Below are 288,358 nucleotides of genomic sequence, written 5' to 3'. Positions count from 1 at the left end.
GCATTCTGAGGATGCAGCCAAAAACAGTAAGGAAAAAAATAACAGGATGTAACATGCCAAAAGTCTAAGGGCTAAAATGTATGTAATTTACTCAGGAAATGTTCTTAAACTTGCCTTCAATATACATTTATTCTTACTGTATTTACAATGCTAACTTGCTTGGTTATCTGAACCTCAAGTTTATAAAACAGAAACAACAAGGAAGGTGAGATGAGGAGCTTGCATAGAAGGTAATTGATGGAGGCATGAGAGCTGACAGCTTGAAAGTCCACAGGAAAAGTAATATAAATAATAGATTTAAATGTTTGGACTCAAGACCTAAGAGCCTTTAATATACAGTAAAGGAGCCCTGATGATCACAAAATGATAGCATTTTATTAAAGCTGATGTGTAATGAAGCTCTTACTTTATCAAGAAAATGCCTATTTATGCTTAACATGTTTATCAATAAGAGATATACCTATGCTCAACATGTTTTACATAATGAGAGAAAAGGAGTTATCCTAAAACATTGGTGTTTAAAGCAGTAAGGTCTACAGTATATCAACACTTTGGAAGTAGTAATAATACCTTAGTTTGTATTGGTACTTGCTGGGACTTTAAGTTGTTTTCACACTAAGGATGCTTTATCTCAAAAACTAAAGAAACCAAGGTGCAAACATTTGACTCACTGTCCAAAATGATTCCCTAAAGGTTCTGAATGATAACAGTTTTATTATACTTTCATTATTTTGACAGATGAATTGTATAAATTAAAAAACAAGAACCCAAACAACTCAGCCATTAATTTGGGATTTACAACTTTTCATTTAGAATGCATCCTGGCAACTGGTTGGAAGATGGTGGTGGAGTAGAAGGATTCTAGGCTCTATTCCTACCTTAAACCTACCAGTGAACTAGGATTGTGATAGTAAGGAATGATAAGATGAAGAAAGTTTGACCAAGTTTGTTTTTTGTTGTTCTGAATTTGCAATGTAATTTCTAATCCCTTTTAAGACTGTTGATGTATGGATGTGAAGATGCTAGAGATACAAGATGCTCTGATATTCATTATAAGTGTTCCTCCACCTGTATATTGTAGAATTTCAAATTGGTCACTGATCATATTTCTGTGGTAAGAATGTGTTAAAATTACAACAATCTTTTAAAAAGACGATGCAGTTCTATATTTATTGTGCTATGTCTGGTCCTAGGTGGAGCCAGTTAAACAAGTTTCATATGTATTTTTCCAGTGTTAAATCTCACACATTGTACCATTTGGAAATTTCCTTCCATCCTGAAGAACGAATAGAGGAGGCCATATATATTGCCTCCTTATCCTTGAGATTTTACTATCTTTATGTTAAAAGTTGTGTATAATTGTTAAAATCTATGAAAGAATAAAAAGTGGATTTAAGTTTAAAAAAAAAAAAAAGAAGGATCCTAGGCTTGCCCTGTCTCACAAATACAATTGGATAACTATAAAATTATCTGAAATACCTCCAGAAATGGCCCTGAAGACAGGTAGAACAAACCCCACAACTAAAGGTAGAGAAGAGGCCACACTGAAGAAGGTAGGAAGTGTGGACATGGGCTTGGGAGAGAAACAAATCATAGCCACTGCTGGAGGTGGGGATCGTGGTCATGGAGAAGGGTGAAAGTGGGAGCACACAGTAGGAGTAGTGAAGAGTACACAGGGTGAAGAGCACACAGGGAGCACACAAGGAGAAGGAATTCCCATAGCAATTGGCTTGGAAAGCAAGAGGGGTCAAATTTAATGAGTTCTTGCAAACAGTGGGGGTTAAAGCTTGGAATTTTAAACATGCTTGGCTCAGGGAAACCATGGGGGCATTGAGGCTACTATTGGAGGAAAGGCCAGCAAACAGCCCAGAAACATACAGCATGGGAATAGTGATCTGAAGAGCACTTATGGCACGCAGTGGGGAGGTTATTCAGTCATCTCAGAATGCATCCCAGAGAGGCATCATTCACAGAGATCCTTCTGGGAACAAAGAAATTGGCAGGTGCCATGTCCCTCCTCCACCCCTCAGCATAAACACAGAGCCACCTGCGGGAACCAGCACAGCATCAACACTCACTACCTAACTTGCTTACCACCAATCCCCACCTTCCTGCACTCCACTGGAACTGTTCCTCCAAGTTGTGCTTGCCTCAGTCCCAGGACAGCAGATCTCCTCCCCGAGAAGACTGGCCCAAAGCCCTATTCAAACCATCTCTTGACTTAGGAGTTTTGCAGAGCCTCAGTTCTGGTGGTAGTGGTGGTGACAGGGCTCATTTGACAAACAGACCAGAGCACACCTGGCTAAAATATACCACCTTCAGGCCAGGGACCAAACACTGCCTGTAAGAGGCAAGAAGAGCTGCTGCAGATGACTGGCCTAAAGAATAAAATGGCCAGGACAAAATAGAAGAGCAAAAGCAGCACACATTAGAGACACTCCTGGAAGCACCAGGCCCCACGAAGCAGGGGGCACTACATGGCAGGGCACTACAGGATCTTTCCTCATAAGGCCATTACCCTCAAGAATAGGGGAGGTAGTTGACTTTCCTAACAGACATGGAGACTTAGACAAAATAAGAAGACAGAGGAATGTGTCCCAAATGAAAGAACAGGACAAGGCCATCGCCAGAGATCTAAGTGAAACGGTAAAAGTAACATGCCTGATAGAGAATCTAAACTAATAATTATATGGATACTCACTGGACTTCAGAAAAAAGTGGAAGACATGAGTGAGACCCTTAACACAGAGATAAGGGATACTACAGCAGAGATAAAGGACACAATAAGCAAAATGAGAAACACACCTGATAGAATGAACAGCAGGCTGGAAGAAGCAGAGAAATGGAGAAAACATCTATCATGCAAATGGATGTCAAAAGAAGGCAGGAGTAGCAAAACTTATATTGCACAAAGTAGACTTTAAAACAAAGACTGTAACAAGAGACAAAGGACACCATATTATAATAAAGAGAACAATCCAACAAGAAGATATGTCAATTATAAATAGTTATGTACCTAACATGGGAGTACCCAAATATATAAGCCAGTTAATAACAAACATAAAGGAACTAATCAATAATAATACAAGAAGAGTAGGGAACTTTAACACCCCACTCACATTAATGGACAGATCATCTAAATAGGAAATCAACAAGCAAATGGTGGCTTTGAATGACACACTGGAACAGATGGGCTTAACTGATATATTCAGAACGTTCCATCCTAAAACAGCAGAATACACATTCTTTTCAAATGCACATGGAACATTCTCCAGAATAGATCACATATCATCAGCCCACAAAACAAGTCTCAACAAATTCAGAATATTGAAGTCATTCCATATATATTTTCTGGCCAAAAGACTATGAAACTAGAAGTCATCCACAAAAAAAAAAAAATCTGGAAAGATCACAAATAGGTGGAAGATAAATAACATGCTACTAAACAATGAATGAATCAACCAGGAAATAAAAGAAGAAATAAAAAAGTACATGGAAACAAATGAAAATGAAAACACAATGGTCAAAAACCTCTGGGATGCAGAACAACCAGCTCTAAGAAGGAAGTTTATAGCAAGACAGGCCTACCTCAAAAAGCAAGAAAACTCTCAAATAAACAAGCTTACACCTAAACGAGGTAGAAGAAGAATACAAACAAAACCTAAAACAAGCAGACGGAAAGCAATAATAACCATTAGAGCAGAAATAAATGATATAAAAACCAAAACAAAAAAACAAACAAACAAAAAAACAATAGAGCAGATCAATGAAATTAGGAGCTGGTTCTTTTAAAAAATCAATAAAATTGATAAACCTCTAGCCAGACTTACCAAGAAAAAAAAAGAGACAGGACTCAAATACATAAAAATCACAAGTGAGAGAGGAGAAATAATAGCCAATGCCTCAGAAATACAATTGAAAGAGAATCTTATGAAAAACTGTACACCAACAAATTGCGCAACTTAGAAGAAATGGATAAAATTCCTAGAAATATGTAAACTACCAAAACATAAACAAGAAGAAATAGAATGAAATTGAAACAGTAATCCAAAAACTCTCAACAAACAAAAGTCCAGGACCAGATGACTTTACAGGTAAATTCTACCAAACATTCAAAGAAGAGTTAATATCTATTTTTCTCAAACTACTCCAGAAATCAGAAAAAAGAGGAAAACTTCCAAATTCATTCTATGAGGTCAGCATTATTTTGATAGCAAACCAAATAAAGATACTACTAAAAAAGAAAACTACAGGCCAATCTCTCTAATGAATATAGATGCAAAAATTTTCAATGAAATACTAGCAAACTGAATCCAAAAGTACATTAAAAAAAATAATTCACCATGCTTATGTGGGACTTATTCCTGGGTTGTAAGGGTGGTTCAATATTTGCAAATCGACCAATGAGACACATCATATCAATAAGAGATGCATAAGAACCATATGATCAGTTCAATAGATGCCAAAAGAGCATTTGACAAAGTACAACATCCATTCACAATAAAAGCCCTCAATAAGTAGGTTTAGAGGGAACACACCTCAACATAATAAAGTCCATATATGAAAAACCCACAAATATCATCCTTAATGGGAAAGAACTGTGAGCCTCTCCCCTAAGGTCACAACAAGAGAAGGCTGTCCCTTATCACCACTTTTATTCAACGTAGTACTGCAAGTCCTAGCCACAGTAACAAAACAAGAACAACAACAAAAAAACCCAAATGCATCCAAATTGATAAGAAGTAAAACTTTCACTATTTGCAGATGACAGGATACTATGTATAGAAAACCTTAAAGATTCCACCAAAAACCTGCTAAAACTGATAAATGAAGTCAGTTAAGTTGCAAGATTCAAAAGCAATGAACAGAGATCGGTTGCATTTCTATACACTAATAATGAAGTAGCAGAAAGAGAAATTAAGAAAATAGTCTCATTTACAATTGCATCAAAAATAAGAAGATACTTAAGAACAAACCTAACCAAAGATGTAAAAAATCTGTACTTTTAAAACTATTAATTCCTGATGAAAGAAATTGAAGATGACATGAAGAAACAGAAGACATTCCACGCTCAGGGATTGGAAGAACAAATATTGTTAAAATGTCTATACTACCCAAAGCAATCTACACATTTAATGCAGCCTCTATCAAAATAACCAACAGTGTTTCTCCCAGAGCTAGGACAAACCACACAATCCAGCAACTGCACTACTGGGGATTTACCCAAAGAATACAAAAGCATTCACTCCAATGTTTATTGAAGCATTATTTATAATGGCCAAACTACTGAAGCAGTCCAACTGTCCATCAACTGATGAAAGGATAAAGAAGATACGGTATATATGTATATATATAATGGAATATTATTCAGTCATAAAAAGAATGAAATCTTGCCATCTGCAATGGCTTCAGTGGAGCGAGAGAATATAATGCTAAACAAAATAAGTCAGAGAAAGAAAATTCTATATGATTTCTCTCACACGTGGAATTTAGGAAACAAAACAAATGAACACAGGGAATAAAGAGAGACAAACCAAGAAATAGACTCTAAATAGACTATAAAGAACAAATTGATGGTTACCAGAGGAGAGGTGGGGGGGATGGGTGAAATAGGTGATGGGGATTAAGGAGGGCATTTGTGATGAGCACCGAATGTTGTATGGAAGTCTTAAATCACTATATTGTACACCTGAAACTAACATAACACTGTATGTTAACTAACTGGAATTAAAATTAAAGCTTAAAAAAAAAAGGAATGCACCCTGTAGGTTTAATTGTTGAGTGTGGCACATCTTAATTTTCTTCTGTCCCATCAGACACTGAATCATGTCAGAAGGGCCAAATATTCACTGTAGAGGGAAAAAAATAAATGAACACCAGCTAGGAAATTTTTCTGTTTTGCAATTTAGATGCATCCTTAAAGTCTCTGTTTCAGATATGTCCATGATTAACATCATACTAAATGTCTGTCTTGGGCAGCCCGGGTGGCTCAGGGGTTTAGCGCCGCCTTCAGCCCAGGGCCTGATCCTGGAGACCAGGGATCAAGTCCCATGTCGGGCTCCCTGTGTCGAGCCTGCTTCTCACTCTGCCTGTGTCTCTGCCTCTCTTTCTCTCTGTGTCTCTCATGAATAAATAAATAAACAAATCTTTTAAAAAAATAAATAAATGCCACATATTTTCCTATGGAGTTATGCTGTTGCTTGCGTATGGCTACTAGCTACAAAAGTCCTATCAAGTTCTAAGTGGGAAAGTACTCTCTGCTTCAGGAATGTCTAAATTTGGAAAGCTCAGGTCGAAACAATGCATACAGCTAGAGTTTCTCATTTAAAGACTCAAAAAAAGAAGGAAAAAGTAAAACAAAGCAAAACATAACAACATGTTGCCTCTCACAGCTACTTAAAATGACTCGGTATCTTCCTTTTCTCCCCAGATTACTTTTTAAGGATTTATTATTTAGTGCTTTTAACACAATTATCACACAATAATAATTGATTTACATGAAAAGGACATGAGCTGGAAATTAAGGCCAATATGTGGAACTTGTTTTAAAAGAATACAGTGGGGATGTCTGGGTGGCTCATTGGTTGGGCATCTGCCTTTGGCTCAGGGTGTGATCCCAGGGTCCTGGGACTCCGCAGGAGTCCTTCCGCAGGAGTCCTTCCGCAGGAAGCCTGCTTCTCCCTCTGCCTATGTCTCTGCCTCTCTCTGTGTGTCTCTCATGTAGAAATAAATAAAATCTTCTTAAAAAATAAAAGAATACAGTGTAGTCAGCCTTCATTAGATGCTAGAAAAGAGGGTGGAATGCCCATTTTATATGTAGTAGGCAACATGTTAGTCAAACAAAATCACAATCAGGCATTGTGCCCAATGAGACCATGAGAGTTAGGAAATAAAAATATTCAGTTTGGAAAAAATGAAAATCAAACATCTCAGATGAAAATGCTCTTTTCTAAAATAATTTCTTAAAGGAGGATATTTCTGGTAGAAATGTGGAACCATAAGAAAGGGAGCTATCTCTTCATGGTGACTTGGTGATTAAAGAATGCAAAGTACGCTTTTTCTTTAATCTGACCAGTAAGCCAGTGTTACCACCTGGTTTGGGATTTAACATGGTCCCAATTTATGAGGTATTAGATTCATTGAAAGTCTTGAAGGAAAAGGGATTATCTGGTTCAAAGATAATGTTACGTTATGAGCTACTATGGTCTCATGTCATCTCTTTAGTTATCATTGAAATTCTAAAAGAAAAAGGTAGTAAATTTTTAAAAATTGTATAATCTATACCCTGAAAACTTCAGAAATGCTTGATGTTAGGAGGAAAAAAACCATTCACATTTCAGAATATAATTTCACTATAGTTGGGAACATTCTGAGTATTGTTTTCTGAGGTCATTTCACCCATTAAAAAAAAATAGGTCTTCTAATCCTTCAGGGTACCCACTGTCAATTAAAGGAAAATTTTATACAGAATAAAGAAAAATATGTATTTGTATAAATCTGTGAAAGGGGTCACACTGAATAATTATCTAATATAAGTTATCCTCCTCACCATTAAATCTTTACCAAAATTTCTAAGTATCTCCTTGAAGAGATGTGCTTCAACTCCTTTTTATGCTGATTTCTGGCCTAACCAAAGTCTAAGGAGTTGAAAAGAAATGCAAGAAAAGATAAGCAAAAGGACCAGCTAATGCATAAACTGAATAATCCAAAGGCCCAAATAGTCTACACTTACTGTATTAGGTTGTGTGATTTATAACAACGTCTTAGCTATAAGAATAAGATTGAATTAGAACACCTTGTGAAGTTTTACTTTACAAAGTTACAACAACACATTTCAAAACTATTTTTAGAACTTTAACAATAGGAAGCTCTGACAATCACCTTGGAAAATCACTTTGGTTCAACTTTAATATCCCTTAGAGTATAATTTATAACTTAACCAGGAATACAAGAAAATGTTTATGTTTTATGATGATTTTATTTAAATAATTGGAAGATATTCGTTGTTCAAAATGAAAATAAATCTGAAAATTTGCTTGCAATCTCATATTTGAAAAGAAGTAAAAATTCTGTGCCAACACATGAAAGGAAAATTTTACCGTTTTCATTAAAAACATTTCATGGAGAAAGAATGGTAAAGCTTGAGAAACACTGATGTCTCTTGAGTTATTTTTTAAAAATAAAATATTTTAATTCAAAGATTTTAAAATAGAAAAAATAAGCCAACTCATTCCAAAGAAATCAGGTTCTAAGTTAATACATTTTTTGGTCAATTTATAAAAATTCGTTCCATGAAATTAACAGCATGGACCACACCGATGGTAGGTTAGGTACCTACAATGTATCATAACAGCAATTTTAATATTCTAATCATTTTTATAAGATTGAGCTAAATATTCTGTCCAGATAAAAGGAATTACCTTATATAAACAGACAAGTGTGGTTATCTGCTTTCACCTAATTTCTTCTGGGGCTGCAGAGAAAAAAAAATCTGTCTGTATTGACTACTGAAGATAACAGAGTAATACTATGTTCCAGTTTCTAATGAGTTCCCTAGTGATTCTCCCAGTCGCTCTTACTTGAAAATCTGCAGTGGGACTGCTTGAAGGAAGAAACAAAAGCACAACTACATATTTGTCTCCAGGACCCTGGGTTGGTGATTAGTTGAAGAGATTGTGGCACCAAAGTCTGTATTTTCCCTCTACTTTTTGAAATGAAATATTACCGTCTATCAATACAGTTTATACTTTTTGACCTTTTAATTCCAGTTGTCACTGAATCAGCTTCATTTGGTGTGGTGGATCTGGGGCCCTTTGTTGCAATAAGGGTTAGCTGATAGGAGAGACTGTGGCTTCTCAACCCCCAAAGCAATGGGCTGTGCCTCATAGGAGGTGACAGAAAAGCTCTGCTCCATTGACTGAGAGCCGGTGCCTCTATTACTGGATGGTGGAGTGCAGCAGCCTTGCTCTGTGTCCTTATATAACTGGTGTTCATTTCTCCATGAGGTCCGTTTTACTGACCCTATACAAAAGTAATAAGAAACTTTAGGGTTCACATCATTCACAATGCCCAGCAAGAGAGGCCCTAATGATAGTGATTAGAGAGTAGGCCTGAAAGATGAGACACAAAATGAATCCATTCTCAGACTGTCTGGACCCGATTTCTAAAAAATTAGTCTTGGTTGGATGAGATGATTCAAAGGCCATGCTTGACATTCTTCTGACATTCTCTGTGCATTTCTCTCCCTTTCTGGGAGACTTGAGAACAGAGCTGAGGTGCACTTGCATGCCTAGCATGGTACTTTGCCCATAGCATGGTGCTAACTCAACCTGCACCAATTGATGTTGGTTGAGGTCAATGAATATGGTTCCTTGGATCCACCACTAGTACAACCTGTGTTTTTATGGGTTTTCCGGGAGCAGAGAAGGAATTGGCTCAGAGCCAATCTCAATCTTTTATCTCATTCTCCATTCTACTTCCCTACCTTGGATCTCTTTGTGCACTTTTATCTCGTGCATTTATGAGACAGCTGGCCGTGATCAGAGGGTGTGATCACTCAGATTGGGAGACAGTTTTATGAATGGCCCACAGAGAGTAAGTCAAACCACAGTAGAATAAGCAAAAAGGCTATTCTAATCTTTTCCTGTGCACTTAGCTAACCAGATCCTGAGTTTTTTTCTGAGTTTAACCATACCTTGGCCAAATCATTGTGCTACTGATTAACTGGAAAAATTATATATACCTCCACAGTGAATTACTTTTGTAACAAAGAATAATGTGATTTTAGCTCCTCAAGAAAAAGCAATATGTAATGATAGGATATTCCATTACTTTCTCATAACATTGGTAATAACAACAAAACCCAAGCAACTTTTGAAAATGCCCAACGTTTTCATTAAGTGGGGAACAAACCTGGTAACAGTTTATATATAAAATATTATTGTTGTAGTTTTAATATTCAATTCTAAAGTGTACCTTAATATCCAAAGCCTTCACCAAAGAAAAAAAAACGTTCTACTGAATTTGGGTTACATGGCAATACATGTATGAGACAGATGCAGAGTGAGTTTTGTAAAACAAGAATCCTATGTTCTCTCTTTAGGGAAATTTGAAGAGGAGAGTAACAAGCATATTCACAAAGGGCAGACATCAGAAAATATAAGCAAAGCTGAAACCCCCCCTCAGCACAGAAACTGGTTTTGTTGGCTCAAAGTTTCTCTGAAACTTTCTAACAGCTTATGATTCAAACATGTTCAACCTTGTCCTCTGAGTTATGAAATAAAATTGATATCTGAGCCCCATGCTCAAGATGTTTATCATAATGCAACTCTTGGCAAAAGTATTATAAGGTATCTAATTCCATTTCCACCTGAAGCAGATTGAATTCCAGAGTAGTCTGAGAACCTGGGTTGTTTTTATGGACCCTCTCCCAGTAGCCCGAATGGACTTCACAGATGGCCAGGCATTTGGCTGAGGGCTGGCCCTTGATAAGATGTAAACACTCCCAAATCCCCAGGAAGACCCCCCAGAACAACTTAAATTCACAGGAACCTTCCTACTAGAACATGGAACACGTTTTCTTGGAGTCATTTACAATTTCACCAGAACTATACCTATGGCTACCAGTACAGATCCCTAACCCCAAGAATGATCTAAAAAAATGCAGCTGAATTCAAAATAGTCACTCATTGTGTGTTTGCTCGAAGTGATCTAGCAGACTGGTATGTGACCAGAATTTTGAGTGAACATGGTAATCTCGTGCAAGATAAGAATCTAATCCAAATACATTTCTCTAAAGGTCTATGGCATTTCACTACAGCTCAGCTGCTCACATAGCTTATACAGTTGAAGTATTGTATCTGCGCATCTGTGAGAATTTCACATTCAGGAAAACACTCAGGATCCAGGTAAAGATAGCCACTCACCTGGCTCCGGAGAGGAAAACCGGCTAACATCTGCTGCCTCACCATCCTTGAGGGCCATAGGTTGACTTCCATTCCTGAGATTTTGATGTTCCTTTATAACCACAAACTGCAGAGTATACAGGGGAGGAAGGGAGGGAGAGGACATAGCTATAACTCATCAATGATTTCAACACACATTAAGTCAAAGTCTATGGCTTCATTGTGATCATCATATGGAAGGTGGAAGCTGAAAGAAAGGCCCTGTCAAATTTATCTCTCTTGCTAATAAAAGATTCAGTTTTCAACTGGGAGCCTTATGTTGATTAAGGCAAATAGGCACTACCAATGCCTTTACTGAAGATCTATTCTAATTCTGGAATCCTAACTTTTGGGTCATGGATCCCAAGGGTCCCACTGTTTTATTTAAAGCAATCCAAGAATCCCTAAGTGTTCTAAACATTGCCCAAAGACCAGACAAATAAGAGCTCATATAAGTATGTACTCCAATTTTTCAAATACATGTATTTGTTTAGTTAATAAAATTCATTTAAACATGCTACCAAGTTCTGAGGAGGTTGGGGTCATTAGCAGGTAACAACAACTAATAGCATAGCTACTGTTTTGCAGGAATCCCCCAAATGCCTTTTCATAGTTGAACACTTTAGCAACAAGAATTCTAAAAGGCAGGCCCAGAAAGATTCAGCATTTCTCTTTGGTCAAAAAAATTATTATTTTTGTCCTTATTGTATTACCCACAATTGATTGGGCACTTGGAGTGTAGGCTGACCAGAGTCCACTGGCTCACATTCACACTAGATGGATTAGGTATTAAAATAGATCGATGAAAGAAAATAGGTCAATGCTAAAATGAAAGAAAATAAGTTATCTCATGCCTTAGGACAAATAATGCAATTTGCAAAAGTCCTTCCTCACCCATCAGTAAGGGGGACTGCCCCCAAGATTTTAGCTGATCATGCTCTCTGTTGGTTCAGAAATGGACCCTCCACAGGAAGAGTCCATAACTCAGAAATAAAATAAGGAAAAGGGAATCGAAAAAAACCAACAAAACCCTCCCTGCTCATATTTCTCTTTGAGAAAAGTGTAGGAAGCACAACGACTGGAGTCAATTAGGGAGAGAAATGTTGGCGAATCCCATGAACACGTGTTTCCATTTTCTTATTTTCCACAATGCTAATTATCCTTCATTGCTTTCTCTTCATTAATGGTCTCTGCAGTGACATATTGCAAAATTGTTACACGATCCATTGTTTAAGGGCATACGCCATTATTTCTGACTAAAATCTATAGCCAGCCCCTCTGCACTGCAAATTTTCCAGCCACATGTTTGTCTGCCCAGAAGAACATAGGTCCTCAGATTCTGGGATGAGATGAGAAAAGCAGCTGATGGAACCAAATTCCGTTTTGCTGCTTCTCCTGCCATCTCAGAGGCTCAGCTCTCTCCTGCTCCCACTGAGATCTGTAGCAGCAGCTGGTGTCAATGACAATTAGAGTGGACAGTTATGATGGGTTGGGGGGCTGAGCTCAGCAGCCCGAGGCCTCCTCCCACAGCTTGGAGCCAACAAGCTGCTAATGACAGTGGCAAGTGTTTTTGATTTTTTTAAAAACTAGATACAGATGGTTTCTCCTTCTTTTCCAATGATTTAACATGAATTAAAGTTGCTACTCAAAACCTGAATGAAACGCCATAGAGCCCAACAGGTGCAATACAGGTCAGTCAGAAGTCCACACAGCTCAAAGAACTCACAGCACTCAAAGAACTGAGGATGTTCTAGAGGTAAGCCCACCAAGAAGCACACACTTAGGGATCTGAAGATACAGAAGGAATCTCAGAGGTCATCTAATCCACACCCCTCAGTGTCCTGAAGAGGAAACAGGGGATAAGTAACCTACTGAAGATTCAGACAACCAATTAGTAGGAGTGTAAGGCTAGACTTCACATTTCTTGTTTTATTTTTGTATTTTAAGTTGTAGCCAGAAAACAAGTATACACTGAATGCCTATAAGAGGCAGGATCATGATGACCTGTTGAGCAAAAGCATGGCCACAGGAAAGCTATTCTCTGGGAAAGAGTATGGTGGGGGCAGGGGAGTGGGGGAGGTGTGGGAAGGAGACAAATGTTGCCTCTGCCCCTCCAAAACATCCCCTAATAACCTTTTCCCTATTTGCCCACAGGTTTCAATCCCCCAATGGATCTGCCACGTATTAGACCAGCCTCTTCTGCAATATATGCCCCCAATAATACCAGCAGTACACACTGAACCACTCAAGTTGTCTCTGACAGGTGTCTGGAAATGGAAATTCCAACAGTTTCAAGGAAGCTTAGCCTATCTAAGCTTGCCCTATACGGTTTCAAGATCAGTTACTGAAGTGGATGATTTATGAAGCATTTTGAACTTCCCAATCACTATGCTTTTTGGAAAATGTATACGTTTGCCAGATAAAATATAAGACACCCAATTAAATTTGAATTTTAATTTGAACATTCACTGTAAGTATGAACTTATCTAGGGTCCTGTATTTTTATTTGCTATACCTGGCAACTATTTTGCTGCTGAAATTTAGAGATTTAAAATGTATGTGAAGAAAAAAAATATTAAGAAAATTAGAGCATCAGCTGTGTTTCAAAGAAATGAATAAACAAACGAACAAACAAACAGCTACAATGCGAAACCAGAAGATAAAAGAAAGAAAAGTAGAGCATAGTCTTGGGCTTTTAAGAAAACAATTTGAAAGAGATTACCTAAAAATTGGGAAAGACTTTTTACATAATTCACAAAAATACAAGTTAGAAGAAGAAGTTACAGGATAGAAGAAAATTATGAGAAAAAATTAACTGGGATCTACATGAAGCCAATTTCTTGCTTCATGTACTTTGGTCACATTACCCAAGGTTGGGGATAAGAGGCCATCCTGGCCTCGCTGTCTGAAGGCCTGCTACTGCTACTCTCTCTGCTTGGCTCTTCATAAGGATTCTTTAAATTTTTTGATGACAACTTCTTAGTCCTGCAATAAAACCAAAATGTGAGACAATTTCAAAACAAAACACAACCAGTAGCCCACTCAGTGATGGTCAGGGACAACCACTTTTGCTATTGAAATATAGGTACCTAAAATGTCTGAAAGAAGAAATATTAAGAAAACTAGGAGCATAACTTTGGGTTCGCTCTGTATTCTTTTCTGCAGAACTTTCCAGATGATATTTCATTTTTTTCAAGGTTCTGTGAGATGGCTGGGTTCCTCCCACTAGTCTGGTTGCTGAAAGGCATCAGACACAAGAACACAGAGTGGAGGACCCAAGAGAATACTATCTCATAATTGCCAACCTAGGAAATAGGATAGGTCTCTTGCCTCCAAATCTAGCTTCATAAATACTTGTTTGACAGACATGAAGCACAACGTCTATAGAAGGCATGGTGTCATGCCCGAGAGGAAGGGGAGTAAAGTGGGGGAGATCTAACATTAGGCTGGGATACCTGTCCCCAGAGCTGTAGCTTCTAGAGGGAGAGAGACCGGTACATAATGTATGGAGCAGCCATTGAAAGGAAGGCAATGAAGGAAATGTGGTGGTAAAGACCACTAGCCAGGGACGCCTGGGTGGCTCAGTGGTTGAGTGTCTGCCTTAGGCTCAGGGCATGATCCCGGAGTCTCAGGTTTAAATCCCACATCAGGCTCCCTGTGGGGAGCCTGCTTCCCCCTCTGCCTGTGTCTCTGTCTCTCTCTGTGTGTGTCTCTCATGAATAAACAAATAAAATCTTTTTTAAAAAAATATTAAAAAACCACCAGCCAGCCCAAGATTCCAAAAATAGTGCTGCTATCTTGGGCAGGTGGCAGCTAAGTCCCTCTAGGAGACAAAGAGTATCAATGCTCAATCGAGACAAGAGAGGCAAAGTGATACAAAAGGAGGAAATAACTGATTCTAACTCTTTAAGGAAAATCATTCAATATGCCTCACTTAAAAACTCAAGGGTAGAGCTGTATTTATCGGTATACTTTGGTGACATGACAATATTTAGACTAGAAGTCTTAATTTGATCGTCTCAGAATCAATACACCAAAGTACTGATGCAGTAAAAAACATAGTCGAAAATTTGCAGGGGGGTAAGCTGCTCCACTGATCAGAGCCATTAGGTAAATACCCATACATCTGCTCAGAAAGAACTTTACAAGTTTGGATGCCTTTCAGTAAAAAGAAAAAGAGAAAAGGTTCTGATGAGTTTTCTTTTCGAAAAAATAATTCTTATCACTTTTGATTTAGATATATGGGGGTCAGAAGCTAAAAATGTTCTTATTTGTACATAAAGTCTACTCTAACCAGCTGAGCTGGTCCTTGAATTCTAAGTCCAAAGAGCCAGCAATCTGACATTAGCTTTTAATCCAGAGTTCTGAAGAACATCAGCAGAAAATAAAATTTATTTATTATGTCATAACCCACAGAATAAGAAAAAAATACTTAATAATTATGGCACACATGAACTTGAGTTTCCTGCTTCAATTTTTTCTACACTATTTGTCAAGCATCTACTTTTCTTTTGGCATTCTGTCCAATGGGACAAATCTTGATTATTTGATACTCTTTCTACAAGTCCAATACCAAGCTAAAAAGTGAAATAAATGGTTACTGTTGAACCTCTGAACTAAAAATTTCAAGAGAACCTTGTCTCTCAAGGTGTAAAAGAGGTTCAGAACATGTTACTCTTGGTGGGAAGATTATAGCTCATAGCAAATCCCCATGATAATAACATAGTGTTTATTAAGTCCTCTATGCCAGTTCTAAACTCTTAACTCAATTATTTTTATAATAACTCTTGACATTATTACTGTTCTTTGTTCCCATTTTATAGCAAAGGAAATTAATGAATACAGAGGTTAGATAACACACCTGTTATGACTTCAGCATGACTGGGACTTGTACCTGCGTAGTCTGATCCTAAAACCCATGCTCTTAACCAGAATGCTAAGATACAGCAGGATCTCAGACGAGCACATCCTGGATGATGTGCTGAAATTCTCCATAATACATGACACTTGCCATCTGAGTGGCTGCATAGCACTGGTAAATGTGGTTGAATTTTATTCTGCAGGTGGTCATGTAAGTACGTACTCCCTACATTTTCAGAGAATTGGGACCATTAGGTAAGTTGACCTTAGGTTCTTCAGCCATAAAATGATGAAATTGAGTTAGATAATTCTACAAAGTTCCCTTCAGCCCAAAAGTGTTATGACTCAATAATTTTGTACAGCACAAGCTCTAACAGTACATAAATGCTTGTCAACATTGATGATAGTAGAGGATGGAGCCCTTTTCAAGAAAAAGGAAAATGATCCCTTCACCTTAATGTAGTATTTTTTTGAGATTAAATGTTTAAATATTTTTGCTCCAGAGTTTTCAACTTTTACTTTGAAATTACTGAAAACGCAAAACCCAAGGACCTTCCAAGTGAGGGAAAACACTGATTCTCTTGAACAGAAGTTAATGCTTTGTGGGAAATCCACTGAGGGGAAGGCAGCCAGGAAAAACTAATTATGCCGCCCACATGCGAGCGGGGGTGGGATGGGGGAAGCAGGTGACGCCTAAGAGAAGAAAAGTGGACTATGAAAGTGCATTATGCTCAATAAAAACCCCATAAATGGTGCAGATAGGAGCACCCGGGTGGTTCAGCAGTTGAGCATCTGCCTTTGGCTCAGGTCATGATCCCGGGGTCCCAGGATGAGTCCCGCATGGGGCTCCCCGCAGGGAGCCTGCTTCTCTCTCTCTCTCTGTGGCTCTCATGAATAAATAAATAAAATCTTTTTCAAAAATGCAGATATACCGACAAAGACTGGAATGCAACAAGGACAAGTAAAACCATCGATGTTTTAGAGCAGCCACATCCTCAGCCATTTCTTGTTTTCTTTTATGGTCATTCCCCCTTTCAAATCAATGTAGCAAGTGTGCAGAGAAAGTTCACCTGGCGGAGGCAGGCACGCCCTCGGGCGGGCGGCGCTAGAGCCAGGTGCAAGGTGCACGGGGAGGGAAAGGTCACCTGTAGCAGTGCGCGCCCCCCAGCCCGAGCAGCAGCAGCAGGACGAGCACGGCCACGCCCACGGCCACCGCGGCGACCTGCCGCTGCCGGCCCTGGCCCGCGTGGCGCAGTTCCCATTTCAGGTCTCGGTGCTGACATCGCTCCCCGACGTAGCCAAAAACACAGCTGTAACAACACCAAACACAGGTCAGCCGCAAGCCCTGGCCAAAAACGCAGATATTTTTCAGATTCCATATCCTGCTTTCAACCCCTGCATTCCCCAAACTCGGCTCTCTAGAAGCATATGGAAAATCCATCAGGGGTCAGTTGAAAGCACTGTGATGGACAAGTTCATGCAGCATGGACCCCCACCCCCACCCCCACCCCTTGGTCTGTTTGCACCCGGACTGATGAGGGATTATTTGCATGCCGCCTCTATAAGGCATTGCAGAACATTGATTAAAGATCAGCTTCTGTTAGGCTGAGAAGCTACCTTTAAGACCAGCGCAAAGCAACTCTGCCCTGGGAGCCCAGAGAGTTTTTGAACAAATGTTTGGCCAGATTGCAGAGAGTATAGGTCAAAGGAAGGAAGAATTTGAAGACAGAGTCCCTCACTGGAGACCAGGCTTATACAACAACGTGTAGTCTCTGAGCAGGAAGGGCAGCCTAGTCGGCCAAGGAAACAGTTCTTTTCTTTAAAAAAAAAAAAAAAAAAAAAAATCACCACTGGCCCAAGAGAAAGGTCTCAGTGATGCCACACGGACATTTGCGTCCTTTCTTCAAGGGAGAGAAAAATAAATGGAGGAAAAGGAGCTCTCAGTGTTTCATTAGCGAAATGGTAACTAGTGTTACCAGCCACCCACAGGAGCCACGAACGTGTAGATAAAAGTAAATGAAACAATGCTGCCATCTACTGGGAATGTATACTTCCAGAAATTATGGGATCGTGGGTACAATCCTATTCTATTACTCTTCACAGAAGCATAAAGGTCAAAAATATTCCTTTGAGCATTTTGAGCTACTCACTTGTTAGGAATTCCCCCCGCCCCAGCCCTGGGTCAGTTATCTATCTGCGCCTCATTCCAAAAGGACCTGAAGGAATGAATGCCCAGGGAATTGATACTGGTTCTCACCGGGGGAAGAGAGCTTGGAAAAAGCATGAGATGAAACTGCAAAAGATCTAGATCCGGGGATCCCTGGGTGGCTCAGCAGTTTAGCACCTGCCTTCGGCCCAGGATGTGATCCTGGAATACCCGCACCGAGTCCCACATCGGGCTCCCTGCATGGAGCCTGCTTCTCCTTCTGCCTGTGTCTGTCTCTACCGCGCCCCCCCCCACCCCGTCTCTGTCTCTCATGAACCAATAAAATCTTTAAGAAAAAAAAAATCTAGATCCTAGTCCCAGTCTAGCTTGAGTTGGTCATAAGAGCGTTGGAAAGTCACTTTCAGAGAGAAGAGGAATAAACTAGCATTTGTTAGGCAGCCTGTGTATCTGACACCGAGCTAGGCACTTTTACTCACTTTACTTTCAATAGCAAATTCCCATTTTACAGATGAGAAAGTGAGGGTCAAAAGAGTTAAGTAATTTGTATCAGGTCTGGTGAATGGTAGGGCTTTGGTTGGTTGGTTGGTTGGTTCAGCATAGCTGACACTATGTTACATTAGTTTCAGGTACAACATAAGGATTTGACAAGAGTACACAGTATGCTCTGCTCATCACAGATGTAGCTGCCATCTGTCCCCACGTATCCCTGTTACGATGTCACTGACTATACCCCCTTATGCTGTGCCTTTTATTCCCATGACTTATTCATTCCATAACGGGAAGGCTGTATCTCACTCTCCCCTTCACTCATTTTACCCATCCCCCTACCCATCTCTTCTCTGGCAACCATCAGTTTGTTCTCTGTATTTACAGGTCCCATTCTGCTTTTTGTTTGTTTATTCATTTTTTTTTTTAGATTCCTCATAGAAGTGAAGTTAAATGGTATCTGTCTTTCTTGTTTGACTTATTTCACTTAGCGTAATATACTCTGGGTCCCTCCGTGTTGTTTCAAATGGCATATCTCATCCTTTCTGTTGCTGCATAATATTCCATCACAAACACATACACACACACACACACACACACACACACACACACACCATCTTCCTTATCCATTCATGTATCAATGGACACTTAGATTGGTTCTATATCTAGACTATTGTAAATAATGCTGTGATAGATATCTTTTTGAATTAGTGTTTTCCTTTTCTCTGGGTAAATACCCAAGAGCAGAATTATTAGATTATATGGTATTTCTATTTTTAATTTTTTGAGGAAATTCCATACAGTTTTCCACAGTGGCTGTATCAGTTTATATTTCCATCAGCAGTGTATGAGGGCTCCTTTTTCTCCACATCCTTGCCAATAGTAGTTACTTTTTATCTTTTTTGCTTTTAATCAGTGAATGGCAGGTTTGATCCAAATGGTTTTCTGATTTCAAAGCCTGTGTTCTTTTTGCTATATTAGGCTACTTCCTTTTTTTCTTGTTTTTTAAATTTTTAAAATTATTTTTATATATATTTTTAAATGAAGTTCGATTTGCCAACACATGGTATAACATCCAGTGCTCATTCCATCAAGCGCCCCCCTCAGTGCCCATCCCCCATCCCCCCACTCGCCTTCCCTTCCACTACCCCTTGTTCATTCCCAGAGTTAGGAGTCTCTCATGTTTTGTCACCCTTTCTAATTTTTCTACATTGGGCTACTCCCGAAAAGGGTTTTAAGCTCTGTGCACCTCAAGTTATTCTTCTAGAACGGATCATGAGAGAGATAACAGGATCTAAGTGTAGGAAGAATAACAGACTGTCAAGTTATTTCAGGCTTTCCTGGATACTGTTTTAATTCTAGCTATCTTTGGTTATAGTAATTTACTACCAATGCCTAGCAGCCACTTTTAAGCTGTTGGATGTTAATCTTAGAGATTTTAGGGTCTCAGGAAATATGCCAATTACATGGGCAAGAGTCCTGGGCAGCCAAGCCAAGCAGTAATATCAGGGCCTCTCTGGGCCATATAAGGCCCAAAGCAGTAAGCCAGCATTTCACATGGATGGGCCATCCACTACTAGTTCTTGGCATTATTAATTAGTTCTGTTTAACCAAGCAAAAGATTCTTGGGTTTATTTAATCGGATAAATTATTCAAATCTGAGTTTATTTTGGTCAAATAATTTCAAGAAATTCTAGATTGAAGAAAGGTCAACAAAACTTTTTCACGTTGTGGTGTATGTACTATGATCAAGAACTGAGGGCTAGAGTATGCAGCATTTCTCAGACTGATTTGACCACACAACTCCTTTTCCATGAAACATTTCACAACACTGGTGTTGGGGCAGCTTGATCTCAAGAAGACCTGGCCAACCTGTGGGTTGGTTCAAAGCCAAATCAGAATGAATGAGGACCTCCTTTTAGCTCAGGGGGCTTGGTCTTCTGAGAATCTCGAGACCAGGGAAACTTTGAGAAAGATATGGGGTGTGGAGACTTCAGTTCTCACATCCTCTGCACCCCAGGCAGCCAGGGGATCTCTGTATCTGAGGGGAGCTTCCACTGTCTTCAAGCAAGGAAAGAAGAGGTGCCCTTTATAAACCTTCTCATGGTATTCAGAACCCTGCAGAATGATGTCCAGGAGGTGTTTCTAATAAAACTTGGAGTGGTGAGCACTCCTAGAGATGTGTTATCATAGAATTTAAAAAATACAAGGTGAGGTCATTGAGGCAAAAGGAAGAAAGGCTTGAATGTCTGATTAAACCACATTTTTATTAAATGTAGAATTCAAAAACAAAGTTATGATCTAGATTAATGGGACCTCTGGTGATATTTTAAATATTGCTTTTGATTAAAGGTCCTTAAATATGAGTGTTATCTCTAGTTTAATTGTCATTTTGTAGCAATTCATGTTTAAAACCTTATCAGGGAATAAGATATTTTCATCAGGATTTAATGACAGAAAAGCAGTGTACTAAAGAGTTCATAAATCATTTAATGAATCGATGCCATCGGGTCAAATGAAAATAATGTACTAAATGCAATTCGTAATTGTGAAGTATCCCTCACATTATTGTAATATCTCTCATAATCTAAAGTATCATAGAGATAAACAAATCATGATCTAATAAAGTAGGACATTTATCTTCATGATTTCATTATTTTGGATAATAAGGAACCATGAATAAGTAAAAAATAATTTATTCTTATTATCAAAATCAAGGATAACTACTGTGAATATTGGATTTATCTTAGGTTAGAAAAATTACAGCGTCTGAATATGAAGGTAGAATTCTATGAGCATTGAGTCATTTTCACTAATATTCACGAGTATTTTTCATTATTTTTGTCTGGCTGATACGATTTATAATGCAAGGCTATTCCCTTTGTCGCAGAATGTAACTTGTTCTCCTAACAATTTAGACTATGTTTCTGCTGATTATTATTCATAAAATAATAAAAGCCTTTAAGCTTATAGCATCTATTCATGAGGACCAGAATATTTTATCACTTCTTCCTCAGGCACTGGGAAAATCATCAATGAGTCAGGACTCTAGCCACAGGAGACCTATTTATTTTTATGGACCTATCAGCTCCCTCTGATTGACTTCAAAATCCGAAATCCATTAAAAGTAAAATTTGATGCAGAATTAGATACTGCCAAGAAGGGAAATGTTTTCTGAGTAAGTATGGTAGGAAGACTCATAGTCACCCTTAAATCTACTTTTCAGTTGACTGTGCCCACTATTGAAACCTTCACAGGGATGAGGAAGGAGCAAATACAGCAGGCCCCATTTCCGGCACTTGTTACTAAGCAACCAAAATGTAAACACCAATATTAGAAACTGAAGAAAAATATTTTTTTTTCCAGTTTTGACAATTGAAGGTAAGAAGTCCAGTGTGTATATATTACACTTTTGTAAATTCAGAAACATATTGTGGATGTTCTCCACATATGCAGCGGGAAACAATTCAAAGTTTTCAGGGATTGTTTCACAAACTCAAGTTTTCAGCTAGAACGAGAGGTTTAAGCCCCAGACTGTATCAGTAGTAACATCAAGTTAAGTAAAAGGGAAAATCACCAATTCTTTAAATGTATATTTACTATTGGCAGCTAGGGAGTTGGGGGTGGGGTTTGCAGAGAGGGTGCAATACATGTACACACACACGCACTTTATATATATATGTGTTTATATATTTTTCCCTAGCAAAAACCTAATTATAGAAGAACTTCCTTGATACAAATTTTATGAATTAGCAAAAGGTTACAGACTGCAACATCATACCTCTCTGCCATCACAAAGACTTGACTTACTTGCATGCGTATCTGTCGACTGCTTCAATGTACATACACACACCATTATAGAGGCAGTACCCATCATAGGATGAGGGGCATTCCCGATAACCATTTCTCACAGAATAGTGACTGTCCTCCATGGGATGAGAAGGCGGAGTAGAGTCTACAAAAATCAAAGACATTAATTTTACTTTCTGAAGTGATTAGGTCTTTCAGGTATCAATATCAGGAACTAGTCTCTGTGAACAATTTGTGATATAGTGTCTTTTAGTGACAAGAACTCAGAAGCAACTCTAGTTTCACTTTCCTAACCAGACTTCACATCATTCACCATGGAGCCAGCCATTCTTTCTTTAGGTTCAGTATTATCTGACATAAAGCATATTGGAGGCAAGCAAGGGAATGGTCAATTCTAAATTATTGCAAGGATCCCGAGTCACTGGTCTCATTATAAAAGTCATCTGTCATCCACAAACACACACTCATGGTGTGAAATGACAGCCAGCTTTAAGAGGGTCTCACTGAACAAAAGTACCTCTTTATGGCTTATAAACTACCAACCAATATACAATCCATTACCCCCAGTATCAAAAATTTCTCCCACACAATGCTTCTAAAAATGATTTAACTTTCAAGAGGGACCTTCAAAGACAAGACCAGCAAATTCAACAGAAAAGAAATGCTACCGTGACAGAGGAAATGTCAAGGTGGTAAGGTCCCTTTTACTGAGTGGTTGGTTCTCCGCTCATTAAAAGGAAAACATTAGGGTGTATAGTTGACTATATAAATATTAGCAGTCTTTCAATGCCTTTAAGAAAAGCAAATTATGTGAGAAAAATAATATATTTTTTTAAAAAGACCCAAGTAAGTACAGAAATTTCCCTTCTTAAGATGTTTCCTGCTTGCAGAGCTGAGACAGATAAATTGCTGGCAGTGGTGGCAACAGAGTCCCTGATCCTGGTTTCCAGGGTCAGGATGAAGCCAGCTTCCCCCTTCTTGGGTGCAGATGCTGAGAAGATACTGCCCTTTGGGGAAAGCCTTGAGGAAGCACAAGTAGACCATTAACATTTAAAAAGAAAGAAACAAGAGGTGCCTGGTTGGCTCAGTCAGCCGAGCATCTGGCTTAGGCTCAGGTCATGATCCCAGGGTCCTGGGATCAAGCAAACAACCCCCCCCCACACACACACACACACATTGGGCTCCCTGCTCAGCGGGAAGCCTGCTTCTCTTTCTCCCTCTGCTCCTCCCCCTGCTTGTGCTCTTTCTCTCTGTCTCAAATAAATAAAAATCTGGAAAAAAGAAAGGAAAAAGAGCTGAAGTTCCAATTCAGATCAAGAAATACTAGTTTTTTAAGGTAATATTTTAAAAGCTTTAAAAGTGATTCAAAATGTTAAGGGTCCAGATATCCTTCCTGATCTGTCTTGACCTGCAAAATTTTTCCAGCTGCCCCAGAAATCAACATTACAAATTAAGACATTAGTCGCATAGTTAAAGAGAACCACCTGTATTCCCACCGTTATTGAATTGTGAGCAATAAAAAAAGAATTTATTCCAGATGCTATTAAATTAAGAAAACTTGACTATTTTACATTCCCAAGCTTAGCATCAACCTAATCAGGAATATAAACTCACCAGCTCAGTTGAATTGAATATTTCTAGAATCTCTAGAGCAAATACATTGGGGTATAGAATTTTCCGAAATTAAGTTCCTTCCTTGGACTGAGACCACCCACCAACCTACCAGCACATATCTGTCCAGGTTCAGACAGGCTGCCAGCACACATGCAGGTATAGTTTCCCTCCATATTTGTACAGGTGGCATTTTCCCCACAGGTGTGCATGCCCAATTGGCACTCATTAATATCTGCCAGAAACAAGGGAGTAGGGAAGAGAAAAGTGAGGTACAGAGTAAAACCCTAATGACGGGCAGTCAGCTTCTAGTCTTCTACATATGTAATCCAACCCACCTGTTATGAACTGAATTGCATCTCCCCCCAAATCCCCATGTTGAAGCTCTAACCCCCAGTGTGATAATATTTAGAGATAGAGCCTTCAAGGAAGTAAAGTTAAATTAAGCTATAAGAGTGAGGCCCTAATCCAACAGGATGGAATTTCTTATAAAAAAAAAAAAGGAAGAGGGACACCTGGGTGGCTCAGTGGTTGAGCATCTGCCCTCGGCTCAGGTCGTGATCCCGGGGTCCTGGGATCGAGTCCCACAACGGGCTCCCCACAGGGAGCCTGCTTCTCCCTCTGCCCATGTCTCTGCCTTTCTAAGTGTGTCTCTCATGAATAAATGAATAAATAAATCTTAAAAAAAATAAAAGAAAAGAAAAAGAAGAGACACCAGATCCCCCACCCCTGAACTATAGCAGAAAGACCATCTGAGTACACAACAAGAAGGTGGTGGTCTGCAAGCCTCGAAGAGCTGCCATCAGGAACTGAATCAGCCAGCACTAGATCTGGGACTTCTCACCTCCAGAACTGTGAGAAAATAAATTTCTGTCATCTAAGCTAGCCAGTCTATGCTGGCTTCTGTCATGGCAGCCTAAGCAGACTAAGACATTTCCCTACCAGCTTCGGTTTCTGTTTCCCTCACATCCTCACATGAGCATTAGTGCTCATTTAGGCTCTTCTCTACCCCCAAATAGACCTGTCATATGTTCATGCCTGGAATGCTTTCCATTCCTTCCCATTTCTGCCTAATAAAAATTTACTCATGCTCAAAGGTCCATCCACAGTGATACTTCCTTCATGAGGTCTTTCCTAATACCTCAGACAGATATTCTTCCTGTTGGGAACTTTCATTGTAGTTTTGACTTCTCTCATAATACATACTTTCTTCACCACTTATCATGGCTCCCTGTCTGATCCCACTCTTCTCACAAGCAAGCACTACCTCCATCATTCTGGTATTCCTCACACTTCTGATTACTGTCTCTTTGCACTTAATAGGGCCAAATAACTATTTGTCACATTGAACTACTATCCTGAATGGCTCAATTTTAGTCTTTTTTTTCTCTTTTTTTTTCTTTTTTTTTTACTTCCATCCTGTTAAATTTCTATGGACTGTTACCTTGAGAGTCAGAGAGAGCTTTTCCAAGAAGCAAAGACAAAACAAAACAAAACAAAAAAAAATGCTCTTGGCCAAGAAATACAATCACTCTTAAGAATAACAACAACACTTTTATATAGCACTTATTATGTACAGGCATGGTTTAAAGCACTATATCCACATATATATGGAAGAGGAGAAAGGAAGGAAGGGAGAAGGAAGGAAGAGAGGAACAGAAATAGTGGGAGAAGGAGTGGGGAAGGGAGAAAGTGAGGGAGAAAGACACACAGAGAGGGAACAGGAATAAGCCCATTCTTCCATGTGGCCTGAGGACTCCATGCCAATGAGGCGGGCTGGGCCATGACACCCTGTTGCATGTACACTACTGGAAAGAGGTAGGTTAGTGACAGAGAATCCAGAGATTAATGAGTTTATACATCCAAAATGTATACCTCCCTTTCTCTTCAAAGTAAATTAAATATAAAGCCTGTTTGTCTAAATCATCTATGAGTCAGTTTAATCAGAGCAGTGACATTTTCCTGACTGACAGCCAAATATGTGCTTAAAAGAATATTTACAAATGACTGTGGACTCCACAAAACTAATCTGATAAAGGTCTGATTTAAACCAACCAGATCCAAAAAAAACTTGGTAGTCATGACTGATATTTCATCTTTCACCTTAACATGTGGGAGAAAGCAGTATCATTTTAGTTTCTTATCGGGTCATCTGCCCTTCACCGTGAAAAGATTTGCATGTTTTCAGAAGGAAAAGAAAATACTGAAAGAGACATGTTAAAGCCCTGTTAAACTCCAGGGAAGCACTTCACTGGGCCACGATGGTTCAGGCAGGTCCCCACTTGTGCGGCGTTACTGTACTACTGACACCTGGAATGGTAGGAGATGTGCACGAAGTGAGCTCCCACCCCAGAGGCCACACCCAGACCTTGGCAGAGGACGGTGATTATGAAAGAGGTCTTAATCATTCTCTGCTTGTATCTAAATGTCAGCGGCTTGACTCTCCCATCTACTGAAACTTAGCATCAATAACTGCTCAATGAGCCTTCCACAGAACCACACCCTCTTTCCACGAGGCATGCAGCAGTGACTTCCAACAAGCCTGCAGTTCCCTACCGCTCAACTGCAACATTCAGTGACAACGCAGGGCACCTGGGTGGCTCAGTGGTTGAGCGAGTACCTTCAGCTCAGGTCTCAATCTTGGGGTGCTGGGATCCAGTCCTGCATCAGGCTCCTTGCAGGGAGCCTGCTTCTCCCTCTGCCTATGTCTCTGCCTCTCTCTGTGGGTCTCTCATGAATAAATAAAATCTTAAAAAAAAAAAAAAACCCAAACCATTCAGTGACAATGAAAATGCTGGATGACGCCCCCATGACTGCTGGAGGTGTGGAGTATTGATGAGGCATTTGGCATCACTCAAACCCCAGAGAAAGACTTAGAAAGGAGAGGGGCACAAAACCTCTGCAGGGTCTTGCAGGTGACTAGTGCAATCATATAGCATAGGGGCTCAAACCTGACTGTTCATCAAGAATGGAGAACAGGTCACTCTACTTCTCTTTTAGTCTTAATGTATGTGGTATCTAAATTATATCCTTCTCAATGCATCACACCCACGGTGTTTTCTGATCCACGGAGGCCTGCCTCCACCCTCCTCCCTTGGCACACATGCTCTCTTACCCAGACAGTGGATCCCATCGCCTCGGTAGCCTTCTGAGCACTGACAAACATAGCCACCTTCAGTATTGACGCACTTTGAGGAGGTAGGAGGGCAAATCGTGATGCCCATCTCACATTCATCTATGTCTGTGGGCAAAATGATGAACTAGTGAAATATGTAGACAATCCCAGTATAAGTGAGAATCATAGGAAAAAGGAGTATATAAGCTTACAAACAATCATTCAGCCACTTACAGATACTATTTGGAAATGTAATGCAAACTCTGCATCTTGGTCATAAAGTTCACTTCCGAATCAATTTTTACAGATTGCTTAGGTGTCTGATCAGCTAAGTATGGGTAAATAAATCACATTGCGCCAGAGTTTCAGACTGTAAGAACTGAGATTTTTACAGTAATCACTAACGAAAATTTCAAGGCTATCAATATAAAATGGAAAACTATCCAGCACAATCTACTTATTAAACTGAAACTTATGACCTAAGATTTTAGAGGGAAAAGTTGTTTTTATTGGAATTGTTGAATTTGTGAATTGACTCAAACTCAGATTCATGCTTTTGAAGCTAATTATAAATTTTCCTCCTTACTGTCAACTGCATACATTATGTAATTTTAATATAAACTCACTGTAATATAACAACATATTATCTATTTCATATACACTATATGCCATCCATTATCTTTTTAGCTAATATCAAATAATTTTTTTCAATCCTGCTGATTACATAAATCCCCTGGACCTTTTGAATCAGTATTATCTGAAAGAATGTTTCTGGTTCACTATTTTCCAGATATTATGTGTATTGGCCTTTGCTCTTACCAAAACATAGTTTTCCATCCCCAGTAAATCCTTTCAAACACTGACATGTGGCATTTTCTCCCTCTGAAACACACTCAGCCCATGTACTGCATCCCACAGGAGCACAGTCGTCAGCATCTGCAAACAGCGAGAACCCCATTAGATCATTTGCAGACCTCCAAGGGAAAATGGACTTGAAAGTTTTCCAGCACTTCTTTCTGAGTTCTGGGACAGGTTAACCTCCAAATAGAAATAATTAGTTGACCTGTAAGCTATATCTATATTAAAGGACCTACAAGGTGCACCTGGGTGGCTCAGTGGTTGAGCGTCCGCCTTTGGCTCAGGCCATGGGTCCTGAGATCGAGTCTCGCACCAGGCTCCCTAGAGGGAGCCTCCTTCTCTCTTTGCCTATGTCTCTGCCTCTCCCTCTGTGTCTCTTGTTAATAAATGAATAAAATCTTAATAAAAATAAATAAAGGATCCATAAGCCATGTGTTCCCATTTATATGCTCTCAGTAAATCTGTAGTCATAAAGAACTATTTGGTATTCAAAGAGCCCTGTGTGAACTTGTTTATAATTTTTTAAAAACATTTGCAAATTTGAACTATAAAATCTCCAGGAGTAAAGGGGCTCAAATATTAACAGTTTTGTTTATTTGAGAATTCCCAACCACCATGACATACAATAGGGGTCAAGTATTCTTATCCCCCAAAGAGACATAGACTAATATATAACAAGTAGATCTGTGTACCAACATGACAGAGGTACAATAAATAAGAGTTTATTACAGTCAAGCAAGATACAATAAAAAGACATATTGTCAATTTACTAAAATTATGTTTCATATATTACAGAATATGTATGTCACAATGTATGTTTATTTGTCAAGATTTATGCAGTGACTTGCAAACCTCAAGGCACTTTTATAAAGTCTTGAACCATATAAACTAAATGCTGTAAATGGACCATTTTATTTCATACTCCATTGAAATGCAAATGCCCCAGGGGACAGAGCTGCATGTTGAGCCATAAACATGAGTAAGTTGGTTTTTTTTCCCCTTTACTACTTCTGTATATAATCATTCTCCAAACGCCACAGTTGGAGTTGGGGGGATCTAACATACCACAGCAGGATATAACCTATCATCTCACTATTCATTGGTAAGTTTGCTCATCTGAGTATAGAAGAGGTAAGAGAAGTCCTCTAAACTTGCCCATAAATTAAAGAAAGTAAGATGAGTAGGATTCAGATTCTATGTGAATGCAGTTACATTGGGTAACTGCATTTGATTTGCTTAGCTCTTTGAGTAAGATTTCTCTTGTGGGAACACATGTCCTTCATTCTTGCTTGGTCATCTCTCACTCATGACTTTTCAAGATGGACAAGTTCAGACTAAATCAATTATCCATTTTATTTGGCATTTATTTGGAAGACTAGCTCTCAAGTCACAAGGCTGTTCAGCATATGGTGGACAGTATCCAATTGCCCAAGACATTTTAAATCACTTGCAGAATTGCCTTAAATTAGAATATGATTCAGGATTTATTTGGTAAGTTGCAAATCCCAAGGCAGTTTTTGCATAATGAAAAGCAATAAATATACAGCTGTAGGGGGAGATGGGCTATAGCCAAAGTGCTCCCTGTCACAAACTAGCTCTGGAAGAGACAAGTGCCTGGGCTTCACATTCCTGTTCTCCAAATTACATACGGGTGACACTTTTTGTCCAGTCTACTTCACGTGATTATTGTAAGGACTTGGAAAAAATGATTAAAATAAAAGACCTGACAATAATAAATTTTATATGTATGTAAATAAGGATGATAAAGAACAAGAGTATTGTGACAGTCTGAATCAGAATTAGACTTACCTGATTCAGATAAGACTCAGAAAAGACTCTTGGGCCTATTAGTTAAACTAATAAAATGAATTCATTTAAAAGTACCTTCTACATGCCAGATCCTAGTGAGAACAAACAATACAGAGATGGAGAATATAGACAGGGGTTCTGCTTCTTTGTGTAGTTATTGAAGTACAGGTGTGATAAGCATGCTAAAAAAAAAAACAATACCAGGTTCTAAGACACTTGAAATAACTCATCTCACCTGCTTAGGAGAATAGGAAAAGCTTTCAGAGCGAAAGCATATTATGCTGAGACCTGAAGGATACACAGGACTTGGAAGGGTGTAGAAAGAGCACTGTGGACTGAGAACACAACATCTGTCTGTTACAGGCAAGGCCAGTGTAACTGAAGCCAGCCAGAGAAAGTCAAGGACAGATAGGCACACACTGAGGCTGGTGAGGTGTGTAAGGACTAGTTCACCAAAGCCCAACAGGCTGTGTTAAGAATTTTAAGTTTTATTCATGAATTTAGAACTCATTATTTTAGTAAACTCGACAACAAAACCTTTTTATGACTGAATTTCTTTGCCTTGTTGGATACAGATCTACTTGCTATATACCAGTCTGTGTGTCTCTGGGGACTAAGAATATATTGATCCTAACCTAAAATATATTATAGATTTTTCAAATTCTTTTTAGCATAGACACTTTGTTTAAGTGAAATCTCACTACAAAACATAAATATGACCCCTTAGCATATCACAAGTAGAACAAAAACCTCATAGACTAAGACAAAATAGAACACAATTCAGATATGGAAAAATGAGGTAGTTTTCACAAAGACAATCACTTCCATCTATTCTGCACAAGGTAGAGTATAGTTTCAGGTATGAAACAAAACACAGCCTATTATACAATATACATATTCCAAATCTTTGGCCATCTCATCACTCCCCGATCCCACCCATGTGTCTAATTTACTGTCATTCATCTTGGTCTTTGAATCTCCCAAACATTAGTCCTTCAAAATATGCTCTATGAACCTTTAGGGATCCCTAGCAACTTTGAAATTGTTCTCAATACTATTATTTATATTGTTTATAATAATTTATTTATATTGTTTTAGTCTATCCTTTATTTGTCTCTACTCATATGGTGAACTTCGAGAATAGGGCTATATTAGCTCATCATCATATCCATAGTGCTTAGCATAGTGTATAGCAAATAAATAATCACTAAATGAGTAATATTCCTAATGTGCTAATGCTTTCCAGACTTTTTCTTGACATGAGTTAATTATTTGGTCATGATTTTCAAAAATCGTTGGTAAAGTCAGTACCTTAATATATCTTAGCCTCAGTTTTCAAATCTATAAAGTGATGGGTTGTGATAAGAATCAAATTAGAGGGGCACCTGGGTGGCTCAGTTGGTTAGGCTTCTGACTCTTGATTTTGGCTCAGGTCATGATATCGGGTTTGTGAGATCAAGCCCCATATCTGGTTCTGTGCTCAGCAGGTAGTCTGCTTGAGGTTCTCTCTCCTCTCCCTCTCCCTCTGCCTCCCCCTGCCCAACTCCCTCTTTCAAATGAATAAATAAATCTTAAAAAGAATCCAATTAGAGGGTATAATACCTGGTAACTCTAAAGCTCCATAAAAATGATTATTACCAAAAATATCCACCTCTGTGCTGATATTTTATAAAAAATCATACCAATAAGTTCTTTTTTTTTTTTTTTTAAGAGAGAGAGGGAGAGGGAAGAGGCAAAGGAAGGGAGAGAGAGTAAGCAGGCTCCACTAGGTGAGGAGCCTGATGCAGGGCTCTATCTCACAACCTTGATATCATGACCCAGGCCAAAATCAAGAGTGGAATGCTTAAGCAACTGAGCTACCCAGGCATCCCTGTACTAATAAGTTCTTACAGGGAGAGGTGAGAAGTCTCCAAGGTCTTGTACACAGACAAAACAGTCTGCAGACCACAAAAGTTGGATGAGCATTTTAAATGTATCTAAGGTCTTAAAGGGGAGCTTTCAAACTTATTTTTAGACACAGACACTTTGTTAAAATAAAATCTTAGTCAGAAATATAAGTAAATAAAATGTGTCAATGTAGAGCAGCACTGATTACAAGGGTAGAGAGCAGAATGAAGGGGTGAGGTTTGCAGAAGTTCCAGGGCTGAGTGAAGCCCACTTTGAAAACCACTGACCTCATGAGTGAATATAGAGTATACAAGAATTAGGCTACCTCAAGTTGTTATATACTGAACAAATTATTTAGCATTTTGGTGATAAATGTGCAATATAGAAGAGAATAATTCTAACATTTGCTGTTTGTAAACTTGGAGAAGCTGAGGCAACCAACCTATATTGCTTCCCAGTTACTATCTACTTTTCACACTAATGCAAGTATAGCTAAATGGGCTATATATCAAAATTACTAGGTATGGATGGGGATGGACTCAGTCAAATCTGTCCGGTCTAATTTTTTCACCTTTGTTTCCAAGTTAGATTTCTTCAAAGAAGTTTCCATTCAAAGATTCTGAATGAGTAAAGTTCATGTCCAGTCTCATATGGGGCCATCTTTCTTGGGCACGTGATTCAGAAAAGAAGAAGGACCAAAGTTTGAGTCCAAAGTTTGGCATCAGTAGTTTTGTGTAGATTTTGCCAAAGTTAGAGAGCTAAGTCAAAATTCTGATTGGTAAGATGGAAATTGTTGGAACCAAACCTATATTGGAGAATTCCTTATTCATACCTGACACCATGATTTCGGCCACTAGCATATGCTGAGATTCTGTAATGTTATCTTCAAATCCTTTACTCCTGGGTAAGACATCCCCTGGCGTTACGTGATTACTTAGATCTGCTTCACTACCTACTGAAGGTCAAAAGATACAGAAGATACAGTTAATTTACTTTATATGATTCAAGAAGTTTTGATTTAATTTACATTATAGCTGTTTGTTGGCTGTAAGTTCAGACTTACTCTTACAGTAAGAACATTCAGAGAAACTAGCAGTGTCTTGGTGACTTAGAAAACCTTGCCTGCTCTCCCACACCCTCCCAGCTTCACTCAGTGCACTTGGTTGAGGGTTGGGGGAGCCAGTGGGCAAAAGAACAGGACTCTTTTAGGTATTGGCAAAACCAGTTAAGAGTAGAATAACAAAATTCTTATGCACATAATCAGCTCACAGTCAACAGCCACAATTACTAAGGACAAATTAGTAAAATAATCTCCCCAACTTGCCTTCCATTTATACTCCTTCTTCCTTAGGCTGCTTTTGATACTTATTTTAACTTAATTTTACCTGTATTTAGAAATATGGAAAGGTGTAAACAAGCCATAATTTAACATAGGTATGGGACCTATGAAAATCCCCAGTACGTGGGAAAATTGGATCCTCTAAAACATTAAGTGTGTTCTGAAAGTGTGGTCAATGGACCCCCGGGTTCCCATTACAGAGTTCATAAGGTCAAAATTATTTTCACAAAATGTAAGTACATGTGAAATTAGACATTAGGTAAAACTGTTGGTGCCTTAGCATGAATTAAGGCAATGGCACCAAACTCAACTAATAATCACATTCTTCAATGTACACATTCACACACACACACACACACACTCTAGTTTCACTTAAGAAGAACCATGATGAAGTAGTAAGAATTATTAATTTTTTAAAGTTCTCAACCATGGCATACTTGGCTTTTTAATATTCTATGCAATGAAGTGGGAAGTATATCTGTGCACATTCTGAAGTTACGATGGCCGTCTGGTTGTCGGGGGGAAAAACACGTGTGTACTCCGAGCTGCAAACTGAAACTAGCCTCTTTTCTCATTAGACATAATTTTTACTTGAAAGACTAAGTATGTCATAAACACTTGGAAATTTGGCAAGCGTTTTTTTCGAAAATAAAGTGAGTCTGTTGTTCAAGAAAAACAATTGGCAGTACTTATTGCCAATGATAAAATTTCAACTTTCAAGTAAAAATAAAATTCTGAAAAATTTTTGCCACCACCATGACCTTGATGAAAATCCCCAAACTCAAAGACTTGTCTAATGAATTGACGGTAATAATTAATAAATGTGATTTGTATGCGTGTCACACTTGGAAGATATGCGCAACTCAGCCAATCTGTATGTTCAAATGACCAACATGATGCCACAAAATTATGCACTAGTAAAAGAGCCACTCAAAGTACAAAATAGACTACTGGATTATAATGTAGTCGGTGACAAAAGTTTATTGATGTGGCTTCAGATTCTGCACTGCAGCTACGGCTTAAGAAACTATGACCCGTCCAGTTCTGGCATAGTGTCATCTAAAAAGGCTATTAAATTATCAATCCTCCCTTTTCCAAATCCATGTCTGTGTGAGGTCAGATTTTCTTCATATCCTTCAAGCAAAACAACACAGCAACAGATTTAACATAGAAGCAGACATGAGAATCCAGCTGCCCTATATTAAGCCAGATATTAAAGTTATACCATAAAACAGTGCCATTATTCTCACTACATGTTTTTGTTTTAGAAAATAGTTATTTATTTCCCTAAAAATATGTTATGCTTATACATATGGAATATTATTATGATTTTAATATATACATGCTTAAAAGTTTTAGCTTTAATTTCTAATATTATTGATAGATATGACCCACTTTAACAGTTCTTTGGGGTTTTCGATCATGTTTAAGAATGAAAAGGGGTCCTCGGGGCACCTACATGGCTCAGTTGGTTAAGTGTCCAACTCTTGAACCAGGTTCAGGTTATGACCCCAGGGTTGTGGGGTCAAGCCCTGTGTCAGGCTCTGTGCTCAGTGGGAAGCCCACTTGCGGATTCTCCCTCTGCTCCTCCCCCTCTCACGTCCTCTCTCTCTCTCTCTCTCTCTCTCTCTCTCTCTCCCTCTGCTCCTCCCCCTCTCACGTCCTCTCTCTCTCTTTCTCTCTCTCTCTCTCTCTCACACACACACTCTCGAAGATAAATAAATCTTAAAAAAAAAAAAAGAGTGTAAATGGGTCCTCAAACCCAAAATATTGAGAACTGTTGTCTAAAGCTACAATTGATAGAAAATTCTGAAAATCCAAAATAACCAATTCTGGTCCATAGATAATCAATCCATTTGTTTGCTATTAATCTACCACCTAATTTATACCATGCCTACTAGATAAATGAATTTAAAAAACATTTTTAATACAATTTAAATTCTCTTTGGTATGAATTTATCAAGGGATGAATTCAAAGACTCCCCAATTGCTTGCATGCACATTCAAGGTAAGCAAATCAGCACTACTGGTTACACATCACATTTGATTTCCTTTTCCATCCTCTTCCTCAAAGTCATATTTAGTTCTTTAAACATGGACCACAAGCCTTCTCAGGCTACATTCCCTACACTTATTTACTATCCTAAAGTTATTTACTACAAAGGACTTTGCTTTTCACATTAAAACCAGTTATGAAAAAAAAAAACAGTTATGTGATAGGAGGATCCTATGTGATCACCTCTAAAATTGAGGCCATAAAACATTTAAACAAAATGTCTCTGATCTTACCTGAGGTGGTAAAATGCTGGCATTTATTTTTCCAAGTTTGGGCCACTCCATTGTAAGTGGGGGGCCAAAGGACTGGAACCTAACATGTTGAATATTATCATTTGTTCATTTTACTAGAGGAGGTCAATTGAATTTAGTCTTTAAAAAGGAGACCAAATTCATCAGAGAAAACAAACAAAACAAAAAGACTTGGCATCCCTAAAAGCAGGGAAGCTGGGTTTTTTTTTGGAGGGGAGGAGGTGCAGAGGCAGAGGAAAAGATGGAATCTTTAAGCAGGCTCCATGTCCACAGCAGAGCCCAGGGTAGGGCTCGATCTCACAACCCTGAGATCATGACCTGAGTTGAAATCAAGAGTCAGATGCAGAACTAACTAAGCCACCCAGGCGCTCTGAAGTAGGAAATCTTTTAATAATACAAAATACTGAAAATCAGCAATAGCACAAGGATTGATGGAGAACTATATTCCTGAGCCAAAGTAAGATAATTTAGCCATATAATTTATCATCTTACCTGCAGGTATCTGATGGCCATTCAGAGAAAGACACATTTTCCCATCTGGGGCTTTCACAAAACCTTCACGACACGAACATTGAGCAGTTCCAAACCTCTCTTTGCAAATATGTTCACAGCCTCCATTTTGATATAAGCAGGGCTGTGCTCCTTGTGGGGGAAAAGAGGTACATTCACAGATGGGCTTGGAGATTGAAAAAGTGCCATTGGTACAAACCACAGCATTATAGCTTTTGGGGAGAGAAACTTGGTGTATCTAAATGGAGCCTATATCAAGAACTATTTCAGGAGAGTTCCAAACAGAGCCAGTTCTTGGGTAAGTTCAGAATATTATTACCTTATGAGTATTTATTGAATATAGCCAGTACTTTTGTTCAAGAAGTTTTTTAGGCAGATATAATCCCTATTTCCTGACTCATAATCTAGTCAAACCAACAAAGAGCAATTCAGAAGGAGGTTATTAGAGGACACTGGAGGATGCTCACTCCCTGGCAGTCTCAAGGGCTAGGAAAAGGCCCCAGAATAGATAGGAGCTTTCGCTTCAGGTGTCTAAACTGTGCCCCGCCCCATCCCCACGCTCAGTGCCTTTAACCCAGGAGTCTGTGAAAAGGAACAATTAAGTAGAAGCTGGTCAGGAGAAGTAAACATGAGAATGGGGAGAGAAAGCCCAAATTCACTACCAGATTGTCTTAGTTTAGACCCAACCCAATCTCAGGAAATCTTAACATCTACCCAAATTAATGAGAATTGCAATACCCCCCTCCGCCTCTCACATCAAACAATTAAAATGGTTATAGATGCCAGCCTAAGAAAGACTGTGTGACATGGCCAGTGTACCTGGTTTTGCCAATGGATGAACTACAACCAGTGATGAAGGCTTCAGCATGCTGCCTCGGAGACGTACCCTGTTTTTGCCAGTCCTCTTGTCCACCCTTATTATTGATGGCATAGTCCAATCAGAGAACCACACGTGATCCTCAAACACGGCCATAGCAAATGGGTGACCTGGAAGCAGTTTCAATCCATTACACACATCTTGTCTTTGCCATGAATATTTTTTAAAAGAACAAGGCTTGCAACATGCTCCCACGATTCCTACACTGCAGCATTCCTTTCACATAGCTGCTAAGCAAAATACTTGCCGCTACCTCCACCTGCATCACGGAGAACCCACAGGTTGAGGGAACCTCGTCTTAGAATGGGAGCCTGGTGGTAGGAGGTCCCAGCGTTGACACACAGCATCCGCAGAGTGGGGGAATGTGGGCTATTGACAGAATGTCAAGGAGGGGGAGGCCAGGGTGACAATGTTTCCATGTTTGGTGACTTGGTCACTATAGGCTAAGCTTCAGTAAGTTATTTTATCTCTCTTTGCATTAGGATTCTTGCCTTTTGAGCAGCAACAATAAGTGATAGACTAAGTTCACTGGTTGTTGCAAGGATCTTTAACAATTTGAAAGAATTGAGTAATAGTGTCTCCTTAAATTCCCATCTGCAGCAACACATCTCCCTGCATTGGATCCCTGCACTGGATCCCCGCCTCCTTTCCCATCTCTCCCGTTATCTGGTATTAGTCCATTGGCCTGTCTTCCTGGGCTCATTCTTCCTGTCTCCTCTCACACCTGGTTCTGTCCATTACCCTTCTCTTTTACACCTTCATTCTCTTCATTCTGCTAGCTTCCTTCCCTTAGCTCATTAATATCCTCATCTTCTTGGCTCCTCTAGCTTCTTTTTGTCTTTTTCCTTCCTTCTTAGCCAAGCTGTTTAAAAGTATCTATTATCTCTTGCCTCCATTTTCATGGCTTTTATCAACCCCTAAGTGGCTCTTCCGACCCCACCGCAACTAACCACTTCTCCATGCCCCTGGAACTGCCCTGATAAGATATTCAGGTATTTATAGTAAGCAGGGAAATGCTGTAATACACTATCTCAAGTGGTTAGAGGCTAAAGCTGCAGAGTCCCAAATTTGGAAGCTTTAATCATGTCCAGTCACATTTCCCAAGCCAGTTTTTTTTTGTTGCTGTTGTGTTTTTTGTTGTTGTTGTTTTTTGTTTGTTTGTTTGTTTGTTTGTTTGTTTAGCAAATGAGCAATGGATTTAGTAGATTAGAATGAATGTCTCCCTCTTTTGGCAGCAAACTCAAAATTACTTATCCTGGGGACAATGAGTCTCCAATCATCATTATTGACCAGGGCCATTAAGATGCGTTTTAGTCTCTAGCCTTTTGTCCCTAACTCAAGCAATAAATGCAGCAAGGAAAATTTTTTTATACAGCTGTGAGGTGTTTGTTTTTTGTTTTTTGTTTTGCTAAGGCAAAAAAGATTTAACATAAAATGTATCATCTTAACCCCAGTGTGCATTTCAGTATTGTTAAGTATCTTCACTTTGTTGTGTAGCCCATTTCCAGAACTTTTTTATCTTGCAAAACTGAAACCGTATATCCATTAAACCACAACTTCCATTTCTCACTCCTTTTAGTAACTGGCAAATATCACTGTATTTTTTCTTCCTATGACTGTGACTAATCTAGATACTTCCGGTAGATAGAATCATATGTATTTGTCTTTTATGATTGGCTTATTTCACTCACCATAATGTCCCTAGGGTTCACACATGTTGTAGCCATGTTGTAGCATGTGTCAGAATTAGCTATGGTTTTTAAAAACCTTTAAAAAATTTTTTGTTTTTCTCATTTTTAATTTTGAAGTATACTTGATGAGAATTAGTGAGAGTTTTTCAACAAATCCTCACACTAGACATAATTTTCTTTATGTTTTTAAATAGTAGAGCCACAGTTGAATGTTAAATGAAAAATGAGTTTCTTCAGGGGCACCCGGGTGGCTTAATCAGTCAAGCATCCATCCCTTGATTTTGGCTCAGGCTTGATCTCAGGGTCATGAGATTGAGCCCTGCATCAGACTCCACAATGGGCATGAAGCCTGCTTAAGATTCTCTCTCTCCCTCTGCCCTCTGCCTCTCCTCATCACCCCCACGCACACTCTCTCTCTCAAAAAAAATGAATGAATGAATCCAATTTTTTCTCTTTAAATTTTTATTCTGTGAGTTTATGTCTTTATTTCACCTCCCTTGCAAAATTAAATTTTAATGTAATATATTATTTAATTTTATTTCAATTCAATTCATTAACATATAATGTATTATTGGTTTCAGAGGTAGAGGTCAGTGATTCATAAGTCTTATATAACACCCACGGCTCATTACATCATGTGCCCTCTTTAAAGTTCATCATCCAGTTACCCCGTCCCCCCATCCTGTCCCCTCCAGTGACCCTCAATTTCTTTCCTATGATTAAGAGTCTCTTATGGTTTGTCTCCCTCTCTGATTTTGTCTTGTTTTATTTTTCCCTCTCTTTCGCTATGATCCTCTGTTTTGTTTCTTAGATTCCACATATGAGTGAGACCATATGAAAACTGTCTTGGTAGCTCAGTCCAATAAGCATCTGCCTTCAGCTCAGGTCATGATCTCAGGGTCCTGGGATTGAGCCCCACATTGGGCTCCCTGCCCAGTGGGAAGTCGGCTTCACCCTCTTCCCTCTGACCCCCCATGCTCTGTCTCTCAAATAAATAAATAAAAATCTTTAAAATAAATAAGTAAATAAAAAATGTTAGTTTAATCCTTAAATCTTTACATTAAAAATTCTGAGTTAGCAGCTGAGAAGCCACCACATTTATGCCAGTAGATGGCACTGTAATGATGGAAATGGTCACTTAGATATTTTCATATCAAATATTTGATAACTGCTTTTAATAGGAAGTTGTATTAGTCACATATTATAGCACCATAGAAATTATTCACTAAGCATTTGCTATGCTTTTTGGTTTAGCATATGGTATCTTTACATTCTGATTTGGATCATTCAAATCCCTTTATACCTCCATATAGCGAAGCTATAATTTCCCATTTATTTGGGTGATGTATTTTTTTAATAATATATGTCCCCACATCCCAGGCTCCAGGACTTCACAGGAACCGTTTTATTTTACTCTCTACTGTATCGCTACTTCCTAAAATGATTCAATAAATATCTGTTAAGTGCATGGGTGAATAAAGTCTATGATCTTAGATGGGCTTATGATTTATTGTAAAGTATACTTTTAATTTTCAAGGAAACTTGGAAGTATGCAAAATTTTCAGTTTTACTTATCATGACCTATTTAATGTATAATACAAATCTAGAAATTCATATCTTCTAAGCCAAAAAGAATGACAAAAATAAATATCTTATGCAGATTATTAGCTTCTTCATAAAAGAGATAGACTATATTTTTGTATCTTCTCAACCAACCAGTTTCTGAATCTCAGAAGCATCTTCAACATCTTTCTGGCTCTCCTGCTGATATTTAATCTATGACCAAATCCTCTAAATTTTTCGTTCATAGTAATTCTTTTTAATACTCTAATCCTCCATTCCACTTTGAAATGGCAATGTTCTATCTCAGGCTTTCATCAACTGTTGACTGGACAACTGTTGGAGTCTCTTGACTAATTTCCTTCTCTCCAGATTTCAATCCAACCCTTATACTGTTACTAAGGGTTACAGTGAGGTGCCAGTCTTATCATACACATTTCCTGCTCAAGAACATGCAACGGCTTCTGGTACATTCAGTATTTCACTCTCTGTCTTTTTAAAGGATTTATTTATTTATGAAAGTGAGAGCATGCGTGCGTGCACACGGGGAAGGAATGAGGGGAGGGGCAGAAGGGAAGCTGACTTCTCGCTGAGCAGGGAGCCCCACAGGGAGCTCACTTCCTGACCCACAGATGATGACCTGAGCTGAACCAATAGTTGTACACTTAACTGACTGAGGCACCCAGGCACCCCCAGTATTTCTCTCTCTCTCTCTCTTTTTAAAGATTTTATTTATTTATTCATGAGAGACATAGAGAGAGAGAAGCAGAGGGAGAGGCAGGCTCCATGCAGGGAGCCGGATGTGGGATTCAATCTCAGATCTCCAGGATCACGCCCTGGGCCCAAGGCAGGCGTTAAACCGCTGAGCCACCTAGGGATCCCCCAGTATTTCTCTGTTAACACTTAGCATAGACTATAGCATTTTAAATATATTTATGAACATACATGAAATCCCATGAAAAATCTGAAAATATAATAGGAAAGAAAACTATATTTATTAATCTTTGCCTAAAACATAAGAAATGACAACAACTGAACCAAGTTCTTATTCCTAGAGAAGTCGTAAATTTTTAATATTTTCATTCTGATTTTGGGAAATCTTGGCAAAAAGAAATGATTATTCATCACAATGTTTTATCCAGTATTCCAATGTGAAGGTAATCTTTGTAGCTCAGACATTCCCAAAGAAGTCTGTCTCCATATCTCTCTCACAGGTGAGTGTATGTGTGTGCGTGTGTGTGTGTGTGTGTGTGTGTGTGTGTGTATAAACACACTTTTTATTTAACATGCATCAACACTCAGGTCAAGATGAAGAAATCACCCATCCCAAAGTCTCACCTACATCGTTCTGGGCAAGTCTTTGGCGTTTTGAACCATCCAGATTGGCCATCTCAATCACAGACAGCTTGGTATCACACCAGTACAATTTGTCAGTTACGTAATCAATCGTTATTCCACTGGGCCAGACCAGACCAGAACTAGCTATAACCAGTCGGCCAATGCCTTGAAGGGAAGAACTTTCAATTCGTGGATTAATCCCCATATCAGTCCAGAATAATCTCCTTTAATCAAGAAAGCATACAACAAATAAAATTGCATGCAAAAATTCTTCCATTCTTTCAACACTGAAAACATCAATGTAAAATCATTTTAGAATAAACTGAAGTAGTACACCAAGGAATATAGAAAGTATAACAGTGTACATCAGACAAATAATTCTCAATAGCAAAAATTATCTTTTTATGTAGAGCATCTTGGACAGGTAATGCTGAATTAAAGCTCAGATCATTGGATAAAGAAGAAATTATTAGTTTGAAAAATTGTACTATATTACCAAGTGAAAGTGTGTTCAAGAGCATATTCTTAAATTAGTGTTTCATGCTGCAGAAGGCAATAAAATCTTATTAGCCTGTTCCTTTGCTGTGCATATGTAAAACTTACTATATATGTAAAATTACAGCATAAAGGAAATAGCATATTTATCTGTTATCTAGTTTCATACAATGTACTCAGTTAATTTGGTCGATTTTAAGTTCCATAAATCAGATGCTGAGGCACATTTTTTGAGCTCAATATGGTTCGTTATCTTTTATCTTAGTTTGTTTAGAGATGGTTACATTCTCACTTTTTTAATCACGTGGCTGGCTCCAAATCAATTACCAATTACTACCAATATATTATATCCCATCACCCTCATAAAATTCCCATTATAAATTAAATAGGGTTAGTTTTTAACCCTTGTTTTTTAACAACTAGGAAGGAATTCATTATTCTACTTAATTCTCTAAACCTGAACGAACATTTGTCAACAATTATGTTACTAATTCACAATTAACAACACAGTCCTCTAATCTTTCGTGATTTCTTTTTCCAGTTGTCTAAATCTAGGAATGACCTATCATTAGAACTCATCGTATGATTTTTCTAAATAGAATTCATAAACCATACAATCTAAATACCATACTTTGCTCAGGAAAGCAATAATATAGATTTTTAAAGGAAGTAGTTTCATGGGTTTGCATCTATAGCCCACTTTTTTTAAAAAAAATTAAATTTGCTTAAAAGGAAGGTTATCTGAATAACAAAATGTTTATGTAAGAATAGAAAGTCAAAAGACATAAAGGGATGGGGAAGTCATGCTAGTTATATCATTTCTGAAAGTTTGAGCTAATCTCATGGATTCTCTTGATTTCTGATTCCACTGAACACCTGAGATCTTAAGAAAAATTTTGAACACTAGTAATATCAAACATGAACTGTCTCATGACCTCTATCGGCAAGTGCCTTATTTTCACAAAACTTACTTGGCCATTGGATGAACAGCAATTCCTCGTGGCTGAGAGATGTCCTCCTTGATGATTATCTCACGATGTTTTCCATTTAAATCACTCCCTTCAATAAGAGATTTTCTAAAATGCATGCAATATAAAGGAGCTTGTTATATCAACTTTAAATATCAACTTTTTAAACAAAAATACTCCTTTTTCCCTGTTACTTAGTGAAATGCACAAAGAGGCACTCTAAACCCACCTCCACCACATGTGTGCACACACATATACTCTCAACACAAGTCAGGACCATCACATGTGTACACACACACACACACACACACACACACACACATCAGGACATACATTCACAAATTCTATTTTTTTTAACACAGTCTTTCAATCAGCATCCCAATATTTATCCCACACAACTAAAATACACAGTGAAAGGATAAGGTAAGAGGGGACTGTGTCAGGGGTCTGGCAGGGACAAAGTCAGGAGCGTAAATACCACCAACCCTTTTTCTGCACAACATCCCAGCTCCTGCTGAACCCAGTGAAAGCCAGAGGGGGAGCTGTACTTCCTGGTCACAGATCAGAGGAAAGAGAGAGAGAGTAGGCCTCAAAGAGCCAAGAGACAGCCAGCATGAGGACAGCAGAAGGGAGATTTATGTTGACTTAATTTTCTTCCACATAATTCTAAGACAAATGGGAGTACTAAAATTATTATTTGCTCATCTTTACATTAAAAAAATAATAACCCTTTGGGTTCTGGCAGAGGAGAAAATCCTTGTTTTCTGGTTTTTCTATTTATTTGTTAGACTGACCTTCATTATCAAATAAATATTAACTGAGCACCTACTGTGTGTCGGAGATTGGCCTCAGCATTGGAGACGATAGTAAACAAAACCCTGTCTTTGTCCTTATAGAGCTTAGAGTTTGGCAGGAGGAGAGGGAATTCTAGTATAGAGAATGTTAACAACGTAAGTGGCAGACCCAGGGCAGATGCTTTAGTCCAGCACACTCTCACCCTGTATACTAACCTGGGATTCCAAGCAGCATCCAGAAGCAGGTAGGACCACAGGCTGAGGGGAGAAGAAGAACCTCCCCTCCCTACCATGTGGTGTCCGCTCAGCCTGCTTCCCTAGCAAACTAGAAAGTATGGTTATTTTTAATTCATTCAACAAACATCTGGAAGGGCCTAGCCCTTGTTCTTGTGGGCCTTCCCAGAAACACAGGGCAGTACTATTCCCCTTTCCCTATTCTACTAAGCACTAAGGAAGTCTCTGGGTGATTTATCCAACTGTGGTTTCAAGCACCTGGTGGGGAAGAGGCTTCATAGATTCCTCCTCATAGTTTTTATGAAGGAGAGAAAGCAAAGGTAAAATTGGCTCAGGGCTTATGCTGGCCAAGGACACTTTACAAACCACCAACTCAGGGCAGTGGATAATTTGAAGCCATTTGTACTCCTGTGCCACTTTTAAAGGATAATTCTATTCCAGATGAAGTGATCATCGGGAAGGTACTGCCGGGTGGAAGATATTTTTGAATTCGATGTGTCAAATTCACTCAATCACAACTGTCATTGAGCCTGTCCCTTGGTGGGAAGGAAGGAATTCTGAGGCCACTTGCTTGTGACCAGGGGAGATAAAACTGTCAATTCTGGTTTCACTGTTACATCATCTCTGAATTCTTACTGTTTTGAGCAGGAGTGAAATGATGAGAATCAAGAGTGACATAAGCTCCTGAATCTGGAGCTGTCTTAGGTAGGATTGCTGGAATTTACTTTCAAAGCTCCCCAAGGGGTTCACCCAATAATACACGTCTATTTGATTCAGCAGAAAACAAATCCCTAACTCCAGTGTCGGTAATGAGAAAGCAAAGACGAGCACAGATATTTGGGGGCATAGGAGTTCAAGCATGACCCTTGATCTAGTGGAGCATCTTTCTCTTTTTATCCATGATCTAATTGGCCTGGATGCCACTGGCATGCTCCAAAACCCACCCTGTTTCCAGCATAGCAGTTGTCCATCTGGAACCCTAAAAGAGTGATTTATTCCACCTGGTAGGTATCAATCATGAGCAAACATATGTTTTTACCCTCCTGATTCACTTTTACTGGGCTTTTGACTTTAAGAATCAGGATTCCTCAATGCTAAATAATAGTATTGTCAGTGGAATTATCAATTAGCTTCCTTCCTATTGTTAGATGTTAATTTGAATCTGTCTTTTCCTCAGCCAATATAAACTGTAAGCATCCACTCTGGCTCTTTTAACTGGTTAAAAGTTACCATATAATCTAAAATCATGAACTTGGAATCTCAGTTATTTAAATCCAATTTCTAGCTAATATCAAGGTTTTCAAGCTATAAACCTCTCATTTCCAGACAAATTAAAGGTTTTCTTTTTAACAGCTGCTGTTAGAGGGAAGAGGACTTAGAAGGGCTTGTTATTACTGAAGCCAATGAACTAGGGAATTTGAGGTCTGACTCTCTGGGACACGGAGGTGTGTGACTAGCTTCTGAAGGCATTGCCTTGCAGGAGGTACCATGAGGCCATAATCAAATGTTGTTAAAATTAAAGGTGCTGTGCAAATGTGGGAAATATGAGGAGACCTGGCTCCTCAGAGAGACCAAGAGCGGCTCACATCTGCTGTCCTGATCAACGTTTACCCTTCGGAGAACAACCATGGACAAGCTCTGTTATTATGCACAGCTGACATTTTAAAATGTCCTTTTAAGTAGGTTCAACACAGAAGAGGTTGCTATTATGATTTTTATCATTACTACAACTGAAATTCCAGATCTACCTTTTGCTGGCTGCTTGCCATTGGGAAAGGTACCTTCCTCTTTAATTCCCAATTTTTTAATCTTTAAATTGGGGATAAGAAAACTTACCTTTTTTGGGATTCATAGTGTTATGGATATAAAGCTATTAGCACAATGTCTAGTGCATTTCAGTTATTCAATAAATGGATATCCAAAGAATAAAGGAATAAAAGTATGTTTATGTAAACCAAAATGAATGAATGAATGAAAATATACTTACCCTGGACATAAAAGTACCATGTTATTGATAACTGCACACCACTGTACAGTTGGCTCATTTTTAAAACACCATTTGTTTCCCATGTTTCTAGGACATAGAAAACCTACCCCCAAGCATATAAACCTGTTCCCTGGGACCTCTCCTTCTGAATTGGGACCGCTAATTTCATAGAGATGAACTCCTAGGTGAACTCCTAATTCTATCATCTTCTTTTACTTTAACTCAGTTGCATAAGTTGGCTACCATTACACTCTATGGCTTTAAGTTATTCTGAGAAAACATGCTAGAGCACAGAGAATTTAAACACTATCTTGTGACAGCTGCCTATACTCTGTGGTTAGCTATCTCCCTTGGAAGCAAGGAGAGGGCTCCCATTAGCACACATAGGAGCACCCACTTCCTTCCTTCACCCTCCTCCTACCACCACCACTCCTGGGGCTCACACAGGCCATACATACACCAAATGCAACTGCCCCTCCTACAGCCCTAAAAGCATTACCCCCAGGGTGGCAGACACATCAGAGTTGTTGTTCTGTTCTGTTCTTTCCCACATAAGGGAAAGTAGACCATCTCTCCAATCTTGTGAGGACTTTGCTCACAACTCCCATGTGAAGTCTTGCTCCCTCCTTCATGCTCATTCACAGGGAGAGAGAAGGTGAATTCCGGTCTCTAAAATGAGGGGGGTTGGGCTACTTGATTCCTGGAACCTCTTCCAAAGCTCCCTCTGGGTGTGGACACACTTCATTTGGAAATTATTTATGCCCAGCCTTATTTATATATCTCTTGTACTGATATGTAGAACAAGCATTTGTACTGTTTTTTTTTTTTTTTTGGGTCCACGTGCCTTAGCTCCCTGGCTAAACTATGAGCTTACTGCAAAGATGGACACTCCTCAGGCTTCTTTGCATCTCCATTACCCAGGATAGGGCCTTATCCATATCAAAAAATTGATTGTATTCAGACAGTCTTTGCATTTCTCCGATTACCACAGCCTACAGTGCAAAAACACATGTTGCTTTCTTGGTCCTCACCATTCTCCCTTGGATATAGATCCAGTCTTGATGAGAAGAGGAACATCCTGCTTGGTAGTGTGGAGAAAGTGGAGGGAAAATGGACAGTGTTAGGGGCATCTTTCCTCCAGTCCCACCCAAGTGCCCAGCAATATTTTCTTGGGTTCAAAGTAGAGGATGAGGCCAGCGGTATTACCTATGTCATCACTCCCATCCCACATGGCTTAAAACTAAAGGAGGAAGCATACCCTCTGTCTGTCCAGTAGAATTTACGGTCAATCCAATCTATGGCAAGACCTTCTGGCACATCCACTGCTTCCTCAATAAGCCTTTCTCGCTGGGAACCGTCCATGTTAGCTCTCTCTATCCACTTCAGGGCTGTATGGGCAAAGTATATCTACAAAAAAAGAACATAGGCATTTCTGTCAGATTTGTTCTTAAAAATTCATGTGGAATATATATAAACACGGTTATTGGGGATCCCTGGGTGGCGCAGCGGTTTGGCGCCTGCCTTTGGCCCAGGGCGCGATCCTGGAGACCCGGGATCGAATCCCACATCAGGCTCCCGGTGCATGGAGCCTGCTTCTCCCTCCGCCTGTGTCTCTGCCTCTCTCTCTCTCTCTCTCTCTCTCTCTCTCTGTGACTATCATAAATAAATAAAAAAAATTTTAAAAAAACCACGGTTATTAAATCTTCAGATCATATAGTGTAATCATTAAGAGCTTGGCTTTGGAGATAGACACAGTTGCAAATTGGATTCCACCTTCTACCTCTGCTGCTTCCCAGATGTGTGTAAACATAAGCAAGTTCCTCCATGTCTCAGACCTTCAGTGTCCTCATTGGTTAAGTGCGGATAATATTAAACTAAAAAGGAGTTATATATACACGTGTGTGTGTGTGTGTGTGTGTGTGTGTGTGTGTGGTCCTGTAGCCCTGTGCCTAGCACACATTTCTATTGCTACTGGGTAATTTATTAATCTTTGATAATTGGTCAATAACAAAGCCACTGTACTTAAACTAATGGGTTCTACAGCCTGAAAGGGAGCTATGATGAGCAGTTTAGTGGGGGCTACAAGCCAGGCTGTATCTTCTGCTGTTCAATCTGCGGACTACACTTCACTGCAAGCCTGGACCTACAGGTCCCTCTCCTGGTTTGGGCCCTTCTTTGTTTAATTGCGTTGGCCAAGTCATTAACCTAAATTTTTCTTTACTGTAAAAATGACAAAGTCTAGATATTTGCTAAAGTTTCTTTGATCTCTGGCCATATTGAATTTCATTTTAATTAATCCACCTTGGTCAACAGAACCTAACTTGCAGGTGCAAAGCTCTTTTTTTAAGTCTCCTATGCAGACTAGCAAACAGATACAAGAATTTTGTGAGAGTTTTAAAAACAGCTGTGGGTCAGCTGACAACTTAATGATGGCATTGGTGGAATTTTAACTGAGTATGTATATGTACATAAACCTATAATAAATGATGAGAATGTTCACACAATGGAAATTTATTAACTAGTGGATTATCATCTTTGTAGATAAAACAGAAAAGGTTTTATTCCATAATACAAAAATGGGTACTTCTCCTATTAAAAAACACTAAGCTAGAGCTCTTCTCAAACTCAAATGTGCATGCGAATCATCTGGAAATCTTGTTAAAATGGAGATTCTGCTTCAGGGGTCAGAGGTAGAGCCTGGGAGTCTGCAATTCTAACAAGTTCCAGGTGATGTTGATGCTGCCAGTCCAAGGACCACAGTTCGATGAGCAAGAGCAAGAGAACTTAACCAGGGAAATGAAAAACAGCCACATGACTGTAAGTTCATTCTGGGTCTAATGCTGACTGTGTTGAGGGGAAAAAAAAAAAATTAGTTTGGTAATAAATGAATCTTGAACTGACTTTTTTCTATTAATTGTTTCTTTCTACAAATATAATTCTTCCATGGAGTCCAATAGATTCAGTTCAAGGAAAAGAAAGAAGGATTTTTCTTTGCTAGTGTTTGAGTATGAAACTTCTATTTGCAAAAATAGTTATATTTGGCTATCAATCCATAGCAATTACACACAGAATCAATCTGCTTCACTCTGTCTCTTTTGACCATTTACCAGACTGCTTCAAAGCAGGAAGATAGAAAAATACAAAGTTTAAAATCCTAGAAATTAATGCACTATCTAGTAATAACTAATTAACTAATAACTATGTATATTTATAATTACCATGTGATTAACCTCCAGAAGACACCATAACATCTTGTTTTAAGTACATGCTAACTGAGGACAAATATAACCCAACCAACCTCTCACTCCTTCTGCTATCCGCAAATACCTAAAAAACTATTTATGGCAGTCCTCCTGAGTGTACAGCACTGTGCTAGCCTTCCAGACTCATCTCCAAAGAGAAGCTAAATTTAAGATCCTGCTCAGGGGATCCCTGGGTGGCGCAGCGGTTTGGCGCCTGCCTTTGGCCCAGGGCACGATCCTGGAGACCCGGGATCGAATCCCACATCGGGCTCCCGGGGCATGGAGCCTGCTTCTCCCTCTGCCTATGTCTGCCTCTCTCTCTGTCTCTCTGTGACTATCATAAATAAATAAAAATTAAAAAAAAAAAAAGATCCTGCTCAACCAGGGATCCCTGGGTGGCTCAGCAGTTCAGCACCTGCCTTTGGCCCAGGGTGTGATCCTGGAGTCCCAGGATCGAGTCCCACGTCAGGCTCCCTGCATGGAGCCTGCTTCTCCCTCTGCCTGTGTCTCTGCCTCTCATTCTCCCTCTCTCTCTCTCTTTCTCTCTCTCTCTATCATGAATAAATAAATAAAATCTTTAAAAAATAAAGATCCTGCTCAAACATTCTCAATAAAATGACTGAATCACTGTAAGGACTAGGATAAGGTTATGAGAATAAGAGTGTCCTTGAAATTTCCCAAATTACGCTCCAGTGTCTGTATGTACATTTTTCTATGCCTATTCATTATGAGCTTAGCACAGGATTTTCAAGTAGCTCAGGTCATCTGTTAGGATAAAATCCTCTACTCTGCCCTTAAAGCATAGCCACATCTGTTCAAGTGACAAAACCATACCTTATTTTCCACAGGGTCGTGATCAAGGGCAAAAACCATTCCCATTTGCTGGCTGAGCAGGGTTCCATAATCTGTTCCATCAAAATGCATGTGTCGAATATCTTGAGAATTGGCAAACAGCAAAAATGGTTGTGGTCCTGTTAACCAAATTCAAGTATGACTGTATTTAAAATATGCCTTGGAACCCGATAAGCACTTCTGACTTTTCCTTTTCACTGTATCCTCTTTCTACAGTTTTTGCCTTCTTAATTTCCCATCAAATGTGGTATAGGTTAAGACAGTCAAGAAGATTTCTTCTATGAGGCGATATTTTACCAGAATTCCATTTTACTGGATTCCCCTCTGCCTGCTTTTAAAATGCAAATTACTTATAAAAAAAGCCAGCATTAAATAGCTAACCCCACAGCTAGATGATGCAAGTCTTAGTCCCATAATCTCCTTGCTTCACACATATAGAAACATCTTAATATTAGCAGATTATACAAATTCATGTCCAAATAAATACCATTCTCTGACCTGGGTACTTCTGAAAGGGAGGCATGATTATTCGGGTTAATAACAAGACCTCTGATAATTTTCAGAGCTCAGATTATGCTATATTCACTAACGCCCTAGGAAGTTAAGAGTCTTGGGCTCTAAATTAAACTCTTCAGGCTCATCATTATGTCATCTCAGATTACAAGCATAATCAACCTAGGAGAGATAACATCAATTTGGTATAAATCTAGGAATCCAAGGCTGCTGAAAGACTAAGAGATGTAATATCAGAAGATGAAAAAATTATTCAAGCATTCAGCAACATATTAAATTTTGACATAAAAAGGACAGATTTTGTCAAAGTATTATGATAGTTACATTCACTGGAGAGATGAAAATCAAATCAATCAACAAATATTTATTAAACACTTCTAAACTATAAAGTGTTTTAAGACTATTCTGGTCGTGATTTTCGCATATACTGGAATGCCATACTAAATGTCATGACAAATCTTTGCTGAGTCAGACATTCTACTCAGAAGCCAAAAGCAACGTAACTCTCCATTTTTCTAAATAAAATGTTTCACATAATCTTTTTGCAGTGACACACTTTCAAAGTCCACAGCACTAACCTGATGCTGCACAGCTTTGTTTGTCCAGTTGTAGGTCATACCCAGGAAAGCAACCACATTCCCAGGATACTGGGCTGAGAGGGAGGCAGAGCTGGCTACATCCACCATTATCAGGTGATGAACAGCCTACAAAAACAAGCACTTGTTAATGATGCATTCAAAAATAAAACAATTTTTCATCAAAATAGTGAGTGAACTAAGTATATGTTGATTTTTAAAATCATTTCCAGAATCTTGTATACTGCTGCAATCAAATTTATTTTTCAGAGACTAGGAGCAAAATGTCATCATATTCCATTTTCCTATAACCCCATGTCTTGAATGTTAACCCTTCACAACCCAGCAACCCTTGGCCTCTGTACTATCACTGAGTTTGAAAAACAAGTGTACTGACAGTAGAATAAAAAATTTATTTTGATGAGTTTGACAGCTGGTCTAATTCTTGCAAGTGAGTAATGTATTTTTTTCTCACATATATTTCTGGCCCTGTGATTTTTTTTTTCTTTCTTTATTTAAAAAAAAAAGCCACACATAACTTTATGCTAATTTTAAGTTATATCCAGCCCTCTATATGCTTAAATCTCTATGAAGATAAAAGTAGAAAGGCATTAATTCGCTACAAGGAATAAACTAAAGACTCTACACCCATCATCTTGTTCAATGCTGGCCACAAATCCAGGAGGCAGGTCTACTAACTTCTACAGATGAAAAAAAAATGAAACTAAGGGAGGGCAAATAACACTGCTTGTAACAGGTAATGAATGCTACCTCAGAGCTGTCTAACTCCAAAGCCCTTGCTCATAACCACCAAGCTATGCTGTCTAAAAGCAAAAAACACACAAATAAAAACCTGACAAAAATCTACATACTATTCTGCTGCACCAATATCTTTTCAAGTATAATGTTGGAAAGTCTCTTCTCCATTATAACAAAGATCAATCTTTAGGTGTCACTCAGAAAGTTTGTTTTCAAACAAACAAAAAGTAAATAAACTTACCACTACATGTTTTTCCATCTGCCTCAAGCACTGAGCCTTCAGGACAGAAACATATGGGACCATCTGATGTCAGAACACAGTCATGGCTACATTTAGATGTATTGCTCGGACAGGCAATTAATTCTAATCATTGAAGCATAAGGTCAAGATTAGTGTTAAGTCAGATTTGTGGAAATTTAGCAAAATCAACTGCTAAAAAATGCTACACTAAAAAGAGTAAGTTAATGACATTTCATAAAGACATTTATGAAATGCTGTGGTAAGGGTGATGTAAAAATACAGAAAATTCTCAAATCTAAAAAATTAAAGAAAGACTTCTCTTTTTGGCAAATGATTCTAGCTTCCTCTAAGTTTCTTCTATGTCAAATAATATTTTCAAAGTTATTAATCATCAAAATTCCAAAATATTTTAAATGTAACTTAGCCAAATGATTTGCAAGTTCATCTGGAAAACTAATTGTATACGTAAAAAAACTAAGAACATGGTATGAGTGTGGTTAGGTGTAGGAAGAGAGTGAGGCTCTTAACAAATATCAAAATGTATCATAAAGGAGCATTAACTAAATAAGTGCAGGTATAGACAGAAAAGATAATAGAACCAGAGAGAAAGCTCATTTTAGAAAAAGACTCAGGTATGTATAAGAATGTAGTATATGATAAATGTATTTTTTAAAGATTTGTTTATTTATTTGAGAGAGAGAGCTTGCATGCATGTGCACACACAAGTTGCAGGAGAGGCAGAGGAGGAGAAATCTTCAACTAGACTCTCCATTGAGTGTGGAGCCTGATGTAAACCCATAAGCCATGAGATCATATGACCTGCGCCAAAACCAAGAGTCAGATGCTTAACCAACTGAGCTACCCAGATGCCCCTGTGGTAAAGGTATTTTAAATCATTGATCATAGGAATGATCATCGAACATGGCACAGAAATAACTGAGAAATGATTTGAAAAGTTACATCCCTACCTTACACCATACATCAAAATAAATTACAAGAAAATCAAAGATTAAAATATAAAATACATGTACTATAGAGGTCTTAGAAGTTTTGACAATCAAATGAGATTATGCATGTCACATAGTGTATTCCATAACACATTAACATCATGCACTTAAGTATATTTTCAAACTGGTAAATTACATGGTATTAGAAGGGAAAGATCCAGAGACAGGAACAAATGTAGTGGGTAATTTCATTACCATTACCCATGGTAAATTCATTACCATCCATCTATTTTTAAATACCTTAAATGTCATAAGCACTTACCACACTCAGACTGATCTATTCATCATCATCTCTGGAACAGGGCTAGACAATGCATATGGTCTTAAATATTAATTTCTATTTAGCTATGTTAGTAGATTCAATAAGAAACCTATAAGAAGGTACTAGAGTATGTAATCTTAAACTGAAAGTGGGCGTGTCCATATAAATTTATACTTTACTTCTCTCTTTAAAAAGTGTTTTTCTGGCTCTGATGGCCTGAAAGGCTAGACACACTGACTAACCTAGTAGTAGCAGATTATGTTCTCTAAATATAATTTTCTCATTAAAAAGAAGTATCATTCTTTAAGAAATTGCTAATGCCAGGTCTAGAACATAGAATATATAAGATAAGCCTGGAAAATATATCCTACGAGATAACAAGGAAACTATTGAAGACTACTGGGGTCTTTGAAGAAGCTCCCACTGGCCAACAAGAAATAACTTGCTCATTGGTAAGGATAATAACTACAATAGGTTGAGCCATATTAAAAAATGTTAAAAATCCATGACTTCATAGTAATATTTAATTTTTGAAAACACTCTTCTTTGGAAAGTGTTAAGGAATAATATAGTTTACTTATATAAATAAAAAAGAAGAAAAATCCAACATTTATTCTGCCTTTAATGTAAGAATTATATCTTGAGGTAACCAAAAAGTTAATGAGCAAAGTGCTCTTTATGAAGTACAACTAAAACTAAATAATACAACTAGATATCACCATTTGAAACCCTTGGTGAAGTAATGAATCTAGGATATTATTGTTAATGCTGCTACAACCATTCATTGAAAGACTGTTGGACTCTTTCTCAATTTCAACTACCTTAGTGGCTGTTCTTGTTTGGAAACTGTCCTATACCTAAGGCAGGAAGATGGTGGCTTCACAGCACATGAAAAAGTTGCTGGAGTAGATCAACTCTAGGCTCAAACTCATTATGAAGAGTGGAAAGTACAGACTGCAATACACGAAAACTCTGAAATGATTAGACAAGACAAACAAAACTGGTCATCCTCACTAGCCACTGTTGCCCAGCCTTGCAGAAATCTACAGTAGAGTACTGTACCATGTTGGCCCAAACTAGTGTCCATCACTAGAGTGGTAATAACATTAAATTAGGCACAGCATGTGGAAAATATCAGAGAGTATACACACTAGCTGTTACTCATCCAGTTGATTTTGATGTCATTAAAAATATGCCCAAATAGGGGATCCCTGGGTGGCGCAGCGGTTTGGCGCCTGCCTTTGGCCCGGGGCGCGATCCTGGAGACCCGGGATCGAATCCCACGTCGGGCTCCCGGTGCATGGAGCCTGTTTCTCCCTCTGCCTGTGTCTCTGCCTCTCTCTCTCTCTCTCTCTCTCTCTGTGTGTGTGTGTGTGACTATAATAAATAAATAAATAAATAAATACCCAAACAACTTCCATGGAGGGTGTCAGAGTAGGAAGATACTAAGCTCACCTCATCCCATGGATAAATCTAGATAACACCCACATCAGTGTAAATAACCCAGAAAACAACCTGGAGACTGGCAGAAAAAAACTGTCCACAGCTCGTTGTAGGGACATGGCTAGGACCCAAAGTGACATGGCAAGACATACCTTGGGAGGAAGTGCCAATCCACGCACAAAGAATGGAGAAGAGCAGACCCTCACCCCAGGCTCCCCATCCCAGGCATGGGGGGAGCCACACTGGGAAGATGAAGTACCATAACATTTAGTTATGAAAACCAGAGAGGCTTGGCTCAAACAGCAGGACCTTTAAATACCAGTGAGCTCAGCTGAAGCTGAATCCCCACCCTTGAGGAGACAGCACAACAAAGAGCAAACTGAGATACAGCATAGAAGCAGCAGTTAGAAAAACACCTGGAGTATAAAAAAAGGAGATTTATTTACTAATCTCAAAATGTTCACTAGAGGGGAAAGGATCTTTAGGAGACTTCCCCAGGAACAAAAGAGCTGGCTCATGCTATTTCTCTCCCCCACCCCTGGCCCAGATACACAGACACCTATGGGAATCAGTAGTGCCAACACTCTCCACCTAGCTCACTAACAATACATCCTGCCCCCACGCTCTCCTGTAGACCCCTACTGCATCTAACCTGTCCTAGGCAAGAGTTCTCCAAAGTGGCTCCACAAGATTGGCATAATGCAAAGAGCCTCATCAGAGGCCAGCACCACTCAAAAGTGACTCCTGTGCTGGGGAGAAGGGAAGATAACCACACACATGTTTGACTGCAACTCGGGATAGACATCAAGTCTGACTGCGAGCCCCAGCCACCACTGAAAGCCTCTCAGGAGACAAACATAGGGAGAGTACCCTGCAGTTTGGTGCAGTCACAGCCCTGGCAAACATCTGTTATGACTCAACTCAAGGCCAAAGTGGTCCCAGACTGACCCATTAATAACACAGGGGCCAAGGATGTCCACTCACGATTTTTATTCAACATAATACTGGAAATCCTAGCCATAGCAACTAGGCAACACAAAGAAATAAAAAGTATCCAAATTGGTAAGGAAGATGACTCTCACTATTTGTAGATGACATGATACTACAGAGGAAAACCCTAAAGACTCCACCAAAAAACTATTAGAACTGATAAGTGAATTCAGTAAAGTCACAGAACACAAAATCGATCTACAGAAATATCCTACATTCCTATACACTAATAATGAAGCCACAGAAAGTGAAATTAAAAAAAATCACATATACAATACCACCAAAACAATAAGATATTAAGGAATAAATTTAACCAAAGAAGTGAGAAGCCTGTACCCTAAACACTATAAAACACTGATAAAACAAATTCAAGATGACACAAATAAATGGAAAGATATTCCATGCTTATGGATTGGAAGAACCGATATTGCTAAAATGTCTATACTACTCACCCAAAGCAATCTACTGATTTAATGTAACCCTTATCAAAATATCAATAGCATTTTTCATAGAACTAAACTAAAACAAATAATCCTAACATTTGTAGGGAAACACTAAATACTGAATAGCCAAAGAAACCTTGAAAAAGAAAAGCAAAACTGGAGGTATCACAATCCCAGGTTTCAAGATGTATTACAAAACTGTAGTAATCAAAACAATGTGGTACCGGCACAAATATAGACACATAGATTAACAGAACAGAATAGAGAGCCCAGAAATAAGCTCACAATTATATTGTCAGCAATCTTCAACAAAGGAGTCAAGAATATGCAATGGGAAAAAGACAGTCTCTTTAACAAATGGTGTTAGGAAAACTGGATAGTTACTTGTAAAGGAATGAAACTAGACCACTCTCTTTCGCCATCCACAAAAATAAACTCAAGATAGATTAAAGAACTAAACATAAGACCTGAAGCCATAAAAATCCTTAAAGAGAACATTGGCAGTAATTTTTCTGAAATTGGCCATAGCAATGTCTAAATATGTCTCCTAAGGCAAGGAAAACAAAAGCAAAAATAACTTCTTGGTACTACATCAAATGAAAAAGTCTCTGAACAGCAAGGGAGGCAATCAATGAAACAAAAAGACAGGGATCCCTGGGTGGCGCAGCGGTTTAGCGCCTGCCTTTGGCCCAGGGCGCGATCCTGGAGACCCGGGATCGAATCCCACGTCGGGCTCCCGGTGCATGGAGCCTGCTTCTCCCTCTGCCTGTGTCTCTCTCTGCCTCTCTCTCTCTCTCTCTCTCTCTCTCTCTCTGTGTGTATGACTATCATAAAAAAAAAAAAAAAAGACAACCACTGGATGGGAAAGATATTTGTAAATGACATATCTGACAAGGAGTTAGTATGTAAAATATATAAAGAACTGATACAACTCAACACCCAAAAAACAAAAAGAATCCAATTTTAAAATAGGCAGAAGACATAAGCAGATACTTCTCCAAAGAAGACCTACAGGTAACCAACAGACACATGAAAAGACGCTCAACATCACTCATCATTAGAGAAATACAAATCAAAACTATAATGAGATATCACTTCACTCCTGTCAGAATAACACTACTGGATATTTACCCAAAAAATATGAAAACACTAATCAAAAGGATACATGCACCCCTATGTTTATTGCAGCATTTTGACAATAGCCAAATTATGGAAGCAGCCTAAGTGTCCATCAACAGATAAATGAATAAAGGAGAATTGGATGTAATTGGATGTGTGTGTGTGTGTGTGTGTGTGTGTGTGTGTGTGTGTAATGGACTATTATTCATAAAAATGAAATATTGACATTTGCAAAAACTTGGATGGATCTAGATGGCATAACGCTAAGTGAAACAAGTCACTCAGAGAAAGACAAAAAGAAGTGAGGGAATCTGTAGAATAAAAGTGAAGTATTAAGCTAATAGAATACATAGTTCTTGTCTGGATGGTTAGTCAAACGAATCAACTGTTTAAAAAAACCTTTTAAGGTAATTTGAACACCTAGACAACATTTGATGTTATTAGGGAATTATTGCTGATTTTTTTCAGGTGACAATGGTATTGTGATTATACCTAAAAACTAACTAGATAATAGATGATAACAGGGAACCACAGCTAGTGTTTTAGATATAATAAAGTATCATGATTGAGTTTTTACATGCTTATCTTTCAGAGTTACACAGTAAAATATGGATAAAGAAACAAGAAATATATATATAGAGAGATAGATTTATATACGTTTCCCAACCTTAGAGGTTTTAATTTAATAAATCTGGGGTCTAGTCATTCATGTACATTATAAAATATCAAGATAATTCTGATGCATACTGCTGATCAAGGACCACCAACCCAGATCATAGCTACCTTAGAAACATCACTGAAAATGAAAGAAAATAATGCGATAAATACTTACGATGACACCGTTTCCCATCAGGAAGCAGAATAAATCCTACAGGGCATGTGCAATAATAAGATCCAGGGATGTTTTCACACCCAAGAGTACAGCCATGATTCCAAAAGGCACATTCATTGACATCTATACAATGACAACAGTAAAACATAAATGGTTATTTTTTAAATAAATTGTAATATTACTAATAAGCACAAAGTATAATATCTCACACTTGTATTTGCTATAACTGAGAATGGAAAGTCTGGTTTTTTAAAAGATTTTATTTATTTATTCATTAGAGACACAGAGAGAGAGGCAGAGACACAGGCAGAGGGAGAAGCAGGCTCCACGCAGGGAGCCCGACGTGGGACTCGGTCCCGGGTCTCCAGGATCACGCCCTGGGCTGAAGGCAGGTGCTAAACCACTGAGCCACCTGGGCTGCCCTAAGACAGTTTTTGCTACCCTGGCAAATAATGAAAAAAGTCAGTTCATTGTCACGAAAGTCATTTTTATTGTCACAGTTTATGCTTTCAAATAAATCTGTATTTTCATACTAAAATTGCCTTCAGGAAAAAGTAGTACAATTTCCCATGAAAAATGTAGCCATTGAAGTCAGGGACTCTTGAAAGTCCTTGATCAGGATATGACATCCCCTGCTCTGCTCTTCAGCACTCTCAGGGCTGACAGGAGCCCTTCACTTGAATATAGGAACATTCCCCAGCAGATACACTCCGGCAGAAACCCAGATTTCAGGCCTATGTTCTATGCAATGGCTCTCCCCCACTAGTCCCAGGTGAGCAGAAGCCATATACTTAACTTATACTTAAATGTCAGCTTTACCCGACATCTCACCCCAACTAATTCTACTGAATGAGTGCTACAGTCATTGGATGCTCTTAATTAGTAACTCACTGGACTTCCCAGGAGAAAGGATACAGTATTTTTCCTGGGTTCACTGAACCGGACCTGAAGCTTCAAAATAGGAGGAACCCCAGATAAACAGTCTCAGTGCACAGTTTCCCAAAATTCCTACCAGAACGTTATGGGATGTGGTATGGAAGTCCCTCTTTGAGGATCTAATGATAGTCATGGAACCGTACTACCTTAAACAATTTGAAAATACTGACATTTTTGCACACTGTCAAACCCACAGAGGTCCACGGAGTCCACTCGGAGAATCCCTGCCTTATATTAAGTTCTGAGTAGCCTCTGTGAGTATTTGATCTAGGAACATGATGCATAAAGATCTGAAAGTTGTTACAAAAACTTTAATGGAAGAAAAAATAAAATCATTTTTCTGGAGAAAAAGGGGGAAAACCTCAAATTGGTTTTGCTTTGAGGCTCTAGATGACCCACCGAAGACCAGCCACTGGCTCAGGCGGGCTGTCCTTGCTTTTAGGTAGCTACCCTGCACATTACCTTCACAGTATTTTCCATCTTGGCTTAAAGTATATCCCTCTGCACACCTGCATGAATAGGGCTTTGAATCTTGACCACACGTGCTGCCTCTGCAGTTACCTTGCTTCCATTTGCAGAGTTTCTGATCTAAAAGAGAAGATGGGAAAAAAAAAAAATAAATGAAAGAGAAGATGGTTTATTTGGAGTGGGGATGCATTTTGACAGGGACACTCCTTGATCCTTTGTGGTGTTTAGAAGTCTAATTTCCCTGTGACAAGAGCAGGGGTGTTGTCTTTCACAGTGGTGGCACTGCTCAGGAGCCAAACGGTATTAGCCTGGATTCTGAGGCATTCAGAGAGGCAGCCCACTTATTTCTCTAATTGTGTTATTCCTACCAAAGTACTTGGGATTGGACATCCTAATTAGCTGGAGATTTCATTCCTTGGATTACAAACACTAAACACATCTTACTAGCTTTTTCATTCTGCTTCACTTTTTTTTTTTTTTTAAGATTTCTTTATTTATTTGAGAGAGAGAGACCGTGAGAACACAGGGGAGGGGGAAAGGGAGAGAGAGTCTTAAGCAGTTTGGCACTGAGCCTGAACCCCTTGCCCAACTGAGTCTCATGACCCTGAGATCATGACCTGAGCCTACCACCTGAGCAGAAACCAAGAGACAGTGCTTAACCAGCTGCACCATCCAGACACCCCTCTGCTTTACTTTTTAATATATGTTTATATTTATATATATATAATTTTATACATTTCTCAGTGTTCATCAAGGTAAGTGTACTCTTGGGGCACCTGAGCGTCTGCCTTTGGTTCAGGTCGTGATCTTGGGGTCCTGGGATCGAGTCCTACATAGGGCTCCCCATGGGGAGCCTGCTTCTCCTTCTGCCTGTCTCTGCCTCTCTTTCTGTGTCTCTCATGAACAAATAAATTCATAAATAAATAAAATCTTTTTTTAGAGAAAGATAACTGTACTCTTAATCCCCTTTATTTCACTCATTCTGGTTTACTTTTATAAAAAGAATATAATAAAGCATATAAACAAAAATTCTGAAAATGAAATATCTGTTTAAGAAAAAAAGCTTTAATCCTAAGAACATCTTTTTTAAGTATAATAGTTATAAGTTTGAGATATATATATATATATATATATGTTTTTAGGCTTTTTTTAGGATCTTTATTTAAAGAACAACATCTTTCAGACTTAAAATATGCCACTGCCATATGCCTTATCCCCAAATTTCTGAGTTTATTGCTGCCAGTATTCCATGTTTTACAAAATAACCCATGGTAAATAGTAAAATCTGCTTAGTGGGGTATGTGCTTGGGCTGAATTAGCCAAATATATGGAACAACAAATGGCCAACTTTGTACCTTTGATTTTCAGAGCCAAGATCAAGAGACAAACTAGTAACAGATATACCCCTGTTCAAATTTTGCTCCATCTTACTTTTTGCCAGTTTTAACAATGACAGGACCTTTGTAAAAATATTCTGGGAAATACAAAGTTAAACTTGAGTCTAAGGGAAGATTTCAGGATCCAAGTAGATATGGAGGCCAGAACTCTGGCAAGAGGTGATAGCAAAGGAAGAAGACCAGGGTCATGATCTGGAGCCCTGGCAGAGATGTGATCACTGACAGCCTGTGAATAATGAGAAGTGTCAAGGACCCAAAGGAAGGACTGCTAAAAACAGTCTTGCTGTGAATGACACAGGGACCAAATCAGCGAGAGCCTGAGCTCACCAGTGCAAGAAATTGAGACCATTCTCCAAGTAAGGCTGTTCCTCTGGTCTCTGCTTATATACTTAATAAAGATGTCTCCTCACTCTAACTCTACCAATTTCCTTCTAGTTCAAGTCACTAAACACTCTTCTTGACCAGGAACACCATGACACAGTAAAAACATATTCTTGCCCTCTTGAAAATGTCCCCAGTGTGCATTGAGACTACCTGGCATTTTACCCTTTAGAGATCCTGATTTGGTGAATCAAGAAAAAGGCTCAGGAATCTGCATTTTCAACTAAATCTGAGTGATTCTGTTGTCAAGAGTCTTCATAGCACACTTTGAGAAACACCTGCCTAATGTATTGATGAAACATGCCAACCTCCCTACAGTTATGAACACCTCCCTTTAGCAAGTCTGTTATGAACTTAGTTCTTTTAAACTTGTTTATTCAGATGTCGTGACAGAATTAAATACAAAAGCAATCTTGCCAATTATTCAATACTGTTGCATAATTATGTACTGAATCAGTTCAGATCTACACTAAGTTTCTTGGATATTGATTCCAAACATTTTGTTTCTTGTCTGTGGTTTTTACACCAATCACACATGTATAGCTACATTGCTTTCAGATTCCTACATGCTTCAGATGTTAAAATTTTAACTAAGTAAAACAAAAAAATAAAATGATCCAAATTTTAAAAGTAAATGACTAAAAATAGGAGACAAAATGCACCCGCTTTGAATTGCTAAAAAAAAAAAAAAGGACATGCATCCTTTTGAACTTTAATTTTTATAAAGTTTGAAAGGGAATAACAACAATAAAAATACAGAAATGTCTGACTTGGCCTTTCTTTTTTAATTTGAAGATCTAACTGGCTTTATTAAATGATTTGTGAATGCAGCAGCACCCTACTAGGTGAAGAGCCAATCCTCTGATTCGGCCTTTTAAAGGCGCCAAAGTGTTACCGCTTTCCTAAGGTAATAAAAAATTGAGGAATTAGGCTTCTTAAAAATATCCCTTAAAAAAATCTTGCCAAACCCAGTATGATAGGTGAGTACTGGATTAAGGACTAGGAAAACCAAGTTTTCTGGTTCTGCCTTTACATTGATCATTATCTCTTTCACCTTGGTTTCCTAATCAATGAAATAAAAGTGTTAGAATAAATATTCTGAGTTCCCTTACTTAAAAACATTTTTATGGTTCTATACAGAATCAGATGTTTGTGGTAAATTCCTCTAAGGAGTCTCAAACCTTAATTACTGCTTATAATGTGTTAATAGGGATTCAAACTGCTTAGTGAAGAAAAACAACTGTGTCCAGGATACAGGAAATACTCTGTTCTTATCTAGATCCACTATTATTTATCCCTCTTTTGTACTTTTCTCCTTCCTCTCTCCTATGCTTACCTGTGCTCTTATCATCATTATCATCATCATCATCATCATCATCATCATCATCACCATCTCATGTATCTCATTCACATTTTATAGCCCAGAAAGCACACAGCATGGTGCCCTTTCACAACTCAGGTGTGCTACAAACATAAAATTAATGCACAAAAAAAAACTGTGATCATGTCACTTGCAAGGAGGAACCTTTAGTTCCTCCTTGAATTTCCAGTCAACCTGAGGGTTAGAACTCAGATAGACTATGCTAGCCCAGTACCCCTTCCATGCTACCATGCTGCTGATGGTTTGACTGGTACTCATTAGCAATATATCTCACTCTTTAACGATGAAGATGGGCAACAAAACAATCACCATTCTCCTCTAAATGGTTAGGCTAAGAATGCGACCTGAGTTCAGGCACTAAACACTTTAAAAGGTCATTTTAGGAAGTGGCAAAACATAGAGGATTGAAGGCTATATTTTTGTTTAATCTCTTTAATCTCTGCTGTTCTTTAGCTTCAAATTAGGCCAAAGCTAGCACTCAAACCGCTGCTGCTGACCTCAGATAACACCCCTTCCCAGAGCTCAGCAGTGCGGCTTAATTACCTCTGAGATCAAATTAAAGCTCCTAATCATGGAGTTAATGTCCACCACCAACTGCACCTTCAATAACTGCCTGCCTAACACACAGGCTTTCATGAGCTTTTCTGCACCAAGAAAATCTATAGACTTTACCCTGGCCCACTTCTGAAACAATGCAGATGGGATTCCCCATCTACTGATCATCTTCCCTCAAATTCAGTATAAGACTCGCTCATCAACACAGCCTTTCTAGTCTCTTCCATTTAAACCTATTTACTTTAACCAGTCTTATACAGCAATATTAGCACCTTCAGTATTTAATATATACAATAAAAATTCAAATAACATTTTATAAAGCATTTACATGATCTCATTTAATTTTCATGACAAGCCCTTGAGCTATGCAGAGCACATATTATCTTTCATTTTATTAAGAAACCGTATCTTAAGTAATAAGGGGTAAACCTGAAAGTCAAGCTCAAATCTTCTGGTTATAGATCCCATCTCTAGATACATAGAAAGATAGACAGACACTTGTGTGTGCATTATATATGTATACTTGTATGTATGTACATATATGCAACTATAAATTTTTAAAGAAAAATAAATATTACATATACAATATTATATCTGTTTTCTTTTTTTAAGGTTTTATTTATTTATTCACGAGAGACACACACACAGAGAGAGAGAGAGAGAGGCAGAGACACAGGCAGAGGGAGAAGCAGGCTCCATGCAGGGAACCTGACTTCGGACTCAATCCTGGGTCTCCAGAATCATGCCCTGGGCTGAAGGTGGCACTAAACCACTGAGCTACCCAGGCTGCCCTTATATCTGTTTTCTATAAGAAACTAGTTATATTTTTGTTTCATTTATTTATTGTCTTCCTCATCAATGAGTTCCCTGAATAAATGACTTCTTCAATTTCCTCAAAAAACTTCCCAGACTGTATAATGTAGGTTTATTCTTCTTTGTTCATAGAAAATAACAAGGAAAACAATACAAGAATAGTCTCTTGGAATTCCTAAGTGCAATGAAAACAAACCCCACTTAGCCAGAATTCAGGTACTTTGGATCCTTATCCATCTAAACCCCTCTAAGAATCAGAAAGTAAACAAATCAACAGCCTCTGAGCAGTTAAAAAAATACATGCTTTTTACTCTCAGATGAGCCCCGTGTGCCCACTCAGTCTTTTCTTATTTTGTACCCACTTCTTACAAGTGTGATTATGACCAGCCCATAGCATAAAGATGGAGATGTGAGGTGTTCATGCCACTCTCATTGTCACCACCCATCTCCATTGCATTCCCCATTGGTACAAGTGACTACATGATCCCAGTGAGCCCAGAGGTAGCCTCAGCCCAGCTTTCCAGACTGCCAGAGACAGCTACTGGGAGAGGGCAGCTGAGATCCCTATTGGTCTTCTCTCCCACAAAGACTAGAAGCCTCAATTCAGGGCTCCTCCTGGAGAAAAATGGTACAATTGAGAGTCAAATGATAATAACTGTAGTGAATGAAACATGTCAAATATTTTTTTTAAATCTATGAGTTTATCAGGCTGCTTAAAAAGATACCCTTTATCTGAAAACAGATAAGGGAAAGAATCAAACATTTAATTTACTTTTCCTATAAAAGATCCTCCCCAGGGAAATCATAGCTGAAGTAGAAAACTCCTTCAGCTAACAAATGCATAAGCAGTGATAGAATTAGAGTGTCACCTCTTTGAAACTCTAATGAAAAAATGGCTCTAGGCAATGATAATCAATAGCTTCTAAAACTATTATGTGGAAGGCTGATGGGAAACTTTACAATGGATGGACCACTTTGGCAACACCTAAACTGCTGACAAATCTTGAACATCACAGTAAGAACTAGAATTAGCCACTGCATGCTCCCTGGTGTGATTAATAGAAAGCATACAGTACCACCTTTAAGTGATCTTACAAAAAAATCTGAATCTGATCAGCCTTCTAGGCCAAAACTATCTGTTTATAGGAAATATGGAATCATGTTAAATGACACCATGGGGTTATAATCTGCAAAGTCCAAAGTGCGGAAAATTATACAGGACAAATATTCTTGTTTCTTCAACAAATAAATGGCAAAGAAATGCTTCAGATTAGAAAATAAACAGAGTCCATGGTTAGGCTTGTGGAACTCAGCAAAAAATGAGAACCAATAGCAAGAAAGAAAACAGAATAATAATAGAGAACTATTCCATGTACTTAAAAGACATTTATTTCAAGGGGCAAAAATTTGGTATCAGGGCAAACCTGCATTTAAAACCCAGCTGTGGGAACACCTGGATGGTTCAGTTAGTTATGCGTCTGCCTTGGCTCAGGTCATGATCTCAAGGTCCTGGGATGGAGCCCTGCATCAAGCTCTGGGCTCAGTGGGGAGTCTGCTTCTCCCTCTCCCTCTGCTCCTTCCTCTGGTAATGCTCTCTCTCTCTCCCCCCTCTCTCCCCCCTTCTCTCTCTTTCTCTCTCCCTCTCTCAAATAAATAAATAAAATCTTAAAAAAAAAACACCCAGCTTTGCCTCAAACCAGTCTGATGATTGTCCCACTGACATTTATCTTTGTGTGACCCTAGTTATTAACAAAATGTCAATAACCATCTATAAATAATGTTAGGAAGATATAGTCATCCACATTTTACTAAGATTTCTATGAAAAATAACAGATTTGGATGTTTGAACTGATCATTCAAAATTACATGAAAACAGAAAATAAGTGTTGGTGGAAATATAATATGGTATAGCCACTGCATGGAATATAGTATGGTGGTTCCTCAAAAAATCAGGCTGCTTAAAATGGAAATATCATATGATCCAGCAATCTACTTCTGCATATATATATCCGAAAGAATCAAAAGGAGAGTCTTGACGAGATATTCGTACGCCCATGTTCATTGCAGCATTATTCATAATAGCTGAAACATGGAAGTAACCCACATACCCATGGACAGATGAATGCATAAACAAAATGTATACCACATAAAATTAGAATCTACATTTAAAGAATACAGAAGGACACCTGGGTTGCTCAGTGGCTGAGTGTCTGCCTTTTGCTCAGGGCATGATCCCAGGATCTGGGGGTCTGGAGATGGAGTCCCACATTGGGCTCCCTGTGAGGAGCCTGCTTCTCCCTCTGCCCATGTCTCTGCCTCTCTCCGTGTGTCTCTCACGAATAAATAAATGAAGTCTTTAAAAGGAAGGAAGGAAGGAAGGAAGGAAGGAAGGAAGGAAGGAAGGAAGGAAGGAAGGAAGGGAGGGAGGAAGAATACAAAAGAAAGCAAAAATATTTGGCACTTTTACAAAATAAAATCTATGAACAGTAAAACTAGTTGCAAAAATCCCCAGAAGTTGAGTCTGAAATAAGGTCATTAACATTGCATACAAAGGAGTTCCCACACTGGCTCTGAGATTCAATATGTGTAGGTGTTGGGCCAGCCAGGAAAGTACTATTGCCTAATAAGTTTAATCATGCCAACAAAAATGGGAGATCAATTCTGTGACAGTCAGAGGAGAGGTGTGTGTGTGTGTGTGAGAGAGAGAGAGAGAGAGAGAGAGAGAGCAAGAAAGAGAGAGAAATAGCTTCTGACCCCATGACCTATGCATACCAAAGCATTTAACCACCAGAAGGCCATGGATAGATAAGAATACGTCAAATTACAGGTTTTCTCCAAACAAATAAGGCAAAATCTAAGATACAAAATGAGAGAGAGAATAGTAATTATTATTGCTATTATGTAAAATATTGCTGAATTTCTTTCATGTGATTGGGGAAGCAGCTTGGTGTCACTCTGCCTAGGTTCAAATCCCAATTCCCCCACAGGGTGCCCTTGAACAAAGATATTATGACATTTCAGCAACTCAGCTTTTTAATCTATAAAATGGGAGTAATAATCATACCTAGTTTATAGGATTGTTGTGAAAATTAAATGGAGTGATATAGGGAAAGCCAGGGCAGATAATTCTTTACACACTCTATAATTATGACAATATCTGTTATTTCTAAGGATGATCCAAAGAAAAAAGAAAAATACACTGAGGCATAGTGAGAGTTAAGTGAGAAAACTGATTTAGTCATATCAAGGGGAGCAGACTGTGTCAGATCAAGGGAAGGGGGGTGCTTACAACACTTAAGGAAGACAACATGTACTTAGAATAATAACCTTTTAAAAACTTGTTTGTTAGGATATTATTTAGGGGAGAGAGTGATAAAGGGTGATTATTCTTTTATTTTCGATTGTGGAAGAGGCTATACAAAACACTTTGAGCATATCTCTGGGCTTCTTGCAATTTCTTTCTTTTTTTTTCCCAACTATTATTTATAAAATGTCCTCTAGGCACTGAGAGTACAAGGGAGAGGTGTCCTCCTGTCCTCATAGGAGTAAGGAAGTTTAGGAAGACGAACAGTAAGTGCCAAGTCAGGGAAATGTGTTATTCTGAGAAAAGCTAACCGAGGTTCACCATGAGTGGGGCAGGGAAGTCGCTTCTAAAAGAGGTAACGCTGGAGCTACTTCTCAGAGGACCAGGAGAGTGAGCCAGGGCAGAGAAAGCACGTTTTGGAACATGCTGAGAAGCCTGGGGGGTGGGGGGGTGCGGGAGAGCAAGCACATCTTGTGGGAGGAACTGAAATCTCTGAGCATGGCTGCAGCACAGAATGTAATGCAGACAATGGTGAGAGGTGTGAGAGGTTCAGCTGAGAACGTTCTGTGAACAACTGTGAACAGGGTAAATAGACCGGATTTTCATTACGGGCAACAGAATTGTTGATTGGTTTTAACCAAGGACTAGCATGATTGGGCTCTCATTTCTGAAGGGTTATGCTGCAGCCTGGAGAAAGTAGGCAGGGATACTGATTAAGCAGACATTAGGGATGGATTGCTGCCAAATAGGGCACTAGTGGTTAGATGGCAGGCTGGGGAATTGTTGGGGGCTGGAGGTAATTTCATGAGGTGGGAGTGGGGAAAGAGAGAGGAAAGGGTCACACCCAAATTTCTGCCTTGGGAGATGGACATGAGAGGCCACTCACTGAGATAGGGATATTGGCAGGGGGGAGGTGAAAGTTGGCAGGTCAATTATTTCCTTTGTACCTGAAGCACTTGCAAGAAATCCAAGTAGAAATGCTCCAAAGGCATGGAAATCTATGGGCTTGATAAGGAAATTTTCCATGTGCCCACTGCAGGACCCTGAGCCTGGAGGGTGCAGACAGCAAGCAGGTGTGGCCCAGTTGAGGGACCTGAGTGACCACTCAGGAAACTGGTCAGAAGTATCAGAAAACCAGCCTTGATGGTGAAACTGTGGCTCTCCTGCATGGACATGGGGCTCAGCCCCTGGTGGCAGCCAGCTCCTCTGTAACCAGCCAATCCGCATCAACAAAGCAAGGATTATTTTAAAGTGAGAAATTGCTGGAGTCTTCTTTGTGAAGTTCTGTGGCTTTGCTTTTGTAAATCCCACCCTTGCCCTAGCGTTCACTGGGGCTGCTCACATTCATAGGAAATGAATAAATCAATTGTCTCTGCTGCTTAACTCTCACTGTGCCTCAGTCTCTCTCTTTGTTAATTGGTCTAGATCTCAAGAAAGAGGTCTGGGTTAGAAATAATAGATTCAGGAGTCAAGTGGGCTGCTGCATAGAAAATGAATTAGGAAAATGCTATAGGTTGTATGAGCTTTAGAGACTAACAATGCACTTAACCATATGAGTGGTTCTGAGAAGTCACTTGGGAAAAAGACCCCTTGTTTAATTTTATTTAACCCAGCCTTTCTAAATTATTTGATCCTGAAATTTTTTTGCTCCCCGCCAATAATGCCATTAAATCCCATAGAACTAGTGTTTTGTAGAACATGCTTTGATAAATGATACTTAAGGTATTTTGCATGAAGTAAGTTTATTGATACCATTATGCGTACAAACACTTAAATTTTATGTAAAAAATAATACCAACTAGGTTATATGATTTTTCTCAGTCATCTCCCCATTGAAGTAATTTCACTACTAAATGCCTTGCAAACCAAAATACTACCACCATCCTCTCCAGAGGAGCTGAAGTTGTAAGCTCACTATCCAGGAGGAACTAGCTAGCCTCTAGAAGTAGTAGGTCCTTAAATATGAAGGCACTTGGAGAACCTGGTGACAGCTCTATACCACCTTCCTAAGGAGGGACAACTGCATATTTTCGTCTAACCCATCCAATCAAGAGATTCACAGTCCCTAAATCCCACCTAAAGAATTCCTGCTCTACCAAGCACTAAAATAATTTAAACCTATTTAATGATGGCTAAAGTAACAGTGCTTTTGAAATCAAAAGTCCTTTGCACTTAAAGTATATGTGAAGCACGTTCTTTGGTCACTAACTGGAGCCATAACTCCAATACCAACTGCCTTCCACATTTCAGGTCTGCCTGTAGCTCTCCAGCTGGCAGTGATTTCCCAACCCAATTCTGTGATTTTCCAGGTTGTTTAAAACTGTTCTTTAATGAATCACTATAGATTTTCTTCTAGAATTCATGCTTTCAATGTTTGTATTTGACCTCTCTATCAAAAAACCTGAGCAATTGTGGAAGATTCTGAAGAACTAAAGTATTTATGATAGAAAGAACAATAAACTGACCAACTTCTCACAGGGATTTTTTTCTCCCAAAACCCATCATTAGTAATCTGTGTAATCTTGGAAAACTCACTCAACTTCTTCTCTAGGCTTCAGATTTCTCAATTATGAAATGAGTACGGTAATTTCTCACCTTTCTGTTTCATAAGGTTACCAGGACAAACCAATAGGATAATGCTTACAAAAAGAATTTGGGAAGCATGAGGTTATACACAAATGTAAGAGATAGTGATGGACATGTCTATAATAATTACTAATGAGACTCAATGATTACTTATTCACAGTAGTGGTTGGTTCTAATTTTGTGGTGAGTCATCACCACTTGGACAATGAGTCACATGTGAAGACAGCTTGAGCCAAAATTCCCCATGGGAGGAATTTGGCAGAATTTGCCGCCTTCCTGCATGGAATACGGTCAACCATCTCAGCCACAACATTGCCACCAGGTTTTTACTTACTGTTCTGCTCCAGTCCACAGTCAAATTATTTCCCACAACTTCTGTTTTATAAATTCAAGTAAATCAGTTCTCAAAGAATAAACACCTTGTTTATCTGAATAAACACTCATCTCGTGGATTTATTTTATCCTTGGAAGTTCCTCATCACTCAAAAGTAATTACACAAATTAAATTATGGTTTCTACCAAAGTCTTTAAAGAAATCAGTTAAAAAGCACTCACGCTATTAGTTACCTCCTTGACCATATAAGAAATACTGATGTCAGTTCCCCTAGATTCTCACCTCCCTTCAGCAACCTCCTGCCCATCCTCCTGATCAGCTCTCATCAGTAATTCTGTCTAGGGCAGAAATGAATACATTCATCTACCAACTGTGGCAGGGACTCACAGTCCCCACCATTTCCCACACTACTACCAAATCCTAGTGGCATCCAACAGATAGAAAGAAAACAAGAATTCTGGTTCAGAACCTCTTCTGGCTAATTGGGGATTAGATTGAATGTATGTCAAATCCTGCTTGAAGCTAGCCTTTTTTACATACAGCAAATCTTAGTGTAACATCATTTGTGTGGTTTGTAAACCATACGGAAGAGCCTACCTAGAAAAAAGTAGATGCTAAACAATTCAAACAAACACTACATTTGAAAGTAGAAATTTGGGGCTATGACTGGATTCAGTCAAACCATTCATTTTACTAATGTTATCTAAAATTCTTCGTTTATAAATAAATCAGTAACCACTGAATATAGGGAGCTTTAAACAAACAAACAAACAATCAAACAGGCATGGTTCCTGCCTGCATGGCATTTATAATAAAGTGGGAGAGAACATAAAAAAGAAAGCAAAATAATATGTAATTACACCTTGGGATGAGTTCAATGAAGGGTGTACAGAAAAAAATTGGAGGTGAGAGGTAAGCCTCCTTACCTCCTCTTGATTGGATGACCAGAGAAGGCTTCCAATCATAATAGAAGGACATAATACTTAATTAAGCTCAGAGGACATAATACTTTATTAAGCTCAGAACTTCAGAAGAGAAATCTAGGCAGAGAAAGCAATGACTACAAAAGCCTAAAGGCACAAAGGGGAAGGCATGTTTGATCAATTATGGGAAGACTTGAGTCAGATTCTGGCCCGGGGAGAGGGTGGAATGTTAGATTAGTTTCATCAAATAATCTTAGGCCCAGTAAAATGTTACATTTTAATCTAAATGCAAAGGAAAGCTTTTGAAGGATTTTAAACCAGGGAGTTAATGGATCAGATTAACTATTTAAAGGCAAGAGGAAAAAAAACCCCGGAAAGATTAGTTGAGTGGCTACTACGACAGGCCAGGCAAGAAATGCTGGTTGTTGAACTACAGTAGTGGCAATAGAGGAGAGATGTATTTAGGAGATAGAATGGAAAGGATTTGGTAGGAGATTGAAAATTGGGGCTGAGGCAGTGGGAGAAATCAAGGATGGTTCATGAGTTCGTGGTTTGAGCAGGTGGACCAGTGGGGATGAAGTGCTAGACCCTGTTCAAGGTCAAAGATGACTCACCAGGTGCCCAAGTGCCACTCTCTGCCTTGGGCTGTAAGAGTGGATGCACTACTTTGATTCCACCAGGTGGTACAAATGATGAATCTAGGTTAATTCTAACCATATCCTTCCCACTGTGTTTGTTAGCTATCCAAATTGTCTTCTTTTTCCATGTTGAATAGAAGATCTGATTCCCAAAAAGGGACATTGCAAAAAAATTATGCCTGAAAAACAACAGAAAAAAACATAAAGAATAGCAGAACATTTCCTCCCAGGCTTATTAACATTTCACTCCATTTCAATTAATTGAATGAATTTTAATTCAGGTTTAGAAGCAGATGTTAAGTTTAAAATTTTACTTATGTATTCATAATCTGAATTAATGGGATATAATTTTTGGCTTCAGGTTCATTGTCTCATTCTTTCCTAATCAACATTTAAGTGTAATGAAAATAAAATAGGGAAGAAAATAGGAATACTCTGAGTGGATTCTGCTTGAATCCATTTCACACTTGACTAATTTCTGCCTCTTACCACAAGCTGGAGAGTCAGTTACAGGCAAGATAGCAAATCAGATGAACTTTGATTTACACATATAGGACATAGTAATTCCAAAAAGATAACTAAAACCTATAACCAACATGTGAGAACTTCCAGATGCCAAAACTGTTAATTATTTTTATTTGCATTTCTTAATTAATTTTACTTAAGTTTCACAATAACCCCAAGAAGTAGCTACTATTATTATCCCCACATTAAAGGAAACTGAGGTGGCTCAGTCTGTTAAATATCTGCCTTAGGCTTGGGTCATGATCTCAGGGTCCTGGGATCAATACCTGCATCAGGCTCCCTGCTTAGTGGGGAGTCTGCTCCCACTCCCTCTGTCCTTTCCCCCTCCCACTTGTGCTCTCTCTCTCTAATAAACAAATAAAATCTTTTTTTAAAAAAATTGGAAACTAAGTAGAAGTCATGTAACCATCCCCAAATCACTTGTCCAATAAATGGTAAATCTAGGCCTTGTACTCAAGTCTTTTGGACTTCCCAGTCTGTGCTAAACCACTCCACCAGTTTAGCCAGACAAACCTCAAATGGAGATTGCTTTATTTTACACCAAAACCAAAACTTACTGTGTAAGATGTTTGCTAAGATGGACAGAACCTCCATCATAATTACAGGAATAAATATGAGAATTGCTTCCATCTCTGCTGTACTGAATCCAAAAAAGCTGTTTATCAAGCACATCCAATGACACAGCTGTTATCCTTTCTGATGTCTGTAAAAGAATCTTCTCTTCCACACCATTGAGATCTGCTCTGTGAAGGCTGCCAGCCACTGCCACCTCTGAAGACCAAAATATAAACCTGAGAGCAAACACATTACACAGACATATAATTGAAGGCAAAGTCACTGAAATGGCCAACTCTTGGTGTTTCAGCAGTCCTTGGATGTCTGCACAGGATGAGTTTGACTATTTTGAATGAAATTCCAATTCAACAAATATTTATTGCCCTGCTATGGGAATTCTGTGTGATTTCAAATTAAAAAGGAACTATGCTTCTCTGGCAAGAAATCATGGTAATCGGAGCACCATTTGCAGAGGGACACCTGCCTTGGTTCAAGCCCAGGCAACCTTCTCAGTGAGAAGGTCCTTCTGAGTTCAAAATGTTATAATTCTGTGAATTATCATCAGATTTTGATATATATTTCAATGTCTGAAAACAGCAGTTACCTTTCTATCGGATCAATTGCTACATTTGCAGGATAGTTTAAGGCGCTTAAGAGAACTCGCGAATTGTTTCCTTTCATATCTGTTACTGTGATGATTCCTTCCTGTTGATTTGACCAAATAAGCTCTTCATTTATCCAATCTATTGCCATTCCTGAAACATTTTTCTCTATATTGCATACTCTCTGCAAAATCAAATTTCAAAATATTAATACTTTCTCATTCATATAAACATTGTTCTTATCTTTATACATAAAAGTCTATTCTTTTAAGTACTTGTCATGTTTGTGCATTCATAAAACTATTTAAGTCATAAAACAGTCACAGATATGGTGCCATTGTTTTGATAGAGCAATGTTAACCCTCCCACACGAATATTTCTGGGCACAGTATTTATATATTGACTTTAAGGTGGAAAATTATCCTATGCATATTGAAATTAAGCAATCAGCCATAATGTATTAATAATTTCAACTGTAATAACAGTGAAATTTCCATGTTATCTTAAAGACAGTTTGTCCATTTGCTAATGGAATGGTCCATATTCCCACCTGAACCCAAGCCTAAGCTTTGCCAAAATCTGGCAAGAAGCCCTTGACATTTGTGCATAGAGCTCTAAAATAAATGAATTTCTCATTAGAGCCCCACTTTCCTGGCTGCTCTCCTCTTCTATCAGGCCCCACCTTTTCTACAGGTCCTCAATGCCCTCCACTATAACCCTATGGCTCAAAGATCAGGGCTTCTTTTTATGCTTCTTGGGTAGTGTTCCCTGCTCCCTTAAGATAATATGACCAAACAAAAACCTTGTTTTTTTTTATCTCCTAATTCCAGTGTGTGCAGGTAAACTGGTCAGTCTTCTTGGGTGGTGGAGGGTGGGAGATGGAGAGACAACCTAATCTGTGTGGTTGCAGATTTTCTTGGTTTATAAAATATTCCTGCCCTCCCTTATTGTAAATATTCCCACCATAGCTGATTTCTAGCTACCAACGTGACATCATGGAACTCAGATTGGGCAGAGGTCAGTCTCACCAGCTGGCACTATTCCTATACCTCATACAAAGTAATATAGCCAATCCATTTAACCAATTTCTAATATATTAACTAAACCAGGCAAATGGTATTTTAGCAGGTGTCCTTTGTAAACAATGTTTTAACCCAAAGGAGGGGATACAATGATGGATTTTAGGCATTAGGTCAGTCCTTTTCTAATGACTTGACACAAGTTCACAAGTGTTTAACTTTTTTTCCTATTCCATGATAGAAAACCCTCCAGACTTTGAGACTCAAGATTTTTGAAACAATTCTGTGGATGGCTGGAAAATGAGTAGCCATCCTTGTTAAAGGTGACATTAATGAGTATCAGAAATGTGACTAAAGAGATTAGCACTTAATTGAAGCTTTTAAAAATAACTGGAGGGAGAAAGGTTTGGTTTGAAGAAAAACAAAACAGTGGGCAATTTGTGTGGGGATAAATGCTTAAGGTTTCTCCAGTTACTTGTCTCCATAATCCATCTCTCAGGAATCCAGAGAACATTCCTCCTGGGACTCATGTAAGGGTTCTACCAGTTATAGAGAAAGAGGAAAGATCTTTTGTATGTACTTGAACCAAAATACTTTATGTATAACACCTGCTTTATTGTTTTTTTTTTTCCAGTGTGAAAACACCTTAAGAATCAAAAAGATTTTCTCCTAAATATCAGGAGATAAAACCCATGACAGACATTTTAGATGAAACAGGATCCCCAAACCCAGCACAATTGACATCTTAGGCCACATAATGCTTTATCATGGGGGCCATCCTGTATAATTTAGGGTGATTAGTAGCATCCCTGGCCTCTGCTCACTAGATGCTAGTAGCGCATTTTCTCTCCTTCCCAATCCAGGCGTGAAAACCAAAAATGTTCCTGGACATTGCCAAATATCCCCCAAGGGACAAAATTGCCCTCAGCTGAGAACCACTGGAGCCAAAAATAATCATGTTAATAATCTGTTTTAACCATAAAGTGGTGATCTGACTTAGTAAACTTACATGTTTTCAAAATTCTGTTAACATCCTGACTCCTTTTGGGGCCTTCTGAATACCAGTGCCACATGTATGAGTTCATCCAGTAACATGCCACAGATGCAAATTAAACAAATATTTACGAATCTACAATTACATTCCATTTGAATTGGAATGTAATTTTTGTTCATCTATACATTACAAATTCTTGATATTGTGTTTGTCAGCCTATATAAAAGTCCCCTAAATACTTTGAGGGTGTACATTACCTCTTGCCTTGTCCCATTCAGAAAAACTCTTTGCAAAAGTTGTCTTTCTGGATCTACCCAATAGATTCTTTCTTTATTATAATGAAAATCCATGATCACTGATACACCAGCATCTGCCACCAATTGCTCATGATTAGTGCCTTCCAGGTCAATCCTAAAGATACTGATTCCATGGGAGAAAATTAAGAAGGGTGCAGGACCTGAGTGGGAAGAAAGAAACCAAATTGTATATTTTCAATATTTTATCTGATTTAGACAAAATATTTCACCATGACAACCACTACAAGTAGACTCAATGTTTAATTCTTGGTTTTATATTTTAAATAAAGAATGTTGTATGAAGAACAAGTTCCTGTAGATGTTCACAATTAATTTTCTAAAGCATCTTCTTCACATATTTTAAGAAATGAACATTGCCAAATTATGAAAAAACTCTTTGAAGAGAAAATCATTTACTACTCTTATCTATAAAATGCCATTTTATGTTTAAAAAAAGGAAATCATCTCTATTGTGGATAGGGTCTGGATGATTGTAAACTTTAATTACGCAAATTGGGAATAATATTACAGATGTAAAGTAATATCATTTTGGAACTAGAACCCACCTCCTCTTCTTACCTTATGAACAGAACCTCAGGGTAATGATAGGGAAGAAGATAGCAAAAACAAGAGGCCTTAAGTGGAAGCAGGGAAAACAGAAATGCCATCTTAAGCTCTGACATGTTTTGTCCCTGTTAGCATTGCCACAAAAAAAATACAGGATGCCCAGTCAAATTTGAATTGCATATATATATATTATGACACATACTTATACTAAAAAATCATTTCACTGTTAACTTGAAACTTAACTAGTTTAATTTTAACTAGTTGCCCTGTATTTTTATTTGCTAAATTTGAGTGGTGGACCTCACTGGATTTTTTTATTCCCACAGGGCCTTGCCCTGAACCCTAACCCTATGGTCTCCTGTTCCAGGTGATGGCTGCCTTCCCACTCAGACTCTCAAGTTGTTCAACACCTGCTTGGGAATCCAATACCTCTCTTTGGAAATCTCAGCACAAATTATTGGCTGACTCTGCACAGAGTTTGCCTTTGATGCTTCAAGGGAATGTCAGAGAATAGCTTCATCTCCTGCAGCCAGGTTAGTTGCCTTAATCTCCCCTGCCTGAGTGTGAAGAGGCTCCTTCCACTGTGCCTTTAGATAACTCTGGAACTTCTGGGATGAGTCGGGGATTGGAGATGAATGCTAATGTATTCTTGCTTCCCCACTAGGGTTACATGATTCTGTTTTCACATTAGACTTTATACCTTACTGTGACACAGTAAATGTGTCTATTGTTCTATGGATTAAATGAAATGATGGATTAACCTCCTCTTACTCAGGGATTATGTTCTACAGTCAGAAAACGTTTACTCTGCTTTAGAAGATATCAGAATAGATAACAGAGGAAGGAAGTACAAGATCATGAGAGTTTGAAATAGGTGCCAGCATAAGTATCGAAGAGAATTAGCCCAAATCACCCTTCTTGTGTCTTTCCTATGATAGAAGAGCCCTGCACAGGTATGGAGGAGAACCCATGTTTTATTGCCTCTCCAGGTGTGAAACCAGAGGTGTCAGAGAAGAAATGGGAAGGGCATTGGACTGAGAACCAGGAAGCCTTGTTTCTAGTCCTGGCACCATAGCTTTCCTGCACAACTCACAGGACCTCCCTGCCCACATCAGGGGATTACTGGGGAAAGAAATAAAATTTTAGATGAGGAAGTATGTTATTAATCGTGGAGAGCACTATGCAAATATAATTTGCCATTGCTGATTTCCAGAACCAAGGTCTCACTACATAGGTTTGTGCCACTGTTCAGGATTGAATCTCTGGATGAGAACGTTGGTGTAATTCATCTCTTTTTTTAGTAATGTGTCCTGGAGAAAAGGAAGACATAGCAAAAATCACCCTCAACTGATAGCTACTGATCTGTGAGCCTGTGGTTTTATTGCTAGGAGTCATCTCTTTGAAATGTGTATCATGCATTCTCTATAAACTGAATAAATGTGTCCAACACATATTACCAATATTCTAGTGCACTGATACTTTCATAAGATCAATAAAACATTTTATTCATTTGACAGTATTACTAAATGGGGGCATCTGGCTGGCTCAGTCAGAAAAGCATGTGATTCTTGATCTCAGGGTTGTGAGTTCAAGCCCCACATTGGGTATAGAGGTTACAAAGGAAATAAATAAAACTTAAAAAAAATTACTAAATGGGAGGTTTCCAGTTTTTAAAAAAAGGAGAATGAAAAGGCACTCTAAACATTTTAGACAGAATATAACATAATGCTTTGCACATAACAGGCACTCACAATTTTTGAATAAAGAAATCATTGAGTTTTGCTCATTTGTCTGGCTTTAACCATAGGAACAAAGCTGAAGACACCAGCAGATACATCAAATTCAAAAAAGCAGAGTTAGTCCTACAGTAGTTATTTTACTAATAGTAATAATAATAATAGCAACAAACTTTCACAACCTGATCTCATTTATCCTTAACATAACACCATGAGCTAGATAGGTCAGATATTATAATGAATAAATCAAAGAGAAAAGAGAAATCTGAAAAATACCTAGATCCATAAAATGTAAACCATAACATTAACTTCAGCAACTTTTCAGAAAATAAGTAGAAAATATTTATTAAAATACTAAGTATGAATTAACTAATGAATTTTCTCTTTAGATTTTTCCCATTCACTGGTGAATCATGACATCCAGGGTTTATTATAGCTTCTTAGGACTGAAAGGACCCTAAATATTACCTAATTCAGTGTTTCCAAAAATTGTTCAAAAAAAATTACACAGGGTGCTATGAGTCTATGTGCATCTTTTGCAGATCCCTTCCTTCAAGGTTTTAATTCAATAGGGCTTGGCCAAGGGCTAGCAATCTGTGTTTTGAATAGACACTCCAGATGATTCTTATGCTTGGTGAATTGGAAATCATAGATTCAGTTCAGATGAGGAAATTCAGTGATGTTCCCCAAAGACCTACCACTGCTTAGTGGTAGAGTTGGAATTAGCAGCCAGATATTCCTGCTTTCCTGCCTTGGTCTGGGATGTCATGTGTCGAGACGTTGCAATCTTCATTTTACTTATGTAACTGATTTTAATTCCACACTGTTCATTTTTTTTCCTACACTGTCACATCATTTTGTGTATACCAAGGCCTGGGTAAGTATTTGTAGATGTGAAATGTAACTTGATTTTTTTTAAATGGAAGAGTTCGAGAAATTAGGATTGGTGAAATAATCATTCTGTACTACCACTGGAAATGATAAAAAGTTAGGGTTTTCACACCCGTCAGAGACTCTGTAAACATCGATGTGTGGTACAGTCTGTGGATTTGAATGTCAGCAGGGTACGCATGTTTGAACAGCTAAACTTTCCCATGTCAAAACCTATGCCATTTATTTTGGGTGCCATTCAGTGAGAGGGAAGTCCACAGAAAATCAAACATCATGTCTAAGAACACAAACCCAAAGACAGCAAACAGGTCACAGCAAATCAATCGGAACCTCTGACTTCCCAGCCTTGGGGATTAGTAGGGGATCTGCAGAAATTAGAAAGGAGGCCAGAATGTTTGGAGCATACTGAAGATTTTTATTAGTGACTCCAAGAACTGGTTCAGAGGTCAGTTAGGACAAGTAGGACAAGTAGGTTTTGATTGAAGTGGACTGCAGAAACAGAATATTTCATGACAGGCACCTCTTCATCTGCTCTGAGATGGTAAATGAGAATGAGAAATGAGAAGAGAAAGTGAAGGTCTTCTGAACCCTGGAGGCAAAGACTCACAGGACCTAGTTAACAGAAATGATCCTGGCAACCAGATAAACAGAAAATCCTCCTCTTCTCTCAGGCCAGCATGGTACCCTGCTCTCCCCACCCCAGGTTTCCTGCCTTAAATCTGGTGACAGACTGAAGGTTCACAGTGAAAAGGGAGCTCTGGACCTTCAGGATTCAACAACACCATGGGAAAAAAATGTACATTTAACCTGACAGACTGGCTGTAAGAAAGCCTGACACCTCCTCTCACTGTGCCTCTCATAAACCCCCAATAAAAGTCATCTATTACTACCTCTCAAGGGGCTGATTTGAGTGGTAACTTGGGTTTTAAGAAATGCAGAAAGTTTTATTTCACTCTAAAGCACTGTTTCGATCTGTTTTTCTTTTAATTACCATACTTAAAGAGCACACATTTAATTTGGGGACAATCATAGCTTTCTTCTCAGCTTATTCATTAGTGTCAAAATTCAAGGCAGGTGAAAGAGAAACCAATTGACCCAGAAACAATACATCCAGAAAAGGGAGCCAGAGAGGTGAATTTAAATCTTAATTCTGGGTGCTCCTGGGTGGCTCAGTGGTTGAGCATCTGCCTTTGGCTCAGGTCATGATCCAGGGGTCCTGGAACTGAGTCCCACATCGGGATCCCCACAGGGAACCTGCTTCTCCCTCTGCCTATGTCTCTGCCTCTCTCTGTGTCTCTCATGATTAAATAAATAAAATCTTTAAAAATAAATCTTAATTCTGTAAGACAAGCTCTGGGGCTCAATTTTGCTTCCTGAAACATGTGAATGAAATTTGCCACCTAGTCCCAGAGTGGTGGTAGACATGTGTCATCTAAAGCAAAAAATAGACCCTATCTAACCCTCAACTGATTCTCATTGTCAAGTTTACGAGCTCTACTCCCAGGTTCTCAGGATAGTACCTGAGACTAGAAGGTTCTGCAAAGTTGTTTTTTCCAGTAGAACTTCTTGGTCTGTAATGTGCTATTACATTTTTTTGATGCTCCAAGAAGGTAGATGGTGAATATTGCCAGAATAATAATAGCCACCATATTGGGCATTATCACTAGGATAGCACATTGAAAGTATTATTTCATTTAATACATAAACACACTAGGAGGTAGGGGCTCTCAGTATTTTAATTGTACAGAGCAGGTAACTTGTCATAGTCACATGATCAATAAATAGCAGATTCATATCACTTATAAATAATAAAGCCATGTCTTTCTGATCATCACACTGTACTGTTTATCTCAAACTGAATTTAACAGGAACTCTTACTGGATAGTATCTTATAGTTCAACTGTGTCAAGAAACCCACTTTAGGAACACTGCCCTAGGCATGTTCACCCTAAAGCCAGATTCTCGACATTCATGTTCCAGGAACTGATTAGAAAGTAGATCCCTTTAACAAAGGAGCCAAGAATATACAAAGGAGAAAGGACAGTTTCTTCAATAAATGATGTTGGGAAAACCTGGTACAGCTGTGTACAAAAGAATTAAACTATTCTACTATTTGCACTATACACAGAAATTAATTCAAAATAGACCAGAAACTTGAATGCAAGACCTAAAACCATAAAATTCCTAGAAGAAAACAGTAAGTGGTAAGCCCCTTAACCTTGGTCTAAGTGCCATCTTTGTGGTTCTGACTCAAAGGCAAGAGTAGCAAAAGCAAAAATAAAGAAATAGAACTACATCAAATAAAAGCTGCTGCGCAGCACAGGAAACCATCATCAACTGATAAGGCAACCTACTAAATAGAAGATATTTGCAAATTATGTATCTGTTAAGATGTAAATACATAAAATATATAAAGAACTCCTACAATTCAACAACAAAAAAAACAACTCTATCTAAAATGGGAAGAGAATCTGAGTCTACATTTCTCCAAGGGAGATATAAAGATGGCCAACAGACACATGAATATGTACTCAACATCACTAATTTTACTAGGGAAATGCAAACCAAAACCATGAGATAACAGCTCATACCATCAGACTATTATAAAAAAGCTCATGAGATAACAGCTCATGATAAAAACCATGAGATAACAGCTCATAACATCAGACTATTATAAAAAAGGAATAACAAGTGTAACAAGTGTTTGTGGGGTTATGAAAGGAAACTTCATACACTGTTGGGATTGGAAATTGATGCAGTTACTACAAAAACCAGTATGCAGCTTCCTCAAAAAATTAAGAATAGAACTACCATATGAACTGGCTATTCCATTTCTGGGTATTTATCTAAATAATACAAAAACACTAATTCAAAATATATATGCACTCCTATGTTCACTGTAGCATTATTTACAATGGCCAATATAAAAAAAAACAAATGGAATGTCCATCAATATACGAATGGATGAAGATACAGCACATATATATGCAGAATGGAATATACTCAGCCACAAAAATTGAAATCTTGCCATTTGTGACAGCATAGAAGGACCTAGACAGTATTACACTAAGCAAAAAAGTTAGAGAAAGACAAACACCGTATGATTTTACTCCTATTTGGAATCAAAAAGAACAAAAAAGAAAGAAGGAAAGAAAGAAAGAAAGAAAGAAAGAAAGAAAGAAGAAAGAAAGAAAGACAAGCTAAACAAATAACATAACATAAAATAAAATAAAATAAAATAAAATAAAATAAAATAAAATAAAATAAAATAAATAAGACAAAGTTATAAATACAGAGAACACACTAGTGGTTACTAGAGGGGAAGGGGGTCAACTGCGTGTGACAGATACTAACTAGACTTGTGGTGGTAATCACTTTTCATTGTATACAGATATCAAATTATAAAGCTGACAACCTGAAATTTATATAATACTACTACTACTACTACTACTACTACTACTACTACTACTACTAATATTTTAAAAGTTGGTCCTTTTAAATGGATTCCTGTAATTATATAACCTGGATTACTGCATCTCTAATTTTATAATCTATTGCATCTCATATACATGTACTCCCTATGTCTAATGTATTCCTTCATCATGTTTAAACCCAGCAGTGCAGACTCTTCAAATCTCTCTCCAATTCCACTGCCTTCTTTCTCCTTTCATGTTCTTACCTCTCTCTTATAAGACCCTGGTACTTACATTTAGAATCCTTCTAAATAATACAAGCGATCCACCCCATCTGAGGATCACATTTGCAAAGTCCTTTTTGCCATATAAGGTAACATTAACAAGTTTCAGAAATTAAAACATAAACATACTTGGGGCCACATTCAGTCTGTAACAATTAATAATACTGAGCATTTTTACATGAACTTAGCATCCTTATGTTCTCTTTGGTGAAGTGTCTGCTTAAATCCTTTGCCCATTTTTTTCCTTTGCCCATTTTTAACTATGTTATTTATTTTCTTATTGTTGCATTTAAAAGTTTTTAAAAAATATATCTTGGATGCAAGTGCTTTGTCAGATACATGATTTGCAAATGTTTTCTTCCAGCAGGCAGTAGGTCTTTTTATCTTCTTGACATTGCCTTTTTGGCAGAGCAAAAGTTTTAATTTTGATGAGGTTCAATTTATCCACTTTTTTTTTTCTTTTGTATATCATGCTTTTGGTGTCATTTCTAAGAACTGTTAATCCCAAGGCAAAAATTTCTCCTTTGTTTTTTTTCTAAAAATTTTATAGTTTTACAGCTTAAATTTAGATCTATGACCCATTTTGAGTTAATCTTTGTATGCAGTTTAGGTTGAGGTTCGTTATTTTGCTCATAGATACCTCATTGATCCAACATCATTTGTTGAAAAGACTATCCTTTCTCCACTGAATTGCTTTTGCACCTTTGTCAAAGATCAAATGACTGTATAAAGTCTGTTTCTGGACTTTCTAGTCCACTGCATTAAAATTTTTAAATTTTTAAATTTTATTTATTTATTCGAGGCAGAGACATAGGCAGAGGGAGAAGCAGGCTCCCTGCGGAGAGCCTAATATGGGACTCGAACTCAGGACCCCGGGATTATGCCCTGAGCCAAAGGCAGATGCCCAACCACTGAGCTACCCAGGTGCCTTCCATTCCATTAATTTATGTATCTATCTCCTGGTTAATACCACAGCACAATATAACTTTTTAAAAACTCATAAAAATGCAGTTTGTAGAACAGTGAATCCTGTTATAAGGTTCCTATGCTATAGGTAATCCTTCATCTCAAATAAGCATGTTTAAATAATGCTCATCTTGACAGTATAAATTATGCTCAATTTTATTTAAAGACTGCTACTACCAGACTAAAATGCATTCACCAACATTAAAGTGATAAAAAAAAGTTTTTCTGGATATTTCACACACACACACACACACACACACACACACACACACACATGATAAGACTCAGAAGTCACTATTTTGACCTGTCTTCTGAAGTTTTTCTACTATATTTCCTACTCTCTGCTGAACATTTCCAGCTGGGGATACCCCACAGCCCCAAAAGTCCCTCTGCATGTGGAAAATTGAGTTTATGCCATATTTTCTGATTAGATTGCATTTACTAAAAACACTGAATGTGACATAAGAATTTAAATTTAAAAATCTGACTTAAAATTCAATGTCTTGATACTTAAGACATAAGAATTTTTAATAGGTGGCATATTGACATTAGGTTGTTCAACAACCTAATCACACAACAATGGAAATTTTTCCAAACACCTGTTTTCAAACTGCTCTGTTCATATACAAGTTTTTTACAAGCAGTCACTTCTTCATTGTTAAAATTTCACCTTCAATCTGAAGGGATAAAGTTCTATTGTTTTAGTTCTTTTTTGAGTAGCATACTAGTAACATCTATTTGTCACCACAGAAGAGGGAAAGAAAAAAAAGAAAGAAAGAAAGAAAGAAAGAAAGAAAGAAAGAAAGAAAAAAAAAAAAAAGAAAGAAAGAAAGAAAGAAAGAAAAAAAAAGAAAGGAGAAAGAAAGAAGAAAGAAGAAAAAAGAAAGAAAGAAAGAAAGAAAGAAAGAAAGAAAGAAAGAAAGAAAGAAAGAAAGAAAGAAAAAAAGAAAGAAAGAAAGATGTAACCTTTTTTAAAAAAGAAAACTATATAACATGTGCTCTCTTAAGTGCTTTGCTTCAGGATACTACATGGAAAGCCTGTGTGAAGAATAGTGTTTCATGGTTACTCCACATGTAATACAAAATATTATGAAGAATCCAGTTTAGAGTATCTGGGTGGCTCAATTGGTTAAGCTTCTACCTTTAATTCAGGTCATGATCCTGGGGTCTTGGATCAAGTACTGTGTAGGGCTCCCTGCTCAGTGGGGGTGGAGTCAGCTTCTCATTCTTCCTCTCCCTCTGCCCCTCTCTCCCTGTTCGTGATCACTCTCTCTCAAATAAATAAATAAAATCTTAAAAAATATAAAGAATCCAATTTAGTCTTGTTTTAGAGGAGTAAAGACATCAGTGATACCCCATAGTCCTTTGTGCAATTCCCATTTCGACTTCTTGACAAAACTGCTTCCCTAGGAGACTGCCTAGAACCTGTAGTATGGAATGTAGTAGCATAAGACCCACTATTATCTTACTGAAGAATCTTTTGTTGTTGTTGTTGTTGTTGTTTTATAGTCCAGTAAATGCAGTGGCTCCATTGCCACTGGGTACACTTACACTACTTCTTCTTTTTGTAATACGTTTGTCAATATATAAAGAAGTCATTGACTATGGAGAAAATTTCTTCTCTGATGTATTTTTCCTTTATTGGTTAATGAAAAAGTATTATTAGCTCTTTGTGCATTTCATTGTTGAAACAAAGATAAATGCAAGAGTGACTAAGATCACTAGCAATGGAGACAGAAAACCCCTGTTGATTGTTTCCTGGCTCCGCTGTTTATTAGCGGTGTCCCCTTTAGCTCATTACTTAACCTCTCTATGTATCAGTTTTGTCATCTTTAAATGGAGATGATGATAGTACTTACCTCATAGAATTGTTATGAAGACTAAATAAATTACTTCATGCCATATGCTTAGAATTTTTCCTCACATATAGCAAGTAGTCAGTTAAGTGTTGACTATTACTTTCTGGAAAATACCATAAGCCAAGATATATTAGAAACACCTTTACTGGGATCCCTGGGTGGCACAGCGGTTTGGCGCCTGCCTTTGGCCCAGGGCGCGATCCTGGAGACCCGGGATCGAATCCCACGTCGGGCTCCCGGTGCATGGAGCCTGCTTCTCCCTCTGCCTGTGTCTCTGCCTCTCTCTCTATCTCTCTGTGACTATCATAAATAAATAAAAATTTAAAAAAAAGTCTTTAAAAAAAAAAGAAAGAAACACCTTTACTTTCATTCAAAGTTTTTATAATACTTTTTCTTCAAAATTTCAGTAATGCTTTCTGTGAAGTTTTCAGTAGTATCTGCTGACAAAAGAACACATTTGAGTCTGTTGTCGTGTGGTTTTCCATGTATTATTTTAGCTACATTCTACCACAGCAGGAAGCAGGAGAAATATGTATTTCACTAATAGAAAAAGGCTTGTCTATTTTTGCTGTAGTCAGAAAATGCAAGAGCCTTCTAACTTTTTATTTTACAGATTTTGTTTATTTATGAGAGAGTGAGAGAGAACATGAGCAGACGGAGAGGGAGAGAGAGAATCTCAAGCACACTCCCCACTGAGCAAGGAGACCAACATAGGCTCCATCCCAGGACCCTGGGATCATGACCTGAGCCAAAGGCAGACCCTTAACTGACTGAGCCACCTAGGCTCCCCACCTTCTAACCTTTTATCGTTAGGCTTCGTCTCAGGTATCATAACTTTGAAGATAACTGTTAAAATCAGGAAAAGTTATTTCACATTCCTGGATACTCATTTTAAAATATCTTGCTTGTCCTGACAGCTTCATGTTACCATCAGCTAACATTTCAAGGCAAATTTTACACTTGTTGTGCAGTTCATCACTAATATCAGTAAACATAAATCCAGTTCTCAGGTTGTCTTCTTGTTAATTTTTCTCTTTTTTTCCTATTTTTTGTCAAGTCTAAAGAGATTTCCATTATTTATGTCTCTTATACAACTAAGAAAGAGCTTATTCTAAGAATAAGAGAAGGGTCCTTCTGCCCTTCCCTCATTATTCTCTAGAGCTTGAGTTAGTAGCATTGTCTGCAATCTTTAGTTTCTTTGTAGGAAGGTTTTCAAGCCACTTGTTGGATTTTGTCAAAGTAAGTTTTAGTAAATTCAACGAATATGATCCATAAGTCATCAGGTAAACTGCGGCCTGCTCCACACCTGGCTCTCTGAGCTGGGAACCCCACTGTCCCCTCAGGAGATCCCGGGCATTTGGATCAGTGATGTCGCCACCATTAGTCCAAACACATAATTAATGTTGAATAAATATTTGTTGAATTGATTTGAATTAATTCATTGATATAATTTATATAAAAGGAAAGCTTAGTCCTACTTTCTAGGTGCTTTAAACATAAACAACTAGATATATTAAGAGACTTAACTTAAACCAACTTAATATTATTAACACTTTTTGGCAGGAAGAACTAATTACATTGGTGGGTTTCCAACAATCAGTCATGAGAGATGGCATGCACACGGTAAATTTTATGAGTGTAGGGATGAGTTACTTCACCTTTCTGAATCTCAACTTCTCATCAGTAACAGGAGGCAGTTAGTTGGGCTAGATGATGTTACAGGTCTTTCTAATCTAACATTATCAGTTCAATTCCTATCCTCCTGGTCTTCTAGAATTCAATAGTTTCCTTGTTTATGGCATTTTGTAAAGTAGCCCAAGCTTGTGGTAAATTCATAAATAGATGTTATTCATCTTAATTCCTATTTTCTGCCTCTTTAGATTTCAAATATCAAAGTAATAATGTGCCACTATGGGCTCTACCAAAAGATGTAAAACAATAACCTAAAACAAGTAACTCCAACCCCTGTACTGACACTACAAATTCAGCCCTCTGAAGGAAGTCTAAAAAATTGATCAGCTGATTAAGTCTGTAAAAAAAAAAAAAATTAGAGGTACAAAATTTGGTATGGGTCTCATTTGTAACTAACACAATTATCTTCTTTTACTACATTTAAAATAATGTTTTTCAAATTGCAAGGCTAAATAAATAAATATTTGCCTATACATACTACGTTCTGAGCATCCCTAGACAAAGAGACAAAAACAAAAGAAAATTAAGAAGGGTTGGTCTCTAGATCTTTCCAGGGTCCAGTTTTGTTATTCTTATTAATTTCAGCCTGACCAACACTTAGTCCTGGGCCCCAGCTGCACATATAGCCAGGAAAAAAATACTTCATATAATTTCTTTGGAATGTTGAAAGCAAATGTGACAAACAGAATAATTACTTAGAAAAAATAATTAATTGGGGATTTTGTGCCATACTTTATCATGTTATTATCATTGAGGATAATAACAAATCACAAAGAATAGTGAGTAAGATGATTGTGAGGACTTGGCTCATCCTAAGAAATTAATTTCAGATTTCTCTAAGCATCATTACAAATTTGAAGAAACAAGTATTAGAAAAATTTCACAAAATGAAAGTGTTCCTAATGTCTAAGCTTATGGTCTTTGGTGGAAAGTAACAGCTAACATATACTGGAAACTCACAAAGGCAAGATTTTAAGCACCTTGTATGAACTAATTAATTGAGTCTTCATAAAATCCTATAAGTACTGGCCACTCATATCAGCTACATAACTTATCCATTTCAAAAGCTGAGGCCAGGGATCCCTGGGTGGCGCAGCGGTTTGGCGCCTGCCTTTGGCCCAGGGCGCGATCCTGAAGACCTGGGATTGACTCCCACGTCAGGCTCCCGGTGCACGGAGCCTGCTTCTCCCTCTGCCTGTGCCTGTGTCTCTGCCTCTCTCTCTGTATGACTATCATAAATACATAATAAAAAAAAAAAAAAAAAAACAAAAGCTGAGGCCTAAGACAACCTGCCAGGCACAGAACATCAGGCTGGAGGTAAGGGAATATTTTCATGCAAAATGAGGCAACAAGCATGACACCAGAAACACCGGGTCTGCAACTGCTTCACTTCTTCCTGTAACAAGATCAATGCGCTTGTGTAAGCACTCTGCTTAGAATGTGTCCTTTGTTTCAAAAATGACCTTTCCTCCTGTATACTGGAAGTAACAAAACCTGGTCATTTCATATGCTTCCACACAGTTTATGATAAGAGGGTTATCCATACACTGTGCTTTTTTTTAGTTTTCTGTTCCAGAAGATAATATATCAATATTGGAAGACAGTCACTTTTCATCCTTTCTTGGGCATCGTTGGGTGCTTCTTAAATGCATTGAAAATTCAGATGAAAATTTTTCTTCATGTACCTTTTTTCTTCTACGTGAAATTGTTTCCATGATTCATTAGAATAGCCAAGACATATAAAATTTCAGTTGATTTTTCAGATTTGTTTTCCAAAATATAATAAACATTTGGATCTGATTAGAGATTTTAAAATGCTCACTAATGTTGCTTGAATCTAAAAGATGTACATTTCCACATACTGGGTAAATTAAAGTTAATGACGATAGCCTTTGCAGGCTCCCTGCAGACCAAGGAGAAGTTAAATTCCTTTCTTTCAAAAATTCTACAATAAACAGAAAACCTGTATGCTTCAGAGGGAAAGTGAAAGACACCAGAAGATTCCTGGTAGCTTCTGCCTCTGTGCCTGATTTTTGTTTGTTTTTTAAGATTTTATTTATTTATTCATGAGAGACACAGAGAAAGAGAGAGAGAGGCAGAGACATAGGCAGAGGGAGAAGCAGGCTCCATGCAGGGAGCCCCATGTGGGACTCGATCCAGGGACTCCAGAATCTCACCCTCCTGGGCTGAAAGCAGATGCTCAACCACTGAGCCACCCAGGTGTCCCTTCTGTGCCTGTTTTTAAACCTCAGAAGGGAAGGACCCATAATTCACAAGATTGATGTCAGCAGCTACATAGTATTGAGTTTGATTGATCTCCTACCATTGATCTGTTTATACAAAGATGGAATCTATGGAAGAAGGAAGATCCTTCTTCAAGCTTTTGAAATTTTAACCAGCAAAGTATTTAAATTAATAAAATAAAACACTATTTCTCAACTGCCACACCGTGTGCTGAAAAACAAGGCAGCTGCCATGATGTTTGGACTATCTGCCTCCTAAGAACCATCTACCCACAAAAAGAACCACCTCATGAATGAAATCCACTTACACATGCAAAGCTGGTCTATAGCACCCTGATAGGCTATTCTGAATGGAGGAAGAAGGTAGTACTTTTCTCTGAGAGGCCTTTTCTATCCTGTCACTAGGAGAGTGCTTGCAAATAAATCGTGAATCATTGTCACAGGGTTCTGCTGCCTCTCAAATGCCTTCACACTCACACAAATTCCAGCATACTAAGTATCCTGGGAAATACTTGGGAAACCCAGACACTGAGAGACATTAGCACGGTTAGCCAGGCTTGGGAGAATCAGAAAATCAAGGTCATAAAGTGAAAACAGACACACACACCAATTCAAACTCCAGACTTAGAAGGAAGGTCAAGAGGTGATGAGAGCAAAAGTTTCTGCCTAGTATTTGGCTAAAATAACTGAAGTTTCCATACATTAACTAAATTCCAGCATCAAAAGTGAGATAGGGATACTAAAGGGCTCCATAAAATCTGCTTTTTGTTCCTTTTCCTGTATCTATTCTTGCTAGGACTGTACCCTCACTTTACACATGATCATAGTACAAATGATGTATGTCTTCCTTGTAAGGGGCAAGGAGTTAATGATTTCTTTAGAGTCTTCCAGCACAATAGATAACATCTAAGGAAGGACTAGGCAAGAATGACTGGGCGAGGCCATCCTGTGCACATTCCAGACCACTGGGGCTAGACATTTCGACGCCGAGACCCCCTGGCTCCAAGTGACTTATGGAGGACACCTGGGCCCTTGTCCTTGATCTGACCAGTTCCTGGATGCCTGAGAGGACACATATACCAGACCACAATCCTTAGAAAAAAACACCCAGACCCAAACAAAGATGAGACTCTGTCTCCTTTTCCTTGCTGAGTCTCCTAGACTCTGTACCTGGTCTCTCTATATCTTCAATAAACTCTGTTCTCACTCCTCCCAGCTCATGTTTGATATCTATCTTGCATGTACCCATGGACCCTCTTGGCTGATCGTGCAGGGCCCTCTCTGGGTTCTTGGATCCAGCCTGCCTACGTCAAAGGGAAATATTTGAATTGAAGGGGTTCAGGACAGGCCCCTTCAAGAATATGCCACTTTGGCACGTGGGTTATTTTGAGCTGAAAGCACTTGAGACCCTGAATACTTAAGAGGTACTTTTGCCCCTCCCTTAACTACACAGAAGATTCTAAATTAGGGGGTCTTTCCCAGAATAAGTGTTATTAACAGAAATAAATTTTATCTGAGTGACCCGTCTACATGGCAGGGAAAACATCTAACTACCAAACATCTGCTCTTCTTATTGCCTTGTGAAGTGCATTCCTTTCCTCTGAAGTCCCACACCCTTACCCCCTTCTTAGTTCAGAATGATATATATACCTCATTTTGCCTGTCTTTGGAACTTCCATGTCAATGTGGATTCCCCGTACATATACTTATTTCTCTTGTTAATCTGTCTCATGTCAATCTGATTCTTAGTCCAGCTAGAAGGACCTTTAAGGGGACAGGAATTCTTGTTTTCCCAACAGAATGATGATGTCAAGAAAAAGAACACCTAAAGAAAGATATTATTTACATGTATTATTTCACAACAACCGTAACAGGTTAGTAATGTTAGCTGTACAAGTTAAAGTAGAAATGTGTTTTTGAGACATAGCAAGATCTTTCAGAAAGTATAAAGATCCTGTCTGTTTAAAGTAATTCTTTCTTCTACACCTGACAAAAATGTTACTCATTCTTCCAAGCCTGGATCTCAGTCATCTTGTTTTGGGCCCCCCAGCAAATGGCACAACTGGGGATGGGACTGAAATGGTCATATGCCATACCATTATTTATTAACATTATTGTTAATAAATAGTTTCTACAGAATGAATCTGCATTCTTGGTTCACCTAAAATCCAGGTAATACCTCCTTCATGGTGAGTAATATTAGCATTCTGGATGAAAGTATTGACCTTTAAGCAAGAAGTAAATAGACAATGGGGGAAATTGTGTTCCAAAGCTTTTGTTGCACTGTTGTTGTGTTGTTCCTGGTTCTTTCTCAAAGTTAATTCTAATTCTATCATTAGAAACTATAAATATAACAGGGACACCTGGGTGGCTCAATGGTTGAGCATCTGCCTTCAGCTCAAAGGATCATCATGTCATGATCCTGGGTTCTGGAATTGAGTCCTGCATTGGGCTCCCCGCAGGGAGCCTGCTTCTCCCTCTGCCTATGTCTCTGCCTCTTTCTCCAGGTCTCTCATGAATAAATAAAATCTTTTAAAAAAGAGACTATAACAAAACATTTATTAACATAACATATATGACATAACATTCTGTTCCCTAGCTCTAGGATTGCTCAAATTTGGAGTAATAACTAAAACTGAACTAAACACTAAATTGCTTCATGAAATTTGAGAATTTCTTGAAAAATATTTAGAAATTCCTTGGAAGAAAGTATATTCTTTAAAACTGACTTGGACATTCTGGAAAAGTTCTCCAATGTAGTATTTTCCCGCTGTTGAGATTAGTTATTGAGTCTTACTTTCTGTATGTTCATAAGAAGTTTACAAAACTACCTCATTAAAATAATTGCTAAAATATCTTAAATTGAGTGATTTGTATGTGTTAAAAAGTTACTAGTATCTTCCACTACAATCAAAATGACTAAAAGATTAAGAACATTAAGCAGATTCTTGAGGGTTTATTTTTTAGTTAAGAAATATGTGTTACCTTTTATCTGAGGTCTAGTGTTTGATTTTATAATTGTCTGGATTAAGAAGCAACAAAAATTAATCTGAATAGATTAGGACAACAAAATCTACAAATCAATGATAAAAATAAGAGAGGAGAGGGACACCTGGGTGGCTCAGTCAGTTAAGCTTCTGCCTTCGGCTCAGGTCATGATCCCAGAGTCCTGGGATGGAGCCCCACATTGAGCTCCCTTCTGAGCAGGCAGCTTGCTTCTTCCTCTCCCTCTGCCATTTCCCCTTTGCTCTCTGCCTCTTTCTATTTCTCTGCCAAATAAATAAATAAAATCTTAAGAGAGAGAGAGAGAGAAGAGATGTACTAATTGATTCACAATTCAAATTCTCCTAATACAGTAGTTTTCCCTTATCAATGAGAAATACATTCTATGACCCTCACTGGATGCCTGAAACAACAGAAAATATTCAATCCTATATAAACTATGTTTTTTCTTATAATATTTAGGTATGATAAAGTTTAATTTATAAATTAGGCACAGTAAAAGATCAAAAACAGTAACTAATAATAAAATAGAACAATTATAATAATATACAGAAATAAAAGTTAGGTGAATATGATCTCTCTCAAAATATCTTATTATACTGTATTCACCCATCTTATGATGTGAGATGATAAAATGCCTATGTGATGAGAGGAAGTGAGATGAATGACATAGGCCTTGTGATGTTAAGCTACTACTGACCTTCTGACCTTATGTCATTCACCTAAAACAGGACTGACCTTTTTATCTTTTTTCTCAGTACAAGTGAGATCAATCTCTAACTTTTATTAAGATTCTCTTTAAAGACTGGAGATAACAAGAAAGAAGAACAACCCATAGAATACCTTCCAATCACTAGGCAAGGCCAGACCTATGAAGGTTTCATTTGAAGTCAATGCCTTGCCTCACTTCTGACTTGGCCAAAGAAAGGGCACTCCCCACCACTGGAATTCCAGAACCCTGGACAAGCCTAAGAGTCCAAGAAAAAGTCTTCTGTCCAGGTAGTACTGCCACCACCTGGGACCTGTCTCCAAGAATCTTCACTTATGTCTCAAAATTAACATTCTCCCATTGTGGAAGAAAAGAGGAAGAAAAAATGTTTCAAAACCTGTGGTCTCTTCTGAGAAACAGTTATTTCATGTATTAAAACACTTGATTATGCTATTTAGTAATTAATAAACTTTTTTGTTATTTAAAAAGGGAGGCCCAGGATCTGATCAGAAAAAAGAGTTGGAGAAGGAAGAAATCTAAAATGTTCTGCAGAAACAAATGGAAGTGAAAAGAAAGATGGGGTAGTGATATAAGTGATACTTGTATCAGAAAAAAATAGACTTTAAAACAGAGACTATAACGAGACAAAGAAGGACACTACATAACCATAAAGTGAATAATCCAACAAGAAGATACAATTGTAAATATTTATGCACTCAAGATGTGAGCACCCAAATACATAAAACAGTTAATAACAAACATAAAGAAGTAATCAATAGTAATACAATAATAATAGAGGACTTGAACACCCTACTTACATCAAAGAATAGATCATCCAAACATAAAGCCAACAAGGAAACAACAGCTTTGAATGACACATTGAACCAGATAGATCTAACATTTATTCAGAGCATTCTATCCTAAAACAGTGAATACACATTCTTTTCTTTTCTTTTTTTCTTTTTTTCTTTTTTCTTTTTTCCTTTGGATACACATTCTTTTCAAGTGCACGTGGAACACTCCAGAAGAGATAACAAGTTAGGTCATAAAACAAGTCTTAACAAATTCAAAAACGATAGAAGTCATATTATACATTTTTTCAGGCCACAATGCTATGAAACTAGAAATCAATCACAAGAAAAAAATCTGGAAAGAACACAAATACTTAGAGGTTAAATAGCATACTACTAAAGAATGAATGGGTCAACCAAGAAATCAAAGAGGAAATTTTAAAAACACAGAACAAATAAAAATAAAAACAACAGTGCAAAATCTTTGAGGTGCAGGGGTGCCCAGATGACTCAGTCAGTTAAGTGTTCAACTCTTGATTTCAGCTTAGGTCATGATCTCAGGGTTGTGAGATAAAACCCCACATCCAGATCCATGCTCAGCAGAAAGTCTGCTTGAGATTCTCTCCCTTTTATACTCCCTCTCCCCTCCTCCTGCACTCATGCTCTCTCACTCTCTCAAAATAAATAAATAAATATTTAAATAAAATCTTTGGGATGCAGCAAAAGCCGTTGCAAAAGGGAAGATTATAATAATATAGGCCTACCTTAGGAAGCAAGAAAAATTTCAAACAAACAATGTAACCTTATACCTAAAGGAACTAGAAAAAGAACAAACAAAGCCCAAACCAGTAGAAAGAAGGAAATAATAAAGATTAGAGAGAAAAAAAAAATCAGACCTAATAAAACACAACAGAACAGATCGATGAAACCAGGAGGAGCTAGTTCCTTGAAAAAAAAACAAACAAAATTGATTAGCTTTTAGCCAGATTTATTCAAAAAGGGGGGAGAAACCCAAATAAATAAAATCAGAAATGAAAGAGTGGAAATAACAACCAACACCACAGAAATATAGGAGTTATGAGAGAACATCTGAAAAGCTATATGCCAAAAAATTGGACAACCTAGAAGAAATCAATAAATTACTAGAAACATAGAACTCCCCAAACTGAATCAGGAAGAAATAGAAAATTTGAATGGACTGATTACCAGCAATGAAATTGAAGTAATAATCAAAAAACTCCCAACTAACAAAAGTCCAGAGCCAGATGAATTCTACCAAACATTTAAAGAGTTAATATTTATTCTTCTGAAGCTACTCCAAAAAATAGAAGAAGAAGCAGAGCTCCAAATTCAATCTATGGGGCCATAATTATCCTAACTGATAACCAAATATATAAAGAATGTATATAACTCAACAGTTACGCACACACACACACATACACACACACACACACACACACACACACACTCCAAATAAAAATGGCCAGAAGACATGAATAGACATTTCTCAAAGAAGACCTACAGATGTGGGCAGCCCAGGTGGCTCAGTGGTTTAGTGTCGCCTTCAGCCCAGGGCCTCATCCTGGAGACCTGGGATCGAGTCCCACGTCGGGCTCCCTGCATGGAGCCTGCTTCTCCCTCTGCCTGTGTCTCTGCCCCTCTCTCTCTCTCTGTGTCTCTCATGAATAAATAAATAAAATGTTTAAAAAAAAAAAAAGACCTACAGATGGCCAACAGACATATGAAAAGACACTCATCATTCATCATCAGGGAAATGCAAATCGAAACTACTACTACTCTATGATCCAACAATTCCACTACTGAGTATTTACCCAAAGAATGCAAAAACACTAATTAGAAAAGATATATGCACCCCTATGTTTATTGCAGCATCATTTATAATAACCAAATTATGGAAGCAACCCAAGTGTTCATTGACAGATGAATGGATAAAGAAACAGAGGTTTCCCCCTAACATAGGATGGAAGCACAGGACATTTTTATTTAAAAATCTAAAGATACATGGGATCCCTGGGTGGCGCAGCGGTTTGGCGCCTGCTTTTGGCCCAGGGCGCAATCCTGGAGACCCGGGATCGAATCCCACGTCGGGCTCCCGGTGCATGGAGCCTGCTTCTCCCTCTGCCTGTGTCTCTGCCTCTCTCTCTCTATCTCTCTGTGACTATCATAAATAAATAAAAAAATTAAAAAAAAAAATCTAAAGATACAGTGACCCCAGCAGCCCATAGAGCTTGGGAATATAAGAAACTCCAATTCCTTCTCAGGGATGTGGCATGGCCTTCTGGTCCTTATGAAAGAATCTTAGCACAGCCTCGTTGCATTTTTGTGTTTTCTCTTCTACACTCTGAGAAAACTCGCTCACTATGAATAAGTCCTCTTTATTTAAAAAAAAAAAAATAGTCATCCTTTTGTTTATCTCATCACACCTAAGTGAACAGAGAGGAGCTAATAGTGAAAAAAGATAAAGCATTTGTTCCCTATTTTATTATTTCTCTAGAACAGTCTCCGTTCTGTATGAAAATATACTATTGTGTGGTAAGGAAATATTAGGAATTAGTATGTGTTATGAAATGTTCATAAGAGTGGTATTGATAACATATCAGGAACTGACCAATAAACACATCCTGGGAGCATGTACCCACATTTTTATTGTTTACTCAATAGACTGGAGTTTGGAGCCTACTGATATTAAAAAAAAAAAAATAGAAAGAAAGAAAAGAAAGCAACTATTCATACTAAACAAGAAATGATCTCAAATGGATTTTCATGAAGGCAAATTTGTAGATGATAAAGCAAGATTCTGAATTTATGTGTGCTAAATTACTAGCCCATTTACTTTTTAATGGAAAACAGTTGTTCTCTTCTTAACATAAGCAAAGAATCCCCACCTTCCAACTTCTAAATTGAATGTCAAATATTTGGATAACCCTAATTTGTTAAAAAAAAATGTAAATTCATTTAAAGAATTATTTTATTTCTTCGTATGCCCTCAACACCTTTAAAAATCTTAGAGAAACTGGTTCCAAATAGAAGACAAAATATGTAAGAAATTTAAATAATCATTTTCAAGTGGCTTGTTTTTGTTATTGTTATTAAAATAAAATTATTGCTGGTAAGAAATCTAACAAGCAGATTTAATTTGTGCTTAGCAGAATTTTTTATCAGTTGATATCACAAAAAGACAAACATTGCAATTGCAGTTCCACAAGGACACTGACTCCAGTCATTTTGATATGTTTTTGTATTTTTACTAAACATTTCTTCTAATTACAAAAAATATGAGTTATAAATGTTGAAATTATTATTTTTTAAAATATTTTATTTATTTATTTGAGAGAGAAAGCGTGAAAGAGAAAGAGATCACGAACAGGGGGGAAGGGCAGAGGGAGAAGCAGATCCCCCGCTGAGCAGGGAGCCCAATGCAGGACTTGATCCCAGGACTCTGGGATCATGACCTGAGCTGAAGGCAGATGCTTAACTGGCTGAGCCACCCAGGCACCCCTGAAATTATTTTGACTGCATTTTTTAATGTGGTAAAACTACCATCAAGTTTTTCAATGTGGCATTTTTCTGTGTGTAAAAAAAAAAAAAAAATTCAATTATTGTGGAAGAAGCCAAACCACATTTAGAAAATACTACTACGGTTACCACCAACACAAATAATTTTTATTAATTTATTAGTATTAAAAATATTAATAGTAGCAAAGACTTACTGAAGTGCTAATTTTATGCCAGGCTCTGTTTTATGCTCTTTGTATGTATTATTTTAGTGATCCTGAGCTGAGGCTGCCTCAGAATAGGAAGACTAACAAAGAAAATGATGCCTGGATTGCACCCCCAGAAGAGATGTTGACCCAGATGGACCAAAGTGACAACCCAGACATTGGTGATTGTAATGCGTGGCCAGCATTGAAAACAAATACATTAACATAATCCTGACAACAATCCTGTTTTGCACTAAGGAAAATGAGACACATGATTCACAAGCTTCAGAACTGGGATTTGAACCCAGGTTGTCCCCTAAACTTAAGCATTTTACCACTAAACTCTACTACCCTTCAAAGACCACAAACCAGTGAGCACTTGAGGGGGTGATTTCATTCACACAGTATGCATAAAAGATCATTTCAGTAATTTCTCTGCAGTTAATTAAAAAAAAAAAAACTTTTGCATAACCTTGGCTGAAAAAACAAACCAGATTCTGATCTGAAATATCTCTGCTCTGCACATGACTGGGAAGCTGACCAAGCCTTAGCCACCGCTGAAATCAGGGCTTTCACTGTTTACTGCTAGGAGTGATCTCCCCAGTCGGCCAACATAGTACCCCAGGATCCCTCCTGTTACAGCCAGGTGTCTCAGGGTGCTTCTTCCTCACCCTTTATTTACCAAGAAAGTTCAAATAAATAATACAGTTCAAATAAAAAATACATGGCAAACAGGAAAAGTTCCTTTTTTCAATTGATTTTCCTCCTCCAGGGCAAACAGACTGGAAAGTTCAGAAGCCACTTGCCAGCAGTTTTCCTTATTGCTCTGCTCACCTACTTCAGCTCAAATAGAGGCTAATAAAACACTCATTCAATTAAAAAAAAAAAAAAAGGCAGGAAGGGTGGGAGGGTGGAATGAGAAGAAAACCGGACTCTGTGTTATCAAGTGGTTTACCTGGCTAGCAGTCACGTGAATGACAGCCTTGCATAAAGTAACCTGAATCTATTCAAACTAAAAGCATTCTTCCTGCTGGCCAGAGGTGGTCTGGCTCAATGCCAAGGGCAAGTAATAGGCAAGAAGAATTTAATTGGGAGAAAAATAGATGATAGCACTCTATCTATTTAGAGAGGAGAAATACTATCCTCTGAAATGCACGGGGGCCCAGGGTGTGACCCAGGCATTTATCAGCTAACAGGAGATGTAAAGTGTAAAGTAGGGGGTTTAAACCAGTGACTTGAAAGGAACGAGGCAGCAGAGGCAGAGTCACAAAGTGGCATCCAGACATTCTACCTTCTATGAGGTCTGTGCCATGTCATTGTACTCAAATAAGGCATCTCATGGTATGATCTGATCAAAGGGTTTTAGCCAAGACATGGAGGAGCCACGGGGACAGTTATTGACCATGATCTACAAGCCTTTATGCTAGGTTCGTTTTATGTGTTATCTCATGTGATCCCCACAACAATCCTGAAGGGGGGGGTATTAATATGGGGCAGCATTCCAGTATTACTCAAGTATTAAATAGGTAGAATGGATTTGCAATGAAGTGTGTTTGCTTCTAAAACCTTCTACTCTGTGACACGGTCCTGCTCTGCTCACTGTCTCTACCCTGGGCTTCATTTTTATTTGGTGCAACCAGCCTCAGTGAAGACACTTCTGAGCCACCAGCAGGGGCAGCGGGGAGCACAAGGCAGAGCCTGGTTTGCAAGCAGGAATGGGGTTGTTCCTGGAGACTCTAAAGCTTCGTGTAACAGTTCATTTCTGTAATTCTTTTGCTCTCTCGGGTTCTGCTTCTTGACTGGCTCCTACCATCTCCCCTCACATCCCATACAGATGGCAGTGCCTGTCTCTGGTCAGTTGCCAACTACTCTCAGAAAATTCTCCCGTCCCAGAGAAGCTCCAGTCCACTTGACATAACTGTCTAAAAACTCTTACTTCTGCTCCAACAGCTGAGTAACAGGTTCATGGGGTCATTTTGCCTTTTGCAACCCCTTTTTGTAGCTATTCTCTAGGACTAGGTGATTAGCAGGTCAGGGAGAGACTTCTCATTCATTTAGGAAGAATTTATAGAGTACATATTATGAACATGGAAATGTTCTAGGTGCCAGAGACACGGAGATCAGGAATTCAGTCCTTCCTTCCAGCATCCTGGGGTTCTGCTCACTTGTTACAATGAGCACTGTCTGGAGACAGGGTCTGGGACTCTGAGCAAGAGCACCTGATTTCCTCATTCGTAACTTCCTTCATGGGAGAGCCAGGGCAAGAGCCCAAGGTCAGCAGTTTGACTCAGAATTGTTCTCTTTAGTCCTATTATTTTGTGCTGTCTTCTAGAGGATTCTCTTCTAGAAACTTTACTGTGTTTCCCTCACTCTACCTCTTTTTGAGAGCCATACCCCTTTCCAGAAGATCAGGATGACAGAAGAGGTACATCAGGACATTATGCCCTCTAATGAATGGAAATGGCTGTCTCGTTTGAGCAGTAGGTTGAGACCCACCCAAGGAATAAATGAAATAAATTAACAGTAAGAGAGGGAAAGGAAAGGCAAGAAGGGAAGAAGAGAGGGGGAGAGAGAAAGATGTTTTTAGGCAAAGTCCTTAAACAGGATGGTTATTTGCATTTGGTAAAAGTCCCATTTCTCCTGTGTGAAAAACCCGTTTAATATGGAAGGGAGTGTAGCATATTTACTCATTGTCATTTCTTAGCAGTGCTCAAAGTTTCAATGCACCTGTTACTCGAAACCTGAAGTTGCCGTCAGAGCAACTTCCAGAAATGGCAGGAGAGGGGAGAGAGAGAGGACGTTTCGCTTGAAACTTAGCTGGCAAAATGATTGAATCTCGTTTGTTCTCTATTCCATTCCCATTTTCCCTGGTGTTTTAGCAACTTCTGAGTTCTCATACAAAGTCATCAGAAAGAAAGAATTTTTTTTTATATATCTTCTATAGAAACAGTTCCCCCCCCCCAAAAAAAATCCATCTGTTCCAATATAAAGGTGAGGATCTAAATGAGTAGTTGCTCCTCCCGTCAGAATAAAGACAGAGGTTTACATGAAAAGAAATGCTCAGTTACTTATAAATGAGACATAATCACTCACACACACAAGAACAGTTTGAGAGCTGTGAATTTTTATAGTTGGGTCGCCGATTCTCTCTAACAACCAGGAAGGAAATAGACATGCCTTAGATAACAAAAAGTAAGCAAATATGCACACTCGGAGAGAAATCAGGCAAAAAAAAAAAAAAAAGGCTCAGGTATACAAAACAGAATGAACAGATATATGAAGGCAGTTTCTGGGAGGAGGTGAATTCCTTTTCATGAGATTACTTACCCACACAAGCAGAGCTCCCCTTTCCTGAGGGAGAGACTTCAGGACAGTTCCAGTTCTCCGGGTCTGAGAGACTAGCAAAACTACATTTAAAAACTACTGGCCACAGAATGATAAGGGGGAGCAGCATAATCTTGAGGGGGCTCGAACTTTCAACAGAAAAGAACTTGACTTTGCTCGAGCATAGCCCGGGCAAAGTGGGTGCGTCTGACCCCAAGCGTGTCCCCCTGGGTTGGCCTGCAGCCCCGGAGCATCTTTTACTCTGCTCCTCTGCTGTGGTCCTCCCGTTCTTCCTCCTTCAACCCCGGAGAGCGGCCTGCAGCCTGAAAGGGACGTTCAGGAAAGATTTCTTCATCTACGTTCTTGGCAAGTCAGTAAGAAATACCTGACACCCGTGTGACAAATTTCGCAGTTCCAGGGCCCACTGTCCAGAGGCCTGCCGCTGGCTTCACTGTGACCGGCAGAGCAGCGTAGGCCACAGTGAGAGAGGGAGGAAGGGAGAGAGACAGAGAGAAAGACAGGGACAGACAGAGACAGAGAGACAGAGAGAGAGAGAAAGGAAAGTGATGGAAAGTTCCGACCACAACCCTTAATGGGGCTGCAGGAAGAAATACAGAGATAGGATTCCTCCCCAAACACCGGGTCTCTTTTTGCAATGTAGAATGACTCCCTTTCCTTTTTAAAGCCCTTTTAGCTCCACCTCCTGCCTCCTTTAGTGACACTTGAGTGAGCCTCTGTTTGCGAATGTGAGTGTGGGCAATTGCACACTGCAGGAAAGCAGGGACGGCTGCCAGAGAGGAGATAACTGGAGACTCACCATAAATATTCCGGGCAGAACCAGGGAGAGAGCAGTGAGGGGGCTGTGGACTCGCTCCTGGTGTCTTGGAGGTACCTGCTGAAAAGGAGCTGGGTTTGAATCCCTTGAAGGATGGACACTAAGTTAAACTGAGCCGTACAAATCAGTGGTGAGCAACAGTGCTGATAGTTCAGACCCAGGGTAATTGATCATTCACATGAGCAATCTTCAGACAAAATGTCAACACCAGTGCACATTCCTGGAGCTTTATCTTCTTTTTTTTTTTTTTTTCTTTCTCCTGTATATTTTATAGCGGAATTTGAAAGATTATTCTTTCCAAATCAAAGGGAAATCCCTGAAGCCAAATGAAGAGGAACAGTATGCACAGACACCTTTTCTTTCAGCATGAGCACAATAAAACATCACGAGGGGCCAGGAGTGCAGGGAAAGGAGTGGGTTGTTATTATAGAGCCGCGTTGGAAAAAATAAGCTAATAGTGCAAAATCTGGGAAGCACTGAAAATCCAGCAGAGCTGGCTGCTGTTCCTTCTCAGACAACTTAGGCAATCTTTTCACATATCAGGGATAGAAAATAAAAGCTTGAAGTACCCGTTAGCTGCCTCCTCAGTTATTTTGTCAGGAGTGCATGCAGGGTCCAGAAATATCTGGTTCAGGCAAACCATTTACCCCAGATTTGATGAACAATGGAAATTTCTGCCAGTTTACTTCATCCTGGAAAACAAGCTTCCATTTAAGTTGCCCAGAGGTAGTGTTGCAAGTGCTAGTCAAAATGTAGATAAAGCGAGAGTCACAAAAACAACAGCCACGTGAGTGAACACCCATTCTGGGAGAGAATGGGAAGAACTCCAAGCCTTTCACTCATATTTAATTATGTCCTCATCATTCCTCAGATACTGGGTCACTTTCTGAAACAGCTAAAGGCAAGATTTCTCTGATTTTAGCCGGCCCCTGCCAGACAACTCTGATTTCTCATAGGAGAAGCAGACCCTGGCCAGCAGCAGAAGTCACGTGGGGTGGGGGGGCGGGATATATGGAATATTCCATTGCTTTCTGGACTCACTTGGACTCAAGACTCGGAATGAGCGTCCTACAAATAACCTGCACTAAGTTACTAACCTTGTTAAGCTTCCCCTTCAGCAAAATGCCTTGTCAGTGTCACGGGGGACAACAAATAGAAGGACTGTCAAGCACTGGGCTGGGTTAGTGGGGAGGAGGAAAGTAATATGAGCACAAATAAGAAGTAACCCACGACTATATTCTAGTTGGATGTGGACTCTCTCGTATTATTTTTGGTTGTAAAAAGTCTCACTTTCCTAATTACATGTCACCTGGGCTAATACAGTTATTAATGTTGAGTGTAAGCCCCTCAGGAGATGATGGAGTCAGCATGGCTATGGTAGACATCAAGGCCGGTGACTGATGTAAAAGATCAGTCTCAGCTAATCCACAGAAAATCCAGGGTTGCCCAGATAGCAAAATCTTAAGACAGAGTTACCCATGCAGAAAGGACTTGCAGATATATTTTATTACTCCATATTCTTACTTCTAGATAAAACCGAACCTCTCTGGGACAAATGAACATCATTGGTATTTTAAAGTTGCCCAGAAATCAGTTTTACAGGCCGAATACCCATTTTAGTTTCTGGAATTGAGTCAAATTAACTAATGCATTGATTAATTAAATATCTACTTGTGATAGGGCACTGTACGCGAAATAGAAGCCATGGTCCCCTAAGTTCAAGAGCTTGCTTAGGTTGATTAAAAACAACAAAACATGGTTTATGAGTAGGAGCTAATGAACAGCCAGTCACCAATTATTCTGGAGAAGTCAGGAAAGAAGGGGCAACTGCAACAAAATAGGGACTGTGGCATGCAGTGAAGCTTCGTGTGATCAATAGGAAGTCTCAGATAAGCATGCACAGGAGGAAAGCCATACTGACAATAGGATGTGGACCAGGAATGGACAAAGAACATAAATGCTTATTTATTAGATCCTTAGATCCTGAGAGGACACAGATGGATGGGAGGAAACCCTGCTGGCAAGTCACCGGAAGAATTAGGCATTAATGGTAAGGAGAGAGCTCTGAATGTTTTTAAGCATAAGTGAACATCACTAGGAGAAGGGAGGCTATTGGGACACATGGTTTTATGTGCTGGGCACCATTATTACTTTTCAGGTAAAACTTTTCTATTGAAGCACAGAGCACCTAATTCTTCTGGGTTATATATTTGCTTCTTGTACAGCTGCTATTAGTCATCACTGCTACCACACTATCAACAGATTGTTCCTAGTGATCCAGGCATCTAGGAGGTAGATGCCTTACTCACATCACCCCCAATCTTCCACACCACCTTGCCATTCACAAACAAGGTCCTTTTCACAAATGAGGACACTGGAGGTCAGAAAGACTGCGAAATCTTCCCAGTATCACACACATTTATAGAGGGTGTGAACTATGAAGTTATTATTGTCTCCTTTTTAACAGTGGTTTTGATAGGAATAAACAAGCTGGGCCATCATCAAAAGTAAGAGCAAAACATATACTACGCATGTGCATATGACGGTAGGAACCAGAAGTGACAAGGCAGTGTGTTTTGGTGTGAATAACTATTAGCACTTAACATCCACCTGCAGAAACAACATACAAACTATTTCACAGGCTGCTTCTAAACAATGACTATCAGGTGTATCAGGGTAGTTCCTATAAACTTGAAAACGTTTTCTTGCTCTTTTCAAAGAGAAAGTTGTTAACGTGTATGGTATTCTTGTGATTCATGTGACAGAAATTGAAATGGCTTTAAAGGAAAGAAATTGGGAGGGATATAGGCGTCGGAGTTAGCTACACAAGAGAAATTATAATTTATCAGGATATGAATAACAGATGTAAAAGTTTTCTTGAAAAAAGAAAGGCAGTTGTGCTCCTTAGTATTTACCCAATGAGCTGAAAACTTAGGACCACAAAGAAAACCTACACACAAATATTTATAGGGACTTTATTCATAATTGCCTAAGATTGGAAGCGACCAAGATGTCCTTCACGAGAAGAATGGATACATAAACTGTGGTATATCCATACAGTAGAATATCACTCATGAATAAAGTGACCCATCAAGCCATTAAAGGCATGAAGGAATCCCAAATGCATACTGCTAAGTGAAAGAAGCCAGTTTGAAAAGCTACATACTGTCCGAATTCAATTTTATAACATCCTGGAAAAGGCAAAACTATGGAGAGAGTAAAAAGATCAGTAGTGGTCAGGAGTTGCGGGGGGAAGAGATCGATAAGGGGATCACAAAAGATTTTTAGGGCATGAAAACTATTCTGTGTGATACAATAATGGTGGATATATGCCATTTACATTTATATATTTATCAAAACCCTTACAATGTACAACAACAAGAGTAAACTCTAAACTATGGACTTTAGTTAATAACAATATGCATCAATATTGGCTCATCAATTGTAACAAATGTAGAATACCAAAGCAAGGTATTAATAATAGGGGGAAGCGAGGGAGAAGAAGGGATATGGGAATTCTCTGTACTTTCTGCATAGTTTTTCTGTAAGCCTAAAACTGCTTTTATAAAAATAGTCACTTTTTTTTTTTTAAGGAAAGGAGGGGAGTCACTATCCACTATCCAGTTTAGCAATGTTCTGCTTAATGCACAGATTAAGTAATGCCATGCTTCTATCAAATGAAATCAGATTTTAAAAAGCACTTGACGGGGGCACCTGGGTGGCTCAGTGGTTGAGCGTCTGCCTTCCGCTCAGGTCATGACCTGAGGGGGTCATGAGTCCCGCATCAAGCTTCCCCCAGGGAGACTGCTTCTCCCTCTGTCTGTATCTCTCTGCCTCTCTCTCTCTGTGTCTTTCATGAATAAATAAGCAAACTCTTTAAAAAATAAAAGGAAATAAACAAAAAGCAAGAGTGAAAGAGAAATCCTGACCATGTTCCATTTTTCAGCAAAGTCCACCCTAGTCACCTAGAAAGGTTCCTCTGACCAAGAGGAAGAAACACGACTCCAGAAACTGGACAAATAAAAAAAAGCATAACAATCTATAATATATAATTTATAATTCTATGAAGCAGCAGCAAAATTTAAAATTAAAAGAAAAGCTCATTTTAGACTGCATAGCATTTATTTACATAATCTCAGCCTGCTTGTTGGTTTGCGACCTGAGGAGTTTCTTGGGTGAAATTTGAAACTGACCCTGTACCAGATGGGCAAGGAGAGACTGAAGAATGGGACAGGCCCCTCCAGACTGGGAGGGGGCAGTTTTTTGTTTTATTCCTAAAATACAGAATTTTACTTAGAAACTGTTTAAAACAGGGGAAAAAAAAAACTTGTCAAGAAAGATCAGGTGGAGGGGCACCTGGGTGGCTCAGTCTGTTAAGCATCAGACTCAATTTCAGTTCAGGTTATGATCTCAGAGTTGTAGGATCGAACCTTGGGGTAGGTTCCGTGCTGGGTATGGAGCCTGCTTAAGATTCTATCTCACTAAAAAGAAAAAAGGAAAAAAAAAAAGAAAAGAGAAAACAAGACAAGACTGACCAAGTGGAAAATGGGTTTCTAATAAAATGGAATTTGGGAGCAACAAAAGTATAAAAAGCCACGACAGAGAAACGGCAGCACTGCTTTACTTGAACGATGGCTAATTACTTGCATTTTTTGGCATTGCTAATCACTGAATCTGGGTTTTCCTCTGCATTCCTCACAGAGCATGCACTACACAGTTTTATCATAAAATACCTGCTTTTTAACACACATTTTAGGATAAGCTAGGGAAGTGGCAGTTTTAATAAGCAAAGGAACTTATTAGAAGGTTTATCACAAGAGGTTGCAAGACAACTGGATCTCTGCAATCACCAGAATCTTAAACACTTATCTAAAAGCCTTAACAGGGTTCAATCACATATAAATCATAAATATCCTACAAATACTCTCAGCAACTCATTACTCTCTCAAGGTTGCATCCTTGAAATGGCTCTGGCTATAGGAAAGTGAGCGGAATGGACCTTTCAAGGCCAGGAGAGGAGGTAAGGAGCCTCCCACTGCCTGGTCCATTTGGCAGATTAACCAGCATCACATTTTCTCAATGACCTCCTCCAATAAAGCCTACTTCAGCGTTCTCTCAGGTATCCCTAACTTCTAAAAACTTTAAAGTTTAGAGAGAGAACTCTGGCTTTTTAAAAATCATCCATAATACACTTTTTCCCCTGACCTTCAATTCCATTGAAATAGGAAGCATGGTTCCATTAAGTACAGACCGTTTGGAGACACCTGGGTGGTCGGTCAGTTAACCCCCTCACTCTTGGTTTCAGCTGGGGTCATGATCTCAGAGTTGTGGGACTGAGTCCTGTGTCGGGCTCTGCACGGTCTCCTTGAGGTTCTCTCTCTCCCTCTCTTTCCCCCTGCCCAACCACTCGTGCTCTCTCTCCCTCTCTCTAAAATAAATAAATGGAATCTTTAAAAAAAAAAAAACAACTTCTTGTAAACTAATGAAAGCCATAGTTTGCAGTTCTTTCTTTGTTCTTTTCTTAAGATTTTATTTATTTATTCATGTGAGAGAGAGAGAGAGAGAGGCAGAGACATGGGCAGAGAGAGAAGCAGGGTCCATGCGGGGAACCCGATGTGAGACTCGATCCTAGGGCTCCAGGATCATGCCCTGGCCTGAAAGCAGACACTCAACCGCTGAGCCACCCAGGCATCCCCCTTTCTTTGTTCTTATAATATTTATAAAACTGTGAAATAGTTCTTTCCTTCTTCTACCTCCAAGGATAGAAATTATTGGGGGAGGGGAATAATCATAGTTTACCACTTAAAATTGGAAGGATGTACAAAATAGATGGCGTAAAATATTTGAGTAAATGATATATTTTTTAAAGTTTCAAATACCAGAGAAACAAAATAAATTAACTTGCTTTCATTTGGTTTTCCTAGCCTGACTTCCAACTGAGATGCATTCATTTTTCATTTTTATTAAAATAAAATTTATGGAAAGAGAACAGATCTTATGTATAAAATCTAATGAGTCTCGGTAAATGTATATATACATTAAACCAACATAATGACCAAGATGAAAAATGCTTCTGGCACCACCAAAATGTCCCTTGTGCTCCCTCCAGTCAATCTCACCCACATCCACAGGCACTCATTGTTCTGATGTCTATCATAGGTTAGTTTTGTCTATTCTTGAACTTGAAATGGAAGAAATCATACAATATGTTCACTTTTGTATCTGATTTCTTTTCTTTTTTTTTAAGATTTTATTTATTTATTCATGAGAGACAGAGAGAGAGAGAAGCAGAGACACAGGCAGAGGGAGAAGCAGGCTCCTTGCAGGGAGCCTGATGCGGGACTAGATCCCAGGACTCCAGGACCACGTCCTGAGCCCAAGGCAGGCGCTAAACCGCTGAGCCACCCAGGGATCCCTGATTTCTTTTGTTCAATGTGGTTTTGGCATTCATCCATGTTGCGTGTATTAGTACTCCTTTCTTTTTTTATTGCAAGAAGTATTCTTTAGTGTGAATATATCATAATTTGTTTATCCATTCTCCTGTTGATGGATGTTTGGATTGTTTTTAGGTTTGGCTCAATGAATGTTTTTATTTCTGTCCAGTTAATAACTAATTGCTGGTTCATAGGTTAAGTATATGTTTAACTTCATAAGAAGCTGCCAAACATTTTTCCTAAGAGGCTGCTCCATTTTATACTCTCACCAGAAATTCATGAGAGTCCTGGTTGTCCCACATTCTTATCCACATCTGGTATTGTCCATCTTTTAAATTTTAAATATTTTAACAAGTGTGACTTAATATTACATTACAATTTTAAAATGCCTTTCCCTGATGAATAATGGTGGTGACCATGTTTTCATGTTAATTGATCATGCATCTTTTGTGAGATGTGTATTCATATCTTTTGCCCATTTCTTTATTGGGTTTTTTCAGGGTTTTTTTGTTTTATTGGTTTATGGTTCTTTGTATATATTCTAGATATAAATTCTTATCTATGCATTACATATATAATATGTATGTCAGATCTATGTCTTACAAATATTTTCTCCCAGTTCGTGGCTTGCCCATTCATTTTCTTAATAGTTTCACTCATGAGCAAAAGAGTTTAATTCTGATGAAGTCCAAGTTATTAATTTTTTTCTTTATGGTTGAATTTTTTGTATGTGTTCAATATACTCTGTTTTTTTCTAGGCACTCTTAGAGTTTTAGCATTTATGTTGTGGTTTGTGATTCATCCTCAATAATTTTTGTATATTTTGTGAGGCTGGAGTAGTTTATTTTTCTCTCTCTCTATACATATATATTCACTGAATATATAGTTCAATTTGGGAAGAACTGACATCTTAACAATACTACCTCATCCAATATATGAACATTATATATTTCTCCATTTATTTTCAGTCTTCTTTAATTTCTCTCATTAATGTTTTTCACTTTTCAGTGTCGAGATTTACATACCTTTCATTAAATTTGTTTGTATTTTATGTTTTTGAATGCTCTTGTAAATGAATAGTTTTCAATTTCATTTTCTACTTGTTTGTTGCTCTTTTATAGAAATAAAATTGAGTTTCATATACAGACATTGTATCCTGCAACCGTGCTAAATATTTCATTATATAAGGAATTTTTTTTCAGTGAGTCCAAAGCCTAATGTTTCACCCACAAAAGCAGAAGTAAAATTAAAAATAGGATACAAAGTCATGTTTTTTTCTTAAATATCATCTACCTTTGCTCGCCATCAGTGAGGAGCCACCATCAGCAAAAAGAATGAAAAGAAAACCTCTTCCTGGCCCTATGAAAAGTAGATATTAATTCCATTTTTATGGAAGGTAAATGTGAGCTTAGAGAAGTTCAAGATCTTGCCCAGTCTCAGAGCTGTAGAGTAATGGAGATGCTATCAAGTGATTGAGAGACATACTCCTCAAGTCTGTCTGGCTCTAGAACTTGCGCCTAAACCTCTAGTCTCTAGGGCTTCTTTCATTTTGCTAATAATAAGATGGGCTCCCCTCCCCCACACCAGCTCCTGAGACCAGGGCACCAACAGGAAGATATGGGTTACCGTACCCATTCTTCTGTTGGCTTTTGCCAACTTCTTGATGTTTACCTTGCTTTGAGAATTCCACCTGATAAGGTCCCTCTGGCTTCTGGTTGTGTTATTTGAGAAATAAAGTAGTCTTTTCCAGTGATCCATAAAGATGTGCCTGGAGACTATAAGAAAAAGAGGCAGCCGTTACAGTAAATAAACAGATGTCCTGATTATCAAGGAAGTTTAATTCAGTGCTCAAGACAGGGAAGTCAAATCTGTATGTAAGAAAACAACCCAAAGAATGCATGTGAGTGTTTGTGGAATAACAAATAAATGATGTTATTCCAAACGTTACACGAAGACTTTACGTATATTGGAGAAAGAAGAGAGGAAGGGGTTTAGCCACTTTTGCTGAGGACCAAGACATCCTGGGGCAGTTGTTAAAACACTGAATCTCAGATCCTGTGATCATTCACCTGAGTTAAATCCATGCCATGGAAAGGATTCTTCTCTTGTAGGTCACCTGTGATTCCAGTTTCCCTGGGTGCATTCATGTATTCCTTTTAGCCCTTTCATTAAATGTATCTGCTAAACCAAGAATAACAAAATCATACAACTGTGGCATTGTACAGATAGAACTTCTTGTGCCTGGTATTTTTAAACTATGCAACAGAATCTGACTACCTTATTTCTTAAAAGGAAAATTACCTTGTTTCCAGGGAGTTTGGGAGCTAATTGTAATCTTCATTTGTTATCCTCTCAAATGAAGGAATTACAAAATAAAATTAAGCTCCCTATGCATGTATACAAATAAAACTATGGCCTCAGTCCTCCTACCTGTGCTGAGGCAAAAAGAAGCATTGAGATAACTTCTCTGGGCATCAGGCTACAACTTGCCCAAAATATAACTTCCCGAAGGGATCCACTTTAGAATTATGACCAAAACGAACAGTACTGAGGTTTGTGAATGCCTGGCCCATTCACAATATGGCAGACTTTGGCATGATTCCTGGATTATATTCTTATTCTATGTATTAGGAAATGATATGTTTTGTTTCTCACCAGTTGAGAAGTAGTTAGTTTAATATAACACATATGTTATTCCTGTATCAAAATAAGCCTGACCTTTAAAAGCCAACTTGCATTTGGTACAACCCTTTTAGCAAGCAATTTGGCAACACATTTCAGAGCCATAAAAATATTCGTAGGCGTTGACCATATAATCTCACTCTTGGCAATTTCTCCCTAAAGGAATAATCTCTCTACTAAAAAAAGAAGCTATAATCATACAAAAAGGTATTGTAATGTTATTCATGGTAGCAAAAATTAGAAAGAGTTTTCATTTACAGTAACAGAAGTAGTTAAGAAATTATTATGAGATCATGACATACTCATTAAAAGGGACATGTTTGCCACAATATTAATAGAAAAATATATAAACTCTTATCTGTCCTATAATTATAGTATTTATTATTTATGTAAAACAGATAACAGACACAGAAAAACTGATAATAATTTATTTGAACAGGCAGTAAATTTATGCAATTTCCCTCATTTTTAAGTTACAATTTGGTTTCTAAGTTGTAATGTACTATCTTTATTTATTGCCCATAATCAAAACTTTATTGAAAATCTGACTCCAAAATAGCTGATCATTGTGTATACCTTACAAAATTAAGCATAATTACCTTATCTTGGTAGAGTAATTGAATTACTGAACTGATACTACACTTGATCTTAGCCAAAAGGCCAAGAAGCGGCGAATTACTGAACTGATAGGGCTTTCTGTGATATTACACAAGTTCAAGAGGTCATGTGGATAATCTAGTGATCCTTTCTTCTAGATGAACACCCTTCTGTGAGTCTGGCCTCTTCTGTTGGCTGACACAACAATGTTGAAGCACCGTCTGAGCATGGCTGAAAACTGTGGTAATCTTGTAGCAACCTGGACATCTTATATCCATATAACAGGAATTTGGGCTTTGAACTGGGCATTTCTTTTTACGTTTTTTTTTTCTTCTTCTTCTTCTAAGGATGATGTAGTGAATCTGTAGCCAAAGGTATGTTGATCCTTCTGCAATCCCAGCCAGTCCCAATCTCTAAGGCCTAAAGTTGTAATTTCAAAAGAGACTTAGTAAGATTTCCACTGACCTTTAGATGAAGAGCATTACATTCAGTTCTCTTATAACCTAAAACCCCTGCCACCAGGTGTGCTGCCTCTGGTAGGCTCTCCTTCAGACCGCCTTGTTTATTAAAAGGAAAATTACCTTTAGAATGTTATTCCCTTAGAATGTTTCCTTTCCTCTAACAGAGCCACACTTAAACTACTCAGAATTCCGTCTGGAATTCAGCACCTCACAGGTAAGGATTCTATATCAGCCTCAGCAGTTCATGTCAAGAACATTCAAGAGTCCAAAACATACGTTCTGTTTAAAAACTGGAAATAAGATAAAATGATTCTCCAAAGGATGCTTAGTTTAACATTTCAAGTCCCTATCTTGCCCACTGTTAGCAAATTAATTTTTATCCAACATACTACATATTTCCAACACAGGAAAAGAAACATAAGAAGCCTTGACAGGACAGTTTTTCCCTGACAATTACTAAGTAGATGTTTATTTGACATAATTATTGAATTTACGCATGTGTGGGTAGAAACATCCACTTAGTACTGTCTTAAATGATAATTTCATAGTTCTACCTTCCCTAACTAGTTTCTTTTCAGCCCATTTTTTTAATGTATACATACAGATTTACTAAGGCATTTCCTTTAAAATTCCTCTTGAGAATATTTGGAGTTGGCCCACCACTGTGTCTCTTCAAGATGAGACTTTCCATCACTTCCCAACAAGCTTGTCTTTTTAATAGTGTTAAACATTTCTCTTTACTCAAATATGTGTTAAACTAGTAATGTAGTACAATTATGGGCTTTAGGACAAACTTCCACATGGAATGTTTCATGTGTCGTAAATATTAGATACATAATAATCTTTGTCCACATCTGAATCTTCAACCAGAACAACTGGTCTCATGATTCACCATTTAAGAAAAAATAAGTGCCTAGAGTAGAAAATATAGCCCCCGGGAGAGTAGTCAAATCTGAATTATATTGGCCTAGGGATTAAAAGACAAAGGCAGAAATTACAGCTATAAATTGAAGATTTTTAAATTTATGGAGAGAACCATAATTTTTTATCTCCCCACTTACAGAGAGGTATACCAAAAGCATAGAATCAAATTAAAAGTTAGAAATCATTTTTAAATGTATCAGTGATAATTCATGTATGAAATTACAAGGTCTTCCAGATTTGAAAAAAATATTTATAATAGACTCAGCATTTATCTGAAAGTATTGGTATGGTTTGAATCATTCTTGCACCACAGGAATCATGTTCTACTTCCAAAACCAAAACACCCCTTCACTCTGAGGAAAAGATCAACTACATTAATTAACTCATGATCAAACAACTAAGAAAACTGATGCTGGGAATAGCACCTGGATATTATAAATTTCCCATTTCCTTTATGTCTTTCTAAAACTATTATTTCTTGGAGACTGGCTTATATATTTAAGTTTTTATTTAATTCCAGTTAGTTAACACAGTGTAATACTAGTTTCAGATGTACGATTTAGTGATTCAACACTTACATACAACACCTGGTGCTTATCATAAGTGCCCTCCTTAATCCCCATCACCTATTTAACCCATTCCCCACCCACCTCCCCCCTGGTAACCATCAGTTTGTTCTCTGTAGTTAAGGGTCTGTTTCTTGGTTTGCATCCCTCTTTTTCCCTATGCTCATTTGTTTAGTTTCTTAAATTCCACATGAATAAGGGACATCTGCATGGCTCAGTCAGTTAAGTGTCCAACTCTTGGTTTTGACTCAGGTCATGATCTCAGGGTCCTTTGGGCTCTATTCTCAGTGTGGAGTCTGCTTGGTAACTCTCCCTCTCCCTCCGCCCCTCCCCCTGACCCCCTGCTCACTCTCACTCTCTCAAAATAACATCTAAAAAATAAATTCCATATGAGTGAAATAATATGGTATTTGTCTTTCTCTGACTTATTTCACTTAGCATTATACTTTCTAGCTCCATCCACATTGTTGCAAATGGCAAAATTTCATTTTTTTATGGCTAAGTAATCATGTATATATATCACTTCTTCTTTATCCATTGATCAGTTGTTGGACAATTTGGCTATCGTAGATAATGCTGCTATAAACATTGGAGTGCATGTATCTCTTTGAATTAATGTTTTTGTAGTCTTCAGGTAAATACCTAGTAGTGCAATTGCTGGATCATATAGTAAGTAGTTCTATCTTTAACTTTCTGAAGAACCTCTACACTATTTTCAAGAATGACTGTACCAGTTTGCATTCCCACCAACAGTGCACAAGGATTCCTTTTTCTCCACATCCTCACCAACACCTGTCATTTCTTGTGTTGTTGATTTTAGCCTTTCTAACAGGTTTCAGATGCTATCTCATTGTAGTTTTGATTTGTACTTCTCTGACAGTGAGTGATATTAAGAATCTTTTCATATGATTGACTGCCTTATTTTTATTTAAAGTTAATTATCTCAGAGGAACTACTCCAAAGTACTCCTACCAGATTGCTAAGTCACATGACCAAACATACATCTTGTCAATAAAGAGATAATGCCTGGCACAGAGCAGGCACTCAGTGTAACTTTGTCAAGTAAGAAATGAATGGCTACATGTGAAAAGTAAAAAGAAGCAGAGGAAAACAGCTCGCAGTGTGTGTGCACGCATTTGTGCATGTATGAATACACAAAAATCTTCCCACAGGCAAGTAAGTTTCCTAAAACCCAAAAACAGAAAAATCTTCTGTGAAGGTGATGGTTATGTTAAGTGCCTTTCCCCATAGAAGTCATCCTCCAAATACAGCATCAACCCTAGGTAAAACCCCTCCTCATCATTTAGAAAATTCTGAGGAATCCTAAAAGGGAATGGAGATACATCACTTCTACCATAGGAGGAAATGAGGCCCCTGGGAAGGTGAAGCTGAGCACCCATGTGAGAAGCACTGTGACCCCACACAACCTCCCAGCTGCCTAGGGAATAAAGCCAATATGTGGATCTCAACCTCAAATGCCATGATGAGAGAGAATCTAGCATGTGGCATTTGAGCCCCATAGCCAGAGACACACCCTGTTTTCTATCACAGCTGTCCATGCTGTTCTTGGATGGGGACAAGGAGGAGGCCAACTGAGAGCAAAGTCAGAGGGCACATGAGTGAATTTGTGCTTGGACTCACTTAATATTTAAACAAATTGATCTTTGCTAGAATTAATCCATTTTAAACCAGAACTTAATTTGCTGGCTCTGTTCCTTTATTTTTTCCAGCATGACACACTGCTTGGAGCAATTCACACTTATTGACTCTGTACTTAAATTCACCTGAAAGTTACTGATAAAATCAAGAGAGAACACCAAGCTCACCAAAACCCAACAGTATACCTTTTACTTAATCTGCTGTAAACATGCTATTTGTTCTAAAGTGAATAGAGGAAAAATTTCAGTATCTTAACAGTCTATTTCACATGCTTTTTTTAATGTTTCTAAACATCCAGTTAATCACATTCCTAAGAAGGGTGACATTTCTAGGGCACAGAAAGAATGGTATTCACAGATATTTCCCCAATCACATTTACTACCTGCTGCCAAGAATGTCCAGTTGATTGCTCAAGGGAATGTATCTCACCTGAAATCCCTTGAATTGCATTATTTGTTTTATGCTCATTGTGTTGAGTCAAATTCTTACTGGGTATTCAGTCCAGCACTTTTTTTTTTAAGATGTATTTATTTATTTTAGAGACAGTGGGAAAGCACACAGTGGAGAGGGGCAGAGAGAGAGTCTCAACAAACATTGTGCCGAGTGTGGAGCGCAATGCAGGGCTCCATCTCAGGACACTGAGGTCACAACCTGAGCTGAAACCAAGAGTTGGATGCTCAACCAACTGCCGCACCCAGGTGCCCACTAGTCTAGCAACTCTTAACAAAATTCTGTTCTCCTAGTCTACATAATTCAGCTGCACCAACATGAGGAAACCTGAGGACCAAGGATGGCTCTGACCTTGGATAAAATTCCCATCCTTCTGGGTGCTGGTTTCCTTTGTGTACCAGACAACTTCTAAGGTGTCTTTTGACTCAAAGATAGTGTGTGCTGTGATTGGTAGTGAATTGCTAATTACAATTAGTTGTTCATCTCCTGAAAGGAATAAATCACAGCATTTTACAGAGAATCATGGAAAGCTAACTCAATATCCTTTGTCACCAAAATAGGAAAAATGAGGCCCATAAACAAAAGGTATCCCAGTTAGTTGCAGAACAGACTGAGACAAAAATCTCTTGATGTGTTAGCAGGTACATCTACAACAGGCTGTCAAGCACACTTGTCAAATCTACTAAAAATGGAAGTCTGGTATAAACTAAGAAGTGGAGGAGTCAAATGTCCCCTTCTCTCTCTTCTCATTGCTCTTTGCTAATATTTTTCCTACCACTTACAACATTGGATTGTAATTAGTTGAGTGCAGGTTTGAACATATACATAGAGACAAGCATGCTCATCCCCACAGGCATTTATGCATACTTAGATTGTGAACTCTTTGAGGACTTTGTCCACTCCAAAGTGTTTTACATATGGTAGACTCCCCACAAATATTTGCTGGAGGAGAAGGTATGAGAAATAGAGGTACCAACAATTTACTCTTCCTCTATTCTGGTTCTACTCCCCTTCTAGATTTTGCTCCAATAGCCCATTAACACAAACCATTGCTACAACATGGAGATAACAGTGACAGCCCTATTACTAGAGCCACAGTAAATCTCAACCTACAGGACACCTTGGTCAGGATGGACTAGCAAATATGGTTTGGACATAGAACCAAATGAGGCTTCATGCTTCCTCCTTTCTTCCTCAGAACCCATTGGGATGAAATGATAAATGGACAAAGAGACTAAGAGAATGGAGGACCACAAGCTGCCTTGACAGTCACCCCAGCGAGCACAGAGCATACAAGTGGACCTGTCTCCTCCCTAGGCTGAGAGTGCACATCACAAAACACCACACCGGATGCCTGGGTGGCTCAGCGGTTGAGTGTCTGCCTTCGGCTCAGGGAGTGATCCCGGGGTCCTGGGATCCAGTGCCGCATGGGGCTCCCTGTGGGGAGCCTGCTTCTTCCTCTATGTTCTACCTCTCTCTGTGTGTATGTGTCTCTCATGAACAAATAAATAAATCTTAAAAAAAAAAAAATACCGGACACCATGGAAAACATCTGGTCCTGACCAACCCATGAGGCAGGAGGTGGGGGGGCAGGCTCAGGTGTGTGAGGCTGCTGCCTACAGCTAGAACCCAGTTGATACCTGACTTTTGCAATAGCAGCCCCTCTTTGAAAAAGAGGCTTGAAGGAGAGGAGGAAAAAAAAAAACAGAAAGGAGAAAAAAATACCAGAAGGGCTCATGGGCTCATGGTTATATCTCCTTACATAAAAATATCAAGATAAAAAAACAAAGTTTCATGGAACGTGGGTGGGTCAGTGGGTTAAGCCTTTGCCTTGGGCCTGGGTCATGATCTCGGGGTCCTGCGATCCAGAGCCTCATGTCCGGCTCCCCCGCCCCCCCCCCCCCCCGCTTCTCCCTCTCCCTCTACTCCCCTTTCCTCCTGCTTCTCCCTCTACTTCTGCCCCTCTCCATTGTTAGTGCTCTCTCAAATAAATAAATAAATTAAATAAGTAAGTAAATAAATAAATAAAATCTTTTTTAAAAAAGAAAGAAAAAATTTCTTTCTGAAATGATTTAAATTGTGAAGAATTTAAATCAAATAAAAAATATAAAATAAAATCCTTTTTTAAAAACAGAATACTACTTAAATGCTTGAATTGGTTTTATAAAATAAAAGTTATTGAGAGTACTTGGGTGATTTATATGAGCCTACTATGAATTTTTAATTAGTTTAAGTGTGTATTTTTCCTTTATAGAAGTAATATAGGATTATGGCAGAAAACTTGGAAAATATAAAAACATAGCAAAAGGGAAAAAATTAATTGCTCATAGTCCCAACTGTCTGGAGGTAAAAACTAATAACAAATGCATTTCTTTCTGCATATTTTTTAAGAGTTGTAATCACATCATATAAATGTAAATTTTAAAAATTAACATGATTTTTGATGATAAAAATAATATGCATTCATTGTAAAAAAAAAGCTCTTGACAAATACAGAAAATAAAAATCCCTCTAAAATTCACAATTTTAGGTTATGTTACTTTATATAAAAAGGAAAATGAAACCTGAACACATCTGTGCCAAAGTTTCACTTTTTTTTTTTTAATTTTTATTTATTTATGATAGTCACAGAGAGAGAGAGAGAGGCTGAGACACAGGCAGAGGGAGAAGCAGGCTCCATGAACCGGGAGCCTGACATGGGATTCGATCCCGGGTCTCCAGGATCGCGCCCTGGGCCAAAGGCAGGCGCCAAACCACTGCGCCACCCAGGGATCCCCAAAGTTTCACTTTTTAAAGCTCTTTATAGAAGTCTCTGATTTTGAATCTGCAAAGAAATCATAGTAGAAAGTTGTATTTCTAAAGTGTCTATAGTTATTATTTTAAGATAAATTCATATATTTCTAAGGTAAATGCTAAGGTAAATTTGCTTTCTCATGAGAAATTAATTCTGAAAACTTTTTAGATACATCACTATTTCAAATCTCTTAAATCCATTGTCTACACAATGCACCCAGAAGAAAGTAAAGATTATATCCAAATTAGTGCCAAAGTCCTAGTGGTTTCTCTGGGCTATAATCAGTTAAGATTAGAGGCCAGAGATGGAAGGGTTTTAGAACTAAAATTTAGATACATAATCTTACTTGAATCACAGCTAAGCTTTTAGCAAATAGTATCAGTTAGACATCATTAAGAAGCTCTAATGCAGGAGTCTCAGCCTCAGCTGTGCATTATATCACCTGGGAAGATTTTAAAATCCCGCATAGGTAGGTCCAGACCAATGAAATCAGAATCTCTGGGGACTGGCAACAGCATTTTAAAAAACAGGTGATTCTAATGTACATTCAAAGTTGAGAATTCTGAGTTAGGGAGAAAACATTGCACTTCTGCCCCCAGTAATGCTTAGAATACATAGAATGTCTTTCAGGTAGATGGCCATGCATTTGTTCCACAATGTAGATAGAACTAATCAGACACCAGGTGAATTTTTTGTTTTCCAATTATATTATTTTTTAAGAATTTTCATTATAAATATATTTTAAACACAGTCTGATCCTTCCATTGTAAAATTACAAGAAATATTTTTAAATTTACAAAAATAAGTTAATTTTAATTCGCCAAAAAATTAACTCACCAAAAATTTGGATTATATATGCTGTGTACTTAACATCATGCATAAGTTAAAATTGCATATAAATTAAAAACTTCACAGTAAAATACAGCTATGAAAAGTTCAGGAGAACATTTGGAGAATATATATGCAATTTGATGACAGGGAGGACTTTTTAAGTACAGTAATAAGGCCAGAAATTTTAAGTGTGAATATGAACTGATTTAACTACATAGCAATGTAAAACTTCTCTATGAAAAACACTATAAATAAAGCTAAACAGTATATTAAAAGCAAGGGGAAAATATTGGCAATATGTATCACAGATTAATATCCTTAATATTTAAATATTCTTACAAATTAAAAAGGTAAAGATCAACCCAATAGAAAAATGTGAAAAGTCAAACAATAAGCTATTCACAAGTGAATAAACAACCAAAGTATACGAGCAGATAGGTGTTCAATCTCAGCAAGAAAAAAATCAAGTTGAAATAATAAATGTTTGGCCACTTATCAGACTATAAGGTGATCTTGATTCTCTTGGTGAGGAAATAATTCCAAAATATCCTTTATCCAGATTCACCAGTTGTTAACATTTTGCTACATTTGCATCATCAATCTCTTGTGCTCTTTACAAATACATATTGAAGAATAGGTTGCATACATCATAATATTTCATTCCCCTCTACTCCTCAATTTTACGTGTGCATCTCTAATCTATTACTATTCTTTGTTAGAATTTGTTTTCTGTCATCAAGCAAAAAGTTAATAATTTAGCTCATACTTGCTAAGTACAAGTGGATATCAGAGCCATAAAACTATCCAAAAAATCCTTGGTCATCATGATAATACCTATTAAACAATCATGTGACACCTAACAAATTGACAGACATGGTCACTTCCTTCTGAGAGTTTGGCCTCTGAAACATGATTACAGTCAATAAATTTGTAGCCATACATCAAGAACTCTATTTGAATTCCAAGAGAGCACTAGAGGGCCAGTTTATCAAGGAGCAGACTGCCATGCATGCGCATAAGCACAGACACACTAGATACACACGCATATTCAAAGAAGCCAAGAAGCCAGGACACACCCGTTGAGCTATGCTTTGAAAACTAAAACCCCAGGTGTCCAATTTTACAAATGTGCAAATTGCTAAAGTGAAATAAGATTCTGCTAAGAGTAAAAGGATATCAGGATTGGCAGGAGTGTGTGACGAGGTGGGGGAAGGAGTCCTGAGGAAAGAGCATTCAATGAATGTTGAGTTTGTAAGTATTTTCATGGGCTAAGGAAACTACTCCATCTGTCCAGAAGAACGGGAATCAGCTGCTGTGTTTGGGCATTGGCTATACATATAGTGTGTTGGGACATATGGCACAGATCATGTTTAAACAAATACCAAAAATGCCTTCCTAAAGCGGCTGTATTCAAATAATACATTGCACTATTGAATTCTAAGGATGCACCTTAATTGCATTATTATCAAAGTCAATTTTCAATTTTTCAATTTTTACTACTTCTTGTTAGTCTTCCCTAATAAACTAAGAAACCTGATTTAACCGCATACATTCATTGAAGTTCTGTTGTTTCTTCCAGCACATGTTGCATATGTGAAAGAGGATTATAATCTTAAACTCTGCCAACCTGAACAAAAATCATTTCATTCCAAATTTCTATCCATAATTCAGAGATGGGACTTTAGCAGGGTTTTCATTTCCTACTTTCATTCTAATCTTTGATCCACTATCCTCCATTTTTAAAATTTTTTCTTACTTTGAAACAATTTCAAACTCATAAAATTATAAGTTACAAGTGAGCTTCAATATAGCCTTTATCCAGATTCACCAGTTGTTAACATTTTGCCGCATTTGGCTATTAACCTCTTGCTCTTTCCAAGTGTATATTGAAGTATAGGTTGCATAAATCATGATACATCGTGCCCCTTTACTCTTCAGTATTCCATGTGTATCTCTTAAGAACAGGAGTATTGACTTTATTCTCTTACATAACTTCACTACAGTTATTAAATTCAAAATACTTAACATTGATATAACACTTTTATCTAATCAATCATCCATATCTCAATATCACCAGTTAGGTCCTTTATATTTTTTCTTTCTTCAAAAAGTCCAGGATCCAGTCCAGGATAACATATTGCATTTAGTTGCTATTTAGTCTTTAATCTTCATTAATCTGGAGCATTTTGTCAGTCTTTCTTTATCTTTAATGACGTAAATACTTTTAAAGAATACAGGTCAGTTATTTTCAAGTGTGTCCCTTAATTCAGGCTAGTCTGCTGTTTTCTCATAAGATTCTGTTTATTGCATCCCCAGCCAGAATACTATGTAACTGATACTGTGCCTGTCTCAGGAAATCATATATCAAGGCAGGTTATGTCTGTTGCCCCCTTACCAGTGATACTAATTTTCTTTTCCCAATGGTTTGTTTTGTATAGTTATCATTTGTTTCCATTGCAATAATGAGCAGTCTGAGAGGAGACATTTAGAAAACCATGCAAATACCCTAATCCTCCTCAAACTTTGTCCCCTAGATTTGTCATTCATTGGTAATTCTTGCTCAAACCAGACTTTGGTATGATGATTACAAAGTGGTGATTTTCCAAGTCCTGATTTATCAATCAACTTTCTACTATAAGGAAGAGCTCTGACTTCTCATCCATCTATCAATCTATCTACCTATCTACCTACCTACCTACATACTTAACTACCTACCTATCTGCTATACACTACCCATGGATTGACTCATGGATTTCCATTTTATTTAGTAGGTTATAATTCATTAAAGTCTTTACTCATTTTTATGCTCAAATTGTCCCAGATTTAGCCAGGAGAAGAACCTTCAAAGTGGTTTCAAGGGGGCTCTTGACATTATCCATCACTTTTTTTGAGAACTTATGTATATTCTAACACATAAGATGCTTGCAGTTCAACTCTTACCTTCCCTACCAGTCTTGAAATTAGCAATTTCAATGAATGTTCCTTTCAGCGGGGAATGGTATTTAGAAGGCAAGATCTGGTGGGCCAATTACTTTTGGAGTGTAATTGCTTATAGCTGGTTCAAAAGGTAAAAGAGCTAAAAGAGGCAAAGATATGCAGATAGATAGATGGATAAAATAATCAGTTCATACATTCAATTCCAAATTTCAATTCACCCCACCAAGTTCTCTTCTTGCCTTTCTTTTCATATTTGTATCTCCCTGTGCAGTAAAATCCTGGTTTCCAAGAATATCAACCCATTCACTTATCACTTATTCCTACAATGCAAAGGAAATAGTTTTAGAATTGTTATAATATTCAAAAAACAGAGTTCAAGATTTGTTAGTGGGTCTTCTCCCCCCCCCCCCTTAGGCCAAGATTATTTTATAGATATATATTACACAAAAGTTACTTGGGAAAAACTTCCACTTCTAGTAAGATAGAATAGACATACTTTACTTTATTCCTTCTATCCAGTGCAATTAAAAAACATGGACTTTAGGGGCAGCCCCGGGTGGCCCAGCGGTTTAACGCCACCTTCAGCCCGGAGTGTGATCCTGGAGACCTGGGATGGAGTCCCACATCAGGCTCCTGCATGGAGCCTGCTTCTCCCTCTGCCTGTGTCTCTGCCTCTCTGTCTCTGTGTCTGTCATGAATAAATAAATAAAATCTTTAAAAAAAACAAACATGGACTTTATACTTAAACAGAAGACTCTGAAAGGTAGAGAAAAGGCAGACTAGCCAGGTACCTCAAGACCCAGGGGACAACATGATGATGAGTTCCCTGGCTTTTCTTTTTGACTTCTGTATGCCACATTTGGAGCTAAAGAAGCTGGCAATCCAGAAATGCCAACAAGCATAGACAAAAACAGCAAAGGCTGCTTTCTCTAGCCAAAGGATTAGGAAAGGGTAGCCGAGCAAGACAGGAAACTTTTGGACAATAACCACCATACTCCAGTCAAATATCACAGAAAAACTGGGGCCCCATCCTCACCCCTTTATCACCACCAGCAAAGGCCAAGTGAGGAGACTAGACTTCCATCCCTGCCAGGCAGGAATGAGGTACCCTAGACTTTCCCCACTATAGCTGCATGTGAATCTACGATTATCTCAAAATTAAAATTTTAATTTAAAATGAAAAATAAATAAAATGAAAAAGAAAGACATTAAAGGCATTCAAATTGGCAAAGAAGAAGTCAAACTCTCCCTCTTCGCTGATGACATGATACTCTACATAGAAAACCCAAAAGCCTCCACCTCAAGATTGCTAGAACTCATACAGCAATTTGGTAGCATGGCAGGATACAAAATCAATGCCCAGAAATCAATGGCATTTCTATACACTAACAATGAGACTGAAGAAAGAGAAATTAAGGAGTCAATCCCATTTACAATTGCACCCAAAAGCATAAGATACCTAGGAATAAACCTAACCAAAGAGGTAAAGGATCTATACCCTAAAAACTATAGAACACTTCTGAAAGAAATTGAGGAAGACACAAAGAGATGGAAAAATATTCCATGCTCATGGATTGGCAGAATTAATATTGTAAAAATGTCAATGTTACCCAGGGCAATTTACACGTTTAATGCAATCCCTATCAAAATGCCATGGACTTTCTTCAGAGAGTTAGAAAAAATTATTTTAAGATTTGTGTGGAATCAGAAAAGACCCCGAATAGCCAGAGGAATTTTAAAAAAGAAAACCATAGCTGGGGGCATCACAATGCCAGATTTCAGGTTGTACTACAAAGCTATGGTCATCAAGACAGTGTGGTACTGGCACAAAAACAGACACATAGATCAATGGAACAGAATAGAGAACCCAGAAGTGGACCCTGAAATGTATGGTCAACTAATATTCGATAAAGGAGGAAAGACTATCCATTGGAAGAAAGACAGTCTCTTCAATAAATGGTGCTGGGAAAATTGTACATCCACATGCAGAAGAATGAAACTGGACCACTCTCTTGCACCATACACAAAGATAAACTCAAAATGGATGAGAGATCTAAATGTGAGACAAGAGTCCATCAAAATCATAGAGGAGAACACAGGCAACGCCCTTTTTGAGCTCGGCCACAGTAATTTCTTGCAAGATACATCCACAAAGGCAAAAGAAACAAAAGCAAAAATGAACTATTGGGACTTCATCAAGATAAGAAGCTTTTGCACAGCTAAAGATACAATCAACAAAACTAAAAGACAACCTACAGAATGGGAGAAGATATTTGCAAATGACATATCAGATAAAGGGCTAGTTTCCAAAATCTATAAAGAACTTATTAAACTCAACACCAAAGAAACAAACAATCCAATCATGAAATGGGCAAAAGACATGAAGAGAAATCTCACAGAGGAAGACATGGACATGGCCAACATGCACATGAGAAAATGCTCTGCATCACTTGCCATCAGGGAAATACAAATCAAAACCACAATGAGATACCACCTCACCCCAGTGAGAATGGGGAAAATTAACAAGGCAGGAAACAACAAATGTTGGAGAGGATGCGGAGAAAAGGGAACCCTCTTACGCTGTTGGTGGGAATGTGAACTGGTGCAGCCACTCTGGAAAACTGTGTGGAGTTTCCTCAAGGAGTTAAAAATAGACCTGCCCTATGACCCAGCAATTGCACTGTTGGGGATTTACCCCAAAGATTCAGATGCAATGAAACGTCGGGACACCTGCACCCCGATGTTTCTAGCAGCAATGGCCACAATAGCCAAACTGTGGAAGGAGCCTCGGTGTCCATCGAAAGATGAATGGATAAAGAAGATGTGGTTTATGTATACAATGGAATATTACTCAGCAATTAGAAACGACAAATACCCACCATTTGCTTCAACGTGGATGGAACTGGAGGGTATTATGCTGAGTGAAGTAAGTCAATCGGAGAAGGACAAACAGTGTATGTTCTCATTCATTTGGGGAATATAAAAAATAGTGAAAGGGAATATAAGGGAAGGGAAAAGAAATGTTGGGAAATATCAGGAAGGGAGACAGAACAAATATCAGAACTCCTAACTCTGGGAAACGAACTAAGGGTGGTGGAAGGGGAGGAGGGCGGGAGGTGGAGGGGAATGGGTGAGGGGCACTGAGGCGGACACTTGACGGGATGAGCACTGGGTGTTTCTCTGTATGTTGGTAAATTGAACACCAATAAAAATTAATTAAAAAATAAATAAATAAATAAAATGAAAAAGAAAAAATTATTTAAATTATTTTTTCCTTCCCCCTTTCAACATGGACAGCTGATGAATTGGAATACAGTTGGGGTTCATTTGTTTTTGTTTGTATTTAGTTCATGTTTTTTTCTGCCTTGTTAATTTTCCCCATTCTCACTGGGGTGAGGTGGTATCTCATTGTGGTTTTGATTTGTATTTCCCTGATGGCAAGTGATGCAGAGCATTTTCTCATGTGCATGTTGGCCATGTCCATGTCTTCCTCTGTGAGATTTCTCTTCATGCCTTTTGCCCATTTCATGATTGGATTGTTTGTTTCTTTGGTGTTGAGTTTAATAAGTTCTTTATAGATTTTGGAAACTAGCCCTTTATCTGATATGTCATTTGCAAATATCTTCTCCCATTCTGTAGGTTGTCTTTTAGTTTTGTTGATTGTATCCTTTGCTGTGCAAAAGCTTCTTATCTTGATGAAGTCCCAATAGTTCATTTTTGCTTTTGTTTCTTTTGCCTTTGTGGATGTATCTTGCAAGAAGTTACTATGGCCGAGCTCAAAAAGGGCGTTGCCTGTGTTCTCTTCTATGATTTTGATGGACTCTTGTCTCACATTTAGATCTCTCATCCATTTTGAGTTTATCTTTGTGTATGGTGCAAGAGAGTGGTCCAGTTTCATTCTTCTGCATGTGGATGTACAATTTTCCCAACACCATTTATTGAAGAGACTGTCTTTCTTCCAATGGATAGTCTTTCCTCCTTTATCGAATATTAGATGACCATACATTTCAGGGTCCACTTCTGGGTTCTCTATTCTGTTCCATTGATCTATGTGTCTGTTTTTGTGCCAGTACCACACTGTCTTGATGACCACAGCTTTGTAGTACAACCTGAAATCTGGCATTGTGATGCCCCCAGATATGGTTTTCTTTTTTAAAATTCCCCGGGCTATTCGGGGTCTTTTCTGATTCCACACAAATCTTAAAATAATTTGTTCTAGCTCTCTGAAGAAAGTCCATGGTATTTTGATAGGGATTGCATTAAACGTGTAAATTGCCCTGGGTAACATTGACATTTTTACAATATTAATTCTGCCAATCCATGAGCATGGAATATTTTTCCATCTCTTTGTGTCTTCCTCAATTTCTTTCAGAAGTGTTCTATAGTTTTTAGGGTATAGATCTTTTACCTCTTTGGTTAGGTTTATTCCTAGGTATCTTATGCTTTTGGGTGCAATTGTAAATGGGATTGACTCCTTAATTTCTCTTTCTTCAGTCTCATTGTTAGTGTATAGAAATGCCATTGATTTCTGGGCATTGATTTTGTATCCTGCCATGCTACCAAATTGCTGTATGAGTTCTAGCAATCTTGGGGTGGAGGCTTTTGGGTTTTCTATGTAGAGTATCATGTCATCGGCGAAGAGGGAGCGTTTTATTTTCCCAGCCTTGAGGTTTCAGTGTTAATTTTTGAATATGTAGAACGTTAATATACTTTCAAAAGGAAAAAATTTTCAAAAAGGTATACTCAGAAAATTGTGCTCTCTCCTTTATTCTTCCCACTCTAAATCACCCTTCCCCACTCTCTGCCTTTCCATACACATCCTTAATTAGTAGGCAACCTATTTCATTGCTTTCTTGTTACCTGTGGTTTTTTTTGAAAGAATAAGTGGATATGTGTGTGTGTTTTATTATTTCCCTTTTTTTCTAAATAGTAGGTGCCTAGCTTCAGAAAAATAAAGGGTTTGTTGGCACTTTTATTGGGATATTAAATTTATAAATTAACTTGGAGATAATATATCTTGATGATGTTGAAACATCCTAATTAGGAATAAAGACTGTCTTTCTCTTTGTTCAAATTTACTTTCATATCTTTCAGGTATGATTTTTTTCCTTAAGAGAATTTTAAATATTTCACATTTCATTCTTTCCTATTTTATTTACTTAGTTATTTTGCTATTATAAACAGGAGTTTTTTTTCCATAATATCTTCTATTGGCTATTATTTGTATATACAAAAGTTATTAAACTTGGTGAGTTGATTTTATATACTGCTACCCTGTTCATTTCTTTGGGGTTTTTTAAGTTGTTTTTATCACTAATTCTTTAGGTTTTCCAGCATCACTATCAAATATGCAATAGAGATAATTTTACTTCTTTCTTGTTATTGTTCCAAGTGTTATACCCCTAATTGTTTTCTCTTGTCCAGTTGAGTTGGTTAATACCTCTAGTACTATGTTAAATAATAGTGGAGGTAGTAGGCATTCTTGCCTTGTTCCTGTTTTTGATGGGTATGCCTTTGTGTTTCATATTAGGTAAAATGTTGCCTTTTTATATACCTGTGTGTATTTATGTGGGTTTGTAAGTGTATAAACACATACACTTATACTTTATGTGTATGTACATTAATATATGTATGTGTATATGTCAACCCTAATCATATTAATGATACGTGACATTTCCTAATCAATGCTCTATGATATATGAATATCGTACATAAAGGAAGTATTCACTCATTTTTATTTTCTGGGGAGTTTTTCTTAGCAATAAGTGTTGACCTTTTTCAAAGGCCTTTCAGAACTCTTAATGTATTAAAATAGTAGTATATATTAGTAGACTTTCTAATATTGCACTATCTTTGCATTTCTTTTATTTTTTTTTAATTTTTATTTATTTATGATAGTCACAGAGAGAGAGAGAGAGGCAGAGACACAGGCAGAGGGAGAAGCAGGCTCCATGCACCGGGAGCCTGATGTGGGACTCGATCCCGGGTCTCCAGGATCGCGCCCTGGGCCAAAGGCAGGCGCCAAACCGCTGCGCCACCCAGGGATCCCCTTTGCATTTCTTTTAAACCCTTCTTGGTAATGATGTTTTTTTTTACTGTGGTGTTGAAGTCTCTTCACTAAAATTTTATTTTGGATTTTTTGCATCAGTATTCATAAATAATACGATCTGAAATATTCCTTTTAAATTATATTTATCATATTTAGATATTAGTAGTATAATTGCTTTGTAAAAAGAATTTGAAAATTTTCCTTCATTTTCTCTGAAGCAGGTTAAGTAGCATTAGTGCTATCTTAGACTCTCTCTTTTGGTCTCTTTTGGAGAATTCCCTTACTATATCATCTGGGTCCAGTGACTTCTGTTGGACAGTTCCTGGATAGCCTCTTTTAACTCTATTATAACTGCTTTGCTTATGCTTTCTACAAATACTTGGCTCCATTTTGGTAAATTGTATTTTCCTATGAAATGATGCATTACCTCTAGGTTTTCTAATTTATTTGCATATTGGTGTGCAAAGTAATCTGATTTTTAAATTTTTCTGTGTATCAACAGTTATTTCTCTCTTGTCATTTTATGTTCTTTATCCCTTTTTAAAATTAAATTTCTTAGTGGCCCATCTCTTTTGATGACTTTTTTTCAAAAGAACAGAATTTGACTTCCTATTTTTCTATTTTCTGCCCTAGTAATGTCTATTTCTGCCTTCATTATTTGCTTCCTTATGCTTCTTTTAGCTTACTTTTTGCTTTTTCTAATTTTTTGAAATTTACTTATTTTTATTCATTTTTATTGACATATATATTTGCCAGTATGAATATTCTGCCGATTGCTTTTTTAAACTATCTTGATTTTTATGTGTAGAATTTTAAATTATCCCTACTTTCCAGAAATCCTGAACTTCTCATATTTTAGCTTTTATCAAGAGTTGTTTATTGTTTCGTTTTTTAATGTCTAGGTGGGAGGTTCTACTTGTTGTATTTAAGATGACGGCCATACATTTTTTACACACTTCTATTGACAAGCGGAGTCTATTTACCCTCCCCCTTGATTATGGATAGGGACTGTAACTGCTTAGATCAACAGAGTATGTTGTTCTTGGTATCTTTTTTTTTGTTTTGTTTGTTTGTTTTTGTTCTTGGTATCTTTTAAGAGGAGTGTCAGTTTCTGCTTTGGTTTCTTGAATTCCTGAATCACCACATAGGAATCTAAAAACCCAGCTAAGAGACCATGTGCAGAGGCCCTGAAACTACGCAGCCAAGGCCAGGGACCCAACTATATACAACCTTCCACTGTCCCCATCAGTTCACAGACATGTGAGTAGAGAAGCTATCTGGGAAGTGTATTCTTCAGTCTAAGCCATCCCAACTAACATGATAGCTTCAGAAATGAACAACCCGGCTAAGCTTTTTACAAATTCCTCCCTGACAAAATCATGTGTGAAGTATGCTTTAAATCACTAAAACTCTTAGGAAAAGGGGAAAGTTGCTTCTTATCTCCTATAGCCTTAAAGGGTAGCTTAACTGTATAGAAAAATTCCTGGCTTGCATTTTCTTTCCCCTGAGTTTCCTCAAAAGGCAGCTCTACTGTACATTGTTTAGTATGTTGTTTTTTAGAAGTCTAATGGCTACCTAATTTTCTTAACCAAATAAGTAATTTGACCTTTTTGCTTGGAAACCCTGAGGATATTTTTCTTTGTCTTTAAAAACAAATAGTTTTAATCTTTCTCTATTTCGTGTCTTGCCTTTTTTTTTCCTTTAATTTCACTTGGCTTTTAGAAAGGCATGCATTTTCTTCTTGTTTTAAAGGGTATTTTATAGTGCTCTTAATTCTCTTCTTTTCTACTTAACAGTTTACTATCTGGTCTATAATTTTTAAATGGTATCCTTTGACTTCCACATATTACTTACATAGCAGGCAATTAATCTTCTACTCTCCAATTTCTCTCTTCCTTTTCCCATTTCTTATTTGCATTCTTCCTACCCTGTCAGTTTGTACACTGCTTACAATTCTTCTACTCATGTACCCACTTAGTCTTTGCTCTACAATTAAATGTATTAAATTATCAATGTCAGTGCATTTGCTTTAATTTTCCCTCTCTTGCTTCTTTCTTTTCTTTTAATCCCATGTCTTTGATGAGTACCACTGTGCTCCAGCTCCTTCTCACCTACAAGCAATGCTTTTCCAAGCCTTCTAACTCTGGTCCCTCTCACTTTCACGCTTCTTTCCTGTAGCTCATGCTAGAACTACCAAGTCTCAGACATGAGTCCCATATACTTGCCTTTTGTTATCTGGTGATTTTGTCTTTGCTTCACATATACTCTCGACTGTCTTCTTTCTTGCAGACCTTTAACACTTCCTTCTGCTGCTCTCTGGACTCACCAGTTTGCAGCAATGGCAGGACATTCGTTGGAATTTGATGTTTATTTCTTTTGCAGACAATTTGTAGCTCATGGTATTCTCAAAAATTGCTGCTTAAGGACTGAATTGTGCTTATAAATTGTACCAAAATAATACATTAAACATTGTGTGTGGGGGTTCCCCATGAATAATTAAGAAATAAATCATCAGTGTTACATTCTATGCCAAAGAGAAAAAAATTATAATAACTCTTTCATCCAACCACTTAGTTGAAATTAATTGCATAAAAGGAAAACAGCATCAATATATGCACTGTTTAAACAATCAAGAGGCAGATGTTTGTATACAAAATCAATTTTATTACAAATTGAACAAAAAGGTGGCTACCCATAAATACAAATATTAACATTTTCTTTCCACTAAATCCAATGAATATACTTTTATTAATTTTTCTTTCTCTCTGCTATAGTCCAAATGATTGACTAGAGGACTTTTAATCTACAGTGTCCTTCAGTGTCCCTTCTGTATCATCTCTGACTCCTGGAATATCCATGAATGTCCTGGGTAATATTATTGCAGTATGCTTTTCTATGCTGTTTTCTAACTCCGGTTGTTACCAAGAAAGATTATTGTGGTTTTTTTGTTTTGTTTTGTTTTAATGTGGAGCCACTCTGTTTCTTTGTAATTTTAATACTGCTTCCACATCCATTGCATAGAATAGTGTTTCTCAGAGGCTTTGCCTCACCTGCATCATTCCCCTGGGTTGAGTGTCAAAATGCAGCTTCGAAAGCCCCAGGCTGCTAAATCCAAATTTCTACCTGCAGAACCCAGTAGCCTCCATTTTAACAACCTAAGCAGATGCTCCTCAGCACCATGTTGCAGGACAACATTTAGTGCCATGTGCTGCACTAAGCTAGTCTCGTCTCTTCATAGTCTGTGCTCTAGGTTTTAACCCTTTCTTGCATGATAAAGTTTCTAGATGCTTGGTAGTCTGTTTTCTTCCTATGAATACTCCATAGTTTATCGAGGTCCCTGTTAAGTTTGGCACCCAAAATTAAATTTGCTCCTGTAAAAAATGGTTTATTAATGCAGAGCATGGAGAGACTGTTACTTTTCTTGATCTAACTACTACTTATGTTAAAGTAATTTAATTTAATGCTACTATACTTAGCAATTACATAACTCTGTTGGTTCTTAGGATGATTGGAATCATTCTAAATCTAAATTAAAAATAAGTCATGGATTTTTTTATCACTTGAACACCGACCGATATCTGTACTAATTTAAATGCAAAATTTTATATTTATTTCTGTTAGATTTAATTCTCTTAATATGCCATCTTATTAAGATCCTTTTCAAGATTTAGTGTCTTATTTATCATATAAATACATTCATTGATGGCTTTATTCAGAATGAAAAACCCTCTAATAGAGAGTGATAGTTCTCTGGTTTTTTTACCCTATTCTATTTGAGGTTTTTATGATTGACTTGGATGAAGATAAGCAGAGCACCTCTGGGAAATATGTGCCAAAGTATTCAAAGGCACAGAGATGTCAATTTTTACAAAGAAGAAGAAGAAGAAGAAGAAGAAGAAGAAGAAGAGAAGAAAGAGAAAAGAAATTGGTTAGACAGATTTATATTTTTAAAAATCTTGAAATGGAGTGGAAAGTCACATGGTTTTTAATTAAGACAAAATAATTCAGAGAAATGTCTCTCTTTTGGCAGCCAGCTAGGATAATTGCCCTGGTTTCTCAGATGTACATGTTTACTTTCCCCTTCCATTAGGAATAGTCTGTGGAAAATTTGAGAAGCACCAACATAAGATACCCTGTGTATTTTCATGTCCTCTGCAGAGCTGAGAAGTCTATGTTCATCTAGTTATTTACAAAAATGCTAAATAGAGGAAAGGTACCCTAACAAACACTTTCTTGTGTTATTTAAAGCCATTACTAGACATTCTTGAGAGGAAACACTTATTACTCCATTAAGGCAAGACAAATAACAATAACTAGCTACTATTTGATTTTCAAGCAGTCCTTTGATCTATCTGTCCAGTAAGCTCATAAAAAATAAGCCATACTGGTTTATTAAAGCTTCTCCTTAGTTGGCATTTGTTGGCTGCTAATGACCATAACATTCATTTCTGCATGCTCAAAAACGAGCCTTTTATCAATCTGTTGTCAATTCCTCATGCATATATCAAGCTGCCTATAATTTCCAGAACCTACTATTCTCCTTTTCAAAAATAAAAATGAAAGTTAGTCATTTGTGGTCTATGGTATCTCTCCTATTTGTCATGACTTTTCAAAGACTACTAAATAGTAGCTCTGAGATTATGGCTGAAAATTCTATTACCACCCTGGTAATTTATCTGGTCTCTTTAAAGTATCTTGGAGTTAATTTACTAATCCCTTATCTATCTTGAAATTTTTCACTTTTCATAGCTGCTTCTCCATATTCAGTTTAAAAACCCATTTAGAAAAGTGGAGAAAAAATAGGAGTTGAATGATTCTGCTACTTCTTTGATAAACTTTTTCTTATCGTCTCTAAACAGTAGACTTATTATTTCCTTTTTCTTTTTAACAACAACAAAACCCTTACAGTTCCTCTAAAGGAACTCTAAAGTCCAGGGTTCTCTTTTGTAGCAATCATAAGTGCAGTTCTCAACATTTTTTATGTCAGAACACATCATTTATACTATCAGAGTCTCTTATGTGACACACCCTCATCATTTACCCAAGTTTTACAAATTCAAATATATCTTGTCTGAGAGTAAAACATTGTAATCATATTTAATTGTCACATATATTGGCTATATATCAATTATTATTGCTCTCTACAATGCTTATGGTGACATTGACAAACAGGCTATTGATGATCTAGAATTCCACAATGCTCAACCTTTTTCTTCCACTCAGGAAAGTATACTTGTAAGAATGTAAGAGCAATGATATCATCAGAATAACCTTGTCAACATACAAATATGTGTATTTTTAGAGAGTAGCTAATTTACTATTTTAGTTCTTTCACAATTAGTAACACATTACTTAGGACTCACTTCATGGGCCAAGACCAAGTTCAAGATGACAGAAGTGCTTTCTCCCACCCATACCCACAGCTAGATTTTCCTCATTGGTCAAAATTAAGTGCAGGCCTCACTTGATTTCCTTATGAGGGCAGTCTGTAATTTACCTCATCAGGGTGGGCCAAGTCTCCTTTCTTAACAAATAACCTGCCTTTGTACAACTTGGGTGCCACTTACCTCAGGTAAGGTCTGTGACCTTTTCCTATAGTCATTATTTCTAATGTGGTAGTATTTTGGCATCCTGTTTATATGAACCTTTAATTTTTTAAAAAAGATTTTATTTATGTATTCATGAAAGACATAGAGAGTAAGGCAGAGACATAAGCAGAAGGAGAAGTAGGTTCCCTGCAGAGAGCCTGATGCAAGACTTGATCCCAGGATCCCGGGATCATGATCTAAGCCGAGTGCAGACACTCAACCACTGAGTCACCCAGGTACCCCTATATGAACCTTTTAAATGTAGCAGTGAATTCCACAATGTCTTTAGAGTAAAGAAATATGAGTTTTTGCGATCTTTTAAGTTGAGCCAACAGAATTTGAAAGTAGGCACAGAATTGTTTGCAAAAAATATTTTTCTAAAACATCTTAACAATGAATACTGAACTTAAAACTATTAGATGATTAGAAATGCACTCAGTGATGAAAGCACCAAGGACAAACAGGTTGGAAAGGAAAGAGGAGAGGAAATTATACAAGAAAGGGACATTTGGGAGTTCTGGACAGGCCATCCATCCATGCTGGTCTCCTTCTAATACTCAGAATATGTCTAAACTAGAATTAAATTAACAGCCATTTGGAATGAATGATTTTTCACTGTCCAGTTGCCTGTATTATAATTTCCACAATGTGTAACATTGCAGTCAATCTATTGCTTATGTAAAATTTAGGATTTCTTAGAACTTGCTATTCAGAGTATTTCAGGACTCCTGACACACCTTTATAAATCTGTTCTGTAGTCCAGAATCTCCAATGTAAAGAGAATATAATCTTTAGTAAAGGTGGTAATAAACTTTTCTTTTAAAAACCTAAATTTTATGTATGAATCCCCTTTCCTATGTCCACTCCAGTTCAATTTCTCTGTTTTTTATAGAAAATTTGACCAAAAAAATCCTAAAACATCTTTTTCAGATCTAAAAAAGACTCAAAGTTCTTCCCTTTAGCCAGGAAATCAAAATATAACGTGGCAAAAGACAAACAGTTTAGCTGTGGTCCTATGGCTACCTGAATATCTCCTGACAAAGCAGAAGAGAAAAAAAAGAAATGAAGGAAGGAAAGGGGAGGGAGAGAAGGAGAAACAGAGCAGAAGAGAAAAGTAAATATCACAATATTAAAGAGATTGTTTCAAAATTTTTTTCAAAATTTAAATTTTTTAAATTAAAAAAAATTTTAACATTTTTTTAAAAAAAGATCCATATAGTCTGTTGGCAAATGCATTCGGATGCAATGGTTGCTATTTTTAGAAATGGCCTTACTATTTTCAGGATCCTCTTTTTAAACTTCTTTCTGCTAATATCTATATTTCTAAGGATAAAATTTTTTTTTCTTACAATATTAATCAACCATACAGTCTTGTAATGCATAATGGTACCAAGAGTTGGAGCCCTCCCTCTCCACTGGGTTGGATTTAACCTTAGTGAATGAAAAATTCTGTACTTTCTCACTCTAGCCCACTAGGCAATGACAGTAAATACCCATATCAAATGCCATAAAGCACTTCAAACATGAATGAACATCAAGGCTTAGCTGGTTATACTAATCTTTCTTCACTTCTTAGAAGACTATCTTTTTAAAATTCAGACTTCACTTTTTTATAACTATTCTCATATGAATTTACTTTGAAAAACTAAAACACTACCCTAAAACATACTATTAATTTATCAAGCACTATCCTAAAAGCTATTTCTATGGATATCTTCCACACAACAAAAATCAAGACTATTTGTTTGTTTGATTCAGAAATGACATGGTAGTTTTTATGTAATCTCTACATAAAGAGATACATAATCTCTACATAAATCTCTACAATTGGGGCTTGAACTTAAACTTACAACTCCAAGATCAAAAGTTGTATGCTCTACTGACTGAGGAAACCAGGTGCCCTTCACATGGTATTAAAAAAAAAAAAAAACCACACACACAATTAAAAGCTCTTCATTTGTGATTTTCGCAGAGGAAATGAAAGTCTGAACAAAAGGTCATCCAAACAGAAGGCCGACTATATCCTCAATCCTTAGTTGCATGGAAGAAATTTTGTGGGGTTCATGTGTAAAATCTTAGCAATAATACTCTGATCTCAAACCTTCATTTTTAAAAGTCATCTGAGATTCTACACTTGACCTAGAACAAAGCAGCAATTTTTCTGAATCATCTCTGTGCCTTCGTGTCCAAAGCTCCCCTACACTTTGAGACCTGGGGGACAGGGTTTCAAATTGGATATAAGTTTCTTTTGCCAAGTCATCTTCCCAGAAAGATTCTGACCTACATTGCAGTTTGCAAACTTTGTACAACAGGAAAAATATCAATGGCAAGACAACAACACAGGCAGTACCGCTCACCACAACAAGGAAAGACACTTGAGAATCACCTTCCTTTTCAACTCTGTCAGTAGAAAAGGTAATACATTGGTCTTTCTGGGGAGGTATTCCTTTTGGACAGACACATGCTATGTATTGCCTACCAGGCTCCAAGCCATCTATGATGACTTGGTTCTTGCTGGAGTCAGCATTCAGCAGCAGCAGGTCCTTTTCACCATACTTGGAGTACAACACTGTCATCTCGGACTTTTGTGTGGTGTTGACAGTGTTCCACATCAATGTGACACTCTCTTCAGTCTCACCAACTACCCTGAGATTCTCTATTGTGGTATTTGTTTCCACTGGCGTTGCTTCATCCAACAATGCCAACTCTTCTTTTCTACTTGCACTACCTGAAGGAAGCTGACTTCCACCCAACTCCACCTTTAAATTTCTTTTCCCATCTGGGTGGAGCTGGAGTGACTGCTGGCTGGCCATGGTGGGGCTTGTTGAAATTCCAGTGTTTCTAGTTGTGGTTGAAGAAACAATAGAGGAGAGGAAAGGAGATAAAGAGAAGAAAGCAGAGGGGGGAGGAGATGAAGTAGAATTAGAAAGAAAAATGGAAGAAGCAGGGGAGGAGGAAGGCCAAGAAGATGACAATGAACCAGGCGGGGATGTAGATCTGGATCTTGGCTGGACTTCTTCTTCAGGGTGATCTCCAGTTCTTTCAGAGGTCTCTGATGATATGGTGGTTGTGACAACACCAACCACTGTCACAGTAACCATAGCTTCTGACATTCCAGCCAAATTTTTGGCCTTACATTTGTAATCCCCAGCATCCTTGTAAGAAATACCAGTCAAGCTTATTATGGACCATCTGACTCCTTCCCCTGGAGATTCCTGAATTACTGTAAGATAAATAAATAAATAAATTTAAAAAAAATATTTATTTAAGAAAAATACTCTGTGAGGGGAAAAAAAGGAGAAACTCAAGCAACATGCCAACTGACCTGGATCTACATGCACCCCTTTTGCATAAATCAAGGGAGAGAAATGGCCCACTGCAAGTCTCTGATGGCAAGTCATAGTTCTCTAAACTGTCTACATGAAGGTCTAGGACATGCCAAGTACCGTGGGGTCTGTATGGGGAATGGTATTTTAAAAAGACACAATGCTATGAATTGGTAGACTTGGTTTTAGTAAACATTTGTCCACTTATTAGTATGTGATTTCAGACAAGACAATTAGCATCTTTAGGCCTCTGTTTCCATATTTTTTAAATAAGGGGATAAGACAAAGTGGACTGACCAATGCTCTCTAATTTTAATTCACTTTGGTCCTATGAAATGGTTATTACAAAATCTTACTTAAAGGTTTCCCCAAAAATTTTATCATTGTAATAAAATGCTATCTATTTACATAGCCAGATGGCATAGCAGATCATTTTCTAGCATAGGAAAGTCATAATTAGTATTCTTAGTCTTTCATTTTATATTTAATCTAAATAAATTAGTAAACCATGGATTCTTTTATTTGTAGAATAATATATAGTTTTTGCAGAATTGGAATTTTACTTTCCTAAACACTAAAATCTAACATTTTACCATTCTGTCTTGATTTTTTAAGCTTTCTGAAGAAGAATAATGTCCTAAGCAGTATCCTAGTATTCCAGAATTTAACTTACTGCCTCAAACTGTGGGCCATCTACTATTTGTAAGAATATTAGGCCTTGAGTATTTCTTATTCCATCAGGTTTCATTACTTTTACTTTGATTTACATTTAATTTTAATGAGTTTTTTTTTAAATATATCACTTTAATTCATCAGAAAATCACTATTGAGTGATGCCTGGGTAGCTCATCAGTTGAGCATCTGTCTTTGGCTCAGGGAGTGATCCCGGGGTCCTGGGATCAAGTCCCACTTCGGGCTCCCTGCATGGAACCTGCTTCTCCCTCTGACTTTGTCTCTGCCTCTCTCTGTCTCTGTGTGTCTCATGAATAAACAAATAAAATCTTAAAAAAAAAAAAAAAAAAAGAATATCACTATTGAAACTAAGGCCAAAGCATTGAGTTGGTCATAGTAGGATCTAAAAAGTCTATGAAACCCATATTTCTAAAAATTATCCTTTTGCTTCATAATAAAGTTTGCATGTAATTTATTATTTAAAAATTATTCAAAAATGAGAAACTTGTATGAAAATCTTTTCTAAGAATACTGTAATAGTTATCCATTTTAAAGTGAGCCATATCCAAGATTATGCAGCAAGACCAAGAGCCTTATTTGCAATCATCCATCCACTGGATCATGTTGTTTTCTATCAATAAAAGAAATCAGATTGTCTATGTAGTTAGATAAGCTAAGGAAAATATTAACCAATCAAATGAATCCTTCAAATTCCTTTCACCAAATAATCTTGGCATATTTTATTAGAATTAACTAGCCAATTTCAGGAGCACCTGGGTGGTTCAGTTGGTTGAGCTCCCTACTCTTGGTTCTGGCTCAGGTTGTGATCTCAGGATCAGGCTCTGCACTCAGTAGGAAGTCTGGTTGGGATACTCTCTCTTCCTTTCCCTCTGTTCCTCTTTCTGCTCTTTCTTTCTCTTTCTAAAGTAAAAAAATAAATCTAAAAAATAAAAAGAATTAACTAGCCAATTTCAAATCACACAAAAACATGAAATTAAATTCAGATCTTTGGGAACTACTTGTTTTTTAGGCCTGAATTAAGAAAATACCTGTATAATTAACTGGTGAGCTGTCAGATCTGGTCCACATGAGCTGTGGGGTAGGGTAGCCAGTAGCATCACACCGCAGCAGAACGTTACTACCCAGAGCAGATGTGATCTGGGTGGCCGAGGTCATGACTGATGGCTTCAGACACTGCTCCAACTCAGCCCGCTGAAACAAAATCCCTGTCAGGCGCTCAGGTTCGCTACAAATCATCAGTGGATCAAGAAGCACTATAGAAGGGTCAGCAACTTTTGACAACTCGATCATTTTGGAAATGTGACAGTCACAGAACCAAGGGTTGTCCTGCAGACCTAAACCAGAAGGAAGGAAAAGGCTGATAAAGGTTATTCTGTGGACTTCAGTTGACATCACAGCCTCTTGGACAGGCAAGTATCTGTACCCTCTCCCTAAAAACAGACCCCTTTAGGGAGTGGCAGAGAGTTTAGAAACACTGTCACATGAAAAGTATAAAGTGCCCTCAATGAAATGAATGTTCTTGCTAAGGATATTTCCAGATCGAGAGCTTAAAGTGCTACCTGGCGTTTTCTTGCTGCACATGATAAAATGGAAAGGACTTACAGCAGCTAAGTGAAGAACTGTTAAATAGAAAAGGACCAAGGCTTGCTGGGTTCAGTAATAAAACTGCTTCTTACCCCCAGCCTCTCCAAAGTTCTCAAACTAGGAAGGGCTAGGAAGGGCTTCAGCGCAAAGATCAAATCCAGGGAGGGTGAAACTATAACATCATTTGCCAAGATCCCAGAAAGATCTAAGATAGTGCTTCAAAGCCTCTGGCAGACAAAAGTCTCTCTAAGGATGTTAGGGGTCATGTCCCACAGCAACCTCACATAAAGCCCAGGGTTGCAAGGGATTTATCTCAAAAAGTTTCGTGGCTGTGGCTTTTTACTAATGGAGTAGATTATACATTGATTCAGAAAGAGAAAAGACAGAACTGCAATTTTAAAAAATTCCAACCATGTTGGAAGATTTAACTGTTCATTCGTAAATTCTATTTATGTCTATTTACATCTATTTTTAATATAAATTTCTATTTATGTCTATTTTTATTATAATAGTATTTCATGATTGGTTCATATTTTTCTGCCAGTACTTTCCATCTCAGAAATTTCATTTCTTCCATGGGTGAATTACCTTGAACTTCTTCCTCCTATATTTAGTCCTATGAATCTATGACCAGTCTCTAATATCCAAACATCAAATTCATTCTGTCATGTAATAATTAATAATGTGGATAAAACTTTATGCTCTCAAAACACTTGTTATACTAGATTTTTGCTTTATAAAGTAATAAGAGAACAAGTTGGCAGTTATCGATTGCTTCTTATGTGGCAAATACTGTACTATACTGTCAAGAATTGTAAATGGTCTGAGTTTTAGCCTACTTTAGGGTGACCAGTTGGCAGAAGACACAGACTCCTGGTTAGAAGTGGAGGATAGCTTATGGCTCTGGAGGAAGACATTATCTTCGTTATACTGGTCAGTAAACCTGCTTACACTTTCTCTGGAGGGAGACATAGCTTTACCTTCCAAAGCAGTTCTCTACACAAACATCCTTAAAAAGACAGTTCAGAACAAAAGGCAATCAGTGGCTGCCTCTGCTCACAAGACATGCAGAAATGGGAAAGACTATGAAAAATTATCTTCCAACAGTGCTAAGCATGCTAAAGGATTTGTCGACCTCAATTCTGACAATAGCATGAGGTGGATAATATTAGTATCATCCTCATCGTAAAGAGAATGCCAACACTCACAGATGTTGAGGGATTTGCCTGTGGTCACAACTGTATATAGTCAGGATTTGAACCTGATTTTAAATATCCTGATTTTAAAGCTTTCATTCTCAAGCTCTCTATGTCTTATACTGACCTCAGGAAGCTAGTATGATTTTTTGAGTATCACATTAGAGGACACTAAAGCACAAAGAGATTACTGCCTTGATTCTGTAAGTAGCTTAGAGTCCTGAGTAAGTCCCAGATATCTCAGACTCTTAATCTAATATTCCTTCCACCATAACTCATTTCATCACCTAAAAACATCTAGAGCCATAGGTGGCAGCTATAAGTGCTGTCATCTATAAACACATGTTAGAGCAATGATGTCTGGAGCACAAATGTCTACCTAGGACATTTCTATAACATTAACAGCTTTATTCATGCTTTGAAACTGGCATAAAAATGTGTTAGTGGTGAAACAATAAATTTTTTTTGAAGATTTATTTATTTGAAGGAGAGAGAGTATATGCACATGTGAGTGTGAGTGGGGAAAGGAACAGAAGAAGAGAGAGAATCTCAAGTAGATTTCCCACTGAGTGTGGAAGCAGAGGCTCCATCTCACAACCCTGAGATCATGACCTGAGCCGAAATCAAGAGTTGGACACTTAATTGACTGAGCCACCCAGCACCCCTGAAACAAAATTCTTTTAAAAATTAATCCAACTGGTTATGTCTAAAAGTTATATAGAACAGGAGAATATTTTTAAACCCTTCAAAAATATAATGTTTATTCTAGCCTTGAAACATCAAGGTCAAAAGCACAACTTTTAAAACCTGAATAATAATAGTGACCTGAGTGCTGACCCATTCATCAAGTGTTTTTTTCTCCCAATTTGAGGACAAAGGTACAAGAACTCCCTAAAGTTAAACTGTTATTTTTGTACTGCATTCCTTCAGGGTAGCACACCAATCACAATCACAGTAATTTGTACTAATTAATTTAGTTTATATAACTATTCTTGGATAGGAACAAATCAACTTTGCCTTATTCCTTCTCTAAAAGGACAATGTTTTCCATGCATCACAGCAGTTGAATTAAATGGGCTATTTTTTCATGCAGAGTCAGCAATAAATTCCTGTACAAAAGTATTCTGCAGACCATAGTTCTTGAAAGCAAAAACCATACCTTAATCAGTTTTGTGATGGCAGTGGCATTTAACGATCCAAGGAGGAAAGTAAACTCTTTACAACAAATGGTCCTGGAACAACTGGACATCTGTTTGGAAAAAAGCTCAACCGCTACTTCACACTATACTCAAAAACTATTTTGAGATAGGCCACAGTCATAAGCATAAAAGCTAAGAATTATAAAGCCAGAAATCAAATATAAAAGTTAAAACTATAAGGAAAATAGAATATCTCTGTGACCTGTAGGTAGGCAAATATTTCTTAGATGAGACACACAAAGCACTAACTATAAATGAAAAAAAAAAAACTGATAAATTAAATGTCTTTAAAATTTAAAACTTTCTTACCAAAGACAACATGAAGAAAATGAATAAATAAATCACAGATTTAGAGAAAATATTAATAGCACATATAATTGACAAAAGGCTTAACATTCTGCACAAGAATGTTAATAGCAGCTTACTTCATAATAGCTGAAGACTGGTTACACCCCATGTTTCCAAAAAATAGGAGGAAGGATGAACAATTCATATATTCATAAAACTGAATATGACTCAGCAGAAGGAACTACCCATACATGCAATGACATGCAGTTATCTCAAAAACAATAATGCCAGGGACGCCTGCGTGGCTCAGTGGTTGAGCGTCTGCCTTTGGTTTAGGGCACGATCCCAAGGTCCTGGGATCAAGTCCCACACTGGGCTCACCACAGGGAGCCTGCTTCTCCCTCTGCCTATTCCTCTGCCTTTCTGTGTGTCTCTCATGAATAAATAAATAAAATCTTTAAAAAAATAATAATGCTAAATGAAAGAAGCTAGGCACAAAGGTATATCTTACATGATTTTATTTAAATAAAATTCTAGGGCAGACAAAATTAACCTATTGTGATGAAATAAAAACAGTGGTTGCTTGAAGTGGAGGAGAAGAGGTATAGGTTAACTTTCCAGTGTGATGAAATTATTCCATATCCTTGGACCCCAATGTTTATAGTAGCAATGTCCACAACAGCCAAACTATGGAAAGAGCCCAGATGTCCATCAACAGAAGAATGGATAAAGAAAATGTGGTGTATATATGTATATATACAATAGAATATTACTCAGCCATAAAAAAATGAAATCTTGCCATGTGCGATGATATGGATGGAACTAGAGAGTATTAAACTCAGCGAAGTAAGTCAATCAGAGAAAGACAATTATCATATGATCTCACCCATAAGTAGTATTTAAGAAACAAAACAGAGGATCATAGGGGAAGAGAGGAAAAAATAAAACAAGACAAAAATCAGAGAAGACAAACCAGACAAACCACAAGAGACTCCTAAATAGGAAACAAACTGAGGGTTGCTTGAGGGGAGTTAGGAGGGGGGATGAGGTATTTGGGTGATGGACTTTAAGGTGGGCATGCGATATAATGAGCACTGGGTGTTATATAAGACTGATTAGTCACTGACTTCTACCTCTGAAATCAATAATACATTTTATGTTAATTAATTGAATTTAAATAAATTTTTTTAAAAGAAATTATTCTATATCTGAATGAGGATGTGGATTTCATGGGGGTATTCATTTGCCATCGCTTACTAAGCTGTACACTTAAGATCCATGATGTGCAAATTATACCTCAACTTCTCAATTAAGAAAAGGCTTAAAAAACAAAAGAATGATATCTCTGGAGATGGAATGAACTTGAAGCTTGACTCTGCCTCTGCACCAGCTGTAAAAAGCAGGTAATAATTACTTACTAGCATTGTCCTGGCTGAGATACTGCTAGGGAGTCCTCAGAAGAGCACCTGGTAAGGAGTTAACCTTAGTTTGTGGTTTTATCTCCTCTGTGGCTAGAAAAGAACAAGCATATCAACAGGGATTGAGGAGTGTTTGTTGAATTAAATTAATGCCATTTTAGAAAATTTTGTGGGAATACTCGTGTGGCCACTGCCTTCCAGGTAAACTTTATTTTGAATGGGAAAAAAAATTCATGTTTGCAATTGAGAAGATTTGAGTACCAATTAAAAGCACCCAAAAAAGCATTCTATGCCCTCTCCTACTGCAAGCTTTTTCCAAGACAAAGAGTGTTGGTCCTTACAGAGTCTGCCTGTGTAAATGTATCTTTATTCCTGAGAAAGAGGGCATGGAAATTTACCTGTATTACAAATAGAAAATCCAATGTAGTTTCACAGTTCATTTAAATGTTTACTTGCAGTGGGAGTATACAATGTTTTTATGATACATTAGAGGACAATTTTATGAAGTTGATATTTTTACTCATGTAGAAAAGAGGAGTAATGGAAAGATCTCTTCCTAATTTTTTAAAAATAAATACGTGATTTAAAAAGATCAATAATACATACATAAGAAAAAGAACTCTGGTATTATTACATACCTTACATTACAAAGGAGTGGGGAATACCCTGGGCTCTGGAGCCAAACAACTGTATTCATGCCTAGCTCCATCACTGTCTGATGAGTAAATTTAGGCATGTGGCTGAATATGTGATTCAATTCTTCTTCTATAAAGTGAGGGTGGGGGTCACCTGGTGGCTCAGTGGTTGAGCATCTGCCTTTGGCTCAGGGTCCTGGGATCAAGTCCTGTATCAGGCTCCCCACAGGGAACCTGCTTCTCCCTCTGCCTATGTCTCTGCCTCTCTCTGTGTGTCTCTCATGAATAAATAAATAAAAATCTTTTTTAAAAATGGGGGTGAAACGGTACAGGGTTAACATAAGACTGAAAGAAGTTATATATATAAAGTATAAGAAATAGTTTTGGCCCTGAGTAAGCACTCTATTAATATTAGCTATTACTATTATTGTTACAAACAGAAGTTTCGTCTGCTAACAATAATAAACACAGGACACTAACAATTAAAAGCACAATATATTCCACTATAATAATAGAAAAGTAAATTTTACAGGGCACCTAGAAAGATACAATTGCTACAGTTAAACACTGAGTTCTAGAAAAGCTAGAACTGGTTTTCATTACCATATTTTAATGACAAAATTGGAAGACTCAATTAAAGTAACAGAAAAAGCCAAAATAGAGGAGTTTTTCTTTATAAGACACTCCCATCTCAGTCACAGCTGCTATGGATTATTGTTATCTAAAATCATAACCTCAGAGACTGTTCATCTCATATTCTAAAGAACTCCCACATAAAATATCTCATAATATTCTCATTACAATCCTATGAATGAGAGAGAGTGAGATCTCCCACCTCCATTTTGCAGATGAAAAAACTGAGTTTTCTATGTGTGATTCACACATGTGAGCCAGTCTTCTTTAGAGGAGAGCATTTCTTTTCCCTTTCATTACATAGCAGGCATGGCTTTGGTAAGATCAGCTGTTGCATATATCTCAGAATGTCTCAAAATATCCTCTGTTATTTATTATCATGATTTTATCATTATTATTATAATAGCAATGCATGATCAATGCAGAACATTTTCAAAATACAGAATACTGAAAAGACATCCCATCACCCAAAGAGGACAGTTACATTTTTTTCAGCCTTTTTCTTTGCACACTTTAAAATAATTATGATTATATACCATTGAACACCCTGCTTTTTAAATTTAATGTTATACCAAACGCATTTTCATATTACCCCTTTAAAGAATCTGCTTTTGAAGAAACTGAACCCTAAAACATAGATAAAGCTGTTTATCTCTGTGGACAGTGAAATTTCAATAACCCTCTCCAACTGATCCCTGAAGTTTCATCCAAATTTAACTCACAATGGAAAAATATTAATGTCGTGTAAATCAATTCTTTATAGTGATATTAGCAATAATAGCGACTAAACATTAGAAAGCTATTAATAACAATTCAGTAATTTGATTTTATTTCCTACTATATATCACCTTTTGATAGATCTAAAGCAACTTAGAAAAATGTGTAGAGAAATAGAATCTCAATATATAAATTAAGACCATTCCTATCTATTATCATAAGGACTAAATTAGTGGCTAAAATAAAGTAAATAAGTACTACACTATAGGTTTACATGGTGCCTATCATGGTGTACATAATAGGAAGGACTCCACAACTATCACTAAATTAAACTAATGGAGGGCACCCCAGGTGGCTCAGCAGTTTATCGCCGCCTTCAGTCCAGGACCTGGGCCTGGAGACCCAGGGTAGAGTCCCAGTCAGGCTCCCTGCATGGAGCCTGCTTCTCCCTCTGCCTGTGTCTCTGCCTCTGTGTGTGTGTGTGTGTGTGTGTGTCCCATGAATAAATAAAATCTTAAAAAAAAAAATTAAACTAATGTTTTTTCCTCTAACTCACCCTACAATACTTCTTTTATTCCCTAATAAAAATGTCTGAAGCACTAGATAAGCAGTAGGCAAACATAAAATAGGTATATGACAAAAAATTACATTATTTTTCCTCTTTCTATGTGGTTCTTATCACTCGTACTTTTAGTCTCATAAGCACCAAAATACATTTATATTTCAACAAAAGCAATGCTAAAATCATTTAACTGCTGCCATGGCATTTTCTTTTTTAGCAAAAAAATTTTTTTCAAAGTTCTATTTCATTTATACTTTACTTCAGCAAATGTTTGAGCATGTGACATTAGTCAGTAAGGACTCATGGCACAAATTTATCATCAAGTTGCTTCTCACACCAAAAGATTTAGAAATCATTTCACTGGCCAAACACTCAGTTCTTTCATCCTAAGAAATATAATCTCTTCGGTGGCCACAATGGTTGTAACATGTGAACTCACAACACAGCCTTATTGGGTGAACAAGAATTTAGTAGATCAAATTGATTGATTGATCAGAGCCTTAGGCTTTTGTCTCACACAAAAGTATGAAAGGCCTCACTGCCCACAGGTACCCCTGAGAAAGGTCTACTGATTTCAATCTGGCAACCACATTTACTGGGCATTTGCCATGTTCAGAGCACCATGCAAACACTGTGGGAAGAGACAAAAAAAGGAAGAGAGAGACTTGCTGGAAGGAGTCTACATTTTAAGAAGCCAAGACAAATACCCACAGAACCTAAACAAAGTCAAGATCAAAGTCTACAAAACAAATCACATCTAAACTAATGCATTAGAAGATTGTCTTTATCATTTCTTTTTAGATTAAGAAAAATCTGGAAGCTATTCTCCCTAATAAAACCACCGCCACTTCATAACCCTATGAAACGGCCATAAATATGCCAGTGCCCCTCTTCCACCCCTGAAAAGCCTAATAAATGGCTGAAAAGAGAACAGAGCAGGTTGGCTATGGCAGAGCATGGAGCACTGACTGATGTGCTCACAGAATCAGGGCAGGTTGGTAGATTTTATCACTCAGCCCCAGGCTCTCTAACATCAGCATTAGTCTCTCAGTTTATGAGTCTATCTCCCTCCCTCCTCCAACACACACACACACACACACACACACACACACACACACACACACACTGCTGCCCTCACTCCAGTGCACACACAGAGCCATTTCATCTTACATGGGGTAAACAGATCAACTGACTTAGGTCAGCCGGTAAAGTTCCATCCCATCAAAAGTGTAAGTATAGAATAAGAAGCCAAATTAAATAAATATGAAAAGACTGGACTACTGAAGTCATGCAAAGCAAATTATCTGGACCTGAGAAGCCCAAAGGCTTCTGAGCTTACCAAGAATAATTCTTCGTGGTGTAAGGTCCAGGCTTCGTAATGATGTTGTAAGTAAGTGGGACCAGCTCTCCAGGAAATCTGGTGGTAGGGTGGTTAGCCTGTTGCTTGATAAATCCAAGTAGGCAAGGTTCTTCAGGTACCTGACCACCTCATTTGGCACACTGGTTATTCTGTTGTTGTGCAAATCCAGGGTCCTCAGATGGGGCATGTCCAACAGAGATGCCCAAGGGAAAGCAACCAGAGAATTTCCATCCAAGCGCAACTCATGCAGCTGCTTTAGGTTGTAAAAGCTGCTGGCATCAAGGCTGGCCACGGAATTGTAAGTCACCCAGAGGTATTGGAGCTCCACCAGGTAGTAGAAGGCCTCTGCGGGGATTCTGCGGATGACTGTCTTCTCTATACGTAGCTTCACAGTGTCCACAGGGAAGTTCATAGGGACCTCATTCATATCCAGGTCATTACATAGCACCGACCTAGTGTCACAAGAGCAATAGAAGGAAACCCACTTTCCAAGACCCAGGTGAAAAAATAATACTTGAAACTTGCAGGAAAATGAAACATTTTTCATTTCCTACTGGTTTTCACAAAGTATTTATTCATTGAGCCTGACTGACCTATTGGAATTCATCATCATCGTCTTCTTCTTCTAGGTTGAATCCTATGAAATGGCCATTTTTGTAGGTTAAAAATGAGCAAATATCAGCAATTTCATGTGGTTCAACCTAATACTGATGAAGTTCTTTATGTGCCAGGCCTGTGCAACCATGTCACATCTACCTTACTTAATCATCAACAGCCCTATAAGGTAGATATTGAGGAACAGGTAAAAGCACTAGCCCTGGAGTCAGGCTGATCTTGGTTCAGATCTAAGCTCTGCCACTTCCCCTGTGGCCATGAAAAGCCACTTCCCCAATCTTTCAACTTCATTTTCCCATATGGCACTGTTAGGATGATTAACTGAAATGGATGTAAAATTTTATACAATCCTGGCACATTACAGGCACTTAATAATGGCTGTTAGTGATTTTATCATCAATCTCATTTTACAGGGAAAATAATTGAGGCCCACCAACATGAGGTAACTGCCCAAGGTCACATAGCTAGTAGGTTACCCAGCTGTCTTTCAAACCCACATCTGTCCAACTCCAAAGTACATACTCTTAACCTCTTTAGGAAATGGCCTATTTCTTAAAAATCTCTTGTTGAAGTTATGAATTGATCCTTTTTAAGAAGATAATTTAATTTGAAATAGGAAAGGAAGGGAAGGAGGGAGGGAGGAGAAAGAGCAAGTGTTCACACTAGTTGAACTCTCCTTTAATAATGTGACCTGTGCATTGCTTTCAGCCTAAGGAACAAACCAGAAACTGTGAGTTTATACCTCCTAACACTCACTAACTGAAGTGACCTTGAATAAGTCACATTATTGACTTTAGTGGCACGTGTAAAACAGGCATAGAAAAACAAGCCTGTCCCGTGTGTGGGTGTAAAGTATGAAGAACCAGAGAATTTAGATTCATTTTAACCTGAAAAAAGACTTATTTGTCTCTCTTTATATACTCACCCCTACTGGATTGCTGAAAATGGACAATAAAAATTTTGCAAAGCATAGTCTAAACTATAATACATTATACTTGTCATACATAATAACAATGAAACAGCCATTCAGTAAGAACACATGACATTGAATCAGTGCATTTTAAAAGCCAGCGTATAATGTGAAGAGAAGTAGATAGCATAAAGCTGGAGTGTATGACAGGGTCATCTTTTTGTAACTTTAGGAGAAGGCCTTATGGAATCATTGGAACTCTCTAGGAACACCTCTGATTCTTCATCTCGATTCTGTATTACAAATTCCAGTGCTACTTTATGCTAGAATGATCTGGTTTCTACTCAACATTCCAGTGTAATAGAAGAAAGCCTACATAGAAAGCTGAAAGACCTAGCATCTTTATCAGCCAGTCTCTACATCAGCTCAGTGTTGTGAGCTTGGACAAGTCATTTAGTCTCTTTGTAGTTATGTTTCTTTGTCTATAAAATGACAGCAGTCAAATTAGATTTTTTTTTCTAGAGTCCTTGCCAGGCATAATATGCTATGGTTTTTATAAAATCCATCAATAATGGGGACATCCCTATGAAAAAAAAATTTTTCTGTGACTATTTTCTTAAAAGTACCCTGCCCTGAGTCATTAACTGCTTCATACTTTTGCCAAGTAGGTCTTTAATTTATTACATTGTTCTCTTTGTCTTAAATAACCTAGTGGATAGTCAAAAAAGATACCAAGAGCTGGTTAAGTAAAGTTCATACAATAACAAGACAAACTACTCAAAGATATATTTTAATTGTTATTATTTATTTGTTTAAAGTTGTAAGACATAAATTGGGTGATTCTTTTAACAAATTATTTTCTATAAGAGGCTCACTGTTCACTTCAACCAAGTCACAAAATAATCTGATTTTATTATTAAATATCCTCTTTTTAAAAAACAAGTTCTATCATATTTAGCTAACAAAAGTTGTTTTGCATCTAACTTCTACCTCAAAGGACTCACATAAATTATAAGTATGCAATTATTCTCACTTTACAGGTAGATGTTAAAACAACCCAGAGGCTGACTAACTTCTGTGAGGCTCCCCAGTATCTGCAACAGACAGGGATCAACCCTGATCCATGTCTTTCAAACTTCTCTCTGTAAACTCCAATACTTTAAAATGAAAAATCCTAATTATAAGCCTCTCTAATTTCACTCTTGTGATCTTCCTTCCTACTTTATAAAAATCTATCCAGTTGGCATGAATAACCTTCAAAATGAAATGGGAAAGAAGGGAAGCAAATCATCTGGGCATGTCCAGTACCTCCTGATTGGCCCTCCCTCTTAGATTTTCTATAAACAAGCTAAACACTTATTTCAGTGGTTTGACCTCCTGAAAGGGACACGTGATGAACACAAGTGCAATGGATATTTTTGTAACATATGATGTCTTTGAGGATCTCAAATAATTTGAGGGGCTTTTAAGAGTTAAACTACTCAAAATGAAAACAGTGGAGTGGGCAACTGATTTTAACACAAGGAAGTTAAAGCTTACGTAAATTAAACCTTCTCTCCTCTGATACCTGGTCCACAATTTGCTTTCAAAATAAGGCTGTCTAGTTAAAGTCCTTTTCCTTAGAATCATTAGCACACTCACTAGCAAGGAGAGGAGCATACCTTGATCCCGTTCCGTCATTTCTGCCATGATAATCGCAGGTACACTGTGAAGGACATGAACAGCTCACTCTTTCCAAAAAGCTAATAAGCACAATGCACAGACATGCTGAGAGATGCATCGCTCCTTCTGAAGGTTATTTGAACAAAAAGTAGAAACCAAATCCTAAGCTTCAGAAACTGGTGCACCAGGAATGCAAACAGCCATTTAGTAACAGCAGATTACATGGGATTAGCTGAGATCTGTAGTTACTTAACCTTCAAGTGTATTTTACAGGGGATCAATCGACCTAGCCTTTGAATATGGTTTCAGCAAAGTAACACATTCTAAGGAAAATGAAAATCAAGCATATGTCAAGAAAATTTCAATAGGTGCCCATATCCAAATTTGCAAGGAAATGCCTACTAAATCCTTTTACTATGGTTGTAATTGGTACTATGCCTTGAAGATACACTTAATGTTAAAAATAATTCAGTGTTTTAGCAGATGCTAGAAATATTACAGATTATTTATAACATATAAATTTTATTTTTTGCATTTGTGATCTCCAAAAAAAAAAAAAAAAAAGTAAACAAAATTCAGTACCTAAGTTTTTTAGGCAAACTGCTTCAACCCACCACTGAATGGCAAGACTAAAACTCTGGTTCTCCCAGGTCACTTCAGAGGAGTATAAGGCTTAGCATGTTTGTTTATAAGGAAGGCCATTATCTCTGATCAAGAATATATTTTATTCTGAATTAGTTTCTCAATACAGGCAACAAACCATATCTGAAAATCAACTGTCATGTCTTTTAGCAAATTTGGGCTCTATCAGAAAATAAAAATTAAACTCGATAATTAAAAACTACCTCCACATACATAAAATGGTAAATCTTCATGGACATTTGACAATCAGGGATTTAGGTTTTATACACACACACACACACACACACACACACACACATTTATATATATCTGGGCATGTCAAGTACCTCCTGATTGCCCCTGCCTGATAACACACACACATATAATTTATTCGTGTTATTGTACTGAGTGATTCTATCAATCATCTTTTTTTTTTAATTTTTTTTAAATTTTATTTATTTATGATAGGCACACAGTGAGAGAGAGAGAAGCAGAGACATAGGCAGAGGGAGAAGCAGGCTCCATGCACCGGGAGCCCGACGTGGGATTCGATCCCGGGTCTCCAGGATCGCGCCCCGGGCCAAAGGCAGGCGCCAAACCGCTGTGCCACCCAGGGATCCCCTATCAATCATCTTTTAACCAAAAACCTTTTCAAAAGAGAGCCAATTCTATAAAAATAAGAATATTGTAGGAAATGTTATTTAAAAATGATAGGATGCATATAGAAACAATAAAGCTAGAAAAATTTGCTCAATTAAAATAAAAAACTGCAGATTTTAAATGTCAACTATTTAACAATGGTTATTTAAGACAACAAATGCATGAGTTTATAAATGCATTCAACATTCAACAATTTTTTTTTTTTTATTGAGTGACTATTACGTGCCAGGCAAAATGCATCTACCTGCTAAAGATACATCAAAGAACAAGCATCCAGCTATCAATATACATAAAGTTTCAGTTAAACAAGATAAGAAGTTCTACAGATCTGCTATATACTACTGTACTTATAGTTACCAATACTGTATTGTACACAAAAACTGGTTAAGAGAGTAGATCACATGCTGTGTTCTTGCCACAATAAAAATAAATTTCAGACAAACAAAATAGGAAAAAGAGAACAAATACACAAACCTCCCTGATTAATTCTAGTGGCAAACATACGGAAATACATATACAGAAAAATGTTAATTAAAAATGAAGAATACATAATATGCAGAGATTATACTGCTATGTAATGTACACATGTGCATCAACTAATGTGATTTAGAAGCAATGTGTTTAATAGTCGTTCAATTATTTTTGTTAAATAATAGAGGCTAATAATTGCATTGCAATTTTAAAAGTGTGAAATGCTAAAAATGTTTTCCATCTAGCTAGGAATATCCAACAACTCATTTCAGTAATATACTTATTGAAGGCTATTATTATTATTAATTTATTTTAACATTAAAATAGTAGCTACTTCTAGTCTAGTGGAGGGCCCACACCAGTTACCAGGTCATTGAATGCCATGATTGGGAGAAACAGAATGGGTCTCAAGTGCCTGTGCATCAAAGGAAATGAATAGTTAAGCTCATATAAAGGAAATAAACACTCACTACAGTAGCCATCCCACAAATAGAAGAACTAGAAGCTACACTTAAGGAATTGAGGGTGTAATAAGACAATAATCTATGTCTACAACAGATCATATTTAAAATAAAACTAAACCATGGGGGAGAAGCAACAAAATATTTTAATACTATGTACTTTTCTCTCATTTCAGTTTCTTCCAGAAGCCAGCGGGTTTTGAGATACATCCATTGGTAAAATACTCGTCCCGGGCATTGCTTGATGAGTCTGACATTTGAACATGGCAAATATTGCCTTCCGAAATCTACAGTAAGAAAGGGGAAATCTGGCATTATCCTATAATGACTTGGAACTTTTAAAGCATTTTCAAACATGGCTAAGATGCCTCTATTGCTAATTGACATCTCCAAATAAATTTTTGCTTCCGACTTTAACATCTTCTGTTAATGATATTCATAAATGGGGTGCCTGGGTGGCTCAGTTGGTTGAGCATCTAACTTCAGCTCAGGCCCTGATCCCAGGGTCCTGGGATGGAGCCCTGTATCAGGCTCCTTGCTCAGTGTAGAGCCTGCTTCTCCCTCTGTCCCTCCCTCTGTCCCTTCCCCAGACAGAAGCGTACCCACTTGCTCACTTTCTCTGTCTCAAATAAATAAAATCTTTTTAAAAAGTATATTCATAAATGTATAAAGTATAAGGTATAAAGACCAAATTTGCACCATTGATTATAAACATTGAAGATATTTAATAAAAATCAATAATTATGTGTATTGAGGATGACACTTTGTTTTTGTTGTTTTTTTAAAGATTTATTTATTGATTTATTCATGAGAGACACAGAGAGAGACAAGCAGAGACACAGGCAGAAGGAGAAGCAGGCTCCTTGCAGGGAGCCCAATGTGAGACTCGATCCTGGGTCCCAGGATTACTCCCTGAGCCGAAAGCAGATGCTCAACCACACCCAGGCATCCGGAGGATGATACTTTGAATGTCAGTCACAATTTACTTGAACTGAGAATGTGTATTTTACACATTTGCTCTTCTGAGCAAATGCCAGTTGAAATTAAGGGGAGTTTGAAAATAATCTTTCCAAAAGAACTACAAATAGACTCTGAATTTAAAATATGTTCTTTAGTCTTCTTATGTGGTCTGTTTGGTCTTGACAGTGTTTATGTTTTTTTGTATACCTGTAGCTAACGCGGCTCTCCCAAACATGTGCATAAACACGAAAGTTTGCATTTCAGTATCAAATTACCTGGCCTCTACTGAGATTTTTCTGATCAAATATTTAAGGTCAATAAATTGGTTATTCCATCTTTCAGCAGTAACAGGAAATAAAGTAATCTAGGCTTCACTGAGGAGACAGAAAAGAAATCTTTGTTGAGTTCCAACAAAGGGAGAAGGAAGGATTCTTTATTATCTTCAATGACTATCCACTCCTGAAGCCCTTTTATTTTGGAACTGAGTTTTTCCCTTGCATTTGAATAACTTCTTTTTAATAAATATGCAACTATGCCACCCACTTAAGGAGCATAACATTGCCTTCCTCACCTTGTCCATTTTCTGATAATAGAACCACTCTTTTCTTTGTAAAATCAATTCCATGTATTGGGAGTGGGGGGTAATCATGAGAATTAAACTGAGCCCACCAACCACCGTCCAGCAGCTTTTCTGCTGGAGAGTCATCTGAATTGAAACTCAAATTTGGGGATGCTTAGCTTATGGTAGAACGTGGGTCTTGGGTTGCTGTAATCATCTTGCCTCCATGTGGGAAGAGGCTGTCACTGGAGCTCTAGGTATTTAAGGGCCTGGACACATATTGCATGAGCCAAATAATTCTTACACTAGTTTCAAGTGAGTTTCTGTCACTTGCCTCCTCAAAAATCTTTTTAAAATTCTTTCTATATCCATTTTCTTAAATTTAAAAGCATTTTAAACACTACTTACTTTTTATTAGCAACCACGTAAATACAGGGATTGTAGAATGTAGAAGATTTTGCAAATAGTGGAGCTATGATGGCCATTGAGGGAGGAATCTTCTTTGGGTCACCGAAAGAAGCCCATAAGCACACAATGGAATAAGGGGACCAGGCCACCAGAAACATAAATATCATTATCACGGACATCTGTAAGATAAATCAATGTTTGGCAAACCCAATATCTAAAATATTGAAATAGCTAATATATATATATATATTAAAGATTTTATTTATTTCTGAGAGACACAGGGAGAGAGAGGCAGAGATATAGGCAGAGGGAGAAGTAGACTCCCTGTGGGGAGCCCAGTGTGGGTGGGACTCAATCCCAGGATCCCAGGATCACGACCTGAGCCAAAGGCAGATGCTCAACCACTGAACCACCAGGTGCCCAAAATAGCTAATATATTTAAAATAGTATGAAAAATTATCTAGAGTGGACTTTGAATAAATTTATGTTGATGATGACATAGAGGAAAAACTGAATTTTTCCAAACCTTGTTGTACTTTGCCTGTGTGACTCAGTCTCTATGATAACAAGGGCTTGTTAAATGGATAGAATGTTATACAAATGTAAAGAATGTCCTCTTTCTTTTGGTGTGCTAGAGAGGAATACTAAAGCTGGCTTTGATGAGAGGCAGATGAAAACCCGCTCCTAACCCATTTCTAATAATTGTGCTATGGACTGCTGGCACTGTGCTTTTTGCCCTCACTGTCATTATCTGCTAATCTAAAATATAACTTTCTAACCTTCTAAATTCAACCTGGAAAAAAACAAAATTCTATATTGAGTTCATTGAATTCTGAACAGATGATTTGAGCTCAATATATATGCACAGTATAGATAGTTTTGTAAAGAGGTTCCCCCTTGCAGCTTGTTTAAATAAAAAATTATAATTTTTATATTGTTCTTTATTGATTATCCACTAAAATGATGGAAAAGAGGTTTAAAAAGATAAATACCCAGGGGCGCCTGTGTGGCTCAGTCAGTGAAGCATCTGCCTTCTGTGCAGGTCATGATCTGGGGATCTTGGGATGGAGCCCCACATTGGGCTCCCTGCTCAGCTGGGAGTCTGCTTTTTCCTCTCCCTCTACTCCACTCCACTCATGAGTGAAGAATGCTTTACTCATTCTCTCTCTAAAGTAAATAAATAAAATCTTAAAAATAAAAAAAGATAAAAACCCACAAGGATTGAGAATCACAGATTAGACAATAGCTTTATAAAAACTAAAACTTATTAATCATTGGACAAGCAGCAAATTACTTATCAGACACAAGAATAATTTTAAAATAAATAAAAAATTTTAAAAAGAGCCAGCGGCAGGGGAAAACTAAATACAGACTAATCCATTCCACAACAGTACATAAAGTCCCTGGAATTGAAGGTAACAAGCTGGCTCTGAATGTAGAGATATAGCAGAACTCATTGAAATCCGCAAAAAGAAGCAACTAGATTTCTGAATCCCCTCACCACTCACCACTCAAACAGGCAATTCCCCTTCCTCTCTCCAGAAGAATCCAGAGATTCAGAGTAAGAGGCAAGAAACTAGGAGGCACCAGGCTCAGCTGAGAGCTGGAGCAGTGTACTGAAAGAGAGGTGCTGCATGCTGCCCCCTCCCTGCTCTGAGCCATGAGAGTACAGGTGACAGACTTATGCTTCCCTCTTAGGAACAAAAAAGAATCTTCTTGGAAATTGACCAGCCCAGAAGAAAATACATTCAGACACAGAGCATCAGAAATTCCCCCAAAGGAACATCCCAGTGAATGTGAATGCTCAGAGCTTACAATCAGCATTTTAGTGCATCACTCTTAAATATGCATGCAAGAGACAGTCATTGACCACCACACATTGAGGAAACAAACTGACAGGCAGAGACAAAAATGGTTCAGGAGCACACGCACTCACACACACACACACACACACACACACACACACACTGGAATATTACTTAGCCATTAAAATGAAATCTTGCCATTTGTAACAATGTGGATGGACCTAGAGTATATTATGTTAAGTGAAATAAGTCAGACAGAGAAAGATAAATACTATATGATTTCATTTATATGTGGAATCTAAGAAACAAAACAAATGAACAAACAAAAAACAGAAATAGACTCATAAATACAGAGAACTGGTGATTGCCAGAGGAGAGAAATATAGGGGGATGGGCAAAATAGGTAAAGGAGATAAGGTACAAACTTCCAGTTATAAAATAAGTTAGTCATAGGGATGAGAAGTACAGCATAGGGAATATAGTCAATAATGTAGTAACATTGTATGGTGACAGGCAGGAGCTATAACTATTGTGGAGAACATTGTATAATGTAGAGAATCATCAAATCACTATGTTGTACACTTGAAAATAATATAACATTGTATGTCAACTATACTTCAAAAATATGTTTTTAAAAAAAAGATACCCAAAAAATTGGTACAGAAATTCAGGGGAAACAAAAAATATGTGATGAACAGAGAAAAATGTAAGTATGTACATAATACCATCACAGAAATGAGAGAAGATATATATCCATAAAAGAAAAGGAGGCTACTGGAAAGGAGTAGAGGGTGTAAAATAACTCTTTTTATCTATTAAAACCATTTTTATCCTTTACCTTAGCTGAAAAAGAAAGGGCAGAATTTTCAAAATGCACTAGAAAGGTAGGATGATGTGGTTAGCCAAGATTAGGGTATGAAATGTGTCATGCAAGTGCAGGGTCAGATGCTGTGTTTATTTAAAATTTTATATTTTGTTCAATATGGGTTTTTTAATTAATTTTTAAATTTAAATTCAATTAATTAGCATATAGGGTATTACTAGTTTCGGAGATAGAGTTCAATGATTCATCAGTGCATATAACACCCAGTGCTCATTACATAACATGCCGTCCTTAATGCCCATCACCCAGTTGCCCCATCCCCCCACCGACCTCCCTTTCATCAACCCTCAGTTCATTTTCTATAGTTAAGAGTCTCTTATGGTTTGTCTCCCTTTCTGATGTGACATTAATTCTTATTTTTAAAAAATACTACATTACCTACTTTTTTTTGGATTGTTGAGTTTTTTGGTGCCTGCTTAAATTTCACACCCAAGGCTTGAGCCTCACTTTTCTAACCCAATTTCAGACCAGATATGGTTGAGAAAATCTTGCAGAAAGTAGAAACAATAAACAAACAAAGTCCAAGACAGGGTCAACATAGGAGAGAAAATTAAGAAAATTAGAAGATATATCCAGAAGATTCAATACCAAAAAAAAAAAAAAAAGACTTCCAGAAAGAGAATAGAGAAAACAAAACATAGAAAGGAAATCACCAGAGAAATAATACAAGAAATCTCCCAGAAGGGGAAGACTTGAGTCCTCATATTGAAAGCACTCACCACATACCCAGTACATGGGTGAATAAAGAGCTCCTTTAAGGCACATCAGCATGAAACACAGAAATGATCCTTCAAGCTTCCAGAGAGAACATAGAACACTACAAAGGGTCGGTTACTGGAATGCTGTCAGCCTTCACAATAGCAACCCTGGAAGCTAGGAGACTATAGAGCAATGCCTTCAAAACTCTGAAAATCATTTTTCTGGGCAGCCCAGGTGGCTCAGCGGTCTAGCGCCACCTTCAGTCCAGGGCCTGATCCAGAGACCTGGGATCGAGTCCCAATTCAGGCTCCCTGCACGGAGCCTACTTCTCCCTCTGCCTGTGTCTCTGCCTCTCTCTCTCTGTGTCTCTCATGAATAGATAAATGAAATTTTTTTAAAGTCATTTTTCTTTGTTTTAAGATTTTATTTACTTATTCATGAGAGACACACACACACAGAGAGAGAGAGAGAGAGGCAGAGACACAGGCAGAGGGAGAAGACAGCTCCATGCAGGTAGCCTGATGTGGGACTTGATCCCGGGTTTCCAGGATCATTCCCTGAGCTGAAGGAAGATGCTTAACCGCTGAGCTACCCAGGCATCCTTGAAAATCATTTTTCTATTTAAAATTCCATGTGAGGCTAACAGTCAAATATGGTCATAGAAGTAAGATATGGCAATAAAATCTTTAATAATTTACCTCCCTATAACCTTCTCAGAAATCTACTTGAGAATGTGTTCCAACAAATGAGAGCAAGTAACCAAGAAAAAGGAAGATACACAAGCCAGAAAATGGGCAATCCACCTCAGAAGAGAGGCCAAAGGCATTCCCAGCTGTTGATAAGATCTGAGGATGCTGGCAGTGGTCTTAGAGAAGGGCCAGGGCAGAGCAAGATGCTTGAGAGCTCCAAGAGGGAGTTCCAAATAAAGGATGAAGTCAGTTAGTTTCTGATGCATTTGAAACACTGAGAGAAGATTGGTGCCTCTGGTGGGGAGTTTAGAGATGAATTCATGACAAGTACACAGAATAGTAAGCAAACAAAACTATGGGGAGTGCGGAGGACAGAGGGTAGCAGAAGAGAGGACTGAGAGAAGGAGGAAGAGAATGAAAGACATGAATGAATTATTAGCCCCAAAAGAAAAAAAACTGATTAAAAAATACAAATCACAGAACCCTACAGAGATCTGTAGTAAACAGAATTTAGGTAGTTATGATAATGTCAACAATGTAACCAAATAGTAATGCAGACTATTTAATGTCTTGTCTACTTAATGCAGACAAGAAGAGGAGAAGAAAGGTCAGGGTGGAGGAGTAGGAAAGATAGTGTAAGAGAAATATACTCCCATTGTCTATAGTAGGAAATCAAGAGTAATAGCAAACAAAAAATACCCAAAACAGCAAACACATCATTTAGAAATATGGAGACAAAAAAATTAAAAATTAAAAAATAAAATAAATTTTAAAAATATGGAGACAAACACAAGAAAAAGAGCCAGAGAGTAAGCATCAGGTGCTGGGGAGAGGTGATTGTAATATGGACCACATAGACGTAAAAGCTCCATTACAAAAACATTTTAAGAATTTTAATGTCTTACCTTTGTTACATCTACCTGGTCTGACCAATTTCTGTTGAGATACTCAGTGCAGTTACTAGTAGTGTGGCATTTAATGGATCGAGTGACATGGTAATAGCAGTAAAACATCACTGTCAAGGGCACAATAAAATTTACTGCAATAACTGCCATCGTGAAAGAAACAAAAAATCTGAAAATAAGAAAAGGGAATCATTAAATCTCTATTTGTTTCATGTGCTGAATAAGGAAAAGGAAACAGGGCAATTACTAAAAATAATACTGGCACTGCTCAACAGTCACTATATTATTAAGTAGGTTGGAAAGAATATTTAACTAGTTCATTTAGGCTAGGGGTTGGCAAACTATGGCCCATGGGCCACACCCAGTCTATCATCTGTCTTTGTAAATTAAATTTTATTGGAACTACATTCTTTTACATACTGTCTATGGCTGCTTTCACAGGCAGGGATGAATCATTATAACAGAGACAGTCTTGTCTGTAAAGCCTGAAATATTTACTTATTGACCCTCTACAGAAAGTTTAAGATTTAGATTTAGTTTGAGAGAAATTTTCTGTTTTTCTGAGTGATCTTTCATTTTCTTTAACAAAGTTACCCTCTTTTCCCTGGTAAATACAGAAGAGCATCACTAAGGAGCAAGCAAATCCTTACGGTGATTTGCTTTTACTGGGTCATTCCAGCTTTATCACCAGATCATCTTGAAAAGATAGTTGGGAGTCAGCCTGGGCTTTCGGCAAAGCCACATGCTGTCTAGCGATATTAACATTCCGTTTTCCCTTTCAGATTCTACTCCTGAGATGCCAATACCCAATGGGTGCTCTCTACCCACTCTGCTGCCCCAGGAGACAGAGGACAGAAGAGGGTAAGGATGGTAACGGAGCTGGATGGCCTTTACTTGCAAACAAGCATAATTCAATGCTAGAATTGCATCATCACTACCAAGGAAGCACTTTGCCACATTCTGTAAGGAAGCATTTGCTCTGAGCTTAAATTTGAAATGACGAAAAAATGTCTACATTAGAAACAGTTGATTATGAAGTGAAAATGTGTCTCTTACGCATCATTTTTCCGCCAGTTTATGGTACAAGTAGCCCCAGTAGGATCCGGGGCATAACTAGCCCACCCTATAATAGGCATCAAAGCCCAAAAGAGACCATTGAGCCAGGCCCCCAGAATCATGCTGATGTAAGTGTTGGTGGTCATTCTTCTTCCTATTAACAAACAGATGAAATATTAGCATCATTTGCCACTGATGAAATTCATATCTTCACCTTGTTTTAACTGATTACTTAACATTGCTATGAAGTAGATTCTTTGCAAAGCACTTCAGTTCACTCAGAGCCTATCTACCTGAATTCATATTTAGGGGGAAAAAAGGCATTTAAGCTGGCACCTGAATGATAAAAAGGATCAGTCAGAGGATAAGCAGGGAGAAACACGCTCCAAGCACAGGGAAATAGCATTTACAAAGATCCCTGAAATGGGAAAAGCCTAGGCCAGTACCCCATAGGGTGTCCTTGCAAAAGCTGGAAAGATAGCCAAGGGCCAGACCACACAGAGCCTCGGAGGTTGTGCTGTGAAATTTGGATTTTATTCTAAGTATCATAGGAAATCATTGAAATTTTTGAACAAGGACTGTCAGAGAAATAACTGACCATGATTACAACTCATTACATTTATATTTTAAAGTGAATGTGTGTGAGTGGTACTTAAGCAAGAAATGAATTCATTGGGAAAGTTGAGAGAAGTGCTATACCTGTGTCAGGACTACAGATGGTCAGGTATCGATCCATGGCCACAACAGTGAGTAATCCAATACTTGCCATTCCAAAAAATATATTCAATCCGGCATAAATCTAAAATTCAAAATTGGAAAGAATACACCATTCTATACACCCTCCCAAGAGACATTTACATTTTTATTCCATGGCCAGAATACATTTTAAATACATTGAATGTTTTTTATTTTAATAATTTTAGAATAAATTTTCTATTGTCATATTGTAACTGGCTTACTAAAGACATCTGTGGAAAGTGTTTTAGGTCTTCATTAATTAAAATAAACTTTTAAAATTTTAAGACTTAAAGTAAAACTTCTATACAACATACTCTATAAACATAATGCAAAAACAAACCATAAATTAAGTGCAGTGCATATAACCAACAAAATATTAGTGTTCACAAGATAAACAATTCAACAAAAAGAAAAGACAAACAAAAATGAGCTATTCATACAAGAGGAAACCTGAATGTTTATGATATAAGATATAAACCACAATACATATTCAAAGAAGTGCAAATTATAAGTACCATTTCACACCCACCAAAGTGATAAAAAAATTAAAAGTCTGGCAACTCCAAGCAGTGGAGAGAATGTGGAATAATCAAAGTTCCCATAATTGGCATACCCATTTTGGAGAGCAAATTTGGCCATATCTGATGAAGTTGAAGATGAATATGCTCTACAACCCAACCATCTTTCTCATAAACAAGATGTTTAAAGAACCTCTTATGTATTGTAGAGACAAAAGAATGCTTACTTGAAGCCTTGTTTGTGACAGAAAATAATTGAGAATAAATGCTTAATAACAGGAAAATAAATACACTGGGGTATGTTCATAAAATGGAATATCGTGTAGTAATTTTAAAAAGTGACTTACAGCTACATCCATCAACAAGGATAAACATCAAAAACATACTATCATATAAGATTGCATCACATAAACAATGTATTATTTATACAGAACTTAAAACATTTTTCTGGATGTTTTCTGGATGTTTAGTTTATTTGCAGGTAAATATGTACCAAGATAGAAAAACACTCATGGAAGAAAAGGAAGTAAGATTGGGGATGGCATGCAATGCATGGCCTTTAATAGTATTTTTCAGGTTTTAGATCTTTATTTTTTTTTAAGATTTTATTTATTTAACTGAGAAAGAGAGTGTGTGCACACTAGCAGGGTGGGTAAGAATCTCAAGCAGACTCTGCACTGAGCATACAGAGCCAACATAGGGCTCCATCTCACGACCCTGAGACCATGATCTGAGCCAAAACCAAGAATAAGTCCCTTACCTGACTGAGCCACGCAGGTGCCCCTCAAGTATTTTATCTTTAAAAAGCAAAACAACTTGAAGCACATATTGCAAAACATTAAGATTTGACAAAACCAGGTGGTATATATGTGAGTATCCATTACTCTATTACTCTCATTTTATTCTCTATAATTTTATACCTTAAAATAGTAAACTTTTTAAAAATCAAGCAAAAGCCATGGCCTACTATCCTAATACAAATTAATATATTTCCTTGTCAGTAAAAATAATAATGGATATAATTAATAGCAATTCCATTGGAGGACTTTCCATTGGGGGAAAAACTGGTAAACTCACTACATTACTTGGATATTATGATACTGTCATTAAATAGTTCATTGTTTCAAATGAAAACAGGATATTTCTTTTTGAATTTGCAATATGCAAGTTTTTTGAATATGCAAATTTTTACTTTTCTTCTCTGGTTAAATGCTAATTTTTTTGTTTTGGGGGAAATTTTTTGTTTTGTCAGGGAAATTTTGAAAATATAATGAATGCTACCAATGTCATTTCTCTTATTAAAGAATATATTTCCCAGTCACTTCTGAAGCTATTTTCAGTAAGAGCAGTCTATCTATTATCCTACATTGTCTTGTTTGATTGAAACCCTTGGGATGTTTTTGTATTTTTGTATTTTTAAAAAAAGATTTTATTTATTTATTCCTGAGAGACACAGAGAGAAGCAGACATAGGAGGGAGAAGCAGGCTCCGATCCCCAGACCGGAATCACACCCTGAGCCAAAGGTAGACGCTCAACCACTGAGCCACCCAGGCGTCCCAGGATATTTTTTTTTTTTTAGACGTTTAAATTTATATCTCTTTAATATTTTATTTTGCTTTCATTCCAATGTCTCCGATACCTGGCATCCTGCATATCCAAATTTCCAACTTCCATACAGATCTGAAGCTGCCGACATGGGATATCCGATGCTACTGACTCCTATATCAGTAACAGCCAGGTTAATGATAATTGCGTTTGTGGGTGTCCGAAGTTCCTTATACTTAATGAAGATGCCCAGAACTATTAGGTTGCTGAAAATACTTATTATACCTGAGAACATATACAAAAATTAAAATCACTTTGATTTGAATGTTTAAAAGTAGTATTCAAAATTAAATATTTAAGTCCCTTCAAAAACATAGCAAGTCCATTTTAGTTCATTTATTTGATGAGCTCCAACTGTTCTTAAAACTGGTTGTAATATCTTCCCAGCCCTTCTTGTGAAACGGAAACAATAAAATTAAAACAAAAAATCTATCGATTGCATATAGAGCACTGAAGGCTGGTTTTAATACCCTGTCAATCACCCTGCTCTTGAAATCCCTCCCCTATCTTTCATGATACCACCTCTGCTGATTTTTAAGATATATGTATGACCATACCATCTCTTTTGGCAGTCTAACTTCCTCTTCCTCCTTCCTGAGGCCTGAGGCTTTTCTTTCTCTATTGTTTGCTTTCTCAAGCCTTAAGCTATCACTCTATCCTAACAGCTCTTCTGTCACTTTCCAGCCCTGACTCATGCTCCAGTTCCATATCCCTTCTCATTAAACTCATTGCCATTGAACATTACTAGGGATCTACCACGTGTAAGATCATATGACTGTTCCAGTATTTTTGGAAATTCAACAGCTTCAAACCTGAGTTCATCATGCAACACACACACACACACACACACACACACACACACACACACAGACCCCTTATAGAATGCACACTGCAAGGTTTGACTACTCAGAAAGGGAGGCAGACTGGCTTTAGGTACATTGAGAAGCCTCACACATGACACCTCCAAGTTTCCACAGTCTGGGATCTGACTCGTAGCATTGCAGGGCCAGAAACTCATTGTTGTCAATGCCCTGGGATGGGATGGACTCAAGTAGACAGATGATTGAATTTCATAATTAGAATGGTAGTATATTTATATACAATGAGTAGTACTGTTGAATGGACCAGACACTCATGTTAGCCCAATTAACAACCTCTACATGCTGCGAAGGATGCATAAATTTCCCATAAGCTAGTTGTGGGTCACACTAGGTCCTAACAGTGGGGATGAGGAATGAATAGATTTTGGCTTACAGGCTAGAGCCATTATCAGATTCCTGGGGGCTAAAGGAGGGGTAAGCCACAAGAGAAGAGTTGTATTTGAAGTGTACTATTGGTGAGCAGCCCCCAGCAATTGTAGAGAGGGAGGATTTCCAAACACCAACACCCAAAAGTAGCAACTGACGAAGAACTTCTATTACATCTTGGGGCCTCAGTCAAAACTTTCTTTTAGGATCCTGTGACACTAGTCTTCCAGGTTCCTATTCTTTTCCCTTCATACTGCTGGCAGAGTAAGCTGGCTTTAACATAGAATTAGCCATCTTTCTTCTCAGAACTCCAATACTCTCCATTGGCTGTGGAATAAAAGCCCCCATGTCCCAACTTGATATTCCAGGTTTTGCCTCAATCTGTTTTCACCTTCTCTAAGCAAATTACCACATTTGCCAAACAAGCCCTCTACTCTAGTTATTTATCACATAACACAAGCTTGTTGTAAATTTTGACTCTTATTTTTCCCACTTGAAACACTCTCTTCCTGTATCTATTCAAATGCTACCTATCCTTCAAAGTTCTATTCAAGCCCAGCTCTGCCCTAGAGCCTTCCCCTACCCACAGTATTCTCTCTTCTCTAAATTTCCAAAGTGCTTGCTTATATTATACATAATTCATCTCATGTGATGCTACATTTAACTCTTAGGTATTCCTAGTTTTCTCATCTAGATTTCAGGTTCCTAATGACTTCTGTGTTCTATGAGTATGTGGCAGTTAACAAATTTACTTAATAAACAGAGCACAATTAAAACTCATATTGTTTAAGTTCTATTATTCTTGCAAAGTATAAGTAAGGCACAATGATAGCAAATTCAGTGATTCTCTCTCTTTTTTTAAATTTTTTCTTAAGGTTTTATTTTTAAGTAATCTCTACATCCAACATGGATAGATGGAAACATGCTCTACTGATTAAGCCAGTCAGGTGCCCTTTTGGCTCTATTTATAGTGTCAAGTATTGTAGCATGCATCCAAAAAGCTTAATGAATTGAATCTTTCTAAGCTAAGTACAAATTTGATGATTTTAAAAGTCATATAAAACATAATGCAGAAGTTGTTGCCTACCAGTACACAACCAGAATAAAGTAATTGTATTTTGGAGGAGGTCTTAGATATAATGGGGGGTATGAGGTAAACAATTTGGCCCTTTTCTCTATCCATTCAGCCACTATCTCAAGCTCTCTGCTCTATTTCCCTGACTGCAGGTATTTTCTTAGTAGACAATAGATCATTTAATAGTTATGTCTAAATTAAGGTAATTTTCTCTTGGGTTCTGTAGCTTTCTTATAATCTCTTGGTAGATACTACTTAATCTATACCCTGGCCTTTCTCCATCTCTACCTTATTAGATATGTGCATTGTCCAAATTTCTTAGACCCCCTTTTGTTTAACATTGAACACATAGTCTGTGATTTCATACATTTCCAAGCCTATATGCTACTCCTTTCCAGATTGATCTCATAAAATTCAAATCCACACATGCAGCTTTTTACTGGGCATTTCTCACACTGAACCCAGAGACTTTTTTTCCTCAAATTTGTTCTTTCCCAAGTGTACTCCTCTCTTGATGAATAGCTTCCCCATCTAAGTAGGAACCCCCAAACAGAAAACTTGTCATCTTTAACACTTCCTTTCCTTCTCCCTCAATTGCCACATACAACTAACAATTCTAACTTCTGACACTTGAATGTGTCTACTTCTATCCCAATTGCCACTTCTTCCTCTTCAGGATCTTTCTTAATCATACAACAGCTTGTATGTGGTCTCTTAGCTATTATTATAGTGTATTTCTAAGACGCAAATGGAATCATGTCATTCAGTGATTCCTCATCATTTAGGTGATTCTTCATTACCTGGTCCACAGCCTCCTCTGCAGCCTATTATCTCTTACACTTCACTTTACAATTCATCCATAATGAACTTATTTTAGATCCTCAATATACCATGTCCTCCTGCCTCCCAGCCTTACCTGGAGAAAGGGAGAGTGCTCAAGCTGGTAAAAGTTTGTAAGCTAAAATCTAAGAAACATACTAAATTGAAAATTAAATTTTAAACAAAACAAAACTAAACTAATAAACTCTTGGTAAAGATAACATATGAAAAAAATGCTTTAACTAAATTCTTCTCCGCAAAGCTTTGGTTTTGATTTGGAAATATAAGTGGGTTTTGTTAAAAGGGGAAAACTAGGAGACCTGAAGAACAATAAATCTTTCAACAGAAGCATGAAGAGGTTAGATATGCTCCCTTCAGTTTATCTTCCAAAAACCAAAAACACAACACACCCTCAAGGTATATTCCTCAAATAATAAATAAATAAATAAATAAATAAATAAATAATTAATTAAAAAGGTATATTCCTCAGTAAAACTGGCCCTTGAGGTTACATGAGTGCTCTAGAATCAAAATGCCTGGGTTCAAATCCTGATGTAGATATTAGTAGATGTGTGTTGGGTAAGTTACTTAAACTCTTCATCTATATAAATGGGGAAGATAAAACTAACTTAAAAGGATAAGGATGAATTATCCTGTATGTGTAAGTATTTAGAACAGTGCAAGTATTCAAATAACAGTAGCACTAGTAGTGGCAGTGGTAGTGGTAGTGGTGATGACCATCATCATAGTAGTGGTAGTAAAATTCCTACTGTTGTTACTGCTATAGCATAAGAACCTGGAACAATTTCTTAACAAGAAATTTTCTTTGCATGTTACTTTTGTAAACAGATTTTAAAAAGACAGTTTTTCTTGTTCATCTACAAAAAACTAGCTAAATCAAAAGTTTGTATACAAAGTATTTCTATGTAGTTGTAAAGATTTTCTCTTTAATTAGCATATTGTTTTCTAATATTGTTGCAACAACAAACATCGAAAGGAAAACAGAACTTGTCCAGTATTTATCATACAGAGGTATTCAAATGAACAAGTTAGCATATCCCTGAAATTTACAAAAATTAACTGAAGATCCACAATTTCTAGCACAGAAGTAATTGTGAACTATAGGGAAACTAAGCAACTATAAAGAATAAACTCATACTTTTCACTCCACTTTTGAATATATTTGAGAATTTTCATAAGCCAATCCACAAAATGGCAATAACCCAATATAAGAGTTACTTCTAAAACTTATTACTGAGCATAAAGTTGGAAATGAAGGGACTGCACAATATAAAATGTATACAATTCAACCTATATGCTAAAAAGATGGACAACTTCTATTTCATTTCCTCCACCCTTTTATATAGTAAACATGCCTTTATCTTAAACCTTAGTATACATCAATGAGTGCATACAGGTGGGCAGAAAGAAACAAGTATGCATCCAACACCTACTGTATGTGTCATTTAGGTCATTTAATTTTACTCTTCTCAACAATCTTGACAGTTACCTTATTCTTATCCTGTTTTCAGATAAGAAAATGGAAGAAAAAGCTGAAGGAAGTTGCTCATTGTTGCAAAGATACTAAAAGATGAAATTCAAAGCTCAAAAGTTTCCCAATACAGCATTCTGGGAATGAGCTGAATTTTCAAACTGTCCTCAGTGACAATAATCTGCTACCTCTTTTTGCAACTTTTTCTTTCTAAGACCTTTCCATCCTAATTAGATTCCACCACCAAGACAAGACTATGAACAGTATGTATGAGAATAGTAAATGGCATATATATTTTTGCCATGGTACACATTCTTCACCAATAAAAACTTAACATAATAACGAAATATATGGATGATCATAAAAGAATTATTTTCTAGAAAACTTTTCTCAGTCCCACTTCACTACTGTTACACAAGATACAAAATAACTTGTGGCATTAACCATCATTAACAATGCCTTCATTTATCCTTTCACCTACTTTCTCTTTGCTACACATCGACCAAATAGGGCAAGTATTATTATCCCTATTTACCACATGAGCACCCCAACTGAGACAAAATAACTGACTTGTTGGTCAACAATATGGAACCTGAAACATCTCTGAATCCATGCTTTTCCTCCTGCCTTAAGCTGAAAACCCCTTTCCTTCACCCATTCAAAAGCAAAATAATGGTTAATGGAGTAAACATCCATACCTGCTGTGATCAAGTAAGCTGCAACAATATTGTGTTCAGTCTGTGAAAAGACGGAGCCATCTTCATTTTTAGAGTCTGTACTGTTGTCTAAATTATTCCTTAGCATTTTGGAGGAAGAAATTGAGACAGCCTTCATAATGAGCCTTCAATAATTATGAAATGTTTTAAGAACCAATGAAGGAAGAATTTTCAGAACCAATCAGTTCCACTCAAAGACCTCAAAGAAGGGCCTTTTCATAGATGCAATCTTAACAAATTTAATTGGGCTGGAGAAGAAAGGATTTTAAATCCCAGAACAAGGAAAAAGCTTATTAGCAGAATAAAGAGAAATACCAAGCACCACACATTTTAAACACTTTGGGCATCAGTCTTGTATCTAAGGAGATTATGAAGTGCACACCTCCCATTAAAACAATAAACAAACTCAAAATCAGCAGGAGTTGACTTAACTCATTGTTGCTGGAAATCAGTTCTGAAATTAAAAACCAAACTTGGTCACCTAAAACTTTTCAGATTAAGTTTCCTTTCTGTTGAGCCTTTCAATTTTTTTCATTTGTTTCTTTTCCTTAACAATTTGAATAATCAGACATAAATAAAAAAGTAATCTTTCTATCCTTCCAAATCTCACTGCCCTAAAGGTAGTAATATTTTTTGGCTTAGATCTTCTGTTTTTCTTTGCTTATACAAACACATATTCATACTAGGATTTGAAGTTTCTCTCGTTTTTTTTTTTTTCTTTTAAGCAAAAATGGGGAGATATGCATATAAAATCATTCTGTAACTTTTCTTCCTCAAAGTCCTATCATAAATTCCAGGTCAATAAATTTAAGTCTAACTTATTAGTAGTTTGTATTTCATAGCATGGATATGTATGATCTACTTCACAGTCTAAGTACCTTACTTAATTTACCCTATGCTTTGATATGCACAATTATCAGATAACAATCACAGCATTTATCAGCAAAGAATCTGGATGCAATCATTCATCTTGTAAGGTGCAGGGCAATTCTAATATTCTGGACCATACTATAATAACCCAAAAAGTAGGTTACAGAAATGGGTTATAATATAGCATGAAAATTGTTAGAATAAAATATCCCTACCATCTTTTCCCCTCCATTATTTATGTCATATAATATTACTAAAATCTGATTCTTCTCAAATAGCTATTTTTTCAAAATCAGTAACTTCAGAGAAATGCTACATGTACCAAAGTTAACAGTGTAAGCATATAGCAAAACCACTAGAGGGCTATATATACCCACTTAATTTAATTTAGAACTCCTAGAACGGCATAGCAGGAGAGGACCCAAGATAATCCTTTGCCTCAATTCCTCCACACCATGTACAAAATAAAGCTAAGGGACACCTGTGTGGCTCAGCTGGTTAAGCATCTGCCTTCTGTTCAGGTCGTGGTCTCATCATCCTGAGATGAAGCCCTACTCCCTGCTCAGCAGAGTCTACTTCTCTCTCCCTCTGCCCCTCCCCACTTCTCGTGCTCTCTCCTAATCTGTCAAATAAATAAAATCTTTAAATTTTTAAAAAATAAAATGAAGTTGAACCAGGTTGATCTGCCCTAGATCTTATAACTACCAACACTCAAATTCTTATAAATGTCAAGTAACAATCCAAAGAGTATCTATGTGAGGAAAGTGAATCTCATCAGATTCCAATATCAAAATATTTTCAAATATTAGCTAAAGCAATTACCATAACACCTAAGAGGAATCTCCCTTTAAAAAAAAAAATCTCTGGGTTGTTGGGTTTTAAGTTTTGTTGTTTGCATTCAGTATGTAGAATAAAACAAAAATTATTTTTCTTTGGTTCATAGGTTCATATTCCCTTCCTTTTCTGTAATGGATTGTACTTAATTGTAGCATCCATTTAAATCAGCAACCATTTAAATCTTCCAGAAATAATTATTTCTATTTATAAGAATGAAAGAAAAATAATTCCAAATGCATCTGTTGTAGATAAAATCTTTACAGGTATGAATGTGGTGAGTATTCAAACCACTTGTTCATGTTTCCTTTATGATACAGGAAAAGATATATTGGGATGAGGCTTAGAATACTAAGAAATAGAACTATAAGCATATCCTGTTTACATATAGCTCACAATTCTTTAATCTGATAAACTTCAACTGGCCTGAAGTCAATCCTTTCCTAACTCTTCCCGAATTTCTAACAGTGTCAGGAAATATTGCTTGTATTCCACTAAACTGTTTCATTGCTATGACAACAAGTACATTTTAACATGATGCAAGCAATCAAGATGTTATTCAGTTAACAACTCAAAAGACATTACGTGAATAATCATCAGACTATCTTTTACAATGGAACTCAGTGATATTTACCACACCACAGTACAGAATTCACTGTTAGGCTCCCTAAACATGTGAACTTCATTCAAAACTAAATGCCCCAAAGGAAACTCAGAGGGATGCTGGGTGGCCCAGCGGTTGGTCATCTGCCTTCGGCTCAGGGTGTGATCCCAGGGTTCTGCGATCAAGTCTCACATTGGGCTCCCCATAGGGAGCCTGCTTCTCCTTCTGCCTATATCTCTGCCTCTCTCAATCTCTGTCTCTCAGGAATAAATAAATAACATCTTTTAAGAAAAGAAAAAAAAAAAAAAAGGAAATCCAGAAAACTGTTAAGGAAAAAAAGGGGGAATTAAGATGTGAAAATAAAAGTATAAAGATAACCAATGACCAAAAAATGTAAAAGGGGAAACCTCCAAGTAGTTTGTCTACTGATCTACACATTGTTTCCATCATAACCATCTGAGACTTTTAAATGTCAAAAAAAGCACAGGACAGTTGCACTATTATTTGTTCTGTGGACAATGCCATCATCACCCCTCTAATGTTCACTATGTCTTTTACAAACCAAGAGTAGAAACTCTGGCTTTAATTCTCAACCCAATTTCAACCCAACATTTCTAAAAAATCAAATAGCCTCGTTTCCCAAGTTGAAAAGCACTATTTCTTCCTGTGAAAATTTTTCAACATATTTTCATCATATATATTTATGGCCTACATGCTTATTAATTCTGCTATAATTCCATTAATCAAAAAAAGAGAAGTAAAACCTACATTGCTAATGCAGACAATACTATATGCTCAAGCATTCCAAGAGTTAATCAAGTATTAATTATTAGGTATAGTATGGTAGAAAGGAACAGCTAGAGAAACATCATTCTGAGAATGAATACGTGTGAGAAGAGAAAAAAAAAATCAATGGCAGGGAAATGGTCCCATTATCACAGTATTCTAACTTGCTCTCATAGTTATATCTTGATACTACACTAGCAGTGGGCATCAAAAGTCAATTTAATTTGTAATGTCTCAAAAAAAAAAAATCTGAAACGTCTCTACCCAGGAATCTGAACATATTGCCAGGAATCTGAACAAATTATTTATGATGAATAATATCTTTTTTTTCTTATGATGAATAACATCTTAAACCTTTAGAGTCCCCTTAAAAAAGTAAAATAAGAGTCAGTAAAACTTTCAGAATTCTATGTTGAATGAGAATTAAATGTTTCTCCAGAAATTTCTTGAACTTTAGTTCTTACATGAAAAGAGCTGTTCCAAGTTTAATAGATTCATACCCAACACTAAAATTTGCTAACCAATTATTAATTACAATTAAAGAAACTGCTTTTGTAACCTTTATGAAGGTTCACAAATGAAACGCAATAAAAAGTGCTGATATTTTCATATACAAAAGGCAAGGATTTTGAAAGGGGGTGTTAATTTATTAATAACGTTAAAGTACTGTTTCACTAGCCTTCTTTTTAAAAATCAGTTATATACATAAACAAATCATTTTTTCTATCTGAAATCCACTGGGTTTAAGCTTAATTGTTCCTTTTAACGTCAAAAATTTGTTTTAATAAACACAGTTCTATTATAAGTTAAAGAAATAAAACATTTTATTTTAAAAATTCCAAGTATGCTTCAAATGAAAACTGCCCATTTATTAAGCCCCCAGACTTCCAAGTGTTATACAAAACATTTAAACATTTGTTCATACTTTTAGAGCAAAATCGCTTATTCTGTTGTACTCATTTTTGCATGGTGATGACATTTTAGTTCCACCGTCATAAAATGACCAGTTCTTCCAGACTTGCTCAAGAAACAAGTTTCTGAGCCATTGACGTAGATCATGCAGGAAGTTTCTCGGTCAACTCTTACACTTAACACTTAATGTCCTCTCCCTAATTAAGAGAAAATGAAAGTATTAAGGCTGTAGTAAATGAATTTTTAATAGCACTATAAATAAAATCTCAAGCTTAAAATCAACATTAATTCTTATACTATGTAGCCAACCAATTTACCAAATTTAACTGTCACTCATACTGCTTTTTCAAATTAATTCCGCAAAACAATTAAAAGTAGGTGAAAAAATCCAAAGGGAAAAGCAAGAAAGTGACATAAAATAAAGATCTAAATTAGGCTAAAGCAAAGAACACCATGGTGTTCCATATACTGGGGAAACAGAAATAAGACTGAATAAAAATTTAAAATGGTAGGTAATACCAATCCTAGAAATTCAGTGATTCAAAGACTATTTTTCCACACTCACCTCTGAAACCGCCACCACCCCTTCCTCTGAAGCCTCCACCTCCACCTCCTCTTCCACCTCTAAAACCACCTAAAAATAAAGGAAATATTTATAAAAATTATGGTAGCCTATCCTAATCTGATAAGCCTAATAACCTACGTTACAATTTTTTAAACAAGAATCCTGTTTTAATGAATTACCAAACTTGTAACTTTAAAGTTCCACTTAGCCTTACTATTAAATGTATGAGTAATTCAACTTCTGCTGAATTACTTTTTTGATTAAACTAAGGCTTTAAAAAAATAATAATAATAAAATAAACTAAGGCTTTTTATTCTAAGAACAAAAGGTAACAGATAGGGGTGGTTTCACTCTGAGGATATCATAATAAATACAATATTTAAAGTTAGTTGAGCCACATATGGACCATCACTGATGCTAACATATTTAATAAAAAATTAAAAATTTTCATTTATCCAATACATATTTGACCTCCTATTTCAGTCTCCATTTTTACTTCTTTTGATTAACTTTGTAAGGAATGATGAATTACAATAAGAGGAAAAAACATATTCCCAAAACAGTGGTATGTAAATATAAAAGTTTTAAGAAAACAAATGAATTTTTTTCAGTGTCACATGAGAGACTGAATATAGAATGGGAATGAGGGGGATCTCATTAGTGTCTTAAAAATATTTCAAAAAGATATATCCAGATTTCTTAAAGAGATTATCTCCTAGCTATCTGGATCAAAAAAAAGCATATTTAGAATGAAATAATTAAATTGAGAAAGGCAAAGTTAGAAACAGACTTCTTTCTCCTTTCTGTTTCAGTAACAGAAGATATCCAACCAATTTTTGGCTCCTGTTCCCAACTACTTAGGCTCTGCCATCATCCTGTCCCCCACCACACCACTACTCAGATCTAGGCATACTCAATACTGCACCACACCTTATCCCCAATCCTGCTCATCATCTAATGGTCCACAATGGTGAATGTACCAAAACTTTAAGAAATACATATATCAAAATGCTGAAATCAAAGCAATAAATTTATTGGTAAGTCTTTGCCAATTAACTGGGCAAATTAATTTTTGTAAGCCACCCATTTCCACATCTAAAATAAGGCTATCACCTATCTCACAAGGTTTTGCTGAATATTAAAAGAATACATATAAATATTAAAAGAATACAACTAGCTCTCAGCATATAATCAACACCCAATAATATTAATTAAAAAACTAAAACTCAGTCAAGATAATCTTACACTTTATAAAATGCAAAACAAAACATGGATAACCCCAAAGATAAAATCCCTCAAAATTATACTTTATTAGATTTTTTAAAAAAATAAGTCATTGAAACAAAGCATTATTACTATGATAATCTGTCAAGATTTGAAAATAGCTTTTCTAAAAAAAAACATAAAAGAGGTTTGCCTATATACAAAATTAAGTTGTACTGTGTGAATTGGCTGCAAGTTTGAAATCTCACTAGAAAATTTCCCCAAAAAACAACTTACCACCTCTACCACCTCTGCCACCTCCTCCTCTTCCTCCTCCTCGACCTCCTCTGCCACCACCTCTTGGAGGTCCCTTCTCACCTGGAGGTCGAGGTAAAAACCTCTGCAGTGGTAGCAGTTTATATGGGTCTATATAAAACTGGAAGTATGACAGAAAGAATTAGTGTGATGGCTTGGGAAGTGATACAGTATGATCATTAAGGATCTACACACTAGACTCAAGACTGCCTAGGTTCAAATCTCAACCCCATTAACTACTGTGTAACCGTGGGCAAAGACTTAATTTCTCTGTGCCTTCATGTCCTAATCTATCAGATGAAGAGAATGAAGCACCTACCCCATAGTCTTCATGAAGATCAAAAAAGTAATGTATACAAAGCCCTTAAACTTTCCACACGATAAGCATTACAAGCATATAAATAAAAATGAAGATCAATCCAATCTCATTTCTCTTTATAAATAGATGTCTTCTAAAAATTAACTACCTTTTCACAATAGAATTGCCCTTAAAACTATTAAGAATTTAACATTAAAATTCAAAATGAAGCACACACTATTTATTTCGAAACTCTGAAATATTTGAAACTTTGAAATATTGAAAACTATTTCAAACTACTGATCAAATCAGTAAGTATTTGCTGAACATACAAAGTAATAAAGGATATGCATAAATTAAACCCATTCTATTATTCAGGATTAAAGAGATTATTTTTCATAATAATGAGACATAATGAGGCATATTTCACAATTTTACATAAAACATGCATAAGGAGTTTCAAATGATAATGTATTACTTATAAGATGTCGGAATCCCTCTTTAGATACCACCTTTTATCACTCTTCCCAGAGTCCATTCTCTCAAAAGTAGTGTCTAGCTCTGCACTGCTCAATACAGTAGCCACTAGCCACATGTGGCTATTTAAATTAATTAATTAACAATTAAAAATTCGGGGAGCCCCGGTGGCGCAGCGGTTTGGCGCCGCCTGCAGCCTGGGGTGTGATCCTGGAGACCGGGATCGAGTCCCACGTTGGGCTCCCTGCATGGAGCCTGCTTCTCCCTCTGCCTGTGTCTCTGCCTCTCTCTCTCTCTGTGTCCATGAATAAATAAATAAAATCTTTTTAAAAAAACACACACAATTAAAAATTCAGTTCCTGGGACACCTGGGCAGCTCAGTGGTTGAGCATCTGCCTTTGGCTCAGGTTGTGATCCCAGAGTCCTGGAATCGAGTCCTGAATCAAGCTCTCTGCCGGGAACCTGCCTCTTTGTGTCTCTCATGAATAAATAAAATCTTTAAAGTAAATAATAAATAAGTAAATAAAATAAAAATTCAGTTCCTGAGTTACATTAGCCACATTTCAGGCACTCAATAGCTACAAATGGTTACTGGTTATTTTACTAGGCAGGTATTTCCATCATTACAGAAAATTCAATTGGATATCCTAGGCTGGATAATGAGGACCTGAACCTGAGCAGTGGATCTAGAAATGAAGAGAGGTAGAATGTCCCAATTTAGCATCCGTGAAAAAAACAAACAACAACAAAAATACAACAACAAAAATACTTAATAATAAAGTCTCAGGGGCCCCTGGGTGACTCAGTCAGTTAAGTATCTGCCTTCCACTCAGGTCATGATCTCAGGGTTCTGGGACTGAGCCCCACATTGGGCTCCCTGCTCAGTGGGGAGTCTGCTCCTCCCTCTCTCTGCACCTCCCCCCTGCTTATGCTCCATCTCTCTCTCAAATAAAATATTTTTAAAAAATAATAAATCCTCAAATAAGTAATACTGTGACAAAAGGCAGGCATCCAGATCAAATTTAAGTGGCTATCACAGGCCAATTCTTTTTTTCAGGTCACCAAATAAGAAGCCTGGCTCTTGGGCCTGCCTGAAGCAGCTGAATTTCCCAGTGGCTACTTGCCAGTTTCTACAGCAGCCATATGCCAGCAAGAAGGCACTGTCCCCATCTAGAATCTCTTACACCCATCTGGGTTCTGTGCCCACCACTCCATTGGCTCCATGACCTTTTGCCCTGCCTGTTGCTAAGTCCAAAGAACTCCGCGGCAGCACTTTGCCATAGCTGACCACTTCTATTCTCCTGACTCAGAAGATAACTACTTTTATGAAACTCTCCTGGTTTGCCTCCTCCTTTACTGGTGTTATTCTTAGTCTCCAGATAGATATAAAATTTAGGAGATACCCCAAAGCTCTTTTTCTTACTCTTTCTTCCTAGACTGTATCATGTACTATCTGCACAATGACAACCTGCAATCCCATCACTAATCCAGGCTCTTCCTTTGAGCTCCTATGTGAATAACTCACAAGTGCTTCAAACTCATCACGTCTAAAAGTGAATTCATCATCTTCCCCCAATTTCCTTCTTCTCCGGTGTCTCCCATTTTGGTACATGGTGACACCATCCACAAAGATCTGAAATCAGACATCTGAAAGATGGTGATATTTTTAACTTCAATTGTTAATCAACTACCAAGATCTATCAATGCTACTTCCTGTATTGTTCATAAATCCATCCACTTTTCTCCATTTCCACTGTCATTATTACCCTGGTCCGAAACACCATTTCTTCTGGGACTGATGCAACAGTCTCTGACCTGGCCCCTTCACATACAGTACTAACCCCTTTCCAGGGTGCTCTTTAATTTTTCTGGTGCTCTTTTTAAGTGTAACTTAACTGTATTTATCCTAATATTTAAAAACAAAACTAAAACTAAATGCTTTCCCATGACCTAAGGCCTTAGTAACCCTGCCCCTGCCTACCTCTCTAGACCCTCCTAAATGATCTATGTCCAAGCTACACTTCAGCCTTTTTCAGATCCTTAAACTGGCTGTCTCAGAGACTTGTACAGTTTTCTCTACTTATAATGTGCTTCCCACCTGTTTGAATAGCAGTGGTTCCCAAGTGCTAATCTAATTACATCAAAATTATCCAGGAACCTGCCTTTTTACAATTGAAGCCTGGTCCCTATCTGAGGACTTACCAGCTCCAATTTCTAAGAGTGGGACCAAGAAATACATGACCTTAAAAGCTCCCTTAGATATTCTGATGAGCAACAAGGTTTGGAAATCACCTCTAATCAACTTCCAGGTCTCAGCTTCTAGTTTACTCAGAAAGCCAATATACTAAATATGGTCCCACTACTAACATCCTCATGGCAATCTGCAGTTCTCCTTCACAGCATTTATCATGTTTTGAAAGATCTGTGAAATCATTTAATATCTGACTTCTCTCAAATAATGTTTCCTAATTTAACACTTTATTTAGAAAGTTTGATCATATAAGCTTTCAGTAAGAATCTTACATAAACGAAAAAACATACTGTAGCAGTTACAGAATTTGCCTAAGAGTAATTTCTGAAAGCTTGTATTAAATTACTTTTAAGGATCAGTAAGCTCAACATTTAAAGTACAGAACATATCAATTTAAGAGCTTCACTAGTGATATACTGGAGGGTTCAAGTGCTCTAAGTAGCACTATCCTAAGGAAGGTCATTTACTTACAAAACCAAAGATCCTACTTATCAGAAGCTTCACTCACCTTCTGCAGTTTTTTAAAGGAAGATGCCTTCATATTTTCTGACAATTTAACAGAAAAATACTATTAGTTACATTAAGGAATAAGCAATTAAGATCACAAGAGGTAACCTTCTGAATTCCTATGTAATTCTAAAAACAAAGCTATATGGAAATATCTAGGAAAAGTAAGAAATAAGTTTCCAAGAGGAAATGAAGTTTTTATTTTTAAAACTTCTAATTCCACGCTATTTCAGTAGCATCATCATAATCAAAGCAAAGTACCTTAATCCTGTAGCACTTATCCAAATGGTAATTACTTCTAAAACCTTCCAAAAAGGAAGTTACTCTATTATAGTCTTCCTTTTCAATATGGGGAGATACATTCTCTTCTCTTGATTCTCCTTTATGTTACAATCTTACCAATACTCTCTCCCAATTGAATAAAACAAGAAGTTTAATTAAAACAATACTTAGCTCCAGAAAAAAGCAAATGGTAACCTTCTAATGAGATCACTCGGTCTTCTAATGAAAAAGGATACAAAATCTCTAAGTTGTCCAAATATTTCATCCACTTTACCAATTTGTTCTTTGTTCTCTAAATAAACTGGAGCATTAAAATAAGGCACCTTATTTTCGTCTGTGGTACATTTACAAACTATGTCATCTTCACAGGGATGCAGGAACTCTCCTAATACTGAAATAGGACAAAAAAATGTTAAAATATAAAACAGTTTCAAATGATATTGACCAACATCATCTGGAAGCTTTCTTCTTGGGTACCTGGGATTTCATTTATCTGTTCTCCTCTGAGGCAAAAAAAAAAAAAAAAAAAAAAAGCCAAAAACTCCACATTAGCTCTGTGACCTGGGGTAAGATTCTTTTCTCTGATTCACTGTCCTATTCTTAATAAGGGCAAATAGCAATACCAACACCCTATATATATTACTATGAGGAATAAACACAATAATAAATGTCAGGTGCTTAGAAAGGTGCCTGGCACATTAAGGCCATCCAACCTATAACAGGTGTTTTATTATAACAATAAATATTATTATTAAACACCATGCTTACATTCTGTCTCTTCATTTCCCCAGTCCCTAATTGTAAATCAGTCTTTGTTCTCCTTTTTTCCTCCCTTTTTATAACTTCCTACTACCACCTCTTTACCAATGACTCTTCACTCTTTTTCAGGGACGTGTGGAATCCAAAATTACTACCTTTATTTCTGACCGTCACCCCAAACTAAAAAACTCATCACATCCCTCCAAAACCAATTATTCATCCCTATCACCCAAAATCCAAACCTGGAACCTTTTATTCCCCCAAATTAGCCAAGTTCTACTGAATTTATTTCCATTGAAATTGCTCTCCCATCAAACCCGTCCTTTTTTCCTCCTCACTTTCACTACCCTCACAGTGCATCATGCACGGACTGTTGCATGCTTGTGGGCTGGGACCTATAACTCTAGCCATTGCACTCTTCAAACCATTTTGCACACTGATCCAACCAGTGTGAGGTTGCACTCTCTTCATCACTTCTCCTTTTTGATGTAGGCTTCTACTATCAAATCTGTCTCACATCCCAGGACTTCCATCCCACCTCATTGATAATTACTTCAAATCTACTCTCATTGGGTTTTTTCCTTGGCTTCCCTCCCCTCTGTAGATTCCCTAACAAGCAATTTTCCTCACTTCTCTTATTTATGAAAAGCAATGGAGAGCACGGGCTTTGGAGTCAGAAAACGTGGCTTTGTAGCTCAAACGGATCACTTATTAATATGATGCCAGCAAAGAAACTTATTACTACGACCCTAGCAAAGAAACTCAACTCTCACGGTTTTCTTACCTGTAAAACGGGGACAACAGGAATAAACATACAGTATTGCCTACTTAATAACTTCCTTTCAGCCCAAGCTCAAGTTCCACCTCCACGACGCATTCTAAGTGTTGTTCTGCTTTCTTGATCTCCCCTTTACATTTGAGCGCTACAACACGATTGTAAGTCAGCTTACAGCATCTCCAGACCCGATTCCCCAACCAAGCAGCAACTTCCATAGGAGAGCTGCTAGAGCTACCTTTCAGCACGCTCACTTCCCATACTTAAACCCACAACCTCCGCCCCCAAGTAGGTTAAGCTTTGAAACCGACATACAAACTACGTGTTCCGGAGGTCCTTGGTCTTGGCCTTTGTTAAAGCCTCCGCGGCCACCTCCTCGTCCAAATCCTCCTCTACCACCACCGCCGCCTCGGAAATTACCGCCTCCACCTCGGAAGTGGTTGTTGCTTCCGCCGCGACTGAAGCCACCACCTCGATTAAAGCCTCCACGACCACCGCCTCGAAAAGACATGCTTACTCTACCTGGTAAGAAAAACAGTACGTATCTTTTTGGTCATTGTGGCCTCTGGGTCCACCACCCTCTGTGCCACGGTCAGAACATCATACAGCGGGACAGTAATAAGTGCAGCAACCTTGCCACCTCACCCAAGGCCAAGCCGCCAGAGATGAACCCGAGGGTGAGGAGTGTCACCTTCCCGTTGCCCTGTGCGCGCGGACCGACCGCTCACCAGCCTCTCCGCCCCCGGTCAGTATCTCCTCCCCCAGCAGGCAGAAAGGTCTTCACGCCACATTCCCTTCCTTCCCCCCTCCCTCCGTAGCCAGTCCCGCGTCCAGACATCCTCAGACCCCTCTGCTCGCTACCGCAACGCACCGGAGCCACGTGCACCTCAGGCCCCGCTGCCCCCACCCACCCGCCAGCCCGGTACTTCCGCCGTGAACGAGCCTCCTCGGCCACCGTACCCGCACAAAGGTGGCGGGGAGCGACCAGAAATTCGAACGACTGATTTACAAAAAAGCCAGTCACCGGCAGAACCGGGGGCGCTGTCACATTTCCAAAACAGCCTTCAGCGCTGGAAGAGCGGCAATACGACCCACCGTCAAACAGTAGTTTACGGCAGTCACGTCCGCTTGCCTACGGAGGAGCGGAGGAAATGACGTATAATAGTGGCGTCCGTTGAATCGAGAAGTTGCCGGAAGTGCGGCCGCGCTGTTGCCCCGGGAGATGGTTGGCGTGAGAGTTCCGCCCCCCTCTCCCGGGGACCTGGCGGTTCCAGGTGGCTGGGAGCTGGTGGGGAGCCCTGGCTTCTCAGGCTGCAGAATGGTCTCCTCGTTCGTTAGTTCGTCGCCAGCCCCAGCAACTGTACTGCCCCATCTCTGAGTTTGCAGCTGCGCTGTACCCAGGGGTGGATCTGGTGGGGTCGCAACCCGCGCAGGGCTTCCTGCGTTCTGCTGAGCGCGTCTGTTTCTTCCGGACCTTTTGAAGTAAGCTCGACTGTGAGGTGAACTGTGGCGGTTCTTTTGTCCTGTCGTTACACTTCGTTAAAGGAAGGGGAAAAGTGCGTGCATGTGTGTTCTTTTCTTTAAAAATGTTTTTTCTAAAAATAAAATAAATTAAAATGTTTTTTCTTTAAAAGTATATTTTATGTAACAAAAAACGAAGCCGTATTTTAAAAAATTATTTTAAAGATTTCATTTATTCATTCATGAGAGACACAGGCAGAGGGAGAAGAGGCTCCATGCAGGGAGTCCGACATGGGACTCGATCCCGGGTCTCCAGGATCACGCCCTGGGCTGAAGGCGGCGCTAAACTGCTGAGCCACCGGGGCTGCCCTAAGCTGTATTTTTATCTTTTACGCCAAATAGTTTATTTAATTTGTCAAGACTTTTTTTTTTTTTCTTTTTAACCTTTTAGTTAGGTGATCTCTACACCCAACCTAGGGCTCGAACTCACAGCTGGGAGGGAAGAGTGGCAGGCTCTTCTGACTGAGCCGGCCAGGGGTCCCTGGAGAGGAGGTTTTGAGCACTGACACAGGCCATGGACCATCTATGCTACAAGCCCCTCTATCCTTTTTTTCCTTTAAGACCTTAATACCTAATTTAAGCTTCCGGTGAGATTTCTCTACCAAGGAAAGCTAGTGATCTCCTATTTGTTAAATTTGGTTGGTCTCTTTTATACTGGAATCTTTTGAGACCTTCCTTCCTTTGGTATTTGACACAGTCCACCTCCTCTTCTTTGAAAGGGTGCGGATTGGTACCTGCTTCAGAGGGCTGATGTAATTGGGAAAGAACTTTGTGAACTTCGCTATGGGAATACTAGTGATGTAGTTTTGGAAATATAGGTGAGGTTTGCTGGGGTGAAGTCCAGAGCCAACCACCAAGAAAGAATTCTTGAGACGTCTTTGGTGCAAAATGGTGGGGGGGTTTTTTGTTTGTTTTTTTGTTTGTTGTTTGTTTGTTTGTTTGTTTAAAGCATGGGGGCAGGACCCACAGGCAGGAAGAGTGCTGCTGCCCCGGGCTAGTGAGGGCTGGCTGATTATATACCTGGGAGTTGAAGGTAAGGAAAAGGGAAGTTTCAAAAAGATTTCCATATGTTGGGGAGGACCTGTAAGATACTGGAGGCCTTGCAGTTGTCAAGTTGATATGAGAGAGCTTGGGTCTTGCCTCATGGAGTTGAAGAATGAATCTCAAGGACAATAGAGAGTGAGCAAAGCGATAAAAGTTTAGTAAGCAGAGGGAAACCTGGGTGGCGCAGCGGTTTGGCGCCTGCCTTTGGCCCAGGGCACGATCCTGGAGACCCGGGATCGAGTCCCACGTCGGGCTCCCGGTGCATGGAGCCTGCTTCTCCCTCTGCCTGTGTCTCTGCCTCTCTCTCTCTCTCTCTCTCTGTGACTAAAATAAATGAATGAATGAATAAATAAATAAATAAAGTTTAGTAAGCAGAGGTACAGAGAAATCTCTCAGAAGCCAGAGGGGTCCCCACAGGATTGCCACAGGGCTTTTAGTGGCAGTCTTTGATTGAGAACCGGGCCAGGGAGCCCAATGGCCTTGACATTCTTGTGCAGTCTTGGATTGATCAGAGAGTATTGATAACACCATAATGACTGACTTCTTTGTGGTCTGGTGAGTTTCCGTGATTACTTAGGAAACCATCAAAGGGAGATACTCCCCAACATTTTGGAGCTAGGAAGCCAGGTTTATTATTTTTCTCTGTTTTTACTGTCTTTGTTTTCTTGGGATGGGTGGGAGCCTGACTCTGGACCTTTCGTTTATGGGAACCCACAGATTTCTGGGAACTTGATTCTCAGCCTTTCCCTTAACTTTCCCTGCCTAGCCCCATTTGCGGCTCATTCCTACATCAAAGTTAAGGTTGTTTTTCCTCTAGCAGGGCATTAACATTAAGATACTTGGGAACTTCCTGGGGGAAAGTCACATATATTCCCACCCAGGAGTGGAAGGGGGGTGTTGCAGGGTGTGAGCTTGTGCTTTGTTCTCAGCTAGCCTTCTGTTCCCTCATCACTAGGAATCACAATATGTCTTCTGCACTATTCTAAGCCCCTAAGAAGCCTACATATAAAAGGAACTTGATAAATGTATTTTTATTCATATTGGTAAATGTATTTTAAATACTGTATATCATGAAGAATATTACTCATAACTGCCCTGCTCTATTTTGCTTTGCATAACTGCCCTGCTCTATTTTGCTTTGCTTCATTTAACTTTTATGTTCAGCGTTTAGCTCCATTTGGGGTCCACTGTTATTTCTAACTCACTGTGATAAAAATTATTGAAGTTTTATAAGACCTTCAGGATTACCTGGTTCCCCTTTATTTTACTTCTTGACAGCAAGAAAGTAACATTCAGAGACGTGAAGTAACTTCAGCCACTTAGAGGAACAAAGTAGAACCCTAGAGTCTCAGAGTTTTCAGTCCGTTTCGGTCCCACCCCTCACCTCTTATTCTTCCCAAATTGTGCGTCATTCCAGTTCCCTGTTAGTCTTCATGATAGCACCATACCCTTGGTTTCTGAATCTTTGGACTCAGACCTCTGAGTACTCTCCTCTATCATTGTTATCAATCTAATTTGTTACACAATAAGAGAAACTAATACAGATTTTGGTTCTAATTTGTTACACAATAACAAAAACTAATACAGATTTTGGTTCTCAGCGCAAACAGGATGTTTGCGCTGAGAAGTGGACTGTGGTAATACTGCCAAGAAAATAGGCGAGATTTTGCCAAATTCTTTGAAGATCAAGAATGGCTGCAGAAACTAGCCTGCTTAGGAGACATTTTTTCCTTACATGACCTTGTTGAATTGGTTGAGTATGTGGGGCTCAATCTCACGACCTTGAGATCATCACATTGGACTTTAAGTCATGTTTGTAAAACAGTTTCTAACAAAGTGTAAAACAAGAAAACTACACAAGGAAATCAGAAAGGAAAAATGAAATCTTTATAATTCACTCTTAATGACAAGCTCCATGTTTTGCAATCACAAAATTACAAAACAACAGGGAGGCATCTGAGTCATAGCTTTACTTAGAATTTACTCCTTGATTTTTCTTTTAATCATATCAGGGAAAGTTTGTTTGCTCTCTGGTAGCTGTGGGTATGGAGAGGCTGGGGGAGGATAAGGAGATACAGTTCAAGAGGGAGAAGCTGATGCCATCAGCCTATCACTACCCTCTCAGTACAATTCAGCACTCACTAATTATCAATAGCATCCCCTATCTCACATCAAAAACAGAGTGGACTCTACCAAATGGACATAGTCATGCAGACACTGCCATATAGCTGAAAAATCTCTAGCAAAATTACTAACAGAGCTGCTTGATCACTTTTCATTACTGCAAGTACTGGCATTGCATGGAGAAGGAAAGTCAAAAAAATTAAAAATTTTCCCCTTTCTTTTTTTTTTTGAATTCCTAGTGACTTCTCACAGAACTCCTAACGGCATCTGCAGAACCCAACTGAGAAATCTACACTAGATTCTAAGTTCCCGAAGAATGGACACTACAGTTTGTTTTGGAATCCTAAGCATTTAGCACAGTGCCTATAAAAAAAAATAATGCCCAATAAGTATTTGTTACCTGAACTAAACTGAACTTTATAATTTGAATTTCTGACCATTTATTGTGTTTGTCAACAAAGTGACTACAGAATAATGGACAAAGAGATTATAAAAGAAATGGAGGGGGATGCCTGGGTGGCTCAGCGTTGAGCATCTGCCTTCAGCTCAGGGCATGATCCCGGGATCCAGGATCGAGTCCCACATCAGGCTCCTTGCAGGAAGCCTGCTTCTCCCTCTGCCTGTGTGTCTGCCTCTCTCTCTCTCTCTCTCTCTCTCATGAATAAATAAATAAAATCTTTTAAAAAAATGGAGGGAAAAAGAGAAAGCATATAAGTAGCATACATCCATTTGTGCTACTGAAAAGTTAGTAATTAAAATTAAAATTCTTGGTAAGGAGATATTCTAAACAACAGAGAAGAGAAAGGGCTGAAAAACCTTATACTAGAACAAGATGTTCTAAGGACTTAGCCAAAGTTGACTGTAAATTGGAAACAATATGAACTCATGACTTTCTTTTTTAAAACTTTTATTATTAAAATTTCAAACATAAAAGTTCAGAGAGCAGTATAACAAACCTCATAATTCAGTTTCAACAATTACCAGCATTTTGCAAATCTTGTTTCATCTATCCCTTCCTTATTATAATATATATAATTATAAATTATGCATATAAACATTTTTTTTTAGATTTTATTCATTCACAAGTGAAACAGAGGCAGAGACATTGACAGAGGGAAAAACAAGCTCCCCACAGGGGACCCGACATGGGATTCAATCCTCGGACCCAGGATCATGCCCCGAGCCAAAGGCAGATACATAACCACTGAGCTACCCAGGCATCCTTAAAATATTTTATTTTATTTTTTTAAAATAAATTTATTTTTTATTGGTGTTCAATTTACCAACATACAGAATAACACCCAGTGCTCATCCCATCAAGTGCCCCCCTCAGTGCCCGTCACCCATTCCCCCCGCACCCCCTGCCCTCCTCCCCTTCCACCACCCCTAGATCATTTCCCAGAGTTAGGAGTCTTTATGTTCTGTCTCCCTTTCTGATATTTCCCACACATTTCTTCTCCCTTCCCTTATATTCCCTTTCACTATTGTTTATATTCCCCAAATGAATGAGAACATACACTGTTTGTCCTCCAATTGACTTATTTCACTCAGCATAATACCCTCCAGTTCCGTCCACTTTGAAGCAAATGGTGGGTATTTGTCGTTTCTAATGGCTGAGTAATATTCCATTGTATACATAAACCACATCTTCTTTATCCATTCATTTTTCGATGGACACCGAGGCTCCTTCCACAGTTTGGCTATTGTGGACATTGCTGCTATAAACATCGGGGTGCAGGTGTCCCGGCGTTTCATTGCATCTGAATCTTTGGGGTAAATCCCCAACAGTGCAATTGCTGGGTCGTAGGGCAGGTTTGTTTTTAACTCTTTGAGGAACCTCCACACAGTTTTCTAGAGTGGCTGCACCAGTTCACATTCCCACCAACAGTGTAAGAGGGTTCCCTTTTCTCCACATCCTCTCCAACATTTGTGGTTAATGTTAATTTTCCCCATTCTCACTGGTGTGAGGTGGTATCTCATTGTGGTTGTGATTTGTATTTCCCTGATGGCAAGTGATGCGGAGCATTTTCTCATGTGCATGTTGGCCATGTCTATGTCTTCCTCTGTGAAATTTCTCTTCATGTCTTTTGCCCCATTTTCCCCATTCTCACTGGTGTGAGGTGGTATCTCATTGTGGTTGTGATTTGTATTTCCCTGATGGCAAGTGATGCGGAGCATTTTCTCATGTGCATGTTGGCCATGTCTATGTCTTCCTCTGTGAAATTTCTCTTCATGTCTTTTGCCCATTTCATGATTGGATTATTTGTTTCTTTGGAAAATATTTTATTTTAAAAATATATATTTTTAAATTTGTGATTCCAAAATATTTTATCTTATAATTATTTATAAATTACTATTATATATTTTTTATTTTATATGTATGTATGTATTTGAGGGGGGGGCTAGAGTATTTTGTGGTAAGCTTCACATAGCATTTCATCCATAAATCTCCACCAGAGGACTTTTTTTTTCCCAGAGGACTTTCTAAACATATCACAATACCATTATCACACTTAACTAAAGTAATAATTCCTTAATATCAGCTAGTAACAGTCCATGTAGAATTTTCCCAGACTATTTCAAAATGACTTTTAATGGTTGCTTTGAGGGCAGCCCGGGTGGCTCAGTGGTTTAGCACCACCTTCAACCCAGGGCATGATCCTGGATACCTGGAATCGAGTCCCACATCAGGCTCCCTGCATGGGGGGGACTCTGCCTGTCTCTCTCTCTCTCTCTCTCTCTCTCTCTGTTTCTTATGAATAAATTTTAAAAAATAATAATTATGACAGCCCACGTATTTACTTGAACCTACAGACATATGTGCGTTTGTGTGTGTGCATAAAATAGTTGTCAAATGTTGATGTTATTAATTACAGACTGCTGAATCCTTTTTAAGATTTTGTTTGTATCAATTTGCTGACATTTTACTTGGACTTTTTGCACCTATAGTCATAAATGAAGTTAATCTTTCTTTTTATTTTTCTTGTGCTGTACATTCTGGTTGTATAGATCCTTGTTAGGATCTCTGCGTGGATGATTGTGCAGGAGAGGGGTACAGTGGGATGTGAGGCCTCAGGAGCTTTCCTATGGCTTATTTTTCAAATGCAGAGACTTCCTGAACCCCATGAAGTTGTATATACCTGGAATGCTTCTTTGCGTCTCCTGCCTCACTATCCACTCAGGAACTGCTAAGTTAGAACCTGTGGGCAGAGAGCCTTCTGTAGACTTTATCTTGGAACAAATGCTGAAGTAAGTTGCCCCAAGAATGGGATACGGGCTCAGGGCACCTGACTGTCTCAGTTGACAGAGCAGGTAACTCTTTTGGTCTTGGGGTTTTGAGTTCAAGCCCCTCATAGGTTGGGGTAGAGATTACTTTAAAAATAATAAAAGAATGGGCTACTGGCTCAATTGTTCTGATCTTTCTTTAATTGACCACCTAGTCCATCACTTCTCTCAGATTCTACTGTCTCCATTTATTTTGTGGTTTCCCTTATTCTGGATACCTTGCTGTCACCTATATAACATTTCTTAAACTTTGAGTTTTGCAATTAATCTTTTCCTCTGTTATACATCTTCAGTAACTCTTCACTGTTTATATCCTATTGATGGAATCCCTCTTCAGTTTTTAATGGTGCAATGGAATTATTTTTATTTTTATATTTATTTTCAATGACATGTTGGGAGGGAAGAGATACTAACTATAGAGAATGTCAGTCATTATGAACCATCTATTACACTTTTTTAATTGTTGATAAGAAAGTCATTTTCTTCTATTGATTTTGTATCTAGTCATTTTAATAACTGACATTAGGTCTAATACTTTTTCAAGCACTTTTATCTAAGTAGACTCATTTTATCTGCAAATAATGGCAATTTTGTCTCTTCTACTGCAATATTTTTTTTCATATTTATTGCCTCCAATAGCAACAACAACATTTAAATACATCATCTTTGATTTTTATGGGTTTGCCTCTAGTGTTTCACCATTGTACATGGTGTTTACTGTTGGTTTCTATCCTTTATGATATTAATGATATTTGTTCTTTTTCCAGATTGCTCACTTTTTAAAAATTAAGAATTTATGTTAAACTCATATTAAACACCTTTTCCATATTTTATGATATAATTATACAGATTATCTTATTTAATCTATTTTAATTAATTAAAAATTTTAATATACTGAATTATATAAATAGATATCCTAATGTTGAACATCCTTGTAAATTTCTAAAATGCTCCCCACTTGGTCATTATATTGTTTTTAATATGCTGTAATTTGTAATGTATACTTTGCTAATATTTTATTTAGGATCATTACATATAAATGAATGATTATAATTATTAACTTAAAGATTTATTTCAGAGGCCCGTCTTACCATTTTTTGAGTATTGCTAATCAATTGGAGTGCTCGGGGCAGCCCAGGTGGCTCAGCGGTTTAGCGCTGCCTTCAGCCCAGGGTGTGACCCTGGGGGCCCGGGATCGAGTCCCATGTTGGGCTCCCTGTATGGAGCCTGCTTCTCCCTCTGCCTGTGTCTCTGCACGCCCTCCACCCCTCGCTCTGTGTCTCTCATGAATAAATAAATAAACAAATCTTAAAAAAAATAAATTGGAGTGCTTTTCATCTTGTTATGTGTTCTAGAAAAGTTTAAATAACAGAAGAATGATCTTTCTTAAAAGGGTTAGTAAAATAAAATCTTTAAAAAAAATAGGGGCTCTTGGCTGGCTTAGTCAGTAGAGTATGTGACTCTTGATCTTGGGGTTGTAAATTCAAACCCCACATTGGGTGTAGATATTACTTAAAATCTTTTTAAAAAGAAAGAGTTAGTAAAAGTGTCGTTAGGGGTTAAAATCTTTAACTTTTCTATTTTTTCTTAGCTATTAATTTATTTGAATTTTCTACCTCTCCTTGCATAAATTATTCTGATCATTTTATTTTCCTTGAAATTTTCATCTGGATCTTCAGATTATTTGATAAATTGCACATACTTTTATTACTTAAGGTTCTAAGTGACAAGCTACCAAACCAACTCTGAATAACTTTAGCAAAAGAAAATTCATTTGGCAGATAATAGGATGTTCAGACTATTGACAGAAGGCTAAGAAGTTAGGCTTAAGAACTGAGGATGGTCAGGACGGTGAAAAGGAATCACAGGAAACTTGTCTTATAACTAACAGCTAAATTGTCTGACTGGTGCACTGCTGCTGCTGCTTCAATATATAATTCCCAATTGGTTCTTCTGTTCTTTTATCACTTAATTCAAGATTCAGACATGAGGAAAAAAGACTCTTTCATTAGTCTCTGCTCTAAAAGGGAATGGAAAGAGGCTGGATATGGATTTCTTAACTTGTTTTGAAAAGCAGGTGCTGGGAATTATTCTCCCACCCAAACAACCCATAATAGAAGAGCAATAATTCCACAAAGAGAATTGGGAACCTATTATGAAGGAAAATGGATGTTGGCAGCCCCCCTAAAAATTGCCACTTCAACAGCTTTCCTCTAAAATATTTAACCCTCTCTCTTTTTTAATTTCTCAAAATCATTCATTGGTTTATATATCAAATCTGCTACTTTTTTACTTTCTGGTTTCTTTACTATTGCTTATGTCTTTATTATTTCCTTTTTATCACTTGATTCATTTTATTCTTTTAATGCTATCCTGAGTTGTATGCTTTTATTGTTGTAAAAAATTTATAATTTGGATATTTTTGCTGTTGTTTTCTATTCATTCTAATCACCCCTTTGCTTTAAAATTGTTTCAGTTGAATTTCTTTTAGAGATAAGAACCTTGATGCTAGTTTTAGCAATATTATAAAGTGTATCAATAAGAATTTAGTCAGTGAAACCTAAACAATTGTAAGTATTTTAAACAGGAAAGAAGATCAGAAACAGTTCTTGTTCACATGGGATAAGCAACAATATACATTACAGTTTTTCCATAGATCTTATCTCCCATCTTCCGTCATAATAAAGTCTGAAGAGATTTGGATCATCTGGATTTCCTGTAAAGCATCACACTGTTCCATTACATTGATGGTTTTACCTTGATGAGAGCAGGTAAGCGAGAGGTGGCTAGCCTGCTAAATGCCTTAAAAAGATACATATACTCCAGGAGACAAAGCTTGGCACATCAATAAATTTTTTAGGAAACCAGTGCTTAGAAAACTGCCAGGATATCTTCTCTAAAGTAAAAGACAATTTATTTATCTTGAACTGCCTTCACAAAGAAGGAAGCACAAAACACTGAGGAATACTGCTCAGGCTGCCAGAGCAGGAAAGAGTTCTCCCATGATTTGACAGAACCTATGATGTTAGAATTGTCAGTGGTGGAAAAAAACATTGCCCAATGTTTGAGAAGGAACCATTGAGAGAATTACAAAAGAGAACCCTGGGGTTCTGGAGCAAGGCCATGAATTATCTACAGCAGAAAACTATACCCTTTTTGAGAAATAACTTTACTACTAGCCCCTGGTAAATCTGGAATTACTGAACCTTGCACACTATGTCACCTGTGACCAGAAATGCCCATTATGAGCTGAGTCCTAACACCCACAAAACATAAGGTAGAGCAGGCCTAGAAAAACCGTATTATAAGATGGAAGTGTACACCCAGAACCAAATACAAACTGGACCAAGGACACTAGAAAACTGCACCAGCTTGTAGCTCAGATTTCCCCCTCCACACCTAATCCAAACTGTTGCACCCAAGTCCTTTCCTCAGCTCACAGCCATAGGAATATGGTATGACCAGGAAGAGGGAAAAACATGTTTGGTTTACAGATAGGTGGGCTTACAATGTAGGTACAAGCTGAAAATGCATCAGGGAAAGCAACTGCCACTTGTTGGTAAATTAACACAGTTGGTCCTTTCAATTTTACAAGAGCCAGTGGTACGTTCTCACACAAATAGACACACATTCCAGGTTGACGTGTGCCTTTCTTGCCTGCGAGGCCTCAGCTGGGATCAAAATCCGAAAGATTTCAGCGTAATCTTCCAACATCCTGTCAGACAAGGGGACCCACCTGATAGCAAAGGAGATGTGAGTAGGTCAATGACCATGCAGTTCACTGGTCATATCATATACCATCACTTGAAAGCTGGCAGCCTTATGGTCATTGGAACAGCCTGCTGAATGCAGAAGTGAGGTGCTATTTAAAGACAATACTCTGAGGGACGCCTGGGTGGCTCAGTGGTTGAGCATCTGCCTTCAGGGCGTAATCCGGAGTTCCAGGATCGAGCCCCACATTGGGCTCCCTGCATGGAGCCTGCTTCTCCCTCTGCCTACGTCTCTGCCTCTCTCTCTCTCTCTGTGTCCCTCATGAATAAATAAACAAAATCTTAAAAAAAAAAAAAAAAAGACAATACTCTGAGGACTGGGTACTGTCCTCCAGGAAGTAATATATGCATTGAATAAAAAACCTTCATTTAGCATTGTACCCCCTATAGTAGAAGATGGAGGTCTGGGAGCCAAGCATTAGAAGCTGGAATGACCACACATACTGTCACTCCCAGTGACTAACAGAGCTTTGTGCTTCCTGTCTCCACAACTGTAGACTTTGCAGAATTAGGGATCTTGTTTCTTCAAGGAAGCATTCTTTTGCCAGGAGGCACAGCAAGAATCCCAATGAGTTATGAGCTGAGCCTTCTGCCTGGTGCACATTGGGCTTCCAGTGTCTAGGAATCGGCAAGAAAGAAGAGGAGTCACCACGTTGACAGGAATAACTGACCCTGCTCATTTAGAGGAAGCAGGGCTGCTGTCATACAGTGAGGGAAAAGAGTATGTATGGAACCATATAGCTATTTAGTGCCTCCTGTGACAGTAAAAGGATAAAGACAACTATGGTCTGAGAAGGAAATGTAACCAGAGGCTCCAGGAAGTTTGTGAGTCATGACATTAGGTAAGCAACTGAGGCTGGCAGATGTGGAAGCTCAGGGTGAAAGGAATCTAGAATGGATAGAAAAAAGGCAGAGGATGGATGAGCATCACCTGGAGCCTCAAGAGCAACTACAAGGGCCAGGGCCATCATTTTTTCTTTTCTTTTTTTTTTTTTTAAGATCTTCATCTGGGTTTGTTTTTGTTTTTTTTTTTAATTTTTATTTATTTATGATAGTCACACAGAGAGAGAGAGAGAGAGAGAGAGAGAGGCAGAGACATAGGCAGAGGGAGAAGCAGGCTCCATGCACCGGGAGCCCGACCGTGGGATTCGATCCCGGGTCTCCAGGATCACGCCCTGGGCCAAAGGCAGGCGCCAAACCGCTGCGCCACCCAGGGATCCCGGCCATCATTCTTTCTTACCACCTCCTTCTAAATTTTCCCTCAGGAAGAAAAGCCTACTGCAGTTTTGAAGGAGCCACTCTTGGAGCATATATGAAAGGTAGACCTAAGAGGTGCAAATGGTGCACTCTAAAAATGGGAAGACGAGTTTCCCAAATTCCACTTCATGGAAGGGTTTGCTACCTACCTGTGAAAAGTGTGATGAGGAGACATTTCTTCTGATGACAACTAAAATGTCAGATCCTTCCGAGTCTGCCTCAGCTGCAGAGAATGGCCTCACCTAAGGGGATGCCTTTCCTGGACAATCCACACCAGGTGACTGAGCAAGGCAGGATTTAACAGTCTAACCACTCCTGCCTGACCCAGAGACACTGTGACAGGCCACACTCACTCCAGAGCTCCCCGTGAGTTAACCAGGGCTTTGTTGAACCTGCATTGCGGTCTCACTTTTCTCTCTGCTCACTCCTGCTTAATCTCCCTTTCTTTCACTGGAGTTAATTTCTAACTTGTAGCCCCAACTCTGTCTCATGTCTGCTTCAGGAAAACCCTAACATTTATTTCACAAATAAAAATGAATCCTGCACTACACTCGGTGCTGGGGCAATAAAACTTATGTTTTAAAGTTTTCTATGCTGGGGTACCTGGGTGGCTCAGTCAGTTAAGCATCTGCCCTCACCTTTGGAACCTATGGTCTGGTACTGGAATCAAGCCCCACATTGGGCGCCCTGCTCATCTGCTTCTCCTTCTCTCTCTTGTCTCCTCCCCGCTGCTCATACTTTGTCTCCCTCTCTCTCAAATAAGTAAAATAGTTTTTTAAAAAAGTTTTCTATGCTCAGACAATATAATTTGATCACAGCATAACGGATGCATGGTAAAGGAAATGTTTTGTTCAGGATATTTACTGTATTCTTCACAGCCTTCAACATGATATACTTTTACTCATCTCCTCATCTTCAAACTTAAGGGAAAACACTCTAATTTTATTTTGCCAAAAACACAAGCAATTTTCTTTCAGTGTAGTTTCTGTCTTCTCTAAAAAAGCAAAATTGAAGGGCTGTCTATTAACAAACTGTGGAAATTATTTTCCTCTGGAGGAAACATGCTCCCTATTGGTCACCTCACTCAGCTATTTACTGGGAAGGCCTTTTTTGGTTTCAGTTACGGTAAAACTCTGGATTTTAGCCAAATTCTCTGAGTTCAAAAGTGCAAAGCTCTTTAGGAGCCTTGCTCTTTCTAAATATTTTTTCAAAGGTTAAAAATTAAATTTCAAAAGAATATCCAGGGTGGAGAAGAGAGACAGACCCTGAAAGTTTCCAAAATGAAGCTTGTTCATGTTATTTTGTTACATTTGTGCTTCTGCCTAAGTTTTTGCAAGGTAAGTAACTCAATATTTAGCCTATTCTAAGTAGATGTTTTTAATATTATAAGAATGTAAGAAAAATCTTAAGACATGGGTGAAGGGAGGGTAAAATAAAATAAGATGAAATCAGACAGGGACACAAGCCATAAGAGACCCTTAATCATAGGAAACAAACTGAAGGTTGCAGGAGGGGAGGTGGATGGAAGGATGGGGTAACTGGGTAATGGGCATTAAGGAGGACATGTGACATAAAGAGCACTGGGTGTTATATGCGACTGATGAATTACTGATTTCTACCTCTGAAACTAATAATACACTATATGTTAATTAATTGAATTTAAATTTTAAAAATTTAAAATAAGTAAAAAAGAGAAAAATCTTAAATGTATTATTTTGACTTTAGAGATTACATAGTTCAGATACCAACAGTGGCAATATATAGTCAGTAACAAAGATTTTGTGTTAATATCTTGATGAAAGTGCTTTAAGAAATTGCTTTTTTTTTCATGTTCTCTTATCTGTGCATAGAAATTAATTGAATGAGAATTTTACTAATAGAGATCTATAATTTACAGTCATTGTATTAAATCAAAAAGTATTTACCAAATCCTTCTACATGCAAGGTATAGTACTGGGAAAATAGCATGTCTGATCTCTTCCTTCAACAGCCCTTCGGTACAGTGGTAGAAAGATGACATGACAATGAGAAAGTAATAAGATTTAAATAAATTTGAGAAGGAACTGTTGCAAGATATTCAATTGCCAAAAATGTTGTAAATATCATGTGCCAAAGGACTTTAATGAGGGGAAAAAATCCCTACCTGTTAAGAGACCAGGAAGAGTCTATGGACCAAGTGGGATTTGAGCTGGATTCGTAATTCTGGATTAGTGTAGAGAAACAGAGTAACTTTCACCCTTTTCATACCAGTTATATGGTAGAAGGATAGTAAAACATTAGTTTCCTCCAGGTGAATAAATCCATTTGATCAGAATGGAGACAGGGGGGAACTTGAGCAGTCAAAACTGATATGACAGATTATAGCCAGGCTGGAAGATCACATATTAAGTTATATAGGTTTAAGATATTTTAGACAATTATTGATTATTGCCTACTTTTGTGATCAAAGCACTTTGAAACAGTGTTACAAAAGCTGTTTTGTCTTAATGCCAGTTTAAAGAAGCAAATATTTAAATAAAACTACCTAAGAAATCAGAATTACAAAAAAAATTTAAAGATAAAAAAAATAAAATAAATAAATCAGAATTACTTACTTTAAATAAGTTCTTGTAACTTCTAAAATATATATGCAATGTTTGTAACAGAACAAATGAAAATAAACTAAGTGCTCATTCATAAGAAATTGATTCAATTATTGTACATCTATAAATTAACTATCATGTAGCTATTAAAATGACACATTATATATTTATTGAGACAAAAGCCCTTACTAAAATCTTATTTTTGTTAAAGAAGAAAATATACACACATTTATGTACCTGTGTGTACACACACACACACACGCACACACGAATACATAAATATAGCTGCTCATATAAACAGCAATTTAAAAGTTCCTGGGGGGTATATATCAAATAGATACCAGTTGGTATCTTTTTTTTTTAATTTAATTTTATTTATGATAGGCACACAGTGAGAGAGAGAGAGGCGCAGAGACACAGGCAGAGGGAGAAGCAGGCTCCATGCACCGGGAGCCCGACGTGGGATTCGATCCCGAGTCTCCAGGATCGCGCCCTGGGCCAAAGGCAGGCGCCAAACCGCTGCACCACCCAGGGATCCCACCAGTTGGTATCTTAAGTAATGAGATTACTGGTGATTTTTACTTTTTGTTTTATACATTTATGAATTTTCAGAATTCAGAAATTCTGTTTTATGCATTATTCATCTTATTTTTTTTAAGATTTTATTTATTTATTCAGGAGAGACACAGAGAGAGAGGCAGAGACATAGGCAGAGGGAGAAGCAGGATTCCAGTGGGGAGCCTGATGTAGAATTTGATCCTAGGACCCAAGATCACGACCTGAGCCAAAGGCAGATGCTCAACCACTGAGCCACCCAGGTGTCCCCATTATTCATCTTTTTAAAATCCAAATAAATGCATGTTATTTTAGAATCAGGAAAAACTTGTTTTTGAGAAAAAGACATTTCAGTCACATTTTCTATTCCCAGAACAAAACCAATAAATAACAAAATAGTATTTTTAATTCTATTCCCAGAACAAAACCAATAAAAAACAAAATAGTATTTTTCACCTGCAGAAAGGGAGCCTCTTTTACTGAATAATCATCCAATAATAAAGTTGTCTTCTTTTCTTTAAAAAACAGAATTTTGTAGGAATTACCATATTTGTGAAAATTTCAGAACTTCTTAAAATATTAGTTTATAAAAGAAAATGTAATACTAGGAGAAAACTTTTTAAATGGAAGTTACCATACAGACAACATGTCTTCAAATGTGTTCAAAGAAGTTTTAAAATGTGTCTACATTTTCTAAATGAAAATATGTACATCTGGAAGAAATTTTTGTGATTTTGAAAGTGGAGACCAGATTTCCCTCTAAGGAATAAAAAGTCCCACACCCTTTTTTATATCAAAACTTTTTGATGGACTTATTTGTTTTTTGTTTTTTGTTTTTTTTTTTGATGGACTTATTTGAAGGTGAATTATGTCAATGACAAGAGTGAACTGGTGTGAGATAAACAGGATTTTCTGAATAGTGAGAGAATTCTGGTTTTGCTGCCCAGATGTAGAGATAAGGGGACTCAGGTTTCTCTGGGAGATAAAACCAGAACAGAGGGCTTGGCTGCTGCATTAATGACCAACATATATTAAAGAATAGGGAAGCCAAATGTTTCATTCAATATGGTTGTTCAATACTGTGGGAGTATTGTACTGTAACATAAACCCCGACCAAAACCCCAAATTTTTATTTACCCTAAAAGTTTATTACAAGCCGAAGTTTATATCAGTAATATTTTGGAAAGAAAGAATTAGGGTGTGTTCAGCAGAGTGATGAGATGATGGAAAGACAATATGCACAGGAAGCAACACACAATGCAGAGAGTGAGTGAGGTCAGCAAAAATGGCAGAGTAGGCAAATCCAAACACTTCACACACACACACACACACACACACACACACACACACACACACACAATCATGCAGTCTCTCAGGGCCAACTTTGTCAGAACTCTAGTTATTAATCAAAGGCTACAGCATCCAAGTAAACACTGAATGAAGAAAAAGGCAGCTTAAAAATGGTAAGAAAGCTCTGTGTCATTTCTACTTGACTTTGCCCTACCCTGTCCCCAGTTCAGTGGCAGTCTTGAAGATGGCAGTCCACATGTGGAACTCTTATCCCTAGCTCTAGAAGGAGCAGAGCAGAATTTATTTAAAAAGAATAGGGTTTGTTCTAACCTGCCTGGGGGATACTGGAAAGACTGACCAAATATATTTGTCTTTGTTTTGCCTAATTTAGAACTCAACTCAGAGTGGAAAGGCGGTGATCATTCCTCAAAAACATTGTGAAGCACTAAACAACGTGCAGCTACCTAGACCAAAGATTACGGTTGAGACAAACAGGAGAGTGCCAAAGCTTGGAGAAAAAATTAGGGAGAGGGTTTCTATGGGAAATTGGACCATTTAAAAGTCCCCGTGAATACTTGGGAATTTAAAAAGCAACACACATGCCCAGGGTAGAATGCATGCTCAGAAAAAATCTAGGAAGACCCTAAGCCTATACTTCTAGCTGATCTCTAGGCTCAGTGCAAGCATGAAGTGAAGGCTAGGAGATAAATTGTAAATGGCCTGGCTAAGTGTAGAAGGGGCCATTCTTCTACAAAAGAAAAAAAAAGAGGTTTTTTGTTGTTATTGATTTAAGGAATTTCTTATTCTTTTTATTTTATTTCTCCTCTCATTTCCCTTTTCCTTCTCTCTCTCTCTCTCTCTCTCTCTCTCTTTCCCTCTCTCTCTCTCACTCAAAGAAATATTTGTCCAAACACTAGCTTACTGCAAGGTAAAGGAACAGAAACTTCAGACACCACACATCACAAAAAACAAACTTCCTACAAAAACAGTTTAGAAAACTCAATAAACAAACAGCTACAGTGTACAGCAAGGAAGAAAAGCAAACCTTGAGTAGAAGGAAAAATATGATTTCAAGAGTTACTACATTGTAATATTCAAAATGTCTATTTTTAACAAAAAAATATGAAGCATGCAAGGAAACAAAATGTATCCCATTTATAGGAGAAATTAACAGAAATGAGGAAGAACCGACTTGGGAATTACTAGGGAAAGACTTTAAATCAACTAACTTAAATATATTCAAAGAGCTAAAGGAAACCAGGAAGATGATGCATGAGCAAACATATATCAATGAAGAGATAGAAATCATAAAAAAAAAAACAATCAGGAATTCTGGAGCCGAAAAGTATAGCAGAAATAAAAAACTCACTAGAGTTTTAATAGTAGAGTGAAGCAGGCAGAAGAGTAAGTGAACTTGATCAGTCAAATTATCCAGTTTGAAGATCAGAAAGAAAAAAACAGAGAAGCTAACATAGCTTAAGACCTGTGGATCACCATTAAGAACACCAAAATATACACACTAGAAACCCAGAGAAGAGAACAGGTTAAAAAGAATATTTGAAGAAATAATAGCCAAAAACTTCCCAAATTTGCTAAAAGATAAGAGTCTACAGATTTAGAAAGCTTACCAGCCTCTAAAAAGATAATGCAAAGAAGTCCACACCAAGACACGTTATAATGAAATTGTTAAAAGCCAAGGAACTAAACAAAATATCTTGAAAGCAGCAAGAGAAAAGTAACTCATCATGAGCAAAAGATTTTCAATAAGATTAGAAGTATATTTCTCATTAGAAACCATTGAGGCATGGAGAAGAGAGTGGAATATTTTTAAAGTGCTGAAAGAAAAGACTGTCAATGACGAATTCTATATTGAAAAAAACTATCCTTTAAAAATGAAGGAGAAATTAAGACATTTTCAGATTAATTGATGGAGTTAGTCATTGGTAAATAAGAAATTCATTATGAGAAAGATAGTCCTGCAGGCTGACCAAAAAATACACTAGACAGTAACTGGAAGCCACAAGAAGAAATAAATAACTTCAATAAAGATAACTAAATACAAAGGTAAATACAAAGGCTGGCATAATTTCATTTTTGGTTTGGAGCACCTCTTTGTATTTCACATGATTTAAAAGAAGAATGTATAAAAATAATGATAAATCTATATTAGTAGGCATACAATGCATAAAGATGAATATATGGCCATAACAACATAGAAGAGGAGATGGACCTATATAAGACCAGGGTTTTTATCTACTCTTGAAGTGAGGTTGGTATCAATTCAAACTAAATTGTTATACATTTAAGATGTTAAGTATAATCTCCATAGCAACCACAAAGAAAATCTTAAAAATATACATAAAATATGTAAGAAGAAAATCAAAATAGTTCACTATAAACAAATCAACTAAACAGAAAAGGCCATAACAGAAGACATAAAGAATACAAAGTTGTAATACAGAGAACAAATTGCAAAATGGTTAAAATAAGGCCTTCCTTATAAACAAATATAAGTAGGTTAAATTCTCCAATGAAAGGTAGAGACTGGCAGAATTTATTTTTTAAAAAACTAAATGGGATCCAACTATATGCTATCTACAAGAGACTCACTTTAGATCCAAAGACATAAATAGATTGAAATGAAAGGGTGGAAAACAATATTCCATGCAGATAGCAACCAAAAGAGAACTAGAAGCGGCCACACTAATGTCAGACAAAATTAACCTTAATTTTGTCTTGTTATGAGAGACAAAGAACACTAGATATTGACAAAAGAATTCATTTAAAATGTATAATTATAAACATACACATACCAAATAGTAAAGCCCAAAATATATGAGACAATGACATAATTGAAGGGAAGAAAAGAATTCTAATAATAGTTGGGGACTTCTATATCCCACCTTCCATAATGGATAGAAAATCTAAACAGAAGACAAATAAGAAAATAGAGGATTTTAATAACACTATAAATCAACCTAACCTAACAACTAGACATACAGAGCACTACACTCAACAAAAGAAGAATACACATTTTTCTCAAGTGCACATAGAACATTCTCCAGCATAGCCCATATGTTAAGCCACAGCACATGTCTCAAATCTAAAAATATTGAAATCCTTAGAAAGAGTTCCTCGAAAGATAATGGAATAAAGCTAGAAATCAGTAACAGAAAGAAAACTGGAAAATTCACGAATATGTGGAAATTAAGCAATGTACTCTTAACCAGTGGTCAAAGAAATCACAAAGTAAATTAGAAAATACTTAGAAATGAATGAAAGCAAAAATACAACATACCAAAACTTTCGAGATGTGGCAAAAGCAGTTCTCACAGGGAAATTTATAGCAGTAAATGCCTACATTAAAAAATAACAAATATCCTTAATCAAAAATCTAACCTTACACCTTAAAGAACCAGAAAAAGAAGAGCAAAATAAATCCAAAGCTAGGAAAAGGAAGGAAATAATAAAGATTAGAATGGGGAGTTTTTATCATGAACGAATAAAGAATTTTGTCAAATGCTTTATATTTCTGTTAATTTGGTTGTTAATTTCTCTTTCATCTCTGATTTTATTTCTTTGAGTCCTCCATTTTTTCTTGATGAGTCTGGCTAAAGTTTATCAATTTTGTTTATCTTTTCAAAGAACCAACTCTTGATTTTACTGATTTTTTTTCTATCTTTTTAGTCTCTATTTCATTTATTCCCTCTCTGATCTTTATTATTTCCTTCCTTCCAACAACTTTGGGCTATGTTTGTTCTTTTCTAGTTCCTTTAGGTGTTAGATTAGATTGTTCATTTGAGATTTTTCTTTTTTCTTCAGGTAGATCTGTATCACTAAAAATGTCCCTCTTGGAACTGCTTCTGCTGTATCCCAAAGATATGGGACCATTATGTCTTCATTTTCATCTGTCTCCATGTATTTCTTTATTTCCTCTTTGATTTCTTCACTGATCCATTGGTTGTTTAGTAGCGTGTTGTTTAGCCTCCAAAAAAGGAGGAAGAGGGGAAGGAAGAGGAGGAGAAATTGTAGGTGGGAAAAATAAATAGTAACATAATAGATTCAACTAAACAAAAATTTGGTTCTTTGAAAAGATCAAATGAACACACCTTAACTAGACTGACATAAAAAGACACAAATAAAATCAGAAAGTGGACACATTACTGTTGACCTTACCGAAATCAAAAGACTGATAAAAGGGTACTATGAACAATTATATGCCAATATATTAGATAACCTAGATGAGTAGCCAAATTCCTACAAACACACACATTACCAAAACTGAATCAAGAAGAAATAGTAAACCTGAACAGACAACAACAAGAGATGAATCAGGAATTTTTAAAAATTTCATCAAAGAAATATCCAGTATCAGATGGCTTCACTACTAAACACTGAAAGAATTAACACTAATTCTTCTCAAACTCTTCCCCCCCAAAAAAGAAAAGAAGTAAATACTTCCTAATTCATGAGTCCAAAATCACTCTGATAATAATGTCAAAGATACAACAAGATACAAAGCAGAGATAAAAGCTACTGTCGTCATTGACCTCCTCCTCATATCAAATATTCCCAGATATTTCCAGCATTCATCATTCCTTTGTATGGATCCAGATTGCCATCCAGCATAATTTTCCTTCTGCTTAAAGGGATTTTTAAAAAACTTTTCTGTTAAGGCAAATATACTGGTGATTAATTTTTCAGTTTTGTATCTAAAGAGGTTGTTATTTGCCTTAAACTTTTAATGATATTTTTGTTAGGAATAGATTTATATGTTGATAGGGCTCCCTACACACACACAGTATTTTTTAACTGTTACTCCACTGTCTTCTCATTTGCATTAGTGATGAGACCTCTGCTGTCACACTTCCCTTTGTTCCTTTGCCCATGATGTGACTCTTTTCTTTGGCCCTTTTGAAGATTTTCTCTTTATCTCTGGTATTTGAAAATTTGAATATGATGCCTTAATGGAGTTTCCTTCATGTTTCTTCTGCTTGAGATTCATTCAACTTTTTGGAACTGTGGATTTTTATTTTTCATCACATTTAGAAAAATGTCAGCCCTTATTACTTCAAATATATTTTTTGTTCCTATCTCACTCCCTTCTCCTTTGGAACTCCAATTATACATAAAACATGCCACTTGAATTTGTTGCACAGCTCATTCATACCTTGTTTGATAAATCTTGAGGTTTTCTAATCTTTTCTTCTGCCAAGACCTACTTGTCGTTAGTTCCATCCAGTATATTTTTTTAATCTCAAATATTGTAGTTTTCAACTCTAGAAGTTCAATTTGGATCTCTTATATATCTTTCATGTTTCTACTTAATGCTTTAAACATATGAACTACAGTTATAATAAATATTTAAATATCTTTACCTGCTAAATCTAACATCTATACTAGCATTCTGGGTGTATTTCAGTTGATTGGTTTTTCTCATTATGAGTCATTTTGCTGCATCTTTGCATGCCTAGTAATTTTGGGGGGTGCAAGATATTATGAATTTTACTCTACTGTATGAGAGTATTTTTGTATGCTGAGTACTCTACTGCTGAGTATTTTTGTATGCCTATAAACATTCTTGAACTTTGTTCTGAGATGTTTAAGTTACTTGAAAACAGTTTGACCCTTTCAAGTCTTGCTTTAAACATTTTTACGTAGGACCAGAATAATACTCAGTTTATTTTTTTATATTTTATTTATTTATTCATGAGAAACACAGAGAGAGAAGCAGAGACATAAGCAGAGGGAGAAGCAGGCTCCTCGAGGGGAGCCCGATGTGGGACTCTATCCTGAGACTCCAGGACCATGCCCTGAGCTGAAGGCAGATGCTCAACTGTTGAGCCACCCAGGTGTCCCTAGCACTCAGTTTAGAACTAATTATTCCACACTACTGAGGCAAGATCCTCTGTGTACACCTCCAAATGCCCCATGAATTACAAGTGGTAAGAATTAGCACTATTCATGGCCCTGTTTGAATGTGGTCCCTATCACCTAGAATTCTTTTCGGTGGTTCTTTCCCCAGTCTGAAGTAGTTTCTTCACACTCAGGTGCTGATGAATACTTGCTGAACACTCAGAGGGGATCTGCTAAGGAGCTCCAAAGTTCTTTTTTCTATTCCATTCACTTCTTTACAGTATTCAATTCTTTGAATTCTAACTGCTTTGGTCTCCTCAGACTCTCAAATCTTTTTCCTCAGCTCAGGGAGTCCCTTGGGCTCAGCTCAAGTTCCCTCCCTCTGTACCACAGTCATGGAACTCTCAAGGCAATCAAATGGAGCAATTATAGGTCTTCTTCATTTACTTCTAGACTCTCAGGGATCACTACCTTTCTTCACCTGGTGTTCAGTATCTTGAAAATCATTGCTATGTTTTGCCCATTTCTTAGTTGTTTTAGGCTGAAGCATAAACCTGGTTCCTATTATTTAATCTTGATTGGAAACAGAAGAATTCCTATTTAATTTAATTTTAATTAATTTTAATGTAGGTAGCCATATCTGGCTAGTGGCTCTTGTATTAGTACAGTTAACAATTGCTGGGGTTACTGAGATTGAGATTTTAAAATACAAATGTAAACCTCAAATGGGTGTATTTTTTAAAACATATCCTTTAATAGACATTGTGTTATAAATGCAAGTTAATTCAGTCAATTCTCAGTTCAGCCCTGATAGAGGCAGTCTCATAAATTGGAATTGTTCAGGTCATTTCAGTATAGTTCCCGTCTCCAAACTCTGTGTTATCACATTTTTCTGAATGTGAATAAACAGTATTGTCACAGTGAATTACAAGGATGAAGAAACAGAAGGAGAGTTTTCAGTTTTTTCATTCTAATGACCATTTGGAATTTTTATTTTTTAAATATAAAATAGCAAAAAAGTGCAGACCAAAAGGTGTGCCAAGAGCAAACAACAGTACATGCAGGACATATTTTACCAAATTTGAATAATATCTTTAAAATGAAATTTATTCCTTTTTTATCAATGTATTTAATTGTTGTTAAACTGAAAAATTATTATTCATTACAATAACAGACCTATACATAGGTGTAATTTTTTTCTTCTTCATCAAAGACAAATATGTAGTTAAAAATATTTATCTATTTTTTTCCTTATTTGTTTTTTTTAAGATTTTATTTATTCATGAGAGACACAGATAGAGAGTGAGAAGCAGAGACACAGATAGAGGAGAAGCAGGCTCCATGCAGGAAGCCCGATGCAGGACTCAATCCTGGGACTCCAGGATCACGCCCTGGGCCGAAGGTGCCAAACCACTGAACCACCCAGGGATCCCTATTTTTTCCTTATTTGTATTGTGTTTTTTACTTTTATTTTTTACAAACAGGGTGTATATATATATATATATATATTATATGTAATATGTATATGAATTTCAATGACAAAATATTTGCTGTTCACATTTTTCTGCATAATTTATTGTTCATTTCTTTCATGGTTTTTATTGGAAATAATTTTTTTGTATAGGGAATAGTGTTTTGGAAGTTTCTGTTCTGAGGGCACCTGGTGGCTCAGCTGGTTGAGTGTTGAATTCTTGGTTTCCACTCAGGTCATGATCTCAGGGTCATGAGATTGAGCCTGGCATTGGGCTCCACGCTCGAGCTCATGCCCCTCTGTGATTCTCTCTCTTTTCTCTCTCTTCCCCCCACTCACTCTCACTCTATTTTGCTCTCTCTCTCTAAAAAAAAAAAATCCTTTTTAAAAAAGTATCTGTTTAGTGTGTCAAAAACTCTAGGCTTGCCATTTGTCAGTAGACAAACAATTTTTTGCAACTCTTATTCCAAAGTGCTAGTTTCTTTAATATATAGACTTCCTATAAAACAAACAAACAAAAAAAAGGCCAAACAAACAAACAAAAAAAACAATCCAATATACATCAGCAAAAGATATGATTAGTGCAAGGAGAAAGAAATAAAAATCTCAAAGTTTGAGCATATTGAAAGATGTTCAGCCTCACTCATTGGGTAAATTGCAAATAAAACTGTATGTACTCTGATAACATTTTTATATACCAAATTGGCAAAGATAAAAAAGTTAGTGAGGTATATGTTCTGTGGTCAAGATTATGGAAAATAGGCACTGTCTGATATCAAGGTTGGGAATGCAAATGAAAACAAACTCTATAAAGAGAAATTAGGCAATATCTTTCAAAGTTAAAAGTGCTGATCTTTTAAAATTTCACTCCCAGGTTAAGTACTGACAGATATATTTAGTATAGTGGGAAATGATGTGTATTATGTAAAAAGATTCACTATAACTTTGATTATAATGACAAAACATTAGAAAGGGCCACTGGTTGCAAATTGCACTGGCGTTGGGGGGCAGAGTTAGAAAATAAAACATAGGCTCATGTACAATAATGATCTCTGGAAAGATTCACAAAGAGCTATCAAGTGGTTGACTCCGAGGTGGGCCTTGGTAAGTTAAATGGATAAGGGAAAAAAGGAAATATACTTTTTATAGGCACCCTTTTGAACCTGTTTGTAATATTCCTTTGTGTTTCCTATTTTTTTAATTAATTAAAAATGAAAACAACAACAAAATTTTAGCCATCTTAAAAAACAAAACTGTTTTCATATTAAAAAACAAAACTGTCATAATAAAGATAAGGCCAAAAAACTAGGCCAAGGATTTTTTTTAAATCTCTGAGGCAAAAATAATGGAATTGACCCCAAAGCAATACTCCCAATTTTTAAAGAAAAGAGTAGAATGCCCACCTTACCTGCACACATCGTACAACCATTTTTCTACCATTTCCAAAAACAACATACTGGTCCTGGGCCAAATGGTGTAGTTATTTTAAAAATAAAACAAACAACAACAAAAATAACAAAATTCAAATTCTTTGTTAAGTATTCATCATTTAGTATTAGTAGAGAAACATTACTTTTTTATCTGAATAGGGTGGCTGCTGGTTAAATATCTGGTTGTTGGGGTATCAGAGCATGACTTTATATCAGAAACAGGTATGATAAAAGATGGACAGATCCAAGGAGAGGAAAAGATTATAGAAAAAAATTGCTAGTGAAGACCAGGATGAGAAGACACTGAGGCCACAGGAGGCCTAAAACTCTCCAAATGGAAAGACTTCCCATACGGTTAACTTTCAGGATATGAGTTTATTCACTTCTGGAAGAAAGACAAAATGCTATATTGTTTGCCCTTTTTGAATCTTTTCCATTTTTTTCTCTCAATATTTTCCAGGGAAATGATGATTATACCAGATAGTTAATGTCATAATAATAAAATCACCACAAAATCTCAGTGTCAGAAAATTTATTTAATATACTAAGCTGCAGGTTGGCTGGTGATCAGCTGACCTAAATTGGGCTTAAGTAGAGTGATTCTTCTTTGCTTGCCTAGCTATATTGTTCTCATAGCTATGGCAGAGAAGCAAAAGGACAAACCTAATTGGACAAATACTTTCCAATCTCTTGTGTAACACCTACTGACTGCTTGTTAATTAAAGCGAGTCACATGGCCAGACCCAGAGTCTACAGTTAAGAAAATACACCTTTCCCCCAGCAAATGACTGGAATGCAGGGAGGCTAGAATTGGGGCCACTTACAATCTACCACAGTTACTATCATATTTGCATTTCCATAGGGTCTTAAATGTTCATTCATGTTTTCCCATGTATTTTTCATTTGATCCTTGGAATAGCTCTGTGAGAATATTATTTTTATTTTCTACATTTTACAGAAGAACAGAATCAGAAAGTAGTCATTTACCCAAGTTCACACAGCTACCTAGCAGTACAAGCAGGAATTGGCGACCTTTTCTGTACTTTGGTCATAGTTGATCATTCTTTTTCCTTTGTTTATAGGATACAGATGAAAACCAAAAACAATGGATAAGGAACACCCAGGTAAAGTTATACAGCTATGTACTAGGGTAAATAAGGGATTGTTTGCTTCCTGTTTTCTAATTACCAACCACCGATCTAAAATTGTTTCATTGTCGTCCTGCCTAGAATAAAAAGACAAAATTCAAGTCAAAATAATCGTTACATCATTGCAAATACCAAGGGCCAAAACAAAACAAAACAAAAACATATCCATATACACAAAAAAGCAATAGTAACAAAAGAGTTGAGTCATGTTTTATAGATGAGTAGACTATAGTCATAATTGCTAAAAATTTTTGGACATGTGCTTCTAGTATATGTAAATATATTTACTTATCAATAATAAATATACTGCTATATACATAATGCAGCTTAAAAAACAAATACAATTTGGGACACCTGTGTGGCTCAGCAGTTGGAGGACTACCTTCGGTTCAGGGCATGATCCGGGGTCAGGGAATTAGGTCCTGCATTGGGCTCCTGGTGGGGAGCCTACTTCTCCCTCTGCCTGTGTCTCTGCCTCTTACTCTGTGTTTCTCATGAATAAATAAAATCTTTAAAAAAATACAATTTTAAGCACATAAATAATATTTTAATAATTTTCAACAATCTTTAATATAATAATATCATTAAACACACTTCATTATTTTTTAAATTTTTCATTTGATTTCATGGCATATTAGCTGCAAAAGATAGTTCACAAGGAGCAAAATGCACAATAAACACATAGGGAGAGGTTCATCATTAATGATATAAATCTATATTTAAATACTCATTTTAATATTACTGATTGAGGGGACAGGGCTGACTTCATATAGTACTTAATTAACTTTTCATTATTTTTAATCCTGCCATGTGGCTGATGAACTGCTCCTACTGGGGTTAGAAGTGTCGACTCTGCCATTCGCTTATCTGTGGGTGTTGCAGTTGGGTATTATTTTCAATCCAGCATTCATTTCACTGTACAAATGTATATGATCTTCTATCTTAAAACAAAAACCCTCTCTTGACTTAATAGCCCCTTCCAATTATTGCCCCATTTCTCTGTGCCTCTTTACATTTAAACTCTCAAAAATTTGCTGTGCTCAGTTTCTCTTTTTCCATTATTTCTTGAACCCAGTCAGACTTGAGTTCCCACCATTCCAACAAAATTGCATTTCCCAAGGTCACCATTTAACTAAAGAAGCATTAAACACAGCTGCCGGCCACTCCTTCCTTCTCCTTGCTACTGTGCACTATTTTCTATTTATCTGTTTTTTACTTCACTGACCACATCTTCTCATTTCCTTTTCTAACTCTCCATCATCTCCTCAACTTCAAAATATTGGGAGGCTCACATCCTCCAATGGCTTTATATTTCATTTTGAGAATAAGCTGGTCTCTACAGTGAATTTTAAGTCCTATGTGATTGTTCACCCAACCCTCCAGTTCTCTGATCTCACCTCCTCTTCCTCTCCCTCCAGCCACTTACTCCTCTGCAACCACACCAGGTCTCTACACCAAGAGCACATCACCTATGCTTCTCCCCTACAGATTTGGCTAATTCTGACCATGACACCTCACATCTAGGTAGGTGCATGGCTTGCTCACTCACCTTCATATCTCTGCTTCAAGATAAACCTTCCCTGACAATTCCATACAAAAATAGCAGTTTTCTCCCTCACTCTCCCCAATCTCTATCCCTCTTACCTTGTATAACATTTGTCACCTTATGTTATACTGTGCATTTATTCTCTATTCATTTTTGTCAAGGGCAATCTTTCCGTTTGCTTGGAAGTAGAGTAAAATAAGGTTTTAGTAAACAGTGTTTACCACAAAGATAAACATTAAGAAACCTTTTGATCCATCACCGCATCTTCTACCATCAACCACATATGTGATAGTCTTTTTTTTTTTTTTTTTAGTATCTTATTGTGGGAAGGAAGGAAGTGACAGAGTCAATATAATTTCCATGATGATTTAAATAATTTGCTTATTGACTTAACATCTATATACATTCAATGGAAAGACGAGTTTACATAAATGTATGAAGCATAATTTATAATCTCTTTCAGACAAAGACTGATTTGCAAGTGCATTTGCAAACCCCTTTAATTACATCCTTAGAGATCAACACTGCTCTAGGTATTGAGGATCCATAGATACATGTAACTTACCCCATTCCCTCAGCATTAAAGCCTGCTGTCTTCATGTTTTACACATCAGATAAACAAACTTACTCTTCTGTCTCTGGCTACTGCCCCACAATAACTTTCTAGCTCTCATTTGATTATTGCCATTGACAGCAGCCAGTATGTTGAGCAGTGTTAGTCATTACCATGACTAACTTGAAATTTAAAATATAATAATTACTATAAAATTGATTCCAGCTTACTGTGAAAGGTTGTTGGAATAGGAAACTGCTTAATTTCTAACGCAATCTTCTCCGTCATTCTCTGATTATACCTTCTCCTACATCTTCCTCAATTGTGTTTCAACAATATTGTCCCTTTCTCTTACAGCTTCAGTCTTTCCTATTCTGTTAGATTCCTGATCTTAGCCTATAGTTATCATGAAATCTCCTATGTCCTGACAACAGCAAAGTCTCTCTTTATTCTGGGTCCCTTTGTGTTACTATCCCATCCATTTTCCTTCAAAATCTAATACTTAATTCTTCTCTGCTGCAAGCCTACTGATATTCTTCTTCATTTAATTATGTTTATCACATTAATTCATGTGTGTAGTTTACAAAGGCAAATAAGACTTAAAACCATGGTAATGCTAAAAATGTTTAACAACTGATTGAGCATAGATACTGACCAGTCAGATAAGATCACGAACCAATTATCTTTGCTTATGAAATACCCTTATCGGGCAGCACCGGTGGCCCAGTGGTTTAGCGCCACCATCAGCCCAAGTTGTGATCCTGGAGACCAGGAATCAAGTCCCATGTCGGGCTCCCTGCAAGGAGCCTGCTTCTCCCTCTGCCTGTGTCTCTGCCTCTTTCTCTCTCTCTCTCTCTCTCTCTCTCTCTCTGTGTCTGTCATGAATAAATAAATAAAATCTTTTTTAAAAATACCCTATCATACCCATTCTCACCCTGGTTCTCTCCATCCAGAAACAATCACTTTCAAATCATTGCTGTCTCTTCTGCTATTTGTTTCTTTTTTTCTTCTGCTATTTATATCCGATTCCTTTATAACATGTTCATACAAGCATTTCTTTTAAACAATTGCCTGGATTTTCAGTCACTCCATGTTCTTCAAAAGTACTAATGCCTAAACTTGTCTGGGTTTCTGTGGGATATATTTGCTTTATTCTTATGGATTTTCCTCATGAGGCCTTTCAGTTCTCTCTGGTCTGCTAAAACCATTACCACCGGCCCATCTGCTTTGTAGCTTCTAAAATTTTGGTAATACCTCAAGTCTGTAGTCATCTCGTTGCAGGGTGGACTGCGGAGACATTGGGTCCTGAAACTTTGACCCAATCCATCCATCTGGTCAGCCATCTTGGGCCTGTCTGGTTTAATCTGGCTTTCGTGGCTTTGTTTTGGAATGCTGCCAGGACAGGCCTCTGACTTTCCTGATAGCTGGCTATGACTTCTTTCCTGGCTGCCAGGCATCCTGTTAGAACCTAACTAGAGGCCTCTAACACTCCCCATTCCATTTGGGTGTAATGGGGCGTAATGTATACCTTATTTTTTAAAATTGTTTTATTCTTACTTTAGTGGCACTTGAAGGGGAAGCAGAGTTTTTTGTTTTTGTTTTTACAGATTTATTTGTTTATTTTAGAGAGACAGAGAACATGAGCAGGAGGGAAGGGGCAGAGGGAGAGGGAGAGAGAATCTCAAGCAGACTCTGTGCTGACCACAGAGCCCCACAGTGTGCGGCTTGATCTCATGATTCTGAGATCATAAAGTGAGCCAAACCCAAGAGTTTGACACTTAACCAACTGAGCCACCCAGACACCCTGGAAGCAGAGATTTTTTTTTTTTTTTAAAGCCTGTGTTCAATTTCCTGTTTCTAAGTACAAGGTCAATCAAATGGCTACCCTGTACTTCTGCTTCCATTTGCTGGCCTCAACTCTCAAAGGTCTGGTTTCTACCTCTAACACTCAGCTAAGACTACTTCTTTGAGGAGTCCCAGTAATCCTTGTTCATCTAATTCAGTGGACTTTTTTCAGCCTTCATCTTCTGGAGCTCTCTACCACAGTAGACACATGGAGCAAAGGATCCCTCTCTGGCTGGGAAGCAAACTCTCTTTTACTTGCTCCACATCTTCAGCTCCTTTAATGTAAATTCTCCTCAATGTTCTGTTTTTGTTGGGTTTGTTTTGTTTTGTTGTGTTTTGTTTGCCATTCAGTGAATACCAGGCCCACCATACCCCTTAAAGCAAGTCTGAGAAGCTTTCACCTGAAATGAAGGTCAGAGTTCCAATGATTACAGAGAACTGGACATTGTAGCTGTTGTTATATGATCTTTCCTGGGACTAAAAGCCTTAATTTTTTATGTTTTCTCTAATCTAAGAATGATTGAAAAGTTATGACACTTGTGCATGTTTCTGTCAATGAGCAAGGAAAAAGGAGACCCGTGAAAGGATTTAAAGGAATAAAGTCTGGAAAGAATTATGTTGTTTTCTACTTGCACCCAATTGGAATATCTCTCTTTCAATAAAAGTGTGATACATAGAAGGGTGACAGTTCCTGCTGTCAGGGCACTTACAATCTTCTCAGTGGAAGATATAAGAGCTAAGTAATTACAAAAATTTCAACTCTAATAAGTGCCACAAAAGAAGAACCATGAAGAGTTATGTGACTGGTGGATTTCTTCAGAGATCAATGTGTCAAAAGCCAATTTAGTGAATGACCAATTTGTGAAATTTTCTTCTTTATGTGGCTATTTAATAAAGTTTTGTGAAAAGCATATTAGAATAACTTTTAGAGCTTATGCAAATTCTTGCATGGTTTTAATTGATTGGTTTTTATTTGTTTTCATGACAGCATTCAAAGATTGTTCAATTTGTTTCTGTCCCCACTGGCTGTTATTGCAGCTGGAGAACACTGAGAAAGAGAGGGGGACTTGTCACTGAGGACTAGGGAGACCAAAGGAAAAGACACTTATCCTCCAGACAGGCCAACTAGGGGACAGAAGCAGCACTGGATTTCCACAACTCATTTTTTTACCCAATTGGTCTGTTCCCAGCCCTCCACATATTTCCTCTGGATTCCTGCAGGTCTAATTGGCCTCCTGCCTGTCTGACCTGATCTCCAATATCTTCCTCAAATGTATATTTGCTTCCTTGCTGAAAGTGACTCCCCTGGGACCTGCTCTCTTATCCTCCACCACCCTCCCTTTCTATTCTCTAGTCTCAATCAAGCCTCCTGTTCTCTTTCTTACAGTCTTGCCTAAAGTACCTACCCACCACCCCCTCTGCCAGCAACTTCTGCTCAGCACCCTCAGAACTCAGCCCAGATCAGTTCTTTCTAGAAATGTTCCCAAGCTTCTTCATCAGGCCAGGGCCCAGAACACTGTTCTAATGGCATTTCCAGCCATCTCTACCAGAGAAATTGTCATTCAGGCTTGCCTGTCTCTCTTTGTGTGTGACAGGGAGTTCTATTCCTCTGGTCCTAGTTTTTCTGTGTTACAGAGTAGTACTTACTAACTCATTTATTGAGTTAATGAATAAATGAGCTAATAATCTGTCTTCCAGGATTTAGACACACACCAGATACCCCTTTGCCAAAAAGTATTGCCAAATGCACATCCTTCAGACACATCATACTCAAAAGGTCGCAAACCAAATTCATAATAGCATTATAGATCTTCACTATCACTCAACCTCAAGACCTAGTACCCACCCTCAAACCCTAAATGGATTAAATTGTCCAATCCTATTACTTTTGGTTGCCTGAGTGTCTTTTGAAACCATTCTGATACTCCACTCCTGCTGCCTCTTACCAGTTTCCTGGCCAGTGACCATTCCATTTGAAGCATATGAAACCCCATACGCCCATCAGTTGGGACTGCTCTTGATTCCCTGAATACATTCTGCACCACCCCTCTTGTAAACACAGGCTGTAGCACCAGCCCTCTGCTAACATCTGTCCTTCCTTAACTGGCTCAAATGCTATCACCTCCATGAGGTCTTTTTAAATTCCTTAGAAATACTAACTCTCTTCCACTCTGGTTCTCCGAGAGTACTGTGTTGTGTCTACCACTGTTATATCAATTACCACAGTCTGCCTTGTACCCCAGTTGCAATGTGTGTTTCTGTCTTATTGCTTACATATCAAGCCTTTGGAAGACAGAACCCATGTATCTTGGAGAAACTTTACACATAGTAGGAGTTTAACAAATGGCTTTTTTGGTACTAATAAAATTAACCAATTTCATTCATCAATTCATTCCACAAGACTATATTTCACACCAGTTTTGTTACTTCTTAACATGATTTCTTCAAAGGCAGAGTTTTATGTTGGCTTTAGGATAATAATAGCTCCCATTGATTTCATGCCTAGTACCTGTCAACCATTATATGTTTATAATTTCTAATCCTTGCAATAGCCTCGCAAAATAGAAGATGTTACCTCCCATTTTACAGGTGAGGAAACACACATTTTATGAGGGTAAGTAACTTACCCAAGGGCATATAGTTGTAAATACCCAAGCTTGGACTAGAAGTCAGGTTTGTGATTCTGCAAGCCACCCTATCTGTACTGTGTGATAGGTGAGTCTGTTTTGTTCCTTTCCTTCATGTATAATCATCTTCAAAAAGATTTTGGTTTGTTACTGTTTATTTTGTATTTTACAGCTTTCTTCGCTATCAAACACACCACAAGTGAGTCTGTTAGATGAAAAATGTTTAACTGAAAGATACACACATCTCTCCTGCAATAAAGTCTTCTGCCAACCATGGCAGAAATGCATCGATGGGACCTGTACTTGTAAACTCCCTTATCAGTGCCCAAAGAATGGTACCTCAGTGTGTTCAACTAATGGGAGAAGCTACCCAACTTACTGTCAGCAAAAGAGTTTTGAATGTCTTCGTCCAGGGGCAAAGTTTTTAAATAATGGAACATGCACAGCTGAAGGTAGGAAAAGTCTAGTTGAGTCTATTATGTAAGAAGGAAGTTTTTGCCATCCCTTCTACTAGAAAATAATTTTGCCATGAAATGTTATGATGACAATTCAAAATTCCTTTCTCGGGATCCCTGGGTGGCGCAGCGGTTTGGCGCCTGCCTTTGGCCCAGGGCGTGATCCTGGAGACCCGGGATCGAATCCCAAATCGGGCTCCCGGTGCATGGAGCCTGCTTCTCCCTCTGCCTGTGTCTCTGCCTCTCTCTCTCTCTGTGTGACTATCATAAATAAATAAAAATTAAAAAAAAATTTCAAAATTCCTTTCTCAACCCTTGATTGTAATTGCTGTGATAACTAAAGAAATAACATCACCAGAATATAGCCAGCCTTTGAATCCACAGCACAAGGCCCCTAAGGTCAGTCCTTCCCCTCAGTGCCTGGTGCCACTCTCTGTTACCCAGCCCTTCAAAATTATCCTTACCCTCACTTCTACTTGGCTAGCAGGACTATCCCCAGAACTATTGAATTGGTTCAGAACCCAGTGAACAAATATTTACATGACATTGATACTGAGATGGAGCTGCACCTCTGGACCTCCAGCTCCAATAATTTCTTCCAGCATCCATCCTACCAGCCCCTACCCCAAGGGAACCCCAACCCTGTTGGCCCTCACCTAAGGGGAACTCAGGCCTCTGCTGACCTAGGCCATGCTCTAACCTGGCCATGCTCTAAAACTTCTAACTTGGTTCATCAAATGAAAGAGCTTGTCTATACTCCATCCAGGTTCCTAATGCAGTGAGGAGGCTGGGATACTGACAGGTAGATCTGTGGAGTGGCTAAAGTTATGAATCTCACTGCCAGATTTAGCTGCAAGCTCCTCTACCCCACCTCAGTTATTGACAAGCTATGTGACTGTCAGATCCCATTTTTCCACATCTGTAAAATATGAATAACACTAGTTCCTAACTCATAAGACCCTCATGAAAACTAAATAAAATCATGTATGTAAAGCTCTTCACACACTGGCACACAAAAAAAGCTCAAGATATTTTAGCTATGACAGCAAACCTTAGGCTATATTCAGATATCAATTATCACAGGCACTGAGTGAATTGATAGAAAAATACTCAAAACATTCTTAAAAAAAAAGATTTATTTATTTATTTATTTATTTATTTATTTATTTGAGAGAGAGAGCACGCAGTGGGGAGGGGAAGAGAGAGAGGGAAAGAGAAACTCAAACAGAGTCTGCATTCAGCACCAAGCCCCACCTGGGGCTCCATCTCAGGACCCCGAGATCATGACCCTGAGCCAAAACCAAGAGTCAAGTGCTCAACCGACTGTGCCACCCAGGCACCCCAAAACATTGTTTTTAAAGGCACCATGCCATAGGTCAGTGCAGTAGCCTAAATATCTGTGTGATGCTGAGTGAAGATGTTGAAGCACTGTGGAGCAGGAAGTAGAGAGCCCCCTATTTCAACCCATCTCTTTTGCTGTTGGAAGAAGGGAAGAAATAATAGAGATTATTCTGTCAGTGGCAGACTTTTGTTCTCTTGAGGCATTAAATGCCTTAAATATATGAAGATGCATAAAACTTTTTTACATTCTAATTATTTGTTTGGCTTACTTTTAAAAAGAGCACAGACTTGGGAGTGAGATCAATATGAGAGCTTCTGATTCCTGGCTTCCCCACTGGAGCGAGCAACTTAACATCATGTGTAAAAATGGAGGAATTTAGGTTCATCACGTGTAAAAATGGGGATAAATATCAGTGTTTTCTTCACACGGTTGCCTCATAAAATAATTGCCTGCTATTTTCTGTCAAAATCTTCATGGAGTTCATAGTTAATTTGAAATTATGTATTTTGTTATTTTAAAGGCTTTTAATCAAGAGGAGAAAATATAATTGCTTAATATTGCTCATTCTTTTGTTTTGTTTTGTTTTTAATTTTAGGACAATTTGGCATTTCCTTAAAGTATGGAAATACCACTTCAGAGGGAATTGTTGAAGTAAAACTTATACACCAAGATAAGAAAATGTTCATATGTAAAAAATCCTGGAGCATGTTGGAGGCTAATGTGGCCTGTGTTGACCTTGGATTTCAACAGTGAGTGCTTGTGTCAGTGGATTATCTCAGGGTTGGTCTTGTTGTTCCAACTATTAGCTTTTTGATTACCCAGTCTTTCTGCTTTAATTTCCTCATATGTGACCTGAGAATATTAACCACCTGCCTCCTAGCATTGTTATGAAGATTAAATATGTTCATGTTTCACTATTTATTCCTATTCATTTACACTTGGAACATGGCTGAGCACAGAGTACCTGTAGGTTTGTTGAAGTTCCAGAGAGTTGTAAATATGTTCATTACCAATGTGTTGGTTTGTTGCTGCTTCTTGCATCTCTCAACTTTATTCTGAATTCAGGTTCCTTCTTCCTATACCACATCTGCTAGTGGTTCATTAGTGAAAGTATCTTATTAAACTGAGCCACAAGATACTTGTGGTCTTTGACAGTTTGTGACCTACAACCTATGATTCAACCTAATAGGAAAGTCTCTCAGTCTGATCTCCCAGTATTTTACTCTTATCATATTTTGTATGAGCTCATGGACAGACTTCTCTTATTTTAGCCAGTGGGTATTTACCTTCCTTCTTTAAGATCTCGTTGAACCCCTGGTCAGGCTCCCTGCTCAGCAGAGAGGGAGCTTTCTCCCTCTGCTCCTCCTCCCCACTTGTGCTCTCTTTCTTTCTTAAATAAATAAATAAATAAATAAATAAATAAATACAGTTTTATTTATTTTTTATTTATAAAAAAGAGCTCATTGAATGCATTTTATCTAGTATTTTAGATAGTTTTAGATTGATTTTTTTTCAAATTATTTACCTCTGAGATTGCCCCAATGGCTCTCATTTGTTCCCATATTTTGATGCTGTTTGGCACAGTTTTATGACTCTTTCATCATCATTATGGATCCAAAATCATTAAAAATACCTTCCTTATTCTCTTTAATTGTTTTCTTTTTGCCTTTCATTCTAATTTATATGATATTTATATTGTGATTATTGCTTTGTTATTGTTTATATTTTTTACCTGATGCATCTTTCTCAACTTCTTATTTTTAACACCATTTCCCCCATTTCCTTCTAAAAGAAACAAGAAACAGTTGAATGTTCTGAAAGAACAATTTACTATAACTCATCATCTCTAGTATATTGGGTCATAGAGGTAGCCTCTTACATGCACAAATTCTGAACAAATTGAGAAGTCCAAGCAATGGCATACAGATGCCAAAATATCACCTTAATACTGTCAAGGCTGAATTGAGGACATAGTTTAACATAAAAACAAAATGAACCTCCTAGAATTAAATCAACTTAACCTCCCAAAATCTAAGCAACAATGGAACCAACTAGGTAAACCTTACAGCAAGTGAAGCAAGTGAAGCGGTCCCCAAAAGGAAAGATGGAAAAAGTGAACTAACCTTGATTTATAACTCCAAAATTCTCTGATCAATTATTCGTTTCCCTTTCCTTGAACAAAGAGGAATTAAGAGATGGAGAGAGGCCAAGAATGACACCCTCAGGTTGAAAGGAAACATCAGGAGTGTGGAAGAATAATTCCTCCTTAACAAGAAACAGAGAAGAGGAAACTATTATTTGCTGAGTATTCGTCACGCTTGAACTTTGGCTAGTCAATTTAAATTGACTGCTTTAATTAATCTTTCCAAAACTAGCTGAGATTATTATGTTCCCTTTTGCAGGTGAAGATACTGAGGCTCAGAGAATTTAAGCATCTTGTTCAATGTATCATTCATATGTAGAAAATTAGAGGAAATTACTTTAGTTCCTTATCTCCTACACTAAGATTATAAATGCAAGCTACTAATTATTCTACCTTAATGTTTCACTTATTCTATTTGTAGAGGTGCTTTTGACATTCAAAAAATGTTTGAAGTTCCTGAAGATCAACATAAAAATCTCACCGAATGTCTGCAGGTACATTGTCGAGGATTGGAGACAAGTTTGGCTGAATGTACTTTTACTAAGAGAAGAGCTAAAAATGTAGCTGGTGTGGTTTGTTACACAGAGAACACAGGTTGGTAGAGTACTTGCCTGAAACTCCAAAACTTCCTTCAAAATTGCTTATTGCACACCAGTCTGTAGTAAATGAACAAAGGATGGATACTCAATTGCAATAATAGGGGCAAAATCATTCTGGGGGGCTTTAAAACCTAAATTGGTGCTTTTCCTCTATTACACCTTTTTGCGTTCAAATATTACTTCCCTCCAGGTTCCTCTCTGGGGGCAAAGCTGCTTGACTTCTCTTTGCTTGCTGGAACAGCTGGATTAAAGTTAATACAACAAACATAAGCAACTCAAACATCAGAAGAAACCTCCATATCTTCTTTGAGAGGTCCAGCCTACACACTTCAAAATACCTTTAAAATATTTAAGTGGCCACAGTCTCAAAGCAGTCACTGCCACTTTTTTCCTAAGTCTTAACTAGATTGGAATATTTTAGTCACAAATACGGTTTTAAAAGCTAAAGCCTAAAAAAAAAAAAAAAAAAAAAGCTAAAGCCTGGGACACCTGGCTGGCTCAGTGGTTGAGTATCTGCCTTTGGCTCAGGTCATGATCCCAGGGTCCTAGGATGGAGTCCAGTGTCAGGCTCTCCACAAGGAGCCTGCTTCTCCCTCTGCCTATGTCTCTGCCTCTCTCTGTGTGTCTCTCATGAATAAAAAAATAAAAATCTTAAAAAATAAAAATAGAGGCTGAAGACTTTTTTTGCTGCTAAAAAAATACCATCAAAATGTAAATGGCACTGTTCAAATAAGTTATGAGATGGAAGTGAGGATTCATACAGCAGCGGGAAAGGAATGGGTGAACACCTGTATTTGCCAATGTGAGCAAGGACCTGTGATCCCTGATCGCCATCCCCCAACCTCAAGGAGTACAGACCTCCACAATAAATACTGGTTTTCAGAGATAACAAAAGGGCCTCCATAAACCAACTTTGACATTTGTTTTCCTTTTTAACCATATATATTATGTTGATCCTACCAATACAGTTTATATCATTTTTTACTTGATGCCTGACTTTATCTTAATGTCTCTGTTATTCCAAATGTGATAAAGATGTCACCTACAACTCCATAAATAAATTTCACAAAGATAATTCATAATTTACAGTTCCTGCAGCAAGTGATTCCTTCCATTGCGTGAATGGGAAACAGATTCCTCAAAAGAGGACCTGTAATGGTATCAATGATTGTGGAGACCAGAGTGATGAACTATGCTGTACAGGTAGTAAAAGACTTCCCCCATTGAATTTAGATTTTACCCCATTAAATATTAAGTATGAAAAAAATAAAAATAAAATCTCTACTGTTTATGTTTGTGCAGGATGCCATGGCAAAAGTTTCTTTTGTAAATCTGGTGTTTGTATTCCAAACAAGTATAAGTGCAATGGTGAAGTGGACTGCATTACAGGAGAAGATGAAAATGGTTGTCAAGGTAATTTAAAGCTGTGTGGTTATGTTTTTTCATTACTTGATCTGGGTATTCTGAAACTTCCTTTTAGGTAAATTGTAATTTTAAATGAGTATAGGACAGTGTTAGCAGTAAAAGTACTACTGAATGGGCATTTGAAGAACTATGAAATGTTCTTCTCTCATAGCTTATTAAACATATTTTTATTTCAGAACTTTGTATTAGAAAAGCTCCCACATAACAAAACTAGACATTAGTAGAATGAACCAATATGTGCCTATCTCCCAGCTCAAACAGTTATCAATATTTTGCCAGTCTCGTTCAACTTGTTTGAGTATTTTAAAGCACATTTGAGATGCCATGTCACTTCACCTATATAAATTTCTAATGATACAAACACTTCATATATACACAATATATTTTCATTGGTATACCTAATAATAATTCCCTAACACTGTTTAATAACAGCCCATGTTCAATTTTTTTCCAACCATCTCAAAAATATCTTTTTAAAAAAGATTTTATTTATTTATTTGAGAGAGAGATAGAGAGTGAGTTGGAGGGAGAGAGCTAGAGAATCTGAAGCAGACTCCAAGCTGAGCCCAGAGCCCAGTGGGGGCTCCATTCCATGACTGTGAGATCATGACTTAAGCCAAAACCAAGAGTCGTCAGATGCTTAACCAACTGAGCCACCCAGGTGGCCCTCTCAAAATTGTCCTTTTAGAACAATGTGTTTGAATTAAGGTCCAAAATAATCTAACATTGTATTTGATTATTAAGTTTTTAAAGTCTATTTTATTCTTTAAGAGTTACCCACCTGGAAACACAATGGTCCAATATCTTTGGGATACATCAAAAGCAGTTCTAAGAAACAACTTTATACCAATACAGGCCTATCTCAAGAAAGAAGAAAAGACCCAAATAAATAATCTAACATTATACCTAAAAGAGCTAGAAAAGGAAGAACCAAAAAAGCCCAAAGTTCGTAAAAGGGCATTTAAATTTGTAAGGTAAAAATAAAACTGTCACCATTTGCAAATGACATGATACTTTACATCGAAAACTCTAGGGGTACCTGGGTGGCTCAGTCAGTTGGGTATCCAACTCTTGATTTTGGCTCAGGTCATGATCTCATGGTTCATGAGATAGAGCACTACATTAGGCTCCACGCTCAGTGGAGATTCTGTCCCTCTGCCCCTCCTCTCACTTCCTCTCTCTCTCTCCCCCAAAATAATAAATCTTTTTTTTTTAAAAAAAGAAGAAAACTCTAAAGACTCCACAAAATAAACTATTAGAACCAATAAATGAATTCAGTAAAACTGCAGGATACAAATAAACATTCAGATATCAGTTGTGTTTCTATATACTTGTAACAAATTATTGGAGAAAGAAATTAAAATAACAATCCGATTTATAATTGCACCAAAAGGTGCAAATACCTAGGTAAAATACCTAGGAATAAACTTAATTAAGGAGATGAAAGATTTGTACCCTGAAAACTATAAGACATTGATGAAAGAAATTGAAAGTGAAACAAATAAATGGAATTATATACCATGTTCATGGCTTTGAAGAACAAATATTTTTTAATGTCCATACTACCCAAAGTACTCTATAGATTTAACACAATCCCTATCAAAATATCAATAGTATTTTTCATAGAACTAGAGCAAATAATCTTAAAATTTGTGTGGAACCACAAAAGACCCTGGATAGCCAAAATAATCTTGAGAAAGAACAAAGCTGAAGGTATCACAATCCTAGAATTCAAGATATACTACAAAACTATAGTAATCAAAACAGTATAGTACTTGCACAAAAACAGACACATAGATCAACAGAACAGGATAGAAAGTCCACAAATAAATGGATGCTTACATGGTCAATTAATCCACAACAAAGGAGGCAAGAATATATAATCTAGACAAGACATTCTTTTCAATAAATGGTGTTGGGAAAGCTGGAAATGTACATTCAAAGAAATGAAACTGGATCACTTTCTTACACCATACACAAAAAATAAACTCAAAATGGATTAAAGACCTAAATGTATGTTGTTTAATTTAACTTAAATAAAAAAATAAAGACCTAAATGTGAGAACTGAAATCATAACACTCCTAAAAGAAAGTATAAGCAGTAATCTCTTGGACACCAGCTTTAGCAACATTTTTCTAGGTATTTCTCCTCAGGTGAGGGAAACAAAAGTAAAAATAAACTATTGGGACTACCACAAAATAAAAAGCTTTTGCACAGCAAAGAAAACCATCAACAAAATAAAAAGATGACCTATTGAATGGGAGAAGATGTTTGTAAATGATATATCTGATAAGAGATTAATATCCAAAATACATAAAAATTTATACAACTCAGTACACATGCACACACACACACACAAAATGATTAATAAATGGGCAGAGGATCTGAATAGATATTTGTCCAAAGAAGACATAAAGATGGCCAACAGACACATGAAAAGATGCTCAACATCTCTAATCATCAGGGAAATGTGAATCAAAACTATAGTAAGATATCACCTCACACCAGTCAGCATGGCTAGTGTCAAAAGGACAAGAAATAACAAGTATTGGTGAAGATGTGGAGAAAAGAGAACCCTTGTGCGCTGTTGATGGTGCACAAAATTGGAGCAGCCACTATGGAAGACAGTATGTAGATTTCTCAAAAAAAATTATACATATTTGTATATATCTACCATATGATTCAGCAATTCCACTACTGAGTATTTGCCCAAAGAGAACAAGAACACAAATGCAAAAAGGATGTGTGTATCTCTATGTTTTTTGTAGCATGATTTACAATAGCCAAGATATGGAAGCAACCCAAGTGTCCACTGACAAACAAATAAAGAAAATGTCACACACACACACACACACACACACACACACAGAGAGAGGCATATTACTCAAGTCATAAAGAAGAATAACATCTTGCCATTTGCAACAACATGATAAACCTAGAGAATATTTTGCTAGGTGAAGTAAGTCAGAGAAATACAAACACCATATTATTTCACTTATATGAAGAATTTAAAAACAAAACAAATGAACCAACCAACAAACAAAAGCAGACATAGATACATAAATACAGAGAACAAACTAGTGGTGGCCAGAGATAAGTGGGGAGAATGGGAGAATTAGTTGAAGGAGATTACGAAGTACAAAATTCCAGTTATAAAATAAGTATGTCAGAGTATGGTCAATGATATTGTAATAATGTTGCATGATGACACACAGTAACCACACTTACTGTGGTCAGCATTGCATAATATGTAGAATTGTTGAATCTTGGGGTCATACACCTGAAACTAATATAACAGTTTCTGTCAACTATACTTCAACTTAAAAAATGTTACCTACCCATCCACTCCCAATTTTTTTCATGCCATTGGTTTTTAGAGAAACTTGGTCATTTGCCTATAGGATGTTCCTTATTCTGGATTTATAGAGATTTGAAAAAAAAAAAAAAGAAAACCTCTGATGCTAAAACATATTTACTAGGTGCCTACTCTGTGTCACACAGACTGACTTCTTCCTTACATCAATGCTTTCTGGAGGAAAAATCTCTGGAAATTATTATATTCATTCATTTATTCAATGAATATTTATTAAGTTCTTACTATATATGTGCCAGACCCTATTCTTGAAAAGAGAATCTAATTATTTTTATATTCCAAATGTAATGCCTTATAGATAAGCATTAAATACATGTTGGAGATATATATGGACAAATTAATTGATAATAATTATATTTTGGCAGTGCTTGGTATTATATGACTTTACTGAAGTCTTATTTAATTTCCCATTGACATCAGTTCTTAAATATAAAAACACACTTTTTAGGATTTCAAGTCATATTATTTCTTTTGATTTATATAAGCAGTTCAGCAAAATACTTTATGTTCATTAAAAATAGTTAAAACCTTAATAAGGAGAGAAGAGAAAGAAATTTCAAAGCATTTTTAAGGGAGGAAGACAGTGAATCACAACTCTTGCCAGGATGCTTGACAGTTTTTCCCTCTCAGTTTTATTGAGATAGAATTGACATACAATACTGCATATAAGTTTAAGGTGTATAATATGGTGACTTGGCACACATTCATTGAGAGATGATGACCACAGTAAATTTAGTTAACATCTACTATGCCATACAGTTACCAAAAAATTTTTTCTTTGTGATGAGAACGTTTAGGATTTACTCCCTTAGCAATTTTTAAGCGTACCATATAGCAATGGTAACTATAGTCACTGTGCTGTACATTGTACCTCCAGTGCTTATTTATCAGGAAGTTAGTAGGACAATTCCCCACCCCCCACCCTCTGCCCCTAGTAACCACAAATTTGATCTTTTTTTCTCTGAGTTTGCTTTGTTAGATTTTACATATAAGTGACATCATGCAGTATTTGTCTTCCTCTTAAGCTTACAATTTGATTTCACTTTTCAGCATAATAATATTTGGAGTTTCTTCGCCTTCTCCTCTTCAGTCCCTTTTCTCTCCCTCTCCTCCTTCTCCTGATTCAGTTTAAGGTCAAAGAACACAAATTGTTAGCTTATCAGGGGAAAAAAATCCCACTGCTAGCGAGTAACTATGACATAAAGCTGACTTTTAAAAAATCAATTATCTTGAACCCATATCAAAAATACATTTAGTCAACTCTCATTGTTACTTCCATTTACCCTTCTGTGGAGTTAGCATCACCATTTGTATTTCAGTAGTGCTTCTAATTTTTCCCTCTCTAAGCAAGAGCAAATGAGAGCAGAGATGTAAAATAAAAATATTATTATATTCATTGATCTTTCAGCGGACAGATCAGAATCACTACACCAACGGAAGTTTGGAGTGTAAATTGATTTCATGTATCCTGAAAAATCCCACCTTTAATACATATAAGTTTAAAAGAGTTATACATTTTGTATAACTGTATAGTAAATTTGCTGCCCGTATGTGTTCAAATATATTCAAAATATACATTTCTTTTTAATACCCAAGAAAAAATTATTTCCTTGTTGTAGTGAAATTGGTATGTGTTCAAATGCAATATGAAACGTTTGTTATGTGGTATTAAAAATTAAGGAAAGATTACATACTGTGATTCCCTTTTATCTTTGGAAAAATTTTGTTATATTATTTCTGAGATATTAATGATTCATATATATTTTATTCAGGTGAACATTATGTCTTTGCTACAGTGAGTGTTTTGTTTGTTTTTAGGAACTGGACGTTCTGAAATTAAAGGTAAATCCATTTTTATAATAGAAAATTTATTACTCAATTTATTGAGAAAAGGATAAGGTATTGTAATTTCATAATATATGTATAAATAATATGGTATGCATGTTTCTCAAAAATTATTCTTCACTATGGTAAATTTTTGGTTTTTCTACATGTGGTTTTTTTTTTTACATGTGGCTCGAGGTAAAAAATTTATTAAATTCTTGGAATATTGCAGAATCAAAATAAAACAAAGCTATTGCTGTCTCCTTTATATAATTTTTAAGATCTATTTATTTTAGAGAGAGAGAGAATAAGAGAGAACTGGGGAAGGGGCAGAGGGAGAGGGAGAGAGAATCTTCAAGCAGACTCCCTGCTGAGTGTGGAGCCTGATGTAGGGCTGGATCTCATGATCCTGAGATGAAATCAAGTCAGATGGTTAACCAACTGAGCCACCCAGCTGCCCCTCTTCTTCTCTTTTAATGTAGTTATTAATTGCACACTATATGACCACGTGTTAGCAATAGCTCAGCTTTCACATTAGTATAGGCAACAGAGGCCTTTCTCACAGAGTGATAAACTTTCCTTCTCATGCTCATCATCCATAGCCTGCTAACCCAAACCACCCAAAGTGGACATATCTCTGTGTTTCACCTTTGCTGAAAACCCTTATCCTCTTCCTTTACTTTTTCCTCAACCCAAAGCAATTTCTGAGGAAATTGCCAGCACAGTCAAGGTAACATCTTTTCATGATAGGTATTGTCTAATTTACTTTTATAAGCCAGTTGTCACCAAATCCTCCACCTCTTAAGGTCACCCTTTATTATTCATAAGAATAAATTGTCTTTATATTTCTTTATATTCATATAAATTTCTTTAATATCCATATGAAATTCACATATTTATTTAATACGTCTTTATTATTCATATAATAGGACTATCAGAAGTTCATGATCCTCCTCAGGATTTTTTAGGATCCCTGGAGGACTTCCATATCCTCAAGATCACCCCTGTTCTAAATGCCTAATCTCAATTATTTCATCACTGTTCCTTGTTTTATTCCATCATTATCCTTTTTCCCCTCCCTCCTTCTTTCCCTTCCTTCCTTCCTAGTTTCAGATCTCCAGTGCACAGAGATGAGTTAATGATACCCCTCCACTTGTTGCACATGATCAGTGTTGGTCTAGGCTGGGCACCTCACTTGTTTTATTTATTCTCCTTTATTTCAGTTCCTGATTCTCCTTCCCCTTAGGCAACCATTTTCATGTGTATTAAAATGTGTAAAAATAAAATAACATGTGTATGTCATGTTGTTTGTATACATTCTTATCCAATGTGTATTATCTTGTGAGCATACATTTTTATTTCACATAGTATATATAGCATTATAAGATCTCAGATTTCCTTTATTTCTTTTTACAAAGCATTCAAGTTTTAAAGATCTGTCCATGTTGCTATGTGTCCATCTAATCTGTTGCCTCTAGCTTGCTGCATAAAACACTCCGTGGTGTTCCTCTTCCACAATTTACTCCCTACTTTCCCAGTAATGGACTCTCAGCCCTCAGTCACACTATGGTGAATGTTCTCTTCTTCAGGATGTATGGGAGAATTTCTTCAAGACGACGAGCTGGGCAAAAAGTGTTGGTTCTCAGGGTATTCATCTACCTAATTTGGCTAACTATTGCCTACATGTTCTTTGGCAGAGCTATACCAGTTCTTACCTCTACCACCAATAATGCAGGAGTGTTCTCCTCAACCCCACTAACATTGAGTATTACCCACCTTTCTAATTTTGCGAGTCTCATACTGTCAGTCAGATGGCATTTTTTATTAATTTGCATTTTTATAATAATGAATGGTTTGAGTTTCTCTTCATACTAGCTTTTGAGTTTTCACCTTCTTTTCTCCCCTGTATCCTTTTGCCAGTTCATATCTTTTCTTAATTTCATGTTGCAGTTGAAGTCTTGTTGATTTGCATTCTAGATGTTTATTCATTTTCAGTTTTAGACATTGCCAATACCTTTTTCCATTCTATCACCAATTGATTAACTCTATCCATAGTGAGCTTTGTTGAATAGAAATCTTAATCTTTATGTAATCAAAGTCATTGACTGTTTTTATTGTGGCTTGTGCTTTTGGAGCTTTGTGATGTTCTTCAAATATCCAGTACACCTCAGCTACACTGAACATTCTGCATCTTTTTTTTTGTTGATCATTTAATATGAACATTTAAGTGGTCTCTTTGATTCATGAGGGTGCTTTTGTGAAAGTTTCTGAGCAGAACCTCTCTCTGCCCCAGAAAATAATCTAGGCATGTGGATATGTATATATCTCTCCCAAAAAGAACTTGGAAAATCCAGAGACAAGACACATGATTGCTGTAGCCAAGTAACGTTGCCCTTCTGAGCTGTGCCATTCACAGCCACATCCTCAACCAAGACAAAAAACATGGTGGTAGGAATTCACCTTTGGACCCCTAGGTCAAAGAAATTATGATCCTATCCTCTGAAATGTTCTAGGATGGCAAAGTGATGATGGAATCATCCCATATAACTTCAAGCAAATGTCTAAGGAAGAGGAGAGAATCTTTTGTTGGTTTGTTTCATTTTTAACTTCTAATATCCTTAATGCCTAATATTATCAATGCCTAATACAACATCTTTGTTTGCAGGACTCCTGTAAGAGGTGTCTTATTATGTACAAAATGAGAGGAGCCTTTATGATGTCAGCTCAGTACTCTTTCACTCAGTGTTAGTAACTATTCACTACTTTATATAAGGACTCGGTGAATCAGAGTTGAAAAAGAAACTTTACTTCTCTTACCCAAGCATTGTGCCTTCTCTAAATGCAGAAAACCACAGCACTATAGGTCTCACCATTCACTTGTACCAACAGACACCTTTAGTTGGTACTTGCAAAATTTCTGCCTAGTTCATCATGAGCCTTCACAATTACCTACCTAGGTATAGAAAGGAAATGAGACAGTGTGCTCTTAGGATTTGTACTGTCCTTTTTAAACAGAGGACAGGTTTTTGGGTGCCTGGGTGGCTCAGTGGGTTAAGTATCCAACTCTTGATTTTAGCTCAAGTCATGATCTCAGGGAGGTGAAATCAAGCCCCAAGTCTGTGGAGCCTGCTTAAGATTCTCTCTCCCTCTGCCCTTCCCCTACTCATGTGTGCCCACACATGCGCATGCACACCCAAGCCCGCATTCTTTCTCATTCTCTCTCAAATAAATAAATAGAGGACAGGTTTTAAGACAGAAAATTATGATCAAAATTTAAATAATTTTAATTATTTAATTTTTTTATAAACACAATCATAAACATTGGAACTTTTTGTTTTATTATAGAAGAAACAGAATATTTGACTGCTAATATGGATGCAGGTAAGTTAACATTATTCTCTTTTACTACCGATTCCCTGGTTTAAGTCTGCATTTTAATGTTGTGTATGTATGGATGTATGTATGAATGTGTGTACCTGTAATTTATTCAAGCAACAATTACCTTTGCTATCAATCTATATAGAAAAAATAGCATTACTCTTCTGCTTATCACTATCAAGAAAAACAAACATAAATGTTTCTTGGGAACTACTTTTAAAAATGGATTAATTCACAAAGCTAATTTTGAAGTGAATACAATATTTTTGACCTACATAAAGTTTTATTTGATGTGAGCTTTGTCACATCAGTTGTGTCAAAAACAACCAGTTTTCGAGCACAACCCATGACATACATTTTGAAATAGATTTTACTTGAACTTAGTTGTTCTTTTGCAATATTTTAAACTGTGATAAAACACGATAAAATAGGTCTCTGAAGATCCATATCCTGGCCAGTTGTACACTGAAAGCCAAATTAAATTAAAGTATTAATTAGAAGTATTAAAATTAAAGTATTAAGCCCCTAAGGAGACAGTAATTAATAAGAGCTTTTGAGTCAGACAAATTTGTGTTACATCCTGACTTATTTATTTATTAACTGCAACCTTAGGTGAATAACTTAACCTCAAATACAATTTGGGAATAAAATAACTCCCTGTTTTAGAAGAATTTAAGCTGAAGACTCTCTTCTAAATGCCAGGTCCCAAAATTAATTAACAATGTTTTTTCATCAGACAATGAGTGAAAGATTTAGATCTTGAAGATATAGATATCAGTCTGAAGAAATTTTTCAACAAAGGCGCTTTATTTTATACTCAACATAGCACTGGTTTTCAGATAGTGCCCGAGCTGCTTCCACAATCCTCAGTAGACGAGGTCTTTATTCTTTTAAAGTTCTAAAAGCCACACCTGGGTGGCTCAATGGTTGAGCAGCTGTCTTTGGCTCAGGGTGTGATCCTGGAGTCGCTGTATTGAGTCCCACATTGGGCTCCCCATAGGAAACCTGCTTCTGCCTCTGCCTATGTCTTTGCCTCTCTGTGTCTCATGAATAAATAAAATCTTTAAAAATAAAATAAAGGTCTAAGCACAAATTTAAAACTTACCATCACACTCTTTCCCCCACCCCCATTCTTGGAATGGGTGGGACAAAAAAACAAACAGAAAACTATCCATCTTCACTCACAACTTCTTTCCCTGAAGGAGCTACCTCCTTCAAAGTAATTGACATTGATATTCATTTTCCTTTCTCATTTGGGGCTAATAAGCAAGTTCATAAAAGTATTTGTGATATGGTAAAATACATAGAAAGAATAAGGAAAACATCATATATTTTTATTTTCTTCTTTTTTGTGTGAATTCTTTTGCCAGTTCACTTCTTAAGCTTTGCTCTGCCATGTGTCTCTGTGACAAGTGTGCCATAGCTAAATGCTCACAAAGGAAGGAAATATTATCACATGTCAAGTGACAAAAAAAATACCCTCTAGCCCATTGATCCTGGATTGTCTATGGGTCCCCGGCACATTACTTCTCAGGGTTAATATGATGGTTAGATGAGATAAACTACATGCAAAGTATTTAGCATGGGGACTGATGCAGAAAGTGCTCAAACCTTAACATCATTAATGTTAATATTATTGAAAAGAATTCCATAGGAACAGCCTCTACAAAGTAAAAACTATGGAAGTGAGAAGATATAGGTGCCCATGTTTTCAGCTCATTCTGAAAATTTCTGAATGAGACCCTCATCTTAAGTATGCCTGGCCATGTGATATCTCTTATTTATCTGCCAAAGACTGATAAATGCTTAACCCTTCAGCTAACCTCTTTCTGCCACCAGTGTGCCTTTAGGCAGAACTTCAGAAAATCAAGCCAATTTTCGTATTAAGCCAGAATTTTTAAACAAGGCAAATAGTACTTGTTAGTATATAAAATAATTTATTAATCAATTCAGCCTGTTTCGTTTTAGCAATGACTTTGCTGTTTTTGTGGCATAGACAATAAGGAAGTAATGTGTTCAAAATTATAATGATATAATCTCTCTCTTTCTTGAAGAAAGAAAACGGATAAAGTCACTTCTCCCTAAACTATTCTGTGGAGTTAAAAACAACGTGCTCAGTCGAAGGAAACGAGTTGTGGGAGGAAAGGCAGCAGTAATGGTAAAACTGTTACTTCCCAGGAGCAGCCCAAGTTTGAAAAACAAAGAAAGGTGGGGAAGATACGTAATGTTAAGAGACTGGGACTCTTGCAAAGGACTTATCTTAGGGCCATCTGTCTATCACTGTTTGGTAGAATGGCAGTAACCACACTAATGTCTCTTACAGGGAGACTTCCCGTGGCAGGTGGCAATTAAGGAAAATGAGAAAATCAAATGTGGAGGAATTTATATCGGAGGGTGTTGGATTCTAACAGCTGCACACTGTGTCAGGTAAAAAATGTCTCCAAACAGATTTTGGATTCCCTGAAATAATCAAAGTGGGTAATAGAGATTGTGGCAGATGATAGATAAAAACATGTGACAAATTCCACTCTATTAACAGCTAAATCCCCTCCAATATTCATGAACCCCAGAGGCCATTGTCCCAGAACCTACTGTGTTCTTCCCCCCAGACCAAATTATGATCCCAGATGGCAAGGTCAGATCAAATCCATAGGTACCAAGGCATGTTTTTTGGCTCATTTGCATGATGGGAAGTAGATACTACCTATGTTTTGTAGAGTTACACCAAATTGTTGAGAAGAGTTTATGACTGAAAGGTTTATAAAGAGGTAATACTAACTTGGCATTTCTCACCCCACTTCAACAAGGATGTTGTTTAAAGAGCTGCATGCGTTTAAAGGCTTCAAATGTATACATCTTTTTTGCCCCTTCCATGTACCCTTAAATGTATTTGATATGTGTTCCAGACAGTAAAGGAACTGTTCAAAGTTCTGTACTAATTGTCTCACATGCTGTTCCAGCACTGGCTTGCTCATTTTCTGCATGCGTGCATCACTGACATCTCTTCTTATTCTCATAAAGAGACCAATCATATGGGATGAGAGCTCCACTTATGACCTTACTTAAACTTAATTACCTCTTTAAAGACTATCTCCAGGACACCTGTGTGGCTCAGTTGGTTAAATATCTTTTGTGGACTAACACATGATGTACAGTATGGAGGTTCCTCAAAAAATTAAAAAATAGAACCACTATGCAATCTAGCTCTTCTGCTTCCAGTATTTACCCAAAGAAAATGAAAACGAATTTAAAGGTGTCTATGTGTACATAAATGGATAAAGATGTATGTATACAATAGGATATTACTTAACCATAAAAAAAGAATGAGATCTTGTCATTAGCAACAACATGGATGGATCCAGAGAGTACTATGCTAGGTAAGATAAGTCAGACAGGGAAAGACAAATGCTATATGATTTCACTTATGTGTGGAATCTAAAACACAAAACAAATGAATGAACAAAACAGAAACACATTCATAGGTACAAGAAGCAAACTTGGTTACCAGAAAGGGGAAGAGTTGGGAAGTAAGCAAAATAGATGAAGAAGATCAAGAAATACAAACTTCTGGTTATAAAGTAAATAAGCCAAGGAGATGTAACATACAGCATAGATAGGCATGCTTATCATTGGCAATAATATCGTAAAAACTTTGTATGTTGTCAGATGGTACCGATAATTATGTTTCTGCAGCTGACTAGGAGTGTAACTTTAGCCAGGTTATGTAAGTTCCCAGTCTCAGTTGGGTAATCCACAAAATGGGAAGAATAATATTTACCTCTTAGGGCTGTTAAGAATATTAAAACAAAATAACATATATGAAAGTGCCACATACACTATCTGGTCTGTAAGAGGCACTCAGTAAATGATGTTTCATTCATTCTAAAATCATAACTGAGGCTGGAAATCCAAACTCTGTCCTCTAGCTGACCTTAGGTTGTTTTCAACACATTTTGTATATTGTCCTTCAGCCACTGTTATGGATTGAATTGTGTCCCCCTAAAATTACATGTTGAAGACCTAATCCCCAACATGACTAGATTTGGAGATAGTCTTTTTAAATAAACATTTTATTTATTTATTTGAGAGGGAGAGACATCACGTACAAGCAGGGCAGAGGGATAGAGGGAGAAGGAGAAGCGGGCTCCCTGCTTAGCAGGGAGCCCGATGCCCAACTCCATCCCAGGACCCTGGGATCATAACCTGAGCCAAGGGCAGATACTTAACCAACTGAGCCACATGGGTGTCCTGGAGATAGTCTTTAAAGAGGGAATTAAGTTTAAATAAGGTCATAAGTGGAGCTAATCCCATATGATTGGTCTCCTTATGTGAATAAGAAGAGATGTCAGTGATGCACACATGCAGAAAATGAGCAAGCCAGTGCTGGAGCAGCATATGAGATAATTAGTGTGGTGCTTTGAGCAGTTAAGTATCTGCCCTCAGCTCAGGGTCCTGGGATGGAGTTGGTCATCAGGCCCCTGCTGAGCAGGAAGCCTGCTCCTCCTTCTCCCTCTACCCCTCTGCCCTGCTTGTGTGCTCTCTCTCTCTCATGATGTACTCTGGAGAACATTCCTGTGTGCTTGAAAAGATTGTGTATCCTGTAGTTTTGGGATAAAATATTTGTATATATCTATTAAGTCCATCTGGTCTAATGCACCACTTAATGCCAATGTTTCCTTATTAATTTTCTGTCTGGATGTCTATCCATTGATGTAAATAATATATTAAAGTCCCCTACTGTTATTGTGTTACTTACTGTATCTTTCTTTATGTCTGTTAATACTTGCTTTATATATCTAGGTGCTCCTAAATTGAGTGCTTAAATCTTTAGGAATGTTATATCCTCTTCTTGGATTTACTCTATCATTATATAATGCTCTTTTGTTACAGTCTTTGGTTTAAAGTCTATTTTGTCTGTTTTAAGTATTGCTATACCAGCTTTCCTTTTGTTTCCATTCGCATGGAACATCTTTTTCCATCCCCTCACATTCTGTCTGTGCCTGTCTTTAGATCTGAAATGAGTCTCTTATAGGCAGCACATAGATGAGTCTTACTTTCTACCCATTTAGCCACTCTATCTTTCAACTGATGCATTTAATTCATTTACATGTAATTATTGATAGACATGTACTTATTGCCATTTTGTTCATTGTTTGTTGGTTATTCCTATGGTTTTTCTGTTCTGTTCTTACTCTCTTCATCTCTTCCATTGTGGCCTGATGGTTTCCTTTAGTTTTATTTTGGGTTCTTTTTCTTTATTTTTTGTATATCTATTGCAGGTTTTTGGTTTGTGCTCACCAAAAGGCTCATATATATTGACCTACATATATAGCAGTCTTTCTCTCTCTCTCTCTTCTTTCTCTCCCTCTCTCCCCTCTCTCTCTCCATTTGTGTTCAAGTGTATATATATATATATATATATATATATATATATATATATGGCTGACAGTTACTTAAATTTGAACAATTCTAAAAGCACTACATTTTTTATTCCTTTCCTCATATTTTAAGTTTTTGATGTCTTATTTTACATCTTTTTATTACGTGTATCCTTTAACTGCTTATTTTAGTTATAGTTGATTTTACTATTTGTCTTTTAATCTTCATATTAACTTTGAAAGTAGCCAAATTAGTAGTAAAGTAATTATTATATGTTTACCTGTATCAGTAAGATTTTTTTCTTTCATATATTTTCTTATTTCTAATTATGGCTTTCCCTTTAGACTTTTTTTTTTTTATAAGGCCAGTCTAGTGGCGATGAACTTCAGCTTTTGCTTGTCTGGGAAATTCTTTATCTCTTTTTCAACCCTGCCAAATAGTGTATTCTTGGTTATGAGTTTTTCTTCTTCAGCACTTTAAATATACCCTGCCACTCTCTTTCGACCTGAAAAGTTTCTGTTGAAAAATTAGCTCATCACCTTATGAGGTCTCCCTTGTTTGTAATTATTTGTTTTTCTCTTGCTGCTTTTAAGATTTTCTCTTTATCTTTAACTTTTTTCATGGTAATTATAATGTGCCTTGTTATGGATCTCTTTGGGTTCATCTTGTTTTGGGACTCTCTGTGCTTCCTGGTCCTAGATGTCTGTTTCCTTCCCCAGGTTAAGAAAATTTTAAGCATTATTTCTTCAAATAAGTTTTTTGCCCATCTCTATTTCTCTTCTCTTTGTGGACCCCTATAATGTGAATGTTAGCATACTCAATGTTAGCATACTAAAATTATTTTTCAAAAATAAAAAAATAGAAATTATTTTTCTTTTTACTGTTCTGCTTGGGTGATTTCCACTCTTCTGTCTTCCAGATCACTGATCTGTTCTTATGTATCATCTAATCTGCTATTGATTTCTCTAGAGTATCTTTTAGTTCAGTTATTGTATTCTTCAGCTCTGTGATTTCTCTTTGGTTCTTTCAATTCTTTGTTGAAGTTTCTACTGTGTTTCCTCCATTCTTCTCCCAAGTTCAATGAGCATCTCTATGACCATTACTTTGACCTCTTTATCAGGTAAGTTACTTACTTCCATTTCATTAGGGTTTTTTTTTTAATCCTTGGTTTTATCTTGTTTGTTCTTTTATTTGAACCATATTTCTCTGTCTCCTGATTTTGTTTGACTTTATCTGTGTCTGGGTACTAGGCAGAACAGCTGCTTTTCCCAGTCTTGAAGGAGTGGTCTTGTGTAGGTGCTTCCATGTGTAGATTATATGTCCTGGTGGGTTTGGTTGACTGGCTAAAGCTGGAGCAGGTATGGGCCAAGGGGTCTTAGGGCATGCTACACTGGAGCCATTCTACATGGACAGCTGGAGCTGGGGTGAGCATGGACCTGGGAGTCCCAGGGGGCTCTATGCTCAAACCACCTGGCTGGATGGCTGGAGCTGGGGCAGGCATGGGTTGGCAGGTTCCAGGGTGCTCTGCACCAGGGCCACCATGGCAGGATAACTGGAGCAGGGGCAAACAGGCTTGGGTGCTCCACATAGGGGCTTTCCTGGTAGGATGGCTGGAGCTGAAGCAGATGCAGTCCAGAAAGTCCTGGATTACTTTCTACCTGGCCACTTTGGTGTGATGGCTGGAGATATAGTGGGCACAAGTGGTGGTGTCTGGGGGTGTGCTGCATGGGGGCAGTCTCACTGAGACAGCTGGTGCTGGGATGGATGAAGGTAGGAGCCCACCTAAAAGGGATGGCTGGAGCTATTAAGTATAGGAATCTGGGGTCACTGAGGCTGTAGAACAGCTAGAGTGTCTAGGCCCTTTTCCCATCTGTGTTATCAAGGTGGAAGGGGAACATAGACAATGGCACTCACCAGCACCTTCAACTCCCCAAGAAAGTTCCAACAGGGGATCCCTGGGTGGCTCAGTGGTTTAGTGCCTGTCTTTGGCCCAGGGCGCCATCCTGGAGTCCCGGAATCAAGTCCCATGTCGGGCTCCTGGCATGGAGCCTGCTTCTCCTCCTGTGTTTCTGCCTCTCTCTCTCTCTCTCTTTCTCTATGTCTATCATAAATAAATGAGTAAATAAATCTTTAAAAAAAAAAAAAAAAGAAAGAAAGTTCCAGAAGTTCCTCCACCATTTGGCAGACTCTCTAGGGCTCGAAATTTAATTTCTTTCATTTATAGTGTAGTTGCCCTTTACACTGGTGATTTTATTTTTCCTCCAGGCCAGTAAAATCTACACATGAACCCCTTAGGGATATCCCTTCCTAATGCAGGTCATCGAATCAGATGTGGAGTTGCCATCATTACCATATCTCTGTCTCTCCTACCTTTCTCTATGCAGTCCCTTTGTTGTTTATTGTGCACAAGCTGTTTGATTAGCCTTCTTTTCTTCAGGAGGTATTGCTCTATATGTAGGTTTAGATTTGGTGTGTCCATGGAATAAGGCGAGTTCAGGGTGTTCCAACACTCCCATCATGGACCACCACTATCAGCAGTCTTAATCTATGTTGCTTCTACTTTTTAAATTCTTATTCTCATGAATTTTGGTGGGATGCAGGGCCCACTTCTCCACTAGAGAGGCTGAAAATGTCAGACATTGGCTTTGGCAGGCTCATTTGCTGCTAGAGTATCTAAACAACATTTTTAACATGGCCCAGTAGGCTCCATATGATCTGACCTCTACTTACTTTTGCCAGTTTCATCTTGCCCCACAGCTTCAACTCTCTGTCTGCTCTACCTGCTCTGAACTTCTTTCAGCTACTCATATGCACCTTGCTCCCTGTTGCAGAGAGATCTTCAGGTGTTACTTCTAATGCCTGAAATGATTTTTCCTACCCTGTTTCTCTAGTTAGTGCTATTCTTTATTCAGATCTCAACTCAATCTTCACTTCCCCAGAGAATCTTCCATGATTCCCTTAAGTCAAAGCCTTCTTGATAAATTCTCAGAATTCCATGTGCTGTTCATTCCTCTCACTTTACACCGAATACATATCTTCATTATCCCCATTATCCATTTAATACCACATCTTTCCCTAGATCCTGAGCTCCATGAAGGCAGGAACTGTTTCTGATTTTGCTCATTTCTGTATCCCAGTGGCTAGCACAGTGACTGGTAATAGTAGGTGCATACTAGGTATTTGTTGAGTAAATTGAATGAATAAACAGGGCTAAACTTTAAACAATATTCAGGACCTCTGATCCTAAAAAGCAACCAAAATTAATATGAGGCATAGCATTCTTGGAATATTAAGTATAAATTAAAGAATCCTGCACACCTCCTTAGTGCCTAGAACATCACTGTTTAGCTATTAGATGATTACCTGAGAAAATGATGGTAATGCCAATTTGCTGAAAACATGAAGTAAAAATTGGTATGAAAATTGAGTGAAGCATAGAACAAGCAGCATTTAGCTAATTTCAACTAAATTTAGAAAAGCGAAAAAAAAATTAAAAAAAGAAGAGCGAATATATTCCAGGTACAATACCAGATGCAGGGATCTAAGTACAGATGAATTAGACCTCATCCTTTGACTTCAACTAGCACAATTCAACAGGAAGAAAGGCTTCTGAGCAAATAAATACAATACAATACAATGTTAAGATGAACAGTCTTAAACACAGTCTTAAGTCTTAAATGCAGGATAATGACTGCTATAGTCTTCACCTTGAGAACCTCTGGGGTTGGCAAAGTAATGAGAATGTGTGCCCTGATTCCCCATTTCCTCAACCACATTTCTGGCTACATGCTTTCTGATCTCTGTTTGAACACCTTCAGTGATGGTGCTCTCCAGAGGTAGCCAACTCATTCCACTTCTGGGCATCTGTTAGTGAGTTCTTTATGGCCCTTATATTGAGCTGTTAGATGGGTTATTCCTCTCTTTATTTGGCCACTGACATTCTACCCCATAAATTTAATCACACTGCTTCATAACAGCAAGGATTAAAAAAGAATCTGGAAAAAGGAAGAAAGTCCTTTAAAACAGAGAATATAAAGACGAAGCATCAAATGTTCACATTTTAGTTGTTTTTTTCCTCAATATAACTTATCTCCCTTTCCTTTCTATTATAGTGTCAGTAGAATTTACCAGTACCAAATATGGACATCATTTCTAAGTTCGTTAAGACCTGACGATGATACAATTGTTCAGTTCGCAAAACAAATTATTGTTCATGAAAATTACAACGGAACCACCTATGAAAATGACATAGCTTTGATTGAATTGAGAAAACGCTCAAACCAAAAAGAATGTTCGCTGCCTCATTCCATCCCTGCCTGTGTCCCGTGGTCTTCATATCTATTTCAACCTAATGACAGATGCACTGTTTCTGGCTGGGGTCGAGAAAAAGGTATATGTTTTAAAATTTGTTAATCAGAATCCAGGGGTTCTATTCCAGGGGAATAAAAATGGATAGAGCTAATTTCCTAGTACTCTGGGAAAAACATAGCATAACTCCAGAAAAATGAGCAGTCAAGACTGGCTTCATGGGAGTGAGACTTGTGCAGTTGTCCAGCATCCCAGGCTCCAAAGACCCCATGCTTAGTGTACTGCTATGCTGTCATCATCATTAAATTCTTAATATTTTTGCAGCGGCCCCCACCTCACGTTTTTTGTTTTGTTTTGTTTTTTGTTTTTTGTTTTGTTTTTTTTACTGGGCCCTGAAAATTATGTAGCTGATCCTGATCCAGAGTTTCAAAGGACATCTACACTCTGTGATCTTGAAGTATACATTGAGGGGTAACCATTTAAAAAAAAAAAAGTAGAGTGACAGGGGGACATATACAGCATGGACTTTCTGGATTTGTTAGAGAGACATGGATGGAAGATAAAATGGTTTTCAAAGGAATAGTCTCAGTATAGGTGAATCAGTAATCCCACAACCCTCTGCTTTCTCCTTCACTTCCTCATTCTCCTTGCCCCACCATTGCGTCCCACAAAAAGTAAAAAAACATAAAGAATTATTTCTTGAGCTTCTAAGAAGACTTGAGGTGAACATTTGTGTGAATAAGTGATGCAGACACTTAGAAAAACTGGCTAAATTAGAAGTTAAATTAGAATTAGCCAGTGTTTTTACCTTTATCTTGATGAGTTAGCTTTGAAATTTAGTTTCCTTTTGACCTCCTATATCTCTATGTAAATAACTTCACTACATGGTCTTATAGACTCATACTCCACCGCATTGTTTATAGTTGCTACATTGAAAAGTTCCAAATATGTGTATAAATTAACATATAATACCCAAGACTAAATGTTATTAGTAATTAATTTATTCAGAAGGCATTATGTCTTTACATTTGTTCCTTAAAAAACTTTTATTATGTACATTTACGAGTACAAGAGTAGAGATTAAGTATATGCAATAAACCTACTTCCTTGTCACTCAATTTCCAGTTATCAACCCTCTACCAGTCTTGTTTTATCTCTCAGAATTATTCACAAGCTTAATAGATAAATAGGAAGGGCTACTTATAAAGGGATTAATTACAAGGATGTGGATAGGAGTTTGGGGAACTACAAGGGCTAGGCAGCAACCTGGAATGAACAGCACCAGAACAGCTTCTCTTAGATCTGAAGATGTGAGAGGAAGAAGTTACCACGAGAAAGAGTATCAGGTTGAGCAGGCTGCCTTAAGAGCAGCAGTGATTTTGGATCGAAGGTTATAGCCAACCCCAATCTCTTTATCCTCTCTCCTTATCTTCCCTTCCTTCCTTTATGTTGAAAAGCAGAGGCTAGGGACCCCTGGGTGGCTCAGTGGTTGAGCGTCTGCCTTCGGCCCAGGGCGTGATCCTGGAGACTCGGGATCGAGTCCCACATCGGGCTCCCTGCATGGAGCCTGCTTCTCCCTCTGCCTGTGTCTCTGCCTCTCTCTGGTCTCTCATGAATAAATAAATAAAATCTTAAAAAAAAAAAGAAAAGAAAAGAAAACCAGAGGCTAAGAGATTCCTATTGAGGTGGTCCCTTAGATCAGGCTCTTTAGGCAAAGGGTAGGGCATCAAAGGGGAGAGAATGGATCTGAAAGACACTTGGGAGCTATTGAACATACTCCCCCCACCCACCCACCACACACACTTATTTTTTCCTGAAGCATATTAAATCAAACCCAGATATAATGTAATTTTACCCATGAATATTCCAGTAGATACCTTTACCAGGTAAGGACTAAAGAAACAAAAATAAAAACAAAAACACAACATCATCCATATCCAACAAAATGAAAATGATCCCATAATATCATCTAATAACCATTCCATGTTTAATATTTCTCAATTATTTACAAACTATTTTAACAATCAGAATTATTTCCATGGGATCCAAAGTCTGCACATTGCATTTAGTGGCTATTTTTCTTAAATCTCTTTTACTCTAGAACAGTTACCCTCTTCCTTTTATTTAAAATGTTATTTATTAAAGAAACTGAGTCGTTCTTATTTTGGAATTTTCACACCTTGAATCTGGCTGATTGTATCTTTGATGTGGCATTTCGCACATTCTTCTATTCCATGTATTTCCTATAAACTGGTAGGTATGTTCTTATGCATTGTTTTACTTATCAAACACAATTTAACACATTTTTGAGCCCTTATCATGCCTGCAAGATAGTAATGCTAATGTACTAGGATTTCACTGATGAAAAATATGGACCAAGTCAACAAAGAGTACAGAGGCTACAGATTGAGAGACAAGGACCAGCACTCAAGGGACTTACAGTACAGAGAAGCCATCAGATGTGAATGCCACCATCAGATAGCAGAATGTGACAGGTACCCCAAGGAGTATATAAAGCAATAGAGTGCCTGAGTGGCTCAGTCAGTTAAGCATCCAACTCTTGATTTTGGCTCAGGTCATGATCTCAGGATTGTGAGATCAAGCCCTGCATCAGACTCCTTGCTGAGCATGGAGCTTGCTTGAGATTCTCTTTCTCTTTCTCCCTACGCCCCTCCCCACTCTCACTCTCCCTCTAAAAAAGAAAAAAAGGAGTATACAAAACAATTCCTTCCCCTTCAGGGGAGGGAATAATCTCCTGAGCCATTAAAAATTGTTCACATAGTATAGGAATTCCCAGTTTTTAAAGGCTTTTCCTGAGTTGGAAGAAATAATAAATCACTAATTAAAAAAAAAAAAAAAAAACTCTTAACCTGAAGAAGATAGCATTTTAAAACTAACTTGAAGTAAGACTTGAAGGAAAAAAAAAGAAAATCTCCTAATCTGTCCTTTACTTTGGTGGATTTTTGTCTCCCCCCTGATTTTCAGAAGAGAATATTAGTTTTATAGTATACTACATGCTCCCTACAGTGTTAGGGTCATGGAGGTGTCCTCTCAAGATAACCAGAAGCCAGGGTACCTGGGTGGCTCAGTGGTTGAGCATCTGCCTTTGGTTCAGGTCGTGATCCCGGGGTCTTGGGGCTCAAGTGGTGATCCCTGGGGTCCTGGGATGGAGTCCTGCATCAGGGTTCCTGAAGAAGCCTGGTTTTCCTTCTGCCTCTGCCTCTGCCTCTCTTTCTGTCTCTCTGAATAAAATGTTAAAAAAGAAAAAGAAAAGAAAAGATAACCAGAAGCCTCTGTCCCCCAATAGTTTATACATTAAATGAGGGGGTAAGTCATTTGACTTACATTCATTCTTATGTCAAAAGGTTGTTTTCACTCTAACAAGCACTGTCAAGGAAATCTGTGACTGTGAAATGATAGGACCTATTCATGTAAGAAAATGCTAATCACTGACTGGATCCACAGTCACTGGATCAGTCTAGCTCCCCGACTGGACTTAGCAATTGTAAGGGAAGGAGTTTATCTTATTCATCTCAGAGCACCCAGGGCTTTGTGAAATGAGAATGACTCCAGCATGTGTTCAGTAATGCCCCTTAACTATTTTTAGAAGGGCAATTATAGAAACAGGGCAGAGGAGCAGCATAGGATTAAATACGTTAATGAACTCTCCTCAAAAGTTTATATATGTGTTAAGGAATATATGTAATCTTCTATATTCCTCATGGTTTACCAAATTATGAGAATAAGTATTTATTTAGATTTCTCATTTGTGACTTCTAAATGTCTATTTGTTCTCTCACTTTGTTTAGATAACCAAAAAGTTTATGTACTTAAGTGGGGTGATGTTAACCTAATAGACAACTGCTCCAAGTTTTATCCAGGTCGCTACTTTGAAAAAGAAATGGTGTGTGCAGGTAAGTCCCAAGTAGCTTCTCTAAGCTATTTACACCTACCCCCGACCAAATATCTCTCCTCCTCTCTAAATCCATCCACTTGCTCTGGGCCCTGGGCCCTTTCATTGGACCTTCTGGCTGGTGCTTCCCTGGCCCCTAGTTCAAATTCCCTTAAGCTAACACTAAAAGGAAAAATCTTATGACACCGTATGGCATATAGCAAGGTGACCAAGAGCATGGACTCTGGAACAGACTGCCCAGGCTTTACATCCCCGTTTTTACCAATTACTACTCATGTGACCTGGAGCAGGCTTCCCCATCTGCAAAATCCAAGGTCTTAATAAATGAGGAAACAGATGCACAGCAGTTACATAATTTGCCCAAAGTCCTACAGACAAGAAGTGGCATATCCAGGATCAAAACTCAAACTTGTTCTAAATAAAATTCTGAACAGTCTTATTTCAGATGTGTCCAGTCAGGAGTAAATCCTCCCTCCTCAGAAATCCCATCGCACTTTTTATAATACCTGCCACCGACTGCTAGTGATACAGAGTTGCAGGGTGCTTGTCTCATGGAGTGGAAGAATGAATCTCCCCAACACAAAAGGGTGAAGGGAAATAAAAGTTTATTAAGTGAAAGTGAGAGCAGAAAGGAAAGAAAAAAGCTCTCTAGAAGCAGAGAGGTCCTGAATGGGTTGCCACCTAGGCCTTTAGTGGCAGTCTTTTATTGAGAACTGACTGGGAAGCCCATGGCCTTGATACTCTTCTACCAACTTGGTCTGTTCCCTTATCTCTTGTTCTGCTCCACTGGGTCTCAGCCTCTCCACCTGCAGGGAACAGCGGAGCCCATCAGGGGAGTTAAAGGCTTCCTGTATCTCTTGCCTACATCTTATAACCCCTTCCATACTCTCTGGACCGGACCTGTGGGCGCAAAGAGCTGTACTGGGATTGTGAGGAGTGATTGATTGTATACTCTTTTAATTCATGGGGGTGAGGGATAGCACAAGTCTGGAAGCAAGGATTTCAGGACCTCAAAGGGCCAGCTATGCCAAGATAGGGTTACTTTTAAGCATGAAGGCACTAAGGCAGCCACGAGTTCCTTGAGGAGGGTCACACTCTGCATGTTTCAGGGACCTATCTTGCAAGTTGTAAGGTGATTTTAATTGAAGCTACATTTCTTTTGCCTTTGTTTCCCACATCTTTGACACAAGCTACCACAGTTCCTACTATTGGCTGTGATGCTAAGGCAGGGAACCAGCCAGGGTAATGCATATATGATACTTTATTAAAACCACTTATTAAAAATAGCGTATTACAGAAAAAGGCAATGTTATTGACATCCTATAGCTTTTGGGATCTGTGATTTAAAAACCTTAGAAAGTCTTAAAAGTGAAAAGAAAGTAAACAGTCATTCCCAGTGCCCTCCCTTCTTAAATGGAGTTCAGGATGCCAGAGGACAAAAAGGGAGAATAGCACAAAACCTACCAGGAGGCAATTATCACAATTTACAGGAAAAGTTCTAAGGTCTCCCTGCCTGAGTTCAAGTCCACCCTCTGCCACTCAGTAGCTATATGGCCTTGGACAAATTAGGTTCCTCTCTGTGCCTTATTTATCTGATCTTAAAATAGGGATAATAATGATGCTTAGCTCATTGGGCTGTGGTTTAGGATTAACACAATGAATGACTAATATATATTAAGCACTCAATAAGCACTAAGTATTTCTATCATTTTCCCAATCAGCACTGGATGCTACTTTCAGATTGCAGTCTCTTTAGAGTATAAACTTGCATAAAATAGAGGAAGTAAGGGAAGCACTCACTAAATTTGGAAAATGAGCAGAAGACTAAGTGTCCCCTACCTGCATTGCTCCATCTCTACGGGCCCAGCAGGGGCCTGGAAGGGAGAATACTCATTGTTTCCCGTTAGGAAAGTAGAAGAAAGCCAGAAGGTACACCCATTGGTGGAGGAGACAAGAAGTCGGCATGGCAGCCTCGACAAATGGAAGTGCGTGTGTGATTTTCTTTTTTCCTTTGTCTTTTTCAGGTACAGATGACGGTTCCATCGACGCCTGTAAAGGGGACTCTGGAGGCCCCTTAGTCTGTAAGGATATCAACAATGTGACTTATGTTTGGGGTGTTGTGAGTTGGGGTGAAAACTGCGGAAGACCAGAGTACCCAGGTGTTTACACCAAAGTAGCCAATTATTTTGACTGGATTAGCCATCACGTGGGAAGGTCTCTTATTTCTCAGTACAATGTATAAAATTGTGGTCTCTCTCTTCTACTCTTTTTCTCTAGGGAGTTGGATTTTAGTTGAAATGATACTGCATAATTAGTACTTCTCTAGGAAAAAAATAATAAAGCACATTTTATTGGACATTTTTAAAGGTCTCTACAAAGCTTATTCCATATTGGAACTTTGCCACATAATCAACAAAGAAATATTTTAGTTGGGCATCCATATTTTATTGAATTGAAATTGGGATTAAATTATCTCCTTATACAGGAATGATATATCGACTATACTAAAGGTTTTGCTAGTTGAATGACATTGGATTCACATAAGCCTGCATTCAAACCCCAATTCTACCATCTATGAATTACCTGGCCCTGGGCAATTTATTATCTTTATTGTGCCTCATTTTCGACCTCAAATGGAAACTAGAATTTTGAGAAAATGAAACCACATACTAAATAAAATGTTTGCATAGTACCTGTCACAGGAAAATAACTGACCTCATACCTCTTGTCCCATTTCTCTGCTTTTTTTTCTTTTTTTGAGATTTTTATTTACTTATTCATGAGAGGTAGAGGCATAGGCAGAGGGAGAAGCAGGCTCCATGTGGGGAACCTGATGCGGACTCCATCCAGGATAACAACCAGAGCCGTAGGCAGATGCTTAACCACTGAGCCACCCAGGCATCCTGCATTTCTCTGCTTCTTAAAGTGTTAAAAGTTATCTTGAAATATTGTCTTTAGTTCTCCATTTCACAAATCCTCCTTGACTCTCTTTAAACCTTTCCACAGATACCTCCACACAACCATTGACCTCCTTGGTGTCAAACCCACAGTCACTTAGCTACTCTCTTCTCCCCTTGTCCCAGCAGTGGTAGACACAGTTGGCCCCTCAGGACATTACCCTCTCTGCCTGCCCTGCTGCCTCCCTGGCGGCTGGTCTCAGCCTCCTTCCTAGCATCTTCCTTCTGATCACTTCTTTCACTTTGTGCTTTCCCTAGAGATCTTACCTGGAGTCAGCTCTAAATCCCATCCACTGTCCCAATGACCTACAAATCCATATCTCCAGCCCTGATCTTCCTAAATTCCAGACTAGTATTTCACTGAGCAGTTACCATCCCCATCTGGACATTTGATGGCATTTCAAAGGAAACAAAGCCAACCCCAAATGGCCCCTTCTTAAACCTGTTCCTCCCTTCCTAGTAAATGGCATTTACTCAGGGGTCTCCTGTGCACCCACTTTACAGTAGGTGCTAGTCTCTTTGTATCATGTGACCCTGCTTTAATATCAGCATAGCACTTGTCATTACCCAAACATGTCCTGTTTTCACTGGTTTGTCTACTTCTTCCCCACAATGCTCACCCACCCAGTATTGCCCTCCCCTGACTACACTGTAAGACACAAAAGAAAGATAGTCTGTCTTCTGTCTGCATTCCTAGCACTTGGTTCATAGGAGGTTCATTAGCTGCTTTCATTATTACTACTTAAAATGCAACTATTATCATCCTGAAGACTGACATATATTTTTCACATCAATATTACCTTCAATACCTGGGGTTCACTCCTGGATGAAGCCCAATTGTTTTAATAATGGAAATGCCCATTTCTATGTACATTCCAAAGTTGCTTACTGCTCAGATTTTTTTTCCTTTTTAAAAATTTTGGTAACCTATGCATACAACTTTTTCTACTACTGCTTCACCATTTTGAAGTGTACAGTCTAGGGCCATTAAGTACGTTTCCATTGTTGTGCCACCATACTGTCTTCAGAAAGTTTTTGTCTTCCCAAACTGAAACTCTGTGCCTGTTGCACACTATCTCCTCCTCCCCATCTGCCTACGGCTCTGGTTGTTATCCTGGATCGAGTCCAGTCTGCAACAGGTTCCCCACAGGGAGCCTGCTTCTCCCTCTGCCTATGTCTCTGCCTCTCTCTCTCTCCCTCTCATGAATAAGTAAATAAAAATCTCAAAAAAAAAAAAAAAGAAGCAGAGAAATGAGACAAGAGGTGTGAGGTCAGTTATTTTCCTGTGACAGGTACTATGCAAACATTTTATTTAGTATGTGGTTTCATTTTCTCAAAATTCTAGTTTCCATTTGAGGTCGAAAATGAGGCACAATAAAGATAATAAATTGCCCAGGGCCAGGTAATTCATAGATGGTAGAATTGGGGTTTGAATGCAGGCTTATGTGAATCCAATGTCATTCAGCTAGCAAAACCTTTAGCAAAACCTTCCCATGCTTCCCAGATTTTTAATTCCTTTTATCATTGAATGCAGGAAAATATTTGGTTATCTATAGCTGTGTAAGAAAGAACCCCCAAATATTTATTTAAATAATGATTGTTTATTATTTTGCCTACATGTCTGGGGACTGATGGGGCTCAGCTGGCCATCTCATCCATCCTCTAGCACAGATGCTGTCAGATGGGGAGGCCTGGGGCAGGGATTATCTTGAAGGCTTCTTCACTCACGTGTCTGGTGCTTAGGCTGGGAGAACTCAAACAGCTGGTGCTTCCCAGGCATCTCTCTCTATGTGGTCTTTCCACCTGGGCTCTCAACATGAGGACTCAGAGACACTAGACTTCTTTCAAAACAGCTGACAAGTGTCCTGGGAGAGCCCATGAACCAGAAAAGCCTTTATAAAACTAGCCTTGCAAGTCATTTAGCCTTGCTTCCATCAGAAGACCTGACCACGTTGAAGGGATGAGATATAATCCATCTCTTGCTGGAAGGGGTGTTGAAAAATTTGTGGCATGTTTTAAAACCACCACCATATCCTGGCCCAGCAAACCTGGAGCCTGTAGCATTTCTTGAAGATGCCTGGGTATGAATACTGCAAGGTGGAGTATTCCTGCAAGGTGGGAGAAAAGCAGCATTGTGGCCCCTTGAAGGACCAAGCCAGTCCACTTGGTGACCTGGGACCTCAAGGCTTCACAGCATGTTAGACCAGAATCTGAAGAGTGAAGAGCCAGCTTCTCTATAGTGTCTCTCTGTGATAGAGACTGGGAACAGCAGGAGTGAGATTGGATTCCTGGACTCTCTCAGTTCAGAGGTCTATGTGAGGGCTCCTGGTTGCAGATCACAGAAATCAATCAAACTGGTTTAATGAAAAAAAAGAAAAAAATGTGTTCAAAGATATTATGTAGTTCACAGAATCTTCAGGAAAGCCAGAGTGTTGGCTACACGTCTGGAGATAATGCTCAAAGACCACTGTAGGACTGCTTATCAGAGACTCCCACTGCTATTAGCTCGGGTCCCAGTCTCCATGAAAATCTTGAACTGCAGAGGCTGGGCACCAGACATTACTGCTTGGCCTTCTGCCACTACTGCTTCTGTGAGTTAGCATGGTCTTTCCCGAAGGTGGTCAACAAACAGAGCTCACTAAATGTAGAGTGCTGCCATCGTCTTATATTTAACCCTGGCCTCAGAAGTCACTATCTTATGAGGGAGACAGAAAAAATTATAAAGCTACGTTTTGCCAGGTCAACGGAGGGGAAAACTCAAGGGAGACTCATAAATCAGTCTGAAGTGTCAACGAAGGCCTCCCCAGAGGTGAGTTTAATCTGAATTACAGAAGAAATCTCCAAGCAGATGTAAATGCAAAGGCTCTGTGTCTAGAGGAACCAACCTAAAAAGTGGACAGAGAGCAGTTCTGCATGACAGTCGGGGGTGGGAGAGTAGGGTGCAGCTGAGGACCTGGAGAGGGAGAAAAGGGTAGATCAGAGAGGGCTTTGCACAAGAGTTGGGACCCACTGACTTTGGAAAGTTCACACTGGAGGCATGGAGGAAGATGTATCGGAGGGGTGAGATGGGGTGGGAAAGACAGTTATGAGATAACTGGACCAATTCAAATGAAAAATGATTAAGACAGAAATTTTTAAAGAAGATGGCACTGATTCCAGATATATTAAGGAGTAAAATAGATGGCAGCTGGGGACTGAAGAGAGGACAGGGCACTAGGGAGAGGGATAGGACTTTGGAATAACTCCCAAGTTTTCTCTGGGATAATGAGAAGATTGCTGTTGCCATTGATGGAAGAAATAAAGCAAACAGAGAAAGAAGAGCAGGTTTTGTTAAAGATATTTTGAAGCTGTGAGGTCTGTGGGAGCATAGGAAAGATGTATATAGCATGCAGTAGGAAATATAAAGCTAAAAATCAATCAGAGGTTTGGAAGTAGCCAGAAACCCAACCTAGAGAAACCACACACCTGAATTTATCCTGATGGTCTAAAACACTGCAGTCGTACCCAAGTAAGTAACTTCCATTTTGTCCAGAGCATCCTCTCTGTATGCCAAGTAATCTTACATTCTACCCACAAAGATCACTTGAAAATCTCTTCCCTCATTGCTGTGATTTGAATGTTGTGTTCCCTCAAAACTCATGTTGAAATCCTAATGCTCCATGTGATGGCATTAAGAAGTAGGGTCTTTAGGAGGTGCTCAAGTCATGAGGGTGGAGGCCTTATGAATGGGATTAGTATTTTATAAAAGAAACCCCAGAAGAAACACCACTTCCATCAAGTGAGGACACAGAGAGATGGCAGTCATCTGCAAATTAGAAGAGACCCCTCCCCAGAACCTGACACTCTGGCACCCTAATCTTGGATCTCCAGCCTCCAGAAGTGTGAGAAATAAACTTGTTGTTTATAAATCACCTAGTCTGTGATATTTTGTTAAGATAGCCCAAACAGACTAAAACACTGGTCAAATTTGCCTGATGACAGAACACCTGAAATGGAGAGCATTATCTTCAGTATATTATGGAACCAGCCTGAGCTTACAGATCTGGTGCAGCTGTTTCTTGTCCTTCACTTTGAATAGCCCTGGTTTGAAGGCTATTCATGCTATCTTTAATTTTTTTTTTTTTTTTAAAGGCAGAGGCTGGAAACTAGCACTTACTTCCCTTCATTTCAGCCCTTTTTAGAAATCAATGTTCTAGCCTTAACACTGGGCAAAGATTGATCATTATGTCTGGAATGGTTTCGCCACTTGGCATTTATTTGCATCACAATAACACTGCTCAGGTCATTTAATGAGACGGTGGAAAAGACTAAAACAATAGAAACTTCCCTTGATATTTTGTATTTTGATTTGGTGTTGTTTCAAATAGCACACAGGATTCTACTCTTCAAGCAGTCTGAGTTAATATGCTACATTAAATCCAATACATTTTGCATTCTTGATGTCACATGACTTCTCTGTACCTTGACTCCTTCACCATAAATGACTGACAATGCCTCCCAGGCCTCTGTCTTCCCTTCCTCCATTGTGGTGGGTTAATCACAGCGCAAGCGCCAGTAGCTTGGGCGACTTCCTGGGGTTGAGCTACATCTGTCTGTGTCTGCCAAGAGGGACACATTTTTCTGTTTCTAACTCACCCAAAGTCTGCATCCCTATAAAACGCTGTTCTGTGAGATGGTTTGTATGTGAAGTACATGGCACAGAGGAAGTTCCCAATAAGGAGGGATATCACTCTTAAGGACTCTTTAGTACACATTTATTATACTTATGAGGCTTATAACAAACACAAACGCCAAACTAGAACTTATTAGTAATTTTACTAAGGAAGGACGCACCTATTCCCAGCACCTCCAATACTGCCCTGGATCTTATTACTGTTAGATTCCTGGAAATTTCCGGGATACTCACATAACCAGATATTCATAGCTCTGGTAAAAATTACTGCAATTGTTATTTAAGGATTCTGCGCAGCTCAGGGGAAAAAATACTGAGAAACTTCGCCGGAGTCATCAAGCTACATAATAAGTTGAGCAGGAAAAGTGATTCTATTAAGATTAAAAAAAAAAAAAACTGTATTCAAACGTAGAATGACGCCTCTCCTATCAAGAAAGAAAATAGTTTTTATTTTCAAACCATTTTCTTCTACCAGAATTTCTAAATGTGCATCTAGCTCATGCTTGCCAGTCAGGCGGCACCTGGGCCTTGGGTCGACAGGTCGGGCTCCCGGGGGGCTCCGGATTCCCGTCCACGGCTCAGGCGGACTCGCATTTTCAAACGAAACGAAGCCACGACCCCTCGCAGCGCTCTCCGCAGGGGGCCACGGGCGTCCCCGCCCAGAGGAGCTGGTTCCTAGGGACGGCGGTGGGCAGGTGGGAGCGGCGATCGCGGGGCTGAGCCCCTGGGGCTCACCTGGCTGCACCTTACAACCACCAGGAGGCTTTTGTTTCTTTTTTTTTTTTTTTTTAAAGATTTTTTTTTATTTTATTTATTATTTATGTATTATAGTCACAGAGAGAGAGAGAGAGACAGGCAGAGACACAGGCAGAGGGAGAAGCAGGCTCCATGCACCGGGAGCCCGATGTGGGATTCGATCCCGGGTCTCCAGGATCGCGCCCTGGGCCAAAGGCAGGCGCCAAACCGCTGCACCACCCAGGGATCCCGAGGCTTTTGTTTCTATTAATTTTTATTTTTTATTTTATTTGCGTGTCATCCTTGCGCAGGGGCCATGCTAATCTCTGTATCGTTCCAATTTTAGTGTATGTGCTGCCGAAGCGAGCACCACCAGGAGGCTGTTTCAAAATACCGACCGTCAGAGCCACTACGGACGGACTCCTGGGGGGATCAGCCTCCTGGGGGGGCGGCGCCCCGACGTCGCTGCAGAGTTAGCACCGCCCCCTCCAACAGCGCTAACTAGAGCCCTCGCGCAGAGGGCCGCGGGGACCCCTCCCCCCGCTGACGCACCACGCCTGGGCGCAGGCGCAGGCGCACAGGAGGCCGCGGCCCAGGTCGGCGCATGCGCCGTGCCGCGCGTCTCCGCGACTGCGCCGCCTCCCCGCCGGAGCTCGCTGAAGGCTGAGGACCCGCCCCTCAGCTCGGAAGGAGGCGTGGGCATGGAGCGGGCTGGCGCCGCGGAGCGCGAGGCTGGCGCCGCTGCCTAGGGCGCCCGGTGCGCTCCGTGGGGGCACGGCCCGGTGCGGCGCGAATGGCCCTGCTCCCGCGGCCGGCGCTCGCCCTCCTGCTCCTCCTCTTCCTGCCCGCCGCTGCCCTGTGTCAGGAGCAGGCCCAGACCACAGACTGGCGGGCCACGCTGAAGACCATCCGCAACGGCGTTCACAAGATAGACACGTACCTGAACGCCGCCTTGGACCTCCTGGGAGGCGAGGATGGGCTCTGCCAGTACAAGTGCAGCGACGGTGAGAGGGAGCCCAGGCCCCGTGAGGTCGTCGCTTTGAGGGGGACGCGGGGGGCGGAGGTGCGGGGGGCGAGGCAGACCTCGTCGTCCTCTGGCTGTGGAGGCGCTTGGCCGAGGCTAGAGTCTTACGGTTCCTGCGGTTGGGCAATCGGGGCAGAAGCTCGCACCGCTATTGTTAGAATATAAGAGGTCACCCGAGGTGCTGCTCTCCGTGGTTTCATTGCTTTCGAGTGACTACCTTTTCTTTTTCTCGCTTTCTTTTTTCCCTTGGCTATTTGCGCGAAGTTGCCTAAGAACTTCGTGACGTACGCATCGTGGGAATGGAGTGGAACAGACGGATTTTAGCCCGCTATTTTAGCGCGGTTAGGCAGCCGAACATGCAGAATTTACCGAGAATTTTAATCGTGACGTGTTACCTGTCTCAAGAATTGGCTTTAATGTTTTTTTGTTTTTTTTTTTAATAAAGAACTGCAGGAAATACATTGCGACCTTTGTACAGACTTTTGGTGTACTTTATTGTTGGGAAAGAGTTTTGATAACTCTTCTAGAAATTGTCTGCCACGACTTGGTAGCAGTGACGCCTCCTCTTCGTTGTTGGTTAATGCTAATATAATTGTTTTGATTTTTTCGTATTTTTTAACCAATTCTTTTTGTTTTTAATTATTTATTCATGAGAGACACACAGAGAGAGAAGCAGAGACAGGCAGAGGGAGAAGCAGGCTCCATGCAGCCCGATGTGGGACTCGATCCCGGGACTCCAGGATCACGCCCTGGGCTGAAGGCAGATGCTCAACCGCTGAGCCACCCAGGCGTCCCAACCAATTCTTTTTGAATCTGAGAACTCGTTTGGTGGCCTTGTTGGTAATACTCAACACAGTGTCTCAGCCGAGATCTTTTTTTTTTTTTCAAGCACTTGCTTTTTTTTTTTTTTTTTTAATGTTTAAATATTGTAGAACCTCAGATAAGATGCTCAGGGTTCTTTTTGGAAATTCAAAATGTTAAGATTTTGAGAAATCATGTTTCCAGTAAGAGTAGATAGAGGAAGTCTGGTCCTAGTTCATTTAATGCTTTGCAGTTCAAAATAACTCAGTGACTGATGGTAAAACCAGAATGCATGTAGGTGAATTTAAAAGAAATCTATGTCATGTGAAACTGTAATGCCACTTGCTGCCTGTAATTCTCAAAATTTCTAGTTTAATGTTAATGGAGGTACAGAATGAGCCATATCTTGTATGCTATGAAGTGCTAAATCAGGAATACCAGTATGCAATCAGGAAGGAAATGTTTTTGTCCTTGTAGAGCTTGTTAGGAGGAATAAGTGAATTATTTGAAAATTAAATGATTGCCTTTCTTGAGGCAGATGTCATAATTTTACTTAGTCATCCCTATTCATTATACAAATATTTGGCTGCCTGTTACGTCTCAAGTGTTCTACCAATTGGAGATTCAGTAGTAAACAAAACACAAAATTCCTGTCCGTGGAGCTCTCATTCTGGTGGGGAGAGACAGTAAACTAAAAAATAAGTGGAATAAGCCAAATATGCAGTATATGTAGGTCTGAAGTTTGCTAGTGTTTTAAGAACAATAGTAAAAACAGCAGTGGCAGTGTTGGGAGAAAGTGTTGAGAAGAAATCTGAAAATGCTGAAGGTGACACTGATGATGTGGGGAAAGAACCCTCCAGGCAGAGGACCTGAGGAAGGACCTGAGGAGAAAGGCCAGTCAAGGATTACTTTGAAGATTTTGGCCTGAGCCAAAGGAAGGATGTAGTGTTACCATTTACTGAGATAGGAAAGGCTTCACAATCTTCATTAACTTGTGATGAGTCAGAGGTTCTAGAGTTTATGCTTAAAATATCGCAAGTTGGGCAGCCCGGGTGGCTCAGTGGTTTCGCGCCGCCTTCAGCCCAGGGCCTGATCCTGGAGACCCAGGATCAAGTCCCACATCAGGCTCCCTGCATGGAGCCTGCTTCTCCCTCTGCCTGTGTCTCTGCCTCTCTCTCATTCTGTGTCTCTCATGAATAAATAAATAAAATCTTTAAAAAATAAAATATCACAAGTTGAAGGAATACTGTTCACATTATAAAGATGACTTTAATCTTTTATTTTACCTAACCCTTTTTATCTCAACAAACCTCACTAAATTTACCATGCTGAGTTTCAAGCAAAATCTCCAGCATAAAAAAACACAAATGAACTTGAGAATTTAGAAAATGGTATGCTTTGATAAACATCCTTTTGTGTCTTAATAAATGCTGCTGTCTGCTCGTAGGACTGTGATTCCAAGTAACCATGTTGATAATTCCAACATTATGAAAATTGTTCTTTAGTTGCTATTACTTGAGAAGTCTCCCTGGAACACTGTTTCAACCTTTCCTGTATTTTGGAATGCAAGTGACCAAATCAGAACCAAACAGAAGCAGACAAATCCCAAAGCTAGAGGACCATGGTGATGGAAGGATGTTTGTTTAATAGTTGCAGTAAATAGGTAAAGGGAGCTTAAAAAAAGACTTGCTGGTAGGGAGAGAGTGATCAGATTAAAGGACACAGACTTGTTGCATTCAATTATCTTTATTTTATCAAAAGGCTTGGCTTTATGGAGGCTTGCTCCTTTCTGGCCATCCCGCCCAAGGTGGGAACAAAGCTTTATTGAGATCGAAGTAAAGTTATTTAGGAGAATAAATTAAATGGTTGCTATTTTTTTTTTTTTAAATTTTATTTATTTACGATAGGCACACAGTGAGAGAGAGAGAAGCAGAGACATAGGCAGAGGGAGAAGCAGGCTCCATGCACCGGAGCCCGACGTGGGATTCGATCCCGGGACTCCAGGATCACACCCTGGACCGAAGGCAGACGCTAAACCGCTGAGCCACCCAGGCATCCCCAATAAGCAACTTTATATATAACTTGTTAAAAAATGTAATTTCAATTTAAAGGTGAATTTAGAACTTAAACAGTTTAGAGTGTCTTGGGAAATCTGTTATTTCTCAGTTTTCTGGGGATTTTGGGGTTCAGGGGCAGTTGGTTTTTTGGTTTTTGGCTTTTGTTTTTTTTGTTTGCTGTAGAAAGAGAATATTTCATTTTCAGGAGGGAATTTTTCCCATTTTTTTCATCCAGTAATTTCATGGGTGTCTACTATGTCTCAGGCATCTTCTAGGTGAATAAGACAAAGTTCCCATTCTCATTGAAACTGGCTAATGTTAATTTGGTCAGTGAATTTTAAAAGAATAAAATCATGGAATGGATATGGAAGGGAAGGGGCTCTATTTTAAGATGGAGTGAGGGGGGGGAAGTCCTCTCTGATGAAGTAACATTAGCAGGTTCCCTCAAAAGCCAAACAAAAACCAGACACATGTTGTGTTATTATTCAGTAGTTCATGTATAGTAGGTCTTGGTTCTCATTGCATTTTATCAGCTTTACTCCTGAGAGCAGTTTTAGATACTGGCTCTGTTTGAAACAACTGCCTCCCCCATGTTCGCACCTCCATTTTCAGTTTTGCTGGCACTTTTGCTTCCGTACCATCTCTGTTCCTCTTTATTCTCCTGTAGCAAGTATGCTTTGTTTTGCTTTGGTTTGTCTCCCTGACCTCACTTGCTTCTGAACATTCTTCCACTCAAAGGTAATTATCTTTTACAAAATGAGAAAATATATAAATACACACATATGCACACACCTATGTGTCATTGTCATTACACACATCAAAATGTTAAAAAGTATATTATAGACTTAATATCAAAAGAAACTCCATAGATTTATATAAAATACAAAGGAAAGGAGAAATAGAAGTGCTCCTGTGGTATAAGTATTACAACATTGAGGGAAATATCTTCCCAGTTAAAAAAAAGGTAGACACTTGAGATTAAAAACCCACATGCCTTTAAAACTCTAGGCTCATCCTAATTGTCTGAGGGAGGTAATCTTTGATTCTAGTGGAAGAGGGTAGGTGCCAGAAATCTGGCAGCTGATAGATGGGGAATATATGTAGTATCCAAAAAGTTGAAAACAGGATAAAACAGTATGTTAGTTACATTTTCAAGTAATGTGACCATTATGAGTTGCTTCAACCTTCAGATACCTATAAAGGTATACTTCTAAATTGAAAGCAGTAAATCCAATCATTTACCTGAAAAATGTTTAGGAAGGGGCAGCCCAGGTGGTGGCTCAGCAGTTTAGCGCTGCCTTCAGCCCAGGGCCTGATACTAGAGACCTGAGAACGAGTCCCACGTCGGGCTCCTTGTATGGAGCCTGCTTTTCCCTCTGCCTGTGTCTCTGCCTCTCTGTGTGTGTGTGTTTCTCATGAATAAATAAATAAAATCTTTGAAAAAAAAATGTATAGGAAGTATACTACTTTTCCTATTTCTAGACTTTTAAAAAATATCCTTTGGCTTATTTATTGTACTTTTTCCAGATTAAATTCAACCCATTGCTTAATGTCTATTGCTAAATGAGTTTCTAAACATTTTAAATGGTTGATTGTTAAAAACCCCTGATGGGAGAGCATCATGATGAAGCTTCAAGGAACTAGAATAGCTTCCCCAAGAATTTCATGCTAATCCAGCCTCTCTCCCATTCAGTGAAGAGATTTCTAGTGTGGTAGGACAAAGAAGACGGTACATCAGATGGCTAGTTTCTTGTGATACTCCCATGAAAAATGTAGGCTGGAGAAAACTTGATTTATCACAACCAATCACACCTGGTTGAGTAGTCTACCCAGAAGATGGAGTTGATGACTTCACAGCTATTTATAGAGAGGGCTGGTCTGTGGGAGGGTGTTGCAGACCTCTGCCTTGGTTAGTATCTGTGTCTCAAATTTATAAATATCTGGGAGCAGCCAGTGATACTGAGTGAATAGCTCGAAATTTAAACTGTACAGGAAGTCTTGGATGATAAACTAAAACTAACAAGACAGAATTTCCCAATCTAATATTTAGGCTCAAAATTTAAGCTGTAGAGTGTTTAGCAGTAGATATTAGAAAGTTTACTTTAGAAAGAACTGATAGTTTTTCTTACTCTCTCATGTGTCTTAGCATTGAGACATGGCTAAAATATATGCTAATTGTCTTAGGCTCTATTGATACAAGTACTTTATCTCACCTTACAGTGTTCAGTTTGGGATGGCACATTTTAAAGAGATATGACAAACTAGAAGTGATCAGGCTTTGGAGGTTGATTAATGCTCACCAAACTCAAAGGAGACTGAGGGATAAGCAGCAGTACCAGTTTATTTATAATGAGTATTAGAACTGCCATGGGGATTTGCCTTCCAAGTCACCTACTCATTCATTAATTCATTCATCCATCAACAAATAATTTTTGAGAACCTAACCATATGCCGGGCACTGTTCTAGACTTTAAAGGTATGAAACACAGAAATTTCTGCCCTCACAGAGTTTATATTTCAGTATGGAGAGACAGATAATAAATAAGTAGGCTAATATGAAATTTTTGAGGGTTATGCATGCTACGAATGGTATGGTCAGAGAAGGCATTGCTGAGAAGGTGAAGGAATAACTATGTAGATACTGGGGAGGAAGAGCATCCACATAGAACAGCAGGTTCAGTGGCACTAAGGCAGGAGCAGACTTGGCATGTCTGGGAATAACGAAGAGACCAGATGTGATGGAATGAAGTGAAGGAACAGTAGGAAGATGAGATCAGAGAAGTAATGGTGTGTTGTGTGGGGGTGCAGATTGTATAAAGTTAATAGACATTGGAAGAATTTAGGCTTTTATCCTGAATAAGAGAAGCCATTGGAGATGGCTTTGGCAGAGAAAAGTCTTTATTTAACGTATTTTAATTTTAATAGGATCACTCAGGTTCAGTGTTGAAAAAAGACCATGGCTGGCAGTGCTGTGGAGTGGGGAAACCGAGATAGGGATGGCAGTAATCCATGGTGGCTTGGAGCAGTTTAGTAGCAGTTGCGGTGGGAAGAAGTGATTAAATTCTGAATATTTTGAGGGTAGAGTCAACAAGACATGCTGTGGAAATGGATGTGGGATATAAGAAAATGAGAGCATCAAAGATGGCTAAGGTTTTTTTCTGAGCACCAATAATGTTGGAGTTGTTTCATCTGAGAAGGAACTATGGCTAGAACAGGTTTGGGGATGAATATCAGGAGGTACATCTTAAGTTTGAGGTGCCCGTTAGATATCCAGGCCCTTTTAAGTGGAAAGCCAAATCATAAACAGTTTTCTTAAGAATGAAAGGGCTCAGAAACAACCATACTCTTGGACAGTGCTGGAGAAACAAGACCAACTTCTGTCATTGGCTTCCTCATTCCTCAATCCATTATAACTATTCTCTTCCTACATACTGTTCTTCAGACTGGGTAGAACAGGCTAGAGCTTTATATCTTCATCAGTTTATATTCTCTTTAGGCTCTACCTTGTTATTACTTCACTGAAGCATGTGAATCTCAGCAACTCACTTAAGCCATTTTTAGATCCTTACTTTGAGTGGGTTACTTATTTTGATGGTTGATTACTGGAAGGGTTGCTTTTTCTCCTCATATTTTACTTTTGGAGGGTAAACTTTATTTAAGTCTAATAGCAATAAATAATAGTTGAAAGTTGGTGGATCCTTTTTTTTTTTTTTCTAAGTAAGCAACTATGGGGAGGTTATTAGGGATGTTTTGCTTTTAGAATTGAAGATAAAGGGTAGTCCCAAATGTTGGAAGGATTATCATGTAAATAGGTAATTGGCTTGGCTCATTGTGTGTTCCCCAGGAGTAGAGGATTGCTTATAGGAAAACTGGAAAGAATTTAACAGTTAGTGCCATTCTACAATGGAACAGGCTATTTCTTAATACTGGAGGAGGATTATGGGAAAGTAGATGACTGTTAGGGATGTTGAAGCGATTTGTAGATTTCATGAGGAGAGCTATTTTTGAAGTACTTTGCAGCATTCTAGATTGCTGTGATGTCATCTTTCTCATTGTTACTGAACCATTGGTGCTATTAGGGAAAATAGAACCAGAGTAATATGGCTCACCATGCTTTGTTTATTCCTCACCTTTTTCCTTAGCTGACAAAGAAATATATTTGTGAAATGATTGGCTGGAGTCCAGGCTAGAATGTATGGTCCTGTAATGTCTTAAAATGGTTTTAAAGTAATTAAATGTTCATTGGATGACCTTATCTTCCTTAGCGTTAAGCTCTGTGAATAAACTGGTTAGTTAATGGTTATGGAGGTTTGCATGCAGTGGAGTATTGGCTGAAGGTTGGGAAGATACAGTTCTTGCCCCATAAGTTTTTAAACAAAAAATGGGAAACAGGGTGGATTTGTCTTTCATACATATGGACCCAGTCTGGCATATAAACTCTGAAATCTCCTGAAGTGCAGAGTAGCTTTTACATGTTTTGCATGGTATAGGCTTAAAATAAAGACATTCGCTTATGTCAGTACCCAAATATTAAATATTTCCAAGCCTAGTCTAGTAGTACATCATAGACTTTTTTGCATGTTTGTAAGTCATATTTGAAAATTAATTATGATACCATTTATATTTTACAGGATCTAAGCCTTTCCCGCGTTATGGTTATAAACCCTCCCCACCGAATGGATGTGGCTCTCCACTGTTTGGTGTTCACGTAAATATTATTTTCTTATTTGATAAGTTTTATGATCACTAGTGTTCCTTTTTTATTTTAAAGATTTATTTGTTTATTAGAGAGAGAGAGATAAAGGGATAGGGAGGGGCAGAGAGAGAGGGAAGAGAGATCTCAAGCAGACTCCCTGCTGAGTGTGGAGCCCAGTGCACAGCTTGACCCTGAAATCATGACCTGAGCCAAAATCAAGAGTTGGACACTCAACTGACTGAGCCACCCAAGCACCCCAACCAGGTAGTACTCTTAATAATGCAAGACTGTCAGTATATTCTCAAGGTTACAAATAATTTTGCCTGTTGTAATGGTAATTAGGTTTATTATACTCTTTTATAGCTAAAGCACATTTAGTAAGTCCTAACAAAACTAAATGGAATAAAATTCATGTTTTATTTTTTAATCTCGTAGATGTTAATACTGTTGAAAAGATATTTTCTCATGTAACACACATGGTTTAAAAGTTTGAAGTGTAGAATTAATGCTACTTAGGATGAAAAAGTATAGATAAAGCATAATATTTTCTGTATTAAAACAAAGCTAAGTAAGGTAGCTGTGGAGGTTTTTGGTAGGTGAGGCTAAATCTGAACCAACTGTTGCAGGAAAAAAATATTTATGAGTGATTCCTAGACACAAGGGTTTTGCGTATAAAGCTATTAAAACCAGTTAAAGATAAGCTGTAGATTTGAAGGAACAGTATCTTTAGGGAGTGGATAAACACTTAGAGATTGAACTACAATAACAAAATGTGAGTTGTAGAAGCTTAAAAGTTTTCAGTGATATTTCATATAAAATATATTTTATAGAGGGAGAGGTACAAAATACTTTGAAATATCCAAAAATCCATCTTTGCTCTTATCCTGACCTTTCTGTTTTTAAAAGTGTGTTTTGGACAATTGGAAGTTACATTTGTTACTGGCAGATAACTGAATATTGCAAAATAGGGAGTTTTGAGGCATAGCTGAGAGCCATAGTGGGTGCATGTGGGGGGAGTAATGGGCAGTAATCATCCTTGATTTCTAAGTCTACTTGAATGTAATACTTCAGCAGAGGAGTTTTGAATTTCATCAACAATAATCCATCCAAATGCCTCTTTCAGCTTAATATTGGCATCCCTTCCCTGACAAAGTGCTGCAACCAACATGACAGGTGCTATGAGACCTGTGGCAAGAGCAAGAATGACTGCGATGAGGAATTCCAGTATTGCCTCTCTAAGATCTGCCGGGATGTGCAGAAAACACTAGGACTAGCTCAGCATGTTCAGGGTAAGGATGATCCAGCAAGATGGAGATCAATGCTATTTGTAAAATTTTATTGACTGCTTTATGTTTTAGTACAGGGTTTACCACTAGAAATCTTCCACTGTGTATTACTATATCTATTGTGACACAGCCCTTTCAATTTCCTGAGATAAGGAGTCATTGGTTTTGTAATCCTAAATGATTTATAGTCATGGAAGCAAAAAGTGTTTAGGAGACTTTGGGAAGAGGGTATGTGCGAGGCAGAGAAGAATCATCCAAGATCTTGTGCCCTGTAGTGTATCTCTAATGACTCTAATGATCCAGAGCCTAAAGTTGGAAATCCTGGATCCAGTGATTTTAAGAACACAGCACATAGGATTTAGAGTGGGAAGTTTTAGAAGACTTGAGGTTTGTCTCTTCATATGTATCTGTGTCAGGAGGGTCCCTAGAACCACCCCCAGGTTTGCTAGGAGGACTTACAGGATTTAACATATAGTCATAGAGTGTAGGGATACAAAGTGAAGGGCAGCCCGGGTGGCTCAGCAGTTTAGCTCCACCTTCAGCCCAGGGCGTGACCCTGGGATCAAGTCCCACATCAGGCTCCCTGTGGAGAGCCTGCTTCTCCCTCTGCCTGTGTCTCTGCCTCTTTTTCTTTCTGTGTCTCTCATGAATAAATAAATAAAATACTTAAAAAAAAAAAACCTAAAAAGTGAAGTCAGCAAAAGGTAAAGGTGTTTCAGTGTTCTCATTTATAAAATAGTACCCATCTCATAGAATTCTCCTCAAAATACAATAAAATATTTGTGGAAATACAAATCACTGTACAAATACTAAAAGTTACAAAATCTTTTCACTGTTAAGCTGAAGTATTTATCATACATTGAAATCAGAAGAGAAGATGCAAGAAAGGAAACTAACATTTTTAGGCATTTTTCATAAGATACCATGCTAGATATTTTAGATATGTTTTCCTTGATGTTCACAAAAACCCAAAGAAGTAGTTAGTGGTACACTGATTTTTCAAGGAAGGAAACTGAGATTCCAAAAAGTAACTTGTCCTAAGTTGCATACTTCTGATTCTAAAACTTGTGTTCTGTCTACTACAGTATTCCCCAAACAATGTCATAGGTCTGATTCTGAATTCCTATAATAACTGTCAAGGAAGAAGTGTCTGCTCCAGGTGTGCAGCTTGAACTCCCAGCCTCTGAATCCCCTTGCATGCTTTCAGCTGAGGCAAACTAGTTGCGCAGCAGAATAGTACATGGATGTATTTCCTGTCTTCTGATCTAAGGACCTACTAACCGGGCTAAATGATGAAGCCAGTTTCCTTGCAGTGCCCTACTGAATAATTATAGCCTTTACACTTCTATGGTGGTTGTGTTCCTTAATGGCACAGCCTTTTGGAGAACTTTAAAAATGGCAGGATTTTGCAATGAATAGTTTCTTCCTTAACATGAGTATTTGAAACAAGAAGTATTTAGACGACTAAAGGCTACTCTGTGCAGTGTCTCTGTAAGTGAATTGTATGGAGATAATCTCACCTGGCTGTTACAGGCGTCTTAGAATAAGAAAAGTAAATCCATTATCTTTTCTGTAGTCCTAAAAACAATTTTAAACTCTGCTAGAGAAAAAACACTTTTGATTTCTAGGTCTCCTTTCCCAAGCCAAATTGGGATATTGAGAAAGAGAGAGCAAGAGCGGGGTCCATTTATCTTAAGCATCTTAAATGATGTATGATCAGTTCATAGAAGTCGTCAACCATAATTAAATGTTCTGAAGTTTCTCTATTTTTAACCTTTATTTCTTCTACACCTAAAAATCTTTTCTAGCGTTTTTTTCAAATAAAAGGAAAAGTAACAGTGATGAACTAATCAGTGCTATTGAGAGAGACTTGTTTGCCTAGTAGAAAAAAAAATTGGGTTGAACAGTTGCAAGCAAACAAAAAAGTAGATACGTGCCCAAGACACTGACACTGATTGTCTGTCTATATGTGCTTCTGGCCTTTAAAGGTTTGAGAGGACATTGATGTAACAGATGTTTACGTGCCCAGTAAGGGAGTACTTGACACCGTGCTGTGACATGTAATCTATGGGAAAAGAGAGCGGTACTTTTCAGTTGCCCAGCAGTAATAGCCCTTTCTTATTTTGCAGCATGTGAAACAACAGTGGAGCTCTTGTTTGACAGTGTTATACATTTAGGCTGCAAGCCATATCTGGACAGCCAACGAGCTGCATGTAGGTGTCGCTACGAAGAAAAAAGTGATCTCTGAACAAGATGCTAATGGCTGGTGACAGGACAGAAGAATATAGAACTACTGCTTTACAGTATAAAGCTGCCTTATTTTTGTGAAAGGATTATTTTAAGACTTTATTTTGACATTAAAACTTCAGACTAAAGCAAAAGATGGGAAAAGTGATCTTCCTGGACAATGTTCCTTAGTGTGCCAAACTGTCTTGACCAATCTCAGAGAGAGGTGCATGTTAAGGAGAGAATATTTTAAAAGGAGTCTGTAACTCAATTTTCACAGCTGTGTTTACCAAAACAATGAGGTCAAATGTAAAACTGATTACAAGGTATGTTAAACACTGTCTTATTTGGAAATATGGGGAAATCTTCACTTAGAAGTATGTTTACTATAAAAATTTAAATATACATTTATTCCTGGAAGGATCTGACTTTTTTTTTTTTTTTCTATTTTAATTAACACATTCTATGCTGTTTTCCTGTTGAGGAATGGGCTTGATGAGCCCGTTAAACATATGAATAAGTCTCACTTCTGTTAATGATAAGACTAGTTATAAGGACAAGGTTTCTATGTCTGTCTGTCTGTCTCTCTCTCTCTTTTTTAATATAATTGGAACCATCAGCTAGTGGCCTCTTAGGGAGCAAAACCAGGATCTATAGGTTTTACGTGATGTATTTGTAAGGTGATATGAACAAAATTCAGAAAAGCCACTCCCATTCTATGAATCATTCATATGACAAATATCATATTTTGCTATAACCTTTGCCTAAATTGAAGAAAACATGGATTTCTCGAGACAAATGAGAAGTTACTTCACATACACATTAGAGCATTATATGCTACTATGCTTTGGTGTTTATTTCCTAGCACTTGGTCCTCATAGTAGATTCAGGTATATCTTTAAAAGTCTGAAACCTTTTCCTAATAGTTGTCTTAATAAATATTATTCTTGATACTTTTTTAAAAATTTTTAACTGTGGAGTCAAAAGGGATGGTAAAGCAAGATACAAAGAACTATCTTTTGTAGATTTCTCATTTACATTGAAAATTATTAGTAGATGTTTAGAAGCAAATCACGTGAAGGACTTCAGCTGCCTCTGAAAATGTCTATATGTGTTGAAAGCTTTTCCACCCTTTGGAAAGCACAGCTGTATTCATCTACTGCTCATTGCCTCCCGCTGGCTATGGGCTTTCCCTAGCCTTGTATCCCAAGCACCATATAGCTTTTGGGTAGCTTATATAGCCAAAGTTATTAAGATAAACTGCTTGAAAATGTCAGAGAAGGACAGCTCCAGGAGAAGTGGTTCTTTTTAAGTCACTACAGGCAGAAGTGAGAAAAGAGAAAAATATGTTCTGGAGAAGGGGCTACATTCCTAACTTTAAATAGATATCATTGCTAAAGACCTAATACCTTTCCAAACTGAGATGATGGAACTTTTCTGCTAAGGATGTGCCCTCTATGAGATGAGAAATGTGTATCCCTGTGACTAATTGAGCAAACTGGGCTCTAACTTAAATGTTTGGAACCCTTAATTGATACTTTTAAAAAGGTAACAGTTTTATAATCCATTGTCCATATTTAATCTTTATCAATATTTGCCATTGAAATACTTGACCAGGTAACTTTAAACTTATAATAAATTTATGGATTTTCTTGGCAGCATTGGCTCTCAAGAGGACAGACTTAGAATTCTATAAAATCTTTAGTTCATGGTCACAAATTCTACACAAAGATCCAAAGAAGCTTTTTTTCTATGTTAAGATTTTTATCTTGGAATAATTTTAGATTTATAGAAAAGTTGCGAAGATAATATAGACTTGTTATATATGCCTTACCCCTAATGTTAACATTTTACATAATCATGAAACATTTATTAAGAAACCAACATCAGTAATTACTAACTAAACTCTAGACTTCGTTTGGATTGTACTGGTTTTTCCATTAATGTCATTTTTCTTTTCCAGGATCCAATCTAGGATACCACATTGCATTTAGTCATCATGCCTCTGATAAGCCTCTGGTCTACGATGGTTCCTCAGGCTTGTTGTTCATAATCTTGACAGTTTTGAGGAGTGCTGGTCAGGTGTATTGTAGAATGCCCCTCACTTTGGGCGTGTCTGGTGTTTCCTTCATATTTGACCTTGGGTTATGGATATTTTCAGGAAGAAAACCACAGAGGTGAAGAAGGGTTCTTCTCACCAGATCATATCAGTAGTTGAATGTAATCAACTTGGTATGGTAACTCCGAACACTTGGTGAAGGTAGTGTCTGTTGGGTTTCTCCACTGTCAAGTTACTACTTTTCCCTTTCCATACTTCTGTTCCTTGGAAGCCAGTCCCCAAATCAGTCTGTGGAAGGTGGGGGGTGGGCAAGATTCTGTTCTACCTGCTGGAAAGGGGAATTTCTTTATATGATTCTTGGAATTTTTCTGTAAGAAAGATTTGTCTCCTCATCCGTCCCATTTATTCAGTTATTTATATCAGTATGGACTCATGTATATCTCTTTCAGACTTTGAGTAATGTTTATTTTATTGCTCAAATTGTTCTAGCTCAGCTATTGGGAGTTATGTCAGTTTGGCTCCTGTGTGTCTGTAATGTGCCCCCATCCTTTTGATTTTTGAGCACTTACATACTTTGTGGCAAGAAAGTAGGAGATGTCACTCTAGACTTGTCTTGTAGGCTTCCAGCACCAGAATCAGCCTCTTCTCCAAAGAGCACTGGTTCCTTTTATTGGAGAATGCTTTCTGTTGGAACTTAGGAACCAATACCTGGGTGCTGAGTGTGCTCATTGCTGTTGAGGTGTCACTGCTGCTAAGACCCTCCCAGTAAATGGAGCTAAGAAATATGTATGCATATTAATCCATGTACATGTACAATCTACAATGATTTCTGTATGTGTATATATGTTAAGCTGAATGTGAGTCCTTACTGATGTCTGCACTTGAATCACGTACCACAGGGCATGTATTTAGATTTTAAGAATGGTATCTGCACTATCCATAGAATAAAACTCATAAACAAAAAGAAAACCCCAAAACTAGCTTTTAGCAGCTCTATGCAAGAAACATAATACTAATATTTTTAAAATAAAACTGAATTGCCTTCAAATAATGCCTTGTCTTTAAAACCTTTTGACACACTTTTCCAGGGACAGATAAGGCTGTATTCATTTCATAGGTGGAGAAACTCAGGCACCCAGAAGCTCTAAGGAAGACAGAATTGAAATATGAGGACAGAACCAAATGAAACACATTTGGAACAGGCTTGCCTTCAGTGGGCTTGTAAATTATACTAGTAATATTAGTTAAAAAGTTGTTTCATTAGCTTATAACTAATTCTCCCTAAGATGAAAAAATGGTATTTTTGTCAGTATAGAAGTACAAGATTATCAGGAAATCAAGCTGTATATTTTATCTTGGTACAAAACAAGAAAAACATCTAACAAAATGAAAACAATGGAGTCTCTATAAAAACTCTTTAGTAGACTGACTTCGGTAACTTTGGGGTAGAATGAAGCCTATTAGGTAAGATCCTCCCACATATATTTTGTTGCATTGTTCAAATTCACACATACTGTATTTGCAGTATATTCATTCAGGGACTGGTTATAATAATTGAAGTAGCCCCTTTAGTTGGCTGTTTTTCCTCACTGCTTAATCTTACAAAACCAGCCATTGCTCAGATCATAAAAGCAAGAATGAGTTGATGTAACCAGTATACCAGAAATAACTAATAGTTACTAATAAAAATAACTAAAACTGATCAGTGGTATCCTCTTGGCATATAAGCCATAGGGATGTTAGGCTTTTCTGCCTCAGGCTGAGGTTTCCAAAATATCCTTCAAAATCTCCTTGCTCACGACTTTACAAACCTTTTTTGTTGGCTTTTCTTAAGTGTAGGAATCAGGATTACAGAAACTAATATTTCCGTGATTTTTATAGGGAAAACCAGAAGGTTTAGTGGGGTAAACTAAAAAACAAAACAAAAAGACCAAAATTTGAGGATTATCTCTGAAATCTGTTACGAATGTTTCATTTCTAGGATAGGTGACAGCTAAGACCTTCAGTTTCAAAGTTCTATGAAAGTGCATTCAAGCCATCTATTGAGTAACTTTCGGTCTTTAGGGTATCTTAATTATTTTAATAGTATGGATTTGCTTTAGGTTTTTTGGGGGGGGGGTTTGTTTTTTGAGAAGGTAGGATTGGTAGGATTCTAGTCAGTCTATGTCAGTGGTTTTCAAATGTGAGCATGCAGTTGATTCACTGGATTCTGGCATTAAAAACACCTAGTGGGCCCCACCCCCAGCTCCTCATTCAGGAGATACACTTCTGTAGGTCCCAGGAGTTTGCATTCCTAGTAAGTTCCTAGATGGTGTTGATACTGCTGGCTCAGAGACCACAGTTTGAGAAGTGGCCTAGATAGTCTTCAGTAGCTACAAATAATGAACTGAAAGCTTACTGTGGGCTAGGTACTGTTCTAGAAGTTGGGCAGTTTCTGTCTCCAAAACTTGAGTAAGCTTGGTCGCCATTTTATAGAGAAGAATTTGAAACTGGGAGAGGTTAAGTTGCATTATTTGTGCAAATGTCTCACAGCTAAGGAAATGGAGCCAGGATTAGAATCTAGGCAGCCTGTTTTCCAATCCTAGGCACTTACCCCTTTTATTAGGATAGCTATTGCTTTACAAGGCTAAAATTACATACTTAAAATTCTGAAATAAGTATCCTAAAATGCTTTGTACTTACATTTGAAGATAGACAAGATTTTATTTTAAAATATAACCACATGTTTTAAAAATAAAATATTCTGAGATAACAAGGTACTTGGAGGGGTAACAGATTCCTTTATCTGCTCCTTCCAGATAAGTGGAAGGTCAGCCAACTGGGGATCCACTGATTAGAAGGGAGTGTTTTCAGGATTCAGAGAAGACCCTGAAAATTAGGCAAAAGGACAGGAAGTTCTGGTGGTCAGATAACACATTCAAACTGAATAAAGTCCAGAGTGCAAATGCTGAAACCCTAGATCTCATTCAATGGATAAATATTTACTGAGCACCTCCTACAGGCTAAGCAACTGTGCCAGGTAATGGGGAAACCAAAAGGCCAATCCTTTCAGTGAGCTAAAGATGATAGTAACAAATATGAGTTCTTTGAAGCCAGGCACTGTTTTAAGTAGTCAATTTAACCTAATTAGCACAAAACCATATAAGGCAAAGAATGATATTCCATGTCTTAAGTAGAAAGTAACTAAAGTCGATTTCTGAGATACAGCAAAATGAACACTAGTAAATGACATGGGATGAGGAAAATCCTGATTTCATATTTGAGTTAATAACCGAGCACACGTAGGAAAAGTTACCAAGTTCTATTTTTTTCTCTCCCCAATAAGGGTAGTATTTATAGAAGACGGATCCCTCATACTTTTAATGTATTAGAAATGATGCCTTAACCCATTCTTTTCCCATTCTGAAGATGGTTACTTTTTTAAAATGACAAGGCCCAGAGAAGTAAAAGATGAAGCCACCCGTTCAGCCGAGGTTAGAATTGTTCATTGTGGCAAATTTACACACTAGCCAACCACCCAAGGAGGAGCTCCCGTCACAGGCCACGTTGAGCGCCGGGTCGGGCCCACTTAGCGCGCACTGTTCGGCATTTTACGGGTGGGGACCACAGGCCCGCTCAAGAAAAGGCTCCTGTAGGCTCCAAAGTTCGGGCTCCGAATTTCTGCACGATTGCTTCCCCGAATTAACTTTACCCAGGAAAGCCAGACTTTTAGTTTTACTTTGTCCCGAATCCCCCCAAGAGCTTTTGCGAGAGATCCTAACGGGTCCAGTACAGTAGCTGGCACGGGAAGGCCTGCCGGGCCCGGGAGCACGCGCCAGCCTCCCCTCGGAGCCAGTCGGGAGGAGCAAAGCCCGGGGGCGGAGACTGCGGGCCCCTGCGAGCCCGGGGGGCAACCGGCGCTTCCAGGCGCCAGGCGGACGGACCCCGCGAGCTCGGGAGTGGCGGGCGGGCGGGCTCCCGGGGGCGGCGGCGCGGGCGGCGCAGGAAGGGGCGGGGGCTCGCGGGCGGCGCAGGAAGCGGAGACCGCGGGCGTCGGCGCTGCGCCCGGGGCCGCGATGAGCTCGGCGCCGGGGCCCCGCCGGGCTGGGCCTGCAGGTAGGCGGGGGCCGGGCGGCTTGCGAGGGCGGCTTGCGGGGCCTGGGGGGCGCTCGGGGCCGGCGGGGCAGCGCGTTAGCTCTTCGGTCTGTTCAGCCCCCCGGAACTTGGCCCGGGCCGCCCTTGCCCTCCGGCCGTCGGGTCCGCCTTCCCAGGCGTCTGCCTTCGAGGGCCCGCCCGCCGCGCCGGTGCCGGCGGCCCCGCGCCTGCTCCTCTGGAAAGTTGACTTTTGGAAGTTGGGTCCAGGTTTTCTTTTCTCACTCCGGAGTAAAAAGGGGAAAAAAGAGGGAACTGCGTGCGTCGCCCCGAGAGCATAACCAGCCCGCAGGAGCCCCTGGGCAAGGCCCTACCTGGCCGGGGCAGCCCGGTGTGCCCCACACCCAGGGCTGTGTGGATCCCGCAGAAACCACCTCTTCCTCCGCGGCTGCCTAACGGGGACCTGCGAACATTGTTCCCTGTCACTAATCACATCTCTGATAGCTCTAGAAATTTCGAGCCTGGCCATAGTTAGAGAAATACAGAAAGAAAGAAAAAAAGAGAAGGTTGAGCCTGGCGGCTGACGCAGAGTGCCTTCCCCCAGCTCGCTCTGCCGCTCGCAGCCGGCTTGCCCTGAGGCAGGTTGGAGGCAGTCACCTCGGCCACTCAGGGAGCGGCCTCGGTTGGAGGCGCCGTGCAGGCCCCGGGGCCACTCCCATTGTGGATTCGTGCTGAGGCAGGGGTCCAGGAGGCCCACCACTTTCAGGGCACCCCCCCCCCCCATTCTTTTTACCCGTTGCTTTCCTTTTCCTACCTGTGCCCTTTTTTCTCCATTCCATCCCTTTTTTACTGTGAGGCCTGACATACTTTACTTAATATAGGATTATTTATCAGATCCTTAATAGGGAATATGAGTAGGTTTTCATAGATACTGCGGTGAATGAAGATGGTGACGGTAGACGCTGGAGAAGTCTGGAGAAATGAACCCTTGGTTTAGGAAGGTAGCTGGCCTCTGTGTAGGAGGAGTTTAACATGGCGACCAGCGTGCAGAGACTCTGGAGTTTATAGGCGGCGGACCTGGCTTTCAGTCCCAGCTCCCCTGCACTGTCCCTGAACAGGCCTGGGGGACTCTCCGTATCTCTGCCTCAGGGACTGTGGAGCTGAGGGAGAGAAGGTATGTAAAGCGCCAGGCCATCAACAAATGCCAGCTGGCAGGACTGTCTGGAGGGATTAGCAAATCCAGGTGAGGAGAAGAAAAAGGAGTGACTGGTTTCAGTAAAACATTAACCGGCTTGAGCAAAGAGGTGGTGGGTGCATCATGGTGAAAAGGAAGATTGCCTGAATCAGAGGCAAGAAGTACAAAGAGGTCAAGAGTCAAGTTTAATGACGGACCCATTTTTGATAAATAGGTTATAGATGCACAGGAATTTACAAATCTGTTATATAGGGTATCTCCATTAAATTTTACTTTTTCCATGTCCACAGAGCCATTTACTCTTTTAGGCAGTTAATTTGTATTCCTGCAATGTGATGATGACACTTGTTAAAGTGCGTCCTTTCTGAAGGTTTGCCTGCCGAAGACATCCACTTAGAGTGACCACAACAGAGTCACGGTGTATTATTTTCTGCAGAGCCTGAGTGAAATTTATCAACTCCAGTCCAGTTTTGGAACTTAGGTTCTAACATCTATGTCCATCACTTTCTGGTTTTTTTTTTTTTTTAATGATTTTATTTATTTATTCATGAGAGACACACTTAGAGAGGAAGAGACATGGGCAGAGGGAGAAGCAGGCTCCACACAGGGAGTCCGATGTGGGACTCGATCCCAGGACTCCAGGATCACACCTGAGCCAAAGGCAGCCGCTCAACCACTGAACCACCCAGGTGCCCCCGCTTTCTGTTCTGATTGAACAAATTGCTAGAAGAGAATGGCAGCTGGACCTGGTCATTGACGGGTTCTGCAAGGTGCAGGGTGCCCTTAGATGGGGTTTGGGCTGGTGAGGGTCAGAAATAAGTTTCTTTCTGCATTCATAGTACTAACAATAACAACAAAACACTTTTTAAAAGTCCCTCAGAGATTGCCATATCTTGAAACTGAATGTTATTTTAAGTTATCTGGAGCTACTTGAAACTAGCTATCTTTCCTAAACCTACAGGTCACGTCTAAGCTGAGGGCAGTGTTTGAGACCAGCCAAATGCACAGCTTAAATTACACCTAGCCAGGAGGAATGCTGCGATTCCTTCCTTGGACTGTAAAAATAAAAATGGATTTTTTTCTTTTGCCTGGAGGACCTTATTTATTTACATATCTGTGTCCCATATTAGCCTGAGAGAAACTTAAGGACATTTCTCATTTGTATAAAAAATGAATTTTAACGACCCAATCAAATGTGCATCTCCAATGTTTTCACCCTTGATGACGTGAGTCAGTTTGGTGACCGGCCGTTTGCACAGCTTCCACCCGCTGCACTTTAAGCTGCCGTAGTCTCCCCAGTGTGGAGCAAAAAAATGGCAAGAGGTGAGCTCCTGGGTCTGCTGCCCTGTGCACCGTGTTAGAGATGGTGCTTTCCAGATTGGGCAGGTTTGGGGGGAACGAATGAGGTGATGGTCCTTCACCCAAGGATTGAATGTGATTAGTTTGAGATGTATTGTGGAACTGGTCTAAAGGAAAGCAGGTGCAGGGATCCCTGGGTGGCGCAGCGGTTTGGCGCCACCTTCAGCCCAGGGCGTGATCCTGGAGACCCCGGATCGAGTCCCGCGTCGGGCTCCCTGCATGGAGCCTGCTTCTCCCTCTGCCTGTGTCTCTGCTTCTCTTTCTCTGTGTCTTTCACGAATAAATGAATTAAAGAAAAAAAAAAAAAAAGGAGGTAGGTCCTGGAACCCTTTTGAAAATGGACAGAGACAAAATTCCTGTGCCTTAGTAGGGCAGTGTGGAGAGTAGGAAGTAATCCCGGTGGGTGGGGTGTGAGGTGGGCAGTATTCGGGGTAGAGTAGCGCGAGGGTGAGGGGGTACTTGGGTAGGATTGTGTGATGTAGGAGGACTGTCCAGAAGAGTGGTGTCTGCAGTAAGGAGTGTCCTGGGCCGAGCAGTGTCGCAGAAGGTGTCCTAGTAGGGGCACCGGGTGGCTCAGCCGGTGACCGGCTTCCTTCGGCCCAGGGCGTCATCCCGGAATCCCGGGATCGAGTCCCGCGTCGGGCTCCCTGCATGGAGCCTGTTCTCCCTCTGCCTGTGTCTCTGCCTCTCTCTCTCTCTGTGTCTCTCAGGAGGAAATAGGTAAAAATCTTAGAGTGTCCTAGTGAGTGGCGCGTGCCAGGGAAGGCTCCGTGGAGTGCACGGTCTTCTGGGAAGAGCCCCTGGAGCGGCGCGTGGGAGAGGCCGCCCAGGTCCGCAGTGCCCGGCACAGCAGCGTGTTCGCAGGCAGCAGCCCCGGGTGGGCGGCGCCGTGCAGCAGCGAGGGGCCCCGCGGTCGCCTGGCGGAGCGCAAGCCCGCAGAATACGAGGGTGTTCGGCAGAGCAGGGGTGAAGCGGGAAGTAGCCGAGGGGCACTGCGCGCGGCGAGGACGCCTGGGGCAGCAGGGGCTAGTGCGGAGCACCCCACGTCCCCGCAGAGGGCGCGCGCCGAGGGAAGCCGGGGCTGGCAGGAAGGGGCTCCCGGGCCGCGGGGTGTGGAGAAAACCAACGCCCGCGGAGCCGCACGGGGGGCCAGTCCGCACGGCTCGCGGGGCGGGGGGCGCGCGGGGAATGGGAGGGGCTGTGGGGGGAAGCACGCGGCGTCTAGCGCGGGGGGCGGGGGGCCGGGCTGGAGGATTCCGGGAGGAACAGGCTGAAAGTGCGGGTGCAGCGCGGGGCCGTCCCTCCTGTCGGCAGACGGCTGTGGGGAGACGTGGTCGCGGAGGAGGGAACAGGACCCTCCTGGTGACGCTGAGGGAGAGGGTCTGACAGGCTTCCTGTAGCGACTTCGAGGGAGAGGAGCAGCTTGCTGTACTCTTGATATTTGCTTATTCAGTACTTTCTGTCCCTTCAGGGCTGTTAAGTCTGTTAGTATAAACAGTCACGGGTGCATGGGCCTCGGCTGTAGAAGGCGCCGGCCTCCTGCTGTTCAGTACTCACGCCGCTGGCCGCCGTGGTTCTTAAAATTAGGGCACCGGTGGCTCAGCTGCCTTGGGCTCAGGTCGTGATCCTGGGTCCTGGGATCGAGTCCCGCCTCGAGATCCCCACGTGGAGCCTGCCTCTCCTCCCTCTGCCTGGGTCTCTGCCTCTCGTGAATAAATAAAATCTTTTTTTTTTTTTAAATGAAATTAAATGAGAAGCTGCCTTCCTTGGCTGCGCTAGCCCCATTTCACATCCTCAGCCACTTGTGGCCTGCGGCGAGGATGTGACATAGGACAGCAGATGTACAGAACGGTTCCCTGGCTGCAGAAAGTTCTGGTGCACAGCACTGTTCCAAGAGTAGAGAAGGGTTCAGTGAAGGGTGGCTGGCCCTCAAGGTCCCTGTCACGTGATGGGTTGTAAGTGCCAGTGTGCCACTCAGGAGATCCAAAATTTAGGCCTTTGCCCTTGCCTCTCCCCTTTCCCCGCCCAGACCTCTCCCTCTTCCAGGTCAGGGTAATCCAGTATTAACCACACACGGTGTTTCAGTTCTACTGTGTAGAATTTCTTCATTTACAGAGATAGCTGCAAAAACATTTTCTGCAAAACATTCCCGTATTTCATTTGCTCTAGTCCATAGTTCTGCGATTACATTACTCTGTTTCTGTAGGCATATTCTGCAGTGAATGCATTTGCATCGTATTTTCTCTATTTCTCTTGATCGTACACTTCCCATTTTGCAAATGAGAATTTGGGGTGAGAAAGTTGAGCTGTCAGTTTATCGTTCATTTATTATTAAGCAGCTTCCCTTCCTTGCCCCCCTTCTTTTCATATACTTTGACATTTATTTATTTTTTATTTTAAAGGTTTTATTTATTTATTCATGAGACACTCAGAGAGGCAGAGACCCAGGCAGAGAGAGAAGCAGGATCCCTTCAGGGAGCCTGATGCAGAACTCGATCCCAGGATCCCGGGATCACGACCTGAGCTGAAGGCAGATGCTCAACCACTAAGCCACCCAGGCACCCCATATACTCGACATTTAAGGGTTTAGGGTGCGGGAGTCTTGCTGTGTTTTACCACAAGTCAAAAAGTAAATTAACAAAATTCAACTTTTTTTTTAAATAGATGAGGAACAAAATGTGACAGAAACTGATGCCTTCTATAAGAGGTAGGAATGTGCTCTTTCCTAATAAAGATCTCTTCCTTTGCTGATCATGACCAGTCCACAAAAAGCAAGAAGGGGGCCTGGGAGCAAGTAGAGTGGAGAATGACTGAGTGTTAGCCTTGGAACAGGGGGCTCTTAGACCTGGGGGTTGGCTGCCGCCCCTGGTCATGTGAGGACCTACACTGATGTTCAAAATATTTAGGAACTGGTGTGGTGCAGACCCTGGAGCCAGAGCTGGGCCTGGGCAGGCTGGTATCCCCAGTTCCTGGACAAAAGATACCCCTGGAAGGGCCTGGGCGGGGGGTGCTCGGGATGGCTGCTGTTTACCAATCAGTACAGAAATATTTCAGTGTTTTCCTTACCAGTTTGGCTGTGAGGCTTTCCCAGTGCACACCAGTAGCATGTCAGCCTGGCAGGGGAGGGGAAAAGGGCAGAGCTGTCTGCCCCACACCTGGGTCTTGGGCATAGAGCTCGTTATTTAGTGTGACTTAAAGTGATTATTGTTTAAACTTCTCATCAACAGAGAAATGTTTGACCCGGAAGAAAAGTACAAAATGGACCACAAGAGGAGAGGAATTGCTTTGATCTTCAATCACGAGCGGTTCTTCTGGCACCTAACATTGCCGGACAGGCGTGGCACCAGCGCAGACAGGGATAATCTCGTGCGCAGGTACTGGTTTTATCTACACGTCACAAGGATGGGACATTTACAGGATACTCGTCAGAACTTGTTCCTACCGAGGAAATAACAGAGCAAGAGTGTCGGAAGGGGTGCCTCGCTTGGGCAGAGCAGCCTATGAGAACTGGCCTCAGTTTTCTTCCTAACTCTCTTCTATTAAATGTTAACAGGCTCCGCATCATCACATACATATTTGCATAGCAGATGACAGTATCCTAACTTGAACCCTTATAAGTAAATCCTTTCCTACTGTGGGTGACCAGGGGAAACCATCATTGTCATATTTCATTTTTTCTTTCCCAAGATCAATTTATAGGTCATAAAAACATGTATAGATATATGTATTCCAAGTAAATATGGGTATGTGACAACTTTGAATAGCTCATAAGCTAATATCCAGTTTATCACCAGGTTTTCAGAACTAGGATTTGAGGTGAAATGCTTTAATGATCTTAAAGCAGAAGAACTACTGCTCAAAATTCATGAGGGTGAGTAGTTTTCCTATTTATCTTCTGAGGGGATTAGTATCCTATCTATAAATACATCCAAATACTTAACTGTGTTGTAAAACAAAAAGTCTTACCAACTAATTTAGCATGGATTACAGGTCTGGTTGTGCCTCTGCTTATATGTTATCACCCACGAGATTCAGAGACTTTTGCAAAGTATTATGCCTCCAAAGTTTGTATTTAGCATACCACTCGTTACAGTCTGTTATTTTAGAAATGAATGAAATGGCCTCATTTGGCAATTAAAAGTCAAAGTGCAAATACTACAGATGCTGGGCAGCTTTTTTTTTTTTAAGATTTTATTTATTTATTCATGAGAAAAACAGAGAGAGGCAGAGACACACAGGCAGAGGGAGAAGCAGGCTCCCTGTAGAAAGCCTGATGTGGGACTTGATCCCAGGACTCCAGGATCACCACCTGAGCTGAAGGCAGACGCTCAACCGCTGAACCACACAGACATCCTTTTTGAGGGCAGGGGGTGGTCATGTTTCAATTCACTCCTATACCCAAGTTTTTTACTGGCTTCAAAATATTTTATTAAAAAAAATGGTTTTACATATATTGTCTCTAAATTTCTACATCACTATGCAGTAGGTACTCTAACTTATGTTTATCATAATTACTGCGTGCCGTGGATTTTCAAGTCATTTGCAATGGACTGTTATATTTATGTATTTATGCTGCAGAGGTTTTTAAAAAATGAGGTGTAATTGATATGTAACATATCAGTTTCAGGTGTACAACAAAATGATTCAGTGTTTGTATACATTGTAAAATGGTGACCACAGTATGTAGTTGCCATCTGTCACCATAGAGAATTACAAAAAAAAATTTTCTTGTGATAAGGATTTTAAAATTTTACTTAGCAAATTTCAAATATATAATACAGTATTATTATAGGCACTAGGCTGTATATCACATCCCCATGACTTCTTTTATAATTGGAAGCCTGTACCTTTTGACCCACTTTATCATACCTGATAGCAACCACCAATCTGTTCTCTATCTGTGGGTTTGGCTTGGTTTTTTTTTTTTAGATTCCACATGTAAGTGAGATCGTATGGTATTTGTGTTTCTCAGATTTATTTCATTTACCATAATGACCTCAAGATCCATGTTATTGCAAAGGCCAAGGTTTCCTTTTTTATGGCTGAAGAATAATCAGCCATAAATGGATATATATACATGCACACGTACATACATTTATATCTGTATATCTATATCTCATTTTCTTCATTCATTCACTGATGGACACTTAGGTTGTTTGCATATCCTGACCATTGTGCTTCAGTGAGCATGGGGGATGCAAGTCTTTCCAAATTAGTATTTTCGTTTCCAGCAATAAATTCTAATAGTGCAACTGCTGCATCCTGTGGTAGTTCTGTTTTTAAATTTTGAACCTCTGTACTAGACTCCTTTAATCTGTAAATCATTTTAATTTTAACTGGCTGCTTACCAGGTTTTCTACTATATTGCTCATAAGGTTTGGAAGCTGTAAATGCTGCTGACATACAGCGAAGCTGCTACATTCACTGGGGGTGGCGACAGCACATAGCAGTTGTTAATTAGTAGTTGCTGGGTCTTTCCCATCTGTTCTCAGAAGTTCTCTGCTAATTCAAAGAAACTTTTATTGCACAATAATCCCATTATGTTTTCCGTGTCATTATTCTTTGTTGTAGAAAAGCTAATGAAATTTGTTTAAACTCGAACTTTTAGGTTTTTAAAAATCAGATACAGTATGGTTTTGATTAAAGACTAAGTTATGTTTCCTTTTTACATTTATTATAATAAATTTTCCTCCTCCATCATATGTAGCTTTATTCTAGTGTTAGTAAATTGAATTTTTTATATGTACATAATAAACATCTTTATTTCTTTGTGAACTCTTGGGGGACTTTTACAGCATCAACCTCTAGCCACGTAGATGCCGATTGCTTTTTATGTGTGTTCCTGAGTCATGGTGAAGGAAATCACATTTATGCATATGATGCCAAAATTGAAATTCAGACACTGACTGGCTTATTCAAAGGAGACAAATGTCAGAGCCTAGTTGGAAAACCCAAGATATTTATCATTCAGGTAAGACTGATTATGTTACAATCTTAACTGTAAGTCCATGTTTTTGCACATGTGATTATAAAGAACTAAAGCCAATTTTGCAAGTAATTTTCTCCATTAATTGGAAAGGCCAGGGCTGCTTTGGGTTCCTAGCCAAATCAGAGTTGCAATTAGTTAGCAATTCCCATTAGTAGTAATTCCTTCTTAAGAAGGAATAAATAATAAAGATTATCAGTTTATTAATAGATTGACATTTGAAAGGACTTAAAATAACCAGTGTGCCACACTCTGGCCCAGCCAACGTCAAGGGGAGCTGCCAGAAAAAGGGTCTTTTAAGAGCACCACGCATGGAGGCCAGTGGGCAGAATGCAGGTATTCTGGGGCTAAGCTTACTTCACCCTCTCACCTTTCCCTTCAACCAAACTGGTATTAGGGATAAAAATGTTTGGGCCTGAAACATCTCATTTGGCACATCAGTAAGGAATTTGCACCATGTTCCAGTGCCTGCAATTCTGTATGTATAAACAGCATGGAAGGCATGGCCACATTCCACCTGCCATAAAGCCTTAAGGGGAGGGAGTAGGGGATCTATAAGAATGACCCATGGTTTTTGTTGTGACAACAGCATTGGAGTATCTGTCACATACAGTTGGAGTTACAGCTCTAGAACATAAGGCAGGGCATGGGTTGGAGAAGTACATTTGAGAGTAGTGAGATGAATGGTCATGGCAGCCTTGGGAGTAGATGAGTTTGCACATATCAAGTATAGCTTGAAAAACGAGTGTAAAACAGAAACAAGCAAAGGAACGACACTGAGGGGGATGGCCCAGCAAATGGGAAAAACCAGGGAAAATCATGACATGAGTGCTTCATGAAAAGGAGTGCCAGTACCGACAGAGACAAGAGAATTAGAAATAACTAGCAAGCTACTATGTGGGGATAGACACAAAGGAGGAAAATATTTTGCCAAGTTATTTTATTCCTCTGTGCCTCCGATTCTTCATCTGTGAAACGGGGAGAAAATAGCACTGCCTTATGGGTGGCTGTGAGGATAAACAGCCGCCTAACAAATGGAAAAAGACTGAACAGTGCCTCGTACATGCAAGCCCTCAATAAAGGCTAGCTCTCAGCTGACTGTCACTGATTTGGCAAGTGAGAGCATCAAAATTCTAGGTGTTTTATATGACCTAGAGGAAGACAGTGGAAAATAAGTTCTGAAAAAAAGCCTGGTAACGTAAGATTAAAATCTGCCTGTAAAAATGGAGTATTAGGGGTCTATTTGAGCACTGAAATCACTCAGGACTTTTTTTAAAGCTTATAACTCTTCAAATACCACTATGAAATTGTATTAAATTTACAAGGTCTGCCGGAACAAAGTACACAGCCTGAGTGGCTTAAACAATAGAAATGCTTTTTTTTTTTTTTTTTTTTTTACAGTTCTGGAGGTTAGAAGTCTGAGATCAAGCTAGCAGTTGTCCTTGGCTTGGACATGGCAGTCTTGTCCCTGTACCTTCACATGGTCTTTCCTCTGTGCATGTCTGTGTCCTAATCTAAGATGCTAATTATAAATTAGAAGCACAATAGACCTCATTTTACCTTAGTTACTTTTTCAAAGGCCGTGTCTCGAAATAGTCACATTTGAGATTCTGAGGGTTTAGACTTCTACATATAAATGGGAGGGGGTGACAAAATTCAGCCCATAACAGTCATTTAAGAGTAGAAGTTAATGTCAGCCTTTGTGTGATTCAGGATTGGTGGATAAGAATTTGAGACACTCTGAAGTACAAGCAAAAAGAAAATGGCACATGAAAAGATGTCTTCTCAGGTCAGGTGGTAGGTAGCATTTTGACAGTTTATGGCAGCAGCTAAGCAAGCACAACCCAGTCTGGGAATATATTCCCTAATTCAATAGAAACACTAGGCAAGGGGCACCTGGGTGGTTCAGTCAGTTAAGTGTCTGCCTTTGGCTCATGATCCCAGGGTCCTGGGATCGAGTCCCACGTTGGGCTCCCTGCTCAGCAGAGTCAGCTTCTTCCTCTCCTGCCCCTCCCCCTGCTTGTTCTAATAAAAAAAAATCTTAAAAAAAGACATACCTTAGGCAAATACCAGAGCCTTTAAAAAAAGGGGTAGCATCCTGGTGCTATAGTGTGGTTAATCCATAAGAAACCTTAGAACCACAGAGGCTTTCTCTATAGCATACCTTTCCATCCACACAATCTGGTATACAGTTGAGGAAGACAGTTTTTTGAAGACATTAATTAAAAGAAAACCTAAGTAGGGAAAAACTGTCAGCTTAATTTGCTCCAGAACTTGACAGCATGGTTTCTGAATTACCTATAAAGAGGCTTCTGTTGATGCTGATGTGGAAGTGTGCTAAATTCTACATTCACTGTAAGTATTAAACACTGGGAAGAAAAAGAGTAGGTAAGAAAAGACGGTGGTTTTCCCTCCTCTTCTCCTAGGCATGTCGAGGAGACCAGCATGACGTGCCAGTCCTTCCGTTGGATGTAGTGGATCATCGGACAGACAAGCTGGAGGACAACATAACGGAGGTGGATGCGGCCTCAGTGTACACTCTGCCTGCTGGAGCGGATTTTCTCATGTGTTACTCTGTTGCAGAAGGTGGGTGGCTGTTTAATACAAACAAAGACTAGGCCTTCCTGACTTGAGTTCCTGTAAGTTTTCCCTGGGCTTCAGACTGGTATTTTTGTCAGACACCTTGATTTGATCCTAAAGTTCAGTCTTAGAATAGATTTCTTTGCTCACATGGCACACAGTGATATAGGAAATATAAAGTAACTTACAGAAAAATTATTCCTGAGAACCATGTTAAGTTATAAGTCAGATTGAATATTTAGCTGCCTATTCTCCGTTGATTGTGCTGGTGTCATGATAATATTCATGGAAAGCTTTGTTGAAGATACTTTGAAGACGGTTCTTCCTTGCTCATGCAGCAGACTATGTTTTCCTTTCTAATCTCATGTGTCAGAATTACTGCTGGGTGACTATGATCTTGGGAATTTTTACGAACTAGAATAACCCCATTTTCAGAAAATTGTATAAATTAATCCCTTTTCCCATATGAGACTAGTCAACTGAGAAAAATTTTGAAACTATCACAGACACATCTTAACTCTGCAAAAATTTTTGAGAACTTCTATAGTGCTGCATTATAACAGTGTTTTTCAGTTAAAGTAACTGAAAGCCAAAAAAACCTCAGTGCCCTTTTTCCTCCTTTTAGGTTATTATTCTCATCGGGAAACTGTGAATGGCTCATGGTACATTCAAGATCTGTGTGAGATGCTGGGAAAATTTGGCTCCTCCTTAGAGTTCACAGAACTACTCACCCTGGTGAACAGGAAAGTTTCTCAGCGCCGAGTGGACTTTTGCAAAGACCCAAATGCAATTGGAAAGAAGCAGGTTCCCTGCTTTGCCTCAATGCTAACTAAAAAGCTGCATTTCTTTCCGAAATCTAAATGATAGAATCTGTTTCATGTATCTATATTCAAAACACATTTTCCATCTTTTTATATAAGTATCATTAGGTTGAAATTTGATACAGCAATTTAAAATGTCTTAATGGTGTAATGAGAACTTAAAAAAATAGTTCCTATTGGTATTAGACATGGTGAAAGGGTTTGATATATGTGAAATGAAGTCCTCAGGGAATTACTATAAAGTAAAAATCCACAAGCGTTTGTAATACTTGATTTTTATAGTAAATCATTAGGTTAGTCAAAAATATCTGGCTGATTTAATTTGTATTTTGTGAAGCTTTTTTATAAATGTTTTATAATGTTTTTAAAGGTTTTAGAAACCCAAAAATTAGTTGTTTTCCCTTAATAAAATATTTGAAATTCATATTTTAATTTTTCTAACTCACATTCTTATTCATTGTGTAATTCAGAGTAGACTTGTTTTACTCGGGCATACAAATTCATCTACACATGGATTATCACTTTAAGATCTGATCTATTTGAGAGAAATCATGCATGGGGGGAGAGGCCACAGGGATAGGGAGAGGCAGACCCCCCACTGAGCAAGAAGCCCAAGGTGGGGCTCAATCCCAGAATTCTGAGGTCTTGACCTGAGCTGAAGGCAAGCGCTTTACCAACTGAGCCACCCGGGCTGCCCTGGATTATCACTTTTTATTTTATTCTCATTGCTCCATCGACCAGTCATTCTCTCCCCTCCTTGGGCTTCCCTGTTTCCTGAGACACAACAATTCTGAAATTAGAGGCCATTGTAGGATTACTAATCGACCTAAGTTAAGTGTTCAAGTGAAAGGAAGAGTCACGTTTCTCACTCTTAACTCAAAGGGTGAAAATAATGAAGCTTGATGAGGAAGACATGTTAAAAGCCCAAGATGGGCAAAGAACTATGCCTCTTGTGGCAAATAGCCAAGTTGCCAATACAAAGACAAAGTTCTTGAAGGAAATTAAAACTACTACTCCAGTAAATACATGAGTGATAAGAAAGTGAAACAGGGGCAGCCCCGGTGGCTTAGTGGTTTAGCACTGCCTTCAGCCCGGGGTGTGATCCTGGGGACCCGGGATCAGGTCTGCGTTGGACTCCCTGAATGGGGCCTGCTTCTCCCTCTGCTTGTCTCTGCCTCTCTCTGTGTGTCTCATGAATTGATACATAAAATCTTTTTTTTAAAAAGTGAAACAGTCTTATTGCTGATATGCAGAAAGTTTGAGTGGTTTGGACAGAAGATTAAACCAACCACAACATTCCCTTAAGCCAGTTAAAGCTGAATCCAGAGCAAGCCCATAACTCTTCAAATCTATGAAGGCTGAGAAGTAAAGAAGCTGCCAAAGAGAAGATGGAAGCTAGCAGGGGTTGGTTTGTTCTGGAGGTCTAAGGAAAGGAGCCGTCTCCATAACATAAAAGGGCAGGATGGAGCAGCAAGTGCCAATGTAGAAGCTGACAGTTATCCAGGAGATCTAGCTAATATCATTTATGAAGGTGGCTACATAACAGATCTTCAATGTAGATGAAACAGCCCCCTTGGAAGAAGATGCTATCTAGAATTTTTATAGTTAGAGAGGAGAAGTCAATGTCTAACTTCGAAGCTTCAAAGGACAGGTTGACTCTCTTGTTAGGGGCTAATACAGCTGGTGAATTTGAGACCAATGTTCATTTAGCATTCAGAAGATCCTAGGGCCCTTCAGAATTCTGCTAAATTTACTCTTCCTGTGCTCGGTAAAATGGAACAACAAAGCCTGGATGGCTGCATATCTGTTAACAACATGGTTTACTGAATATTTAAAGCCCACTTTAGAAACCTACTGCTTGAGACGCCTGGATGGCTCAGCGGTTTGGCGCAGCCTTCGGCCCAGGGCGCGATCCTGGAGACCTAGGATTAAGTCCCACGTCAGGCTCCCTGCATGGAGTCTGTCTCTCTCTCTCTCTCTCTCATGAATAAATAAATAAATAAAATCTAAAAAAAAAAAAAAGATTCCATTCAAAATACTACTGCTCATCGACAATGAACCTGGTCACCCGAAGCTCTGATGGAGCATCCATTCTGCAGCCCATGGATTAAGGAGTCCTTTCATTTTTCAAGTCTTAATATTTAAGAAGTTTATTTTTTTATTTTTTTATTTTTTATTTTTATTTTTTTTTTAAAGATTTTATTTATTCATTAGAAACACAGAGAGAGAGGGGGAGGCAGAGACACAGGTAGAGGGAGAAGCAGGCTCCATGCAGGGAGCCCGACGTGGGACTCAATCCCAGGTCTCTAGGATCACGCCCTGGGCTGAAGGCGGCGCTAAACCGCTGAGCCACCCGGGGCCGCCCAGAAGTTTTTTTTTTTTTTTTTAAAAAGATTTTATTTATTTATTCATGAGAGACATAGAGAGAGGCAGAGACATAGGCTGAGGGAGAAACAGGCTCCATGCAGGAAGCCTGATGTGGGACTTGATCCTTGAATTTGGATCACGCCCTGAGGCAAAGACGCTCAACTGCTGAGCCACCAGGGATCCCTAAGAAGTATATTATGTAAGACTATAGCTACCATAGACAGTGATTCCTCTGATGGATCTGGGCAAAGTAAACTGAAAACATTCTGGAAAGGATTTACCATTCTAGATGCCATTAAGAACATGCTTGATTCATGGGAAGAAGTAAAAATATTAACATAAACAGGAGCTTGGAAGAAACTGATCCCCACCTATATGGCTTTGAGGGGTTCAAGATTTCAGTGGAGAAAGTAGCTATAGATAGGATAGAAACAGCAAAAGAACTGGAATTAAAAGTGGTTTCTTGACATGGAATTGACTGCTGGTGAAGATGCTGTGAAGATTGTTGAAATGACAACAAAGCGTTCGTATATTACATAAACTTAGTTCATAAAACAGCAACAGCGTTTGACAGAGAACTGATTCCTAATTTTGAATTAAGTTCTATTGTGGATAAAGTGCCATCAAGCAGCATCATAGGCTACAGAGAAATCGTTTGTGAAAGGAAGAGTCAATCGATGCAACAAACGTCATTGTTGTCCTAAAGAAATGGCCACAGCTACCACCCCAATCAGTCAGCAGCCATCAACAATGGGGACAAGTCCCTCCACCAGCAAAAGAAGAATGGTTAGCATTCTTCTTATCAATGAAACTTTTTTATTTAAAAGTAGATATAGTTTGTCCTTGAACATGGGTTTGAACTCCACAGGTCCACTTATATGTAGATGTTTTTGATAAATACAGTACCTATAAATACATTTTTCTTATGATTTTCTTAATGTTTTCTCTAGCTTACTGTAAGAATAAGACCCTTATTACAATAAGCAGGGTCACAGCTCCTGCCAGGGGGACTATATCCGTGCATGCAAGGCCATCACAGCTGGTTACTTTTACCACATGGCCCGGTTGACCCGTAGTGGCTATCGCACAAACAGCAGCAGACAGTGTTCATTCACCCCAACTCCTCCCTCTTTGAGGAACAGCCACACTGGTTGCTCTACCATGAACTTGTCTTGACTACCAAGGAGTTCATGAGACAGGTATTGGAGAGATTGAAGACAGTTGGCTTCTGGAGGTGGCTCTCCATTATTATAAAGCCAAGGAGGTAGAAGATCCCCATTCTAAGAAAATGTCCCCCAAAATAGGCAAGATACGAGAAGAGCTAGGATAAAGAGAAGGGGATGCAAGCCGAACCCAACATCAGCTCCTTTTCCTTTTATACGTTATTTAATATCTATTTTTGGAATAAAGCTGGGGGGAACTTTTATTATTATTATTTAAAAATATATGTATTATACAAAGCATATGTTAATTGACCATTTATGTTCTCAGTAAGGCTTCTGGTCAACAGAAGCTATTAAGTTTAGAGGGAGTCATAAGTTACACAGAGATTTTCAACTGCATGGGAGTGAGGTTGGGGCAGCATCCCTTAATCCCCCAGTTGTTACATTGCTTTTTTAAGACATAATGTCACTGCACCCTTAATAGACTAGAGTATAAACATAACTTATATACTGGGCAACCAAAAAATTCATTTGACTTGCTTTATTACAATATTTGCTTCATTGCGATGGTTTGGAACGGAATCCACACTATCTCTAAGGTATGCCTGTATAACATATTCAATGGAATATTAAGTCATTAAGAAAGAATGAAATCTTGCCATCTGTAACAAGGATGGACCTAGTGGGTATTATGCTAAGTGAAATGAGAGAAAAACAAATACCGTATGATCTCATTTATATGTGAAATTTTAAAAAATTGAGCTCACAGCTAAAGAGAACATCTGCTGCTGGTTGCTGGGGGGTGGGCGGGGGAGAGGTGATAGGCAAAATAGCGGAAGGGAATTAAAAGGTACAAACTTCCAGTTATAAAATAAATAAGACATGGGAACAAAATCAACAGCACGAGGAATACAGTTAATAATATGTATTGGGTGGTGACAGATGGCAACCTAATTTCTCATGGTAAACACTTTATGATGTATATAAATTTTGAATCACCGTGCTGTACACCAGACACTAATTTAACATTAGCATTGTATGTCAAATACGCTTCAATAAAAAATAAGTCTAGTATTTAAAAAAATCACCTACAAGGACTGCTGTATGGTATTCTGAGGAAGAAATACAAAACACACTTAATTCCTGAGAATTGGAATCTGTGGCTCTTCCAGGTTAAGTGGCCATACGCTGTCCAGCAGTCACTGGTCCCACTCAGGGACCTTAGTGTTAATGGAATAATAGATGTTACTTTTAAGAGTCCATGCTTACTAATATGATCTATAAAACTGGAGTAACTCTGTTAGTAGCCTGTCGGAGGCTGGTAAAATGTTTGCGCTCTGAGGACTGAAACATACGACTCGCTAGTTCAGAAGTGATCGTTTGCATGTGCTGTTTCAGCTGCGGATCACAGCGAGAGGCGACTAGAGGCTGTGGTGAGCAGGACACTGATACCTTTGTGTGTGGTCATGACGGGGCCTACCACAGGCACTGCCATCACTGTGACTCTACTTTCCAGAGCTAATGACTACAAAGCCGCTCCTCAGTTCACCTCATGAACACTGGCCTGATGGCAAAGATGACACAATTCTGGTTACCTAAGAGAAAGTTGATGTTATTCAAAAGTATTAAAAACAAAATGAACAAAACCACTTTTTTCCTTCAACAAACTCAGTTGAAGAGTTGCAGTGATATCAAACTGCAATGACATTATCTGGGTTCCAAAATGCCATGGAAGTAAGAGGGACACAACTGAATTTTAACAGTTGTCTCTAAATAAGACAATATTTTTGTAATAAAATTAACATATAATTGGATTCCCTTAATTTTGGTTCCAATCTTTTTGTACTTACAACTTGGAATTGAGTAGAAAGATCACACTTGTTTATATTATTAGTTACCTGATCTCTACAGCTTTAATATTAACATAATGTTCATTAAACTACAGCTTAAATATTATAAAGGCTGGAGTGTCCTGCCGCTTATTACTGAGTTGTCCCCTTGGTACTAAGAAATGAATTTCACCAAAGTACAATGTGACTTACACAATAGTCCCTGCAAAACTCCGTATTACTTGTCAAGTAAGAAGATACAAATCAAAGGAAGCTATCTTTTCTAAGAATTCATTTTTCACATGACTTTCTGGGCAGCCCCGTGGTGCACAGTTTAGTGCCACCTGCAGCCCAGGGCGTGATCCTGGAGACTGTAGATCGAGTCCCACGTCAGGCTCTCTGTATGATGCCTGCTTCTTCCTCTGCCTGTGTCTCTGCCTCTCTCTCTCTGTCTCTATGAATAAATAAGTAAAATTTCACATGACTTTCTGAAGCCCTAAAAACACAGAAGTATTCTTTGATAATCATCTTTCATATTTATTGTTCAGGGGTTCATCAAAATTTTTCTGTAAAAAGCCAGAAAGTAAATAGGTTAGGCTTTGCAGCCACACTCTCTCTACTGCATAGAAAAGTTTGCTGTGTACAGTGCAGAAAGAGCCAAAGTTCAATGCAGCTGACTTCCAGTAACACTGCATTTGTGAAAACAGGCATCATATATGAATTTGCCAACACCTGCTCTAGTCTATGCCATCTTTCCAGATTGCCCTTAGACTACGTGCAAAAATTCAGAAGCTATTCTTTCTACTTTCCCAGACTAGACTCTGCCCAGTGCTATACCTGAAAATGCCACAGGCCTTTTACCTCTTTCTTGGGTACCTAGCGAAGCCAGGCATTATTCTTGGCACCTGGGATGGATCCATCAGTGAACAAAGCAAACAACAATCCCAGTTTGCTTGTTATTTCAAAGATTTTTATTTATTTATTCATGAGAGACAGAGAGGCAGAGACACAGGCAGAGGGTGAAGCAGGCTCCTCACAGGGAGCCTAATGCTGGACTTGATCCAGGCATCCCGGGATCACACCCTGACCTAAAGGCAGACAGACGCGCAACCGCTGAGCCACCTAGGAGTCCCCACAATCCATGTTCTCCTGGAACCTCTACTCAAGTGTGACATTTATAGAGTAGCTTATATTAGCTACTCATGTTCAAAGCATTTCATCTCACTTAACTCTCAATAAGGTCAATGGCATTTTATAATTAATTACCTTAATGAGGAGAGGTCAAGTTAACTGCCTAATATCTCCAGCTAGTAAGTGCAGAACCTCCCTGACCCTAAAGCCCACATGCTTTCTATCCCACACTGGATGTACTCTGCTGTTTCCCATGTTAAATCCAGAATCCTGATTCCATTATCTGATCCCATCCTCCCAGTCCAAACTTGTTTCAAGCATTCTACTCCTTTTCATTGTATATTCCCTGGAGAAATACTCCAGTACAGAGCCAAGACCCATTTCAGGACTCCCCTGCCCTTCCCACATTATATCCCTGCTTTCCCTCTTTCCAAGTTCCACCCAAAAGGCAAGGCCCACCCTTCCCAAGTTATTTCTCTTAACTTTGATCATACTTGATGGTCTTGTCTCTCCCTAGGAATAGCAAAAGGCAGAACATGTCCTTGGGCTCGTCATAATGATTATATAAAAACACAGCGCGTATTCTTAGCTTAGTAATAAAACCTCAATATTGTAGTGATTAAAAATTTCCATGTTTCAGAGATACTGACACAAATGGCAAGCAGTCATTGTGTGCCGCTCCACTTACAGTGTAGAAGTTTGAATCTGACTTGATCGAAAAATAAACTCGGAAAACATTGGTGGCTTTGGGTATTTTGAATAGCAAATCAGAGTATCATCATTATCCTTCCAGGCCAATGGACTAACTACCATTAGTTGTAAATGCACAAAGATCTTTCTTCCACCATGAGTAGGTGCTGAAATCTGGCTCTGTGCACTTGGGCCAACCAGCCTCTCCATGCCTCCATTTCCTTATTATTAAACTGGGATTAAAAACAGCTACTTTTGGGGACGCCTGGGTGGCTCAGCAGTTGAGTGTCTGCCTGTGGCTCAGGGCATGATCCTGGAGTCCCAGGATTGAGTACCACATCGGGCTC

The 288,358-nt window shown here is 38.3% G+C and overlaps 7 protein-coding genes, 1 long non-coding RNA gene, 1 other non-coding gene and 1 pseudogene across 17 annotated transcripts; 4 read left to right on the top strand and 6 right to left on the bottom strand.

Annotated features, from left to right (window-relative positions):
* Positions 1–8,169: 8,169 nt before the first annotated feature.
* EGF (epidermal growth factor) lies at positions 8,170–101,484 on the bottom strand. Of its 3 annotated transcripts, XM_041758096.1 has the most exons (24): positions 100,835–101,484; positions 75,593–75,792; positions 73,325–73,506; positions 72,723–72,956; positions 71,617–71,819; positions 59,323–59,448; positions 57,925–58,047; positions 51,829–51,951; positions 50,832–50,957; positions 49,723–49,859; positions 46,905–47,053; positions 42,635–42,739; positions 41,169–41,392; positions 36,522–36,689; positions 35,685–35,834; positions 32,379–32,501; positions 27,812–27,928; positions 26,993–27,118; positions 23,990–24,112; positions 22,267–22,411; positions 16,949–17,113; positions 13,811–13,928; positions 10,926–11,031; positions 8,170–9,021 (listed from the first exon to the last, which is right to left on the bottom strand). In XM_041758096.1, the coding sequence occupies exons 1-24, from the start codon at positions 100,959–100,961 to the stop codon at positions 8,786–8,788; spliced, it is 3,636 nt and encodes a 1,211-aa protein (XP_041614030.1). In that variant the 5' UTR covers positions 100,962–101,484; the 3' UTR covers positions 8,170–8,785. The 3 variants fall into 3 exon arrangements, with proteins under 3 accessions (XP_041614030.1, XP_041614031.1, XP_041614032.1); XM_041758097.1 differs by lacking the exon at positions 32,379–32,501; XM_041758098.1 differs by lacking the exon at positions 51,829–51,951.
* Positions 101,485–111,347: 9,863 nt separating this feature from the next.
* On the bottom strand, positions 111,348–111,454 carry LOC121494116 (annotated as a pseudogene).
* A 19,287-nt stretch (positions 111,455–130,741) lies between these two features.
* LRIT3 (leucine rich repeat, Ig-like and transmembrane domains 3) lies at positions 130,742–151,575 on the bottom strand. The gene is made up of 4 exons (XM_041759739.1): positions 150,436–151,575; positions 147,229–147,701; positions 138,686–138,991; positions 130,742–136,861 (listed from the first exon to the last, which is right to left on the bottom strand). Exons 1-4 carry the CDS (start codon positions 150,552–150,554, stop codon positions 135,714–135,716), a joined length of 2,046 nt encoding a protein of 681 aa, XP_041615673.1. The 5' UTR covers positions 150,555–151,575; the 3' UTR covers positions 130,742–135,713.
* A 2-nt stretch (positions 151,576–151,577) lies between these two features.
* On the bottom strand, positions 151,578–171,351 carry RRH (retinal pigment epithelium-derived rhodopsin homolog). Of its 2 annotated transcripts, XR_005988520.1 has the most exons (7): positions 163,510–171,351; positions 161,313–161,412; positions 160,614–160,767; positions 159,558–159,726; positions 154,577–154,755; positions 153,885–153,983; positions 152,817–152,936 (listed from the first exon to the last, which is right to left on the bottom strand). XR_005988520.1 is itself a non-coding variant. In XM_041759738.1 (6 exons), exons 1-6 carry the CDS (start codon positions 163,708–163,710, stop codon positions 152,822–152,824), a joined length of 918 nt encoding a protein of 305 aa, XP_041615672.1. In that variant the 5' UTR covers positions 163,711–171,351; the 3' UTR covers positions 151,578–152,821. The 2 variants fall into 2 exon arrangements, 1 of the variants encoding a protein (XP_041615672.1); XM_041759738.1 differs by lacking the exon at positions 153,885–153,983 and having other exon boundaries at positions 151,578–152,936.
* Positions 171,352–172,717: 1,366 nt separating this feature from the next.
* GAR1 (GAR1 ribonucleoprotein) lies at positions 172,718–181,448 on the bottom strand. Of its 6 annotated transcripts, none has more exons than XM_041760125.1 (7): positions 181,358–181,448; positions 180,578–180,784; positions 178,965–179,119; positions 178,448–178,507; positions 174,896–175,034; positions 173,396–173,464; positions 172,718–173,027 (listed from the first exon to the last, which is right to left on the bottom strand). In XM_041760125.1, exons 2-7 carry the CDS (start codon positions 180,771–180,773, stop codon positions 173,014–173,016), a joined length of 633 nt encoding a protein of 210 aa, XP_041616059.1. In that variant the 5' UTR covers positions 180,774–180,784; positions 181,358–181,448; the 3' UTR covers positions 172,718–173,013. The 6 variants fall into 6 exon arrangements, with proteins under 6 accessions (XP_041616059.1, XP_041616057.1, XP_041616056.1 ...); XM_041760123.1 differs by having other exon boundaries at positions 181,287–181,377; XM_041760122.1 differs by lacking the exon at positions 181,358–181,448 and adding an exon at positions 181,223–181,351.
* A 12,986-nt stretch (positions 181,449–194,434) lies between these two features.
* CFI (complement factor I) lies at positions 194,435–244,662 on the top strand. The gene is made up of 14 exons (XM_041759280.1): positions 194,435–194,600; positions 207,530–207,571; positions 214,339–214,618; positions 216,559–216,712; positions 218,528–218,700; positions 219,795–219,908; positions 220,008–220,118; positions 225,323–225,346; positions 228,674–228,709; positions 230,761–230,864; positions 231,030–231,133; positions 238,198–238,475; positions 242,203–242,307; positions 244,331–244,662. Exons 1-14 carry the CDS (start codon positions 194,544–194,546, stop codon positions 244,546–244,548), a joined length of 1,800 nt encoding a protein of 599 aa, XP_041615214.1. The 5' UTR covers positions 194,435–194,543; the 3' UTR covers positions 244,549–244,662.
* Positions 196,335–200,034, top strand: LOC121493424. Its single transcript, XR_005988468.1, has 2 exons — positions 196,335–196,388; positions 198,082–200,034. It is a non-coding gene; the product is annotated as an uncharacterized LOC121493424 (long non-coding RNA).
* A 6,274-nt stretch (positions 244,663–250,936) lies between the features above and the next one.
* LOC121493974 lies at positions 250,937–251,040 on the bottom strand. The gene has a single exon (XR_005988623.1). It is a non-coding gene; the product is annotated as a U6 spliceosomal RNA (small nuclear RNA).
* Positions 251,041–251,319: 279 nt separating this feature from the next.
* On the top strand, positions 251,320–263,180 carry PLA2G12A (phospholipase A2 group XIIA). The gene is made up of 4 exons (XM_041758867.1): positions 251,320–251,674; positions 259,184–259,260; positions 260,372–260,537; positions 262,664–263,180. The coding sequence occupies exons 1-4, from the start codon at positions 251,464–251,466 to the stop codon at positions 262,780–262,782; spliced, it is 573 nt and encodes a 190-aa protein (XP_041614801.1). The 5' UTR covers positions 251,320–251,463; the 3' UTR covers positions 262,783–263,180.
* Positions 263,181–268,454: 5,274 nt separating this feature from the next.
* Positions 268,455–281,269, top strand: CASP6 (caspase 6). The gene is made up of 7 exons (XM_041758864.1): positions 268,455–268,914; positions 274,109–274,151; positions 274,672–274,818; positions 275,239–275,315; positions 277,240–277,415; positions 279,857–280,016; positions 280,636–281,269. The coding sequence occupies exons 1-7, from the start codon at positions 268,875–268,877 to the stop codon at positions 280,872–280,874; spliced, it is 882 nt and encodes a 293-aa protein (XP_041614798.1). The 5' UTR covers positions 268,455–268,874; the 3' UTR covers positions 280,875–281,269.
* Positions 281,270–288,358: the final 7,089 nt, after the last annotated feature.

The sequence above is a fragment of the Vulpes lagopus genome, chromosome 6 (genome assembly GCF_018345385.1).
Source record: "Vulpes lagopus strain Blue_001 chromosome 6, ASM1834538v1, whole genome shotgun sequence".
Classification (NCBI taxonomy): domain Eukaryota; kingdom Metazoa; phylum Chordata; class Mammalia; order Carnivora; family Canidae; genus Vulpes; species Vulpes lagopus.
This window is presented reverse-complemented; position numbering and strand designations above follow the sequence as displayed.

What these genes read in the sequence shown, in the direction of transcription:
- EGF (XM_041758096.1), bottom strand. Translation starts at nt 100,961, where the DNA reads ATGCTGCTCCCCCTTATCATTCTGTGGCCAGTAGTTTTTAAATGTAGT. An exon ending in TGATGGGAAACGGTGTCATC is followed by an intron (nt 51,952 to 57,924) that starts GTAAGTATTTAT and finishes TTCAATGATTAG; the next exon opens with AATTAATTGCCTGTCCGAGC. An exon ending in CGATGGGATCCACTGTCTGG is followed by an intron (nt 24,113 to 26,992) that starts GTAAGAGAGCAT and finishes TGTTTCTGGCAG; the next exon opens with ATATTAATGAGTGCCAATTG.
- CASP6 (XM_041758864.1), top strand. Translation starts at nt 268,875, where the DNA reads ATGAGCTCGGCGCCGGGGCCCCGCCGGGCTGGGCCTGCAG. An exon ending in ACTGCTCAAAATTCATGAGG is followed by an intron (nt 275,316 to 277,239) that starts GTGAGTAGTTTT and finishes GGACTTTTACAG; the next exon opens with CATCAACCTCTAGCCACGTA. An exon ending in CCAAGATATTTATCATTCAG is followed by an intron (nt 277,416 to 279,856) that starts GTAAGACTGATT and finishes CTCTTCTCCTAG; the next exon opens with GCATGTCGAGGAGACCAGCA.
- CFI (XM_041759280.1), top strand. Translation starts at nt 194,544, where the DNA reads ATGAAGCTTGTTCATGTTATTTTGTTACATTTGTGCTTCTGCCTAAGT. An exon ending in GTTGACCTTGGATTTCAACA is followed by an intron (nt 216,713 to 218,527) that starts GTGAGTGCTTGT and finishes TTCTATTTGTAG; the next exon opens with AGGTGCTTTTGACATTCAAA. An exon ending in TGGACGTTCTGAAATTAAAG is followed by an intron (nt 225,347 to 228,673) that starts GTAAATCCATTT and finishes GTTTTATTATAG; the next exon opens with AAGAAACAGAATATTTGACT.
- RRH (XM_041759738.1), bottom strand. Translation starts at nt 163,710, where the DNA reads ATGTTCTCAGGTATAATAAGTATTTTCAGCAACCTAATAGTTCTGGGC. An exon ending in CATCTGTAGTCCTGACACAG is followed by an intron (nt 160,768 to 161,312) that starts GTATAGCACTTC and finishes GTTTGTTAATAG; the next exon opens with GAAGAAGAATGACCACCAAC. An exon ending in TACGTGGTTGCTAATAAAAA is followed by an intron (nt 152,937 to 154,576) that starts GTAAGTAGTGTT and finishes TTCTTACTGTAG; the next exon opens with ATTTCGGAAGGCAATATTTG.
- GAR1 (XM_041760125.1), bottom strand. Translation starts at nt 180,773, where the DNA reads ATGTCTTTTCGAGGCGGTGGTCGTGGAGGCTTTAATCGAGGTGGTGGC. An exon ending in CCTTTAAAAAACTGCAGAAG is followed by an intron (nt 175,035 to 178,447) that starts GTGAGTGAAGCT and finishes TCATACTTCCAG; the next exon opens with TTTTATATAGACCCATATAA. An exon ending in TGGCAGAGGTGGTAGAGGTG is followed by an intron (nt 173,465 to 174,895) that starts GTAAGTTGTTTT and finishes CTTTATTTTTAG; the next exon opens with GTGGTTTTAGAGGTGGAAGA.
- LRIT3 (XM_041759739.1), bottom strand. Translation starts at nt 150,554, where the DNA reads ATGCATCTCTCAGCATGTCTGTGCATTGTGCTTATTAGCTTTTTGGAA. An exon ending in ACCACGAAGAATTATTCTTG is followed by an intron (nt 138,992 to 147,228) that starts GTAAGCTCAGAA and finishes CTTCTGGTTTAG; the next exon opens with GTCTGCAGGACAACCCTTGG. An exon ending in CTCACCAGTTAATTATACAG is followed by an intron (nt 136,862 to 138,685) that starts GTATTTTCTTAA and finishes TTTATCTTACAG; the next exon opens with TAATTCAGGAATCTCCAGGG.
- PLA2G12A (XM_041758867.1), top strand. Translation starts at nt 251,464, where the DNA reads ATGGCCCTGCTCCCGCGGCCGGCGCTCGCCCTCCTGCTCCTCCTCTTC. An exon ending in CCAGTACAAGTGCAGCGACG is followed by an intron (nt 251,675 to 259,183) that starts GTGAGAGGGAGC and finishes TATATTTTACAG; the next exon opens with GATCTAAGCCTTTCCCGCGT. An exon ending in CTCCACTGTTTGGTGTTCAC is followed by an intron (nt 259,261 to 260,371) that starts GTAAATATTATT and finishes TGCCTCTTTCAG; the next exon opens with CTTAATATTGGCATCCCTTC.